The 246,082-nt window shown below is 41.7% G+C and overlaps 4 protein-coding genes across 7 annotated transcripts; 1 reads left to right on the top strand and 3 right to left on the bottom strand.

Annotated features, from left to right (window-relative positions):
- The first annotated feature begins 40,154 nt into the window (after nucleotides 1-40,154).
- BMP6 (bone morphogenetic protein 6) lies at nucleotides 40,155-131,753 on the top strand. Its single transcript, XM_051610578.1, has 7 exons — nucleotides 40,155-41,067; nucleotides 104,106-104,298; nucleotides 118,858-119,006; nucleotides 120,217-120,414; nucleotides 127,596-127,672; nucleotides 130,048-130,158; nucleotides 130,249-131,753. The coding sequence occupies exons 1-7, from the start codon at nucleotides 40,638-40,640 to the stop codon at nucleotides 130,396-130,398; spliced, it is 1,308 nt and encodes a 435-aa protein (XP_051466538.1). The 5' UTR covers nucleotides 40,155-40,637; the 3' UTR covers nucleotides 130,399-131,753.
- Nucleotides 131,754-133,161: 1,408 nt separating this feature from the next.
- TXNDC5 (thioredoxin domain containing 5) lies at nucleotides 133,162-156,077 on the bottom strand. The gene is made up of 10 exons (XM_051610579.1): nucleotides 155,826-156,077; nucleotides 150,368-150,517; nucleotides 147,541-147,646; nucleotides 146,154-146,250; nucleotides 143,759-143,874; nucleotides 141,503-141,589; nucleotides 140,030-140,170; nucleotides 137,099-137,181; nucleotides 133,976-134,105; nucleotides 133,162-133,305 (listed from the first exon to the last, which is right to left on the bottom strand). The coding sequence occupies exons 1-10, from the start codon at nucleotides 156,059-156,061 to the stop codon at nucleotides 133,183-133,185; spliced, it is 1,269 nt and encodes a 422-aa protein (XP_051466539.1). The 5' UTR covers nucleotides 156,062-156,077; the 3' UTR covers nucleotides 133,162-133,182.
- Nucleotides 156,078-186,196: 30,119 nt separating this feature from the next.
- BLOC1S5 (biogenesis of lysosomal organelles complex 1 subunit 5) lies at nucleotides 186,197-203,233 on the bottom strand. Of its 4 annotated transcripts, XR_007888689.1 has the most exons (7): nucleotides 203,097-203,233; nucleotides 202,178-202,260; nucleotides 199,856-199,985; nucleotides 195,791-195,849; nucleotides 190,963-191,100; nucleotides 190,411-190,544; nucleotides 188,453-188,914 (listed from the first exon to the last, which is right to left on the bottom strand). XR_007888689.1 is itself a non-coding variant. In XM_051611502.1 (6 exons), the coding sequence occupies exons 1-5, from the start codon at nucleotides 203,206-203,208 to the stop codon at nucleotides 191,005-191,007; spliced, it is 480 nt and encodes a 159-aa protein (XP_051467462.1). In that variant the 5' UTR covers nucleotides 203,209-203,233; the 3' UTR covers nucleotides 188,222-188,311; nucleotides 190,963-191,004. The 4 variants fall into 4 exon arrangements, 3 of the variants coding, with proteins under 3 accessions (XP_051467461.1, XP_051467462.1, XP_051467463.1); XM_051611502.1 differs by lacking the exons at nucleotides 188,453-188,914; nucleotides 190,411-190,544 and adding an exon at nucleotides 188,222-188,311; XM_051611503.1 differs by having other exon boundaries at nucleotides 188,453-190,544.
- A 7,320-nt stretch (nucleotides 203,234-210,553) lies between these two features.
- On the bottom strand, nucleotides 210,554-228,057 carry EEF1E1 (eukaryotic translation elongation factor 1 epsilon 1). Its single transcript, XM_051611650.1, has 4 exons — nucleotides 227,920-228,057; nucleotides 225,971-226,171; nucleotides 217,968-218,063; nucleotides 210,554-211,218 (listed from the first exon to the last, which is right to left on the bottom strand). Exons 1-4 carry the CDS (start codon nucleotides 228,025-228,027, stop codon nucleotides 211,078-211,080), a joined length of 546 nt encoding a protein of 181 aa, XP_051467610.1. The 5' UTR covers nucleotides 228,028-228,057; the 3' UTR covers nucleotides 210,554-211,077.
- Between the last annotated feature and the right edge of the window lie 18,025 nt (nucleotides 228,058-246,082).

The following is a 246,082-nucleotide window of genomic DNA, read 5'->3' as shown; positions in this document are numbered from 1 at the left end:
TTCTGAATTGGGGTCAAAGTACTGACAATTGTGCTATACATAAAAATGTTCATGTTGTTGCTATATCTGGTTTTAATAATCTAGGAGACACTTGGGCACCATGATGTTGAGGCTCAGACATACTTCTTAACCTTCTAAGACCCAAATAAATGATATAACATATGATAAAAATCCAATAAGAAAGGAAAAGAACCCACAAAGAACCATCAGCACATGAATCTTAGTTGCACGGAAATTATTCTACTAATTTAGTTCAAGATTACCCATTTCTGATCTTTACAGCTGAAATGAGTTACATCTGGACCATTAACAGGGAACACCAATTTTTTTATTTTGATAGATATTTGGTATTAAATCCAATGATGTCCCTTGAAATGAGGAATTTGGGAGTGATATGGCTAGAGAGAGGCTGGTTTTTCCCTATTTCTACTGATGCATAAAATAATGCTAAAAAATTGATGTATTCCTATCTCTCCCACACAAATATTTTGGACATTCATTTGCTAATCAAAAGCATTATAAAACAAAATAAAATCTTTCCAGAAAACATTTTTGAAAAGCAAAGTTTTTTTCCAGAAAGTGTGCAAAAAAAAAGTCTTCACCTCACCACGAAACATTTGCAAAAGCAAACTGCAGATGCTTCCTCAAATTCCAGTCATATGATCCTTAATTTAAAATGTGTTTCTTTTTAAAATGTGGCCTATAAACATGCTTGAGCGGAGCTTAACACAGTAATTTAGGAAACAAACTTGAGACATGTGGTTGAAATATGGCGGGGAGAAGAACAGAACACATCACATTAATGACATTGACAGTAATTTCAAATGCAATTTTCTAATTATTTTCTCTTTCAACTGGATCCTGGAGAGCCAGGGGACAAAGGCAACAAGGTACATGGCCAACAAGCTACTTGGCCTTTAAGGTTTGTCACTTATTGTTTGTACTTAGATTTAATCTTGTAAAACAAACCCTTCTGACATAAAGCACTGAAGTGAACAATTGTCAAACTGTTTTAGTGTTCTGATATTCAGGATGACCAAGGAAATGGGCTCTTCTACTGCCTACAGGAGACAAAACAATGAATTGATAGTTTGTTCTATTAGTTCATGTAATCCACAAAAAGGAAAAAGGAAGTGTAACCATTACAAAATTTTATACTGAGATACTACAGTCTGAGTACCTTTTACTTGTTGCATTAGTTGCCAGCCCCAACAGAGGGAGGACTGAAGGAATGATAAGGCAGGATACCAGATTTGAATCTCCCTTTGCTGAAGAACTGGTGTTTAGGGGTCTGCCAGTCTGAAAAGAAAGCTTTGTTGTCAGGGGCCTATTGTTTACTGCCAGCATAGCCCAGACAGAGAAACAGAGAAGGAAATCAGTATAATATAAAATAACTTCATCTTTAGGTTTTGCACATTTCACATCGGTTAGTCTAGTAGAGGAAAAGTTCCACATCAAGCTGACATTTGAAACTTTCTAGCCAAAATGAGACCCAGGTGTTGCTCCTTTCTTTTCTAGAGCCAAAGTGCATTTGTGTAAGAGGCTGGCCTCTTACACTGATCATGCAGACTTGACAAATGTAACACAGAACCATAGACTCAGAGAATGCATTGCAAGGGACCTTAAATATCACCCAGTTCCAACCCCCCTGAATGGGCAGAGACACCTCACACTAGAACACGTTGCTCAAAGCCCCATTCGGCCTGACCTCGACCACTTCCAGACAGGGGGCATCCACAGCTTCCTTGGGCAACCTGTCCCAACATCTTACCACTCTCACACTAAAGAATTTCTTCCTAATGGCTAGCCTTTATCTACCCTCTTCTAGCTTAAAGCCATTATCCCTTGTCTTGTTGCTAGTTGCTCTTATAAAAAGTACCTTTCCATCATGATGTAACACAAGTCTGGTCATACATGCACACATACACAGCCTTGACTGGTGCTAGCAGGACCTTTTATCACCTAGCCATGATGTGGTGTAACGACATGTTGCTTCAGGAGGGAAAAGACTCTGTCTTTTCTCTGGTGGACAGAGTGATTGGCAGTTCTCACCAGGACATGTAACATACTTTGAGGCACTGCCTGCCTGCTCTGCTTCCACAGGGTGGGAGAGGGACCTCTGGGTGAAAATCTGTGCTCTTTCCCATCTTACTGGTTCACAAAGGGAAGATGTCTGAGGTGCAGACTCCAATTTCCTGCACAATGAGGCTCTTATGCCTTCTAGCCCTAGCAAGAGAAAACAAGGAAAATACTTGCTTCAGGTCCCCTCTCTAGTCATGTGAGCCAGCTACAGCCTTGCCCTGGAGAGTCTTAGCCAAAGGATTTTCCCTCATGATGCCACAGATGCCACAGAATGAGAGGTGACCTAACATCACAAACACTCTGCAGTGCACCATGCATTTGTTTGTCATTTGAAAAATAGCAGCATTGATAATCCTGGACAGAAGTGCAAGCTTCTGTCTCTTATTTTCCTAGGAGGGGAAAGTTTCCAGGTCTTCTATGTAAAAAATTGCTCACAGCCCTTTAACATACCACACTACTATTCACATCCTTTTTAAATCACTTCCCCAAGGTCCAGGTATTAGTCCAAGTTAGGCATGCAGTTGGCTTCTTGCTTTCAGAGCTCTGCTCTGGGTCAGGGCTAAGGTCCTTCCAAATAAATTGTTGGAGGTTTTCTACAGACGGTAAAGAGAGGCTACTGTAACCACCTCTTACTCATCAGGTAATTTGCTGGAAACCTGGAGACATCTGTGACTGGCCAAATATTCCTTTTGGAGAAGCATAACTTTCCCTAAAAATTAACAATAAAAAGGCATTAAAATTTGCCAAATTATGTATCCAAATTGATAGCAGTGTAAAGAATAGTCTTTATCTTTTGTCATTGCAAAAGAGTACAAGTTCTGTCAAAAAGTTATTAAAGGCAGTAGGTGTGTATGGGAATGCCACTAACTGGCCATCTTGAAGATCGGAACAGTGGACAAAATTTTAGCCAGTGAAATGAAGAACATCTTCCCTTCCCTTGTCCTCTTGTTTTGTTTACATTTTCCTATGTGACACAAAGTCTCCCAGGAGAACGCAGAATCAAAAAAAAATCAGTAAGAATTCAGAAGGTGAAGGCAAATTTCATAAATTTTATATGTGTTAGAAGGGATTTGATCTGAAACTTTCCATGTATATTGACAGAAGGGCACAAACTGATTGCAACATGTATTTGGTGCATTAAGGACTAAAAATGTAGTCAGGTTATGAATAAGAAAAGCTCGTGTTTTACAGTAGATATGGGGATGGTACTTGGAAGTGATATTTCAAATCTAGTCCAGACTTGCTGCAGGATGCTTATAGATTGCAGACTTTACAAGGAAGAGGACTCACTGAAAAAGCAAATGGGAAACCACACTTCAAAGTGTGTTACTAACGGGCAGTGCTGTAGCTGATTCTGTATCACAACAGGCTCCAAAGTACTATTCTAGTCTAAACTGTAGTAAAGAGCCTGTATCTCAAGTCAGAGCTGGCTTACAAGAGCTGAGGAACCACTCTTGCCATGATGTACAGATAAGTGTGTTTTAACCTACAATGCTTATTACTTAGATGTGTTTCTTTTATCTTGTAAGAGGCTTAGGAATAAAAAGAGTAGACATATTCACAAATGGCCCAAAGGCCATCTACCAGCAAAAGCTAGAGCTTTTATAAAAGTAAATGCTCCAAATACTTTTGCTCCTTCACTGTTTAACAGAAAGTTGGCTTTGCCCATATGAGCTGAGATTTTCAGAAATAAAGCATCCAAAAGTAAAGTGGGTGTTTTTGGAGTAAAAAGGACTTTCATAGAATCATAGAACCATTCAGACTGGAAAAGGCTCTTGGGATCACCGAGTCCAACCATCATCCTTACTCTTCAATGTTCTCCCCTAAACCCTACACCGCATCCAAACGACCCTTCAACGCATCCAGGGACGGTGACTCCACCACTTCCCTGGGCAGCCTGTTCCAGCGTCTGACCACGCTTGCAGTGAAAAAACAAGAGTCCGTCTTAAGAAGGAAAGGAATTTGGGAAAAAAAAAAAAAAAATCAAGCTGAGGAGTGTACCTGTAGAAGTTTCCCCAGCAGAGATACGCTATTTATTATGTGACGTCTGCAGTTGTGAACACGCTCAGGCTGGGATGTCCGAGCTGTAGGTTATCTGCCAAAGGAGTTATGCAGGGGCAAGGAAAGCGCTAGACCCCAAGCAAGCAGGATCCTGTGCGGATCTCCTGATGACCCACACGGCTCATTCAGTCGGGATGCTGCCGTCCGTGCGCAGGCACCAAGGACACAGCAGCCCCAGCGTAGCACCGGGTGGCCGGGGATGTTTCCGGAGGGCTGAAGCCGGCGTCCTCCACTCGTGGATGTAGCAGCTACAGTTGCCATGGAAGAATGCAAAAGAACGCAAAAGAACCCAAAGCAGCTGCCCTGCCTGCTGTCGGGAATGGTGCCCAGCGCCGTGTGTGCGTGAGTTAGAGCCTCTCTGTGCCGTTCCAGCACGGCCCCAGCCGTGAGCCCGGCCCGGGCGGCCGGCAGAGGGCAGCGCCTGCACACGCCGAGACCTACCGACGTCTGGGGGGGCTGGGTTGTGTTGTTGGGGTTTTTTTTCCCCCCCTCCCTCTTCAGCTCCTGGGTTTGGTTCTGTTTAACGAGATGACCGCGGAGAATCCCACCTCCCTCGCCTAAGGGCTGGCGGGAGGGTGGGGCTGGTGCGGGGCTTCTCCAGCCGACCCCGCAGCAGCAGCAGCGGGAGAGGGAAGGGGCTTGTGGTTTCTCCCACCTGGCAGCTGCCTCCAGAGAAACCAAACGAACAGGTCACTTCTAGTATTGCCTTTGTTTTGTTTCGTTTTGTTCAGGACGGTGGCAAGGCACTTTGCTACCCAATGCCTCATGATTCAGTAATGAACTTCAATTGCTGCCATCCCCTCGGCCCCGTTGTTGGTGCTGACCCCTGTCCTGGGCAGAAGCTTTTGGGGGGACAGGGATGATGAAAAGCTCTTGTGCTGCCCCACATGGCACCCCCTTCTGTACCCTCTCAAGTTTTCCAGATTGCTGCTAATCGTGTGTGTGTGTGTAAGAATAGAAGCTGCCCCTTTGTGCCGTTTGGGGTTTGCTGCGAGCTGTCACAAGAGTGTTTTATAGAGGCTGATTTTAATTTTGCCACCCAGGAGAGTAATAGTCCCAAGGAAATTAAGCGTTTTTCTGCTATTGTTATATATCCGAAAGAAAAATCCTGGCACGTAATTGGCTAAAAAATAGTAGTGTGGTGAGTCAATAAATATCTATTGTGTAGCTTTCTGTGAGTGAACAATACTATGTTCTGGGGTAGTGTTAAACAATTAGTTCGCATATACAAATAAGCGCATCCTAGACAGATACATGTGGGGGTAGTAGAAATTATTCATCTCTGGCCAATCAGACAGCAGTTTTTATTTATTTCAGCGTTTAACAGAATACCTCTCTGGGCTCTGGGAGACCTTGCAAGCAATTGAAAATACAATAACTTGAGGAGGAAAGCCAGCAGTTTTTCCTCACTCTCAGTCCGGAATAATAATATATGACAAAATATCCTGTTCCCACCACTATTAGCCTTTCTATACCCAAGTGTGCAAATAGATAGCTGTGCAGGATCAATGGACCTCTTCACAGATTATGTCCCACCATGGGGCTCCCTGCCTTCTTTCTTTAGTGGAGGAGTTCTCGATGTTAGTGTTTCTGTCAGTACAATGCAGAGAGGTTAGTCTGTCCACGGGTCCATCAGAAATGAGTAATAAGGCCAGAGCCTTAGTTTGTGTAAATGCAACTGGCTGTACTGAGGAAAGTAGGATGAAACAGACTGAAAATCAGCCGTATTATCCGCATTTCAAGTATCACCTCCCTCCATAGTGCTGTTTAAAGGCAAAATACTGTATTTTCAAGTATATGTGGTGAAAAGAATTATCAGGAATGCACCTTCATCTTTGAATGATACTCACCATCTCACTTGACTTGTTTGGAGTACTACTGTGAAAATTCCTGCAGTTATTTTTATTGTTTTGTGTTACAATAGTGCCTAGAAATCCGAGCCATTTTGCTAGATGCTGTTCAAACATGTCCTAAAGGACAGTCCCTTCCCAGAAGGTTTGCAGGCTAGTTTCTTACCCTGAGAATAGAATTTAATTCCTGTTTTTAATTTCTTGGTACATTTGAATTTTTGTATCTCAAGAAAACTTTTTTTCCCCTTGCTTCTCATTTAATCCCAATAACTGCCTAATTAGAAGTTGATGTTTTTTGAAGGAGGACTACCAAGAGAGTTTCAAGCAACTTTTCAAGCATTGAGGATTCTGTGAACTAAGTCTCTACAGATGGTGCATGCCTACAGACCCAACTAGATCTCTCTAAGGCATTTAGAAAAAGTTTAGTATTTTTCATGTTATGCAGAGAGATTAGTGGTCCCCAGCTGTGCCTGAGACCATCTATTCTTCACAGCTGGTCATTCTTATTAATCCCCAGGAAATGGCCTATGTTCTAATTTGTTGATTTTTAAATACAAACTAAGCAAAATCCATTTAAACATGGTTGTGTAAAAACTGAAAAAATACTTTGCGATGGATCACATTTGTGAAGAAGTAACTTCTGTGGGGGTAAAAAAATAATATGCTAGGTTAACCTCTGGTGTTTATTTTGAAGTGTCACAGTAAATGTAGTGGGAGAGCATAAGCATCCCAGACACCCTTTTTAATGAACCCAAAGGCATTTTTAGTCTAACTGTTGTGTTTTCTCTTCACATGGTAAGAGAGATGTCAGCACGCAAAAGCACCAGGCTGTTATGACAATTGGGATTAACAGGCCAGAAGTTAGCAATGCCTTAAACCAGGAAAGCGCTGCTTTGTTTTTACTGATGTTGAAATAATTTTAAGTAGATTGCCTGAGCTGTGTTTCCTGAAAAAGGTGATGTTTCTTAGGACTGTCAACCCTGACAGTGAATGGTCAGCAGATTACTAGTGTGAGAGCTCCTTGTGGGTCTTGTGAGCTTTCTAGCCAGGTAAATCTGGGTAAAAAGAGTTCCAATCCCTCTGTTCCTCATGTGCACTTTCCTCGATTGTAGGGACTGTGCATGGCCATTTTTGTGTTGCAGGTCCTCTTGCTTTGCACGGCCAAGGCCTTAAAGCAGGTACTAAACAGCTCCTAGCTCCCTCCCAGCTAGTGCTTGACTTTTTTCAGACTTCTGATTGCTTGAACACTAATTCATCATCCTGCTGGTCAAGAACAAATTGCAGCTAATGTGGAAGGCATGTGTTTTGGGAAAGAACTTGCTAAAAGCACAAGCTTTTCTCATAAGCCATGTAAGACAGTTACAGACACAGCAGAGTGAGCAGTGGGGGAATATAAACTCGCAGCCTCTGACCTTAATACTTCAGAGGCTTCTGAGGGTTTTGGTCCTTATGCTTGAGAAAAATCCACAGAGCCATTCGTGTTCCTGCTTCTCCAACAGCAGCATTTCTTTCAAGCCCCAGACCAACTCTCTTCCTGAAGTTGCATCTGTGTTTTAAATGTGGTTCATTTGTGTATGCTCTTCTTTTTCTGGCTTTTTGCTGGGGAGCTTTTACTGTACCTGCTCTTTCTTAGGGATAGCTAGGCAGAGCTGGGTTCTAGCTGTGTTTAATCCCTTTCTTCCACCGTGGCAGAGATGTTCTGCTGGCATTTGCCAACAATGGCTAAAATTTTCTTTGTCAGAGGTAATGCACAAGCTCTATGACCGGCGTTAGCTGTCAAGGGGATGCCTTATCACACAGTGATTCCTGTACTTGGAAATGGTATTTCACCAGGAAAGAAGAACAAGATAATTATTCCCTAAACAGTGTGAGATTATTTGCGTCTTTCCCCCCCGCCTTGGCAAAGCAAGATTGAAATTTGGGCTTTTCAGTATAAAAAGACCTCTGTCCTGATCTCTCTGTCACTGAAGATACTAAAATAGTTGAGCGCTAGAAAATAAAAAGGCCCAAATGAGTTTATTTTACATCTCTACTATCTCTTTGCACTTCCTAAAACAGTTACATAAATGAGTAACAAAACGTGATTTGCATCTATTGAAGGCAAAAAAAGTTCTTAATCCTCTCTACATTTTTCAACAACTGGCATGTGAAAAGCTTAGGTTATGAAATAGTCACTACTTTTCCTAGAAGTCCGCTTGTGTATTGAAATTAAAATTGAGGATAGTTGAAACATTTAAAAACACCACACTGATTTTCTTTGCTGTTTGCTGTGAAAGACATATTTTATTTGTTTTGGGCTAGTAAGTTTTATTTTTGTTCCCTTTAAAGATGCAGAGCAGCACTTTAATCAGAAAATTCAGTATCTGAGCCTCATCCGTAGTAAAACAGTGTGGCTTCCTTCTTTCCTCCCACAAGAAATCTAACCTGGTATTTATTTTAATTATAGTGGTTGGGGTACTTTGTGACTTCTGAGAATGTTTATTTTCCTTGCGTGGAGACGTAGCTTATACAAAATGGCAGAAAACTCTAGTGACTTATTTAATTCGATGCCAGCATGTCTGTGAGGATGAAACTGAGGATGCATCCCAACTAGCCAATCAGTTTGGAGCAGAGATGTATTTCTGAAGCCTACCTCCTGGATGTCTTCTCTTACTGTGTTTTCTTTCATGTCTTAAATACAGAAGCTGGGTTGCCTCCTCGTGACAGGGAACTGGAAGATGCACTCCAGTACCTGTCTTCCTACCATTGACTGGTGTTCTGTCCATGGGACCCCAGCAGAATTAAGTGGGAGAAAGAACTTCGTGGAATGTATGTAGTATAGATCCTTAGCACCAACAATTTGGGACTGCTCTGCTTGTTAGTGTAGCTGTAGCCAAATGCATGTAAATTTGAAGCCCAAAATAGAGAGACTGTGCATGTTATTTAATGTATCCATCTTATTCATACTGTGTTCATTTAGCTTGAAAGTTTAGCAGTAGGGTAATGGACCGGTGACATGAAAAATCCAGATCTGGAAGCTGCAACCTTGCACCCCACTTGAAATAATATGTCAAAGAACTTATGTGAAATGTCCAACAAAGATAACAAAACAGGGAGAGATGTTAATAAATGTTCATTAGAAGTGCCCTGCCATTGTCTAGATGGGGAACATTTGTATCTATTATTTATTAAAGTATTAAGAACACTTACAACAGTTCCTGCAGTGTTATTTCTAAGGCAGTTATTTACATTTGCAGGGTAAAATCTTAGCAGTGACACGTTGCTTTTGGTTCAGAAGGACCAGCACTTACAACTAATTGCCCTTATTATTATACTAACTTTTTTTTTTGCACATGTGCTCTTATTCTCTGGTTTACCTTAGAAACTATCCAGCCTCAGACCTGATTTTTATCACTGCTGTAAATGCAGAGAGAGCAAATTGAAGGCATATTCTGCCTCCAAATTAACTAAGTTAGCTTTTGGATCTCTTTTCTGTAGTTTAGACATATGGACATGTGTGTAATGTATATAGGCACATATGCATAAGCTCTACACCCTAGACTATCACAAATTGATTATTAGCCTTTTAAATATCATTAATAAAAAATGAGTAACAAGTTTTCAGAGTGAATTTTCTATACACTTGAAAAATACAGACTGAATGAATGCGACTCACTTGGTGTTTCTGAGCTGGAAAAGTCCAAATCCAGTATTTTTGTGTTTTTTTCAGAGAAAGCAGATATTTCAGGAAAGAAGCAGTTCAAACACTCAACGTAAAATTACAGTTCTAAGTTTGGAGATGTTAAGGCTTTTGCAAGCTAGTCTTCTCCAGTGAAGTTCACTTTGCTAAATTTAGTGAATCAAATTAAGAAAAAAAAAGAAAAAAACCTAAACTTGATCTGTCTTTACTTTGATTTATACTGAAAAAGAACATAGCCAACTGTAAAATAGCTTATTATCCAGTAACTGCAGATACGAGCACCCTGCTGGGTGCAGCCTGCTGGGATCTTAGCTTTTCTGTGATTTTTATTTGAACTGAAGTCAGTTCAAATAAAAAAATATCTATGTGGCCGTACAGTGACTAGCAATGAACACACTTGTGAAAAGTCACCCTACTCTCAAAGACACACAAAAATGATGAGTGTGTCAGCCTCTTGATTTATGGTCCCATGAGCGTCAGAGGAGATGGCCCTCAGCTTCAGGAAGACCAGCTCCCCTCCCAGCCCTGAAACAGTTTTGTTCCTTCACTCCAAGAAAAATACTCTGGGCCAAATTTCAGTAGGCCCTTTTACCTCCATGGAGTTACAGCCTCTATGAATCCAGTTGTCTTTTTCTGCTCTCATGTCTCGTGGTTTCTGTAGTGTGATTTACAATATATATATATATTTTTTTTAATCTTCAGCAAAACTTCTTAACTCCAAAATATTGAAAAACACAAATATGCCTGTTATTTAGAATGAAGTCATATTCTCTAAAAAAGAAATCATCTGTGTTCCTGATGTTTTCAGCTGCTTCTGAAAAGATAAGCCACAAGTTTATGTTTCGTGGGGAACTCTTTCTTAGGTTTTGGTGTGCATAAGCTGATGGCATCCTAATGTGGTCTGACATCAACAAATGCACAATTGCTCTGCTTGTGCTTTAAACTAGCCAGTCAGCATGACCTTTTGGCACAGGCAGAGCTGTTGTCTGTATTCCTCTGGGACAGTTGCTGGCATCCTTGGAGTGAGGTAGGGAAAACCTTTAACTGTTTGCAGTGTCTGAAGGAGCATGGCCTCAAGACGCCTTACAGAGGTGTAACACAAAGGACTACTGACCACCTATTCAGAAAAAAATCAAAACCCTTCTAAAATACTTTAACTTGAGCATTCAGAAACAAAGAGATTGGGATTGATAAGCAGTTTTTGAAAACTTCACCCTGAGCTTAACCATTCACTTTTTTTCCGCAGCTTTCAGAAAGTTGCTTATTCCATTTTATATTACTTACGACATGGTAACAATACTAATAAGTACACAGGCTTTCCAGTACCTGAAGGGGCTACAGGAAAGCTGAGGGGGAAAACTTTTTATAAGTGCATGTTTTGGTAGGATGAGAGGTAATGGTTTTAAACCAGAAGAGGGTAGGTTTAGGTTAGACATTAGGAAGAAATTATTTACTGTGAGGGTGGTGAGACACTGGCACAGGTTGCCCAGGGAGGCTGTGGCTGCCCCATCCCTGGCAGCGTTCAAGGCCAGGTTGGATGGGGCTTGGAGCAACCTCGTCTAGTAGGAGATGTCCCTGCCTATGGCAGCAGGGTCAGAACTACCTGATGTTTAAGGTCCTTTCCAACCCAAACTATTCTATGATTCTGTGATAATTACAAAACCAGACCACTTCTTATCCAAAGGGAAAAGAAGTGAAAGGAAGGAATTTGAAGCAGTGTGGTATTGTAAGTCCATATCTTATCAATTTGGAGACCAGGATGTCACGTGGGACAATGTCAAATGACTTCCACAAATCCAGGTAGATGATGTCAGTTGCTCTGCCATTATCCACCATCTCTGTAGCCTCATCGTAGAAGGCCACCAAATAGGTCAGGCATGATTTGCCCTTAGTGAAGCCACGTTGGCTGTCACCAGTCACCTCTTTATTTTCCATGTGCCTTAGCAGAGTTTCCAGTAGGATCTGTTCCATGATCTTGTTGGGCACAGAGGTGCCTGTAGTTCCCTGGTCTTCCTTTTTCCCCCTTTTTAAGAATAGGGGCTATGTTACTGTCTTGGTTTGGTGATCTCCCCACCCCCACCCAGAAATTACAGGATGAAGCTACCAAGACTGTCTTCTGATTGGGTTAATTAGCTCAGTGAGTAGTTCACGTGGCGATTGCCCCACACAGGGGATTTGCCAACTTCGGGACGGAATTTTACAGAGTGAGAGGCCTCCAGTCAAACCAAGGCACACCCACAATGATTCTATGGACATGTAATGTAATAATAACAGGGACGTTTACTAGCAATTTATAACTACGGCAGGTACAAAGTTCAGGAAAGGTAAGGGGTATTGAGATATAAGGGGTAAGTGTGTTTGCGTGGGTTCTCGTTTGAGCTCCCGAGTTGCCTGAACAGGTAAGTAATGCTTAGGGTGAAAATAAATGTTAAGATAGAGAGAGATGTTAACCAAGCCCAATGCTGTGTCCTCCTCTATGAGGCTGTCGTTGTGCGTGCGTTTGAGTGACTATTACTGTTCACAGGAAAACAAAGGACAAGAAAGTATAGATCACGCAACCTTACATGTCCTAGTTGAGTTGCAGAGGTGGAGGGGAGTCGCAGAGATGGAGAGGAGTGCAGCTTGACTGCAGTGGGGCGGGGCTTTCAGGAGCTCTTCTTTGGTCTCTCTTCAGTGGCCCAATTTGTTATTTGAGTAACTCGCCCGGGAGCCGTGGCTCCTTTGGGTTGAGTAAGTGATTCAGCAAGTGATTCAACAAGTAATTTAGCTCCTTCTTCTTGCCACTCGTGGAGCTTGCTTGTAGGCTTTGCCCACCGCTGCTGGACAGTTGTGCTGCTGCCTGCACTGCTTGCTGCTCCTGCTGCCTCCGCCGCTGCTCTGAGGTCTGCTCCTCACACAGCCCTCTGCAGCTGCTGTAGAGTCTGCAACACCCAGCAGCCCAGCTGCCCAGCAATCCTTCTTTTATCATCCTTCGGGAGGTGAACCTTGGTTCCTGATGGGTACATCTTCAATCCTAGTGCTCTGGCACTTTGCCAGATCCAATCCAGGGCCGTAGACAGTCTTTGAAAGGTCCAGTCAGGAGCTGGAGGATGGGGTCTGCAATGTTGTATTCTTTTTCCCACCTTCAGCCTGTCTATCAAGTTAGCAGCACAGTTCGTGGGTGTGTCCTTGACAGGCTGTGGCAGGTCTCTTGTAAAGTCCTTATTTACTCTATGCCCAAAGGGACATAATTAGGTAAGAGGAGGGGTCATCCCTTACCTTTTTTCCAGTCAGCAGGAACCTCACCAGACTGCCATGACCTCTCAAATATGATGGTCAGAGGCTTAGCAACGGCATCCGTTAGCTCCCTCAGGACCCTTGGATGGACCCCATCAGGTGCCATAGACTTGTGCATCTTCAGGTTCTTTAGATGGTCACAAACCTGTTCATCTCCTCCAGTGGGGGGGAGCTTCATTCTCCCAGTTCCTGCTTTCACCTGCTGTGGCCTTTGTAATGAGGCTGGAGCACTTGCCAGTGAAGACTGATGCAAAGAAGTAACTGAGAATCTCAGTCTTCTCAATAACATGTGTAGCTAGGTCCCCCATTTCCCTCAGGAGAGGGCCTACATTTTCCTTGGTTGTCCTTTTATCCCCAACGTACCTATAGAAGATTTTCTTATTGCTCTTTACCTGATCCTTAGCTGCTTGGACAATCTCTCTCTAATCCTCCCAGGGTAGCTTCTACCCTCTGTATGCGTCCTTCTTGAGTTTTTCTGGAAGTTGATGATACCAAGCTGGGTGGTGCAGTTGATATGCCAGAGGGATGGGATGCCACCCAGAGGGACCTGGACATGCTAGAGAAGTGAGCCCAGGTGAACCTCATGAGGTTCAAGAGGGCCAAGTGCAGGGTCCTGCACCTGGGCTGAGGTAACCCAAGATATGAATACAGGCTGGGCATGAGCCACCAGTGTGCAGTTGCAGCCCAGAAGGCCATCTCCATCCTGGGCTGTATCAAAAGAAGTGTGGCCAGCAGATTGAGAGAGGTGATTCTGCCCCTCTACTCTGCCCTGGTGAGACCTCATCTAGAACTCTGCGTCCAGCTCTGGTGCCCCCAGCACAAGAAAGATGTGGACCTGTTGGAGTGTGTCCAGAGAAGGGCCATGAAAATGACTGGAGGGCTGGAGCACCTCTCTTATAGGACAGGCTGAGGGAGTTGGGGTTGTTCAGTCTGAAAAAGAGAAGGCTCCAGGGGGATCTCATAGTGGCCTTCCAGTACCTGAAGAGGCTACAGGAAAGCTGGGGAGGGTCTTTTTACAGGGGTTTTCAGTGAGAGGACAAGGAGTAATGGTTTTAAGTTGAAAGAAGAGAGATTTAGGTTAGAGATCTGGTGTAAATTCTTCAGTGTAAGGGTGGTGAGACACTGGAACGGACTGCCCAGAGGTGTTGTGGGGACTCCATCCCTGGAGGTGTTCAAGGCCAGGTTGGATGGGGCTCTAAGCAACCTGTTCTAGTGGGAGGTGTCCCTGCCCATGCAGGGGAGTTGGAACTCGGTGATCTTTAAGGTCCCTTCCAACTCTAAAAATTATGTTATTCTGTTGCTTGCTCATCCACACCAGTTTTCAGTTGACTTTCTCTTAGTCGGGATGCATCACTCTCGGGCCTGGAGGGAAGTGATCCTCAAATGTCAGCCAGCTTTCATGAGCCTCTTTATTCTCCAGGATGTTATCCCATGACACTCTCTAGAGTAGATCCCTGAAGAGGCTGAAATCTGCCCTCCTGAAGTCAAGGGTAGTAAGCTTACTGTGAGCCTTCCTTGCTGCCATAAGGATCTTGAACTCCTGAACTCATTTCATGGTTGCTACAACCAAGGCTGCCCTTGAGCTTAGCATCCCTCACCAGCCCTTCCTCAGAGATGAAAGTCCAGCATAGCACCCCTCCTTGTTGGTTGCTTGATTACGTGGAGAAGGAAGTTGTCATCCACACATTCTAGGAACCTCCTGGATAGCCTGTGCTTTGCAGAGTTGTCCCTCCAACAGATATCAGGACGGTTGAAGTCCCCCATGAGTACCCTGGCTTGTGAATGGGAAGCTGCTCCTATCTGTTTGCATAGTGCCTTTTCTATACTGCCCTCCTGGTCAGGCAGTCTGTAGCAGATGCCCACTGTAATGTCACCTGTCCCTGCCTTCCCTTTAATCTGAACCCATAAGCTCTCAGTTGGCTCCTCATCTGTCCCCAGGGAGAGCTCCATGCACTCAACTTGTTTTTGACATAGAGGGCAACACCCCCTCTGAACTAAAGTGAAAGAAATGACACCATTGAATTTTGCAGCCTTTCACTGTGATCCTGTCTGTTAAACTGTACAAGGGAAAGTCCTGCTTTCCTTTTATATTTTGGACATAATTTTTGTGTGTTGTCATACAGTCTGGTAAATGCTGTGCACTGATTTCTGTCAGCGTGGTTTAATCAGCAACTGGGTTTTCTTACAGCACCTAAAATCACCAGTACCTCTGTCACCCTAAAATGATTTTAGTTTTTTCTCTCTGGCCTGGTTGCATGGACAAAGGAGGTGCACCCCCAGTGGTGAGGAAATACGGCTGTGGATTAGGAGGGAATCTATTTCTGGCATACACTGTCAAAAGTCTCTGGAAATATATTAAACCTTTTGTTCTGTGTATCCATCCTTAAAATACAGGGCTGTTACATGCTTGGAGTCTCCCTTTGTATTTTGTGGTGTCCACACAGCCTTGAGAAGCACATGCCATCCTCCCTTGTCCAAAATGCTCAAATTACATCATTTGCCTAACCTCCCTTTGGGTACCCCTTCATCTTGGCACCAGTCATTACAAGGCTTGCTTTGGCTCTGTGCTTGTTCTCTTGTCAATGACACGTCTCTGTGGAATGTAGTATCTCTTCAGGGCATAATCAGTCAGTGTGCAAGAAAAGAACATGGGACGGATTACCAGAAAAATAGCTGCAATGCTGATATCTTGCTGATAGGCAAGAATCTCCACCATCAGCACAGCAATCATCTTATTTTGTTTAATTGTTATATTTGCATTTTGGAAAGCAATGTCCTAATCACTGTGAGGGCTTACTGGACCTCTCTGGTCTTGTCACAGTGCTGATGGTTGCAGCATCAAGACATTTGGCATCTTCTCCACCTTTCAGCAAGCTGTGTTTTTTGCATGGATGCTCCACAGCAACAATTATTTCTTCCCACTGCTTCTTAGGGTGGATGGCAGGAATTTCTGGCAGTGGAGCTGTGTGTTAGACTATAATTCAGGTGCTCCATATGGTAGACACAGAGCCTTTGGTCCTTAGAGAACCTGTCCTCTTGCAAATTTGCTCAGAATGCAGACTGAGAGATAAAAGTTTTGCCAGTAGAACCCTGGCTCCACAGACATCCTGGAGAGGTTGAGTTTCATAGTTCTTCCAACTCTATTATTGCTGTTGGTGTGCAGCTGGAAAAAAATTCCTTCTTTCATGTCTTGAATGGGACTTTGTTCTTTAAAATATCTCTCTGGAGTCCTGCACATACACACAGCCGTGAACTAAGAATCTGGGCCTGCTTCTGTGTCCTCACATATTACCTGCTGGTTTTTATAGGGGTGAGATAAACTGCCCTATGCAGCTGAACAACGAATTCTGCAGTGTTAAATGTAGATCTGAACTCAAGAGCGGAGGTGAGGAGTGCACTTCAGAGAACTGGGAGGCCTCTGCCTCTCATTCACAAAATATGTTGTCTTGGATGACCTCTAAGTTTGCTGGCCAAAACACTTTAGACCTCCTTCGGTACATTACATTGTTCTCCCCAGTTCAGACAACTGGGTTTAATTTTCAACAGATAATTATTCTACACTTCTTTGTGCATTCCCTCTTCATCTTCCCAAAACTAAATGCATTTTGACAGTTACCACCGAGAAATTAAAAATGTTGTATTCCGTGGTTCATTGGATGCAGTACTGGAAAGTCAATCATTCCTTTCCTGCATAAGTGCTACCATATACTGTATTGACTCTTGATTTGGAACACAGAACTTTGTGGTTTGCCTGATCCTGTATGTCCCCAGGAACCTTAAAAGTTCAAAGGCCCTGGCTAGAACATATGTTTGAACATTATTAGATCTGGTCCACAGTGAGTGGCTTAATAGCCCTAGACCCTACTTCAACTACAGTCATTTTTTTCAAACCTGCTTTACTGCAATAGTTGTACCCTATTATGTGGCTTTTACAGACACAGATACTATACTCTTGAACAGTAGTTCTTGGAGAGTCTTTTAGCCAGAATATGCATTATTTCTTTCAGCCATGTCAGAATTCTTTTTTCTATTTTAATTTTTTTTCTATTTCCCCCCCCACTTTTAAATTCTACACCTGGTATTTTCTTCACCTCATTCATACTGTAAGCCTGAATAAAAAGTTAATTTTGTATCAGCATCTCTTCAGCATTTGTGGGTGAAAAAATCTGTTATCTTTTGATCTATTTTCAATTTGAGATGGAGGTAGGCATTTAGGTTTATACAGCTGGTGCTGACTCTCAGTGTTTATTAAGTGCTCTTTTTTAATGTCTTCCCAAAAGTGGTTTAATGAGAGATTTGCATACGCATTTATCAATCTGCCATGGCATGGAGAGTAACTCATGTGCTGAGATATTTTTCTTTTCTTTCAAGGACATTTTTGAACTGTGTTTTGACCACCTCGAGGATGAAGAACCAGCACAGCTTTTTTGTATGTCTTTTTCCACTTTCAATATGAGGGCCTTTTCCTGTGCTCAGGGAAATACATCCTTGTCTTTCACAGCACACCCAAGAAAGGTTCAGAAGACAGTCCAAAGGCATGAATTCATTCTTAACATATTGGCAGGCAAAAAATACTTCACTAGGAGTCTAGATACTGTTTTTCCAGCAGAATCCCTATCTGGAAACAGAACATCTCTTATTGTTCATTATGGGGCAACATAACTTTGCATCACTCCCATTGCAGGAGAACAAAATCTGTTTCATCTTGTCTTCTTGATGTCATACATGCAGTGACAAAGTCCAACCACAATCTAGACTCTTTTTTGTTACTATTAATTTTTATTTTTTTTTTTTGTTTCAATAGTTTGATGCACTTTGCATCAGGCATTCAGTCCTTATAGGCCTCTTTCCTTCAGCTTTCCTTTATGTATTCATGTCTGGAAAAGGTCCTTTCTTCTTTGGGGGAAGATGAAGTACCTCACTCTCTTCTCTCACTGTATTACTTTACCATACATCCAGTAGCTGAGCAATGGGCATCTCACTAAGCAGGAAGAACACAATTTATCTGTGAATGAAGTTCTTTGGATGGGTTTACTGTTCTCTAGAGATATGTGCTTTTTTTCCTCCATCCCAGAGTCCAGAGGAGGGCCACAAAGATGATCACAAGGCTGGAGCACCTCTCCTATGAAGGCTGAGAGGGTTGAGGTTGTTCAGCCTGGAGAAGAGAAGGCTCTGGGAAGACCTTATAGTGTCCTTCCAGTACCTGAAGGGGCTACAGGGAAGCTGGAGAGGGACTTTTTGTAAGGCCATGTAGGGAGAGGACAAGGCATAATGGCTTTAAACTGGAAGAGGGAAGATTTAGGTTAGACATTAGGAGGAAATTCTTTAGTGTGAGGGTGTTGAGACATTGGCACAGGTTGCCCAGGAAAGCTGTGGATGCCCCTTTCCTAGAAGTGTTCAAGGCCAGGCTGGATGGGGCTTTGAGCAACCTGGTCTAGTGGGAGGTGTCCCTTCCCATGGAAAGAGTCAGAACAAGCTGATCTTTAAGGTCCCTTCCAACCTAAACCATTCTCTGATTCTGTGATTCTATGATTTCAAGACAGGTCAAGAAAAATACCCCAATATACTACTAGCCCTATAGCTCTAAATATTACTTATTTATAGAGCCCAAGACCCCACTGAATTTTATAATTCAAATAATTTCTAAATGAAATTAGAACACTTGAACACAGGATACATTTTTAGTTTGACACTTAAGAACGCATTTCTAGCTGCTAGGTTTCTTTGCTATGTTTGAATAGATCTATCAAACGTTATTATAATCCATTATGAAGTGCTGTAATCTGACCTAAAAGCAGGTTCACAAGGAAGCTGCTAATAACCCCTTTTGCAGAGAAAAAAATGAGAGAATTGCTGAACTCAGTTGCAAATGATGCACAGTGACCATGCTGAGGCTTTGACTGCCAGGGATCTGCAAGTATGGAAACAGCAACCTGGTGTCCTCTAGAGTCAAACTTGCTCCCACTGAGGCAGAGTTACAGCTCTGACATGTCCTGGGTAACGTATTTTCAGATATTCAAAACTAGGAGAGTTTGACTTGCTATGAATTAAACTGTATGTTTTATTATGAACAATAGACATCACTGTACTTTTCCTATTAATTCCTTCTGAAAATAGTGCCTTCCTAGCTCTGTGCTGCAGACAGTGAATGGGTTGGAAAAAAAGTGATGATTGCCTAAGATTTATATGTAAAGTTTTCTAATCCAAATCTGTTGCCTCAAATATGCATACTTTTTTTCTCCCCCAAATTCTGAATTAGGCAATCAGGGCAACATAAATTTCCAATTAAAAGCAAACAGTGTCCTTTCAACCTCCCCCAAAACAGCTCTTCGACAGTCTCTGAGAGGAAAAAAAAATAATAAAAAATGGATGCTTAAAGCTGCACTGACTCTAAAATGAAGCTTTCGTGAGTTTGCTGCTACACAGTCCCACTTTTCCACGATCTTTCATAGGAGGTAATTTCTGTGCTGGTTATGATTTGAAAGGGCTGGCCCGCAACCTGACCTCAATCAAATTGGAACAACATGTCACCAAAGGTCCTGGTCCCATGGTATGTGCTTGGAAATACAACTCCCCAGTGTGGAGAGGTTTCAGGCCACGCAGTGAAACTAAACTCAATTTTCATGGTTAGAAATTGCTGCAGGAGCATTTCATTGTATTGTAGTTGTTGTGCTCTGTATGTTTATGTGTGTGTGTTGCTGCTTTACTGCTACCTCTTAGGGCAACTCTGAAAGTTTGATTTGTGGACAGAAATGACAAATTTCTGTTAAATTATTGACACAGAAAGGAAAATACTTTTTTCCTTTGAAGTTAACTAAGACCAAATGGGATTGTATCCCCAAGGGAAAAGTAGGAGTTTAGTTATGATGCATCCCCTCCCAGAAATCTTTCAAATTATACATACTGCACCCTCTGTTTATATAAATATGAATTACATGATTGTGTGTGCAGGGTCATTTGTAGTTCAAATGGAAATGCAATGCTGCTAGGCAGAGGCTATGGAGAGATGGAGGGGATTCTAGGATCTGCCATTTAACCCTTTTCAAGCACAGTACATTGAATATCTTTGAGTAGATCTGCAAGAAAGCTTTGGCTCAGTGTGAAATGGAGACACCCTTGTTTTGCTGGGAAATCTGGATTTCCGTGCAGCTTTAAATGAAGGGAGAGATACTGGTCATTTCTCATTTACATGTTGTGCTCTGATTGTACATTGTTGCTGATGGTGACAACCAACAGTTTATGTTCTGCATTAAATTTGCTTATGTGTTCTCATCCAGCTGTGAAGTTCAAATTTTGCAAGAGATGTTTTCCCACATGCTGGAAAACAAATTTGTCAGATTGACCTAAGGGTTTTTCTTTTCCAATTTGCTAGTGATTTCTTTTTCATTTCAGCTAACTTAATAATAGTTGATTTAAATGTTGTTAAGCCATAAATAAATAGCCTTCTGAAATTTTTTTTTCTCTGTATATCAGTGGAAATACATATTTCTGGCTGGGTGTCTTTCTATCTTCTAAGCTGAGAGTTTATCAAATTTAATTTCACCACCAAACATTCCCTTATGTTTTTGCTCTTATTGTCTACATCCTTGGACTTTGCTTTCTCCAGCCTTATAGCTCCTGCAAATTCTCTGAGGAAACTTAGATGGAATTTATAGAGTTCCCTAATTTAGTAGCTCCAGGCAGCCCAAATATAATGCATATAAAGTAGGAATGTCATGACTATTTCCTTGTAGACAAAAAGTTTTGTTCCTAGTCTGTTCCTCCCCATTTCATCAGAGTTTTACTGAAAGCCTCACAAACTTTGGGTAGTCTGTGGCTTATTTAATCTCTTGGAATGCCTCCTCTCCACAAAAATTCCCACTTAGATGAGCCTTTCTACTGCACGTGGGAATTTTAATATGTCTGGTGTCCTCTAAAGATTGTCAGGATCAGGCTAACATATATTCTGTCTTCCTGGCATCAAGAGTTAGACTGAAGCCCTGGAAAACTGGTTGACATAGATTTGGAGATACTTCTTAGTATGGGCAAAGAAGACATGGCATCCAGCAACAGCTCCAGAGCCAGTTCTTCAGGTGACCTCTTTGTGCAATGTTGGTGGCAAGCAGGGTGCAGGGTTTGTCTGATGTGTTAACAGGTGTGGTTTGCTGCTCTGCTCTTGTGGTTGGAGTTCTTTCCATGGTATCTCCTGCAGAGATGTTAGGAGAGCTTGTGTCTGCCTCACAGGGGGATAAAGGCTGACTGCAGAGCCAAACACTCCTAAAAACAGTGACCTATACTGTCAGAGGTGGTTGTGGGAGCACTTCTGCCCTACCAAACAGGCTTGGGACACGCTAGCCTGTTACTGGCAGCGAGTGTTGGGCAAGTGGTTTTTCCACTGCTTCCAACCTATTTGCTGCCCAATATCTCATGCTTGTTGTCCATTCCTTATAAATCATTTTAGGCAGTATCAAGGGACATGTTTATGTTTCCATTAGCAGTGAATTTGCCAGAGGCACGTTCATAATGGCCTGTTAATAAAAAGCAATGCAGGTGGATACAGTTTCAGAAAGCAAATGCTTGAATTAGATACACAGGTATCAGTATTGGATTCACAGGTATCAGTATCTATTGACCCAACACTATATCTCTTCTGGTCTCACCTCAGGTAACGTTAGAGCCAGCAAGGTCAGTAGGCTTTTCGAGTTGAAATGGAAACAGGGCAGTTGTATCTATCACCTGAAATTTGTAGCAGCTTCTCTCATTTGGAGATCACTCTTGGTTTTTGACAGACGGAGCTATGCAACTAGTACAGATGGTTTGCTACCTGAAAGTTGGTTATCCATATGCTTTATTCGTGTAATCCTAAGAATCTTTGCCTCAACACACTTCCACTGAGGAGAATATCTGGGCTGTTTAAAGCTGAGCATGAATAATTTCAAACTGGTCTTTGTTCTTTTGCTAAAGGGGATAAGAAATCTCCTGCAGGCTTCTAAGCCAGTTTGAGGTAGCCTAAGTCACAGGCTAAGAGCTGTATACTGTTTTTAAAGTACTGGCCAGTTAATAATATGGATTGCATTTTGTGACTCTTCACTCTCCACTTGCAGAATCTGCAGCATCAACTAAGAAGCATGAGTATAAACTGGACATGAATAACTTTAGGCTAGAAATAGGAGGGTTCCCAGTATCAGAGCTCTAGGCTTCTGGAGCAGCTTTCCAATAGGAGTAATGGGGGTGAGAACAAACTGACTAAATACTTGAAAGACAAATCATGAAAAATTAATGAACAGGACAGTATGAAAGGAGTATGCCAGAAGTGTAAAAGTCTGTGGGCTGTTTGTGGGAGACAATCACACGAGTTACTTCTCTACGAAGTAATCAGAGATGCTTGGTGCTTAGCACTGTTCATTTCTGCCTAGTTATCACAGAGACACTGCAATGTGAAATTTGAGCACAATGCAAGAAATCAAGCCAAGCTGTTAAGCAAGATGATATTCTATCAGTTATCACTCTCTATCTTGACAGTAGCGCCAAGGTTATAGGACTGTGATACCTAGCCAAAACTATACTGCAGGAAAGAACCTGACTGTGTGAATTCAGTCAGTGGTCATATTGGCATTATCCAGCATTTCTAGATCACTCTTTACTCAAAAGTTCATATTTTATACAGTAGCATTGAGCTCCTTCTGCAGCCCAATATCCAGCCCCTTCTAACACTCCCAGCTCAAACCCATGTTCTTGCACCCTGAGCTCAGCTACAGTAGCCATGGTGGTGTTCAGCTTCAGTCCTCTGAAATCCTAGTGCTCCTTCTTCCCTTCACCATCTCCTTGCAACCCTTCATAGCCTTGCCTGGTTCCCTTTGGCTGGGCAAAAATGGCAAGATACTCTTTGTCAGTAAAGCAATGTTAGGGGGAATTAAGATAGGAAGTACAGAGACAAAGATCCAGCCTTTTGAAAATGCTATCTGTGCATTTTACAAACATTTTCACACTTGTACAGTAGCACACTGAACCTTAACTCTGTCATCTCCTTCATTATTTAACTCTACAGCTCTAATGGAACACTTTCTTAATGAGCCACAGTAGAAGTAACTACTTTAGCCTGGGTATTTATCAATGGTAATTTATATGTTGTTTTGTCCTTTGTCAGATTTGTGCATTAATTCAAAGCTCAGTTTGGTTCTGAAGAGTTAGAAGCACTTTAAAATAAAGCTTCATGTTCATGGACTTTCTTGCTCAGTTTACAGGTAAAAATGGAGTGTTTTTTCTCAGGTGCTAGCACCTAAAAATCTTAACCTGGGCTGGGAAAGTCAGAGAGGGTTCTTTTACTATCTATGTCACAACCAGTAATGAAGTCCTTATTATTAAATCTGTGGTTTGTGCAGCTGGGTTATTTAAAATAGACATTTTCATCTCAGCTCAGAGTTTAGGGGCTGGACAGATGGCTTCTAAGCCTCTGTGAAAAGTAACTAAGAAACGTGGGTTTGACAGTAGGCTTAAATTTGCTTTCAATTTTTGCTTGCACTCGTCCTACTGGGAAAAATGACAAAAAACAATTTTAGCAATCTGCAAATTAAAACAAAGAATATTTTCAAAAATTAAAATTCTAAGGTTTATCCTAAAGTCAAAAGACTAATAGATGTTACACAGCTGTTTCTGGGGAGAGATGTGGGGTAGAGTAGATGCACCTGAGGATGTGTTTGGGCTTGCAGTGTGGGGAAGCTTCTGTGCTGGAGTTTAGAAAGACACATCTATTAACTCTTGCTTTATATCAGTTAAAACCTTGGCATTGGATGAGTATTTGTTGGATTACCTTTTTCCTCATCCAGGTCTGATTAAATGGGAGTGGCTCCCATTCAATTTTATTACACTGATAGGTGTTTGGGATGTATCACACTAGAGCAGTCTACAAAATGTAAATGAACTGTACAAATAAAAACATAAACTGATCAAAACAAATCCAGGATCAGCATGCACAGCTGATGTGCTATGGCTGCAAACAGAATTACTGCAATGCACATGCTTGCAACTATTCCTGGTTAGGAACAGCTCTGAGGTATTGGATGAAATCTTTGCATCCTCCATCCTATTTATCTGCTGAAGTGTGTTTCTGTGGAATTAGGTTATCTTATAAAACCAGTATATAAATGTACATACATGTCTGTATTTTAAAAAAAATAATTCAATGGCATTCTTCCTCATGAAAGTTTTCCTAAGCAGGGGTTGTTGAAAGAAGCAGGTATGCAGTGCTGGTGGACTTAGAATCATAGAATCATTTTGGTTGGAAAACACCTTTAAGATCATTGAATCCAACCATAACCAAACTCTACCCTGTCTGATGCTAAACCATGTCCCTAAGCACCATACCTACATGTCTTTTAAACACTCCCATGGATGGTAATTCAACCACCTACCTGGGCAGCCTGTTCCAGTGTGTGATAACCCTTTTGGGGAAAAAGTTTCTTCTAATACCCAATCTAAATCTCCCCTGGAACAACTTGATGCCATTTCCTCTTGTCCTGTCACTTGTCACTAGGGAGAAGAGACCAACCCCTGCCTGCTACCACTTTCTTTGAAGTAATTGCAGAGAGTGGCAAGATCCCCCCTCAGCCATACTTGAAGTATCTCTTCTAGCCAACCTGAATACTTTGGAGGAAAAATCTCTGTGGAGTTACCTGCAACTCTCTGGTGTGCTTTTGAGAAAGTGTCTATAAAGAGGCAAATGCTGAATATATAAAAATGCTGTTAGAGTCACAGTCTTTTCTGTGTACATATGCACACACACACACCAATTTTACATAGGCAAAACTTTTATGTTGCTGCAAATTGCTTTCTTAAACCTGCAGGCATCTGGTTTACCCATGCTCTAGGTTTGCAGACTTAAAGCTGCAAACCTATTTGAGAGTAAGACCTAATCCCTCATGATATGCCATCTTTACTTTTTCTTTTGTCAGCTTTTTTAGTTGCCACCTTTTTAAGGCACCCTTGAAAAAGAAGGAACCTTACAACTTCTTTGGTTAATACAGTGACAGTGCAAAGAAGCTGAATTTGAATGGACCTTGAACATATGCCAGCAATGTTAGCAAGGGTGTTTGTTAATATATAGTAATCCAAGATGACTGTAAATTATAAACAGTCAGAGCTATCAACAGGAAAAGAAAGAGATAATTTGCAAATGCTGCTATGCTGGGTTTGGTAAGGGATGTGACAAAAGATCATCATTTGGTCTATTCTGCAGTAGACTGAATGAAACCATGATGCTGCTAAAAAGGCCAGTTGTGCTGCAAGTGAAACAAAGGAAAATAATGTATTAGGTCAGTGAAATAGTCCAAGTAACTAGTTTGAATATTATAGTAAAAGTACATAATCAAGTTTGTATTTTTAACATAGAAATTTGCAGTGGCCATAAATAAAGTACATATTTTTAAAGGATACTAAAGTACTTTGTTATGGGGAGGTATATTCATATACATGGGATTTCTGAAGTTCTTAAATAGTCTGATTCCTGCTTAAATTGATGGGAACTTCTGATGTAATTTTGGAAATTCTTCTGGTGCCTCACAGCATGCTTGGTCCTTCAATATGTTTAAAAATACAGCCTAAATGACTTAAGTAATATTATTTCACTGAGTTATTTACTACCTGAGGCTAATAACTTATAATTTTCCTTTGGATTTTATGTTTATGGCTGATATTCACAAGGGCTATAGTGTCAGAGGCTACCAGGACAGGTATCCTGGAGAACGAGCAGTGTTGTACTTTGGGTGATTTGGCCATGGGGTCAAAGGGAGGAGAGTTAGAAAGTGCTGGCTTCCTACACTTGAAGGATGGAGACTTCTGCATCCACTCCTGAACAAACAGAGGAAAACCACAGGCAGCCCAAAGCAGGACCAGCAAGGCTTTTGCGTAATGGGCAATAGCAGGGGGAAGGGGTGGAAGCAATTTTTCAAGTGAGTTTTGAGGGCAGGCTATGTTTCGGCAGCTGTTTCTGTTGAACCAGTGCTAATAACCCTCAGTGCATCTCTGGTGACATCCCCACTCAATTTTCTTTCCTGCTCCAGTCTCTCCAGCTCTTGCATTAATAGAGTCTTATTATTCTTCTGCAGCCCTTCCCATTCTGTGGTTTATCTCAATTTCAGTAAAGCATTTGACACTGTCTCCCACAGCATCCTTGTAGATAAGCTGATGAAGTATGGGCTTGGTGATCAGGTAGTGAGGTGGATCAAGAACTGGTTGAAAGGAAGAAGTCAGAGAGTTGTAGTCAATGAGACAGAATCCAGTTGGAGGTCTATGACTAGTGGAGTCCCTCAGGGGTCAGTACTGGGGCTGGTGTTGTTCAACATCTTCATCAACGACCTGGATGAGGGAACAGAGTGTGCCCTCAGCAAGTTTGCTGATGACACTAAACTGGGAGGAGTGGCTGACACACCAGAAGGCTGTGCTGCCATTCAATGAGACCTAGACAGGCTGGAGAGTTGGGCAGGGAGAAACTTGATGGAATTCAACAAGGGCAAGTGTAGAGTCTTGCATCTGGGGAAGAACAACCCCATGTATCAGTACAGGTTGGGGGCTGACCTGCTGGAGAGAAGTGTAGGTGAAAGGGACCTGGGGGTCCTGGTGGACAGGAGGATGACCCTGAGCCAGCAATGTGCCCTTGTGGCTAAGAAGGCCAACGGCATCCTGGGGTCCATTAGAAAGGGTGTGGTTAGTAGGTCGAGAGGTTCTCCTCCCCCTCTATTCTGCCTTGGTGAGGCCGCATCTGGAGTATTGTGTCCAGTTCTGGGCCCCTCAGTTCAAGAAGGACAGGGAACTGCTGGAAAGAGTCCAGTGCAGAGCCACAGAGATGCTGAAGGGAGTGGAACATCTCCCTTATGAGGAAAGGCTGAGGGAGCTGGGTCTCTTTAGTTTGGAGAAGAGGAGATTGAGGGGCGACCTCATCAATGTTTACAAATATGTTAAGGGTGTCAGGAAGATGGAGTTAAGCTTTTTTCAGTGATGACCAGTGATAGGACAAGGGGCAATGGATGCAAACTGGAGCATAGGAGGTTCCATGTGAATATCAGGAAGAACTTCTTTACTGTGAGAGTGACAGAGCCCTGGAACAGGCTGCCCAGAGAGGTTATGGAGTCTCCTTCACTGGAGACATTCAAAACCCTCCTGGACATGTTCCTGTGTGATGTGCTCTAGGCGACCCTGCTCTGGCAGGGGTGTTGGACTAGATGATTTTTTGAGGTCCCTTCCAACCCCCAGGATTCTGTGATTCTGTGATTCTCTCTACTCTGGAAAAGGTTCCAAGGCTTTTCTAAAATGAATAGTTCACTTACAGTGCTACCATGATGTAGGATGTTTTATTTATCCAGTTACTGTTAATCTAAATCAATCACCTGTTAGTTTAAATTCCACTAAAAGCATACGTAGCAATTGTAACTACAACTAACAAATATTCTTAAACTTAAATTCTATCACTTTTTCCAGCAAAAATAGTTTGTGCACAGAAAATTAAAATGGAAATTGAAAATGTTTAAATGTGTTTAATTAAAGTTATGGCACAAAGGGCTATGATCGCTTATCCACAACTACAACCAAAGATAACTTCCCATTTTAGTAAACAAACAAAACATCCCTTTTATCCCAGTGTTTTCCATACCACATCCCTTGAAGTCAGAGATATCTGTGAAAGCAGAGTGCATAAAAGTATACTATTGAAGTATTTTCTTTTGTTGTCTTTGTGGGAAGTATGTTTGGAGGGGGCAGGGTTATAAGATTTTTGGAGCCGTAGGTAGGATTTGCAGGAGCAAAGGGAAATTTAAGGAACAGGGTTTTGGGAAGAGGTAGGGTTCAGGGAAGTGGATGGAAAGATTAGTCCTGCAGACTTGTGCAGCTTCCTATACTGGCAGCAATACTCAGTCCTGTTCTTGTTATTTCATAGAATCACCGAATGTGCTGAGTTGGAATGGACCCATCAGGATCATTGAATGCAACTCCTGTCCCTGCGTAGGGCACCCCAAGAATCATACAATTTTCTAGCAATAAAGCCCATGTCATTTTTGGAAGGGGCCTGGGACGAGAGACAAGTAGCTGTATGACAACTACTGGAAATTATCTGGGAGCTGGGAAGTATTGGATCTCTGCCTCTTCATTTCTTGACTCTCTTCTTTGGAGAGTGGCATTTTCATGGCTTATTGTATGTCTTTGACTTTCCCACCAGGCCATGTGTCTAGAGCTCCTATTGTCTCCCATGGAACATGGTCACCAACAAGCGGAGAACACTGCTTAACTGTCAGAGCAGTTAATGGCTTCTTAACCAGGATGTATGTATTTGTGTCTCATTGGTCATTTACCAGGAAACTTTAGAGAGTCTCCACCATTTTGATAAACCTTAAGAAAAAATATTTGTCTAAGAGCAAGAAGGAGAGAACTGCAGGCTCTCTCATATGGAAATCCACCTGATGTCTGGGAAGTCCTTTGGTGGGAGAGAAAGGGAAGTTTTGATTAGTCATTGTTACTACTATTTACTGAGTGAATCTTAGCTGAATTTTCTTTAATTCATGCATGTCTTGAACTAAAACCACCTTTATGAAGAATTATTATGTTGAAATTGTACTTCACAGTGCAGAGAGTTGTGCACTCTGACTTAAGCAGCCAAGGATTCTTTTGATGACACTGTAGTATAGTCAACACACAGGCATTTATGTAGAGGAAGTAGCTGATCAAGGATATCTCTAATTATTCATTTGTTAGCAGCCTGGTTTGTTCTAAAATTTTCTTGGATCTGAGTTAAGGTCAGATATTGAAGATGACGACCATAGGGTGCCTGGGAATACAAAGCACTTTCACCATGCTGGCTTCATTATGCTGTCATGTTATAATTGTTATAATTTATTCATTGTCACTAACCTGTTTAAATATTTGAGAACAAAGCGGTGTGGTTATATAAAACTCAGTGCAAGAAAACACAACTTTTAAGATCTCTCTTAAGAGCTGCTGTTAACATCTGCAGTCCCCTTTGATCCCAACCACATATCCGCATAGTAGCTCTGAGGATCTGTGAACCATCTCTCCCTTTCTCCCTGTTTCAGATTGTGGCTGCTGCTCGTTAGAGCAGTTCAGAATATCTCTTTGAAGAAACATGGTGGTGACAGTGGCTGATCAAAACCCAAATGCTCAAAAACCTTTGGGGGGAGGAAATCCACATGTCATAACCCTGATGCAGCTTGAATCTGTTATTGGAGGCAAAAAAGGTTTAATGTATAGTGCACTAGTTGGGAATTGGAAAAATGTGACTTAGCTCTAAATTTCCCATCTAACCATGGGAGGATTGTTTATTTCTCCCTGTTCCTTAGTTTTCCAGGTGAAAATGGGTCTTTTATTTCTCACAGACTCATCATTAATTGCTGGAACCATTGCTGGCACTCTGATGATGGTAGGAGTTCAGATGCATGAGGCTGGAGACATTAAGTGGGATGTCCTCTGATGGGCAAATGATTCAGCCCCAAATGATACCTCCTGGTAGGACAGGGGATGATTGTGTGCTTGCTGCTTGTAATTCCTGAGAGTTGCTTTGGTGTCAGAGCAAAGAGTGTGGTAACCTACAGAGTCACAGAGCTGCCAAATGAGGACAACACTGACCTTTTGGAGTTATTCCTAGCAACATCAGCTCATCTCAGTGTGTAGTTACAATACAGCCCTAATTTGGAGAATTGATATAGGAAAGCAGCTCTTACTCCATGGATTACAGAGATTCCCAGCAAGTCTCTGGTTTTTGCTTCTGAGAAGATAAAGAATATGTGAGCTGGAAACTCCTACTCCTCCTGCAGCTTTGGCCCAATGATTTACTAATTTACAGGTTCTCTAAAATGCTGTTGATGGCATCAAATACATAAAACTGTGTTTCAGGGCACAACATGAACCAATGTGAATGCATTTTCCATGCTTTACGCCTGTGAAGCAACGAAAACTGTCTTCAGTCTAGAAATCCAGAATGAGTTTGTACTACTGATTAATAAATTGTAAATGAGTGTCAGATGTCACTGGTGGGAAGAAAACACAGAAGTCAACACTGTCATTTTCAGAGTGGTTTCTATAAAATTAACCTGCAGTTGACATTATACATAACTTTTTGCTTCTTCAGATGTGAATCTGAAGGGCAAATACTGAAAAAACTTTCTAATGATAGTGCTCAATTGTGCACAGTATTCCTGGCATTAACCTAATTCAAAGAAAGAATCTATAATATCAATACGCTTTTGTTCTTGGAAAGGGTTCCTTTGGTGGTCTTTAAGATTCCTTCCAACCTTAACCATTCCATGATTCTGTGACTGCCAGTGGCACTGCCTGATTGCTCAAATAAAGTGATTCTCCAGAAGCTTTGAATGTCAGTGCAGGCAGCCAGCCTGGCGTCCTCATCTCACCAAGCAGTGCTCCCCATGGCCAAGGATACTGCTTGAATGATCTGAGAAGGAAAATAAATGGGCTTTCATGTGAACTTTTTAGCAGCGTCAACTTTAGGGCTGCTCTATGAAGACTAGGCTATGCAAAAATATCCATATACATCACAAAAATAACGTCATTTCTATTTCTAGGGAAGGTATTGGATACTTGCTTACAGAGTCCAGCCTCCTAGGGCCTCGAATCCAAAACTGAGGCCCCTTGGCCTTTTTGTGATGCAAACAGTAATTTAAAATATACATCTGGCAGAGTGCAAAGAGAGAACATCCAACATCTGTCACATTCCATTATCTTGCCTTGCTGCTATTGGGCTATTATTAGTATTTAAACTAAATATATCTTCCCACAGGCTGCTAGCCTTAATACCTCATTCAAGTACCCATTCCTTTTATTGCCACAATCTGTTCTGAACATCACATAAACAAAACTGGAGCATCAGTTGATGGACTTATTGTATTTTATGGATTTATTTTATTTTTAATGGGAGGAAACAAAACTTGCCAAAAGCTGTTGTATGGTTTGAATAAAATTAAATGGATTTCCCTATCATTTCGGGTGAGGGAAGTGAACAGAGACTTTTCTAATGGAGATCAGCTGTGGGAGTCTGGTTCCACACTAACAAGGGCCCATATGCTGTCACTGGTGTATAGGTTTTGTGCTGGGGCTTCAAGACTCTAGAATGACCGGTTATTTCTTTTTAAACTGTCTTTTATAATTAATTATCTGCTTCTATCTCTTCAAAGCCGAGTGAAATAAAGACGTCGTAAGAGACTAGAATTACTCTAAGCAAGAAGTTAGCTTAGAAATGTTTCCCACCCAAGTTGAGTGCTGTGTTGCCACTGGGAGCTCTGCCCAGCAGCTAGAAAAAACTGCCCAAAGCCTTGGGTAGCCTTTTGAAATGAGTCATGTTTTTAATTCACATCAGCACAGATCACAGCTGCTTGCCTGGGGCCAAGAGCAGTGCCCTTCCCTAAGCTGCCACAAAGGATGCTCAGAAAGCAGCCAGCCTGCATCACAGCTTGGCAGGTGTTCATGCATCAAGTAGTACCTCCTTACATTCCTAGATCCTAGAACAGGATCATCTGCATGGTTGAACACATCGCTCTCAGGCATTATTTTGGCCTTGGCCAGGTTGCACCATCTCAAATGGTTCCCAAGTTGGGTGGATGCTAGTGCAGACCAGCGGCAGCCCCAGGGAGTAAAGGGGCAGGGGTGTGGACATGAGCCTTCCCTGCCCAGGGGCTCCGTTCCAGAGAGCAGTCTCAACAACATTTAATTTCAAAGCAGGGAAAGTGAGGGTCCTGGAGCCCTAGGGGTGTCTGCAGCGGCTGTCCCACCACTGCAGCTCAGTGAGCTAGAGGGGAGCCACAGTGCTCCAGTGAGAAAGCCTGAGAAGAGGACCATGCTGCTGCAACTATGCACCTTCTGATGTCTGAGCTGTGGTGTTCAGAGTTACACCGAATATCTGAAAAGTGCCTGGAAATGACCTTTTAATCACTTGTTTCTGAGGTTGTTGGATTTTTGCTGGAAGATTCCCCTGACACAGAGCAGAACAAGTTATTTGAAGCTGGCTGTGTGTCTGACAGTGAAGGATCAGTACGAGGCAGAGACCTTGTCCTGAACAAGGCCATCTGCATGGTGCTAAAAAGGCAACGTGGCTCTAAAGGTGCTGTAGCAGATCTCCCCTCTGCCCAAAACTCCTGAGCTGAGCAGCCTTTTCAGCACAGGGCAGGTACTCCTACACTCCAGAGGTACTTGGTTTTAAGCTAATCCTATCTTCTAGTTGACATTATTTATTCATTGGTTTACATTATTCATTATAGTGCTGTACTTGTTAAATATGAAAACAGTAATAATACGTTAGGGGTTACACTTTCCGCCCTGTGCAAGGCACCTTTTGCATATGAGCAAAGACCACCTGGACCCAGAGCAGATCAGCTGCCAGGTCCCTTCTGAAAGGCTTGCAGAGGCCGCAGCTAACAACGGCAGGTCTTACTTGCTCTTCAGTGCCATGATAGCAAGCCTGCACCCACAGTAAGAGAATCAATCATAAAATTGGTTGAAAAAGACCTTTAAGATCATTGAGTCCAACCATTAACCTAACTTCACCATGTCGGTGCTAAACCATGTCCCTAAGCACCACATCTACACTTCTCTTACATACTTCCAGAGATGGTGATTCAAAAGCCTCCCTGGGCAGTGTACTCCAGCGTTTGATAACCCTTTCAGGGAACAAGTTTCTTCTAATATCCAATCTAACTTGTGCTGACCTGCTGGAGGGAACAGTCACACCGTGTTACAGCCCAACAACACAGAGTTGCCAACGCCTTAGCTCAACCATCCGCAGCCACAGCTTCTCTGCCTGTGTCCCCTCTGGGCTCAGCCAGGTCTGGACTGCCAACACCCCACAGGAAAGATGGAGGCTTTGGAGCTTGTGTGTGAGCTGGCTGGGACAGAAAAATTGAGCTCTGCTTTGGGCCAAAAGTGCAACAAAGACAAGCCTTGCATTACAGGCGTGCTGTTGCTCTGGAAACTTGAAGCCTCCCACAAGCAATGCAATTACTGGCTGGTTATCACTTGCTTCACCAGGGAGGAGATTTTGTTAATTTAGAGAAGGCTAAGAACACAGTAATAGATTTTTTTTTTTTTTTACTAAAGTTCCTCCTAATAGTCTTTAAAGAAACTACATTTCTTTCTCTGTGATTGCTCTAGGACCTGCCTCCAGAAGGCAAATGCATAAAATCTTTTATCAGTCTCTAAACATTTCCCATAGAAAGAAAAAAGACGACTCTCTTCTCTGAGGTACCTCATCTTGAGCTGGCATGGAAACCTGTTCAGTGCACAGTAGCAGCTGCATCTCATCAGCTTAAATTGATATAGAAATGATGTTAACCTCATCTCTTCTCCTGACTTGTTAAAAAATAATTAATGCGATGTGCACTTATGACATCTAATGTTAAATGGTGTTTGGGAACAACTTGTGTTCCTTTTCCTCTTGGCCGAGTTTGTTCCCTTAAGGAACTAATCTGTAAGGCTATTTGCTGTCGCAGTAAGGACAGGTGTTGAAAAATATCCTCTGGGAGATGAGGGAATGTTTTGTTCCTGAAGAATGAAAAAAAAGGCTCAGCTATAAGACAACAGGGTTTTAAAAGTTTTTTGAGCTGCTACAGTTCTTGATGTCTAAAAATTCCTCTGTGGACTTGTGTCCTGTGCAGTGTGCCTTCTGAGACTCTGCTTTTTCCTAAAATACCCGTGTTTGGGTTGGCACTGGGTGAGGTGCCTTTTAAAACGAATGTGAATGAAACTGAGCAGTATCCACTCAATGTCTGTGATCAGACAGGCAGCCAAGAATTGCAGGAAAAAGGTTTCATCCCCCAGAGCCTGAGGAGGCCACAAGGCAGAGAACCCCTTGGTGGCAGCTCTGCCACAAGGAGGGGGCACAGCAGCAGTGGGAAAGCTTCAGAGATGGCTGAGGATGGGAGAAGGCAGCCAGCTGCCTGCTGCACTCCCAGCAGCTGCCCTGCACAGGAGGGAGACATCTACCAGGGTCGGGGTGGGATGGTTGCAAGGCCACTTGGTTTTCTGATATGAAATGGTTTCTGAGCCAAATGCAGCAGGGAATGGTCTCCAACATTTCTTTTTGGAGGGTGTGTAGGGACCATTGCCTTTGGAGATTTACCCCTGTGTGCAAACTGGGGAGGGAAAGGCAGCCTGAGCACAGCTGCTTCTATGATGGGATGCTGCTGGGAACAGCATTTGTATTTTCAAACTTAAATAATCTGGCAGTTCCTGCTGTGGCCTCATGCTATGTGGGCCTATCCCAATTTTATTGAAAAGTGTTGTTGAAAAGAGATATTTTGCACTCTAGTCAGAGCAGACCTTGTCAGAGTTACTTTAAATAAGATTTCAGAAGCTTTTTCCCCTAGTATTTTTTTCTCTCCAAAGTAAAAGGTGACAAACAGGCTCTTGTATCTCAAAAATACACTTTTTACTTTGTATAAAAAAATGTGGTATCTGGGAGAAAACATCTGAAATCCCTCCTTATCACATTGAGAGAGAAATTATTCTCTAATTCTAGGGACTAGTAGCTGGCAAATGCAGAGTCCTGCACTATCTTGGGAGTCTTCCCCTTTCAAGAAAACATGAAGAGTTAAAACTGAAACCCAGGTGTATTGGGCCTACAGCTTTATAACGGATAGATTGCTTGGATGAAAATCTTCCTCAACCTGTGAGGTGTAACTCGCCTTTTGATAACGTATCGCACATTCTGAAGTTACAAATAGTATTTTAAACCATTCATGTTTATCCAGCTTTCTAGTTTCTTTACTCAATTGCAATGGCTTTTATGAGTTCACAGAACTCACAGTCTGCGATACTCATGGCACAAGGACAGAAACGGCAGCTCCTACAAGCTTTGGAAGAGCTTGGAAGAGGGGTCTTCTGTTAATTTAGCCCCTTCTGTTAACTTGCCAAGGTTTAAAGCTGAACTGGCCTAACAGAAAAGCTTTCTGCTCCTGTGTGGCTCTATGCAAAAAACTCAAACATAAATTAATTGCTAAATAAAAATGTAAGCCAATGCTAGGGTTACTAACATGTTTGTTAATTTAAAGCATAAATCAAGATCAAATATTTGAAAACTGAGAAATTGGTAAAGATCTACATACAGGCTCCCCTTTACTTCTTCATCCTTTCCCAACCTTAACCTAGCATATAAAGATTTTTTTACATCTATTCATTATACCTCATGTGAGCCTAAAGGTCATGATTTACCTGCTAAAACTTCAGTCTTCCAGTTCATCCTCACATTGTAAGTCACCCCAATCAGTGATTAATTTTGCCTGCTCAGTACAGCAGGCAACATACATGGAGGGACATCATCTGACAGCTCGCTAGCCCACACAGCAGAGGATGGTGTGAGGACCTCTCCTCCTCTTGTCATCTCTTTTTGCAGCATTCTCGTGCTCACAGCCAGGTACCTCTCTAGTTTTCATTGTTCAGAAGAAATTCAGTTCAGCCCTGTGTCTTTTGTACTGGTGTAATCATTACACAGTACATCTGCACAGTGGCAGAAGGTCTTCTGACAGCACGGTACACCTGCAACCCATTTTATATGGATTACAAGACACATCTTTGCTATTGTTGCCTATGGCAGCTGTATGCAGGCTAAAGGTAGAATCTTCCCTCGTGTTGCCTAATATATTTCTACATTTACTCATTTATTTGCCTTTCATTTTTATATGTAGAGTTGAGATGGATGTAGCTGCCTTTCACAGTCTGTACAGAGCAGATTTTGCTGTTTCTCTTGTATAGTCACTGATTTATTTTCCTCAGTTTTAAACAGAAAAAGCATTACTAGCAAAAATAAAAGCAAATGCCATTGAAAGACTCAAAGAAAATATATTCATGATGCAACATGTTAATATTTTTTTTAATTGCTGCCATTTCAGGTCAGTTTCCCTTAATACTTGATACTGTTGACTTCAAATAAACTTTAAGCTATAATTGTTCACACATAAGTATATCCTTGATAGTGTGGAGCTGGTGGCCAAGGCTGGAACAGAGTTGGGATTGTTTGTGAAATACATACTGGGACTTGGTCCACTTTTAACTGTTTGCTTTTGCAAGGAGAGTGGTCCCATCATGTTGTTGAATTAATATTTATAACAATTTTTTTTTAAAAAAAGTGTTCTGATCTGGGAAATCATCATGGCATATTTTTAGATGAGATTTCTGAGTAAAGAAAGTAGTGGTTTGGCATGTGCAAATAAGATGATGTTACTATTTTTCAACTGCCCCTACTTGCAGTGGAGAAAGTTCAGCAAGGGAAAAGAAAAACTTGAGCTTTCATAGCAGATGCTGTTTTTAGCCTACTTTGATCTTTGCACTAAGATTATAGTCAACCACTCTTCCCCATTTCACAAGCAGACCTTGGAAACTAGCACACTAAAATTAGGAGGCATGTTTGCATTTTCAACCTCTCTGAGTGCAGCACTGCAAATAGTCTGTTCCAGCTATGTCATTATTGTACAACATAGGGTTGTTTGTATTTTTTTAGAAAACAAACGTCATTCTTTGTTACTTACAGGTCTTCCACATTGCTTTAAAAAAATACCTGCCTTTGCTTGGCAAAATGAGTGTGAAGACAGAAGCTGCCCTTCCTGCAGTGTCCTTGCTGACCCCTGAAGTGCAGGAGCCTGGGTTTGTCACAGGCAGCTGATGGTCCAGCTGGAGGGAAAGTGGGATGCAAAGTTATAAAAGTCAAATATCTTTTCTGTTTTCAGGAGGTGGAGAAGGGATCCCTACAACAATATGGTCTACACTGTATTTAAAAGTATACTATTAATCCTGAAAAAAACCCATTGAATTTGAGGTATATCATTCTGCTAGAGTTGGGTAATCCTGGTTCCTGGGGAGTTGTACACCTAAGAGCATTAAAAAAGGTTTTGCATATACCTCCTCATGAATACAGATGAGATAAGTGTATTTTAAGTCATAGTAATGGAACCTCTCACTTTTTTTTTTTTCTTCCTTCCCTGAAAGCTTCTAACTAAAGTTAAAGTAACTTTTTACCATTTCAGTGCTTTGTGTGCCTGTATGCTCCTCACAACTTATGCATAAAACAACCAAGAAACCTAATTTTCTTAAGTAAGAGTGAGGGAAAAATTGCTAAATGAGACATTCTCTTTGACTAGAAACAGGTAACTGAGCTTTTAATTGCATGCCACCTAAATACTGACACTGCCAGAAGAAATTAACAGCTGTAGTTAGTTTTGAATAAAAACTGAAGTTTAGCTTATGGGCAGGAAATTAAATGAGGATTTTTCTGGGGGTGGTGGGAGACCTCTTTGAATTATTAGGGTGTTTTTGTTTTTGTTTTTGTTTTAGAGAAAAGGAAAGAAGAGGGTTGTATTGCTAACTTGCTAATGAGGGAAACTCCCAGGAGCAGATCCGAGTTTCTTCGTGTTGCCACCAGATGTCCATCCTGAGCAGGGAAAGGGGGTGACCTGAACGATACTCAGCGGCCTGTATCCACAGCGTTTTTGCAAATATGACAGTGAGAGGAAAGTCTGAGCGAAAGTACATGTTACCGCAGAGTTTTGGATGGTGGATATGCAGCGCAGGCTCCTTGGCAAGCCAAAAATTGCCAGTAGCACTACCATATATGCTTAATTAACCCTTAAAGCATGTGTGTGTTAGCCTGCAGCAACTGCTGACTCCACAGACTTTGGTATTCAGCTCTGCTCCGAAGTCTTAAATTCCTTTGCAGAAATTTGTCCTTTCAAATGGCAGGAATATCTTAAATCTTTCGCTGTAAGTGACCTCTATAAGATGACTGAATTCTTTCACCCCTCGGCGACTTGCTGAGTGACACAATGACTTTCCTACATCTGATAACATTAGCTGAGATCCACAGTAAAATATTCACGTCTGCAGGCGAGAGGCATTTCCACGGATAAGTAGGATACATCACTGGGAAGGATTGCTAAAAAAAAAGGTGAAAGACTTAATTTGAACTTAACAAAAGGTGCAATGACTTCCTAAGGAGGTTGTTAGCTTCCTGGCTACCTATGGCAGCTTACCTTAAGAATAACAGGGAAGTACTGGAAGCTTTGCTGTGTGTCTCTGTTCCCAAATTGCATCAAACTCAGATATCCAAATGCTACCAACTGTTATTACAGCTGCTATTCACTGCAGTAGCCCCTATGCAAATGACAATATTTCAAGTATTTTTCTTTCAGCATAAATACATATAGGTGATACACATTTAAGTATCAGAGAAGCAGAATCGCCCAGCAGCTGCACTGGAGTTTAACACTGTTACTAAATGTGCACCATCTCTGCCAGACTTCAAGAGGAGCTGGGGACACTTTGGATGGAAGGGTTCATTCTTCAGAGATAACCATATAATGGGACACTTCCCTCTTTTGCTGTCAAAACAGGAAGCAGAGGCTACAAAGCTCTGCTGGAGCCAGTGACATGAACTGTATCCAAACAGGCTGAGAGACTGGGAAGTGAATGGCACAGAAGCGGCTGCTCTCTTCACTCACCACCTGCAGGATAAATACCTGCCTGGGAAATCTCCTTCACTGACATAAAGTCTCCTGCACTTACTCCCAGCCTCCAAATATCCCTCCTAAGGTGGCTATAAAATTACTCCTTGGTAGGCTGGGAGCCTGGGTTTTCCCAGGGGGGTCCCATGCTGCCTTGCAGGAGAGGAATATTGTTTGCCTCCTCTCTGGGAGTGAGCTCTCCTCTTGCCCATTTAATCAAACCAGTCCTATTGCTCTAAGCTGAGAAAAGTGGACAAAAGAATAAGGAATACAAAAGTTTCCCTTGACATTGCCTTCCCCACTCCTTAGGGGATGACACAGACCTCTTGCATGAAGATAATGGGGTCCAGTTTAGCAAAAGGAGCATGTTGGGTCCGTGGTGTCACATGTACCCTCACTTCCAAATTCTAAGTATCTTCACAAACTGAAAAAAAAAGGGAGGGGCAGTTGCAAAAGCAACTTCCATACTCTACCCTGTCAACCCTATGATAGCTATGCCCAAATCTCCTTAAAGATGCCTTTTTTTCCCTGCCAAAACAAACTTTTAAATACCTGGTATTACTGTGTTCCTTGACTGGTGCAGTTAAAACACCCATCTGTAACCTTACTTTCACAAAAGTGAACACTCGGTGTAACCTCTACTTCTGAAAATAATGTATTCTGTCTTGAATATTCTCAGCTGTGTCTCTGGGAAACTGAATACGAGCTTATTGCCAGATTCTGATTCTAATAAAGTTAATGGAAATTTTGCCAGTGACTTCAAATGGTCCAGATATTATTCTCAGGGCCAACTCCTATGAAATTATCCTAGTTCAAACCCAGAGCAATTGCACTGATTTCAGCAGGGCTAGCCTGGATTTGCTCATCCAACCCAGGCAAGATCCATGAAGTCAGAGACCAGCATATGGAAGAGCTGCATCTTGCTCAACTTAACAGCTGTTATTAGGGTTGGATAGCGTTTTTGTCCCGTTCCCCCCCCCCCCCCCCCCCCCCCCCCATTTTTGAAAGGGCTGAAATCAGAGCTGCAATTCTAGACCCTTACTGTAAGCACGGGTATGTTCCTTCACAGCAGTTCCAGGGTGCAGATGAGACTTCATTGATTGGGGCTGGCGAGGGCTACCTGTACTTAGTCATCTACCAGTGTGCCTGCTCAGCTGTGCCTTATATTCCAGAAACAGCTGTAGGATCATAGAAAGCTTTGGGTTGGAAGGGACTTTAAAGAATTAGATGTTCCAACCCCCCTGCATGAGCAGGAACACCACCCACTAGACCAAGTTGCTCCCTCCAGCCTGGCCTTGGACACCTCCAGGCAGGGGGCAGCCACAACTCCCCGCGGCAACAACCTGTGCCAGCGGAACCCGTAAAAATTCCCTGTGATGCTTTTACAGATTTAGAACAGGTGGCCCCCCACCTATTTTCAGGACAAACAACCAACGTCCTCGAAGGGCTGGGAGCCGGAGGGGATGGCCGAAACCTTCCTTTTATAGAAGAAACAAGCCAGCAGAGCAGCAAGGCTAAAGCACCGAGCACCGGTACCGCTTTGCGGAGCGCAGCAACGCGCCGACGGGGCCGCAGCTTCTTAACCTGCTGCGCTGCCCCCCGCCCCCCTCGCCCCCCGGCCTGCCCGTCCGCCCGCCCCCGCGGGGCTGCGCTACCTGCGCCCTGGCCCGCACCCCGCCCCGGAGGAGCGGCCGCCCGCCCCGCAGAGAGGCGGGCGCGCTGGTGATTTGCCTTCGCCGCCAGCAGCCCCGCTCCGGCCAGCCCGCGGGGACCGGGGCTGCCGCCGCAGGAGCCCGTCGCTCGGCCGCTTAGCTCCTTCCCTCCCTCCTTCCATCCCTCCCTTCCTCCTTCCCTCCCTTCCTCCCTCCCTCCCAAGCAGGGGGAAAAGTTTGCTGCTCTTCTTCCTCCTCCTTGTTCCCCCACCACGCAGAGCCCGGGCAGGGGGATGGCGAACTGAGCGGCCGGGCCGGGGGCGGCCCCGCCGCACCTGAGCGGCGGCGGGGGCCAGAGGGAGGAGAAGAGGGGAGGCTTGCCCCGCGGGCGGCCATGCGCGGGGGCGAGCGCTGAGCCCCTCTGGGCTGCCTGCCCCCCGCCGGCCCGGCCGGTAGCCGCCGCGGGGGGAAGGGAGGGAGGGAGGAGGGCTGGAGGGCGGCGGGGAGCCCCCGGGGAGAGGGGGAAGCGGGGACCTCGCCTGCCTCCGTCCGGCCCAGCGCCATGCCGCGGCGGCTGGCTTGGCTGTGCTGCTGCTGGGCGCTGCTGAGCGGAGCCTGCCGCCCCGCCGAGCCCGCGCTGCCCGCCCCGGCAGGGGGGGACCCTTCGCCCGCCGCTTCGGGCTTCCTCTACCGGCGGCTGAAGTCGCACGAGAAGCGGGAGATGCAAAGGGAGATCCTCTCGGTGCTGGGGTTGCCCCACCGTCCTCGACCGCTGCCCCGGCAGCCGCCGGCCCCGCCGCCGGGCAGGCTGACGGCGGCTCCGCGCTTCATGCTGGACCTGTACCACGCCCTGGCCGAGGGCGCGGAGGGCAGCGCGGGTGCGGAGCGGAGCGGCCGTCCGCCTCCCCCCGCCCCGCCGCCGCCCCTGCCCAGCTCGCAGGACAGTGCCTTCCTCAACGACGCCGACATGGTCATGAGCTTCGTCAACCTGGGTGAGTGCCGGGGTCCAGCCTTTGGCACCCTTGTCCCGCGGGGAGGGGGTGGGCGAGCGGGCAGCCGGTTGCTGCCCCGCGGTGCGTCGGTCGGGACCCGCCTCGGGCTGCGCGGGTTTCGGCCAAGGGGGGCAGCTCGTGTGCGGCGATGGGAGAAACCTCCCTTCGTCCTCCTAAACGGTTACAAAAATATGCCCCAGGACGCAAAACCCGAGCGCGACAAAAAAGAAAATGGTTGTATTATCATTATTATAATTATTATCATCATTATCATCATTATCATCATTATTATCGCGGTTGTCATAACGGCAGTCGGAGCCCGACGTTCGGGATTACACCCACCCTGCTCTAGTTCCACGCCGGAGCAAAATGTGCGCTCGCTCCGTGCGAGGTCCAGCAAGGCACAGATGCCATTGGGGCTGGAGCAAAGTACATCCCGTGCTACTCGCGTGTGTCCCCATCTCCTCTTGTTTTTTTTCTTTTTTTTCGCAGAAGAGGGGTCTGAGCTAGTGTGATGAGGAATACGTGACTCCATGTAGGATACTCTGGTGATTGAGCCTGGGAACGTGATAAAAATCTGTATCATGTGGAAATGAGTTCTGTTAGACATCAACCTGCTCTTCAAACAAATCATGCTGTCAGCGTGTTACTGATGTGAAGGGCTCTGAGGTGGGAACTTCAGTGGGAAAGCCATTAAGCTTTTTACTTGAAGGAGCCCTGAATACTAGACTGCAATTATGAGGAAACAGTGTAATTAGATTCAGCCTAATGCGGAGAATGAAAATATTTCAGTTGGCAAATTGCAGTTCCTTTTTTTTTTTTTTTTTTTTAAGGGAATTCCTGTGAAGCTCAATGTATTAGTCAGTCAGCTGAAAACTGTATCTTTTCACTAGTGCTTCAGAGCTGTGCCAGAAGGATGACACCTGTGAACAGCTTGTCTTGTTAAAAAAACCCCAACAAACAACAACAAAAAAACCCCCCCAAAAAACCAAAACAAGAACAAAACAAACACCAAGAAAAACCCAAACAAAACACCAAAACCAAGTATTCGTGCATTGCTCATCTAGAGCAGTGATCACATCTCCAAAGCAGGAAATTTCTCTCAGCTCCCAGGACTGGTAGATGTGCTCCACAGCTCTATACCATGGCATATGTGTTTAGAACAAGTTTAGCTTGAATCCCATGGGCTGAGTGGTTTTTTTTGTTTATTTGTTTTTTCACCTGATGGAAGACATACAGCAGGTCAGAAGTGTCCCCCTTGTGCTGTGAATGTTTGTTGAAGCATTTGTCTGTGTTGGAACAGAGGTGACTGCAGCTCCAGCAGGTACAGCTGAGCTACCTGTGGTATGCAGGAAATACAGCAGAACAGAGCTCCATGGGCTCTGTGTACTGCTGGTATAGCTGTCAGGGTATCAGCCTTCTCATTTAAAATTAGCTGGAGGGTGTTTAGGTGGTGCTGCCATCTCAGAGCTCTGGTGGTTTTGATTGAGACATCCTGAAACCACCCGTCAATGAAGCCAGTGTGGCCTGTGTCTAGCTTGGACTCTGAGACATGGGGATACCATGCAAGCTTCAAGTTCAAAGGGCAGCTGCTTCTGTGTTTCTGCCCTTCCAGCCTCCCTAGACCTCTCTGTCTTTTGAATACACAAAGCTGCTGCCGCTGTCACTGTTCTTTGGTGACTTGCAGGACCTATACTTAGAGCTGTGAGTTTAAGAAGCACAGTGTCAGCTCTAGCTCCCCATAGGCAACCCCTGTAGCCTGTTTTATTTAAAGGATGTGGTGCAAGGTGCTTGCAAGTAGCTGGACGGTTCCCAGAGGAGCTGATTTGAGGGAGAAATGTGAGCACATGGTGTTTTGGAAAGTATCTTAAGTGTCTGCTTTATGAAGCACCAGGAGAGCAGTATTAGACAGTAAACCTGAAATTGTTTCTTTTGAAAAAAAAAAAAAAATGAAACCGAAAACCAAACCCAACCCAACCCATTCATATGATTCAAATCAGTTCTGATAATTTGGATCTAGACACTTATGTAACAAAAAGGAAAATTATTCTTGTAATGTAGTAAAATAGCGCGATTGAAACACTAGTTATGAGTCTCAGGAAGTATGAATCAACTGCAGAAATTTCTCATCGACTTCCAAGTTCCGAGTCATAAACCATAATGTTATTTAACGTGATTGTTTGTTACCAGAGAGCTTGCAAATCAATGGGTTGAGCCCAAGCAGCTGTTTGGCTGTTTTCTGTAGCTCTTCTGGCATGTCAGGGATTTTTAGGGGTCTTTCACGTGTGTATTGACATTTACTTTTCCACTAAGCAATAATTAATGTCATGAAACTAAAGGAAGTCTAGGGCTTTGTTGCAATATAGAAAGCAAAGATGTGATGTGAGAAAGCCAGACTGCAATCTGTCAAAGGGGTTTATCAGATATAATCTAGAAAATGCGGCAAAAGATGGTGTGATTGTAGCAGAAAGGGGAGACTTCCTGACCTCAAGGACACTCACTATTCCAAGGAAGCATACTCCAAGCAACCCTGAAAAACCACAGCTGGAGTCTTTCTTGTAAGCAGATGCTGCCAGATTATTTTATTTGGGGTTTTCCTCATGTGATTTGACCTATAAAAACTTCAGTTTGGTTAAAACTGGCTTCTGAAGAGCTTGGTCTGTGTTCAATCTTAAAGACTTGTCTTCCCATTACTAAAGGCACAGCTACCAAAGAGATGCAAGGGGCCCTTGCTGTTCTCTCAGGACCAGGTGTGTGTGATATTACCTAGGTTTTCCTGGTGCAGGTTGCCCTGAAGATGTGTGCATGTGGCTGCATGGGTGTGAGGTAAGTGGGGATGGCCACAGTAACCTGCCTACGGGTGCTAGTATTGCTTCTGCTGCAGCCCAGAACCAGGCAAACATTTGATGATGCATCTTGTTGTGCTGGAAAGCCATCATCTAGGTCAGCTGTGTGGAGAAGTCCTGCTTTGTTGTGAAACCTTGCAGGTGTTGATGTTCTTTTAAAAGTGCACTTAATTTTTCCAGCTCTGTAGCTTGTAGTCACTGCTGATTTTAAATGTGCAGTGCTCCAGCCCTTCCTGATTAACATATTCCTTCAGTCTGGGAATGCAGCAGACTGTCTGGGGAAGGCTGTATTTTCATATGTGCTTAGGTACAAGTAGTCCTCATTGAGGTCTTGCAAAGCTGAGGGACTTTGGTGAAGTCTTGGAGTATTCAAGCTTCTTTCAGACTCAAAGGTGATGTCCTCAGAGACAGGTGTTTTTGTTTGTTTCTTTAAAAAAAAAAGAAAAAAAAAGGGGAAAAAAAAAAAGTGGAAAAAAGAGAAGTCTTGGAGGTTCTCCAGATGCAGGGACTTGCTGTTTTACAGAGATGACAAGAAATATCAGTCTTCAAAGTGTAAAGTCCAGGTTTACCTTGCCTACCTAGTGATGCCTGCACTGTAGCAGGGACTTGAGAGGTGTGGTTCCTGGAGGGGCTGCCTATAGGGGAATTTCAAGTGTCCAGACTTTCTAGGAGATATTTAGTGCTTTCTTTTATAATGTACCTAGAGAGAAGTATCAGGGAGTAGAAATAAGTGGTTGTTACCATTACAAGTAAAAACACATAAGATATAAACCAGTTCAGATAATTTAGATAATAAATTTCATTTATCAGGTTAGATACAAAAAAATAGGTTGACAGAAAGTATCACCTACACTTGGTAAAACTTATGCCTGTTTTGGGAAGATGATCCTAAAATTGTCTATTTCAAATATGTTCTCTCGGATAAGGCAACAAAAATTGTCTATTTCTTTCCATTTCCCAAATAGGCAGTCTGGATATCTAGCTCAAGTGGAAGCACCTGCATTTTAGGTCATTCTATACTAAGTAGAGTACTGAACTTCTGTGCCAGGGGAATGGCTGTACAGCAGGGTTGTGGTGCAGGAGGGGCATTGTGTGCCAACAGGTGACTTTAGGAAACTGTTCACTCCTCTTCAGGAGCATCCTCAATCTAAACATAGCACTGGCATGTCTTGTCACAGTGCTGTTGGGTAAGTAGCATCTAATGACATTTCCTATTTGACTAATGTACCTTCCTCATGGCACCAGATAGGGCTATCTCCACTTTCTCCTTGCAAAGCAACCCATGATTGATATGGAGATCTCTCGTTGAAGCAGTGATGCTGGGTTGACAGCTAGACTCAGGCAGGTATCCCTGTATTTTGCTGCCAAGGCTGTTTTAGCAAGAGACGCATCAAGTTCCTCGCAACAAACCCCTTCTCCATCAGTCCAGTGAGGTGAGGGGAGAGGGGTTGCTGCTCAAGCCAAAATGTAGACTCGTGCCAGGGGCTGTGGTAGGCCTAGTGTCTCCCTGGTCTCCTCTGGCTCATCCTTGCTGATGTGGAGCTGCTCTGCAGCCCCTGTTTCGCTGGCTGATGTCCTTAGAGAGTAGCGCGAGCCACGCGTAGCAGCTGAAACAAGACTCTTGAAGGCTTTGCTACTCTAACTGTGGCCAGTATTATGCCCTGTTTAATGAAAGGTGCTGTGGAGCAATCCTGTGTCCAGCCAGGGAAGAAGCTTATCTGATTGTCACCCATGCATTCCTATCCAAGCATCTGGACTGAGGGGAAAAAACCCACGTTTCCCACAAGGAATCCAATGAAAGTCTTTGCAGGTTTTGTGTATGACCCACATCTGGGGCTGTTGACAGCTGGACAGCTGTGCAAAAAAAGTCTGAGCCCATCAAACCATCCAGGGGCAAGGACCATAAAAAGTGTACTTCTGGGGTGTGGTGCCTGGTTATCCACAGTATGGTGACTTTTTGTAGCAGAGTAAGTGTGGATGCACTGGATCTCTGTATTGGTGCAGAAGGGGTTTTCCCCTTTCAGTCACAAGACCCCACAGCTCCCTTGGGAGGACTTCAGGCAAAACAATGATGGGAAGCCGAGCTGTTTGCCAGGCAGTTCTGCAGGCAGCCCTGATGCTCTGCCACTTGATTTGAGTTGGGACCATGGTGAAAAGTCTCTTTTATCTTTGAATCCCAAAGTCAGTGTCTTCCTTGCAGGACTTTACCTGCTGGGGCAAGAGCTCTGCCTTCCAGCACAAGGGAGCCGCTCAGAGATCAGTGCGGGGCTCGCTGTTCAAATGCTCTCTCTCCACTTGCCTATAAAGCAGCTACTTATGGATATGATGTCTTCCAAACAGGCTTTTCATCTTTTTGGCAGCCATCACCTACCAGATTTCCTTCTAGGAATGATCTTGCACAAATCCATGGCAAGCACTTAGGCTCAGGCAATGTGCCTTTGATCCGCATGGCTTTTCACAGGAAGGAAGCAGTGCTTCAGCATCTTCATGTGCATTTCTAAAGCAGGTGATTTTTTCATCTGAAGGATTTGATCAGCCCACCTGTCTTTTTCCTGGTATCATGCTTGCTGTCAGGGGACACAAAATTAGGCAACCAAGTTGTCTTGGGGATGTTGCGTGATTATATTGACGGAACCGTACCATTCATACTGTCATCCCATCTGTTTATACTCTTGGCCACATGTTGTAAAGGTCAAGACATCTACTCACAGGGAATAACTGGAGTGTGTGATGCTGTGGATCTGGCTGTGCTGCCAGCTGGCTGTGTACAGCCTCATGCTCTCGGCATGCGAGCGGCGTCCTCCACGTGTGTCCAGAGCAGGCCAGTATTAGAAATCATGAAGCTGATGATGGGAATGAGTTTACTGACATCTGCCAAGCCTTCTGTACTGGGCTTTGATGCCAAGACAGATCCCGAGTGTCAGAGAGCAGCCTTACATTTGCTGTTCAACTGATGCAGCTCAAGGTCCTCATTTATGTCATCTCCTCAATGTACATATTGCTTGTGAGCTGCCTGCTAGCATGCAGTTCACTGACAACAAGATTAAAGAAAAGGCAAATGGTCTTTAGGAGTCTTCATCTGCTCCAGACTCTGAATTGGAGTAATCTGCAGTAATCCTTCTGCCTTTGGCTGGGAGCCCTGGAAGATGCGTGGCTCCTGGAGAAGCTGCTGTTCAAAACCTGCACTGTTGAAACAAGTGGAATGTCACGTTTGTGTGAGCAGTTTATCCAGGTCTAAGTGTTATCTGGACTACGCTACTGGAACCAGACCATGTGGCATTAGCAGGACCATTCTCTGTCTTGTGAAGGCTTTTCAGAGCTTGAAAGTTTATACCATCTTAAATTTGGGTGAAATGTTGAAGTCTTACTTACAATAACAGCAACAAACCGTGATTGTAATTGGAAAAAGTTAGTATTTCCAAAGTAGTCTTGATTGATTTGAGTAAAATTTCATATGTGTAAGTCACTAATATGTTACATTTGGGAATACAAACCTGGGTGTGGGGTTGCTTTGTTTTGATTTTTTTTTTTTTTGTAAAAATAAAAGCAGCAGTTCCTAGTTCTTTTCCTCAAACAAGGTTGAAACTAAACCACTTCTTCTAAAAAAGTTTTCTTTTTGCCGTTTTCTTCCAGCTGAACGTTGCTTCATTAGTAAATCACTTGGATAGCTCTGTCCTGGATGTCTTGTGCTGAGCTCCTACAGGGACTTCCTGCCACAGACTTGCTGGAACTAGCCTGCTGCATCGTGGTGCTGACTCTCTCATAGCTTTAAACATACACTTTTAAGTGATGTTTGTCATTTAGGAGGAAGGAAGGTGGTGTTTAGAGGTTGCATGCCAAGGAGACATGATTCTTTCTAAGTCATCTTGCCTCATTGCTGACTTGTGGGGGGTTAGAGGAAGGCATGAGTTGCTTGGCATCTAAACAGTCCCACTGTGTTTCTGCTGTATCCCAGCAGATGCCCAATAATGCTGCTTGGTGCAGGCCACCTACTAATCGTTGAACATTTTCATTTGACCATTTATTTTGTGATGTGAAATAGAGAGCAAGCAATATAATCTGAATGGAAAAAAAGGCTTGTGGTTGAGAGATTTCCATTTGTTTTAGCAGGCATCACACCCCAGAGCCTGGGAGGCTGGGGCTAAGGACTAGAAAGTCGTCTTCTGTGCACCTGATTCTTGGAGGTTTGTGTGGGGTCACACCTAAATTCCCTGTTTGATGGGGCAATGTTTTTAAGCTGAAAGAGGTTAGGTTTGGACTTGGATATAAAGTCAAATTTTTTTACAATGACAGTGGTGAGAAACTGGAAGAGGTTGCCTGGAGGAGCTGTGGTTGCCTTTTTCTTGGAAGTGTTCAAGACGTGGTTGGATGGGGCTTTGGCAACCTGATCCAGTGAACAATGTCCCTGCCCATGGCAGGAGGGTTGAACTGGATGATTTTTAAAGGTCCCTTCCAGCCCGAACCACCTGTGATTCTAAGTGGGGAGAGGGCATTTGGGACTGGGATTCTCCAGCCGTGGGACACTGAGGTGAGGTGTTATTTAGTTACACTTGTTTTTCCATCATGGCAGGCATAGGATAAGGAGTGGTGCCTCCTGCCAGCTCCTGCATGGCTGCAGCCCTTGCAGCAGGAGTGTCTGGCACCAGCACCCTGAAGAGATACCCACTCCCTAAGGAGCCCTGCAGCCCCATGCTCTGCACCCCAAGCAGGTTCCCAAGGAAGTGGCTTTGGGAAGGGCATGGAGCTGCAGCTGCTGCAGGATAAATAAGCTTAATTAAAGAAATTGAGCCCCTGTGGGAGTGCAGGGGTGTTTAATACATCGTACTGGTCTTTTATTCCTAAAACCTGGTATGGATCAGGGCTGATATTTCCAGAACTTTCACTTACTTAGACTCCCATGCTAAGAAACAGCTTTTTAGGGCTGTGGAGAGTTTGGGGGTGTTTGGTTTGTTTGGGTTGTTTGGTTTTGTTGGTTTTTTCTCGTGATGGCATGAGATATTTTTGTTGTTGTTAAGGCCACAAAGATTTTGACAGCATTGCCTGCAGCTCTTTCTATTTTGTGTTGCAGTGTTCATCATAGCACAATGACAGAATTGAATCAGTGGTAGCAACAGTGGGAATTTTTGGCAAAAAAGGATAATGTAGACAGAGCCGAAGTGTTCTGCTAACTAAAACAGTAGCTGTATTTTCAGAGAGCTAGACATGACTGTTTTGATCCAATGTGGTGTTAATCACAAGAATACATAACTGCTTTCCTATGAACTTTCCCCTTAAAAATATCCAATGATATCACCTGATGTTTTGCATGAATGTTCAGTATAACCAGAATTTAGAACAGCTGGCTCCCTATAAACTTGAAATATTCATAGGTCAATTATTAGTGTAAAAAAAATCATTTTGAAAATGAAAACAAGCACAGTATTTGAAATACACTCAAGTGTGCAGATGTACATCATGGCTTGAATAGCTTTACAAATTAATCAAGACAGTGTTAACACTTGTTCTGAAGAAGTCAAATTTCCTGATAATAAACGAGAAAGTGTTTTTCGAACAGTATTCCAAAGATATGTTATTTTGTGCATTTTAATGGTTGTTTGCATTATGAGAGGCATATGAATTGGCCATTTGAAGCCCTGTTTTGAAGACGTATTTGATCAACCCAAAATATTACTGGTGGCAAATGGAGAGCCACAATTTCTTTTATTGAGTGCAGGCTGTAAAATATGCCATGTTTAAAGCATGCTCACAAATGTTCATGGTGTGGTGCAGTTACTGTCTGCAGGCGCAGATGGAGTGTTCTTATCTTGTCGCTCACTGCTTCACGTTCACGTGGTGTATATGGTCAAGGTATTAGACACTCTGTTTGTACAAGGGCTGAGAGATGACATAATGTCTATTGAAGCACAGGCGTTTAGCTCCACAGCAGGCAACATGGAGCACTTAAAAAATGAGAACAGATTAGAGCTTGTGGGCAGGTTGTGATAGTCGTACCCATAGCCAAGAGGTGTTGGAGGGAGGAAAGGGTCTGCAGTTTCAGTGTGGAACAGAGGTGCCTTCCTGCATTCTTGTATGTCCTGGGCTTTCCAGACTATTTGAGAGAGAAATCCAGGAGAGCAAAGCTGTAAGCAGTCATTCCCAGTCCTCTTCCAAGGAATAACATCATCCAAATCACTTGAAAAAAATGTTGAGCTGTAACAAGCACATGCAAGATGCAAAAGACTTGTCTGCCTCTGGCTTTGTAAACTCTACAATGAAAGTTGTTTGGACATGAACACTTACTGCAGCCTCACTTCCGTACTTTTAGAACTGTGTTAACAGTATCTGGATTAATGCTACGTATCTGGGAATCAATAAGTGTTTGGAGCTTTAATTCCTTGTGTCACAGAGGTGCACGCTCCCTCTGGCCGAATCCAGATGAGCAGAGATTGAAGTGACAATCACCAGGTGCTCTGCAGGAGAAAAGGAGGAAGAAATTTCTCTGGCACTTACCATGGACCTCTCTTTCATGTTTCTTCTCCTGCCCACAGCGGTGGTGTGTTCCAGCTCACCTGTGATAAACACACTTGGTGTGGGAAGAGGCCTGATGAGCTTTTAACATCTCTGTCTTCATCATGATGCCAAGCCCAGTTCCTCAACATGTCTGCATGCAAGCAGTAAGAGGCTTCTCCCTGAGCCTTGTTGTGTCTGCATAATTTTGGACCAAAATAGCAGGAGCATAGTTATAAAATTTAAGCCTTGAATGAAATTGATATTTGAGTATTTACACAACAATTTGATCTGCAAATACAGAGTCCAGGTGCTCAACTTAAACGACAAAGATTGGAGAAGTAACCTTCATTTTAGAAAAGCAACAGTCTCTCTTGCCCACAAACCATCACCCTGAGACCACATTTCAAGCATGCAGACCCTTTTGCTTAATTATTGTAACATCAAACGTCTTTGACATGAAAGGGACCAAGTAGTGGCTATGCAAGATAATGACTTGTTTATAAAAATAATTTAAACAGCATATGAGAAGGATAAACATGCATGTCCTGCCAAAATTCACTGTATGTTCTGCAGGCTTTGGTGATTGTGAATCTCTTGGCTTGCCCTTTCAATTTCTTTTTTTCTTTTTAACCCACAAAGGAAAAAAGGCAGTGGGGGAAGGGAGTGAAGAAAAAAGAGAGATGTAAAAAAAGTTCTCATGTTAAAGGAAGTTCCAACTTACTATGCAATGAAATATAGGTGGAGAGAAAATAATTTTTTTTTAACACGCTACAGTAGAGATTTTCACTTTGAGATGTCTGTGTCTCGTCTCTTGTGTGTAGTAGTTTTTACACTTTAATGATTGTAGCAGCTGTCCTATAAAAAAATGGGCCATTCTGCAGGATGTATAATATTTGTTACCTACTACACAATGCAAGGATGCTGCTCTGTGTCTCATTCAGGGCCTCAACTAACTTCATAAATGTTGAAGTCTCCCAGCATGCTCTGACAAATGTAAATCACTACTATACTTGTTTTCCAAGTGGCTAAGGTAAGGTTCAGAGGGCATTGCTGAACCAGGGCTGTGATAGTAGCTTGTGGAAACAGTGGAACCACAGGGTCTTATTTGGTGAAACCTGTCCTTCAGTTGCAGCATCAGTCAGCTGGAGAACACAGGTTCTCACTTGGCTTAGGTTTTAGTTCTTCCTGCTTGCCAGCCTTGCTCATCCATGTTGCACAATCTGTGCCTTTTGCAACCATGCTGCAATAAGGACATGGATCCTCAGATGTGCTTACGAACAGCTCAACATCAGTAAAAACTCTGATCTCCGTGGGTGATACCTGAACACGAATATCCACCAGACATCCATTTGTTTATCATGTCTACTTTTTGCCCTAAGTGATGGCTTTTGCAAGAGGGCAGCTCTTCCTTTTGGGTTTCTGACTGAACAGTGCAGGAGATGCCTGGGTGCAGTGGGTGGTAGCATGAGCATGCAGGCAGGCTCTGGTTTGGTGCATGTGTTGAAGTGCAGCTCTTGTATGTGGGTGTAAACTGGCATCCACAAGGAGCTGAAAAGGAAAAATTAGAGCAGTCACAGACCACCACATTTTTCATTGGGAACTATTGGAGAACCTAGTAAAGGTTTGGTTGACTTCTGGTAACATCAATGGTAATGTCCAGGCTGCAGAGTCATAATATCTTTTGGTAATGTCCATACTGCAGAGGAGCTACTAAAAGGTGTTCTGAGTTAACTGATTGTTTTGTTGAGAAACTGTGAATAAAAATTCAGTGTAATGGCTGAAGTCTGTATAATGACTCCTTTATATTTCAGAGCCATTGGGATCGGGTCCGCCTGATACTTTTGCTATCGCTAGTCTCAGTAAAAACAGTTTTATGGGATCCCAAAACAGTCTGTTGCTTCTGGCAGCCAGAGAGCTGGCAGCTCCGACTCACTGAGGCTTGAAGAGATAGTTCATTAATTCATGGCACTTTCCAGAATAAACATGGCAAACCTCCTCCGAAATAACAGACGGTAAATCCTCCTTGTCACTCAAGACTGCACATTTGTCTTCAGAAAGGGGCCGTGAAAGAAGCTGTCCATCTCCTGATGAATGAGAAAATAAATAGCAGAAGAATTGTTCATTGTGCCACACTTGACATGGCAAAGCTTTGGGGTGGAATAACAGCAGACCTTTACCCCTGTTAAGTGTGGACCTAAACCAAGCAATGCCCACTGGGCAGATTGTCAGATAGTGTAAACTATCATAGCGCTTCCGCAGGGATCCCTGGTGGGAACGATGGCCTTTTCCACTCCTGCTTTGACTCTTTTTGGGAAGGTAGATTTCAGCACCTCTTGGCTTTGGGTCCTCAGGGATGGGACACTCTGGTTTCACAGTTCTGCAGGACTTGCAAAGGTTGCTACAAGCTGGGGTTGCTCGGAGCGCACAGATGTTTTGTGCAGCTTGTTATTTTCTATGTTGGAGGTTATGAGTCAGATTACTGTTACCGAAATGTTTATGTGAAATCATTTCTGAGTCATATATTTGCATCATATACAACCTGTCTGACAATCAAAACATTCAGTGCTCAGCTAATGATTATACTAAGTTTTCCAACACTCTACTCCAACATAACATAATTACACGGCAAAGTGCAATATATTACTTTGACAGGGTTCTTCATGCATCTTGTGATGTCAGAACATCACCATTGCTTTTTGAAATTATCAGAGAAATATGGACTTTGTTGCACGAAACAAAGTTAAAAATAGTGAGAGGCAGTCCCTCAGAAACAAAATGCCCTGCGAATGTTCCTGGAAGTGGGCTTTTTTTGTCTCAGAAAGTGTATTTCAGGAAGTTGTGTGGTGCTTTTAACCTTGTTCTCTCTAGAGAGGTGCCTGATCAGGGCTTATTGGTGAATTGACAGAATAGTTGTGAGTATTTGCATGGATAAATTGTTTGGCTACTGGGATTTGGCAGCTGCCCAGGTGGCTGTTAGGTAGTTTCTGTCTAATACAGTTTATAAGCTAAACCCAAAGTATTTTTAGCAGGGTGGAAGACTATAAACAGTCTGTAAACTACAAATCAATATATGCTGTGTTTATCTCTTGTGTGACTTCTAGCATAAATAGGGGTTGCTTACAAAAGTATTCTGAATAATTAGGGCAAATATTTAAAATTATATTTGCCTTCAGATGTGTGAGAACTAGGGCAGGAGTGTTTGCTGCTATGTCCCAGTGAATTTGGTAACTCCTCTTTAATTGTTTATCCTAAAACAGGATGGGGAAAAACAACGCACTCCCCAACTCTGTGCTAAGGAAACAGTCAAGGAGATGAAAAGTACATAAGGGCAAAGGACTGCTCTTTTATTTGTTATCAAGTAACTGTCTGTGAAAAGGCATATGGATATTGAAATGTAAAACTATTTTAGGGCTGACTTGCCTGAATTTGATTTGTAGTCTTCCGGAATTGGCTTTGGGAGCTTGGTTACAAGTGTGAAGGGCACTGGCAGATCTCTAAGTATAAAATATTGCATTTCTCTCTCACTGAAATGGCAGAGGAAAAAGTGCAGGATGGATTATGGTTACATTCTTTACGTTCGTAGAGAAAAATGTATGGACAATACAGTAGTGGGCTTTTCTGGCTAGAAATGTCTGAAGCATGCTTAGCAATTAGGGAGCCTGTGTTTGGAACAATAAAAAGCATCCCTGTGCAGTAGTAGCAAGCACCATCTTTGCTTGTGGACTCTCCTTGGCCAGCATCACTGGGAAAAACATAATTGCACTGTGAGGACCAATATATTGTGAAGTGTAGTGGAAAATGAAAAAAAAAATAATTAAAAAAAAAAAAAGTTGGATGAAGTCCATTTGTCCTGTGCTAGCTTCTAGCCCTGTAAACAAACACAGCTGCTGAGTGTAGAATCAGTGCTCAGAGTGGTTAAAAACAGTGATGCATTGCCAGTGAGATCACGGCAGAAAAAATATGTAACTTATGAGGCTGCAGTAAGGATCAAGACAATCCTCAGCTATGATTAATTGTTTCTGTTTATATATTTTCATGTATTTATGGTGCCGTATGGTAACTAGAATGTAGAAATGGCTTTTTAATTGCCAGATCATTCAGCTGAGACAGTCAGAGTATTAAGTATTAATGAGCCGGTTGTCACGAACTTTTACAAAAGGGTCTGAATTGGTGACCAAAGACTTAAGGAATGTATATGTGCACATTTGATATTTCTCTTTTTCATACCAGTATGTCAACAGTATGTTCAACTGGGTTGTGCTATTATTTATTTATATAAATGAAGGGATCTGTGCAAGGTAGGCTTGTTGGTAATTTTGACTTCCTTAAAATGTCTCTAGAAGTATTGCAATACTGAGCAAGGGACCTGAGGCTTCAAACATGGGAAACCTCGGGGCCAAGCCTGCTAGATCATTGGCAGAGCAGCAACACTTACACTGTAATTTGTCTTGTGGCCCAGTTGTATGTTTTGACATCCTTGAGCTGACTAATTGCTCTAGGGAAAAAAAGAAGTAAAGAACAGTCTTGGTTACTGTAGTAGAAAAGGTGGCTTCCAACCTCTTACATCCATCACATTAATTATTTAGTGACTGGTGCATGGTCATCCCCAGATCTAGCAGAGAAGGGCTCCTATGGCTTGCCAGAGTGCAATTAAGTAATGCACTTAATACCACATGGCACATCACCTATCCTAACCAAACATTAAAGAGATTTCCTTTTCCACTTTGGCTCTGAGAAAAAAGAAGGCTAAAAGAGCTAGGTAGCTCAGGTGCAAAGCAGTGGAGAGTAGATAAGTCTCTCTCCTTCATTGGAGGAGTTGTTGTTAGCGAATCCTCCAGTGCAACGCACTCATACACATGTTGTGTGTTGAGGGTGGCTGAGATAGCAAGGTCTACATGCTCTGTGTGAGGATTCACTTTTGACAAAGCTGTAGTGGTACCTGTGAAGGGTTTTTGCCAGGTGATTTCCCTAGTCATTGGCCAGCACATGCTGCTGGGAGGTTGTGAATCTGAGATGGAAGACCTGGCGCCTCAATGGTTTGAAAGTTTTGGACATGTCATAGCCATTTGAGGCTTCAAATTGCACTAGGTGCTTCACAGTCTCCTATGGCACATGGTGGTTCCACCCTCTTCAGAAGCCTCTTGGGGTTTGAGAAATAATTGGGAGTTTGTATTGCTGCATGCTGGACTGCACAATCATGTCTGCATATAATGACCAGGGCACATCAGTGACCCAGGTTCTGGAAACTCTCCTTGCTCCTACTGCTACTCAACTATATGCTGGCATAGCGAGTTTAATTCTTGAACTGTCAGTCTGACACTTTCCATAAACACTAAATTGACTCAGAGTGACTAGGTCTAGTGCTATAAAATGTACTGTTCAGGTCGTATTGCCAAGAAAAAAAAATCACCTGTAAATAGTAGAGTTACAGCATAGGGGCTTATTTCTGTGCTTATGCTTTTTACATTTCCATTTTTGCACCAGCTTGGCAAGAAGTTAACTTAAATGTCAAAACTATTTTTATGTAAATATATGCATTATTGAGTCTCTTACTCATAAAGCAAATACTACTTTAAACCCACACAAAACAGCTGAAGCTATATATATTTTCTCACTACTGAATTTGGCTTTTAATAAGTTGGAGTGGACTGTCCAAAATAAAGTTAGGAATCAAGGGCACTTTATTTTCCAGCTAGTAACATATGTATTCTTGGCTTTGGACTGTACTGGTTTGAGATGGAAGAAATCTTGGATTTGTACTACAGGTCTTCTCAGCAATTGAAAAGAGAGAAACTGTGATTAATCAAACACATTACTTTTGCATTAGCAAACTGTTCTAAAATTCTGCAAAGCTGCAGAAAAACATGAAGAGCTATTACGAAAACTTGAAGGCTTTCATATCACACAGTAGCTTCCTAATGTGTTTCTCCAGCTGAAAATACAGCCTACTGCCACTTTCGGAGGCCGCACTTACCTGGAGAAAAAACACTGTAGTCTGCCAAGAGTCCTGTAGGTTTCACTGATGCTATTTGAGGAGTAAGGACAGCAAAACTTGTGCTTAGCAAGTACAAGCAAAGCCAAAGCTGTGGCTAGGGATTGTGTACCAAGCCCAGGTCATAAGGTCCTGGTAGGAGATGCTTGCTGTCCTTCCTGAGATTCATGGCTTGTCTCCACGTCACGTGTTTTCTTGTCCCGCTGCTGCCGTGCCTGTGGGAAGTTGCCTGAGGTCAGTATTGATTCCTAAAGATAAGGAGGGAAGAGTCATTTCAGAAATTCATGCAGACAAGAGCGTGTTCCTTAATCTGAAAAATACCTTGCTGGTGTTCTGCCACAGTCTCTTGGTGGGATTCACCTTATTGCTACCGTATTGCTCCTTGCCTTGTGCTCTGTCTTGGAGTAACTGTAGCAGAGCTGTTAATCGGTTTTGCCTTGTCCTCTGCTGCAGGCAGGGTGGGTGCATTTGGGCTAACTGGGATACAGAGAAGCAAGCTGGATGACGAGGGGAATCCTCAGCAGAATTGCATGTCATCTGCCAATGCAGATTTTGGTTTGAGGTTTTAAGTCCAAGTTTAAGTCCAATTGAAGAAATTCAAACTATCTTTGACTGGTTTGCGGAGTGTTTGCCTGTCGTGCTGTGTGGCACGATGGGCGCATGTCGCTGTTTCTGCTGGTTTTCATTGCATAAACTCAAGCTGCGCTCAAGGAGAAAAAGAAAGATCAGAGTGCCTTTTTGAGGCAGATGGTCTGTGAAGGCTGCCTTGGTTATCTGAGGCTGAAGTTAATGTGAAGCACAACTTGGGAAAAACCCTTAAGAAAACTCTTTAAATTGTCAGATACAATCACAAGCAAAATTTTGAAGACCTCATCAGCATTGGAGCAAATGCTGCAGTTGGTCGTGGGTGGGTCACGTCCAGCTGACCACTTGGGCTGGCTGTGCACACTTGAATTCATGGGTACGGATGAGAGGAGAAACTTTGGGAGCAGGAGGGATGAACTGGACTGGAGAGAGGGTTACATGGACAGGTCCTGGCTCTCACCGTGGAGAACGGCTCTGTATGCTAGCTCTGGGGCAGGAGGAGCGGGCCTGTGAGTTTGAAGGATGGTGCCTAAGAAAGTCTAGTTTTCAAAAAATAGCGTTTTCAGCTAGATGAAACAGCAGTTCTTGCTGATGTAGCTTTTGATTAGGTTACCTCTTATTCCATCTTTCCCAGTTTGCGTGATTCAGACCTGTGTTCCTCTGAAAGCAGAGCTGGGTGAAAGAGATAAAGCTCACAGGGGCAAGCAGCTCACCATCTTTATTAGACCAAGGGGTGGACCTGAGAAAAAAAGCACACTCTTTGTCCTAAAAGCCTGTTTGTCCATGAGATCCCATGAACATCCCTGGGTGGTGTCCTATTGAGCTTTCTGAGCAGCTGCTGGAGCGAGGGGTGAGCTGGCTCTGCCTATCTGTGCTTGGGAGGGAAGTCTGAGGAAATGGTGCTGTTCTGCCTGACTTGAGATGTCCTCTTCTAGGAAACTTGATCATAATGTTCTTTATTCTTTCTCATTAAATGTGGTATGTGTTAAAAGGCTGCTGAGAGTAGGCTGCTCCAGGTTCTCCCTAAGCACAAGTCTTAACGAAAAACTGAAACCACAAATGAGTAAAATGGTTGTGGTTTAGCTTGTGCCATAAACACTGTTCTCCTTTTTAAATACATTTTTGGAAGGTGAGAGGAAACCAATTACAGTCAAGTTTAAAGCAAGGAGACTTTCTTTTATTTGACTGAGATGTGTGATTCATCTTGACCAGCTTTTTCTTCATTTTTAACTCATTCTGCTTGTGCCACATTTTGCTCTGAACTTGTTTTGTTAACCTTCCCACCTGAACAAATTAAATGTTGTCATGTGGTGTTTCCTTAATTATGAACCTGCTGGTCACAGTTGGGACATCTTAATTTTCACCTGCTTCTCTGTGTAGCCTGAGGAGAACTCACCTTGCTGATTTTTTTCTAGCCTCTGAAAACCTTTTTTGGGTATTGTACAGATTATATGAATACTTAAATGTCCTGTTTTTCAGTTGCTTTGGCATTTCTGTATTTTCTTGTAGTGCAGAGGTAGTAAGCTAAGGTATAACAGTTGGTATTTTGATTAGCAATTGTGATGCACACAAAATGCCCAAAGTTGAGCAAGAAAGGTAAATTGACATTGGGACTAGAATGAACACTTAGGGCCATCACAGACAATTAAGTTGTAGGCATTTTATCTAGCAAATGCCACAGAAATCCTGCCCAGTTTTTTCCCCATGTCTCTGAGGTCATGAGACTCCTGCCAGGTGGTCTGGAAAAAAAATCAGAGCAAAGTAAAAAAACAGTGCCTACAGCTGTAAGCTGCTGGGGAAGATGTGTCCGGGAGTATCAGACACCAGCAGTGTTGCCTGGGTCTTGGCCCTCACAGCAGGGCAGCAGCTGCCAGGTGATGTTCCCAGGTGGGACCTGGACTCTCCTCAGTGTTATAGAGGGAAGAGAAAATACTTAACATGCAAACTCTCCCTTTTACTTTGATTTGAGGAAAATTTCTTTGCTGGTCTTAGCCTTTGCAGGTGTTACCTTTGCCTGTGGGAGACTGCCAGTAATTAAGAAACTGCATCCCAGGAGGCTTGTGCCCCATGAGAGGCACTGAGGCTCTTTCTGTAGCTGAAGACTAATCTCTGATGCTGCATAATACGAGAGAAAAAAAAAGGCTTAGGCTGTTGATGTAAGACATGAAACATGTGACTAATACAGTGTAACTATGGGCCAAATGAATGGGGGAAAAGCAATGATCACTTCCCACTTCATCGAACACTGGCAGTACCGACAAATTTGACACCTCTGGCCTCATTTCCCAAGCTTCAGGTTCCCATTTCAGGATCTGTAGGAGCGGTAGTTAAGTAGGACTAAGCACACCTCAACTCTTCTCCCAGTTTTTCATCTGGACGTGTATATCCTGTGTTCATGCTGTCTCTCCTGCTCAACGCTGTAAACTTTCTCTTAGGAAAATACAACATTTTCAATGAGAAGATGATGGTGGTAGCTTGTGAGAGATGTGAAATTCGGGTACTGTGTATCAGCTGTGAGGGAAGGATCTGCTTTTGTTCCAGTTTGGCCTTCTGGTCTGACTCATGACGTCTATACTGGTATAATAGAATGTACATTAATATTTGGAGAAGCAGTGACTGAACATCACTGTTCAGTGAAGGCCTCAGACATGAGCTTCAGTTTAGATAAAGTTTGAAAGTATATTCTCACTAGGTAAATGACAGAGAATGAACTGAAAAGATCTCCAATTCCATGCAAAATGATTTCAAGTAGTATGTGGCCAGTAGGTACCCTGTTTCACTGTAACTGGTTTAATTTGGGTATTTTTCAAGTAAATGAGACCATTTCATGATAATGGAGGAAAAAACCCTAGAATTTAACTGAAACAGCATGAACAGATTGTTTGTCTCTTGGAATGCAATCACCAGGCAGTAAAAGTTGTTAAATAGACACAAAATTTAAGTGACTCTACTGCTAATAAAGAAGCAGCTAAATAAATATTTCAAGAAAATCGTGAAGTCAAATTGCAATAAATTTTATTATTTAGTGCACTTTTACGGCCCCGGGACAGGAATATATCTGCATTCAGGAAAGCACTTAAGCACGTGCTTTCCTGAATGTGGACAGTCTAAGGCTTGTACTTAAGTGCTTTCCTGAACGTGGGCCAAAGCCTTCTCTAAGAGTTTATTTTAAAGACACTCTTCCCTTAATTAAAACCCTTGGTTGAATTTAACAATTAGGTGTCAGCTTGCTTACTGTCACACAGCAACTTTCTGTAACAGCAGGCAGTAGCACTATACAATGACTGAGGTCAGGAAGCGAAGACTACTTCAGCAGTTGACACTGGGAGAGGAAACTTGATTTTTATGGGCCTCCCAATAATTCCCTCCAGTGACTGCTGGCAGTGTAAAATAAATTGAAGAACTCTGCCAAGAAGTGGCCCAAAACTGTTTACAGGGTCTGCACTGGAACCTGCCTGAGCTTGGGGCTTCTCCCTGCTGCCACAGTGTTGAGCAATGCTGGAGCTCTTGCTGATGTCCTTGGTACATGTGGCTGGACCACAGGCCTCCCACCAGATGTTTTGTTCCGTTTATGAAGATGTTAAATTTGTATTCAATCATTCCTTCTGAGCATCCAGTTGCTCTTTTTCTCACTTTGCTGGCTGGGAGCCAGTTGTACTAATGACACTATCAGATGAGCTAGAGAAAGTGGAGACATTGCAATGCTGCTGCTGCCCCCACCAAGGTCCTGGCCAGTCTCTGGGGCTCTGAAACGTAGGATGGAGCACTGCTTGCTTCTCCTGCTCTTCACTGTGTTTGGTGTTTGCTGCTTCCTACCTGGAGGCGAAAGAGTTGCTGAAGCAGTTAGTTGCTTTGATGGGAGGGAGAGGTGGGACCCGGTCACACTGATAATGGTGAAAATGAAGCTCTTCTGGAACACATTGTCAAGTCTCTGTGCTCTGAAGAGATGGCCTTCAAGCATCTCCTGCAATACCAGGAAATGTAGAAATATAAGGGTTTTTTTTTTTCTAGTAGCTTGGAGGGAGACGAGTTATCTTTGATGAGAGGATTTCCATACAGAGCCCAACCGTGATCCTGTACTTTGGGCATCCCTGTCCAGAAGATGTGTTGGTGAAGTGCTGGAAATGGTGTTAGATTCCTGTCTTGTAGCAGCCTCAGCTTAGCCATTGAGGGGGAAGTTCCCTCTGGTTTTCCTGATGAGTTGGACTTTAAACAAGGTATATATGGTCTGAAAGCTTGTTGCATTTTCTTTCTCACCTCTTAGGTTTGGTGTGCCTGATCTTTGCCTCATAAGCAAAGCAGTTCAGTGTCTTCCTCCTGCTGCCCAGATTTGGCTCTGTTGTTACCATGGTTGTCCTCTCTTGCTTATTTTTGTTTTCTTTGCTCCGTAATATGACATCTGTAATTGCAGGATAGCTCACAGCAATCTAAGCCATTGCCTTTGTGTAGGTGTCTTCCTCTGAGTGACACCTGGGAAGGGTTTCCCTGGAGTTGCAGTAACCTTATATTAAAATGACCATTTAATTTCTGAAGTCAATAGGTGTTAGCTGTGGCCAGGCTTTTAAAGGCAAGATGAAAGCAAGTCTGTGCTGCATTGAAAACTGCTCCTGGAAGGTTTTCCCATACAAAGTCTCATGTGCTGTTGTCCCTTCTTTGTCCTTTTGGATGTGGTTTCTTACCTGAGCAAAGAAGGCAAAGAAGGATGTAGGGCTTGGTAAGCAAAGACTGCAAATTAGACCCCTGATAAGTTGAATTTTCCATTTCGTGGAGAATGTGCCAAAATGCTACAATAAAATGCATAATGTCTTTCCTCCGTTTTCCCATTGTAAAACTTGAGAGTTGTGGCATATTAACCAAAACCAGATACATCCATTGAGTTTCCATACTCTGAAGCAGTATAGGGTGGGGTGAAGCTGGTATTAATAGGACTATTCATCACAATAAATTTTCCTGGTAGATGTGGGTGGTTCAGACTCAGTGAAGAAATGGCTCAGAAGTGATCAGCCTCCACCCAGAGAAGCAGGAATTTGTAGCAGGGAGTGTCCCTCATACCGGTAATAAAAAATGATGGCTAACTGAAGGGTCTGTTCTTGAAGGGTTTTAATTTAAATTCAGGTGAGCTGAGGTCCAGTTAGCATCGGGACTCATTTAGGTTCCCCAGCTGTTTTCTGATCTAACTCTCTAATCATTAGCCCATGCTCCATAGGTAAATCTGTATTTGATTAAGAGCTGGCTTTAGGCTGTCATCTCCCACTTCTGTCCCAGTGAAAAAGCCCTATAAAATACGGAGTCCGCAAGGGAGCTGGTGTTTGCAGTGCTGACTGACACAAACCCAGCATTTTTGTGAATTTGTGTCATTATGTAAATTGTGCATTCTCTTCAGAAATGTATCCATTTATTCATGGGTTTAATTGCTCTTTCTTTTATAGCAGGGCTTGGTGTTGGTATTGAGAAGTCTGTGCTGGGTGTCGTACCAGTACATAACAGAGAAGGCAGCTCTGTCCTGCACAGCTAAGAGGATGTGATGGGATGATAGGAGTAACAAAAGGGGTGGAGGACAGAGTAACAAAATGCACAGAGATTAACAGATAAATATGTGGCTACCCACATTAACAGATTATTTGAAATACAGTATTTAATATAATATTTGGACATATACATGTGTTTTTCTCTTTAAGAAAAAGTAAGGATCAGACAAAACTTGAGTATATGCAGAGCAGGCTTTTGTACCTGATCACAATTCTGTGTCCCTGGGAGGCATGTGTACATGGAAATAATTTTTGGGTGGGTGAAACAGAAACAGAAAATGAGGCACTGGTGGTGTCTGCATTTAGAACTTGAATATCTGATCACGAAGGGATGTTTTGAACTCTCTACTTGGTGGAGAGCAGAGGTATAAATTCTATTGTGTTATAAGGGACCTGTATTGATGGTTCATCTCAGCAGAATATGCAGAATGACCCTGTTTTTTTGGAGAGCATAGGCATAAGTTGGTCTACTGAACACGAGGAAAGCGGTCAAATGTCTTTTCCAGTGCAAAACCCAAACACAGATGGAGAGGAACCTTTTCCCTTAAATTTAGTTTTTTGGGAGGATGGCAAGAGTTCAGGTGGGGTTTGTGACACCAAAGAAGTCACTGAGGTAAGAGTAACCTGCCGTTTCCTGCCTGCCCTGTTTGCTGTGGTCATCTTCAAAGGTTGCAGGGATGACTTTACATTTGTTGGTATATTCTGCAGGGGAGTTTATGGGCTCACCTTAGATGAAAAGCACATTCTTCCCTTTTCTGCTAGATGGACTTTCTGCCCTTCCTCCTATGAACAGTCACTTTAATGTCCACACTGAAATCACTGAGACCAGGTGAGGTGAATGATGGACAGAAGTTGCCTGAGATCAGAAATGAAAGTGTCTTCCTATTTCTTACAGTAAAGCTGATGTTTGTCTCAGCTCTGAGTTTCTCTGCTGTGGGCTATCTGCAGCAAGAGATCTGGGCTATCCGAAGACAGGCCATGCCCTGTTGGAGGAACACTGTCTGGTCTGCTGTGCAACAGCTTGTAATTTGATCAAGTAGTTCTAAGATGGTCACATTTTTGTGGAAGAATGTGGGAGGCTGTGTGCCACGTCACACTCCTGCTGTCTCGAGTTTGGCCATTTCAGCCTCCTCTTTGCTGATTTCCTAAATGCTGAGGTTTCATTCTTAGGGCTTCATTTCTGGGTCTTCCTCTTCTTCAATCCAAAGAAAGCAGCCGTCTCCACCGCAGTCCAGCCAGCATTCATGATGTGCCTTCTAGGTTGGCTTTGTACACCCTGTGGTTTGCACTGATGAACTGTTTGCCCTTGTGGGTGAGAGATAGTGGGTGTGAGGGCAAGCGTGGGTGCTTATGGGCTCCTCTGAAATATGTGGCAGTGAAGACTTCAGACAGAAAATCATGGGCCCCGTCAGTGGCAGTGAGAGAGACCAGTGGCAAGCCAGGCTGGGGCAGAAAATGGCTAAAGGCTGGAGACAGATGCCCATGTTGGTCAAGGACAGAGGGGAGAGACCCTGGTAAAATAGGTGAGTTGGTGAGTGGGAGGTGAGAACTTTTCTGTGAGGATCCCTGGGCAGATGAGTAAGTCATGGCAAGAGGGAGCAATTTGGCCTACTGGCTCACTATGCAAGCAGGCTGGGTTTCCAGGCGGCATGCAAGGGTGCTGCTGTGCTTCTGGGACAGCACTGCAGAAATGCAGTGCTTTTTGTGGAAGGGATGGTAAACAATGACGTTAAAGAAATCAAAAGAGCGTTCTTAAGAGTTGAAAGATCCAGAGTTACCCCACAAGCAATGTTTTGTGGGCGCAGACAAGTTAGCAAAGCAAGTAGGTGTACTTTTACTGCCGTTGACTTTCAGTGGTGCTCCAACCTACGTCAGTCACATCTGCAAGAGGGGGGAAAAGGCTCTGGGGTTCCTGCTGCAGGTTGTCTTTCACCCTGTTCTTGACCGGCTTTCCTTAGGGGATGAGCTAGGTGCCAGCCTAGTCTACTCCACTTCCCAGCACAAGCCTGAGCATCCCTGCCACAGGTATAAAATTATTTCAAACCCTTCTGCAGCATACCTGATGGAGGAGAGCTGGTTGTGGTCTTTCCTTGTCCCTTCTTCTGCTGCACGTGCTGGGTGCCACCAGCTTGTAGTGGTTTTGGGATCTGAGTTGGCAGTATCTGGCAGCAGTGAGAAGAGGCAATTTGTCTTCAGAGTAACCCTCCTACTTCTCGCCTTCAGAGGTGAGCAGTGTCCTTCTGACTGGTGCTGGTAAATACTCATTTTGGTATTGCAAAAGTATGACTTGTCATGAGTTGCATAGCAGGATGTCAGGATTATTGTTGGTCAAGCTTTTTAAAAAAATTAACGTTTAAGCTTTTTTGACAAAAGAACTAAAGTGTTATGGTTTGGGCTTTTTAAGGACATTATTAATTTTTCTATTGAAATGGAAATGAAAAAGAGAAGAGGAAGAACATGAAAAAAAATAGCGTGTCTTTTCCATTAAGAAAGATTCTTTTTTCCATCCTTTTACTGGCATATGTGGTAGATATTTATAAAAGTTTCTTTCAATTTTTAAGAGCCCCCAGCCATTTTTTTTTCTTGGAGAAGATCTTTTAAATATGGAAAATCTCATTTTTCATTTATTTCATTTTGGAGGGTTTTTCTTGCTATGAGCTCAGTTTACCAACTGGAGCTACCTAGTTGGTCTCTTTAATCCATTTTTTGTCAGTGGATGTCTGCGTAATGGTCGTCCCCTTCTTTTTTTGCAGGAGTAGGATTATAATGAGAACACCAGCCCAAAGGTACAGAGTGGGCATAGATTAAACTCTTTAGTCCAGACAAATTATGCAGAAAACATGCATCTCATGCACTGTGACAAAAACCAAGGGAAAAAGTACCATCTTTGGAATGTTAGCTTGCAGAGTGTGAAGAAAAATAACCAAGTCGCTATACTTTGGAGCAAATTTTTTACTTCCCATTAAAAAAAATTGTAAAGTCAGTAGTTTTCATACAGTCATGCATAAGTATTTATTTCACAATGTTGATCTTGCCTTTTCATAACCTTTTCTTGCACAGTACTTCAAAAATTCCTTTGCTGTCTTTCTCAGATTTTATCTCAGAACATGTGTTTTTGTCATTAATTTCATTCTTATGCATTCATTGTTTTACCAACTTTTGGTTGGCTTATAGTCTGTCTGCAGGTTGTGTGTATCTTATTATCAGTCCCTTTTCAGTTTGTCATATACATGCAATTTCTTCCCCCACCCCTGAAAAGGCTCCCTTCGTAGGGCATCAGTGTTACATTATGGAAGCCGTTGCCAAAGGATGTTGTGGATGCCAGTGGTATGAATGGTTTGAAAAAGGATGGAGGTAGTAACGTCTGTTGCTAACTGATAAATGTGATGATCTTCTTTCCCCAGGAAGCTGCTAAACTTTGGGTGGCTGGAAGACTGTGTGCCAGGGTACATCCAGATCCGTCTGTGTCATCTCTCATCTTGTGTTCATCCCTGAGGATTTCTTATTGGCCGCCTTTGGAGGCAAGATGCTAGGCTGCCTGAGTGGCATGTTAAGGCTTTTTCTGTCATCCTGTGAATCTGGTTAGGGCTCTCTAGTTTGTGGTGCAAACAGCAGGTAGCTCATCAGCAATAAGATGGTAGAAGTTCATGGGGAAATGATCCCTATCCCTTGGCTTTGTGACTGCAAAGTTCACTCTTTTAAAAGCCAAATAGCAGAGGTAACCACCAGGTGAAAAGAATGGTTGTTTTCAACCTAGCATAGGCTTTGAGATTATACCTAAGAGGACTTTTACTTGTGTCCTGGATGAGCTTCTGAGTGAATCATCGTGTACATGAGGGAAGGATTTAGCTCTTGTGTCTTCACTCTTTGTATGATGAACCATTTCAGTGCTTGGCAGAGGTGATTAATCATTTATGGCTGTACCTTCTCTTCAAAGCACTTTATAGATCACTGGAGACCAAGAGGGCCCAAGAGGTGGTAGTTTGCTCTGCACAGGGCTAAGCTGAGGCATGTGAGTGGAGAAGCGTGACTTGCTCAGAGTCACACCACGGATGAAAGATCAGCCTCAGCCCTGTGGCAGCTGTTGGTGAATGTGTGTTTTGAGTAAGTGATCAAAATGCAGGCAGATCCTTCATCTATTGAGCTTGTCATAGAGCAGTGCCAGGAGACTTTAGTGGAAATTGTCCTTTTGTTTGCTTGTTGCTGGTCTTCTTTCCTGGGAGGCTTTGCTCGGGCAGTGCCTTAGAGCAGCCTGCCGTCAGGACAGGAGCCTGTGAGCAGATGGCCGTGGGCACACAAACACAGCTTTTTGTGATTTTCCCTGTCAGCCTTTTCCCACGTGAAATCTAATAAGAGCGGGATTGCCAGCCTTTCTTCTGTGTGTCTTTCTAGAGCAGAAGTGAGCAACAAAGAGCAAACTCTTATGGTTGTTGTCTTGGCTGAAAAGAACAAGATGTTTAATATATTCATTCTTTGGTTTTGGGTTTTGTTTTTAGTTCTGACTTTTCCTGTAGAAGCCTAGAAAGATACCATTATATACATAACTTAATACTGAAAGGAGTCACCTTTAGTTTAGAGGTTGACTCAAGAACTTTGAATATGTGATAAATACAAGAGTATTTTAAGTCTCATGATAAAACTCCTTGATTTAGGAATGAGATGAAGGGCAATATTGATGGTACAAGGTATCAGCTGCACTGTGGCCACAGGAAATCCCTTCCTGTTGGTTCAGTGGACAGAATTTTGCACCAGGTGACGTGTTATGCTGATGAGAAATCGGTAGTTACCAGTAACCACTATTTCAGTTTTAGATCTGTTCATTAAAGGTCCTTAAGCATTTACCCAAGTGGTAAACTGTAGACCTTGAAAAAACTTAAACCCACTATTAATATGGGCTTTAAGTTATGAGAACACACATAAGTGGTGACCTTTTAAGGAAAGATTGTTTGGTTTGGACATACCTACAATTAGAAAAAAAAAAAGGTGCAAACAGCTGTTTCAAGGTTTTGTTTTGTTTTAAATAAAAGTATCCAGTCCTAGGTCAGGATTTTTTTATGCCAAGTTCTGGTTCAAGGCTGGAGGGAGATCTTAAAACTGACTTAGAAAGTCCTGAAATAACTCAGACAGCAAATGCCAGGACAAACTGTAATGGTACCCATGGATGTCACTGACCCGTGGGCATGAAGCGGATGGGAGAGCTGAGCCCTGGGATGTGGTTTCATGGTCCTGCCACCTTTGTCAAGTGGTGATTCTGCACCGGGGCTGTTTTCACTGGCCCCCGTCCACACGCTGTGCGTTGTGTTTTGGGGGCAATACTGTGGGTGGTTCTGTGTGTTTTTTGGATCCCGTAAGAATTTGCTTGTTTTGTGGGTTGTTTTTTTTTGTGTGAAGTGAGTGGACAACTGGGAGTCTGCCTACGTGAGAGACTGATACTTGCGTTGCTGGGACCTGGATTCTAAAAATTTATCTTGGAAAATGTAAATCATGTTGATGCTAGCTATTACTAATAGGAGTGCCTTGCAATTATGTTGACAACAATTAAATAGAAAGACATGGAGCTGGCTAAAAGAAAAAAGTTTCACAGATACTTTTTCTTGCAAAAAATTTAATAGGTTTAACTGTATCTGTGCCTCTTTCTATGTTGATGTCTGCAAACAAGTAGATACATTGGCAAGGTTGTTGGTGAAGGGGTTAAAACTTGGCTGAGTATGGGATAATAAAAGGGGAACCTTGAAACAGAAAGTGTTTGGATTGGAAAACTGTTGCATCAAAACAGGAGAAAGAAACATCCCTATCCAGAAGCCTGAGAAAATGTCTATGTTGCTGCTGCTAAGCATAAGAGCAGAAGATTTTAATAGGGTTGTGTATGTAAATGAGATGAGTCTTCAGATTTAGTGTCCCCTGAAAAAGCCAGCTGATTGGACAGTGAGCTGCTGGTGTGAACTGCCCCTGGAAATTAATTGGAGAAAACAATAGATTGTTCCAGCTAGCAAATATGGGATATTCACAAAGTGCTAACTGGCAACTGGAGACTGGCAAAAGGAGCAACATCTTTGGCTGGTTGACTCCTGGTAGAATTAAAGAGCTTTAGTTCAAGAGATTTAAATTTTTTTTTTTCCCCTTAAGTTAGAATTTGGAAAGACATATTTCTTAGCAATTTTCAGGAAAAATAAGTGCCATATGAATCACCCTCCCCCTCCCTGGATCACCTGTGAAGTATCTGCAACCAAGCACGTATCATCCCTCTGTACTCTCTGGGCCAGTGGGTTTCTAAGTGGCAGGGTTTGCTTCTTCCATATGCTTCTCCTAGGAGCTTCTGCCAGTTTGTCTCAGACCTTGAATTTTATTGAGACCGTCTGCATATTCAGAAAATAGACAATAGAAGTTTGATTTGCAGTTTGGGGGATGCAAAAGTCACTATGTGCACAACTCAGCAAAGCTCTCTGCTGTATTCAGAGTAGTAGGGCTTTGCATATGGATAAATCCTCTGCAAGTCAGGAGCATTTGCTCGAGGAAGTACTTGTCAAGAGCAAGGAGAAAAGGCCAATAGCTGAGCCTAGATTGTTTAATTTGAAATACCTTGGGCTTCTGAGCTGGTGCTGAATCCAGAGTCCAGGAGAAACATGTTGAATGCAGCAGCCCTCCCCTGTGGCAGGAGGTGCTAGGAGTTTTGGAGTCCCCAGTCCCCCAGGTTGGGGAGATATAACCTGCCCAGGTATAACTGCGGGATCTTAACCATGGTCCCCCAGCTGCAGAAAAAGTACATCCAATTTAGTCCAAAACCATACTCAAAAGAAATTAAAATTTCCTGACAACTGGAAATCTTGTTTTTCCACCAGCTCTATACCTGGCTCTGATTTCATCTCCTAATGGAAACAACCTGCAAGATCCTAATTACTGGCTGACAGGTCAGGACAGAAGAGGTAATGGCACTGTTAAATGCAGGAAGCAGATTTCATCAGTGCTTTGTCAACTGTCCTGCCTGCCCAATTTGTGTGAGGCAATGACTCAGCTGTGGATCCGTGGTCTTGCCCCAGGTCCCTGACTTGGACCAGATCACTCTGCAGTATGGATGTGATCTGGATCAGCTGTGAACAGAAGACATGGGATTTAATGCTACCTTGGTGCTTTTATGTTGGCTTTATGTTGCCTGTGGGAGGCACAGGCTGACAGATGACTTGGCCAGATGCCTGCCAATACAAAGATGAATAGGTAGCAAGTTTAAACCACCAGGGGAAATTTTTACTGTATCTTGGTCCTTTATCACATTTTTTTTCATTTAGTAGTAAGAGTTTAAAATCTGGATTCCCTGTACCAGCAAATAACAGCATCAGCATTAATACTGAGTTCAGCTCCTTTCCCTCTGTTTTATTAGCTAGATCATTTTGCAGATCTGACCTGGAGCTTGGCTCCACAGACAATTCACTCAGCTCAGTGAGGGGCCAACAGCAGCCATTGGGGGTGAGGAGATGTCTAGAATGGCATCCTGGAAGGAGAAAAGGCAGACAGCAACCTCTACACTGTCTCTGCCACTAAAGAAGGCAGGACATGGGACTCCCCTCTCAGATCTCAGATCTGCTGTCCTGGCTCTCCAGGGGGCCTCAGAGTTGCTTCTTCTGGTGCTGGCTGCTATTGTCTCTGAAGTATGGCTTGTCTTTCCTTCTATTTTGTTTTGGGGTGGGTTTTTTTGTTGTTTTGTTTTTCTGTTTGGCTTTTTGTTTGGTTTTTTTTGTGAGGGTTTGTTGTTTTTTTTCCTTTTGGTGCTTAAAAAAATTTTGCATGTTTTATTTCTTGCTGGAATCCTTGACAGTTTATCATTAGAGGCACGATCTACAGATTTGTTTTGAAGCCCAGCCTGTGGGTCCTCTCTTGGTCTAATGAACCTGAAGAAGTTAACATAAAGGGTTTAGTTGTATGATGTAGAACCTTCGTGTTTTTTGCAGGACCTTCTGAGGTGGGTTCATAAACACCCCAAGTGTTGTCTATTAAGTCTGTCCCCCAGCAAATGGTAGGAACTGATGGCCTCTCCCCTCTCCAGGAATCCCCATCCCTGCCTGTATGCATGCAGATATACCTGTATGTATAGGTATACGTATACCTATGGATATGCCTAATTTGTGTGATAGCCAGATGGTTATATGATTTCATTGCAGCTCTTGTAAGATGACTGTCTTTCCTGCTTTCTGCATTGCCAAATAAACCTCAGGGTTTTTGTCACTTTAAGACTAAATGTAGGTGGAGCTAATATAGATATCGCACATATGAATGCATGTATATGTAAAAAAAAGAATGAAGTACAGCTGTGCAGAGGGCAGAGCATTGTTTTTTGTTTGTTTGTTTTTTTCTGTTCGAAGGGCTGCTACGGTATTGATATGTTAAGAAAAAAGAAAAGAAACCCCAGAGAACAAACCCTCTAACTTCCTGTGGTGTGAAGACCCCCGGGCTTTGCTCACATCTCATCTCCAGGTCTGGGTGAGAAGAGGCTCAGAGATGTGTTGTCTCTTAACTTCTTTTAAGAGGGTTTCCTTTAAAAGTCTGTTTATGGTTGGGGAGGACATGCCTGAAAAAACATTTGCACATAAAACAGCTGTTAAGTGAATCTCCACACACTGAGATCAAGAGAACGTGAAGAAATATGTACTTCCAAGGACCTCTCTGCCAACTTGGAGCCTCCTTCAGAAAATAAATACAATCTCCCTACAAGTCTCTGGTAACTTAGTTACTGAAAAATAAATTAAGCTACTTAGACCCTTGAACCTTCTTCCCTCCCCTCACCCCCCCTGCTAATTCTGAAGCAAATGCATTAAATTGTGTTGGAATGATACGCACCAAAGCCAAATAGATTGGTTTTAATGTTTCTTTGGTATGTTGTCAGCTAGTCAAGTGCAGGCAGTGATGGAGTTCATCTGTGTGTGAACTAACCACTTCCAGTAGTGCAGCCGCCGGCCTTCCAGCAGTAAATTAAAACATTGCGAAGCCCTCTTTGAACCTCTCCTTGTGCCACTCGCCAAGAAGAGCATCACCTGTGAGAGGCTGTCAGAGGTGTAGTACAGTGTTAGCAGGGACTTTTCCTTATTTATGGTTTAATTCCTCTTCCCTTCTTTTGCATGGCCCCAAAAGCAGAGGGCTTGCTGTGCCAGCACGACTCGGTTTTCCTCTATTTTTGTTGATTTGTTTTGGCTGGGGCTGCTGTTCAGTGCTAGTGTGCACCTCGTCGTGGTGGCTGCAAAGCCCTAGTCCTCCACGGCAACATCATGGCCCTTTAAAACCCTCCATGGCTGCAGTCAGAGGCGGTTGGTGGTGTGCTACAGATGTTTTTACAGTTCATTTCCAAACAGCTGCTTTTCCCTTCTTTCGTCTGTTTTTCCTTTATTTATCAAGTCCCCGAGGAAGGCTGACGGCTCGCAACCCTGGCGGGGGCTCCCTCAGCAAAAGCCTTTGCATGGAGCCTTGGGGCAGACCCCTGGGTGGCACCTGCTACTGCAGAGGGGGGATGGCTTCTGCAGGTTGCAGTGAGCCCAGGCACAGGGGCACACAGGTTCGGTCCCAGGCGGACAAGCCAACATACCTACAGCTTTTCCTAAAATGACCCAAGGAAAAAGATGGAAGAGCGCTTGAGACACGGGTTGGTCGTGCCGGAGCCCCTCTGTGGTGGCTGGAGCCATGCTCTGCCTCAAGGGCACACTGTTGGAGTAGCTTTTGCCCTACTTCTGGTGCTTAAACGAGCTCCATGGATTAAAGTATCCCAGCACATCCCCATTCTGTCATCCTGGAGGAGTCAGCACACTCGCTCGCCTGCTGCTGCCACCGTCAGCCTCCGGTGTTCCCTGCTGTGCTGAGGTTTGTCCCATACTGATATTCGATGTTTTGATCACAGGTAATGGGAAGCAGGAAGAATGCAAACAAGCCAGAGTGCCCTATTTGGCCAGCTGCCAAAAATCCCCAGGCATCTGAGACTCAATCCTTGGCTCATGAGCCAGATTTTTTCCCATTCATATTCCCTTTCAGCAGAGAGATTTCTGTGAATTGTTTAAAGGGGGAAAAGTCCAAAGATTAAGCCTTTCTCAACTTGCTCTCTAACAAAGCTGTTTGCTGTTTGTTTCTTAACTTCTTCACAAAATCATAAATATGCTCCATGTGCTGCTTTTCCTTTTAAATTTTCTTCATGGCAGTTTCTTGCTTTGAGGGAGTGCAGGGCAAACGAATGCTGCTGGAGGGCATTTGGGGCTTGTTGCAGCCCTGTTTGCTTCTGTTGTGCCAGGCCAATAAACCCAGAGCTGCCTTTTTTTTTCTAGATGAGGTTTCAAGTTTTGTAACAGCAGGTTTCAAATGCTGCCTGGACCGGAGAATGCTTGGGGAGTCACTTGGTTGAGGGTCAGGTCCGGCTTTGTTAACTTGGAGGGCCTGTCAGCTCTTTTGTCATCACGTTGTCAGGTCTGGGCAGATAATTATTTGTGACACTTTGCAACTCTGAGAAATAAGGTTAAATTTTTTTTCAGAGCAGCAGCTGGAAAGTTGGATGCCAAACCAAAGGGATTGCTGGATAAAGAAATGAGTGATAAAATGTTTTTTTATTTTCTGTGATACTTTTGTAGAAGGGCTCAACTGGTCTCCCCTCACACTGTGTTAAGTTAACCATGTGGTCTTGCAAAACTGAGTAAGAGACGTTGCAATTCTCTTTTAATAAATGCCCCCCGCACTCTGGCTTCTTGCAGAGTGTGTGTAGTTGGGGCAGCACTGACATGGGAGGAAAAAGGCACTGAGAAATCGAATTTGAATAGAATGAATGTTATGCAAGCTGGCAGGGAGGTCCACGACCTAGAGAGGAGGGACAGGGAGCCTAAAGGCTAGTCTTCATTTGTAACTTCTTCCTGGAGATCCTCGGCAGAAGCTGTGGTGGAGCTTGTCATGCAGCAGAGAGGCTGTTGCTGGCAGTCCTGCCTGTCCAGGGGCAGGGGGAAATGCGTGGAGTGGGGTGGGTTGCTATCAAATGTGTGTGTGTGCTTGTGTAGCAGGCAAGCCAGGGGGTTGCAGGAATACCTGCTAGGAGGGTCAAGGCAGGGACATGGTGGCACCCACCCTCTGGTCTGGGATCAGAGTGCCCATGAGAGAGAAGGATGTGTAGGTAATCACTGCAGAGACATCCCCACACCTTTTCTCCACAGGGGAACACCTGTTGCCCAGTTTCCTCACATGACTGGATCACAGATGGACCATTCCCTCTCCCACTTACTCTTTGCAAGTGGTTGGGGGTTCCCAAGTTTTACAATAGATGGAGGTGAATTCCTATTTGAAACATCTTTCAGCTCAGCCCTTGAAAGTGAAGAGTAATAGCTATAGAGGGGTCTAGTTGGAGCTCAGAGGGTCAAAACATCAGCTTCTTTAACTTTCCAGGTAAAGAAATAAAATCAATGCTGGCCCTTATGATGTCCTAAAGATGGAGGATGGTGGGTAATGCCTGCTTTCTCTGACCACAGGCATTGGTTTTGTGTGTTTGCAGTGGGCCACATAGTTGAGATGTTTACTAAATGTTTAGGGGACATAGTGTTCAAGGGCAAAATGCTCTGAAAGGGTGATGATTATAGGTTTTTCTCTATGGTGGCAAGATCTGAGCAGTTTCCAAAGCCTTGTGCAAAGTACATTGTAGAGCTGAGCAATATATTTAGAAATCATTAGCTTGCTTTGATATGATAAATATATTACAGAAAATGCATGTAGTCTTGACCAGCTCTTGGGTTTAATTTTATTTTGCCTCTGCATCTTGCCTTTTGTTGGCATTTGAGACGCATCACTTCTCTTAGGACTCCCCTTTCTGCATCACTGTCAGAGAGATCCACATTTTTCACCACTATGACAGTCAAACATTGGAATAGTCTCCCCCACATTGAACCCCACAAGTGGTAGGTTCCCCACATTGGACAGTTTTAAGTCTCAGCTTGACAGGATGCTGAGCCATCTCATATAAACTATAGTAGTACCTAGAAAGGTTGGACCAGATGATCCTCGAGGTCCCTTCCAGCCTGGTATTCTATGATTCTATCTCCTATGCCATATTAAGTAGGTAAATACCCACACTTTGGGTATTTGGCAGAGGCTTTGAACTCTTTTTGTTTCTCTTCTATTGTCAGGCAAAAGCTACAGCAGTTGCTTTGTTTCAGAGTTTATCTGCTGTTGAAGTAAACTCTTCAGAGTTAGTGTGGTGAGAGACAGTTTGGCAATCACAATGAAATTATGCAGCAATCACTTGTGAAGGTTCATTAAGCATTAAGACTCAGCATTTTTGATGACCTAAAGTGACGCACCTTTTTTGTAACAAATAAGAGGTCTGTTTCTTTCTTTTTTTTTTTTTTTTTCCAATTAATACAGATTTACCAGTCCTGCCCATATTCCAGCTTAGATAGGGAGCTCTTTCTCTTTAAAACATACTTGCTTCTGATTTGGGTTTGATTTCCACAAAAATTGCAGCTGATGCTTAAACCTATGCACTTGGATGAAACTCCTCAAAGTTCAGGTAGAATTTATAGAACTTGAAAATCATGTATATGATACCATTTTGGATGACTGAAGCATTCTTGGATTGACAGAGCAAAAACTTGCTTTTAGGTTCCTCTGAATGAGAAGACTGTTTTGTTCTGTTTAGCTTGAGAAGAATAGCCATGCATCTTCCTGAGCCCCTCTTTCTGCAATCCCTCCTCTTACAGTGTTGTTACTCACTGACTTCAGTGGAAGATCTGCACTAAGAAAGTTTGTTGCCTATGATTGTTGCATTTCAGTGACTATTAAAAAAATACTGTGTGTAAATTCACACTTAGAGAAGATGATGGGAAAGCAATTAATTTCACTTCTGTTTAAGATTATTTGTTGCCAAGTTTTTTTACCAAAAAGGGCTTAGTTTCAGAATACTAAATGTGAAAATCTGTACTGTATGACTTCAGTTATTAACAACAGAAAAACTGTCCCATATGTTTTACTGGCAGAGAAAACATATTTTACATAATAGAATTAGAGCAGAAAATATTATTCCCTCTTGGAAACCTTATAGTATATTAAATATGAACTTGGAAGCTACATTTCCAAACAGTTTGATTCCAAAAGCTTATTAAAAATTTATGTATGCTTTAGTATCTTTGATTGACATTGATTGTATTTGTCCTTATTAGCTAGAAAGACGTCAGTTGATGGCTGTAAAATTATGAATGGGCGTCCAGCCACTCCTGAGTCTTCAAGCAATGCTTAGGGAATACCTTTGCTTTTGTGGGGCTTACAACTGTAACTGCAGTTTTCCTGGCTAAATATGTGAAGAAAATGCATACACAAATGACCTTTTATCCCTTAAGAGTTACTCCATACCAGGGCAAGCATTGACATTTATGAACATACAGTTTTGTTTGTGTTATGGTGACATCTAGAAGCCTTGATCTGAATTGGTCCTCTCCTATTGTTCAAGGCACTCCACAAAAGGATCAGTCCTTGTCCGGGAGAGGTTACATGATAATTAAAACTGGATGCAATAAGTAGCTTTACCTAAAAGCCAAAAAGGGAATGGAAAGAAGGAAGTGGTGAGGCACGGTGCTTTTTGTTGCCTCCTGATTCACATTTAAAAAACCCAAATTATGAGACTCATTGTTTTGCTGGTACACTTTGTATTCTTTCGCAGTTGGATTTATACAGCTATGTTCAGTTGAAGGTTACAATGGTAGACAGATGTCCTGGTGAGAGCCTAGACAAGTGCAAAGCTAATGGAGACACCTCTGCTGGAGTCTTGGACCTAAATACTGCCGCTTCAACTGTCATTAGCTCAGTCTGCAAAGAAACACAGACCACTAATAAAAGTCTCTGCATTAATAACACTCCCACTGGGCATCCTTGACTAGACATTTAATATATGCCTTGACCTGTTGATGATTCCAGGTTGCTACTGGCCTCCCTCTGCCTTTGATTAAAAGCAAGTTGCAACTCACGGCACTGGCAGGAGTGATTCCTGAGGAAAAAAATGAACATAATGCCTTGTAAAACAGGAGGGTTAAACCACTGCCTGGTCCTCCTTAGCAGTCCTGCAAAGCACATTTGTGACGGGCAGCAGCAATACATGCTTCACTGTGCTGTTCCACTGGTGTCCTCTGTCCTACACCTAGAGAGATGGTGGCTGTATTCCTCTGCCTATTCAGGAGCCTTTCTGCAGGAGCTGGCAGGAAGGACTCCATCTGAGATGGCTTCCAGATGTTGACATTTCTTCTAGAACCTGGCCTGGGAGCAAAAACTTCCCATCATTTTCTTCCTTGTGAATTGTTACAAACCTTTCAAGAGGAGTTTATTTGTTCAGGACAGTCAACAGTGCTAGTAAAGAGAAATCGTTGTGGAAACAGTGGGAAATGTCACCATTTCAGCAGCACACCTGTGTCATAATGAACTTGCTGTCATTAAGAAAAGCAAGAAATTTCTTGTGGCTCCAGACATATGAACTAAATCTTCAGTCTTGGCTTCTTAGAAAACCCCACACTTTAATATAGGTTATTCTGAAGACAGGGAGGAAAGGACACTCTTCTTCAGAGGGATGCCTCCAGGCAGTAATTGGAGATCAGAAAAATATTTAAAAACTGGCATTAGCACATTTTAACAATACTAAAAGAAGCCAAAGGCAAAAATCATGGAGTTTCTTTTGTGACTGCTATTTTTTTTTTGTTGGCATGGTAAGTGTTTTTGTTTCTTTTATCCTCATGACTGTCTAGTCAGAGAGCTTTTTATATGCACATTCGTTAGGCAGAGCAAGTTGGGTATGATTATTTTTTTTTTGGCCTTTGTGTTGCATATTGTGTGACATGTTCACATGTGCTTTTGTGAACACTGAAGTCAGTATCTTGTCTTGGACCATGAGTAAGTTAGGATTTGATTTAAGATATTTGACATGGAACATGAGCTGGGATCGCAGGGACCTACTTGAAAAGGCTTCAGGCACTCTTAAAAATCCCACCCATAAATAACCCTGCAAAATGCCTCTTCCCTCTGTGCGTAACAGAAATCTAGAAGGCAGTATAACTTGTCACAAAGCTGTTTCAGTCCCAGGCCCTCTGTGACTGAGGCAAGCTTGCAGGCAGATGGGTGCTCCTTTGCTTTGCTGCAGTTACCCTAACTCCAGATGAGTCTGCATCTAGAGTGAGATTTAAGAGATTTAGAAACTGAGCCTGCAAGGTGTGGCTTGAGGTGGTGCTGGGCTCCTGTGGCCATCCTTGGTGGTGGTGGGGCTTCCAAGTGGCACTGCTGGGGAGGGCGTGGCCCTAGTGTTTGTAATGAAGCCCTTGCTGAGGCTGTCGTTGGCATCTTTGGCCACCAATGGAAAAGCTTCCATTCGTTTTGTTGGTCCTTGGGCTGGGTCCTGTGTTTTGTAGCTGTTAGTTAATCATGCTGGCACTGAAGGTCAGTCTATTTGTTCTTACTGGTCTTCCCATTACTACCCATATTTATGGACGGGTAGCAAGTGCCATAGTCTGTAGCCACCTCTCTGTGTCCACCTTACCTTCATAACCAGATATTTCCGCAACAGAAAAGGGGATTAGTCACAGGAGGAAGCAGGTGTGCCAGATATACTGGAAAGAGCGTGATTAAACAGGTATTTTCTGCTTCTCTGGTGAACTGAAGGAGTCATCCTTGGCTCAGCATCCCCTGTGGTTCAGCTGCAAGGCTCAGGGAAAGGAATACTACCAGGCTAACACCTGGTGGGCTGCCAGCTGCATTTTGTACAGAAGCATAGTGCCTTTATCTAACCCACGGGAGGTTTTCTCCTTTCTACTCATGAGCCTTCAGAGGAGGAAAAAAAATGACTTATTCAATTCACAGCAAATAGAAGTAAGCGGTAATTTTTCTGTCACCCTTCAGCTGAAGATTCTTTCTCCTTTAAACTGCTGGCTTTGCTTTTTTTGCTGAGTTTTGCCACCCCCATGATGGGTGGGGATCTGGCTGCCCCTGACCAAGGAAGATGGTGTGAGGGGAAGAGGTTCTGTTGTGGGTACTGCCCAGAGCAAGTGGGAAGGTCTGCTCCTCCAGCTGCTCTCCCATACCCTGCCTGCCATGCCATGTTTGTTCTCAGCTGTCTTGGTGGGACAGCAGCCTAACCTGGGTTTCCAGAGTGTTGGTGTAGGTACTGGGGTGATTTTTCTTTTGCTTTGATGACAGCAGGCTCTTGTTTTACTAGCAGTTTTTCTCATAGGTCAGACTGCCACCACTTGCAGAGGAAAGGTGAGTTCCTTGGCTAAGACTCAGGCTGCACCTTGGCATCCTTCCTGGTTTTCCCCATACCAAAATAGCCAGGCAGCTGTGCTTTTCATGCCTAAGTTGCAACTGCTGGGAAACACTTTGTTTTTATTCTCTTAAGTCCTGAAATGTTGTTTTGGGTTTTTTTTGTCTTTATGTCGCTTAGACCTAAGTTGAGCTCTTTGTCATTGTTTTTTGATATTTTGAAACCTGATAGAGAGATACCTGTGAGAATTCACACTGTAGACATTGCTTTTTCCCTGGTTGGGTCTGAGTGCTTCTTAAGGGGAAGTGAATTGAGGCAAAGGGAAAATTCTTTCCCCTTCATCAACATTTTAGGAGTAAATTTAACCTTCAGGTGCACCCGTACAAGTACCCTTGTGGCAAAAGGGGTCAGAATTTGGATTTTGATGCCGTGATCTACAATGATTAAATACCAAGACAGGATACAAATAGATTTTTGCCAAGTCACATGTTGTCTACATATTTATTTTTCTAACATATTCTCCAGTAGTTTTAAGAGATTGATGAAAAGGTCTAGCACAAAGCCAGAATGTGTTAAGTTTGTTATTATGCTACTGTTGTTCAGGAAATTTAGAGTAAAACACCACATGTATTTTAGAAGAGCCAAAATAAACATTAGGACTTCCTGCCTTGCTTCGCTTCCAAAGTTGCTCTTCATGTCACCAGCAGTAATGAAGGAATAAAGTTTTCAGATAGTCACCTCCTTGGAGTGGATTCCAACATCCAACTAGAATTTATGGAGATGGCTTGTTCAGGAAACTTTTTTTCTCTTTGGCAGACACCAAATTCCAGAATGGTAAAGTGTCGCTGAAAATAATCCCTATGTATTTTGACAGAAGCTTCAGAAAACCTCTATCTGGTCAGGGGATTATCTTAATCTGAGTCAAGAGATACTGCTGAGACTTCACAGGAAGCAAAAACATTTGGAGTGGCTTTGTTTACCTCAGGCAGCTAAAGAAAGGTCACAGACAAATTCTGCTGATAGTCTAATTACTAAGAGTATCCAAAACGAGTAAGTGCAGATGCTGTGTTTAGACTGTGCACTGAGTCCTCTGATATAGAGACCTTGCTCACAGGGTTTGGTGGCCATCCTGGGAGCACCAGAAGTGTGACTGCACTTCTGTCACTCACCTGGGAAAAGAAAATGGCAATAAAAACAGCAGGGATGGTGTTTTTATTGCACCTGGGGATGGAGTTACGTTAGGAGGTGCTGGTCTTGCTCAGGTGAGGCATGGGAGGGTGGTAGGCACAGTGATCTGCATATTGCTGCTGTCTCTAACTCCCATGGTTCAGAGATTGTATCATGAGGATGTGGCTGAAATACTAGGCCATTGGCAAATGAAAGGTGATTATGAGGAGCATGACAAGACACAAATCATGTGAAGAAGTTTGAATGCGAGTAGCCTTTCAAATGCTAGTGCAAACTAAAGGATTTTGTTCATAAGCAGAAGGGGAAGGCATAGCCAGTCAGCAAGTGGGGTGAATGGCATTTGAAGATGGTCCCGAAGTAATATTATATTCTTTCTGTCAGGGGGAGAATTACTTCAGTCCTCTGTCAGTAAACTTTTATTCGAGAGCCTTCATCCAACTGGTGAAAGGACCAGTGTCGTCCTTCAAGTAATTGTACCCACCACAAAAGGTTTTTGTGTGTGAAAGGAGCTCGACCTGATTCTTCAGGTGGGTAAGGGCTTCTTTAATTGGTCTGAAATGATTATTTTGGTGATAGACATGGAGGGCAGTATGTTAGGCTTGGCTAATTGAGGGCTTTCTGAGTAGCAATTAACATGTCAGAAACCTAGTTATGCTTGAGGAAAATGCTGAAACTTCCCTGGCCTTCTATTAAAAAAAAAAAAAAAAAGGCCACAAATGGAAGTCTGTAGAATAATGCAAACAATCTGGTAATGCTTCAGGAAGCATTTTGAGAGAACCTGTTTGTCAGTGGTGTGACCTGATCGTTGCTTGTCAGGAGAGGGCTGTAAAGAAGGCTGCCAGCAGCTCTAGGTTCACTCTTGCTGAAAGGGGGGGAGATCATGCTGTGTGTATGAGGCTTGTTAATACCCCTGGCAGCTGTAAGAATTTCCAAGACTATGAAAGCAGCTTATCTCCTGAGGAGGAGAGCCCCCTCACCACCCCCATTCCAAAATTAGACAGATTAATTTCCTTAGAAATTGAGAGTTATTCCACCCCAAACCTACACTGCTCATTCAAGCTAATCTCTGGAGGGCTGAAAGGCCTCTTGTCTGTGATTGGAATCATATGATAAAGCCTTGCTTGCTTTCTCTTTTATTGTGCCAAAAAAATTGTCTTGCCTTTGATCTAGCTAAGAGCTGAAGTGGCTTTTAGTGTGTTTGTGTGTTGCATGGAGCATTTTGAGACAGAATAGTGGGTCTTGTCTCTGGGCTTCTGGCATGGTACCTCCTCATAACCCTGCATGATGCTCTCCTCAGGTATCTGTTGTGCCTTCCTAGTGGTGGTTAGTAGCACCTCCAAGGGGACTTCTTCCCTGATGCAGTGGGGTTTTTCAGACCTGGAGCAGCATGCAGATTAAAAAGGGGGATAAAATTCTTATCTTAATTTGCAGATTATACTCTGCAGGCTGAGGAGAAGAGAATGCTGCAAGCCAGCATGGTGATCCCTGCTCTCCTGCATCCTGCACTGGGGATGGCACTTGTGTCTAATGCTGTACTAATGTGCAACCTTTGGAAAATGCTAGTAGCAAACACAAAATTGTACTAGTTGTACAGTAATCAATAGATGTGATGGATAATCTCTGCCCTGCTCATCCCTGTAATCTGCTAATCCTTGCCTGATGGATGCCAAGTTTACTTCTGGAGAGGTCTAGCTTTGGCATAGACACTGGAAAGGCTATAAAAGCAGCTTTTTTTTTTTCTCCCAAAAAGACTAATTTTCCACTATATTAAATGCTCAAGAGCCTTTTACATAAAAAATGCTTTGCAGTTTTTTTTTTTTTTTTCCTAAGAACAAGCAGTCTTTCCTTCTCCCACCCAAAAAAGCCCCAAGGAAAAAAAAAAGTATTTCCAGTGTTCAATACATCAAAGTTGTAAAAATACAACTAGCACTCAGCACATGGGTAAAGTTTATGCCCCCCAGGACTGAATCCTCATTGCTCTGCAGAGCTGTAGCAAATAGGCTTTGCTTGGGCAGGCGAAGAGACAGCATTTCAAAACAAGGAGAACTTCTACCACACTGCATTTTCAGTGCTGATGCCAGATGCTGATGTTGAGGTGTCCCCTGTGGGTGGCTGTTGTGGGATCCTGTCTTCTCATTTTGGCATGAAGCGCCAAGGTTTAATGCAGATCCTGGCCGTGCTGATACAGGGGGAAGCTTAGGGACATGGGGTGGGCTACAGACTCCCTCCACAGCTGGTTACTCTGTGCTTTCCCAGGGTGCAGTAGATTGATACCACTCCTGCTATGTTTATTGCTGGCTGGGATTGAGGGTCCTGGGAAAAACTTGTCCCTGGAAGCCCTGAAGGAAGTAGGAGAAGAGGAATCGCAGGGCATATGGATAGTTGAGCGCTCTTTAATTTCAGAATGTCAAGGCAGACTCCCAGGCTCTCTTCTGATAAGATGAAACACTCTAAACTGTGTCAAAAAATGAGGCTTCCAAAAACACCCAAATTTGGATCATAGCTCAAACTTTGGCTCCCTTTTGGCTTTATGTAAATCATGCAATCTCCCCTAAGAAACTTACAGGGCCTTGCCCTTCGAACCTGTGGTTCTTGGCTCGTCCCTCTTCTGGCTTTTCTGTTCAACTCCTGGAAGCCATTCTTGTTTGCCTTTGGGACGGGAAACTGGCTGCTCTGTCTTTGGAGCATTTCTCTGAACAGGGAAAAACCTTTCATTCATTCCTTCATTCATCCATCCAAAAGACTTTTCTTGTTTCTGTCACAACAAAGTTTTTGCCTTCCTCATTTTTTTTGTGTCCGTCTTGCTGACCTGAAGTCTGAGTGAGTGACACTGCTCAGCTAACGTCACATGTGGAATGAAATATCTTGGAGAAACGTAGGGAGGATTTGTCTTGTGTCCCTACATCCTGAGAAAATGTGATGTTCAGTGCAGGGCAGCCTGTCTCACCTACTGAGCATCCTGAAACTCCATTCTGTACCAGGGGGACAGCAGAGTGTCTGTCTCCCTTGCTTCATTTGAAAGAAACAAAAATACAATGAAAGGCTTTTCACTTGTAGCCTGTACTATGCCACGTGGACCTATTTGTATCATTCAAAACATTTGTTTTTAAAAAAATCCTCACAGTTTTCCATTAATTGATCAGAAATATGGTGACAGGCTTTGTTTGCACTGGGTTTTGCTGCTTCTATCACCTCTGGAAGGTCAACGTGAATGTTAGGGGTGGTTGATGTAGTGGAAGCTGTCACTGAGGGCTTCTCCTTACTTTTTACTTTCTGTGATGATAGTAAAAACTTCACTTGTGTTAAAACATCTGTGGCATTTAATGCCCTATTTTTTCCTTACTTTGCAAGCAGGAATGGAGAAATGTATATTTTCCTTTACAACAAATCAGCCTTTGTCAGATGCTGATTCACTTGGTCTTGGTGTGCTGAATGGCTGCAAGTGTGTTCATTATAAATGTTTCTAACAATGCGTAGTTCATGCTTTGTGGTTTTTGAATTAAGAAATAATATACTGATGTACAAGTATGAGAAGGGCTCTACATCCATTCAGCACAGGTGAGATTGTTATTTGGGCAGTTACCTTAGCCTGTGTAGGAGACTGGATTTAACTGTTTCCCTGTGATAACTTTGCAGTTTAGACACTGAGATAATATTTTTTGCGTTCCACAGGTTCCTTTTCTTCTCGCAGCTCATCTCTGTTTTGAATGGTTCAAAAAAGATGTTGCTTTAACTGTGCAGACGCATCAGATAGTCTGGAATGAAACCAGATCTTTCACAGTAAGGATCATGCTGAAATTTTCATGTAACAAAACTTACTATGAATCAATTACTTGATACTTCTTTATGACGAAAAAAAACAAACATGGCATCAACAGTGAGTTCAGCAGTCTTTGTTTCAAAAAGGAACTTGCAGGACCATTTAAGGCCAAATAAAATCCCAGAGAGGATAATAAAAGGGCTCAAAAGAGAGCATAAAATACTGTACAATGAAAAATGTCAAAAAAGCTTCAATGCCTTAGATATGTATGTGAAAAACTTCAGGCTGAGCCTTCCCACACTATGGGAGGTCATCAAGAAAAGCAGAGTTAGCTCTGTTTATCTCCAGTCAAAGCGACACATGACTTCATTTGGGTTTTAGTCTCATTACTGCTGAAGTGTGAAGTGTCAGGTTAAAAAGACTACAGACTTTTCACCCATAGGAATTGCTCTGTTTTAATGGGTCAGGTCAGCATTATGGCGCAAAGCACTTCAAGCGATTAATGTTTAATATATTTTAAACTTGAGTCATTGAGAATAAAAAATTAACCCTGTGGGCTTCTATGATTTAGACTTTTTGATGTTCACCCATTTCAAGGAATGCAGTGTGCCATTACTGCTGGCAATGGAGAGCTGAAACAAAACCAGAAGAACGTATTTTTCTCAAATCCTATTGTTCTTCATAGAGTGGTCCTGGCAATCTGTGCTCTTGCATCCTCCAAGATTGCCAGGATGAATGATGTTACACAAACATGTGAGACTTGGACTGTGAGAGGAGAGTGTCTAATCTAGGTCAAGCAAAAAAGTGCTGCCTTTTTTTCCCCAAGAGTTTCCCATTTCTGACTTTACCTTCCCCATGCCTTGTAGTGTATACCAGAATTTTACCAAAAAACCCCACCAAATAAAAACAAACAAACAAAACACTTATCCATAATTCAGGAGATTTCTACCCTATATTCTTGGGATTTTCATGGCAAAAGTTAGCAGACAGAATGACCTCCTAATGTCCAGAGGTTAAAACCATTTTGAGACGAGATTTTCTGACATATCATACAAGATCTCTGGTGACTTTCAACGTTTTAATTGTAGTGATGGATGTCTAAAATGAGTTACTAAGAAGAAATGGATGTGTTCTTGGATCTTGTCATCAGTGTTACTTTCATGGTGGTTTATCATGCCTTGTTGAGTATTAATAATTCAGAAATTACTCGCTAAGAAACTGCTTTAATATACTGCCTTTTTTGGAGTGGCATGAGGACAGTTTGGCTTGGTCATAATTTTAAAGGAATATAATAGTGCCTATAGTATAAAATCTAAGACGAGCAAATTTTTACAGTGGTAATATTGTTCATTCAGACTTTTTTGTTTGTTTTAAACCTAGAGTATTGGCACATTTATTTCAGAAAGGCATAGATAATGTCAGTGTTGAGTTCTGTGGCTGTATAAAACAGTGGGATGATGAGTTAAATTAGTGTATATCGATTTGTGGCTTACTTTTATACGATTTAGTAAAAGGAAGCATGATTAATTAAATGTCTTACATTTTAATGTTAACATTCTTCTAGATGTATCATCTGTTGAGATCCTCTCATGTCTCTGGTTGTTCCTATGTTGTGTGTCAGAGGAAGTATTCTGATCAGCAAAGCCTAAGAGTGATGTTTCTAAAATGGGATTATGAATCTCGTAAATCTTTATTTCGCAGACCTTTTCAGTGTCTTGAAGCCGAAGGCAAAGTGTCAAAATCTGTTACTGTGAACTAAAAGCAACAAATAGCTCAGCTGAGATTATGTTTTTGAATTTTTTTAAAATTTTTATTCAATTGGACTTTTGTTCTTAGGAAACAGGCTAAGAAAGATGTTGATAATTCCTCCTCCCCGCCGGCACTGGAGTTGTCTATTTTTATTTACTTTGAAAGACAGGGAGTATTGGACAATTGGCTGAACCACAGTAACCAGCATCATCCGCTTCTCATTATTTCTGGTGCTTCCTTGAACTTCTGAAATCTTGAGGTTGTGAAGAAAGTGTACGGTCGTTTCTTTTGAAAACCACACAGATTCTGGCAAAAATTCCAGTGATTTCAGTCACAGGAGATACAATGTTGTCTTTGATCCGTACATTGGGAAGGACTTTGCCCCTATCCATCCCCACCCTCCTCCTCTTTGCAGTTTAATTTGGGCTGCCAGAAGTGGTTTCAGTGTATAACCCTTTGCAGACAGCAGTAGATCAGCATCCCCACAAGCACTAATTTGGCTGGCAGTACCCCCAGAAAGGCTGGCACTCCTGACATTTGCATCCCAGCTTATCTTGCTAGACTGTGAGATGAAGTGCTGTGTAGCAGATGAGCTGTCCTGAGAAGTGGAAGAGCAACTCTCGAATTGGTAAAGGAATGCACAGCATGGATGTTGTTTTTCTTTGTGGTCGGGTGCAGGCAGAAAAGGATGAAAATGTGGTTCAGAAATCAAATGCAGACAACCACTCGGAGGACTGCACAGAAAGCATGTGTGTGCAGGAGACACTGCTGACCACTGACCACATCCCACTCACCACCCATTAGGGATTTTCAGAATCCATAAGAAAGCCGATGGAGAGATATTTATTATTACTTTTTTTTTTTTTCCCCTTTTCTTTTCCTGGGGGGTGATTTATTGTGAATATCTCTTTTAAGCATTTGCAGCTGGTGAATTGGTTTTGTATTTGAACTTGAGGCTTCATCTGGGCTGGGAGGGGGTGGGAATAGTAGCAAAAGGTTCATTATGCAAAGAATGGGGAATTTATGCTGGGCATTTCCAGGCTCTTCCTGGGGATTTAAACTATTTGTAGACCTAAGCCTCAGATTCAGCTGCTCTTTTGGAAAGGGCTTTTTCTGCTCTGTTTTCACTCCACCCCCAGCTCTTTGAGTACAGTAGCATAAAGCTTTGAAAATACTCTACTGAATAGTCTTAGTCTTAACAGGCTTTGTTTCAACGCCGCTGAAACCCTGTTCAACTCCAGTAAGTCATATGTAGAAGTGTGTGTGTAACTCACTTAAAACTTGCATTCAGAGGTTGAGCTCTGCCCCCAGGAATGGGGTCAGTGCTCCCAGCCTGCATCCCAGCACTCACAGCCTGCTGCCAGGTTGCACAAAGCTGGCAGAGCACCAGCACCTACCAGTCACCAGCTTCTGGAAACAGACTCTTCCAACAGTCCTCTCATTATGCCCATTTGTAAAAGAGGCCAAAACTCCCATTTTCACTCCCAGAAGCTTGTCACAGCTCCACTGATTCTGCTCGGAGTGCTTTACAACTGGATTTATAGATAACGTAAAAAACCCTTTCTTCTTGTGAAACTGTTCAAAGATAAATCTGACATGCAAAGGAATTTTATGCTTCCAAAACTCTCATTCCCTTGATGAACCCCTGTGCTAGGTAAGAAAAGTCAGGACTTTTGCCACCACTCTGCAGGTGAATGTGCTGGGAGCGACTAGTGTTTCCCTTGCTGACATTTCAATGTGATAGAGAGAGGCATGTCAGCCTCTGCTCCCAGTATCTCACCAGGGGTCTGCCACAATGCAGTGTACAAATTACCTGATGCATGTAACAAGAAGGAAGAGAAGATTTAACTTCATGTACATTTAATTTTTAAACATTTGTCAGAATCTTTTATTGAAAGAGGTAAGAGAAGTGGATGGAGTGTATCTGCTATGCGGATGCTTCTTGCTCCTTGATGGAGGCAAGTATCTAGTCATAGAATCATTTTGGTTGGAAAAGACCTTTAAGATCATCAAGTCCAACTGTTAACCACTGCGAAGTCCACCACTAAACCATGTTTCTAAGGGCCACTTTACACTTCTTTTAATAACTCCAGGGGTGGTGACTTCACTGCTGCCCTGGGCAGCCTGCTCCAGTGGCCAACAAACCTTACAGTGAAGAAGTTTTTCCTAATATTCAATGAGGCCGTTTCCTTTTGTCTGAACATTATTCGCTTGAGAGAAGAGGCCACCCCTCACCTTGCTACAACTTCCTTTTAGGTAGTTGTAGAGAGCAAGGAGGTCTCCCCCCAGCAACCTTTTCTTCAGGGTAAGCAACCCCAGTTCCCTTAGCTGCTGGTCATAAGACTTGTGCTCCAGACCCTTCACCAGCTTCATTGCCCTTCTCTGGATTCACTCAGGCACCTCACTTGGCAGTGTGGAGAACCTAAGGGCTTTAGGATGTGGATGCAAACTAGACATGCAAGAAAACAGTGAATATGAATGTGTGTGTAGACATACCTTTTACCAGTCTTTCTTCACCAATATGAGCATAAGCATTGAGACCCCATCCCACTACTGTTGGTTTAGTGCCTGCATGCATGAAGGTCCACTGAGGGAAAGGTTTGTGAGCAGGAGTATGAACATCTGCTTATGCAGGCAAACGTGATTATGAATCCTGTCCCAGAAGAAGGCATGGTAAGGATTTTCTGTGAAGCATTGAAGACTCCATAGTTGTGCTTCAGCAGTTCATCTTGGTGGGGATGGTACTGGTGGTGCTTGCAAGGGAGATACAATTACTAATGGCATTTCCTGCAAATGGGATTAAACCCATTGAACCTGAAGTGCTAGTACATCTGTGCCTGGTGGCAGTGAGGAGAGCTCTAACTCCAAGTAGTTTTGGGGGGAGGCAGGTACTTGTGCACACAGCATTTGCCATTTTGAAATGTGGCAAAGGTGCAGCCAGGTGGGCAGGAGAAAGAAACGTAAGAGCACAATTCATCGGTGATTAGACTACTTGTGTGTGGTGATTGAACCAGAGGGAGGATTTCATCCCTTTATTAATGCCCCTACACTGATATTTGATCATACCAGCTGCTTCTGAGATCTTTCCTGGTTTAAAATCGCAGTTACCTCTACAGTAAAAATTGTGACATGGTCTGCAACCACATTTTTTACACTTTTACATTTGTAATACAGTTAAAAGTACAGCAAATACATGCCACATTGAGCAGCGTGGAGAGTAGATTTTGTAAGAGGTTAAATAGATTTGTAGCTAAACAGATGATTCAGTATTCCATCATGAGACATGATTTTTATTTTCTAGTCTTTCTGAATGTCTACTCCTATACCTTGGGATGTGAATGCTATGTCCTGTAAATGCAGAATTTTGTTAGTTTTCTGCTATCTATAGGAATGCAAAATGAACTCTAAATAAATGGAAACTTTCTATTACCTACACAGACCAAAAAGCAGATGTCAGTCTTTAGCTGGTGAAGGTGAACAGCCAAATAAAGTTCAGCCAATTTTTACTGGGAAATGAGGAAAATATAGTATTTTCCAGCATGCAATCACCTTGCTTGTCCAGCATGCTACTGGTATTAAAAGTATAGATCTGTTACAGATGCCAGCAAATATTTCATCTTATAGAGAGAAAAGTGTGGGGGAAGCTGAAAAATAATTTAAGTTCTAGTTTCCCAAGGTCTTTCCAAGGTATTTTTTTAAAAACCAAAAGCAAATAGACTTGTTTTTCTTCTTATGTCGGAAGCAAATACCTGCAATTGGTCAAATAACTTGGAGAGAGGTTGCTTTGTGGAAAGGGGTTTTCATGAGACTCTCAACAATGAGTAAAGAGACTCTTCCTTCACTGTGTTCCTTTTCATCTTATCCAGAAAAGTGTCGGAGTGGACTTTCCGAGGTGCTCTGAGACCAGAGACCATGGGCTTTGGCAGACACTGAGACTAGAGCAGCGTGTGCCTGGTCTGGCCCTGTGACAGTGTGAAAGTGGTGGTGACAGCCTGAAGGCCAGTGCTGGGAGCAGGGACTTTCTGTGGGAGCTCAGCAGCTTTGTATTGAACAAGGGAAACAAAAAGACAGTTGTTTAATATGCAGAGCATTCAGGTAATCCAGTTGCCCATGGGAAGATTGTTTTCTTGCAAGGCGCTGAGCAGCGGCAGCCTGTATGCTGAGAGGGTTCCCCTCTTGCAGGCAGAGACAGGGGAGGCTGTGGGAGAAGGGAGCTCCCATGTCACAGTTAGATTTGTGCACCTCTTTAAAGGTTTTTCATCGTACTTTCTTCTGTGTGCAGAGGACAGCAAGATTTTTTTGTTTGTTTGTTTTCTTTGTTTGGTTTGGGTTTTCTGTTTTGTATTTGTTTGTTTGCTTTTATAAATTAAGGAGTCATACTGTTTCAGATACCTGTCTAAAGACCTTGATGTTTTTGCACTTGGTAATTCCACACTACCCAGAGAGAATTCATTTGTGACACACTGAGCCAAATCAGATATATGACTGTGGTAAATTACAGGTGGTAATAACCTTCTCCTGGGTCAGTCAGGCTGTCGAGTTATCATACCACTGCCCAGGCATGCCCAGTGCCTTTTTGGGTGAGATGCAACTCAGGTAGGTCCTGTGGCATATGATGCACTCAATGCAGGATAACTATCCCAGCTACTGCCACTGCATCAGTGCTGCTCTTGGCACCATGAACAGCTATCAAGAAACAGCAGAAAGGTGATGGCAGAGCAAAAAAACTTTGTAAAACTGAGCTGCAAATATGAGGTTAAAATACGTACAGGTATCTTGTATCGGGGTTTGTATCAATTTTGCTGTTGTTGAGCATTAGGCTTTTTGTATTTAAAATAAAAGGTAGTCTTTGAACAGAAGTATGTCTTTCCACTAAAAATATCTAATTGTGGACATTTTGTTTTCCCTAATTGAATATACATAAATCCAAAATATTAAGAGCATAATTACAAGAAAAGCATTTTTAACGGAAATACTTACTAGAAAATATATTGTATTTACCAGTAATTTTTTTATGTCCCTGGCCTACTCAGTGCCTGCAGTAGGAGCTGAGAGTTCTGTTTCACCCAGACTCTTTCTGGCCCAGCCTAAAGCTGAGTTGCTCAAGCTTTTGATTTTTTCCACATGTAAAGGCAGAAACTTTGTCCCATAGAAATGGTTTTCTAACACTGGATGGAAAGATCTCCTAACACTTTGTATGGATGCTATCCCCAGTAAGATAAACCTTCTATCTAAAATATTTTCCAGCTCAGATTTTCCTCTGATGGAAAGATATCAAGTGATTATTTCCATGCGTTTGGGTAACAGGGTGAGAAATAACGTTGTTAGAAACTCTTCAGGATCTTGACATACAAAGACATTATTATTTGGGTTGGGAATTTTTTTTAATGTCTGCAGATGAAAAGCATTGGTCAGAAAGAGTCTGTGAGGTTATATACATCAACACCTCACCGAGACATCAAGCATGTGGAATTCTATATTGCAGTGATTATGCTCTAAAGAATGCCTGAAAGAATTCTTCTCAGCTACCCACACAACTGTGCGTACATCAGGTAGTCACAGGTCTTCAGAAAACAAACAAAACAGTCTACTAAAAAACCCCTCCTTGGAGTTGGCTTATTTCCTGTAATTTTCTAACTTGTGTAAAGTAGCCAAAATCTGTGGTCTAGACTGGTTTGTTCTGCAGATTTGATTTTTTTTTTTTCTTGGGGGCTTACAAACCACAGGGATTTGGAAAGGATCAGAATAAATATTTGCTCATTCACCTACTGATTAGAGCTTTCAAAGTCCCCAATCTTGTTACAACACACATGAGAGCATTAGCATTCACGTAGGTTAGGTAAATACAAGGGGTTTCCTCTCTAACCACCTCCCCCCCTCCTCAATTTCAGTTTAATGGAGACAACACTTCATATGTGGTGTGTTTTTCTTTTGGTGTCCTGCAGTGTTTTCTGCCTGGCAATTCTCTGAGAGACTGTTATTGTACCAGAGAGCACATTTTTTAGAATCCTTTTTATCCCCCTCCCTTAATATCAAGCATATTATTACTCATCTTGGAGCGCTTCATCACTGCTGTGTCTGAGTTGGAGATTTCTCCAAGTAGGATAGCAGCTGCAGCTAATAACATTGGTTATACAACATTTAGGTTCCTGTTCTCTTATTTAGACTGGAGGAAGTTCTTTACTAGGAGGTGCCATATGATTAATTGCCTTTTCTCTGTGTGCAAACATTCTATAAAGCTTTAGCCTTGCTTGTCTCTATGCGAGAACGACAGTAAAAACATTCCTTGACGTGAGCCACAACCCTACTTGTTAGGGTGGTTTCGTATGCAGGGGTAAAAATGATTTAGTAAATGTGCATTTAAGAGAATTTTGCTTGTCAGATGGCCCTGCTGTCTATTTGTTTGTAAAGAAAGTGGGTTGAGGTGCTAGCCTGATCCAAACTCTCTCATAGTTGATGGTTTTCTTAGTAAAACACAAACGAAAAACGACTCGGCATGGCAGCTATCTCCCTGGAGTCTTGCTAACACTGTCAGATCCGTAGCATTACCATGCTTCAGTGACTTTAAAAGAGAAGAAAGAAATATTTAAAAAGACTTTTTAACAAAACAAACAAACAAAACATAAAAAAAAAAGCTAATTTTTTTGTAACCAGTTTGCTCGCCACTGAGTCATAAACTAAAATCTGTGTCTGGGCAATTCAGCTGTTGACAACATTAAGAACACTTCAGGCACAACAAAAGTTAAAAGATGTATTTTATGACCAAAATTTGAAATTGGTCATGGGTATTTATGTAAATCAATCTCTCTATATTTATCATTCCTAAGATTTCAAGAGTCTTGATGTTTTTCTCCAAAAAGATGGTATGTGACCAGTCAAGGCAAGAGAAGAGGGCATTACTAAGAGAGAAGGAGCGGAAAAATAAAATCAGTGATGACAAGGCTGGGTTGGGTGGGGCAGAGAAATGCTGGGATAGCCAAACAGCCAGGACATGAATCGCATAGAGGGAAGATATAGAAGCCAAATGTCTAAAAATTAATTTATGGGCAAGCAGTTCTGCTGAGAATTTTAACACCTTCTCTGTAGTTAATTTTCAATTCTGTCTTCTGGAACCTGGTAGTTTAAGGAAGAGTCAAGATAAACTGAAAGCCAGAAATGCCTACATATTGGGTAGGTTTTTAAACCAGCGAGGTTTATTAATTTCCTATTTGTTAACCTGATGACTTTAGGAGTCAGTTTATATGGTATTTCTTTAAGACCATTAGATGTAACTTTGATTTTTAAATGCCTGGAGACCCAGGATCGTTTTGTGTATTTGGTGAAAGTGAGAGGGGGAGGGGAAAGAAGGAAAAAAAAGGCAAATATTAAAAAAAAAAAAGAAAAAGTAGAACTTGGCAGAGGCTGTCCCTTTTCTTGTTGGATGTTTTTCAGGTGAACTGCCCAGCTATGCTACTGTATTAAAGTCAGGCCAACAATGTGGAGCTAAGGATTATTCCACAAATCCTGTTTCAATAGTTCTTTTCATGGTGTTTTTCCTCAAGTCTTACTTCTTCCCTAGGATTTCCCAACCTGATCAGGACTCTGCCATCTTTCCCAATGCGTTGCATCTCCATGGCTTTTGACAAGGCCGGGCACAGTGCTCTGTGGCTGGAAAGACGAGCCGTGTCCCCCATGGGCCCTGCGCAAGGCTGCAGCCACCGATGGCTTTATCAGATGTACAGAGACATTCCAAGTATGTTTCTGGTCTCTGGGGGATATGGGAATATAAAAAAAAAAAAATCATGCAAAAGAAAGGCTTAGAGAAAAGCTGTTAGGCAAACTGGGGTTTTTTTTGGTCAAGTTTTTTTTTTCTTATTTTATTTCTTTTGAAAGGGTGACATTCTTTACCCCTGCGCAGATCGTTAAAGCTGTGTGATGTCATTTTCTTTTATTTTTAAACCATGGTTTGACAAGCTGAAAGGCTGCAGGTTAGGTAAAACTATTAATGACCATTTAGTGACCTCTGCTCCAACCGCCCACAGAGGCTGCAAATTTTTAAATGTCTGACGGCTGCTTGGCTCTCCTCAGCATTGTTACAGCGGTTGACCGCAGATGAGGTTTCAGAGGTAAAGAAGTCACCTCCCAGATTGCACCCTGCTGGCACCACCACTGGGCAGATAAAAACATTGGATTTTGGTGGTTTCATTTGGCAGGACACCTCCATTTTTATGGCTGAGAGACATGCCAGGAGCTCTCTCTGGTTGGCCCCAGCCACATCATTCCTGCAGGTGGCATGGAAGGTGACTGTGCTCAGAGCTAGTCTTGCCTAAGCCAGGGGCCGGGTGCTGCCAGGCACAGGTCCACCCCACAGGGCTTAGCACCTCTTGCTAAGAGAGGACTCTGTGAGTATACCAGGTAGGCTTGTCCTGTTCTTCTGCTTTTCCACAGGCATCTGCTCTTGGCAGGAGTGGGGCAAGCATCAGGAAGCTTTGGTTGGGGCTGGCATGGCTGGACCCATGTAAATGCAGCTCTTGTGGAGGAGTGTGAACTTGGGGAATTGTGCATGGTGGACATGAAATGTGACACGGGGCAAGTGTGGGTACAGCTTTGCAAGATATTGCTGCTTTGTGGAGGGAAGGACAGTAACCTCATGTTGCTGTAAGATATTCTGGGATTTCTGTCGCTTGTTAAATTTTGTACAGTTTTCACGGTTGCAGCTCCTATGTGCTTTCCAGACATGTTAGGCTTGCACCATGAGATTCCTAAGGGGCTTCATGGAAGCAATGGCAGGAGCTGGAACTGAAAACAAGTTGTGACTGCTACGCAAGCCCTCGGTGCACTCCCCCTGACCCCAGGCTTGAGGGATCCTCTCCTGAGACTTCATGGATCCCAGCAGGATGGCCATGGCAGAAACCTAGGAAAAAAGGAATGATAAATAAAAAAGACAAGCTGTTGCTTAGGCAAGTACGAATGACAAGGAATAGTAATATTCAAAATACTTAGTGTTTCCTCAAACACTTCATGTATTTGCTCTCCTCAGTCTTCAGAGCTGTGGTGTCTTCTCGCCATGACTCTCCCAGAGAGCATTTACTCTGTAGTCACATTGAACTTTGGGAACTTGTGGCATCTCCAGACCACGTTTTTACTCTTCTATCCCTTCTGTCACTTTCTGCCCACCTTAGGTGCAAGCTTCCTCCTTTCTTGTGCCTTCTCTTTTCTCTGGCCAATACCAACTCTGGTGTCCTTTATGTTATCTCACAGAGTGCCTGCCAGTTCCCCAAAGCTCCATGATCCTTTGGCTGGATGCTATTTAATGCAGTCATTTGAAATTGAAGCCCTGTGTAAAACACTAGACACTAAATGAGAAGTGACACAACAACCCTTGTCTGCTGGAGTCACAAGTCATGTCAGCAATGGTGCCATCACAGTGTGCTGGTGTAGGATTCGGGGACAGTATGACATGCTCTGAAACACAGCTGATTTTCTTTCTGCGTGTCAGTGTCTTGGGTGCTGGATTAAATCTTTTCAATAATGTATAAAAACTTAAGCGCTCTGGGCAGTATTTTTACAGGGAGTGATTGCTCTGTGTTCAGTTCCTCAACTGGGCTATTAAATGAAAGGCTGAAACCTGCCTGGGGTGCTAAGAGATGAGTGCTCAACAGAATGAAAACATACAACTTAACTTGCAAATGTTTTTATGTTGCCCGTTTTCCTACTTGCAGCTGGTTGATTAACAGTCTCAAGGATAAACAGAAATCCTCCCCTCTGAAAAAAATGGGAGAAATGCCCATAAATTAAAAACAAACAAACAAACACAACTTTCCCACTTTGCACAACCTTGATTTTGAAATTTAGCTCAAACATGCAAGTGAATTGCTTTGTGCTGCCTTAAATTCCTGCGGAAGGGCGGATAATTTTGAGAGACGATGCAAGATAAGCCAGGCAACTGCTACACCATTTAAAAAATCCTGAAAACGGTTCCAGACCCCGTCAGTGCACCTGGGGCAGCTGTGTGCTTCCAGGGAGCTGCATGCCAGTGGCCATGCCAGCAGGAAATGCGGCGTGACCCGTGGCGAGCCCAGAGGCTGGGAAATGCAGCGAGCTGAAGATTTTTCCATGGGTGTCTCTACATGTCCCGGGCAGTTTCTGTGTGGGCATGGACACAGGAGCAAACATAAAGCTAAGGGAACAAACAGGAGTGGTGGGAGCATCCTCCTCCCTCCACGTGGGTAGCTGCAGAGTGCTTCCCATCGTGTGTGCCTGCTGCCAGCCTGATGGCATTGCCGCCTTCCCTGGACACTGCGGCTGCGTGCGTGAGACCTGGCTGTGAAGCTGAAACAGTTTCTGGAAAGCATAATATTATTTTAATCATAAATTATTTGGAAACTCAATACAGAAATAGCTTTGGATCACTTCTTCCAGAGGGGTGTTTATGCAGTCAGGGTCTTTATCAGCTTCTCAGTGGGAACTGCATTAATACTGCCACAAAAATGCAAACAGTAGTGCCTTTGATAAAGCAATTTGGCATGTCTTAAGCAGAAAGATGTTTTGTTTTCCTAAGATACAGCACTGTTTTCAGTGTGGGGACCTGCCGTATGTGCCAGCATATGGAAAGAAAATACCAGTTTTGTTTAAGTTTGTGTTCAGAACCTGTGGGGAGGGGACAAAGTGATCTCTCTTATTGCAAAGGGGACAGTACAGAAAGCCCAGAAGGGAGTGGTGGTGGTGGAGATGCCAGTGGTCTGCAGTCAGCCTCTTGGGCTCGGATCCCCCCCAGAGCACTCTGTGCAGGGTTCTCCTCCTCACCTTCAGTTTAGCCCTTCCCTCTCACGTGCTGGAGCAAAGCTGGTCTCCACTGCCGCCTGCCTCCCAGCACAGAGTGGAAAAGATTTACTGGTCATACAGTAGGCATCTTTGTGGATCCTGTGAGAATGCCTTTTAGTGCTTGCTGGTGTCCCATGGGTATTATATATTTGGTTAATGCATTATTTTGATTTTTAGACTGCTTTTGGTTCAAGAATCCTGAAAGAAAGCTGCATACAACTGTTTTAATCCGATTTTAGAAGCCAATTCCAGTTTGATTCCCAGCACAAAGAAACAAGATCTCAGTTGTGTTTTTGATCCAAAAGTAAAAGACGCTCCTCCTTTGAAGATCTTCTGTAGAGTGTCATGTTTAGAGGCTGATTTGCTATTGTTTAAATTTAATCTCCATAATTACATTGGGATTGGATTAATGCTGGGTTATTTTTCTGAGTCATTCTTTTCTGGCACTCAGAGCTACTGAGCATAAAGCCAGGTCTTCATTGGATGTAAGCTGGCATCACTCCACTGAAGTTAGTGGAATCATTCCACTTCATATTGTGGCAGCCCAGATGTGACATTTTACCTGTTTCAAAGAAAGCACCCTTTTGGAGTTTGCTGACTTTGAATATTATTGTTGTTGTTGTTGTTATTGTTATTATTAAGCTGTCTAGGCATTACTTCCAGTTGCTTTATATTTACGGTAGCACAGCTGGCTGTTGCCTCTAGATCACTTCAGCTGGATGCAGAAGGATCAATAAAAGGTGCAATGCCAGAGTCAGTCTTAAGTATCTTGACTTCTTTCCAGTTGAAAAACTGCTTTTATAACCATGTGAGCAGTTGCAAGCTGGAAAAGTTCGTTACTTATGTCCAGTGAGCTTTTACATGCTCTTGTCGCTCAGAACGAACCTTGGTCTGCTTATTGGGGATGCTGTATGCCAAGTCTGGATAAAATGTCTAGGAGGCAGAGGGACTGCTCCTTTTTTGAAAGTAGTTTATTTTTTTGCTCATTTTGCTTTTCAGAAGGGGGCGAGGAGAGAGGGAGGGACTTATGGAGGGAAGGCCAAGCATGTCGGAGAGCAGCAGCAGGGGCAGGAGGGAATGCACTCAATGTAGGGATGAATCTGTCACCATGATTGAGGTGACAAAAACAGAGAACCTGAGGGGCTGTGTAGAGTTGCTGTGACCGTGGAGGGTATTTGAAATTACTGGGCTGAGAGCAAGGCATCACCAAATATTTCTCCCACCCTTGCACATGCTGGGCAAAGCAGGATTTGCTTTCGGACCTTTTATTTTAATATCTCACCTGAGTTTTTCGGTTTTGAAGACTTTTCTTGTTCACCGTTTGTGAAATGGGGTGCTAACAAATCTTAGTTTGGAGAATGAGAAGGCTTTGCTTTCTTTGGGCTCCTTACTGAAAAGAGAAAGTGGTCAGTCCCATCTCTAGGCAATAGTGAATTTAAGATGTCACTGCAGCGGGTTAGACCATACACCATTTTAGCCTGACATCCAGCAGACAGTGGTACATACTACATGCAAGTGTGAAAACCAGGCAGCAGTGATTCTTTCTCTCCCTGATGCATCCTCACTATTTCCAGGAGCCATCTGTTTTTGCTGCTGTTGCACCTGCAGGTCTACTCAGTACAGTTCAACTTGTTAAACTTGTTTCCTTGTTAACTAGCATGTGTGAAGCCTTTTAGTCTCCTGGTCTTCCCATTTTAGGATGTTAAACTGGAACTCTGTACTCTTTGGATTATACTCTTTGCTCTTTTTTTCACAGTATTTAGGAAATACTGCTTATTTTAGTAAAAAAAGGCCATCTTTAGTAGTAACGGTGCTTCTACGGTTGTGATTGTCTGCTGGTGAGGTGTGACTGTTTGGGAGGCTTGGTGTCTTATTTTAGTTTGACCTGATACATGTGGAAAAAACCATGAGGCATACCATAGGCATCTCTTCAGAATAAACAGATCTGCTACAGGTCTCATACATGTAGATCCCTATGTCTGATTATCTAGATCAGCACTTTTTTTTAAAATAGGAGGCAAACTCTTAAGTGCAAATGAAGACTGAGTCTTTGCAGTTGGACATCCCTCGGCTGGGATGCACTGAAGGCTTGCATGCCTGAAAGCTTGTCTTATGTCCTTCCTCACCTTGTGTCAGTCTTATAAAAGTGCTACCAACTTCTATAATAATCCTGGCCTACGTTTTGATTCTTACTGCCTTTTGTTTCTTTCTACAACTGTGAGCAAGATTGAGAGGTTTTTTTTAAGCTTACATAATTTTTGCCCCTTGTAATCGACAGCTATTCTTGAAGAAAATTCTGATGATCCAGCTGTACAGTTGCAGCAGTAGATCTGTCGTATATGTTGTACATGGCCCCTTTATTAGAGGGGACTGTTGAAGCTGTGGTAATGCTTAAAGTATTTGGGGCCTATTCCACTGCTTCATTGCTCCAGATGTGATAAATGCTGTTGACTCAATGAAGAAATTGGTGATGTAAAATGGAGAAATTGCCTCTGTGCTGCTTTTGCATGGCTTCTTATGCAGCTAAGGTGGAGAATATCCTTCTAGCAACTCCAGTTTTCAGGGGCTTTCTCATTTTATTACAGAGGGGATCATACATGAAGGCTGAGAAGAAATTATTAGGAATGGCTTATACTTGTACTCAAACTGAATTCCAGAACATGTGTAAAACTCAGTCTGCACAAGCAGGCTGTGAATGCTGGTTGCTTTTGCTGGAGCGTGGTTGCAGTGGTCCCATGAAACCAAGTTCTCCAAGTCATCACTGATGATCTTGGGGTGCAAACAATTCTTCAGAAGCTTCAGGCTTGCTGGAGACAGGAGGATTGCTGAATGTCCCATCCCAAGTAGTGGTATGTTATTAATTTTTTACCCCTCTCATTATCTGCCCCCTTCAAGGAGCCAGGTTGATGTAGAAGTTGTAAATATTTGTATAGACAATACATTTTAGAAGTTTGCTTTTGGAGTTCTACATTTTGAGTATACATGTTAGTATTTTTTGCTTTAGCTCCCAGAAGATCAGCTAAAGACTTTTTTGAACTACTATTGAGATTCTCGCCTGAGCACGCGACCTAGTAGTTTTCTCAACAGCTGAGAACTGGAGAAAACCACTGAATATTGTGACACTTGCTGTTGTTCTGAGTGAAAATTGTGTTTCCCTGGGCAAGACTGTTGTCCTGTTATTTCTGTGTACCAAGTACTTTAGATCCAAAAAGAAATGCTGAAAAATCCTGCACGCAAGAAGAATTTATTTCCATGACAGTCATTAGGGTTACATTTCCCTTGGTTCAAGGTGTATGTGACACAGTCAAATAGGATTAGAATAGCATAGTTACCAAAATAGATGCATTGTGTTAATTTCTTAATTGATTTTTAAAAAAATGTGTGTAGTGTTTTTAAAGTAACAAGTATTGTAAGCAGTATGTTATTTTTAAACCAAGCACATTTTGTTCTGAAATTGGCTATTGCAACACTGTGTTAGAATTAGAATACACAAAATGCAAAACCACAGTAACCCAAATTTTGCCATTCTTGCCTTTTTAACTGCTCAACAATAGTGTTGTGTTTGTATAGTATTTAAAAATATTTGTTAAGGGGAACATAAAGAGCTACTGGCAGGCTTCTCTTTTAACTGTTTGTGGCACACTCAGCCGCTCTGCTCAGAAATGGGCTGTAATGAAAGCTCAAGGGTGAGTACTCCTAGTGTTCACAGCTTGGATCCTCCTTCACGTCTCAAGTGAAGGAGCAGCAAAAGCCCCAGCTGGGATGAGGGCTGAGAGCTGCATGGTGGAGTGGACATCCCTTTGGCCCAGAGGATATGCACCAATGATGGGCTAAAACCTCTGTTTGCCATCTCCTTTCCCATCTTGCTTAACTGGACCTGTAGTCTCCAAGGAGCTACTTCAGCAAATGAGTAACAATGTTCAGCATCATATAGGCTGACCATGAGGATGAATTTTATACAGCTATAGATTTTGTCATGACTCTACAATCCCTGGTTTTGCCTAGCTTGGTCCTGATGTTCCAGCCAGCACTGGGAAAGGGCTATGGGAGGGCAGCACCATGCAGGGCTGTTCACTTTCAACCTGCCTTGGTTGTGAGTAGCCTGATTTTCCCTGCAAGGGCTTTGAGCGATTGAGACATGGATGTGTCCTTCTTCAGATGGAAATTAGCTTTGGATTTCACATGTCACCAATCAGACCAACCTAAATGAATTCACAAGGAAAAAAATAATACTTGGAAAAGAGCTTGAGAAATTATTTCTCCTTTTTGCTAGTGCCTTGCATTTTGGTGTGCACTGTCTACATTTTTAATTCAGAGTCATCTTATGCATAGTAACATGATAGCAATACAGACTGGGTAATCCTGGGAACCAGCAGCTCGGATCCTGCCTTTCCAAATTTTACTGTTCTAAAACTTGACTTCTTTGTTAAAAATGAACAGTTTCCAGGGGTAAAAAAAGCCCCCAGAGAAGAATTGTTGGCATTTTATATTTTTAAGCTGTCTTGCTGAATGAAAACAGTTGATTATTAACTTGATGGGGTGACAATGAGTATATAGAACTTAAATATCTCACCACTCCCACAATGCAAAAAAAAAACCCACCCTCCATTGTATCATAGGAAGATACATAGCCAGAAAAAACTTTCCAACTCGTTAAACTTTTATACTTGCTTCATACAAGCTTAATGTAGGCTTTTTTCCATCCTGTGATGTTGTAGGGACGCTTCTGAACACAGCTGAGGAGGACACCATCAACTTAACAGCATTTCTTTTTGACTGTGCATTTTTTATAACAGAAAAGTCTGTATTACTTAATCTGAAGGATTAAAAAAAAGTTTCTATGTTTGTGTGTTTCAACTTGTTTATTCTGCCAAGCCTGATAACAAAATCAGTCAGAATGTTTCCCCTATAATCAGTTTAGTCAGCTTCTGTGTTTGTGTGGGGTATTCAGACAAGGACAGGGATAAAGGAAGAGAGTTTTAAAAAACAGGAAAATACTATTGTAAATATATTGGGCAAGTAATAAACTAGGAAAGGGCACTAAGAGTCAAGTGTCATACCTGCTGCTACTTTTGATGCTCTGTGATAGATGTTTTGGTGAGTTTTTCTTCCTCCTGTGGCTTGTATTTGACATTTTAGAAGAAGGGTAGGGGAAAATACTGATTTAAAGGACTAGAGTCTGGCTATATAGCTTTTAAACTGTGCATTTTGTGGTGGAGGCAAGTTGCTGTAGCTGACTTAAGGTCTGAAAGGAACAAAAAGTGACATTTTGGCTCATTTTAAGCCCCATGCCATTCTTGCCCTGTACTGGGTAAGATGGCTCTGCTCCCCTCCTCCAGTGCTTGGCGAGGCCATGTTGTGTCTTGACGTGGGGCTGTAGCTGGCAGGAAGCATCAAATATTCCCTTTTGCTGTTTCTCTCTGGTGTAATTTTAGTTTTCTGGCACCCTGACAGTGTTTTGCTGCTCCCCCTGGTTGTGTCCTTCCCTTTGCTCTTCCTGATCCTCCTTTATCATCCTCAGCATGAACTCAGCAGAAAACAGCCTCGCTGCATCTCATCCGCAGGTCAGCTCGTCCTCGCGCTGGTGTGGGAGGGGACATGGGTGTCAGCTGGTCGTTGCACCCCTGAGCAAGGACTTTGCAAGTTCTAAATTGAGAATCATTGCTTCATTGCGTGTCTCTCCAAACCTGTGGATTTAGACATTCCCTCACCATTAATTACATCCTCTTGTCTCGTAGCAGCAAGTAAAATGGCCAAGTTGGGCGCGTCATTCTGCTGCAAGCAAACATGGTTTCTTGTTGGTTGGATGCTTGCAATTTTCTGAAAGTATGTGGCCACTCTGCTTTGGGAAGTACATCCCATGGTACTCACCTTGGGGTGGGGAGTAACCAGGCAGCTCAGGCCCTGTCTTGGAGGGTGTACATGCGAGTCAATGCCAACTAGCCCAGCATTGCCAGAGTCGTTCCCAGTTAAGAGCAGGCCTACATGCTTCAAAGGGAAGCCCAGCTTGCTGGTAACTGATGGCCAGCAAGGTAGTTCCTGGGTGGCACTAGAAGTGAGCAACATCACTGTTTGCTTTGGTGCAACCTCTGGTGGAGATGCTGGCTGTTACCACCTCCTTTCTGGAAGCCATAGGATCCGGTCACACACATTTGTCAGTCTTTTGACATCTCAACTGCTCAGACAGATGCAATGTGAGACTGCAGCAGTGTTTAAGCCTGCCAGTGGTTTGTGAGTTTGCCTTGTCGCCCTGTGGCAGCTCTTAGTGCAGCATCTCTGAGTGCGGTGTCCCACAAAATGCTCGGCAGCAATCATGAGGAGGTGAAGAGATTTCCAGGCGAGCTTCAAAGAGAAGGATGTGACTAACTGTCTCACAGGGAGCCAGGACCTGGACCCAGCCAGATGAGGCAGCTCCCATGAAAGGGCTGCCAAAGGAAAGGGAGAGGACGCAAATGAAACTGGGACCTGGGGGGATGAGGAGGAGCAGATGGTTGGGAAAGGTAGAGTGGAAAATCTCCGTGGGCTGTTTCCAGTGGCCAGGAGAGGTATATGCTCCTGATGGACAGGGAGGTAACCTGTGGGTAAAGCAACAAACCTCAAGCACATTGGCTGTCATTCCTGGCTCCACTGCAAGCCTCCACTGCCTGTCCTTGGACAAGTCACTCCCCTGGTGACTCAGTATCCCAGCTGTAAAACAGGGACTGCTGCTTACCTCATATAGGATGTTGTGAGGGTAGTCTCATGGACGTCTTTTCAGTTTGATGTATTAAGGGGGAGGGGGAAGCAACAGAAAGTGAGCACAAAGACAAACATGAAAAAGAATTTTTACTACCCTTGCCACATTCTCCAATTGTAATGGAGTCCCTAATGATGACTTATTCATCATTGACATCTACTCCTTCAGTTGCACTGGTGGGAACAGTTTTTTTGGTTTTATTTTCTTTCCCTCAAGGCTTTAAAGATACAGTTCTGTATGTTTGTATAATATGTTAATGTTTTAAGCAATTTCTACCAGAAAATTAGAAGAAGTAATGAACAATAAATCCAAGTCAGACTAAACCAGGATGTAACCAAGTGATATAAGAGTGAGACTAGAAGTAGTTTGCAAAGGGGGCCTCAAAGAGAGAAAATGAAAATCCTGAGGCCTGAAGATGAAGGAGTTCTGGTTTGCATCTGTCTTAAACTCTATACCCAACAGGGCACCTGGGGAGGGCTAAGGCCAGAAACCAAAATGGGTCACTCCTCAGCTCTCTCCTTCTAAGATAGGTTTCTGCAAAATGAAGGGGAGCTCTGGTTAACTTTAACCCTTCAAATAAATGCCATCTTAATTCTGCTCACAAGGCAGTCTGATGGCTAACATACAAACCCTGAAGCCAGAAACTGGCAGATTTTAGGACAATTAGGGAATTGGTTTGCCTGCTGCTAACTTCTGTCTGTGCTTTCTGTCTGTGCTAAAGCAAAATGGAGCTCGTTGTCTCCTCTGTCGGAAGAGGGATGTGAGGCTTAAGGAAATGCTGTGAAGAACATGGAGATCCACAAGTGGAAAATGCTGGCTGCCATCATAGCTTCAGTTTCACAAAGGAGCAAAATGCATAGTTGTATTTCACCTGCCAAAGCTGGCTTTAAAAAAAAAAAAAAATAGAAAATGTCAAAGGCATTGGCTAGAGAAGCTGAACATTCATCTTTTCCAAGTACTGTATTTGAAGGCTTTAGCTGCACAGGCTTTCCTGGCACTTGCCAAGGCTATCTTTGGGGAAAAACAGGATTCTTGTTTTTTTGAATAAACAGGTGGCAGCATGTGGAAACCTTTTGTTGTTAAATTTTAGTCACGGTTCATCTTTTTTTCTCCCTTTCCCATCTGCAGTTGAGTATGACAAGGAGTTCACGCCTCACCAGCAGCACCACAAGGAGTTCAAGTTTAATTTGTCTCAGATTCCTGAGGGCGAGGCCGTCACAGCCGCTGAGTTTCGGATCTACAAGGACTGCGTTGTGGGGAGCTTTAAAAACCAAACTTTCCTTATCAGCATCTACCAAGTACTGCAGGAACATCAAGACAGGTATGCAAGAGTGGGCTTGCTCTGTGCCACCAGCAGCTGTCTTAGGGAAGGCTAAACTTGTACATTCATGTTGAGAGGGCTGCTAAATAAATACTGGTCCTTTCCTTGTGGGAAATGGGCATGGTAGAGTATAACATGGATCTCAGCTAGAGCAAGTCCATGGTATTGTAGGCTAAGGTGTCACTTAGCTGAAAACAATGCTGTCTAAACAGAGCAAGAATCTGATGTGAAGTGTTAGTTTTTTAAACAAAAGTGATTAGGCTGGTATTGAACTCATACAGAAATACACATCTTCCCTTTCAACTTAATACTACCAGCACAAAAAGCACGGCCTGTTTGAAAAATACTGATAAGTAGTGGAGACTTGACCTGCTTGCAGGTGTGGTAAGGTGGACTTACATTAAAGTAAACAAAGCAGAAGAAAATTCAGCTTGCTGATCACAGGTACAAAATCATTCCTGGGATTTCAGTGGCAATGAGAGAGGCCAAAGGGAAGGAGGCCAAATAGAAACTGTGACACATATATCCAAACAAGTGTAAATGGTGTGATTAATTTTAAAAGGGCAATGTTTCTGATGAGGGAATTGTGCATGGCAAAAAGATGGAAATTCATGGTCAATTACATGTCAGAGTAATGCTGTGGTATGAAAGTGTTTCATTACTGCTGCTGAAATGTATCACGACTGCAACTGTTCCTCCCCTGCAGACAGAAAAAAAGAAACGGGAACAGCAGCATTTAAAAAAAATCTCCCATTTCTTTCCTCTATGAGGGTTTCCTGGGTGTTTTCTGGTCCCTCCTTCTCCAGCCTTTCAATTAATAACCATTTAGGGTGATCCACCTTTGATGATCTGCTGTTCCGAGGGCAGCATCAAATAGTTAATGGTTGTTTGGTGGGGGAGTGTGGCCTCTGGAAAAATACTTGAATATATAAGTGATGAGGAAGTTTTAAAAGGTCAGTGTTCCCTTTGCACTTCAAGTTGTAGGTTGCTGGAGTGCCTCCTGGCATAACATGCTTACTGGTTAGGATGTTACGTCAGTAGCCACTTGAAGAGCTGATGGAAGTCCAAATGGTCATGCAGACTTCATAGGTATTATCTGTATTGTTCATTCGTAGCCACTTTGAATAAAAAAGAGCAAATGTTGGGTCTGTTTTAGATTTCACAAGTTGAGATCCCACCTCTGGAGCTGGAGGAAACTCTCTGTCAAGCATCCATGGAAGTGATCAATCTGGATTGGTCTAAAGTTACCTCTTTGAAGGGAGAACTGTTAGTTTGCAAATGTATATAACAGTATTTCAGGGTAAAGTGAGTGTATAAGTAATACATTGTGGAAAAAAGAATAAAAGTTCAGGGTATGACCCTTAAAGTACTCTGTTCTTAACAAATTTGCAAACTCTTTGTTCCAAAAGTGACTGTTAGTTCTGTGTACAGCAATGATGCTGGCACCTGGCATCTATGTTCAAATATCATGCCAGAATCTGATTGCACTGTGAGGCTGTGACGTGTGTCCTTTTGCACTGAGCACTTGGGCATCTGCATGTGCTGGGCATCTCTGGGTGCTAGAGACCTCCTTATGGATGGAGCAGAGGCAGCAGCTCAGATGGGGGTCATTAGAGTGGTCTCACTCCAGAGCTGGTGAGAATTTCAGGTCTTTCAGTTCCCTTCTGTCATGTTCCTCCTGCTACTGTGGGCAGCCATGAAGAGGGGATCCCAGCGTTGGGATTGAGAATTGTAAAGCAACATCCTCTAGGTCCAGGCTGCCAGCAATTTGCTGTCCCTCCTGACATGGGCTAGGCTTGAACCACTGACCCAGGGATGTGTAGTTCATTACTAACCTCTGACTCATCCAGTCCCTTAAGGCTCCCTTTTTGTTTCTTTTTCTTCTTTCTTTATTTATTTTAACTGGTGGGAAGGAGGGAGACGTTTGGCTAAACAAACTTGTGGATGAGTCTGTGGAACTTGTCACACCATCTGGGCAGAGATGGCCAAGACGTGGTTCACAAATTCCTGCAGTTGCAAAAAAATGACATGCTCTTTTCCACCTCTTTTCCTTTCAGTTTAGAGGACTCTTTCATGTACATGTAAAATATAAGAGCACATACGAAAACATCTGCTTGTGTACATAGGTACGTTATGTGTCTGTATATAAAAGTGTATGTCATCTATATTAATTCTCCCTTAGATAGTAAAATATGCAAATGTTGAAAGACAGTTAAAATAAGATATTAGAAGCTGCTTGCCTCTCTTCGGTGTTACCTTCAGCTGAGGTTCTGACTCCTTAGGCTGCTGCTGCTACATATTCAAACGTGCAGCTGTGTTGGTGACCTGAGTGGATTTTGGCCTGTAAACACTTTTGAAAACAAATACTAAAAGGATGTATTTAGCTGTTTACTAGTATTTCTGCTTGGAGGGGAAAATGCCTCAGATTCTTCTGATATGCCTTAAGGAGGTGTATTCTATGAGTGGTTTTGGTTTTCAATGATCAGTTCCATTACTCGCTTTTATGGGGCGGGGGAGTCCCAAGTCCTTTTTTTCTCCTCCTTTTGTCTCCATGGATTAATTTGGAAGATATTGTTTTCTTTTCCTGTTGAAAAGACTAGAAGGTTAAATTAAAAAAAGAAAAGAAAAGAAAAATCACCACTATTTTTTGAAGGAACTTGCAAAATATTTTTAAGGCTTCTGTTGCATTTTAGCAGACATCTTACGAGCCAGAAAATAACAGCTGCCTTTGACTTAAAAAAAACAACAAACAAACTAAAAGAAGTTGTGTCACACTTCCTTTGGACTAATGGTTTGAATAACAGCCTGATATTTCCTGACATTTGATGAAATTTTATTGCATAAGGAAACAACAGTACAGTTCCTGAAGTCTAGCTGATGAACTAGCAGGTGAAACAGAAGGAGATGAAGTCCTGTCTTTTTTCATCTTGTTCTGCTGACAAATATTCTGGTCAGGAAAATTTGTCTCTGAAAGCCACAGAAAATGCCTGTTCAGTCAACATTGGCAGTCTTGAGAGAAAGTTCAAAGTCTCCATGTTAAGCTTGGCTTTTATGAGGTTAACAGCTGTCTGAGGCGATTATTGGTAGCTAATAAAATACTTTTGGGCACCAATAATCCTTAACAGGGCAGCTGGCATGTGTGGATTTAAGCCAGCAGACTGCAAGAGAAAGGCAGCATGCACCTTTGAAGGAAAAAATATCAAGAACAAGAAACCTGCCTGCTCCTCTCAAATATATGACCTTGGGAGGGCAGAAGACAAGAGAAAGATTCAGTAAATCAAAGCTCTCAGCCTGGAAGTATCCCTTGGCTCCAATTAAGTGTAACAAAGTGGCTTAATTTAGTATTACTTGAGCAAAGGAAAAAAAAAGCTCATCTGGACAATAAGAGCATAAGCGTGTGACTTCAGCCCAGATGTGTGTGCTGCTGCCTGGAATCACAAGGCATTGCTGGCTGTTCCCTCATGGCTGAAAACAAAACCCAGCCTGAGGCTAAAATTTCTACCAGTTACTGAATTATCAAACTGATTTTTGCCACTGTAGCCAAGGCTAAAAGCAAAGATTATATGGACCCATTCCAGACTGTCCCCTAGGTAGGGGTGCATGTGGAGAGCATGTGAACAATCAGAGATCAATGCTGACTGAAAAAGCATAACTTTCGGGGAGAAATTTGACTCTCTCCTCATTCCAGGCCATCAGAAATATGAAAATGATACATGTGAAGGCTCCGGGCAGTGAAACACACATTGAGGATAGTGTGGTCTAAGTACATTCTCTCTCAAAAAAGAAAACATTTTAATACTGACTCACTTGTGTCAGTAATATTTTCATCTCCCCATTCCTTCCACCCTTTTGTAAGGTAAAAAAAATAGTGTCTAGAAACTAGGCTTTTGTTTTTAGAACTAAATCACTGTTAATGGCCATGTTTTGTCATAACACAAACTGCTGGAGTTGTCAGTGGGATGCTGCAAAGAGATTGATGAAATCCTCAGCGTAGGTCAAGCTTGTGGCCAGCCATCAGCAGTATGCATTTTGGATTGTGTGGAGAAGAGGCTTCACCCCACAAGGCTGGAGTGACGTCTGGTTTGCTCTGAGGGGGATGACTAGTTTTTGAAATGGGCTGTGGGCTGTAGGAGCTGATGTAGGGAGGGGGAATGGGTGATACATCTGCCAGGTGCCCTTTAGCTTCTGACCCCCAAGAGTTTGAGAGACTCTGCTCTTTAAAGGTTGGGGGGGCTTTGCTTTGTTGCATTTTGTTTGTTTTTCCTTTGGGATGTGCTGAAAGCAGGGAGGTTTGCCAAAGCACCAGTTTGGGAAGACAAGTGGCATCAGTTTCCAGGTGCTTCTCCCATCTTGGCCATATCTGAGGGGGGCACTTACTTTGAGCAGGCAGGAGCTGCACCCCCTAAACTCTCCTCCCTGTGTTGGTACCAAGGCACAGCCAAGCCCTGCACATGGGCTGGTTTCTAAGGTGTAGTGCTGATTTTGTGGAAGGATGAGCAAAGCCCTCTGTGACTTCTCATACCTCTTGGGAGTGGATTGCCATGTAAGTGACACCTTCGGAAGGGAAGAAATGAGTCTGTCCCTGGAAACAGCTCATTAATTTCTTTTTCTTTCTCGAAACTTCCTTGCTCTCACCCAGAGAGGTGTCAGGTCAGGACTAGGGAAGGCAGTTTATGGTTGATCAAAGATGTTAGTCCTCGTTTTGGATCATCAGTATGTTTTCAAGTGTAAATATCCTGCTAGTGCAGACCTCAAAACACTCCCACACTGTCCAAACAACTGATCTATGAAAAACACAGTGGCCTGTGTTAGTGATCAAAGGAAGATATGGTACCTTAATGGTCAAAGCTTATTAAACATTTTTGTTTTCACCCAGAATGAAATACGAGCACTTGATGTGCAGAAAGATTCCTCCTGTATGATAAGACAAGTGTGGACATAGGTGTGCCCTGCAGAGCGACTGTCCGGGGAGTATGTTCCTCTTCTACTGAACACAATTCCTAAAGGGTTAAGGCACTAGTTGTTTCTTAGCTGCCAGTTAACAGTGGTAATAAAGTCTTCCTCTTTGCAACAGGATATTTATACAAATGCGATCTGAGCTTCTAATCTAAAGGGCAAATTGATTTGCCGGCAGTGTTTATAGCTTAGAAAATAAATAACTGTCCTCAACTGGGTTTTGGAATGGGTTGTGTAATACAAATGACAAAGCTAGCATCAATCTTTTTCAACTTGGGGTCAGATTTGTATACAGTGTGCATATATTTGTATATGATGGAGCCATTTCCATGATGCTATGGAGAAGTGTCTGTCCATGTTTCAGTTCAGTTCCCACTGTGGGTGTGCAATTTGTTGGTTTTTAGGGTGGTTGGTTTTTAGTAGTTTAAAAGTCAAAGTTATTCCGGATGAAACTTACTTGTTCAGTTACCAGATGGCTTTTACTACCTGAAGTAAAGAATACTGTATCAGCGCCTTATTTATTTTCTTAAAGGACAAAGATAATTACTACCCCTTTGCCCTCTCTCCCATCTTTATGCCTCAAACTGCATTTAAAATCTGAGGTGTAGTATTGAAGCCATTACTATGACTACAATACCTTGTAGTCTTATAAAGTCATAGTCAAGGAAATGAGAAATACATTTCCTATCCCTGTGGCTTGGGATGATTTTTTTTCTTTTTTCACTGTTCTTGGTGAAATGTTCATTCCTCAGAGCTGTGAAGCTCAAGGCCTTGAGCTGGATATGGAGGGACACCTTTGTGCTCCAACATCAATGTTGGCTTTGCTGGGGATTCCCATGGACTGCTGCAGTCTTAGCATGGGAAGACCACATACTCTGGCTCTAGGCTTTGATCTTCCACTCTTTACCAAATGCAGCCTTGAAACAGATGTTACTTCATGCAATGCTACAGGCTTGAGGAAGAGTGGCTGGAAAGCTGCCCAGCTGAGAAAGTCTGGGGGTGTTGATTGACAGCTGGCTGAGTATGAGCCAGCAGTGTGCCCAAGTGGGCAAGAAGGCCAATGGCATCCTGGCTTGTATCAGAAATAGTGTGGCCAGCAGAATTAGGGAAGTGATTATCCCCCTGCACTTGGCACTGTTGAGGCCACATCCCTAGTACTGTGTTCAGTTCTGGGCCACTTGCTACAAGAAGGACACAGAGGTGCTGGAGCCTGTAGAGAGAAAGGCAACAAAGCTGGTGAAGGGTCTAGAGCACAAGTCTTATGAGGAGCATCTGAGAGAACTACGGCTATTTAGTCTGGAGAAAAGGAGGCTGAGGGAAGACCTTATTGCTCTCTACATCTACCTGAAAGGAGGTTGTTGCGAGGTTGTGGTCTTTTCTTCTCTGTAACAACTGATAGGACAAGAGGAAATGGCTTGAAGTTCTGTGCCAGGAGAGGTTTAGATTAGATATTAGAAGAAACTTCTTCACTGAAAGGGTTGTCAAACACTGGAGCACACTGCCCAGGGAGGTGGTTTGAATCACTATCCCTGTAGGTGTTTAAAAGACATGTAAATGTGGTGCTTATAGACACAGTTTAGCACTGGACTTAGTGGAGTTAGGTTAATGTTTGGACTGAAAGATATTAGAGGTCTTTTCAAACCAGAATGATTCTGTGATTCTCTTTCATCTTGCTGCTCTTCCAGCAAGTCTAGGACACTTAACCCCTTCACTCCTGAAGACTTTACCTCCGGGGCAATGCCTGCAGTGATCTAGGAAAACTTTTTTAGCACAGGGGAGCTTTCATCACATAGAGCAGTGGTGGAGTAGGGCTGGTAAATGAGCAGTGAGAAGCTGAGCTTACCTGTCTATCCCTTCTGGTGTGTTCCCACACCTGGATCACAGAATTGTCAGAGTTGGAAGGGACCTCTAGAGATCATCTAATCCAACTCCCCCACTAAAGCAGAATCCCCTAGAGCATGTTACTCAGGACTTGATCCAGACAGGTTTTTAATATCTCCAGAGAAGGGGACTCCACAACCTCCCTGGGGAGCCTGTCTCAGTGCTTTGTCACCCTCACTACAAAGAAGTTTTTTCTCATATTTAAGTGGAACTTCCTATGTTCCAGCTTGTGCCTGTTGCCCCTGGTCCTGTCACTGGGAACTATTGTAAAGAGTCTGGCTCCATCCTCCCTGCACCCTCCCTTCACATACTTGTAGGCATTAATAAGGTCTCCCCTCAGCCTTCTCCAGACTAAAACATCCCAGATCCCTCAGCCTTTCATCACAAGAAAGATGCTCCAGTTCTCCAGTCATCTTTGGACTCTCTCTAGTAGTTCTCTGATTCTCTTGAACTGGAGAGCTCAGAACTGGAGGCAGTATTCCAGATGTGGCCTCACCAGGGCAGAGTAGAGGGAGAGGATGTCCTCCCTTGACCTACTGGCCAATTCTCCTAATGCACCCCAGGATTCCATTTGCCTTCTTGGTGACAAGGGCACATTGCTGACTCATGGATAATTTACTATCTACCAGGACTCCCAGGTCCTTCTAGGAACTGCTTTCCAGGAGGTATAACCCTCGCCTGTTTTGGTATATGGAGTTCTTCCTCTTCAGGTGCAGGACCCTACACTTGCCCTTGTTGAACCTCATTAGGTTCCTCTTTTCCCAGCTCTCCAACCTGTTCAAATCTTGCTGAATGGCCACATAGCCTTCTGGTAAATCAGCCACCCCTCCCAGTTTGTTATCATCAGTGAACTTGGTGAGGATGCACTCTGTCCCCTCATCCAGGTCATTGATGAATGTGTTGAACAAGACTGGACCGAGTATTGACCCCTTGGGAACACCACTGATTCCAGGCCTTCAACTTGACCCTGCTCCATTGATGACAGCCCTCTGAGTTCTGTCACACAGCCAGCTCTCAATCCACCTCACTGTCCACTCATCTAACCCACACTTCCTGAGTATTATTCTTTTCTGCCTGTGCCAAGTTGCAGACCCCCTCTGTGGTGTTCTTGCATCTCCGTTTAGTGCTTTATCCTCCCTGGCTGTCAGTCCCTACAAATTAGTGTTGCTGTTTTCGTATTTCACCTTGGAAGTAAGTTCATTTGCAGGCTGACAGCTCTTAATATTTCCTTCCTCGTTTCTAAGGAGCTCTTATAGACCTTGCAGGTTTCTGCTTGTTCCCTGGCCCTCAGATGGTATAGCTTCTTCAGAACAGTTAAATTGAGCTTTACTGCTTCTCATAAAATGATAGAGACTGCCTTTACCTTCTGTGGCAGCTCATTCCAGGTGCTGGCATTCCCTTGCCTGAGGCTCTGTGCAGGCAAGTGCTGATTGATTACATTTTTTACGGTGCTTTTAAATCTTCAGAGTAATGGTCATTTAGACTTACTAAGTTGTTAAGGTTTTGTATTGCATCTGTTGGCAGTAACTCATGCTGTGCAAGCTCCACATACAGTTTGTTCTATAAGTACTTAAGGGTTTTCAATTCAAAGTAGTGCTTACATCTATTCAAGGTGGTGGATCTACGGACGGGTTTGAAAAGGCTGTGATTTCAAAGTTTTATCTATGTGGAGCTTGGTTCAACTCTGTAGGCCTTAGTTGTGGATGCAGTTATTAATCTGACATTAGTGGGCAAGAGTAGATAATCTTGCTAGTTTGCTATATGCAGGGTAATTTTTACAGAAGGTTGATGTCAGTGCAAACTGGAAACTCAGATCCTGAGGTACGCAGAAGAGTATCTAGAAACTGCGTTAATTAAAATGTAAATCCCACACACTTGTGTGCAAAATTCTCTTTTGAGAAACTGCTGCTAGGCAGTCTAGACTATTATGTCAACGTGTCTTTGAAGAAAAGTAAACAAAAAGGTTCAGCTGAGGAAAGTTTTAGAGACTTATAGTAATTAATGCTTTGATAAATGGCTGTTGATGCGTAACAATCCTTTAAACACCTGGGTAATCACAAGCTTTGAAGTTGGGCCAAAAATGTTGTTCCGAGATCTGTAATTAAAATAAGAGACCTTTAACTTGGTCATTTTGAAGGTGAGATTTCTGTTTGTTCTCACTGACTCCCTGGTCAAACCTCTGCCTGGTTGGGGAAAGAAGGCCAGGGAGGGTGGGAAAGTTAAAAAAAAAAATCAACTAGTTCAACAGATGCTTCTTTAAATTGAGCTTTTTATAGCTCGGGTGTTTGTCCTGTAGCAAAGTTCCATGCCGTAATGTGTACCCAGAAGAGAAAAAATTATTTTAATGTGAACATTTCACTAAGTAGTAACTGAGATTAACCACTTGACATGGTTACTAATTTGACTAAATTCTAATCTAATTAGTGTTCAATTAAAGAGTATTAACACCCAGAGACATTTCGTTGAAAGGTTTACACTGAGGTTTCAGTTAACAAAATATTTACCTTACGGGGGAAAAGCACTGACATTAAATGCAAGCTGTTTCTCCTATAAATGCCCTGAGTACATGGTTGGGATGCCAGTGTTAAGAATAGCAGCTATATTTGGTATTTATATCTGACAAATCAGCTCGCTCTCTGAGGACACTGGAGTTAAATCCTGCTTTCTGAATTACACAGGCCATATTTCTCTGGTAAACTGTGTACTTCTTTCTGTTTATTGAAGCCATTTGTGATGGCTCTGTTGACCTTTGCTTCTCCTCTAGAGTCTTCTGAAGGCCATGGAAACACTCCCATTTATTTATTGGGACCTGAGACTGTACTTAAGGGCCCTGATCCAGAATGAAGAGCTCCTGTTTCGAGTTTGGGATCTCTAACTTGCACCTTCCCATTTAATGTTGTCTCTTGTGTCAGGAAGGTTGTTTCAGACCGCTGCCTCGGTTTTTCCCATTCACTTGCTTCCCTGTAATAATCTAGAGGTTAATACATATTGTGCAAGCAGCAGCCTTATTGTGGAAATCATTAACTGAACTCATCTAGATGAGGAAATAATGATGAGACTGTCAGGCATCATAGTGACAATGAGGGTGACAGTAGCTGTATGCAAACCCAGAGGCAGATGTAGATGGAGAGGATATTAAAAAATTGTGTTTTCATGATGAAATTTCTCTTCTGTATGCTGAATTTGAAAGTCCTGCTGTGCAGATATCAGAGGTCCCATGATATCCTTGAGATGCAGGGTGGTTTGGGCCTGAAACCTCTGGACTGACTCTACTTTCTTTGGCCTGTGCTGAGAGCAAATCCTCCCTCTCTGCTCAGTGATGCTGGCTCATGCATTTCTTCCCACCTTTCTTTTTCTAGATGTTACCATTCTTCATGCCCTCTCTCTCTTTCCCTCAGGTCCCTTCTTGCTTCTGTTATTCTTCACTGCTGAAGTTTTCAGGTATCCTTCCATTAACGTGACCATGGACACAGTTGCATGGTTTCTTTTGGAAGGCCACTGCCCACCTCACCACACAGGATCAATGTCATCACTTAATGACTAGAAACTCAATGCTTTGTTTCATGTTACTTCCCTGGTGTATGGTCTGTTTCTCACCTTCTTGTCCACTCTAGATTTTGCTCTGACTATGGGCTTGCATCTACTTGTGTGTGGCACTCTTCGGCATGGCCTCTCACTGCTTCCTAAGCTGTTTCTTTTTTGTTGCATGGATATAAGGTGAAGCTAGTGATGTTGTTCTCATCATGCAGATGAGAAGAGGATGCGTATACCAGTGAGGGTCAAGTGTCTCCACTAAGTTTAGTTGCTACTTTCAGATGTTATTTTTCCTTTCTCCAGCACTGCCCTTTGGCTTGCAGGAATCCCCAGCCCATCTGCTGAGTGCTCTCCAACTCTTGCAGCAGTTAGGACCATAGGGTGTGGACCTGCTAAGCAAACATTGATGGCAAAAATGGTCTCTGCCAAAATTAGCCAACAGTCCAGCATCAGGAAGGGTAATAGGGCTGTGCAGTAGCCTTAGCTCTCCCACCTTTCTTTTTTAGGCCTGGTGGGAGAGGAATGGAATAAATGTGTATTCCATGGTCTTCAGAAAGCAGAACTGGGGGGAAGTAAAATTCCAGTTGTGTGGCTGCATTTCCCTGTGGACACTGGGGCAAGACTGGAAGTGTGATATTCACATCACTGACATCTGTCACCGTGTTTGTTGGCAGCTGTGTTGCCACTAATGACAGCAGTAGCAGGTTGGAGCCCTCTGTGAGCCATCAGTGCAGGAACATGCCATCAGTTTCCCAACTGCTTCTAGAAGCAGAGGCATGCTGAGTGGGAAATAATGGGCATGATTCACAGAGGTGTGGTGGCCGTGGCTACTTTCTGCTCCCTTTTCTCTGCATACTTTTTTCCTTTTACCCAGTCTCTCTCCTAGTCCTTGGATGTCCACGTGATCCCCTCACAACTGCAGCAAATCCTTCACCCTTCCCCATCTAATTATAATTTCTTTCCCTTCCACCTGGGGCCAGCCTGGGAGATCTCGCAACCTCTGTTCCAAGATCAGACATCATACAGCTTTTTTACAGGAGCAGCAAGGACATTTCTTCTTGGCCATATAATTGTATGGAAGAGCAGAGTGCTCTCAGGTGATGCATGGTATTTGGTTTACCAAGGGGGAAAGGAGGGGAAAGTTTGTACCCTGCATGCAAAAAGTCCAGATGACTTTGTTGCTAAGCTCTGAATCACTGTTGAGCCTGTGTGGGCAGGAAATTTCGAGTACTTACTATTTGGCCAAATTTGAGATTATTTTCTCAAAAGAGGAAGGACGTATAATATTTCTATTCTGAATAATAATAGTAATAATAATAATAAAGGAGTGGTTAAAGACTCTCAGATAATTTTGATTCTTTTTTATTTCAGTAATTTTTTTTTTTCTTCCCCTCCCATTTTGTCTTTTGAAGTAGGTGACTGGATATTTTCAAAAAACCTTCATGCCAAAACAACAATGAAATTGTATGCATTTTTGTGCAGCCTGGTGAGGTTTGGGTGACAAACATTAATTGAAAACAGGCTTAAACTGAAAGTATTAGGATGTGTTACCTGCTAGCATTACTACTGTGACCTGCAACACCTGTGGGGTGAACCTCCAGGGTTAGCTTTATCTGGGTGAACAATGCAGAAGTCAGTTGAATAGCAGAGCTGATGGAAACTCAGTCCTTATTGCAAAGAGTTGTCCATTTTTCTGCATTTTACAAAACAATGGAAGCCTTTTCAAAGTGAGCGGGACATACTGAGATAAAGTGGAGTGTTGTCATTTGGTAGAATTATACCTTGGTCAGGCAGTTTGTTTGTCACATCTGTGGAGGACACTAAGATGGGGGAGACCCACTGGAAGGCAAGTCTGTATTTTAAATAATGTAACAATGATGGAGATTCAGTCTGGGGGGAAAAAATGTGATTTGTTAGAACGAAGAATTGCATTTGGACATGAAAAATCAGTGATATAAATACAGCCTAGGAAGTGACTGTGTCCTTTGCAGTTCAGCAGCATGAATCTAAGGATTATAGTGGATCAGAAGCTGAACATGAGTTAACAGCTTGATTTTCATGAAGAAGCCAAAATTACATTCTGAGGTGTATGAGTAGAGGCATAGTCTGTGAAACGCATCAAGGTTACCCTTCCCCTGTAGTCAGGATCAGTGAGATCTTGATCTAAGCTGGATCTATGAAGAGCAAAGAGAACAGACAAAGTCTATAAAGTGTGGCTTGCAAGGAAAGACTGAAGAGGTTGTTTTAGTAAGAAGGAGATTGTTTTGGCATTCGAGTTGGATGTTATGAGGGGAAAAAAATATGCTTGAAGTTAAACCTATTCAATATTCTGGAAATATGGTAGAGTTCCTGACACTGGAAATCTATAAGATCCCATCTGGCAAACATATCTCAGGAGTAATATGGATGTGCTTGATCTTGTCCAGAGTTCAAGGGAAAGGACCAGATGATGCCATGTGGTTCTTTGAGGCTTTACACCTCTCTGATGTCCAACAGTCTTCCCAAAGTGCAAGACAATGGAAAGATAAGCTCTGAGGCTCCTCTTTGTGTTTTTTGTAGACCTGAGTGATCCCATGTGGTTAAGTGTTCATGAGTGTTTGCTCTTACGAAGTTCCCAGTGGCACTGCAGCCAGACGTGTGGTTTGTGGGCACATAATGCTGAAGTTACTCTGGTCTGGAGGCTCCAGTGGGACATTGAAACAAGCGAGTGCTGCAGAGAGTATGAGAGTTAGAAGAGGGCAGGTGGGACAGGAGATCAAAAAGCAATTGGATTGAGGAGGAAGGTCAGAACAGGTGCTGGGAAAACCCCTTTTCAGATATAGATAGCATTGGAGAGGACCAATGTGTAAGTCATATTCAGGGGTGGGAATCATCTAGCAGTTCATTCCTCTCTTAAATGTGGAGAGGGGAAGAGTGGTCTCAGGAGCAGCTGCTGTTTGTGATCTCCTTGAAGCAGCACTTCAGTTTACATACCCTGCCTGGAAAAGCCCACATCTTTCAAGCTTAAGGTTTCCAAAACATGGAGCAGCTGGCCAGCCCCAGCCACTCGCTGCTGTTTGAGGTGAAGGTCAGAGTTGTTCCTGAACCCTCTTCTAGTTGGAGAAGGAGTGGCAAAGACATCTGTGGGAAAGGCTGCTGAGTCAACCACAGAGTGTGTGGCTACCAGCAAGGCAGAGGAAAGCCTCCACACTGTAAAAATAGCCACACTAGGAGCCCTAATATACTTAAGTGCTTATTTTTCCATGTGTGATCTCATGTTAACCAAGCTGTTGGGCAGTATGACGTAGCAGTTGGCCAAAAATAAAATGTAACTCAATCTTTTGATGGGTGGAAGGGACTGTTTTCTCATTTCCATGAAGTTCTTGTTAAAAAAAGAAATCTGGGGGGAAAAGACAGGTGAGGATGGGATTGACCCCTGGTATCCATTGTGTGGTGTTGGCCACAGGAACTGTACCTCTCTTGCACAGGAAAATTATGTGTATAATAAAATGAGAAGGTGAACATGGGATTTCTCTGTGCTTCTCCAGCTGATTTCACTGAACTGAGTTTTGGGGGGCATTTGATGCTGCAAAAAAAGTATGAGCTTGATAGCATTTGAAGCTGAAGCCTATGAAAGAGACTGTGTATCAACAGCCCTGGAGCAAGGCACTCTAGTCCATGTTGATAAACCTCAGAAAAATGTCTTTAGAGGCTTTTAGAGGTTCATTTTCCTTCACTGTTTGATGCTTGGCCTGTCAGGTCATTTCTTTTTTGTGGTCAGTTGTGGTAGATCGGTGTTGCAGAAGGTGGGGTGAAACCATGAAGCCCTTTTGACAAAGGCCACTGAATGCCTGGAAATGCTGGTAGTTTGACTGCTGTCCTGCCAGAGTTAGCTAGCTTCTTCGGAAAGAGAATGGCTTACAAATCCCTGGCTGGTGAAAAAACACCCAGACCTAAGGACTAGGATTGCTTCCCTCCAGCCTTGGAAACTGAAAAATCTTAGTAATCCTGAATTTCACATGTAGAAGTATGTGCATCTCATGGCAAAACTCTGGATTAAAAACAGGCAGATTTTGTGGATTGTTTGTTTTTTTCCTAGTGATTAACATCACTTTTACTTATTTCAGGTTTTCTTGTTTCTGTAACAGTGAAAGCAAAGAGAGAAAATCTTAGACATCACAATCTTGTCATTATGCTTCTCCCCCGCAGGGCCTCTGACCTGTTCCTGCTGGACACGCGGGCGGTGTGGGCCTCGGAGGAGGGCTGGCTGGAGTTTGATGTCACTGCCACCAGTAACATGTGGGTGATGAACCCTCAGCACAACATGGGACTGCAGCTGAGCGTGGTGACCCGGGATGGTAGGTTATGGGTCAGTTAATGCTGGTAATCTCGCAAGCCTCTTGGATGCTGTCTAGAAGTGTTGCTAACGCGGTCCAGTTGTGATGTGAGGAGCGAGCACCCTGCCTTCATAGGCAGCTGTAGTAAGCTTCTTGAACAAGGCATCTGAGGGTGGAGATTGAGGGCTGTCAGCTTCTTGGCTGTTCCATGACAGATGTGTCTTTCCCCATAAATGAGGCTAGGCATCTCTGAACAGTACCAGGATGAAGTGGTAGAGGTGAGCTGGGGTAGGGTCCTGGTTCCTGAGTTCGAGGTGGAAAGGGGCACGGAGCTGGGATGCCAGGCACCATGGGAAGAAGAAAAGAGGGCAGATATATGGGTATGCACCTTCCCATGTGGGTTTATGACAGGCCTACTGGCTGCTGCAGCTGCCATCACCACTTGGATCTCATAAAACCCGAGGCTGGAGTCCTGGGCTGGAGAAGCGATGGGGTTGCTGTGTGAGGCTAGGCCCTCCAGGGGCAGCTGCAATGATAGCATTTCACAGTCCACAGAAACTTCAGAAGTGGCAAAGGAGAGAGGAGACTGTAAAAGAGCATGAAATTGAGTATTGGCAGATAAGTGGTAGGGAAGAAGAGGATCTAGAAGGTGACCAAAATTATGACAGTGACATTTTTCCTCTGTAGGAACCCATCAAACCTGTTGTTTTCTTCCTGTCGCTTCATGCTGGGGTTTGGTACACCGGTGGGGTCACGTGAGACCAGATGGGCTGTCCACTGTTCTCCCTGGGGAAATGGTGGTGCAAGCCTCCCCTTCCCCAAATGATTTGAGAGCCCATCTCTCACAGAGAGATCTCTTTGCCTGCTGCTTTCCCTAGAGGTCTTCTAATGCCATCTCTGCTTCTTGTGTTTCATAGGCAGCAAAACTAATTTCATGACACATCTGAGCTTTGTGTTTTACATATCTATTTGTGTAGTTCTTCAATGCCTGAGCCAGAGTAGAGATGCATAGTGGTACCAAAGAGCCCGGTGCTACAGTGAAGCCTCCATCCAGGAGGATGGAATGCTGTTGTAGAAAAATCCATAGGCCACAGTGGCAGGAGGGAAGCATTTAGTGAAAAAAGGAGTGTGGGCAAGAAGAATGGAAACACTGCTCATCGGGATGCTGTGATTCTGCAAGCAATCCAGCAGTACCGTTTCTTTAACATTCATTTTTACGTTTGTTTTCAAGGGTTCAGTGTAAATCCTAGAGAAGCAGGCTTGATAGGCCGAGATGGCCCTTATGACAAGCAGCCTTTCATGGTGGCCTTCTTCAAAGTGAGTGAAGTTCACGTTCGGACCACGAGGTCAGCGACGAGCAGGCGCAGGCAACAGAATCGGAACCGCTCCACTCAGGCTCAGGATGTTTCCAGGGTGTCTAGTGTCACAGGTAATCATGCAACACCTACTTTGTCTGAAAGCTGGAGTGAGTTCTTGGAATGTTTCTTTTTGCTCTCTTTGGGGTGCAAGGACAAGAAGGGGGATGTAAAGTGTGATGGTCTTCTTTGGGGAACATGTTACACCTGCAAGGGGATGAGAGAGGCAGTCTCACATAATGAGATTTTACAGGATTCCTCTTGAATCCAGCCTGGGGTGGACTTCCCACCCCTGTGGAAAGTCACAGCCATTGAATTCAGGGGGGGTGAGGTGTTTTAATTCTAAATTTTGTGCTTGCTACACAGTATTTCCCTAGAACCGTGCCACTTGAAATGCAGTGTTTAAAAGATTCCATCTCTGAATACATTGAGATTTATGGTATTGCACATACTCATTTCCAGCAGAGTCCTCTTTCAGTTTTCTTTGGAAAAACCGTGGTAGAACAGCACGAGAGCCTTTTTTGTTTGGTTGGTTTTTTGTGGTTTGTTTTTCTTTTTTTGAGAACAACTGTGTATATATGGTGAAGTGCATTTCCAGGCAGGCAAAGAAGCTTGCCTGTTTACTGTGAGAAGGTTGCGTGTTGCAAGCGTTGTGCAGCAGCCTTTTGAGTGCTGTTGTGGGCTGGTGGGACCATAGGATAACTGAAGTTTTGACAAAATAATTGACAATATCCTGTCTTCTAAGTCCTTTTTTGTTTTCCAGCCACTCTGCCCTGCATCACAGTGCCACACATCCTTTGTTCATTGTGTACCTTCTTGCCTCTCAAACATTTCAGCCCATTCAAAGTTACTTGATTAATTTGCTTATGCTGCCCCCTTCATTTCCAATAGGATCCCTGCTTTTCCCATGTCTAGAAATGACTATACCCCAAGGAAGAGACACAGCTGTAATTTTCAGTCTATGTCCAAACACAGCATGAGGAGATGTGCCAGCATTGCCTGAAGTCAGCCAGCGTGAATCTGTAGCCTGTCCCTTGCTCTTGCATACTTGGGTTGTGGGTGAGCCATGCTGCACCCGAGGTGGCCCAGTGCTGGCCATAAAGCTGGAAGCCTGTAGGAAGCCAGAACCAGGTTGGGAACCCCTCTAGGGCTGGTGGCCATGTATTGATGCAGCCCTATTGTTCCAGCCCTCCATGGGGATGGACTTACCCTTTGGGCTAGTGCATGCCAGCAGCAGTTGGCCACTAGCAGCTGTTTCATGTCCTTATGGTGCATGCCACAGCATGGCTGTGGGTGCCTGTGTCATGCTGTGCAAGTGTCGGACTCACTTGGGTGTGAAGCGTCACTTCCTCGGTTTTAAGGGTAAGTAGGAGTTACTCAGTCCTGCAACCTGGTCTCCCCCAGGGAGGCTGGCCAGTAGCGGTGTGGCGTTGCTGGAGGAGTTATTGTTTCATCTGGTGCAAGAGCCCTCTGTCAGCTCCGTGGGTGGAGCCGTCTGTTGGTCCCAATTGCTGAGACCTCCTTTGATCTTGGTTTTCCTTGGGGTCTCCAAGCTGCAATTTTAAAGGTGGGCATCACAGCAGCTTGCTGGGTTACTTTCACATGTAATGGGCTTGCCAATAGATAGTTTATTCCTCTGGGTGTTATAAGCAATAAGCCCAGCTCTTATCCAGGCAACATGCAGTTCTCCCGCTCAGGTGGGCTTGGATGCTGTGCTCACTTTGTCACCACAGCCAAGTTTTGGGTGCATTTACAGGGAATGCTGGAAAGTTACTTGCTGCGTTGCTGTTTTGTGGCTCTGGTAGCAGAGTCAGGATAGGCTCCAACTTTCTCTCCTTAGCTCTGCAAGATCCACAGTGCTAAAAGAAAAAAAAAAAAATCACTACTATTAAATCAGGCAATGTGACTCAAAGCTCCAGAGGGAGCAGATATATTGGGCAAAAAGGGCCATTTTTACATTGCTGCTTTCTTGACTACACCACACATCAGGTCGTAAAATTATAAAATGACAAAAAGGGAAAAAATAGCTGGTCATTCTGTGGTCTCAAGGGCTTTTTTGAGCTCTTCTAGCTCTGAGCCAGCTTTAATTTAAAACCTGGAATTTGGCAGTTCAGTAGTCAACAAGGTATAGTTGAGCCTCTGTGGATTTAAGGCAGAGGAAAGGAGAGGATTTTAAAGTTAAGATATATGTTTGGTTGGTTTCTGTGTTTAGAAAAGAGAGACAGCATCAGCTTATTTTCCTGTCTAAGCGTGACACTCTTAGACTCTGTTTTCCTTAAGAAGTGGTAGATTTAATAGCCTTGGAGGCACTGATGATCAATATGGATTTTTAGCATTAAAGGGATCATGGGGATTTATTTATTTATTTTTTTCAGTTGTGTGGGTTCCTACATCTGTGCCCTGATGATGATGCATGACAGGTCTGGGGAAGTCTTCATCCCAGGATGTGAGCCTAGGAGTTGGGTTGGGGCATTACATTTTTTAAAAAAACACCCTTTACTATCTAAATATGGAAAGCATTTCAAGTCCTGCTGTTCGGAGTGCATGAAGTGTGGTGCTGGGCTGGTACTGGATCTGGTGAGACTCAGGGTTATATGAAGACATGCTGCTGCATGCAGGATTGGGACCCTGCTGTGCTCCCTTTGATGTGCAGTTGTTGTCCTGCAGTCAGTACCAAGGGCTCAGATGCTAAGGTTATGGCTGTGGCATAAGAATCGCAATGGTCTGTATTTTTTTGCCAAGAATGCTCATTTCCCTGAATTAATTATAAACACATAATTATGACTGGCTTATATAAAGCAGGACTGGGTAACCCCCATGGTCATAAACTGCTTTGACATAGAGTCCTGCGTCAATGCATTCCTGGAACCAAGTTCTGTTCTTCAGCAGGAGGAGGAGGATGAGCAGGAAGAAAAGGAAGTATTTTAATCTGTTCAGACAGAGAATTGTACTCCTGCTCTGACCCAAAACAGAGAGGAATGAGGTGGGTGGGAGGAGCATGCAGGTGTGTCTCTGGTATTGTCTGCAAGGTCTGGAGGCCCTCGCTCAGCCGTGTCTCCTTGTGGGTTTAGCTCGTGCTCTCAGACTCCAGGCTGGCCCTCTAGTTAACCTGAAGAGATGGGGACTTTCATCAATGTAACAGATGGTGATCCTCCAGCATAAGAGCTTTGCTGCCTTATGATCTGAATGCTGGTTGTCATTTGGGCTGTCTCCTTGCCCAGAGGTGATAACCTTTCTCTCTTGCAAGTCAGCCTTCAGGCACGCCCCTTCCCATCAGCTCCTCCTTACAGAGGCAGTCGCATGTAAATGTCTGACTTCAGGCTGCACTTGCTGTTCTGAGTGAAACTCATGCAAACACCCCTTTTTGGGTCCTTCTCTTCAGCCACCTGGGATCTCTGGGACTGGTTTGGGGTGCTCCATGAGAAATGGAGGAGCCCTCCAAGCAGCCTTTCCTTCCAGCAGACATGCGTGGCGCCAGGCAGATTTCCCCACACGTACAGGAGCTAAATACCGCAAAGGGCAGGGTGCACAAACACTGGAGGCAAATAAGGCCAGATGCTTTCATGGTGGCAAGGGACTTGTTAATAAAGACCCTTATCTCACAGCCAATCTTCCCTTTGGTAGAGAGCACTTGGATGCAGACTGGAGTAGTGTGGCCAGCATTTCTGTATGTGCCTTCACATGTGGGTCCACGTCAGCCCGACATCTCCCCTTCTTCCCACCCAAGCAGATCACTTTCATGTGAAGTGAGCTGTTATTAACTGCGTGATCAGTTTACACCAGCTTTATCCAGACAAATCACCAAAGTCAAACACCGAGAAGAAGGGAGAAGGGGCTGGCCTTGGAGACCTCTGTCAAAGCTATTTCGGACCACAGAAGCAATTAATTACTGTGTGGAATTTGGTAAACTGGCACCCTGGGAGCAGCAAGGGTGTTCTCAGATGGATCAACCTCAGTAAATATTTATATATTCTTTGCCAACACTTAACGTGGGAGAGGTTATAGGAAATCTAAGGTGGATGTGTAAGTATCTGTAGGAGGAAGACCATTAGGGTCAGGCTATTCTCTCTCCCCTTTCAGCAACACAAATGCCAGTGTCCAGCCTTAAGAGAAACATCTGTGCTCACAGAAAGTCAGGCTTAGGTTCTGATGAAGGCAGACAACATTCAGTGCAGACAAACCACGAAAACAAGCTGTCTTAACTATGCTGTTTTAACTGCACTGCCCTGGAAGTTATTTTTAAGTGCAGAACTAGGGGTTTGGGTTTTTTTTTAAATCTCTGTTTTAAAATAGTTTGCAGTGTGATTAGATACAGTGCCTTGTAAATGCCAAGCTTGTGTTTCTGAATTGGTACCTTCAGAGGGAAAAAAGGGCAATTTTGGGCTAAAACAGTTAAGCATGCTTGACTGGGGTAGCTGATACTGCTTTCCAGGCTTTGGAGAAAATGTGTTGTGGAAGACAACTTGAGTAGCTCAAGAAGCTTTAGTTCCCCACTAAAAACCCTTTACTGCCCATGATTGGATGCATGTGGCTCCAGGGCATACTCCAAGCCCCAGACCCTAGGTTGTTATTATGGGCATCCCTATTGCTGTATTTTTTTCCCCATTCAGAAAGCCACTGCTAAGGGTTTGTTGCATCCCTAAGGTTGGTCTACAGTAGATTCCGTAAAGTAGACAAGTTAAGCAAACATGTAAGAAGAGAGAGTGAGGGAGCTTGGTGTGAGAGTTAAACAGGGAAGCGTGCAAATCCTGGGAGAGGGGTTGTTTAGTAAGTTGGCATTTAAGAAAGCAAAGGCTGAGTTTGAGCAAGTGAGGAGGCAGAGCTGCCTGCGTCTGCATTGGACGGAGAGTAGCTGGTGCTTGATGCAGGGTGTGAATGGGGTGATTCAATTGCCAACCAGTGAACTGGGGCACATTTTGGGGGGCCAATTTGAAGCAGTGTGAGAGGGGACACGTTTGTAACATGTTCTGCTTCATGTAGCTTGTTAAGCAGCTCTTTTTTCCCTTTGTTTTCTTAAACTTGTGATTGCTCGCAACCTTTCTTCCCACTACTGTTTTCGCTGCCTCCCTTGCCTTCTCCCCTTTCCCATAGCTGATTTGGGTAAGTTTTAACTGGATTTGGAATGTAGCATACTTCTACCCACTCGGTTGTGAATAGATGAACTCCAGTGTAACTCCCTGTCAGATACAGATGGTTTTCCCCTAAGCAAACAAGGTATTTCCCATTGAAGAACAATGAAGTGGTGTTTTCAGGTACTTAAAACCTTTAACTACTGAAAGGATCTTCTGCTCATTTTTTTCCCCTTGTTATGACCAGGTAATTTAGAAACATTGTGTGCTAGAAATTTGCTCCCTGGCTGAGCCAGGGACTGAAAAGCTTCATCTGGAAAAAACACTACACCCTGGTTTCTATAGGCTATGTCTAGTATGAAACTGAAGAGGTTGAGTAGAGAAACTTGCCTCCGTCCTTGCTACCACATGCTCCTGAAAGAGGGAATGTTTATGCTGCAGCAGGCTGTTAACCAGCTCTGCTCACCTGATTAAATCTGTGATTGAAGTGAAGCTATTGAAAGTCTGAAATGCAATCCTTAAAGTTTAAAACCCAAGCTGCTTCTAAAAACAACTCTAATCTTTGGTGGTTTGGAGGCTAGGCTTGAGGTGTAGGGTTTTTTCAGACCTCAGTGTTAACTGTACCCAGCTGTAATGCTGTGCTGCCCTTAATGTCAGTTGGATGTGCTTTTAGTATTATAGTTTTTATTTTGAATAAATATTTGCGTTTGTAGCTCCCAAACTTTAGGGAGGGTGGTAGAGGGAAGAAAAAGAAAGGCTTATTCAGAGCCAAGGGATAAGTCACTAAAAATATTTTTCTATCCCAGCTGCCACATTTGGGGAAAACATGCTGGGAGGGTGCCCTTTCAAGCTTCCTTAAGGGTGCCAGGGGGGGTGGGTAGCTGAAAGGCCCAGGGCAGCGGGAGGCAGCACACAGCAGCGTGTGGCATCCGCCTGCTGAAGGAAGCGCCTTTACTTGCAAATGAGGTGCGCAAGGGGAGAAGGGAGAGGTGGCCCCTTTCAGTAAGGAGCAGGAGGAAACATCGCCAGTCCGGGTCCAGCTCTGGGGTGAGCAAACACGTGTCACTGCACAGGAACCTGGGCTTCCATGCTGCTTGGCCGATTATGCCACCATTTCTTCCTCTTGTGCTTCCCATCGGGCGCAAAGAAAGGGTTCGGCAGCCATAGCCAGTGGCCAGGCCACCCCACTGTGAAGGTGGCTTTTGTGGTTTCTGTGCACTGAGGTCGGGCAGCCACCCGAGGCCTGACGAGACCAGGCACCGCCCGTCAGGGCTGGATTTGTGCAGCCACCCCAGGGTGAAAGGCCCCTCTGTCACGGCTCCGCTCTTCCCCTCGTTGCGGTTCCAGGTGTTCACGTGCGGTGCCGCCTCTCTTTCCAAACATAAATGGGAAATTCCACCCGCTGTCAAAAGCTGCATTTTATAGGGCCATCAGGAGCAGCTCCTGCACGGTTCCAACATCCTCATACATTGCACCACGGCCAGGGGGAAGATCTCTGGTCAGGACTTTGCAACCTGTGCCCCTGCTTTTCTGTGAAGCATTGGCACGAAGGAGCAAGTTAACATTGACAGCGTGTCAAGTCCTGTGTCATCTGCAGATAAGCAGATTATGAGAAGGAGAAACTTGTTTTCTACAGCATGGCTTATAAAGGTCCAGGAGCTGAGGTGATGCATGGAGCCATGTGTGATTTCCAGGATAGGCTGGGGGTAAGGCACAGAGAGGGACGAAGACATGACTTCACTGACTATGGGTCATCTTAGCTGTTTAAGGACTTCTGCTAACTGGTGGAGGGGCATAAGATGATGATGAACCTTCCTGGAGTTGCAATTCTCTTGGTAACTGTGTGTGTTTTGAGCTTAGCACCTAGGGCAGCACGTGTCGGAAACCGCAGCTGAGGAAAAAGTAATTTTACTGGAGGTGTTTTACAAGCACTGCTTGTCAAGTTATTAAAGGCAGCTGAAGGAATTATAACCAAGTCACTGTTACTTGGGTGCCTTCATTTCCATAGGTGTCTTAAAAGCTTCAGCTTTGCTTTGGATGTCCCTCAACACTCTTATCCTTCTCGCTGCTGAGGGAGCTCATCATTTCTTACTGCTGAGCCCGCATTGTGCACACATCTGGCCCGTTGTGCCCTCCAGTCTGTTTTACTTTCTAAATTCCTGTTTTTTTTCTTTTTCTTTTAACAGATTACAACAGCAGTGACTTAAAAACAGCGTGCAGAAAGCATGAGCTTTACGTTAGCTTCCAAGACTTGGGATGGCAGGTGTGTGATGTTTCTTTCTGGGTAAACTAGACATTTTGTTATGAAATGTTGTCTAAACAGTGTCATGGTAATTCCACTCAAGGCTGCCATTATGCTTTAAAATGTCCCTTGTGCCTCCCCACTAAAACCAGTCACAGGGAAGGGCAAATAAATATTGATAGTTGTGACATTTGATAAGTTCCAGAGGAAGCTTGATTCTTTATGAGATGTAAGTATACAGTCATTCTCTGTCACTCATGGGAGTCACAGTACGGGCAAGGGCTCATATCTGTGTAGTTCTACTGAAAAAAAAAAAAATAATCTGATGCTAAGCACTGGTTTTAACCAAATCAAGTTTATTCTAGTAATCAGCCTAATTTTAACCTTGGCCACTGTGTTGAAATCCTCTGCCCCTGGGCCACAATTAGCACTGGCTGCAGTAGGTGGAATAAAGACCGGGTTTAGTTGCAACACTGTGAGGTAAGGCACTTGTTTAGAGTACGTTATTTAGGGCCAGGCCACAGTGTCATCAAACATCACATTTCAAAGAATGCACTCATCTGCTTTGTGGGGTTTTTTTGGTTGTTTTTATTTGTTTGGGGTTTTTTGTTGTTTGTTTGTGAGTTGTTCCTTTTTCCTTTTCTTTTTCCTTTTTCTTTTTTTTTCTTTCTCTTTTTTTTTTTTCTGTTTTATTCTTTCATTCAGCACTTATGTGAGGAAGATCCCGTTTCTGTCAGCTAGTGTTTTTACCAGATTATAATTCAGGATGCCAGGGCTGCCCCCGCTGCTTCTGTAATACCCTACATGTGAAAGTCCCTTCCCAGCTAATCAAACAGCGACATTTTTTGTTGCTTATGTCAGCTCCATCCCATTAGCTACAAATGTGGCTGCATACTTAGTTGTTAGTGGCTTTTCTTTTTATTTGTGCAAGAGCCTTTCCACCTCTTCCTTAGATTGCTTGCCCTGACTCCAGGCAGGAAGCGTATTCCAGTTGTGAAGTTCACAGCCTTGGAGGCACTGCCTTCATCTTTTTAGTTGAAGGTAAGATGGTGCCAAAGGAAGGCCACAGAACTCATTGCAAGAGTTGGAATCCAGATGCTGCTTGTTGAAGGGAGATGATGGAGGCAGGTGTTGGGCACCGCTGTTTCCTGAAGAACACCCATCCATTTTTGTTAGTAGAGCACTTTCCTCCTTCTTATGCTGCACATAAATTTAATGACGTGGTCTGTACTGATTTCTGTAGCAGGAAAGTGATTGTCTTATAAAAGCAGCTTGGTTTACCAGGAAAACAATATGGGTGAGCTAGTACAGTAGAATGAAGGGGTGGTTTTGCTAAGTCCAGGTATCCTCATGTTGGCAATCATGCCACTTGGTTAGCAGAGCTGCAGTAACAGTCTGTGGCTGCTCAGGCCTGCAATAGCAAAATTTAGGTTATCCCAGGTAATTGTGGTCAGCTGAAGCGGAAATCACCTAAAAATTACGTGCATGAGAAACATACGAGTGCGTCCTCCTGCTGGGTGACCTGCATAGCCTGACACTGAGAAAGGAGAAATGTCTCCTGATAATCAGTGATGCTTTTAGTCTACCTTTGGCTCTTTTGTGTCAGCAGCAGAGAAGCTGTACATTTTTTATTAGCCCTTGGGTGTGGAGTCACCTTCTTCCACAGCATGGCACATAGCTTGCCACCAGGGCCACCTGCTTTCACATGCAGCTCAGGCTGGCTGTCCTGTTCCCCTGTTAGGAGTCAGGCAGAGGTGGAAAAGCTGTTACACAGCTAAAACTTCCATAGTGGCCTTAGCAGATTTGTGTCCCTCTATGAGAGTGTAGAAGGTAAGAGTGTCCGAGGAACCACATGAGTGTTTCATCAACCCATCCTGGAGCTGCCTGGCTGAGTTGTGCATGTGTGCACACATACACGCATGTACATGATTTTCTCTGGGAGAGGACACCAGCTGAGGCTGCGATTCATCCTAGCAAAGGTATTTCAGCCAGAGGGCCTAACCTGCAGGAAACAGGCATCCAAACCACAATCCCCACAGGGCAATCCAGCAATGGTTTTAAGAATAAAACTTTCTGCGTTTGTGGCAGTTAAGCTGTGCATGGAGTGCACTGTTCTTTGGACATTAAAATCAGTGTGTCTACAGAAAAGACATGGCTCAGAAAAAAACACACACACACAAAAAAATCAAACCAAAACAAAAAAAAAAAAATCAACAAAACAAAACCAACAAAAAAAGCCCCACAAAACAACCTCTTAACAGTTTCAGTGAACAGACATTTTTCACCCTCAAGAAAAAGTTAGTGGAAAATGTTCAGCTGCTCTTAATTGCATGCAGTTGTCTGTACAAGCTGGCAACTTTTTAATTTGAATCACGTTCTGTTTGTTTCCTAAAAAGGACTGGATAATCGCTCCAAAGGGCTATGCAGCCAACTACTGTGACGGGGAGTGCTCATTCCCACTCAATGCCCATATGAATGCAACCAATCATGCCATTGTACAGACTCTGGTAAGTCTCCAGAAAGCTTGATGCCAAAGTAATAGGTGAATTTGTAAACAAGTTACCATTGTCTCTGTTGTATTTTCTTTTTGGCAACAGGTTCATCTTATGAATCCTGATTACGTTCCTAAACCATGCTGTGCACCTACCAAACTAAATGCCATATCTGTTCTTTATTTTGATGATAATTCTAATGTAATATTGAAGAAATACAGGAATATGGTAGTAAGAGCTTGTGGATGTCACTGACAAGCAGTCTTCATGTGGACTCTGTGATTCTACCATGAACTTCCATACTACCTTCCCTGCTTCCATGAACTTCCTGGCCTTGGAGAAAAGAATAATTGATGAACCACCTTTCAGAACACCATGTATGTGCCTTGTGTGAGAAAGGGGTGTGGGGAATGCACAGAGGGGGATGTGCAAACTGCTGGACTTCTTATAGACTGACCCTGTGCACAGTGGCAGTCAGCTCTGCAGAGCTGGGCTGCACAAAGCAGCAAAATGTCCACACACGCTTTAGCTGGATGGGACTGTCAATCTCACAAGCAGCTTGGCCTTGGCAGTTTCTTGGATGGGTGCTGCAGTTTTACCAGATAGGCACTAAACATCCAAAATGAGAGAGGTTTGTTTTTTCTTTCTGGGGAGAGAAAAAAGACAAGGGGAGAGACAGGGAAGCTGTGAAGAAAGGAGTGTTAGCACTTTGGACTTAGAGCATACAAGACAATATAAAATTCCTAAGGTTAGGAATTGCCTTCTGCCTAGAAGGACCAGTTACTATACCTAGACTGTTAGTCTCCTCCTGAAATCTGTCACGACAATAAGCATCTTAAATTGTGCCAAAGCAAATGTTTCAGTTCTTATTCTCCAAGCACAGTCTAATAAGTCTGATGCTGCAAGAGTTAAGATTGCTTGGCTGCATCCTGTGTTAGAAACACTAGTGTGAACTCAGACCCCAGCTGGTCTTTCCAGTTCAGTATCTGACAAAGCAATATAGCTTAACACACTTGGTCTCGTGGAACTTCCTTCCACTCCCCACTCGGAGCTCATATACTAGCACTTGCCCAGGAAGGAAGTTGAGACACTTCTACAGCTGAACTTCAGAAGTAAAAGTTTAGGGGCCATTCATTCTCTAGTTGGACAATTTATTTACAGGAAGACAAAATGTCAACATATGCAAGTATCTGGCCAACCCTTCCCCTTCAACTCATGCAACTAACCAGCTGGTATAAAGGATACGTTCACAGTGTAGCCATGGTTTGACTAGCAGAAGCTAATAGCAAATTGTTTTGATCAATATTAAACTTGTATTAAATGCACTTACCTCTAATTCTTGCATTTAAAAGGCTTCTTGTAAATACAAGCTATAATTTATTGCACTTGTCACTGTATATTCATTGTGCTGTATCATTTATAGAAAGACTGCTTTTTTTAAAAAAGTTTTTATTTAGAAAAATCTCAGTGTAAACAATTGTACCACTTTGATTTTATACAAGAAACTCATGAGATTGTGCTTCACTAGAAAGTTGTTAAAAACATGATAATAAAGGCTTCCTTTAAGGCAGAAGTACATACATTGATCTAATACATCTGCCAGTACAACACTTGGCTTTCACTGTGGCTTTTTCACCCTTACACATTTTTACATTGAACAGAATCCAAAGTTCTGGACAGACAGTGAAGTACCAGGAGAAATTTGATGATTTAAAAGTTCCTTTGTGTTTTGCCTTTTTTAAAAAAAACCCAATCTGCTCCATATGATGGACAAAAAAATATCAGTATCTTGACAGATTAGTCAAATTAGCCTGTAGCCATCTTCATTCCATGAGTTTCTGTGCACACAAGACAGCAAAATTCAGTTCTTGGTTTGCTCTTTTCATTGTATTGTGACAGTTTCTGCTGTATAAATTCTTTGGCTTTCACTTATGTCTAACATGGAACATCTTATGCACCAAAGAACAGATCCATATTATAATCCAAGGCACCACCGACTAGCATTCCTAGCATTCAAACTTATCAACGCTTATAGCTTGGAAAAAGGTTAAGGCTCAAGAAGAAATGGGAACTAATTTATACTACTGTAGAACAACTGAAAGGGAAAAAAAATAAACATTGTACTAGCTGTTGTTCTCCAAGTATTCTGAATAAGGAGCAGGTCAGCACAAAGTCTGGATTCAGGTGAGGGTAGGAAACACATCATCAGCTCTGGAGGCTGATTGTTTAATATTAACAGAGCAGTTATAAAAGTGCCTATTCACTTTGGCTCTGTAGAAGTAGAGCAGTTACTCCTCAGGAGCTGGACAGAAGCAGCCTACAAAAAAGAAAGATCCACCTGACACAAGTACACTATGGCATCAGTAATGTTCAGGCACATATTACAGTACCATCACTTTCATTATGGCTAGACCTCCCACGCTGAGAGGGTTAACAAGAAACAACCAGCTCATGTTGGCCTGGTATCTTCCAACGGTGTGTGTGGTGTTTTTCTCAACCTCCTGTGACTTTCCATCTCTTAACCAGCAGCTATATTAGGACAAATAGGGTTTAAGTAACATTTGAAGAGGCAAAAGTGACTCAACACAGCTATAGCTTTTACCTTTCTAGTAATGGTGGGCAGGCTGTAAGGATTACTTTTTAACCAAATCTAACCTGAAGACAAAAATATTCTAGGGGTGTCCTTAAGCTGGTTTTCTTCATGTATTTTAGTCTCAAAGGAAACCACTTACACTTCATTGCAGGTATGCAGAAATGCAGCAATACAACCAATGCTGAAAATACTCTCAATTTGCACAGTAACTACTTGTTAGTTTTCCTTCACACACACAGGGTAGCGTGTCTTTAACACACACACACACACAGAGGGAAGATACCAATGTTTAGTACATTCAGTTTTCCTAGAAACAAACAACAACAAAAAAACACCCCAACGTCCCCTTCCCCCCCCTCCCCAATACACTATTTGAAAATTAGCAATGATTGCAATCCCTCAGCTACTGTACAAAGACAGCCAGGGACAGAGCATCCAGACTTTTATTACAATTCATCCCTTGCTTGACGCAAGACAAAGCTATGCAGGGATTCAAGGTCTCTCGTTCCATTGTGTTCACTGACTTTCTTTCCACCTCGGAAAAGCAGAAGTGTAGGGTAACCACGTACCTTCAAAAGACACACACACATAAAAAAAAAAAAAAAAGAATAAGAAACTAAAGTCCAAACTCACTGGTACCCTTCATTTGTATTCACCTGACTCAGAAAAGCCATCAAACCCTTCTAAAACAGTAAATCATTTTAATTAAAAAAAAAACAAACCAACCAACAAACCAAAAAAACCAACCAAAAATATAACAAACACCACACCAGAACTCCCATTGCCAACCTGCAATTTCTGAACAGATGTAAGTGAATGGAGTAACACACGATCTTTCAGGCTCTTCCATCAGCACTTGGGAATGGCAGCTCCAGTTCTGTTTTTGGTTTTCTGCCTACCAGCACCATAGGACTTCTTTTTTGTGCTTTTCCTAGGAACAGAACTTTGCATCGGCTACCCCAAGACTGATTTGGTGCTTTCACAGGGGGAGGCTTCTTAAATTAGGGACTTCTGCAGCTTTATCCAATAATAAATATGACCAAGTCTGAACAAACAGTCCGGGAAGGACTCGGTGTCACCAGGTGCTGTTCTGAACTACCTCTTTTTTCTGGCTAATGGAGAACACAGCTGCAGTGTCACCAGGAAGCCACAATGCAGCAGCTGGCTCAGCTGCAGGCTGGAGCCTTTAACATTTGGTACACAATCCTATCCTGTTCACTTCAGATCTTTCACACTTACAGAAAATCTGTTGCAGACGTTACGTTCCACAGTGCAGTCTACTTCTGCTATTTTGACATCAGTCAAACCTGGAAATTGCTCTTTGGCAAGGTTCTCCCAAGTTGGAGCCAAGTTCTTACAGTGACCACACCTAGAAACAAAAGAGAGATTTGTTTAGCAGATATACCCTCCAGTTTATCTGTACTGTCTTGCTGCAATAGCTGTAAGTTTAACTAGCTGCCTTTCCTATCCCCTCATGATTTAGCCCTCCAACTCCCTTGTACTATTATGTCAGTAAATGAGCTAAGAAAATGAGTGATTTTATGTAAGTTATGCACTGAAGGAGTTTCTGGCCTTTGTTAGTCTCATCTGGAATAGTATTCTGGATGTCAGTGCATTAATATTTTCCCCTATAGAGAAATACAAACCCAAAAAAAGATGAGTAAAGAGAACATTTTAATTAAAAAAATTTTGCTTAGGAACAAACATTTTAAGAAATGCATAGAATGTCTGCAGTACAAATTATGTCTTCAGGTAGCATATGACAATTATGTGTAGCTAAAGCTACACAACCTGAGTTTAATTATTTAAATGAGATTTTAATTTCTCCACTAAACTTCTTCCAGTGCCTAATGGCCTCCTTGACTGTAATGCACTTTCTCACTGAAGGTACTTTGAATTTTAACCACTACTACTGTACCTTCAGACAGATCTGCAATGGAATTGTTTGATGGTCAAAAAGCTTTATGTAGCAAATAAAATAAATAACTAAATAAATCAGGCCCTATTTTGATTTGCATCAAACAGAGAATCATTCCATCAATAACACCAAAAGGCCTATTTCTGCTTTACTCCCTTACATCTCTACAGTAAGATGAGAATGCAGAGCACAGAGCACACACACACTGAAGCACTAGGGTCAAGACAGAAAATTATACTGTAAAATGGCAGGAACTATAGTCAGGTATTAGTTTGTTTATATTTTGAACTTGGCTTAGCCAAGTTCATAACTTGAACTTCTTACTGCCTTCAAGAAGAATTCCCAAAGCACTTTAGACTTTAAAGCTGCATTGTTCATTCGATTCTAACTCAGCTGCACCTTAATTGGGTTATTAAAACAGCCCCATAATTGCCTTGAGGCTAGATCAGGGCAGTCACAAAAAAAAAGAAAGATGCCTCTGCAGAAGTTTTCTTAATACAAGCCAGTGTATATTTAAACCACCTTGTTAATACACAGTGATAATATAACAGCATTTCTGACCATGCAACAAAACTACTAGAACAGGATGATTTTATGCTCACTATGCAAGTTAACATTAATATTTATCCAAAACTAACTGAAAGACACAACAACAAGCAACAACATAATAGTGTTTGCTGAGCCCTACATAAGTTAATCCACTTGGAGGAGAAAAAGGTCATTTATATGCAGAGTGCTAGAACTTCTACATAAGCCCAACTTCCAGAGCTAAAACTAGGATACCAGCTACATAAATATAGGAAGTATTTACCTAAATGGTGGCTTTCTGAACAGTGCAGCCAGGGAGTACACAGTAGTTTAAGACATTGACTCTCTGCATCCTGGACCACTATTTCTCAGCCTGCCATCCAACACTGATGGTATCTGTGAGATGCAGCAGCATCCCATTAGAATCTCAGGAGATAAGGGGATAGTTAAGGTGCAGCACCACTAAGGGAGCATTTATTTATCTCAAACTTTTCCAGGAAAAGCTTCGCAGATAATGAATGCCCACATATGCCTACAAGCCCTGCATTCAGACATCAGAGTAGATGCTCCTTTGAGCACAAGTGCAATCTGAATTTACCAGCCAGGTCTGCTGGTGCTGTAGTAGCAGCACAGTCACAGACTGAATTTCAGTTGCTCCCAGTGTACAGAAAGGATAAAGGAAGTGAAGGGCTGGAAACATGAAAGGTATTGTGTGTCTATGGGCCCGGTATTTCTTAACATGACAGATGTTTGCTCACATCCAAAAGCAGACCTTTCAGACCTAAGAAAGTATCCAAGTGGCTCTCACACACCAAACCACACTGCAGTAAAAAGGGTGACAACACTGGAAAAGACTGCATCATTGAGATTTACATAACATGAAGCTTTCCCTGGTACTTCTTGCCTAAAATAAGAAACACACTCAAACCTACTGTCAAAGTTAAGCTGCAATATTTTGATGCTCCTGAGCACATTTAAATAGGGGTTGTGTTTGCTTGTGTTGCTTTGCAAGGGTGACCTTTTACCACCACAAACAAAATTTATTTCTATATTTTATATACTGCACTGATAGGATGCCAAGCGATGAAATCAGAGATGTGTTATCTTTAACATGGTAAAATATACCTTAATTTTAATCTTTCACCCCCTACACTAATCTTCATTCTATTGGCAAAAATGCTGGGCAATGGAAGAGAAAGATGGTGTGCAAGTTTCCTGAGAAAACTGCAGAGAGCCAAGTCTCTTTTTTTTACTCAGAAAGTAAACAGAAAGAAAGGGGTGGAAGTATTTGTTCTGTGATCTTGTAAGACTGAAGTCTTCCCCAGAGCTTGGGTCCCAGGCTGCGCTGGATGTGCCAGTAACAGCAGATGCCAGGTAGGTTTTTCCCCCAACACCATCTGCATTGGATATTTCTACCTTGAGTCACTATAAGAACATATTACATGGGATATAGTCTTAAGGACATCTCAAAATTGTCACTTGTGCAAAATAGTTTTTTGTCTGTTTGAAGAGTAACAGCTGATTATCCATAGCATTTCCAAGTGCACAAATGAGGCTTCCAGGAGAGATTGCTTGTGGCAAGACAGGGCCTTTCTCAACACAGGTGAGACACTCCCCTCACTTTACTAGGAGCACACTAAGCCTGCAAAGCTTCACTCTCCTTGCTCCCCAGCATTACCTGGAGGCTGACACAGTAAAGCTTCTCTGTCAACCTTTCCACAGAGCAGGATCCCAAGAAAGCTAAACCAGATTGAGTTTTCTTGCTGTTAACTCTTGCCAACACACACATTCTTCAGTTAATTCATTTTAGATCCAGACAACAAATACAGTACTGCACAACTCCAAGACTCACAGCAATTAATGCACTGACAGCTCAGACCAGCAATAATCCTAAACAACAGGTGCCAGCTTCTTACCATGGAGCATAGAATTTAATAAAGGTGATCCCCCTAGCAATGGTTGCATCAAAGTCTTTTTCAGAGAGGGAGAGCACTGCAGCCTGTTAAAAAAACAAGTAGTCAAAACTTTTTGAATGAATATAAAAGCCAAACTTTTTGTATATAAAAGCCAAACAAGTTTTTAGCTACCTGAATGGGAAACTCATATTGTAAAAGACATTATTATTAATACATTTAAAATGTAAAATACATTATTTTTGATATATAAACAAGAGTAGGAGCAGCACACCTCACTTTAAGCCCTTGGCTGCTTTCCTCCCCTAGAGACATGCAGAGAAATGCGTATTTCACACTGAAATTCATCCATAATTGAAAAATCAAAACATCATGATTTTCAGGGGATTTGCCTGTATCCAACTTTTCAGTTGTTGGAAAAAAATCACCTTTACTTTAATACAGAGTCATGCAAAGGAACAACTCTGAGAGGAGTTGGCTTAAAGCACATAATGGCCATCTGTGAGTTTAACGATGCACTTAAGGCATTCTAGTGATGTTCCTCTGCTACATCACAGTGCTGCATACATAGAAAGTGATGTTACCAGAAACACATATCTGTGTCTCAAGAGGACATCACCACACCATATTTGCATGGACACCAGAAGAATTTTTATGCCTGACATCAGAAGCAATGACATGGGAATGATAGGAGGATAGTACGTTGCTTGCAGAGCATCTCAAATGAGAGCACAAACCTCATTTTTTGCATGAGACCCTTAAGGGTGGGAGGGATTAAAAATAAATCAATCTCATGCCTATAAAAGTTTCAAATTCAAATGAAAACAGTAGAAAATAGTGTAACTGACAGTATTACCAATTCTACTTTAAACCCAGTAAGATTTTTATGAAGAAAAGCCAAAAAGAAACTTGACATTGCAAATTAAAGGTACTGGATAAACATTTCTGTAAGTAACTGTTAGTTGATGAAATCAAGTTATTTCATTAGGTTGAAGTGTTACTGCCTACACAGAATTATTTAGAAATTATACTAGTTATTAAATAATTACAAATAATTAAATGAAGAAAAATTAATGGTAAAGACATATTCTTCTATTCTGAATTTCCTAAATGGATATCTAGAACAGATGTTCCAAACATAATTTGCAGTCTAAGATACCAAATTTGAATAACCCTTAAACAACATCCTCCCCCTGATCTACATTTTAAAGATCTGCAGATTACTATCAGAATAGCAACATAAACCATATAACCACAAAAATAAGATGAGTATCAGATAGTTCATTTAACTTGATTTCTTCAGAAAATACAGCTTATGCAATCACAAATCTGAGCATCTCCTGGTCCCTCTAACTTAACCCATATGGATAATTTTTGAGTAGTATTAGTGATGTTTGGCAGGGGAGAAGTCTCACGGACACAGAAGTTCAGCTTCCGTGAAAGGACTGGCAAATACTTGGCCCACTTAAGACATGGGGCAATCCATGTAGGAGTTCAAGTCTGGGACATAAATTTGGAGTTTGAACTCACTGCTTCTGCTGCCTGGGGTACCAGCTGTGGGCTGCTGATAGTAAATGCAGTGTTTGCTGTCTTTTGTTTCAAAAGTCATGGGAAAAAAAAACAGAACTAAGGTGTCTGAAGTTGAGTGACCAAGAAACGGTGGCATCTAAAGCTGTGATGTAAAGTTACAAAGTTGAGCCCTGTGCTCTGTCTACTGTTATTTGGCAAAACAATCCCCCCCCACCATATTTTCCTGTTTGTATATGTTCTGGTGCATGCAAGACATAAGTGGGAATTTGCATCACATTTGGTTTGTGTTATTTTTATAAAAATAGGAAGACAACTAATTAATTTATGCATTGTACCAATACCAGTTTGTTCAGATCTCCCCTTAAAAAAAAAAAAAAACACACCCTAAAACTGAGGGGCATGAAAATTACAAATCTATGTTGTCTATAATGTCTGCTAAGTCACTTTATATAAGATGAATAATACTGCTGGGAAAGTCAACTGGGAAAGGTAATATTCTCCTGCAAGTAGCTGCATATAAGCTGTATTTATGTTAGTGATTTTAAGGCTTTTTAATTACATAAGTTCATTCTATGTCACAAAGGAGTGTAAACCACCATCACTTATTTTCTAGGCAGAAGTATGTTTTCCACATCTGATGAAAATGTATGCTTGAAAACCATCCTTAAATTCTCAACCTCACCAACTTTAAATTCAGCTACAAGAAAAATGGCAGAAGAAATGCCAAAGTGACTAAAAGAGACAGAAAACTAAATTACAATGAAGCACAACCATGCAAAAGTGATAAAGTTGTTCCTGCCAATTCCTTGGCAACATTCATAACCCCTGTAGCTCCTACAACCAGGATTAGAAGAACGAGCCTCCAAACTTGAGGAGTTTTCTTGTCACAGGACATACTTAGCCACATTCAGATCAGTCTTCATAATCTTTGCTTGTTTGTTGTTTCTGCAGGTAGTCTGTAAGTATAGGGTTATAGGACCCTGGCTTTTTTTTATTATTATTAGGGGCTTAGCAGAGTGCACCAGCCTCCTGGGTCCAGATGAGATTCTAGCAAGAGATGTACATCTCCACAGTGCAGAAATACGCTGTCATACAGACAAAGGTGCCAGCAGTTCCACAGACCCAAAAAGACCACATTGCATCTAAACAGCTTATTGCAACCATAAATAAAAAGCTAATTTTTTTTCTTCTTTTCCAATTAATTAGGTTAGTAAAAGCATCACTAGGATTTATGGTCTGATTCCACTCATTCATTACTAAAAAAAGTAACAAGGAAAGTATTTGGTACAGTTTACACCTAGAAACTGTCAACCTATCAGAGACAGAAACACATGGAAGACTCAGATAGGCTGCTGAAACAGTTTGAACACTCCTAACATTGCTGCAGAGAGCAGAAGCACTTACCTCAACATGGGTGGGTTCCTCAGGTGGCTGTGGGGCTTCAGTGGGTTTATCTGCTGGTGGCTCTTTCTCAGAGCTCTGTAGTTGGGAATCCACATACTCCTTTAAGGAATCGAAGTCCCTCTTCCCTTTATACTGGTCACCCTACAATTATCAAATAGTTTGTGGAAATGTGTAATGCAGTTAATCTAGCAAATAAATAATTATCAGCAAATCATAAGATTGCAAAGTGTAAGCATATTCATAATAAATACAACCTATAAATCTAGTTATTAAACCTCTCCATGGCAGTGCATTCACTCCACATCTTCAGTATTTGCCATAGATTCTTCTGAACCCAAAATGAACAAAGCAAAATTTTGTGGAAATGAAAGGCATTTTAGAAATGGAGAAGCAAATTTTAGAAACTTTTCCACTTTGACTTTCATTTCTCACTCCAGTCAGCTTATTTTCAAGACTTTATTTTTCTGAATCTAAAACTACAACAAATACCCCTTGCTGTGTGGTGATGGTCTCTGTTACCATGAAAGCTCTGCCCAGTGTTTTGACAGGGCTGAAGGACTGACTTGCATGTCACCTGAACTATCCAGTTCTCTCCTCTGGCCCACACCCTTGTCACACATCCTCAGAAAACCCAGTGAGACAATGCTCTCTAGAAATACTCTCAGGCAACAGCACCTAAACTGGACTGGGTAGCAAAACTTACATATCTGATACTCTAGATGTTCAAAAAGGAATGCAAGATGAATGGGGCAAAAACCTCAACCCCCCTAAAACATAGTGGGTAAGAGCTCAAAGGGTAGTCCTAGATTCTCTGCTTGCAGACCTATTTTTAATACCAATTAACATATTTATCTTGAAAGTGTGAAACATATGATAAGTAACACTATTCTTTAGATTATATTTATTTGCTGCTGTTCATGTTTTTATAAATATTTTACTTCCCCATAACTTCAGAATATTTTAATTCTTTGAACAGCTACAGAGAAAAATGTCAACAGGGCCACAGGACTCTCATGCAGCACCGTATGAAGTGTTCAGATTTATAAGAAGGTAAATGTGCATCACTCAGACATCACAGATAGGCACCACTTACAGATGAGAACCTTTTCGCACACTTTGTGAAAATTAAGTATTTTTAATTATTTCTATTTCATCTTTTTTCCTGCTCCGTAGGAGGTAAGATATTAAGATAAAGTACACTCAGAGTTCTCTTACACAGTAGCATAATTCGAGATAATACTTACGGATTTGTGAACATGACAGTGGTTATTTACAGAGCACAAAGAGCAAAAGCTCTAATTCTATCTGTGGATGAAGGATACCTCTTCCAGTACCAGACTGAACTTCCAACATCCTTCTGTCTCAGACATTCCTATATGACCACTTGATCTTTTTTTTTCACAGAATGCAAACATCATCTGAGTAGTATTCAGAAAAAAATGGTCTGATCTTTTGCTGAGCTTGCAGACTCACCTTCTCACCATTCCTAAACCAGAGGAGTGTGGGATAGCCACGAACTTGAGTCTCAGAGCAGACTTCAGAATGCTGGGTACAGTCAACCTACATTTTGGAAAAAAATTTAAACCACTCAGTGTATAAAGTAAACATACCAGCATCACAGCCTCTCATGTTTAAAATCTGAAAGAATAAAATCCAAGAACAAGTAATACATGACTTAGCAAAACTCAGTACCAGGTACTGTCTTGAGAAGGATTATGTCTGTCTTCCACACAGTGGTTTGGTTGTACAATTGGGAGGCTGTGTGCATGATTATTTTGTTTTAGGAGGTATCAGGGAGGAGGGTACAGATAGAAGTAAGTAGTAACAGTTACAAAGAACAATGTAAGAAGTACTTGGTATTCTCAATTAATAAAATCACTGCAAGGACAATTAAGAAACAAAATTACAATGTGTGAGAGATTTAAAGTTAAGATATATTGGCTCATCCATTTTTTAGAAAGACTACTCTTTAAAGACTTCAGAAGACATGTCAGCAGCTAGCAAATTAACTTTACTCCAAGGAAGTTACAAGAGCAGAGCGACGTTCAATATATCATAAACCAATTTGTGAAGTTCTGAAGTTTATAATCTTTTTTGAAGCAGAACAAATAAATACAACAAGCACTGGAGGCTTTGTTCGATACAGCACTTGGATTTTGAATTTTACATTAGAAACACATTGCTCCAGATCACTGAAGATCAGTTCTAAAGATTAAACAGCATCCTGCCAATAGGCACCATTGCTGTTAAGACCCTACTCCCCCAGATTACATTAAAGTCATGGTTCATCCTCCGTAGAAACAGTCGTGTTTCCTGTTTACTTCCAGACTTGCAATCTTAGCCCAGACTTGTTTCAAACAGTTTCACTAGATACACAGTTACACAAAATCGACTAGGCATCCAGACAAATTTTAGTGGCTTTATTAAGTTGCAATTATCAGTAACAGTAGCTGCAAGCACAACAGATTTCGGAATAAAACGAATTTGGAATTTTTTTTCATGAACTTACTTAAACTCAGCAAGGATTTTATCAGGCAGAAAGCAAGGTTCTCAAAAAGTACATCAGCAGATGTAAGATTTGCTACAGACAGCATCAAAGGAGCAATAGCCTCTGATATCTTCTTCTCAGAAGGAATTTTAATTTTATATCCACCAGGTCTCAAAATTGTATATATAGCTATATGTGTATATATATATGTGTGTGTCTTCTCTAAAGTTCAACTATGGTGACCTGCTCTGTACATCTACAGCATACCTGAATTAGCAGATTTTCAAAAGCATTACAGATAAAAATAATTAAAAACAAAAATAAATCAAGCTCATCACCCCTAGTAACAGCTGAAAGCACTATGAGGGCAGAGACAGAGGAGATAAGGGGGTTTTTGTCTCTCTGCAGGTCTGACAACACTGCTAACTGTTATGCAGTATTTCAGATAAGTGGAATCCCTCTGGAAGCTTAAGAACATGAAGTTGAGCCTAGTCAGTTTTCCACCATTGTCAAAAACAGAGGGATTCACATCATGAGCCACCTTGACTTAGGTATGGGTCAGCAAATAAAGCCAGTAACTGCAATTGCCAGACCACCTCCATACCTCCACATGGAAGTCACTCCACGTACAAGTAATAAGCTCTCATGGTAAATACACCACAGAACCTGGTTATCAACCCTAAGGGAAATAGTAAAGCAGGACAAGATATCAGTTTTTATGGTGGGAGACCCCCTGAAACCTTTAGAAATTTCTGTGGGGGTAAAGAGGAAAAAAAAAAAAAGGAACCAAGAAATATTTCATCATAAGGAGCCCTGTCAGTCTAAAGCTTGCTAAGGAATCCAATGCTGTAAAGAGCAAATTAGAAGTCATCTTCTCACTCAAAATAAATACTGGAGTCTATCAAGTTCTACAAATAGCAAACATAATTTTAAAAAAATCTCAACATACTATTTCCTGCATAAGCATTAGACTTATTCCAGCTCTCTCTGAAACACAGTGCGCTAGCTGTGTTTCTAATAAGCCCTTGCTTAAAATGAGGGAGAATCCTGTCAACTGTGGATGTGTGAGAAAAAAACCCAAACACAAACCATCCCGAAATTAAAATAGAAATTATGACAATAACAAGATTTAAGAGGTGACAAACTAAACAATTGTTATTTGCAAATCACAGCCAGAAAAGCATGACCCTTGGCTGAAACATTTACACAAAACACACTTTCAGGCTAAGCACTTCACCTACCTTGCCAATCTTGACAGTTTCTGAATGTTCAAAGGCTTGAGCCAGCTGTTCCCAGGTTGGGGCCAAAGCCTTGCAATGACCACACCAAGGGGCAAAGAATTTGATAAAGTGATTACCTTTTAAGTCAAAGGAAAAAAAAATAATTAAAAAAAATTAACTAATTTGGAATGAATTTGGCTGCAATTTAAGACTAGGTACTAATCTCAGACTGCAAATTTATCCTGGTATTTCCTGAGTTAAAGATAGGAAATACTGTGAATTGAAGGCCAGGACAGAATACTTCAGCAATTAGGTTTGCAGTTCCACATTGTTGCCAGTTTCCCTGAAAATCCCAGCAGCTTCACAACCACAAGCCAACAAATGAGATACCAAAACTAATACTATTAACCTAACCATTGCTACAGTGTCTAATTCTACCAGGTCAATCACTTGCCCTATTATAGAGTAGAAAGAACCACCAAGGAGCATGTATTTATAACAACATAAAAAGTAAGCATTAGATTTAAACATTTATTTGGAAACACAACTACATGAAGTCCATGAACCACCTAGACAATTCTGTTCAGCTTTCCGTTCTTCTGCCCTGCACTTTTTACTTTAGTGTCAACTATTCAGAAATCCCTGCATACAGTTGATTTTTGCAGTGTTTTATAGAGAGGAGAGTGTCTGTACTATCTCCTACTAATGTTTAGTTTAAAAGTATCATCTTAACTGCAATGTACTAGAATATGTAATTTCCTTCATTTAAGATTACTCTTAACTCAAGATGCTGCACACTTTTGCATACATCAAGGCAAGGCTCTGTAATATGAAATAAAAATGAACTTAATTAAAACAGGGGAAAGAAATCAAATTAATTTGATGGAAATGCCACTGACTGGAGAAAAGCTCTTTTTACCAGTCTACTTTGATGACTGCCTTGGGGTTGATATTACTAGAATTCATTTGTTGCTTGAGGGCTTGTTCACAAAAGGAGGTCAAAGGAAAGGCATCATAAAATAACTAGGAAATGCAGTCACAGTGTACTCCAAGTTGCCTGGTCTGCACATGGAAGACTTTCCAACTGATTTATGTGCTTTGCTTTGGTGAGCTGCAAGCTGAAATATCTCATTAATAAGAACATCTAGTAAAAATCAGCCATTCTATACCACTTATTCTGGTATATTCTCTTCCCAAATGAAAAAATAAAATTATTTTGCCCTAGACCAACAAAAGGGGAACTTTTTAAGAACAAAAGTCAATCTTCCAGCTGGAACTGCTAAGCCTCCCACTAAATTTAAGCCCTGAACTTCTTGTAATTGAAGTCAAGAGAGGATAACAGCTTTGTAGATTACGATAAACCTGCTCAACCATTGGATTTGACCATGAGAATGTCTTCTATGAATGCCAATGTATCCATTGCAATAAAAATATTTAAACATTTACATATACACTAAATGTAAATGTCTTCTCAGACTGTAAAGCTGTTAAATACTTAGCATCTCCCTGATGGCTTAAGAGAAAAATGTATGAAGAATTTTGATGGAATTCTGTGTTAAGCCACACAGGCTGGGAAATTTTAAGTTAGCTGCAAAAAAAAAAATGCTCTTCCACACTTGAAAACGTTTATCAGTTATTAAGAAGCTCTAGCAGCTACCTCACTGTTGGTAACACATGGGCACAGATAGTTAATTTAAGCCAGCCTTTGTTCTTAAGAAAACTGATAGAAATGGTAGGATCATCTTTTGCTATTGCAGCCCAAAGTTAGTATTTTAAGATTTTTGCTCATTCTCTAAAAGCCCACTGTGGGGAAGATGAAACTTCATGTTAGGTATCACTCCTGGCATTACTTCTAAAGCTTTCAGACAATACTGGGTTTTTTTTAAAATAGCCAAACACGTGAAGTGCTTTGCCCACATTAATTCTGGAGGAAGAAGGCAAAACAATGTCAAGTAAGGGGCTAGATTGGAGTGGGATGGAGGCAGCAAGGAGCAAGCAGATGGATTTTATTTATCCAGAACAGCAGTCTGGGATTAAGAACAAGACATCACCCAGGGAAAGAGGAAATGGGACTTGCAAAACACAAGGTGAGTGGCAAAGCTGTGATTGAGCAAGGAATTTGGGGAAAGGGGCAATTTAGTCAAGCAAACCCCACTGGCGTCTTCCATATGAGTAGGGGCCTTAATTTTACTGCCTTCTCCATGGAGTGCCATTCTTAATCTTTCTTATGGTGTGCAATATATAATTAAACTACTGCAATTTTTATACAGTCTGTAGTTTCATCCTCTTTTGCTAGGTATTACTGGAAAATAAAAGTGGGAAGGAGGTACATTGAAAACTAACATTTCTGTTGCAGACTTCCCACTACCGATGTTTCCATAAGTGAGTAAATCTTGCCTACAAAAGAAACAGTTACCTTCTGCTATGTGCATCTTGAAATTATCTGCTGAAAGTTCATACATTCCCTGCTTAGGTTCAGGGGCTTTTGGTGGTTCCACATCAGATTCTGGATCCTATTCATGAGAAAAAATAACTTTTGTCTCCTACAGTAAACAGACAATATTTTATTCCTGCATCACACCATTCTGTCGTAGTGCTGTACACCCTCTACTCTGAAATTTTAAAATCCTACAGCAATGCCTTTATTTAGCTCAATTTAGGTACCTAATGTTTCTAACAAACAACTACTTGAAAGCAAAATGTGAAAGACTATCAGACAGAAAAGAGCTATCACAGTCACTGGAATAACAGTGTCTTTCATTGTGCTGTAGTATAGTCACAGAACACAGGAATTGCTGTGGCATCATCACGTCACTACATATTCATACTCTTAGATTGCATAACTGTTTCTCCATAGCATCAGGCATCAGACACATCTGCCACCTCACCAGTGTTTCAGTGGTCTTTGGGCCATTTAAAAACAGTGAGTGAAAAAGCTATTTTCTGTTCCCTTCATGCCATAAAGAGAGGCATAATGGCTCCATGAAGGCAGCAACAATGGAAAAAGAGTAAACATTTTGCAGGTATAATTTGCAGCAAACCCATTGCCACTTCAGAAAATCAAGTGAATACTTTCCAGGTACTAGAGTCAGAGCTGGAAAGAATTTTTTTTAGGAACCTCAAAGTATACTTCATAGCATAGTTTGGCATTTAATTATTAAAAACACCTTGCTTGTTTACAAATAATCACATTCTAACTGTGGTTCAACAATCACCAGAGCTTTATCTTCATTAGCAACAGCAATCATATTGAATTTAGGCAAGGCTTGGATGCTATATCTAAGTGCTGCCCTTTGACTCAAAGGTCTTCCTAGTGATGGAGTTACCTTACCCTACATAACTGATTATTTTAAACCCTTTCTTCAAGCTACAACATTATAATAAAATAACTGAGCTAAAGATGCCCTCCATGTTTTAAGAGGTAATTAAGCCCAACACAAGCACAATTTATAACTTATAACATATTAGAGCTAAATTGCTTTTCTTAGTCTAGAAACATTATCGCCCACAGGTGACAACTGAATGGACAGTAAGAATTGTATCATAAAATGGCAAAATACTAAACATTAAAAACTGCATTATGTACTGTACTTTTACATACAGGAAACAAAGGGCAGGTCACAGGATGATAGTTTAATTACTATTCTGACTTATGTAGAAGCTGTTCCATATTGTTATTGCCACCTGACTTTTATTTTCAGGAGCAGAATACCTACTGGAAAATTAAACCTAACCTATAGAAGTTATAGATGAGCAAGCCTGCAGAACACAGTATTTCCTTTTCTTATTTCCTTTCCACTTACAGATGGTTCCTCATTTAGTTTCTCCAACATCCAGTTTTCCAGTGCCTGGAAGTCCCTAGGGCCTTGGTATTTCAGAGGTTCTTGTCCTGGTTTAAGCAGCTTTAGGCTAAAGGACCAAAACAGAGAAAAGAATGATGCAAAGATTTTCACACAGGAAACATTCTCAGAAAGCTAACAAGCTTTCCTAATCCACAGCAATGCAACTCAGGCTGCAGTAACAGGTCTTTTGACTATTAACATTAGCATCAGGTGTCTCCCTCAACTTAGTGGGTCATGGCTAGAACTTAGGACACTTTTTCATTCACATGTAGGCTTTTAGTCAAAATTTTTAAAACAGCAAAAATAAATACCATGTTAAAAGTCAACATAGGCTAATATTACTTTGATTAATAAGCAAGAGCAAACTGCAGCCTTAGTCATAAGCTTAATCATTCATTATGTCTATGAATCCTATTTTAATTTCTAAAAGAGCATCAATTTTGTTTTGTTCACCCCTCTCTATTACCAAAGGAAAAAATATCCAATGCTTATTTTCCCAGGAATTTCTTTCTCAGGTGTCATTCCCCAACTGCTCTTAGAATGTAGGACTTTTCATGTGGTATTAAACTGATTAAAAACACACTGAAACAAGGCAGTAGGACATGGAGGCAAGTGACTGATTGTAAGGATTCAAGACTTCGTAACATTTAACAATTGTTATCAAAACTTTTCAATAAACTACCTAAAGCTTTACTATTAAATATTTAAATTAAAATCAGAATATATTTGGTAAAGGGGCAATACTGACTTCTGACTTCATCTTATTTTTTAAAGAAAATCATAGTTTCAGTTACTCCTGTCACCTAGCCCTCAGTTCCCTTTGCCAAGCTGTCATTCTGTACTGCTTTTTCTTGAAATGTTTCTCTCTTCTTGTTCCAACAGTTGGAAAAAATGAACATATTCAAATGTTGAAAAAATACATAATGCAAATACATTCCAAAGAGATAGGAGCTCCTGATGTCTCCTCTGTTTAAGGAATTCTTGGATATTCCTTGTGATAATAGAAGGTCCAAATTTTGGGCCAAATTAGTAACAAGAAGGAAACACAAAAATGAAACAGAGGAACGTCTAAAATACACCTCACAGCAATACTTTTGAAGAGTAACAAGGGGAAAAAAAAAAAAAAAGCAGCTTAAAGAGCCAGCTGCACCTATATTTTCTTCAAATGAGTAGAAGTTTTGTCTAGTTCAGTTGAGAGAGTATTTTGCAGCACCAAATAATCAATCCTAGGGCAACTGTACTAATGAGTGTGAGGACGTGCTCAGCCAGTTTTACTCTCAGGAGAATGGAAGGGGAATGCAGCCTTTCCTCAGATGGGTGTTTGGAAAAGCAGTATAGGAACCAGCACATCCTGGACTTGTGACAATCCCTCTGTGCCTGAGGAAGCTGTGAAATTTCCCTTGCTGGAGGTTTTTAAAAACAAGCTAGTTGAAAACTGACTCAGACAGGAAGAGAATTGATCTCATCAATTCCCCTTCATCTCTGTATTTTCATTACTAGCAGATGACTGCTAGTTGTACTTTTTGAGTAGATGAAAGCAAGCACTAACTAATCCTAGATATGCAGTGACCTTAAGGATGGGGGGAGGAGGGGAAACAATTACACATCCATTCATTTTTTTTTCTTATTCAAAATCTCTGTCACTCCTTCTGTTTTACAAGGAACAGCACCACAATATAGTCTATTCAAATATGAAAAAATGCTCACTTTTGGGAATATTAAAATAGAGTAGCAGTATTCATTGTTTCTTGGTATTTCTAGTGGAACTAAGCCACAAACTGCCCTTAAGGACCATTCCTATTTCAGCAAGGACTTTGCTATTTATAACTCTTGACTTCTGTCTACTCAGTTGCACTCATCTGCGCCAAAGTGTGTGCAGCCAGTGGCATGTGTCAAGTTCAGGCTGTTGCTGGGGTCAGCAGTAATAGTGGACAAAACAAGCAAAGGGAAAGAAACTGAAAAACACAGGCTGTGGAAGGGCTACAGATATTACATTCTCCACTTATCCCCAACTAAGATGAGTAATTAGTAAAGCAACTGAAATTATCCCATCCATTTTTTCAAGAAGCTTTGAAGAACACACAAGTGAAAAAAAATCCCTTTGCTCCTTTTTGGCAGCTAAAAAGGGAGTGCAGGTATCTAACTCCAAAGCACTATGCAGGCTGACCTCTTACAGATACTCTAGATCATGTCCTCTGTACCAAAGGTGAGGTAGTAGGGCATATTTCTTTTATTACAGATTAAGTTTAACAACCTAGGTGATCTCCTAGATCAACATCAGCAAAATTACCTAGAACAAGTCTGTACATCATCCCCACTGCTATGCTAAGTGATATTATTAATTTATGAGCACCAAGTTCTCTCAAAAATGTAAGAGATCACCTACACATTGATTTTAAGAGTGCAGTGTACTGACAACCTGTGACAAGTTATTTTTAAAAGTACTGTTACCAGAGACCAGCTCTATCATGCATATCACAGCTCTATAATGTACTGTGGCTTGAGAAAGAGGTACTCGAAAAGGACAATTCTGGACTTCATTTAAACACAGCTATCTTCCAAGACAAAAAACAGTTTCTTTTTTTTAAAAAATAAAAATAGTAGTATGTATCTCATGATATTTGGCATCATGGTAAAAAGTCTTAAAACGCACATATGGGGTCCAAAGGGCTACAAAGAAACCCACTGAAAAAAAAAATAGCTCAGAAGTTAGCTTCAACAAATTGGCAGAGGATAATGGAAAACTGAAAAAGAAAGAACTAGGAGCCAGGCATCCTATGATACTTACGTAGGGTACCCTCGGATGCCAAATTCAGAGCAGAGTGGAGCATCTGTAGTACAATCCACTTTAGCAACATAGACCTGTGGGTTATCCATATTGTTGTATTTATCTCCCAAATCATTCCAAGTTGGCTGGAGACGCTGACAATGTCCACACCTGCAACAGAAGGAATGAGACATTTGTTTAATAGTTGCTGACATTTAGAAGGGGATGAATCTATGGAAAAGTCATATGCAGAATGGTCAGAGACTTTTATAAATTTAAAAACAGTGAAGTCAGAAATCTTCCATACTCGAGCACTGTTACACTATGCAATACTATTAAGAGTCGTAGGACACTGCAAACACATTTCATGAAAAAATTGTCCAGAGATGAGAACTTCTCAATACTACCCTTTAACACTCAAAGCCTGCTGAACTTAGTGAGGCTATTAAGAAAAGCAGTCTCAGTCTTCCAGTTTCCTAGAAAAATTCTGCAAGGCTATCTAGCTTTTTTTCTGCTCTCACATTTCAAAATACTATATATTTTAGCAGCAGGTGAGAAGATAAGAGTTTCTAGCCTCTTTGTAAGGCCACTTGTGCTTGTATGTGTCACAGGAATTGTATGTAACTCGCCAGTCACAAAACACAGTCAGGACTGATTTCTGAACAGGGTTTCACAATATCCTCCCAGACCATGCTTTGTCCCAGCAGCACACCATTAACTAATTGTATCTGCATATAGCATATACACAGCCATTATTCTTCTGATTGCTTTTCTAGTCATTCCAGTCATTATGGAAATAACTTATTCATGTAACTACAATGAAAAAATTTAAGGAATGTTTTTTTGCTTCTCTTTAATGGCTGCTTTTGACAACCCTCCAAGACATCTGAAAATACATAATTGGATTAACAGAAAACATTCTCAGCCTGACAGTATGAAAGCTGTTATTGCCCTTGGCATGACCTAGACAGGTCTACTTTGTTAAGTAACAAAGAAAACATCATTAGGACTTGAAGAAAGTTGCTCCCATTTAAAGCAGTTTCATTTATACAACTGGTTTTGAGTCCAATTGTAGAAAAGCTGCACGGATTCACACCCTTCCAGGTATCCTGGTATCATTGAGGCAAAAAATAACCTTGAGATTTACTTTAACATAAAGAAGGTATTCTGACCTTAGTAAGGGCCTGTCACAGTCAGTCACAGAATTATTGAGGCTGGAAAAGACCTCTGAGATCATCAAGTCCAGCCTATGACCTAACACCACCACATCAGCTAGACCACGGCACTAAGTGCCACATCCAGTCTTTCCTTAAACACCTCCAAGGATGGTGACTCCACCACTTCCCTAGGCAGTCCATTCCAATATCTGATCACTCTTTCCATGAGGAAGTGCTTCCTAATATCCAACCTAAACCTGCCCTGATGCAACTTCAGGCCATGCCCTCTTGTCCCGTCACTAGTTACCTGGGAGAAGAGCCTGACCCACATATAACTACAAACTCCTTTCAGGTAATTGTAAAGAATTATAAGGTCCCTCCTGAGTCTCCTCTTCTCTAGGCTAGACCACCCCAGCTTCCTCAGCCTCTCCTCGTAAGACTTTCCCTCTAGTCCCTTCTCCAGCCTCGTTGTTTTAACAGTGACATTGGGTCATCCCACGATGTGCATGAATGCAACCTCCCATATGATGGAAGGCAGTAAGATACAATCTGTTCTTACTAAAATTAAATATTCCTGAAGTATTTAACTTCAGAGTAAAGTACCTCCATAGTGAACTCTGTCATGGAGCTTGAATTAAGGGGAGGGTTTTGGATTTCCTGGTGTCTTACCCTCACGGCTGTGAAGATTTAAAACAGTAAATGAACAATGGCTAGTGTTAGAGAGCACGGAAAACTAGGTAAGGCGAAGTAATTAATTTTTTTCAAGTGCAAAACAGAGCACCTGTTCTGTTTGTTCAGATTGTTTGCATTGTACACTGTGATCTCTACTGTACACAAAGTTCCCCTTTCCCTTCCCTCTTCAGATTATATGAGCTACTATTGAAAGCAAAGCAGGAAAATCACTTGTATGTGAATCAGTAATCAACTAGTTAGTCCTGGTTTTCAAAACCATTCAGCATGGCATAGAAGGAAATGGAAGACAAGAAAGTCTCCCAAATACTTTTCCTGAAATTCCTAAGGTCTAGCTGCAGAATATATAAAACCAGAGAAGTCAAAGCCATGCAACATCACACGCCTTCCTTAGTTCCACATGCCTACAGAGTCTTTTGCATCTACCACTCTACATTACATCTGGAGGAGGCTCTGGAGGAGCAGCCAGTTCTGCCACTGGGGATGAGGGAGACCTGGGTGTCAATGATGAGTCCTGCCCTTCCTTCCCTGCATGGGCTGGGAAGATGCGAGCATTCATAATCTCTGTTTACAAATATAAATGAAGATCCAAAAACTACTAACAAGATCCACTTTTCTGAAAAAAACCCCAAGCCCCTGCTTCTTGTACGCCACCACCATCAGGAGGTATGGGTGAAAGGATGCTTGCTGCCTGTAAGAGTTTGCAGATGGGTTGCACATTTTAACTCTGAGCAACCATGTGCCACAAGCACTCGTGCCTAGAGATTATTTTGCTGTGGCAGTATCTTCAGAGTACCACGCTTCTCTACCTCACACTGACAGGCCATGGCTCCTCCCTCAGGATCAGTGCTTTTCATGTGCAAAACCGGATGGCAGTCTTCCTGGGCCATGACCAGAAGGGATGTAAAGGTACATAAGGACCATGTATGTCAAAGCTGCAGTTACCGATAAACCTCTGCAGTCAGTGAGGCACAGAGATATTTTTGGAGGCCACCAGTAGAGCTTAACCACTGCAACTAACAAGGGCAGCTCCACAGCAAGATGCAGCAGACATCAGTACCCAACTAAAAACGTTGGCAGAGCCTGGGATAGACAGGTGTAACAGTACAAGCAGCATGGGACCAGTCTTGCTCTGGAAAAAATAAACCAGCTAAAGTAAAATCCTGTCAACAGAGTTCAATTAAACAGCAAAAAAAAAAAACGCTGGTAATCAAGTCTGCTTCAACCCAGTGGACTTCCAGAGGTCTACAAAGAGACAACGTATGTTGAAAAGATCTGTAAAGGTCAGAATAACACAATGAAACTACTCATTTGAGATTCCTTCCAGGTAGAGGAACCAGGGGAACCTCATTCTGCTGTAGACAGGCAGCTGGCATGGCCAGCACCTTAAGAACATCTAGTGCCATGAAGAGTAACCTGCTCATGGTTCTGTGCCTTGTCAAGTGTAGCTACCAAGAGGGACAGGTTGATGATTGAAAACCGTAGACATCTGATGGCAAATTACTTGCCATCTTTCTAGAGCAGCTGGCAACATTTGCAACAAATGTAAGATCACACCTGTACCACTGCTGTCTGGTAGCAAGACCCTCAGCAACATTTGTTTCAAGAATCGAGAAGAGTTACATGGGTTCTGTCTGACCGCACTTCCTGGTAGCACTGATGATGATGCAACATTAGCAGCATCCATAGCAATTTGAAAAACAACCCTGGCTGATCACTGGGTTGTTTGCTAGGCTTCTCCCTTGCAACTGCAGGGAACACTGCCAAAATGTATGCCTCTGTGAGCAGCATCAGATCAGCACATTAACATCACCTAGGAATAGGGCAAGATGCTCTAATGTAGACCCCAGGGCTGTCAGTTTGCCACCTGATCCCACTGAAGATAAAACCACTGGTATGTCTAGGCACCTCTCTCAAGCACCTGGACATTCTCCTTGGACCCAACACCTGGCCCTGTTGCAGCCTATTAGGAGCCAGAAGTCCGGGCCAAGGGCCCTGAAGCCAAGACCCAGCTATCTGAAGGCTTGCTGAGGGTGAGAACATCACCCAGAGAAGCCACAAGAACTCTGGGAAAAGAAGCAGCTCCCTCGTGCTTGGGCTGGGCAGAGATCCTCAGCCCTCCCGAGGGCACATCACGGCCCAAGTCTGCAAGGCCAATGCTCTCTTTCACGTACACATACACTGGACTCTGCAGCAGCCCACTTTGCACAGGGTCTCCCGTGAAGACTGTGCCAAGGGAAAAGCCCAGCTGGTTTTAAGGATGCCTGTGAAACAGTCAAAGCTGGGACAGGCTCAGATATTATCACCTGAAAACAGGACAGAGCAGAAGCATTCCTGCTCTGCACAGGCTTTGCATAGGCCCTACAGCACCCTCGGGCAAAGGTCCCTCACCAGCAAAGTCAGGTGTCCTCCACTTCTGTGATCTTCAGAGAACAGAGGCAGGCTTCTACTTTTTGAAGCTTTTGCTTAGCATTTTTGTTTGGCATAAACAAGCTGATGTTAATAACAACAACTACAAAAAAAGGAGCAGTTCCTCAGTTTTGAAAGGAAATCCTTTACTGCTGTTGATTTCAAAGAGCATCATGACTCACACATGCTTAAATGGCACCATGTACCAACAATACCTTAGGATCAAAAGATAACTTCTATAAATTGCTCCCTTGACTTTTTTTTTTCTTTTACTTAAATTTAGGAAAACTTGGAGAGAAAAAAACCTCAAACAAGCAAAAACTAACCAACCAACCCTAACAACAAAACTCCAAATAACCCCTACTGGGTGTCAGTAAGGGCAGGGGAATAGAGGAAGAACAAAAAAAGAGTATGAACAATCCCTACAAAGGCCCGGAGATGAGAGTCCTCTTGACAGCTGTAACATCCAGCAAAGCCCTGTTCTCCCCCTCTTCTCAATCTTTCTTGTGTCGAACATACCAATCCTGGACAAAAGCCCAGTAGGTCCCGTGCGAGTCCAAGAACTCTCCAGCTACCCACGGTCCTTGGGGACACCGCACTATCACCACACTGCTTTTGCTGCAAACGTATCCTTAGACTTCATGACTGCAGAGAAAGCGCAACTTCTGCAAAGTACTGGCGAGGCTGAGGAGCACAGGGTTAAGTGACGGTCACCAAATTTCCAACTACAGCCAGACAACGCGGGCACACCCGCTCTTGGTCCCTCGGAGGAGCCAGGTGAGGCAGAGCCAGGGGAGGGTGCGGAGGAGCCGCCGGGGAGCGGGGCAGGCTCCAGCCGCTCCCCTCGCCGCCCGGGCCATCCCGGCCGGCACCGCCGGGCCCTGCTGCCCCGGGCCCCCCGGCGGGGCTGCGGCCAGCGCGGCCCGGCTGAACCCCCGGGGGCAGGGCCAGCGCGGCGGCGGCGGAGGCCCAGGCCAGGCACCCAGGAGGCCTCGGCTCCAGCTCCCGCTCGCCGGGCCGGCGCTCCTCAGCCCCGGCTGCCACGCAGCGCCTGCTCCTCCCCACCACCGGCCCTGCCCGCCCGCCCGGGGCTGAGGGCGGCGCGACCCCGAGGCCTCCCCCCCCGCGCCTGCCGGCCGGCCGGGCCCGGCCGCCTCCCGCCGCCACGTCAACGAGGGGAAGAGGCGGGCGCCGGGCCGCGCCCCGCCGCTCGGGATACCCACCACGGGGCGAAGAACATGACGAAGTGCGGGGCGGCCGCGGCGCCGTGCCGCAGCATCTCCGCGCTGTAGAGGTGCCGCCCGTGCGGGTCCGCGCCCGCCGCCTCCGCCGCCGCCGCCGCGCCTTGGCCCGGCTCCGGCTCCGGCTCCGCTCGCCCCGGCCGGCCGCACAGCACCGGGCCGAGCACGGTCAGGGAGAGGAGACGCCACCAGGCCGGGCGGCAGCGGATGGCAACCATGGCAGCGCCGAGCGAGCGAGCGAGCGAGCGGCCAAAGCCCCGGCCGGCTCCGGCTCCCGCTGCTGCCGCCGCCTCCCGCCCCGCCCCGCCCCGCCCGCCCCCGCGCACGCCGGCCCCGGCCCCCGCCTCCCCCGGGCCCCGCACCCCCTGCGGGCGGGCGGGCAGGGCCAAGGAGCGGGCTGTGCCCCCGGCAGGGCCGGCAGCGCCCGGGGGTGCTGGGGGAGCAGCAGCACCGCAGCCGCGGGCAGACGGGCGTCCTAACAGCGGCGGCAAGGGACAGTGGTGCTAGAACACCATCAGGATGGGGTAACCGAGAGCTGACGCAGCACCAGCAAGAAGTGTCTGCATTTCTGTAATTGCTCTCGGTTTTAATTATTTTCCCACTAGGTTTTGTTGTGGTTTTTTTTTTTTTTTTTTATCTTAGCTCGCGGGTCTTCGAGTTTGGGGTAGCCGAGTGGGTAGAAGTCAGCGGCTCAGCCTAGTTTAACAAGAAGGTGCAGGCAGATGAGCAACGTCAGGCGAGTGTGTGCCGGCCCGCAGAGGCGGGCACAGCGGGCTGCCCGTCGCACCTGGCGCCTCCGCCGGGACCCGCACCACAGGCTCAGCCCGCACCACAGGCTCAGCCCGCACCACAGGCTCAGCCCGGCGCGCTCGCTCCTCCCTCTGACAAGCTGCTGCCTGCAGCTGAGCGCACTGGTGTGTCCAGGCAGGCAAGGCTTCGCTTGGCACTGTGTCTTCCAGGTCCTCCTTCCCCTCGTGATCCCTTCTCTGAAGGCTTCCTTCGAACATCGCGCCTCTCCTGCAGGACCTGTGCCGGCAAGGAGCTCACTGCGTGGCTCATGTGCATACCTGGCTGCCTGGGCTGGGTTCCACTTACAGCCAGTGCTGGTTCTAGGCGCTCAGCTCACATTTATGCTGCCACATCTTTGCAAGGGCCGTCATTAAAGCCAACAGAAATAACTGAAATAAATAAATTTAAAAGGCAAACATTAGAATTAGAGATACATTTTCTTGAAAAAATCACTTTTGAAAGCTACTGTCTGCCTCAAGACTCAGCTTCCAAAAATACCCTTACTATGTATATCTGAAGCAATTACAACGGACTCAAACTGCATTTATGGAATCATGGAATCATAGAATAATTTTGGTTGGGAAAGACCTTTAGATCGTTAAGTCCAACTATTAAACTAGTACACATCCAAGTCCACCACTAAACCATGTCTCTTAAGCACCACATCTACACGTCTTTTAAATACCTTCAAGGATGGTGACTCCACCACTTCCCTGGCAGCCTGTTCTAGTGCCTGACAACCCTTTCAGTAAGGAATTTTTTCCTAATATCCAATCCAAACCTCCCCTGACACAACTTAAAAGCCAAGCTAGAAAGGCAAGCACGGTCCAAAACAATAGCTAATCACCAGAATCAGAATTTAGGTACAAATCAATCCTTTGACAGCAGTAAACTTTTCTTTGAATAAGGGTTTATTTCTTTGCTCCTCAAATTAAGTGACTAACTATGAATTCAAAAAGAAAAGCAAACAAACAAAAACAAACAAACAGTGAACACAAGTGCACATTATTTCCCTCCTTCAGCATGTGGAAAAATACCAACAGATCCCCTAAAACAAGAAGGCAGTTGTGGAAAGGGTGAGAACGATCAATCCTCAGACCTTGAAGTACAGTGTCCCAAAACAACCAAGTGAATTGGGTAACCACTGGAAGTACCTCCTCTGGTTAAACAAGCTGGTTTCTTTTCCAGACAAGTGTATATTTGGTCTGTTTTTTTTCTCTGTATACGTAGCATATTGAAAAATAGACTTTTAAATTAAATTAATGATCCTCTGACCTTAATTAAAAAATAGATCATTAAAAGCTATTTTGAAACACTTTTAAAAATATATATAAATTTAGGGTTTCCTTATAAGAGAGAGACCACACAAAAATGACAGAAGTATGGCATCACTTTCAGTAGAAACAAGAGAATATTGGTTCAACACTCCCAGGATGAACAGGTACAGATTACAGTTAAACTCTTGTCAATTGGCAAGAAGTACTGCTTGGTCAGAACTGCTGCTAAGAATAAATGTTTATCTTAGGTTATCTCTTTCTTCTCCATAAAATGCTAATAAGATCAATGTTGCTTATATAAATTAGCATTTGCAGCTTGCTGATTGGGATCTTGATTAAAACTCAATTACTCTGTCCACACCTCACTCCAGCTCCCTGCTCCTTTTGCCTTTGGAGCTGATTGACTTCCTTTTTAGCTCTCACCCTTCTGTTGCTATTAACTGCATTGGAAGTACAGGAAAAAATATGGAGAACAGTGAAAGTATCTTTGCAGGTAGCTTGGTAGCAACTGTGATCTCTAAATTTACTTGGAAGAACACCCACGAGGGTGGGTGTTCTTCCCATATTCCCTATTCCCTTGCTATAATTTTCCACCCTGTAATCCTCTTACCCTTCTTCTGCACCCATATGATCCCCCAGTGCAGCTCAGCAACACCACCTGGCCTGCTCCTCCAGCCACACAGTCTCTGCTTTCCATGCCCCAGACGTTTTCCCAAGGATAATCTGTCCCTGCTCATTAGCAGGGGTTTCCTCCCAGCTGGAAGCAACTGACACCCAGGAGCCGAACTTCCCAGATGCCTGTCCCAGTGTAAGCGCCTGGGCACCACCATGGAGCAGGTGAGCTGGCAGGAATTGGGGCAAACTGTCCCAAGGACAAAAAGGTCACGGACAGCAACTGCTTATACTTTCTGCCATTGTTCCTCACCCATCAGCACTTCACAGCAGCTCATTCTGGATGACAACCTGCATCTGGGGGAAAAAGGATCAAAGTCCATCAAGCTATAGGTAGTAGATTATGTTTGCAACAATGGATCTAAACTAACCACCCAAACAAGAGAAAATTGCCAATACACAGCAATCAGCCTGCAATATTTATCAACAAGAGGGTGTCAAGTATATGTACACCATCTCTTCTCCATGAGCTTGACCTCAGTTCTGGAGGCACAATTAATCTCAAAATATTTGCAGAGGCATAATTCTGATACCCTAAACCCAGCCTCTGGTTTCTGCAGGCAATCGGCTCCCGCTAGCTAAGAGCTTGTTCCTGGCAGGTGCTTTGGGCTGCAAGGAGTGGAACAGTGCAAACGAGGTATTTATCCACAAGTTGTGCTTGGCCAAAGAAAATCCTTGGTGGGCAGTGTGTGGTCAGGGAGGCTGTGTATTGCATAGGCCTGTTGTAAACATTTTGTAGGACCAAGGGAGCCTAGGACTGGAAAGAACCTCAGAGGTCACTGAGTTTAGCCCTTGTTCTACCAGATAATAACATGATACAATCCTGTTTGTAAACTGCTATTGCTCTGTTTTAAAACAAGTGACAGAATTTATTTATTTTTCTTTTTGCCTAGACCACTCAATGTTAGTCCCTTGCCTAACATTATGAACGTTTTTCATTGTCAGCCTCTATTTAGTTACAACTCATTCATACCAGGGCATTCCTGTGCCAGCATTGTCCTTGAGATGAACTATTCCTTTCCTCTCACCGACATTTTCAGAGGTAGCAGTGGCATCCTTTCTCAGCTTTCATTCTGCTAGACTAAACAAGCCAACAGCTCCCATTCATTCAGGAGTACCATCCCACAAATCTTCTGCACAAACCAGACTGACAAACAAAACAAAACAAAATAAAACAAATAATCCTCTCACACATTCACACACAGATGAGAAGCAAACACATTTTAACACCTGTACATCTTAGTCACCTTATCCCTGATGTTAAATACAACCCTACAAAGGGACTAACTTCCTATCTGGGAGTCTGAAAACTTTGCAGATGTTTCCCTTTCCATGAATGTCACAGAGAACTACTTCCCTTCTGTTGTCCTGATGTGAAAACATGGTATTATATATGCATTTGTTTTGTTTGGGGTTTTTAAAATGTGATTTGCTTGCTGGCAACCAGAGCAATCTACAGCAACTGACTATCCTATTTGACAGAGTCTAGAAATAGATGCTCTGCAAACAAAAGCCTCATCCACACGCTCATCCGTGCCACACTTTTTTCTCTTCTTTGCTGTTCAAGAAATACAGGACTGTTTGCATGCCCTATATTACACAGAAGCAGCTGTTGCTCAGATGCCCATTCCTCGCTTATATTTTCCCCTATTTCAAGAACTTTGCTAGAACCAAGCTTGTTTTCTTAGGAGCTTCCTGTTTCTGACACATATTTTGCAACAGCAGCTGAAGCTGTGGCATAGGAAGATGCTAATATCTGGAAGCAGGGAAGGAAACCAAGAAGCTGCCTGAGATTCTTAGGGAAGAAACATCAGGCACATTATCCAGCTCAGGTAACACAGTAGTTTGAGCAGGAAAAGCTGAGCCTCCAGCTTTACTGGTTTAAGCTTTGTATTGGCCTTGCTGAGACTGATGGCCTTCTGTTATTTAGAAATGTTTTAAGAAATCTTTTTCATTTTGTGAAAACAGCATGTACACACTTCTCTGCAATGCTCAGTTCTAGACTCAATAAAAGCAACATTTCAGGAGTTGCTATGGCCCTCATAAAAGTTGCTCTATTCTGTTCCATTCCTTCAGACAGAAAGAAACATGGTTACATAGTTGACTTATTGTACTGATTTTGGCTGAAATTGAGTTAATTTTCTTCATAGTAGCTCCTACCCTGTTGTGTCTTGAATTTGTGACCTGAACAGTGTTGATAACACAGGAGGGTTTTAGCTGTTGCTGAGCTGTGCTTACACAGCATCAGGGCCTTTTCTGCTTCTCACCCTGTCCTGCTAACAAGTAGATGCAGGGTGCACCAGAGGTCGGGAGGGGACACAGTTGGGACGGCTGACCCCAACTGACCAGAGAGATATGACACACCCTACGATGTCACACTTATCAATAAAAGCTTGGGGAAAGGAGAAGAATGGATGTTCACAGATAGGGCATTTGTCTTCCCAAGCCAGCGTTACACATGATGGAGCCCAGTTTTCCTGGAGATGGCTGGACATCTGCCTGCCGATGGTAAGTAGTGAATGAATTCCTTGTTGTGCTTTGCTTGTGCACACAACTTTTGCTTTACCTATTCAACTATTTTCCTCTCAGCCTGTGAGTTTTTACCCCCATCCCACTGGGAGTGTGAGCAAGATGTGTGGGGCACAGCTGCCCACTGGGGTTAAGCCACAACATTTATGCAAACCCAAGATACTTTTTCCAACCTTTTTCCTCTTTTCTGAGTTTTCCCCTTCCTATCACATTCAAAGACTGAAGTGGGACTCTTCGATTTAACTGTTGTTCGTAGTAAATGGCAGACACTCAGAGCCAGCATACAGCAGTGGATGCTGCTTGAGCACAGCTGACTTGGGGACATCAGACAAACCCTGGAAAACCAGAGCAGCTTTTATTACACATTTTATGGTGTGATGATATACAAATTAAAGGGAAAAGCCAGTGTTACCACAGGCTACCAAATCCCACCAAGTCAGTATCGCACTGCCATTTATGTTAGTCCTGGTTTTGGTCTCCATGATTTACAACAAACATTAGTTATTTTAGTGTGTCATTTCTATCTCAGGTGTATCACTTCACTTGCCATGTAAATGTAGTTTTCTCACTTACATTCCGCTGTTAACTCCACCAAAAAAAAGAAAGAGACAAACTCATATGTGTGATCCCCTAAGAGACTTTTAAAGCTCAGAATAGAGCATGTTGTATTTTGACAGCTGTCCTTTGAATCCCAAACTACAGCCCCTCAGGGACCATGGCATTATGTAATTTTAGTGACAGCACAATTGTCATTCAGCTAGAAAGAAGGATATTTTGATCTCAATGGAAAAGAAAAGCGATACTGCCATCTGTAAGCTTATAGCCCTTTTTCTTTGGTAATTTGTATCTCTCATGAAGGGTTAGGAGTGGAAATTACTACAAGCTGTTGAATAAAATGACATCATTTTGCCACCCACAAAATGCTGTGAGCTTGACAGCCTAGAAAATGGCAAAGCAGTAAGGAAGGAGCCATCTCATGGCAAGCGAATGCTCTTGGTTCTGGAGGAAACCTAAGCTCATTGTGTCAGCCGACCACTGTCTCTGTGGGACTCTGACCACTGTGGCCACAAACCCCAGTTTCAATCGTTGCTCTCTCCACTGGCTGCAGGAAGAGAATACATAATTGCTGGAAATGCTGCTCACTCTGTGGTCCTCCAATTCTTACGGTTCAGTCAAATGAACCAGAATTTTGCTTTCAGGCAATTTACTCTCAATTGTAAGTCACAATGCAGCAAAATTAATAAACAGGGAAAATCAGTTATGCAATTAGAAGTTGTTAGGAAGAATAGGATAATATAGATTGAAGATTTCATGGATCATAAATAAGGAATTTCCTGTCTATTAATTCTGCAGCTGCTTTAATGTGTTCCTCTTAATGATGGAATACTGGAGGCTATTTTTTTCCGTGGTTGAATTCTCTTCCATTACACTGCACACACCCTCTTAAGTAACCTGCAGCTGCTTTTATCTGCCAGTATGAATGCTGGTCCATTGTGATATTTCACACATTACAGAGCCCCTGTGATTTCTCCACATATCCTAAAAAATCCCAACCTGAAGCTCAAGAAGGAGGGGCTGAAGGCATGAGCAGAATTTTAAAAGTTTCTGAAATATCCAGAAGGTGAATGAAGGTTAGGAAAGAAGAAACCAAAAAATGCTTGTGTAGACAGTTACTCACTCATGGTTTCTGGCCAACTCCACATGCTGTATAGCAAGAAAACTGGTTTTAATTATTTTTTAATCAGCAGTTTCTCCCTGATCTGTCCTGTACCCTTCTGGTGGCTCATAACCAGCACACTCCAATATCCACCCAATGAAAAGTTGGACTCTGATGTTGCTTTTCCAAAGCCAGCTGCAATTTAGGGGACCAATAAGAAAACTTTTTTGCCTTCATTTTTATTTTCTGATCTGTGGCAACACCTCTCTTTAGAAAAGAAGATTCAGAACTATGGAGAACTGTAATTCTAACTGACATTACTCAATGTTTGTTTTATCCTTTCAGTATGTCACATAGATTAATTTGGATGTTTAGGAGCACTAATGAACTTTTCCCTGTAACAGCTGTTGTCAGATGCAGTATTTACTTTTTCACAGAAGTGAAGAGGAATGTACAGAAATTAATGAGTCAAGCAAATAGCCAGCCTTTCAAATGGGAGCTAGCTGATTAGGATTTAAACACAAATGCCTTCCTTATGTGCACTTCACTTCCTTCAAACTCGGCTTTTATGTCCCTACAATCTACAATTTTTAACTTCTTGTACAAGGACTTTTTCTTTCCAGCTCTCACCAAACCAACAGCTTCTTTTATTATTTTTAGCTCCTCAACTTACTACTTTGTCTTACACCTTTATGGACATATCTCTCAGTATTTCCTTTCTTTTGCTATGGAATTCTATGGATTCTAAAATTAATTATCTAGACATTATGCAATAAAGAAATAATTAAAAAACCCCATACCTAATGGTGTTTCTTTCAAAATCAGGCTAATATTCAAGCTCCTTTCTGTTTCATGTACATGAAACCCATCCAAAACACACAGAAATATAACCTACTGGTGGTGGTTCCCTTACATTCACAAAAGGAATGGGTCTACAGACAGGACTTCACTGCACACCACCAGAGGAACAGCACAGCACTGTCGGGAAGAAAGTTTGGAGACATTTAAGGAAAATAATTTGTAAAAGTGAAGAGGTGGGAGAAGCAAGGTAAGACAAGAAGAAAGGTAACCAGGCATGGTCTGCAGTAGAGCACAAGAATTTGTGACAGGAAGAAACATCCAAGGTAGAAAGGCATGAGGACACGAGCATGGTTTGGGGGAGCCAGGGTGTCTATCCATATAGACAAAGGGAGAAGCAGTCTTAAAAGAGGCACCTGTGCCTGCTGCAGGACCTAGGCTATACTGCAGGACAGATGGTGTCTGGCCAGGTCTCTTGTTCTTAATCTGTCAACTAACTAGATGCCAATTTAAGAGCATGAGAGTGGCTGTGAACTACCCTGGCTGGGAGAACCCACCCAGGGCTGCTGTGTGGAGCGGGGCTGTCGCAGGACACACCACACTCTGCACTGCAAAATGTTACTTGGTGGGGGGCAACTGGGCTGTTGTGAGAGGAGCTCTCAGAAGGGGTTGATAGTTATAATCATGAATGAGGCAAAGGTTGTCAGAGTGGCAACTATTTTAGAGGTTGCTAATTCCTTGGTAAACTGGACATTTTCTCAAAGTCAAGTATAACGTCAAGGACTTTAAAACAAGGAAGCATGTCATAACCTAAGGAGTAAATAATAGTATTCAGAGGGCAAGAGCTTCACAAAGTGCTCAGGAAGCATTTGGCTATATGGTGAGAAGGCCAAAGACAGAACATGGTGGGACAATTCCCTAGAAGCAATGGAGTGGGAAAGATGAGCGCTGTGGCCAAAGAAGAAAGGAAAAGAGAGAGGAAAAGGGAAATTAAAATGTCACAAACCCCAAGAAAAGCCAAATATTCAAGCAAGATGGAGTCATCAAGGAGGCTATAGCTAGCAGAGAACCATGGAATCATTCTCCTGAACACACATAGCAGTCTAGGAACTCTTTAGAAATGGGTGTAACTTTATTTCTTAAGTGAGACAAAAAATGAGAGAACTGCAGATAACAATTATTAAATATAACTCATCTGTCTATATAATGATTTAGCCAAATCAGCTTTTTCTAGCTCAACCTGAGTGATCTGTTTAACTCCTGCTTGGTGAAGAAAGACATCGAAACATCATGCACATTATGCAATGTGTTCAATAAATTTATTACCACTACCCCTTCATGAGATAGGGAGAGGAGCTGTGGTAGGACCTTTGCAATTTATTTTGGACATGTGTAGCCTGCACAGTTTCATCAGCTTTTCTGTTTTTCTCCTGATGTGTCCAAATGGTTGCCACGCAGACACTTCTGTTTTAGGATTTCTTACCATTTCAGTTTACTCTGAACTGCTTTAGCTATCAGAGATTTTGGAATAATCATTCTCAATGAGAAAAGTTTGTAGACAGAGTTTAATCTTATCTCATGAAACAGGAGTGTGTTTCTAATGCATTTAGTGTGCTAGGAAAGTATTAGGTACCTATATTTCTGATCTAATCCTTGTGTAAATATGACCAAAACAGTCACTGTAGCTTTAGGCATTCAGCCAGGGTGAAATTAATTTTCTGTGCTTACACTCTCAATGAAAAGTTCAGGTACCTCAGACAGTTTAATGAAACTAACATGCTAGTTTTTCTGTGGAGGTTCAGTGTATGTGATAAAAACCAAACCCTTCCTTGATTGCCATCTTGCTAAGATTCATAGACCATATGTGTTCTTACTACTAGAAAGCATTAAATATTTTTTTTTTGCATGAGGTCAAACACAAATTGTTAAAGCTCTGCATATAGAAATTAAAAATCTTATAATTAGGCATTTACAGTTCAATACATTTTGAACAACTTGCATTTCATAGAAACTCTTAGGCAGCCGACCACACAAGGGTGGGGTGGCTGCTCTAGAATTGCAAAGTTATCTTTCTTTTCCTCTTCCCAGATTAACCTATGGCAGTGGATTCTTCCTCTAGAGAGAAAAGAATTATTCTGAAAATGAAGGAAAGACCATCAGTTAACTGCGCATGACACTGGAGTTGTCATTGAGGCATATAGGCTCCAGCGAGGCATCCTTCAGGAAAACAGCAGTACGTTGCAAAGAGGCTGGAGCAGCAGCAGTCGCTGATGGCTCAGAACATTGGACCACCATCCTGTGAACTGTTTAACCTGTTTTCTTTCTCCCTCTCTTTTCATTTGATCATGAAACAGGGAGATATCAGAGGTAGCCTGGGAACATTCAGCCAGTGGCATAACGCACCTAATTTCCTGTTTCTGTCAAGACCAGTCATAATTTAAAACCCTTAACCAGGGACTAGTGTCAGTTCCTCATGTTCTGTTGTGGGTCATAAGATTCCTCTTAAAGACAGTCAGTCACCAACAAACACCTCTCTACAAAACTTGCAGGTAGATAAACTGCCCTTTTATTCCATAAGTTCTGCAACTCATCTTCCTGCTTGAGAAGGGGAAGGGGGAGCATATTACTCTAGTTTTATTATATTAAAAATATATTTAGTCTCACATGTTGCTTACCGAACTTGTATTGATCGATTTCATCTACTTAAAACTAGGAATTGGCTCAGGGTCTGAAGAACTCAGCAGCTGCAAACAACAGAAGCTGAGCCATAACTACTTGCTTTACTACATGTGGACAAAACACTGCACAGCACTTCTTCACTCAACTTTAGCCAGTGTGACAGTTTGGATCTAATGAATCCATTCTGCATATATTTTATTCCAATTTTAGTGTAAATTTGAAATAATTCAAGCAAAGAACTGAACTGGGTCTTCTGCCTACAACATACCCATGCTTTAGTGTATTGTGGGAAAAACAACCAGGAGGAAGTGATAAATATTTGCCATTCAGGCTTATGTGTCAAGGAATATTTCTACTTAAAGACTTGTGTGACAGCCTTACTTTGCTTGGAAATATATACCTGGCTCTAGGACCTGCAGAAGCTTTCAGCAATCAAGGAATCCCAGACTTTGAATTAACCACATTAAAATGAAAGGGCAAAAAACAATCAAGGAAACCACCTTTTTCCTCCTTGTGTACATGAGATGGATCATAATGGAGGCTCATAATATCAGCCTGTTGGTGTAAGTACCAGAAGAACTGAAGGCATTTTGGCTGTACCTCAGGGAATGCAGAAGCCACCCATCCCCCATGTGGACAGGCTCTGGATCCTGTTTGATGTGTGGCAGATCCTCCTTGAGCAGACAGCACCTGTGACGAGGGTGCTTGTTTCATCCTGAGATGTGCTCATGACTGCAATTTCTTTCTCTGTTATCTCCAAGTGGAGGCAATATAAGGTTCTCTACATAAGGCCATGTACACAGAGTTTGTTTAGAAATGGAAGTTATTTTTTTAATGGAAGATCTTGCTTTTGAAGTGGCTCTTTTATTGTCAGGGTATGACTGCCAGGAAGCTGACTTGGGCCTCCAACACTCTGGGTGGACAGGTGCTGCCCGCACCAGCCTCACCCAGTCACCATCTGCCAGAGTACATGAACTAAAGCCTCCAGTGCTACCAGGTTGGAGAGACACAGTCAACTCAAAACCTTTCTGATGAGTCACTGTGCAGAGCCAAATCTGAACTGTTTCTTCACTGGGAAAAAATTTATACTCAATCCATAGGAGTGATTTGAGGATTTATTTTAGAATATTTGCAAATAACTTTGGAAAAAATATAACATAAATAGTAAATAAGTTCTACAGGGCACTCCAGCTCTGTGCAGATATATATATACACACAAATACATACAAATGTAGGAGAAACTTCTAACATACGACTGACTTCTGCTTTGTTCTTCATTTAAATTTGTTGTTTCCTGTTCCTTCTAACACCTTGACTGAAAGCACAGTGAGGTTACACCTGTCCCACAACTCTGCTTGAACATGCTTACTGTGCAGGGAAGGATTAAAACATGGATTTAAAAAAAAATATTTCAAGAGATCAAGCTGAAAAATAAGCTTTGTAATATCTGCTAGTACTATTAATGTCTCTCGTCACAATGACATCTGGCTTGGGGCCTCTGTTTGCTGATAAAGCTCAGATACCAGAAGAAGGAAGTGTAGTTCCATGCTAGAGCTCCATAAGTCAATAAATGTCACTGGCTCTATAACAGTGAGTCACTCCTTCCAGCCTTTGTGTGCTCAACATATGATGGTGAAAGGAGACTTGCCATTTCGGGTACTCTAACATAGCAATTACTACTCTTAGACTGCAATTACTACTGATTTGAACCTGAGTCATAAATTCAAGACCATATTCAAACTTTTACAGAACAGGAGAGCACACAGAAACCAGGGGTTTGTGTCACTCCCATCTGTAGAGGTACCACACTGCCTCTAGCTGCTTACATCTTCAGCAGTTGCTCAAAATGAGACTCTACAAAGAAGGAGGTGGGGATTTACAGGCCACTTTTCTCATACTGTCTGGCCTGGAGTCCCACTGAAGCAAACGAACCTGGTCTTAGTGTGCAAAGTATTAATTTTTACGTGGTAATACTGTGTAATATTGCATATTTATAGCCATTTTTTACAAGACACCAATCTGATCCACCAGATACTTGAAGACATTGCTTTTCCAGCAACTGACCATCACTAGAATAGTACATAGAAAGGTCAAATGGAGGAAAAAAAAATCCAACTTAGTCAAAGAAACAGGGATGAAAAGAAGAAATTAATTAGACCTATGTGGCCAGCAGATTAAGGGAAGTGATTCTTCCCCTCTACTCTGCACTTGTGAGACCCTGCCTGAAATACGGTGTCCAGTTCTGGAGCCCTCAACACAGGAAGGACACAGAGCTCTTGGAGCAAGTCCAGAGGAGGGCCACGAAGATGATCAGAGGGCTGGAGCCCCTCTCCTGTGAAGACAGGCTGAGAAAGTCGGGGCTGTTCAGCCTGGAGAAGAGAAGGCTCCAGGGAGACCTCATAGCAGCCTTTGAGTACCTGAAGGGGCCCTACAGAAAAGCTGGGAAAGAACTTTTTTCAAGGGTATGTGTTGATAGACAAGGGGTAATGGTTTTAAGCTGAAAGAGGGTAGATTTAGGTTAGACGTTAGGAAGAAATTCTTCAGTGTGAGGATGATGAGACACTGGCACATGTTGCCCAGGGAAGCTGTGGATGCCTCATTCCTGGAAGTGTTCAAGGCCAGGTTGGATGGGGCTTTGAGCAACCTGGTCTAGTGGGAGGTGTCCCTGCCCATCCAGGGAGGCTGGATCTAGATGATCTTTAAGGTCCCTTCCCACCCAAACCGTTCTACCATTCTATGATTCTATGAAAATATACTTGGATTTTGAAAAAAACTTTGACAGAGAGCACTGTCAATGGACTATGGAGGACACTAGCTATTGAGAGAGGAAGAAAAATATTGTTGTTTTGAATCAGAACCAACAGAGAGGTGGGAAAAACACCCTCAAAGCCACAACAGTCTGCAGAGAGGAGTGGTCGGTGGATGGAATTGTCATGTGGCACAGATGTGACAGGCTCCGTGGCCTTGCATACTGTTACAAACTGTAGCACAAAGCAAAAAACAACACAAGCTATGGATGAAACATGGATAGCTGGGACGAGTTAAGCTTGCAAAGCCTCCAGATGGGACTTTTAAATGAATAGCCTAGAAAAAAGAATTCTACGGTGGCAAAATTTGCAAATGACACAAAAATCCTTAAAAAAGTGAAGGGCAGAGACTGCCACATGGAACTTCAATCAGATGGTTCTACATTAATTAAGATTTTTCAGACAAGTGCATGTTTTTCAATTAATGCTACATTTGTATTTTTAGGCACCTGGAGTATCTAATTTAATGGACTTCAGCAGAATATTTCTTCAGTTATATTGCTATATGTATCTTAGTATTTATCTGTCTGTATAGAGATTCACTACAATAATGTTAATCTTCAAGAAAGCAAACACTGGACACAAAAGTTTATTTTCATAAAGGATGAAGCTCAATATTAACTAAAAATCTTCCCAGGAATTATTTTTAATCTTTAATACATTTTCCAATGTTAATTAATGAAAGCCACTTCAAGAGGTAGAAAAGTAATTTTCTCCTTTTATGCCATGGGAAAGCAAGGTGAAGGATAAGGCCGGTGTGTTGGGTCCCAAACTGATCTAGTAAAAGCTCTAGACACTGAACTCTGCAGGAGTGTCCTACAGGAATACCTGCAGAAAAATCTAAGTATCATCTCCCTGGCTCTTCACAGTCTTATTCTCTTTCAACCCACCAGGCAGCCTGGGAGGAGTGCAGCCCTGACCTACCCACAAGGATATTTTCAAGAGTACTCCGTAAATACAGTCCTGACGTTGAGGATCTCATCTCTTCAGAGGTGAGGTAAACATTTGAGGTTTGCATTTCTCCTCCTTGTGTGCTTACACAATAGAGCAGCCCAGAAAGCCAACTGTGTCCTGGGCTGCATCAAAGGAAACGTGGCCAGCAGGTCAAGGGAGGTGATTCTGCCACTTTACTCTGCTCTTTTGAGGCCCCACCTGGCATTCTGTGTCCAGTTCTGGAGCCCCCAACATAAGAAGGACATGAAGCTCATGGAGAAAGTCCAGGGAAGGGCCACGAAGATGATCAGAGGGCTGGAGCACCTCTCCTGTGAATACAGGCTTGAGGGAGTTGGGCTGTTCAGCCTGGAGAAGAGAAGGCTACAGGGAGAATTTATAGTGGCTTTCCAGTACCTGAAGGGGCTACAGGGAAGCTGGAGAGGGACTTTTTACAAAGTCTTGCAGTGAGAGGACAAGAAGTAATGGATCAAATCTGGAAGAGGAGAGATTTAGGTTAGACATTAGGAGTAAATTCTGTAGTGTGAGGGTGGGGAGACAGTGGCACAAATTGCCCAGGGAAATTGTGGCTACCCCATCCTTGGAAGCGTTCAAGGCCAGGTTGGATGGGGCTTTGAGCAACCTCATCTAGTCATAGGTGTCCCTGTCCATGCAGGGAATTTGGAACTAGATGATCTTAAAAGTCCCTTCCAACTCAAACCACTCTACAGTTCTATGATTCTATGAATTGCTTGAGGCCAGTATTAGAAATACAACCATGACACTGGCCTCCCCTTACCTCCTCTTATCAGGGCACTAGATTTCACGTTTCTTGGAACATTACTACTAAGTAGACAGGTTATTCTTGTGCTGAGCTCTGCACAGCCAATGAAAATAACTAAAAACATTTTAATGCTCTAAAACCAGTATTTTTCCAGTGCTGGACCACTCAGTTTATCAATAGGAGTTCTCCCCAAACTTAAGACAAAGCTCTGTGAGATGGAGCCAAATTCAAACTGATGTTTCAGTAGCTTCCAGACTCCACCTTCTGAACCGTCCCTCCAATTCAAGCTGCCAACTCACACAGGGCTTTCTTTTGCTGGGGGCTGTCCTGGTGCTGTGTATGCACCATGTCTGAGACTCTGGGAAATCCTCAATGTCTTCTGCATCAAGAAAGAAAATTGCTTTTTCACAAGGGTATTTAATTATTAATAAGAAGGCATTGTCCACAGGCAGCTCAGAATAGCAGTATTTTTTTTTTAAGAGACCTCATAGATCTCTAGGTCTCTGATCTGTTTGGATCTGTTAGGGGACAGATTGCACTAGAACCTGTGAAGCTGGATTGAATTAGAGCAGGTCTCATCTTGCAGCTGGAGAAAGGGTTATTTGCCCTTGTCACTTTCAAACGTGATTTTGAAATAACATCAGGTGCTCTTCTTCAAGCGGTGCAGTGAGCATGTTTGGTGCTATTTGCTCCTCAGTCTCAAAAACACCTGCAAGGTGCATTTGCCAAGTGATAGCAGATTAACACACTGGGGAGGGGAGAAAAACCACAAACAGCTGCTTCTGCCTGTGTAGTAAGGAAGTGAGAAGGCAGCTGTAAGTGTTACCCAACTTCTAGAGTCCCTTACTCTGTAAGAAAAGAAGGCTACTGTCTGGCATAGCTACCAGATTCACACTTGGGGTGTGGGGTTAACTAGTTTGTGGTGACAAATGACTTGGAGGAAGATATACTGGCTGCTTAGAGTCCTCTTTGAGCCTGTGTTACTGCCATACGGGAAGAAGCAACTCTAAAAGAAGCAGCTGAGGGTCCAAGCGGAAGATTGACTGATGGTATGCACCCTAAAGTGAAATATCAGGGTGCTGCCAATGCCACTAGTGGTAGGAATAGTCCCACAAGCTCTTTGAGAAAACTCTGTCTTGTGGGGTGTGTGAATATAGCACAGTAATCTGTGAGAGGGTGAAAAGGGCTACCAGTTGCCATGTGTATCCTGACAGGATACATGGAGAAGTGGCAAATTATAGTGCAATATATCTGATGATCATGACAGACAGCCTTGGCACCACACTACCAAACCTCCTTCATCCTGAAACATAACTTCTCTTGTGAGTTCCTTCTACCATTACTCAGAACTGACCAGTGTTTCTTGGCCTTTCCAGGTCAGAAAGCTAGAAGAAGCATTTTGGAGCGCCAAGCACACTCCTACACAGAGTCCTGCTGCACCTCAGGGGGCTGTACGTTTTGATCCCTTTTTAGGAAGACATTTACGACAACACTGCCTTCTGATCTTGTGAGAAGGTGTTTAACTTCCTCAGTCCCTACATTTCTCTTGGAAACCCAATGTAGCTCATGCTCCTTATCTCTATTTTGTTACTGATAAGATATCTACAGCGCTTTAAAGAATTAGATAACATTCACCAAGGCTGGAGAACCATGATCCAGCTTCCTCAGATCCTTGTAAAAAAAGCGGAATCTGAATCATTAAAAGGAAAGTAGTTGATTTATGTAAGATGCCAAACAAATTGTAGCTCTGTTAATGCTTAGGATTGCATGAGGTGAGATTATAGACTGAAAACCCCAATACCTTAAAGGATATGAACACAAATGGCTTTTTAAAGTCACATTTATGTTGACTCATTGCTAACACTGAGGACAAAGAGACACTAAAACACCACTTAGAAGCTGATGTGAGCAGCTCATGGCCCCACAGCTCATTCTCTTCTCTGCTTCTCCCTTTTCTCTTGTGCCCACACAGATGCATGTGCTCTGACCTGGCAGAGCCCCTCAGGGCACAGATCCTGCTGGCAAACACCCAGCGCAAAGGAAGGGCACCACAGCAGCAAGCAGCTGAAGGTGAGGGTCACTGCTGGTCACCCCCTGGAGTTTTGGCAGCCCATGGAGCATCTCTAGCCTTGGCCCTGCAGCCACTGCCTGCCAGTGGCTTGCAAAGTGGTGCTCAGCAAACAGCCCAAAGCATTGGTCAGCATCGTCATTTGGGTGCCTCAAATGTCCTTGCACGTCTTGGCAGTCTCTTCAGTCAGGAAGAGGAGTGCTACAGAAAAGAGGTAAATTTCACTCACAGAACACTGAATGTGCTGTTTTCTCACAAGAGTGGTTGCATTTTGTAAGAAAAATATTTAATGTTAACTTTGTCAATTTTTTATTTTGCCTTGTGATCTAATGTAGCTTTTCCCTTTCCTTCCCTAGCACCACACTGGCTATTATTTATTTATAGACCAAGAAAACTGGGCTAAGCTCTTAAATAAATAAATAAATAAAATGGGAGAAGTGTGGCCTCTTCCTCCAGTGCTGTCTAACTTTAGATGTGATGGGATAAAGTGGGAGTGAGAAGACAGGAGGTTGAAATGGGCTCACAGACAAAGATAATAACATAAGTACATTTTGAATGTTCACAGTTTATAATAATATCATTGATTTACAGGAAAGCATTACCTTGCTACCCTGAACTCACATATACCTCAGAAATCAATAGCTTTCTCAACTCATCATCTAGTAGTCCTGAAGAATTTTATTGCAAGCCACCTCCGTCTTGTTTTTTACCCCTCTCCCTTCTGTTGCAAAACAAAAATAATGTTAATGGCTCAGTAAAGCCTAACTTTAGAATTCAAACTACCAGGAAATCTAAAATTTAAAAAGCAACAGTAATTTTGTGTCCTCATGTTGAGGGAACTAGAGTCTTAAATTGGATATAAAGCTACACAGAAGCTAGCTCTGAGCTCTGAAGTGAGAAGTAGCATGATCAAACAAATATAAACAGAGTTTGAATATAACACCTGTTTTGGGAGGAAAGCACCTGTCTCTCTGACACTTGGAAAGAGTATTTGCAAGAACTGAAGAGGAACACATGGTACAATAAAAGCTCAAATGAGAAATTTTGCTGAAGTTACGGAAAAGATAGATCTACAGACTAAGAAGTGGAAGGATTTCAGTATGATCTAGCTCTATAGAGGGGGTAGATGAAAGAACAAAAATTGTCCCTACCAAGACAGATGGAAATATGGTTTCTGACATTTGGTCAGATCATGAAGAAAAATTGGGTAAAGCATATAGAGAAATGCAGAGCAGATTAACAGGCTCCAATTTTGCCTCCATGTGAAGGGATTTTAGCAGCATGAAGGCTAGCTGTAGCAGACAATCCACAAAATATCATTTCATGATGCGTCCTACTCTAAAAGCCTGAATTTGCTGTAGTCTTTTGTTAAATTAAACATATTGAGTCCTGTTTCATTAAGCATAATGAGTTTTGCGTCACATAGTATTGTATCTTCATTACTGTTTTAATTAGATTCAAAATGCCATTTAATAAGATGTCTGCTTTGTCCAAAAAGCCACACAAATAACAGCTGTATAGCTGTAACTGTTGGAGAGTTATCACATTTGTGAAGTCTGAATTTATTTGACTAGCTAGCAGGGGGATCTTCTCTCTGAGAGAACCATGGTGCAGTCCAAAGGTCAAACTCTGATATTGTTTTTGTGAGAGAATTTGCCTCAGGTGTTGTTATTTTTTCCTCTCAAGCAAGAGAGCCATCAGGATCAAACGCAGATGAGCCAATATGAACAGGTGCTCATCCTTTTTCCAGAGCAAGACTCAAGAGAAGCAGGTTGAAATAGCAAGTAGCAAACACAAATTGTTGTGAGCACATTTCACATCACCCATAATGCAGGATCTGATGACTCCCTTTTAAAAACACAGCACTTCACCTAAAAAGAGCAGCTTAACCAAGTCAAGGATTGGTTAAGGAATATTTGCATTCCCAAACAATACTTACCTTGGGACCAAACTATCTTCAGGGTTTTGTCAGAGTAGATTTGGCACTTGAAAAAAAAGCCTCCTGCGCTAGTCTGCTGTGTCAGAGTTTACTTAAAATAGCTGGCTGGCTATCACAGAGCATTCTGTTCACTGATGGGTGCCTGCCACCTCCTCAGCCAGGTAAAGCCTGCAATGCCAGCTTGGCTCTTGGTTGCATCCTGCTGTTTATCTGAGGCAGGCAAGCAGCAACCCCGGAGCTTCCAGAGCTGCAGCCTCTCCCTGTGCTGGTGATAAGTTACTCCCCGAGTCCTTTCTGCCAATTGTTCTTGGCAAGCGGACCGGGGAAGACTATTGTTGTTGCTGGCTGTTATCTCTGCCTCTGACTCCACTTGGCAGGGGTGCAAATACATCTCTCTGGTGTGGAAACAAGCTGCTGGACTCTAGATGAGTCAACTCATTAATAAACAAAGAATTACAAAGGAAATGGGAATCAGTCTTAACAAATTAAATGCATAAAATGTGTATTGGATGCTAGGGGTGTGTGTCCTCCCTAGCATGACACTGCTTTATCTCAGGCCCCAGCCTTCCTATCAGAAAATGGGGAAGTTAGTAGTTTATCAAATTTTAATCAACTTAAATGTTGATGTATTACTTACATAGCATGGAAAGTATTTTCTCTGTTGTTACTGGTGATGGTGGGTTATTTTTAATTACTCATTTATATCTGTTTCTCCATTTCTATACCTTCCCGGCTTTGTGGAGTGTGCCAATGCTAACTGGAAAACCTTCCGTTACCTCCTGCTTACCCTGTCTCTGTGCAGTAGACCAAGCCAGATGCCCTGCAGGAACCTCAAGACTGAAGTATTAAATTCTCATGAAATTTTATTCTGTGTTGAAGTGGAAGTATGTGATCAAGATTCAGGAACACTACTTGGGACTTGGAGGGGCTGGGTTTGGAGCTTTTTTTTTTTTTTTTTTTTTTTGGGGGGGGGTGGTGAAGGTTGGTAAGGTTTGGATTTTTTATTTATATTTTTTAAAGGATAAGGGTTTTTGTATTTTCTCCTTAAAACAGCAGCCTTCTGTATCGCTCACTGCAGGCCAGGGAAGATTTTATTTGGGTTGGGTCTTAGTGTTTGACCAGCAACACCATTGCAGTGGTAGAAAAGAAAGCCTGGCTTTTCTCAGGTCACTTGATTCTCCTTATACCCCTAGGGACAGTTCAACAACTTTTCTTGCAGCAGCACTGTGAAAACCTCACAGTTTCCTTGTCTCTGAGATGTCCAGAGACATGTGCCTTTCTCTCATTATCAGAAGCCAATCTTGCTCTCCAAGAGACACTTGGTTGGCCCCCACACAAGAGCACAATTCTTCCAGTGATGTTAAAAATAAAGCAAGGTAGTTACATTTCACCTTAGAACAGCTGTAGGCAACCATACACTGCTGGACTATTAAGTTCCACATAAAGCAAAGTTAGCTAGATAGAAAGCTTATTTACCATTAGCTCTAATTAAGAAGAGCAACAAAGCACTACAAGTTTGGCATGAACAGTAGCCACCTTGTCTTTCACTACCTTTGCAAGTAAGTTTATTTCAAGGCCTCAGAAAGTCTGTCAGATGGCATGGATCTATTTACTTTACAGGAAAAATAAATGGGATTTCTTGTATTTTCCTAATAGAATTGTGCTCTTTCCCTCTCCACCAAGTCACCATACCATGTGTTTACTCCATACCATCTTTCTAAGCTGTGCAGGATCCAAAGCCACCTCAGCTCCCACAATGTATTTCTAAGAAACAACACTGCCTTACTTCTTTCTTCCTGCCCAATACTCAATGACAAGTTTACCTCTGGAAATAAATCAAAGATGACCAGCCTTATGCATTCTCCCTATTAAGCATTTTGTGAAATACACATCAATCTCCATCTACCAAGAAAAACATCAAGCTGGAATAGGATGGGGGATTCTTAAAGTAAAAATAATACAACAGCATACTTCTGATAACATGTTGTGTTTTGTTTGTTAATGCATTCCCAGAGTTCTCTCAATAATTAGTAATTAGATAGTAATTGTTACACATAGTGTGAAATACATAGATTGAAAAAGTAAAATCCATGGAAAAGACATACCTAAAACCAAGCGTCTGATGAGATGCCCTCATGTGTGTTAGAAAGTGTTGTGCAAAGGATAGTACTGAAGTATTAGGAAAGCTCATGATGAAATTTGCCTAAAAAAGCTGATGGGAAGTTTCCCAAGTGGAGTTCTTGAATGAAGTGTAGGCAATTTTCCCAGAGAGCTCACCTAAAAAGCAGTTTGTCAGTGGCAACCTGTAGTGTAAACTACAAATCAGTTTTGTTAAGTAAAAAACCCAATTTCTTTAACCAATTGTAAAAGCCAAACAATTTAAATCCATTTTTCTCCCTACTCTTGAATAATGGAGAAATGTGAATAGACATGACTTACTTTCTCTGGGCTGTTTACTGTATGAAAGACTTTTTCTTTGCTCTCCAAGTTAGATATCTAAAGGTTTTTGCCTACATCCACAAATTCTCCAAATGTCATTTTGTTTTCACTGTCTTCTTCTATTCCCATTTCAGTCATATCCCTTCTAAGATGAAGCAGACTGCAGTAGTCTATGTGAGTACATACTATACAACATGGTATTACATTACTTTCTTTTTGGTATTGTTCTTGACTCTCCTCTTAGTACTACCTAATTTCCTATATATCTTTTTGCTTTTCAGCCAGCACTGCACAACGAAGAGATGTCTTCACAGGAGTGTCTTTCCCAGCTAGTTTCAGTAAATTAAGAATCTAGTATGTACAGTCAACATAGTTCTCTAAATCATGTTATGCTGCAACTGCAGCTCCATCATCACATCAGATTGTCTCTTCTTTGTTAGGTCCTTCTACATTTCCTTTTCTTACCTTCTAAATGTGACCAGGTAATTTTTCTGGGACATGTGTGTGTTGATTTTACCATCCCGCTGCTTGTGTCTTCCTCCAAGTCAAACAGACAGTGACAGCACCAGTACAAACCTTGGGGGGAACTTAACCTTCCTTAATCTCTATGAAAACAACTTGCATCCACATTTTCCGTTATAAAGTCTTAGACTTCCTACCATAAAGTAAACCCAACTGACCTTTTCATGGAAAAGAAAGAAAAAAAAGAAGGGAAAAAAAAATGGTAACTGTGGATCCCCTGAGTGATGCTTGTTGAGGAAAGGCATGGTCAGGGACGAAGTGGGTAAGAGAGGAATGTTAGAGCTCAGAGAGCATCATTGTTCTCTAGGAAGCCGCGCACGGAGCAGAAATGAGAGGAGGGAAATCACAGAAGTGAATGTGCCCCTCGGGAAACAAGTCTTGAGGGCAAGCCCCACATCAGGCAAGGAGGCCATACACATGATGTCCCACTTTCTCTGGCATACCTCTGACAATCTTCATGGCGAAAGAGGGGACTAATCATTGCTGGAAGAGCACATGTCCTAGAGGATCTCATCTCTTGCGAGTACCAAGGCAGTCGTACCCATTGCCAAGGGTTTACGGAACACAAAAAACAAGTCATAAAAAAAGAAAAAAAAAAAAAGTGAGGGGAAAAAAAAAAAAAGCAGCACTAGAACTCTCCAACCCTCCCAGGTATAATTACAGAAAATAACAACAAATATAAGGTGGCTTCTGGCATTTTTGGTGTTCCGAGGTGTTTACTGTTTTGAGTCTCGACTGCGGTAACGTGTAGGACGCATAAACAGTGAAGCTGACCAACCAGATGGGGCAGACAACCTGCTAATTGGTGAAAGTCTGCCCTAACATCCGGCCACCAGTTGCCAACACAACAGCCCCCAGAAAGTCAAGTTTTATTTCAATTTTTTAATTATTAGTTTGAACGCTGGCTCAACCACCAATCTAAAAATTCAATGAATTTGCATTCGGTAGGCAAAAGAATTTTTTTTTCTCAATATGGATTGGCCTTCGTCACTTCTCTGATTATAGCATTTAATAGCAAGAAGTACAGGAAGACAATCCAACTGCAAATGTCTTACCTACCTATGTAGCACCACTACGCCTACAGCTTTAGCCTTTTCCTTACTTACACCAAAGTTATACCGATCCCAGGAGCAAGTCATTACACATCACAAAACACAGCTACTCCAGTAAGATATTCAGGAAAATAAACAACCAAAAAACCCCACTGCCCTTGGATGTACAGTACAAGTACCTGTTGGAAAGAAGCACAATTTGAGACATTTTCTTTCCTTTTAAATTTTATAGAAAATTAATTCTGAGCCTTCATGACTCAGTTATTTGCACTGTAAGATAAGGTGACAATCCAGTTTTCTCTAGATATTAAAATAACAGATAAATTATTCCACCCTTATCTAATGAAGTGCAAATTTTAATTTATTTATTTTTTAACAATACATTGCCCTAAGGTTTTCACACCATATATCCTACAATGTAGTTTGTTTTCAAGCAGACTGACAGTTGAGCCTTCTAATCTAACTCTTAGCTGTTTACCACTCAGGTCAATTTCTTCTGATCAAAGGACTTAGCAAAATATCAATGTAGAGACTATAGAATACCAAAACATAGTAATGACTCTTAGTTTGCTTTACTCAACTTTCTGGGTCTGTTTTATTTTCTTCTTTCTTCGTTATGGTTCTATAATGAAGTGAGGACCTGATTCTCAGCCAAGGTTTTAGCTAATAACCATAACCCTTTGTGCACGCCTGATTTCATGGGGCTACAAACACTTGGGAGTGTTATGAAATTATGTTCCACATTGTAAATTATCTGGCCTTTTTGTTTCACATCTGTTACCAGCTTAATGGCCACTGAAGATGTTTTAGTAATAGCTTACTACCTCTTACTTCTTTCAGAGTATTGCCAACCCTGCAATGAGCCAAAAAAGAAGCTGAAGGGACAGTACTGGTGGAAAGCAGAGCATTATCAGCAGGCTTGAATCCTGTCATCAGTCACAACTATGAGGCTGTTTGAAAAGGATGGTGTGTGAAACCTGTTGGGCTCCACCAAGACAACTGTGGAAACTATTAGCATATCAGTTCTTTAGTGTGAGCAAGAGTACAGAAAGCAAAATGAAAGCAAGAAATTCACTTTCATATATTCCTGTTTGTGTATCCAGGGCTGGCTGGTAGGAAAAGATCTATTTAATGATAAAATTGAAACATCATTATTTTTTGGTTTGTATAAAAGTCACTGACCTACCTCCTGTGGCATTTTGGTAGTTTTCCTATCCACAGCTTACTAGGAGTGACAATATAGTTTGATGCTCACAAGGCAGTTATGAGACATGAAATATGGTGAAAGCACTTGACTTCATTGTTGATTAGGTGCCCAGCAATTTTAAATGTTTAAAAAAAGCTAGTGTTGAGTTGCGAGGAACTAATTAATGCTTGATACAGCAAAAAGCATCACGGGTTTCATTATTTCATAAAGGAGAAAGAAGTAGATAAATGACAAACTTGAAGCAATAGATTCAATATGAAAAAAAGATCAAGAGCCTCAACTCTTTTTCCAGGGGCAGTATTTCATGCTCTATATGCCTATATAATGTCTATCACACAATACAAATTTAAAATCCCAGCTAAGACTAGTCAAACACGAGTTAATGAGTAAGCTGAAAACTACATTTGACAGAGGACCTGCAAAAGGACTCTGAATCGTCTTCAGTATATTTACTCTTCTTTCCTTTGCACTAACCAGAAAAATGCATAAAATTGATACAGGCAGGAGATGCAGCTAGTCATTCCAGAGTGACAGGGGCGGGACCATCTCAATGCTGATAAAAACAGCTTTCCATGAGATGCAAGAGAAAGAGGTAAAGGTGCTTTTAGACGACTTATTTTTTAATTATTTTTTCCCCATTCATATACCTGTTACAGTGCAGCTCTCAGACCATGTTACTAGCCTTACTTCCCAGAGGTTAAAAGAAAAAAAATAAATTCTATATTATACTTTCCTATCCCTAAGCAAATTTGGCTCAAGGTGCTTTGCTGTCAGGTTCATGTTGTTTCTATGGTAATTCATGCAATTGCTCCTGAAAGCCAATTAAGAAAAAGCCATGCCTGTCACTGGACAAAGGAGGATGTAAAAGCACTTCATTGTTCCTGCTCTGAATAAAAAAAACAATTTGCCACAGCCAGACCCCTCTCCCAGCAGTGCCAAGTGCGCCATAATTTATTACCTCTGGATGTCTGATTCCAAGTGAAGGAAACTGAAATGTCATACCTTCATTCATAACACCATCTCATGGAATTATTTTTTCCGGATTCCTGGGAAGTTGAAATGTTTGAGAAGAATATCAGGAACTGTTGTTTTAGCCTGTTTGGTGAGTAGATAATTGCCTTCCAACTCGGTTCTTTCAGGAAATGATGTGTTTCATTGTTCCTAGACGGGGCAGCGATGTTTTTTAACAAGACACATACATACATATTTTTAAAAGAAACAAAACACAACAAAAACATGTAGTCTAAGCCACTGTACTGAACCAGACTTTTTGAATCTGATGTAGATAAGAGGTTGTCCCAGACAACATGTCCACAATTCACATAACTAAGAGCATTCTTTAGAAGGGATGTAAGCAACACTTTTTGTTGAAGAAGGAAGAAAAAAAAAAAGAAATAAATCTAAAACAAAACCCTTTATGATGTGGGAGTAAAAAGCTCATTATGTTAAGTGGTATCAAACATGACCACAAAAGACCCTGGGGAGAAATTACACTTTTTTTATTGGATTCTGTGGGACAAAGTAGCCTGGGAACTTGAAAGCACAGGGAAGCTGCACGTGGAAATCACATCATATATGAAGAATAATTTCTTACCGTGTGAAAATTATTTGGAAATAGTTTTCAGCTAAACTGCTCTTGTATGGCAACCATTTCAAAGTGAGCACTCTGAGGCAATGACCTACAGTAGCATGAGTACAATAGTTGTTGGATAACCTCCTTGCAGAGGTATGTGGTCTTAGTCCAGTTCCATGTCGACAGGCAAAACATAATCAGCACTGAAACTCATAAACATAGAGGCTCAGTTTGAGCCTCTTATTTTATCCTGACTGAACTTTTCAAGTAAGTTTTTCAATTTCAATTGAATTTTTGATAGAAGCAAAATTGGGCCTTGAAAGAGCGTAAAGAGTGAACTCTTATTTCTTCTTCAGGAGAGGCTGCAAAGGAGAAAGGGGCAGCATACAGAAACTCAGCTGTGACTTTGCATGCTCCAGTTTGACCACCACACACTTCTCTAGGACTTGCACGCTCTAAAACCAAACAAAGAAAGATTTTGCATTTTGTCATCCCATGGTGATGGTGACTGCCACCTCAGTGACAAAGACCAACCACCATGCTACAGCCACCCCATGAAGTGAAATGCACCATGGTTTTCCTCCTCCCTACTTCAACATCTGCCCAGAGAAACAAAAAAAATCAATAATTAAACAGCTTTATTACCTAAAACTCTATCTGTTCATGGATGTTTTAAAAGAAATTGCATTTGCTGTACCCCCTGCAAGTCACAGCTGCATGAAAATTTCAAAACAGAATACATCCTTGGCACCCCACATTTTTATACGTACATACATATATACATACATGTTTTTTTACTACCAGAAATGGTAGTCTCTGGACGTACTCTTCTTGCATACATGGATATGCAAAAAAGCCTTAAAGAAAACAAGAGAAGATGTATTGTCTTACACTGGGGATCTGTGCAGCATTTGTATTCTGCACTCAAGGCATCCCAGACAAAAAATTCAACACATTTGCCTGATACAATGGAATGACATCTAACCTTGCCCAGGACACAAATATCGAAGCCTTTCTACCTCTGAGTGCTTCTTGATTCCAGAAAAGTTTTCCACTGTTTTGATGTATTGAGGGCTGCTTATTCTGAATTTAAAAAAAAAAAAAAAAAAAAAAAAAAAAAAATTTGAACCAGTTAGACTTTAATAGTTTAAAGGATAATTCCTCCTTAGGATTCCAAATGCTAATTCAGTATTTGAAACCAACTAGGTATACTACTGCAATTCTACTTTACAATTTTTAACCTTGCTTAGTAATTATTTTTTAAATCATGCTCAATTTTCTTCCAAATGAGTACATTGGAGGGATGCACAGTTATTTCCTATTTATGTAATTCAACTTAGAAGCTTTCTAGGTGACATAGTAAACATTGGAACAGATTTAGACCCATCTGGAGAGGGGATTTTCAGGAACTGGAATTAATTTAATAAGGGCTAAAAACATCTGGAAAGGACAAGCTGGGGTCTACTCATAAAGGACTTCCTATGACTTCAAGCAATACGGAACTGACTTTCCCAAAGCTAAAGTTACTGAAAAGTGCTGTGCATGTTCTAGAACATGTTACACCAAGAGGCATTTTTTGCATATCCTAGTCTGGGAGAGCACTGGTGAGGTACCACCCCACAAGCTTTTCAAAGCAAGCTTGCAAACTGATTTTATGATTAACTCAAAGACAACTAGAAATGCTTATCCAGGTCCTGTAGCATTTGCTGCAGCAGGAACAAAGGTTATTCTTCTTTCCAGATTACAGAGTATAGGGACCATATGTCATGAAGTACCAGCTAAATGTATAGATTATATCTATCTCAAAACATTAGAAACGAGTAACAAGCAAAAGCCATAAACCATGCTTTGGTTCTCACTAATCTCTACTACATCAAGTTAAATGCAGTGTCTGATAAAAAACGAGTGATACCAAGTTGCAGGTCTCTGTGTATCCACCCAGTGAGTCATCAGTGGAGAAGACTGAGGGAATGTAAGGTTTTATTTTAAATTACTTTAAAAATACATTATTATCCATCCTACAATGTAATTGCATCTAAAGTTCATATTGAAAGGATCAGCTTTTTCTTCATTGTCTGTAAAATGAATTAAATAAATAAACAGATATCTGAGCCACCCAGGTTATGATTTGGCCCACATAAAGCACTTGAGGCAGCAATCTGAAACCTCAGGGGCTAGGTCTATGAGATTCCTAGTCAGGAAGCACCAAGCTCAGCCCCAGATTTTCACATTTACAGCTTTTAAGCTCTAGCAGGACTTGTGCAACCCTTTCTTCTTTCTAATGCTCACCATTGTCCTAAACAAATTTGTTCCTACTTTGCCCATTAATTTATCTAGAACTGCAAAGGTATTGCAGGCAATACTATAGACTCTTCGCAACTGAAGCTACACCCATGTGGAGTAATGCATTTCTAAGGGATTTCATTCCAGCCTTCGAAAACTCCGTTTGTTAATTGCCCCAAAACAGATTTAAGCATTTTTTTTAGTTCTCTCTTCTCTTTCAAATGTCTATGTCATTTGGAATTTCTGAATAATCTTACGACTGAAGTATTTAAGAAAGTTGTTTTATTCATTAAAATCCCACTACAGCAGCTGCACTCCCTGCAGATTCTGCTGCAGCTTAACACACAAACCATAAGCTGGACCAACAGCACTGAGTGTACTGCATCTTTACTACTCTGAGAAGTTTATTTAACTATAAACAATTAAAATAATTTGCCTGGGTGAAAGTGTGTGGTATGATAATTTTGTTCACAATTCTTTTCACAGAGGTCCCTATTTCTTTATTATGGCACAATCTATCAGTAAGAGTGAACTTTTATCTCAAACCTTCAGAAAACCTGCTCCACTAAACTGAACAGCAGGGTAAGAATGCAGCTCTTGAAGGTTTTAATCTCACATTGAGTCTAACTTCAGATTATAATTCTTAATTAGAACACATAGTATTGCGGTAGACATTCTTCATATCAGCACACCTTAAATAATTTTAAGTGACCTTTTGTAAGCATTTTTGAGGACAAACGGGGCAAAATGCTGCTGCTAAGTAGTGCCATTTTTTTATTTAAAAGCACGAGGATTAATCCACAAAATGTTGTGTACTTATACAAAATACTGTATTATAAATGAACATAAACATTTACATTCTGTACCTCATACAAAACCAGACTTTCTAACTTTCCTTCTCAGGCTTGCACTGACGCCTACTGGGGAATATCTGTAAATGTCAAAATCCATTGCCTTGAGAAAGCTTTTCAACTCAGGAGTGAATTCTATGTGATTCAATTCATTGACTGATTATGCTATGTATATCTTCTATTTAATTTCACTACTGAAAAAACCTCCAGTTTCTGAGGAAAGATTTAACAAGCCATAAATTAAAATACCAGAGAAGATGCAATGTCCCAGCTGTAATTATGGAATCCTTCTAAAAAGTATTACCTTGTGTTAGTGTAGAAAGAAACAGTCTAAGAGCAGATAAAGCATATTTCTCCCTCCTTCACAAGCAGGAAGATGTGATAAGAAAATGTGAAAGGCCTTACATATAAAGCATTCCAAGGAGAACAACACATCAGCTCATCGTTAAAACAAAGCAGTTAAAAACAAAGCAAACCCTTAAGTATTTCTTCAGTTCCTTAGTTTGTTATTACTCCTAAATACAGCAGCAGCAGATTTCACATGGCAGTTCCAAGGAACATACCAGCTTCTTGCTGTGTGTTCATTAGAACAGAAAGACCGAGAAAATATTCCAGTGATTACATGACATCAAAACCCTCTTTCAGTTAAATAGAACAGTTAAATATATATAATATATACAAAAACCATAAGAAACAGTACTAACAGCTTAGGAAAAAGTTACATGCATAGTTTGGTATTAAGATGGATTTCAAAACTCACCTGACGTTCTAGTTACCTTGAGTGTTGAGGACCCTTTTCTCCTCCTATGGAATCCAAAATTCTATCGAGTTTAACAGAGACTAAATGAACAATCAAGATTTTTTAAACTATGACATTCAGCCCTGTAAGTATTGCACATATATAAGGCAAAACACTTTCTTCATACATCAATGATATAAGAACAACTTTTAAACTCTTTGTTTTAGTATTTCTCCCAAACAGTAGAGTAACAAGAATTTGTATCTTACAAAGGAAGTCCCACTGTGGAGCACTATTGTGTCCAGACAGACCACAGTTCTGCCTTGCTAAAAAAACTGCTGAAAAGAGGAATATTTTTTGTCTGTCAGATCTGTTCTGAGGTAGTATTAGACACATCAGGTTTGTTTGGGTTTTTGTAAGCATTTGGACAGAAAAAAATAGGTTTTCCTGTAAACGTGGACAAGTTGCTTCAAAGACAATTAAGCCTTGCCTAGTAACTCACAAGCTACAGCAAATCATACAAAAAAAAAAAAAAAAGAAGAAAGTTAATGAATAAAATAATTCAGCAAAAAATAGTTTTCAGGTAATTTGCACAACAATAACTGGGCCAACAGACAGATATAGACTATGAAGTGTTTTCAAATGATCTTCAGCATAAAAATACCTGTACCATTCCCTGTATCATTCTAAAAGAGGAATAAATACATGTCAGTGTTAGTATTTAGAAGCTTCCCAAAGAATCAGGAGCACACATCCCAGAAGATCTTGGAAATACCACTTTATTTTTCCAGTGAATATCCAACCTGCAACACTTTTATCATTGCTTAAGAGCCCTCAAATTGACAAAATACTAAAATCTACAGCTCCAGTGCACAGTTAGTTAGATATCTAAACCTTAACAAAAATTATCAGTGCAAAAATAAGAACGAATTCCATATGCAGTTGAATGCATCTTTTTATAAAGATATTTAGGCTTTGAGTACCTATACATCAAATAACCTGGGTAAGAGAGAAGCCATTTTCAGTCTGTACTCAAAACAATCAAAAGTATTCCACACCCAATTCTGAACAGAGGCAAGAACTTTTTAAATCAAAGTCCGAGCTTAGCTACAACATCCATCAAGGGTACATAAGTGGAAAAATACTACAGAGGTCACCTTCTATTCAAATAGGGGTTGTTCTAAAAGAAGCTTTCCTCTTTTTCATGCGTGGGATACTTTTGAGACATCTACGTTTTTTCCATCCACAACAGAGAATTAACAGCATTCCAGTGTGCCCCAGTGTCGGCAAATCCTCTTTTCAGTCCAGATACATGATGATGATTGATGAAGCTGTTGAGCCTACGGTAGCAGGCAGAGCAGCTTGCCAGGAATTCAGTGTTATTGAAAGAAATCTCAAATACTTATTCCATCTCCTCTACTAACTTTAATCACACTATCAACATGCTGCCAGGAATGGAGCTTTGACACCAAGCCATAAACTTACACAAGCAGCCATTGTTGGCATATTACTGTTGCAATACAGGTAAAAGGTAAATTCTGCTTATTTTTATCTGGTTCCATTCTACATTGGACACCGACTAAATGATGGAAAGATATTTCCTGTACTAACGGTTAGCTAGCAGAAAATTTCATTAGGGTACTCTGTGTCTCATTTTGCTTGGTTAATGAGCTGATTAAGCTAACTTAACTTCTTGAGTTACACTGCTGTTAACTGTAAGTTTTAAATAAAAGCAAGCAACACGGGTGCTTTACATACCCTGCAAGAGTAACAGTAAGAAAGCAGATCACTACCTACAGGCATTTTACCACTAATCTGCTCATTTGTTACGCTGATAAAGAAACAAAACAATCTTTTCTCGATTGCTTCATAAAATTCTGACAAGCTTACCCTAAGTAAACCAACAACATGTAAAATACTTAAGGTAAATACTGTACTAGCTACAAAGCTAATACGAAGACCGATACGCTTCTCGTGATTAGTTTTGAGCATGTTTTGGCTTGGCTTATAACAGTAAAGCTTCAAAAGAGAAGCCTGAGACATTTAAAAGGAGAGAAACTAAATTGTTGTCTGATCTCACTTAGTCATTTTTATGTTAGCAAAAAACATGTTTGTGTCAGGTCTCCTTCATAATACTGAACATACACTCCAAAAGCTGGAATTACAACTGGTTTTAAAACTCTGTTGAGATCTTTCATTGCTAAAGCTTCAAAGTATTCTGTACAACAAGTAAATTTTCCTGAAATCCATGAATGGGTTTTACAGTCTTCCCAGTGAGTTCTCAGCTCACTATGGTTGGAACCTATTCCACCTACTTTTTGGGAAAGGGCTGTGGGTGCACACTGGGATAGTCAGCATTACACCAGTCTCTTTTCCCAAATGATATGATACTCTCTGCAGATGGGAGAGAATTCCAATTTGCAACTCCCTGAGCTGATGTAGTCACACAATGTAATTTCCAGTTCCACCTTCCAACAAAAGAAGAAATACTGGCATTGTACCTGCACTGGACAAAACAAGCAGAGATAGGCACTTGAGTAGAAAGCATGCAAACCTTTCTTCCCATATGAAATCGGTAGAGGAAATTTTCCTTTTTCCTTGTGTGTTTCAGCTTTCCAAAAGAATCTCAATTTAAGTGAGAATCAACTGAGAAATGGCACAAACCCAGCATTATTTAAAAAAAAAAAAGAGTACTAAAAAGAAGCATATTTGGCTAGTTCCTTCTCCATCTCAGAATACTGCTCTTTGAGGCGCTCCATAGCTTTTCTGTGCTCTTCATCCACCTCTGCTTGTTTCTTTTGTTGTTCTTTCATGAATTCCTCACAGTGGGTGACATGCTTCTCTTCACGAGCCATCAGCTTGTCTGCCTGAAACTGAGGAGGAAAATGAGAAGTTTTAACAATCATTTCCAGATTAACACAGAGGGTTTAATGAGATACACATAATGCTAGAGTACCAGAGAAACCGGGCTTTTACTTCAGTAGAAGAAAGAAAAATGAGCAAGAAAACATATGAAAAGTTGAAACCAAAAAGAAAATGTTTATTTTTATAAAGTATAGTCAATCCAAAACAAATGGTAAAATGTATACAATTCTATTAACATGACAGCATGAGCAACAATAGCTTTTCTATGCTACAGCCTGGTGAAAATTAATTAATTAAATGATTGGAAAGACACTTTAAAGTTACTAGTTCACCTAGTTCACTTCTGTTAGTTTCTAAAGATCGTACTTGTGGCATTACTTGCTCCTCTGACTACTGACAGTGTTAGAAGTACTCTAAGCAGCTGATAAAAATCTGTATTATCTCATAAAGACTTTCTTTTAAAATGAACTTCTGATTTTGGGAACATGGTATGCAGCACTTTTTTAGCCCCTTTGTTATAAAAAAAATAATCAGGATATGGACACTACTTCACTGCTATTTTTTTTTTCTTTTAGTTTTTCTTCTGACACAGACTCAGGGAGTTCACTGTTCTGAAAGTAACCAAAAGAGAAAGAATTTAAATAAAATATATCTAATTTTCAATTAAGTGGTCTTAAAGAAACGCAAAACTACATCTAGTACAGAAGCAGGTCTGTGCTACATATGATACAGACGAAAAAAGCACTGGAGCATGACCATGAAGAAAATGCTAGGCTTATTATATAGTTGTGAATGTTGGACAAAATAAAACTTTAAGAGAGTTACATAAGTCCATTATTTAGGTATATATGCATTACTGGAGCGTTAAGGATCCACTTGAACAGTCCAGACAACATTTGAGGTTTTATGTCAAATATACGTAAATAGAATGCTTCTACATTTCACAGCAAATTATCATTGTTAATAACACATGTATAAATTACACGTCAGCCAACCCTCAACTTATTGCTTCTCTTTTCTTGTTATTTGCTATTTTCCTCTTGAATGTGTCATTTAAAAAAATAATTTTTTACATTCTTGAATACATTTTTGAAACTAGAAATATTTTACCACAATGCTTACATATACTAGTCTCGATGAAAACCTCTAACACAAAAAGGAAAGAGGGAAATAGAATATAACAACATGGATATTTGATGTTTTTAAACTGGCAGTTTGTGTTTCTGCTTTGGCTTGCTAGCACTCACTGTGACTAATGTCCTCCTTTACAAATAAGTTATTTTTCCCCTTATGCTTTCATACTGCTTGGCTTTTGGTAAGCCTGATTCTTTTCACACTTGTCTTGAAAAAACAAAACAAAACAACTCCCCCACCCCCCATAAATCTAGCTATCTAGAAAGGGAGTCTATACACAGATCCAATACACAAGTCAAAAGGAGACACGCTTCTGTGGATTGCTTGAATGCATATTAAGTCTGGCCTCCTTATATTATAAATGCTGAAGTCACAATAAAAGGTAGTTCTTATATTAGCTCCATTTCTCAGCAAAAGAGAGGATTCATCTGTTTTGTATATATATATTTTTTTTTTTTTCATTTATAATACATTAGCAATTATTATTTTTCATGTATAGTGCTTCTGTGGAGGAATAAATACTACCATACATATTCAATAGACACCTGGCATTTTTGTCAACTAAAGGTAATGACAACCCATTTAGGTATTCAACACACACACTGTGCTGCTCTTTAAAATAACACATTGTGGGTTAATTATACCATTTTTGCCATGCAGCATTTTATACACATTGTAACAACATCATGCCAAGATCCATTTTGTTTGCAACAGATGGTAGTATCAGCAAATAACTAGTGGGTACTACTAGTTCAAGGGGTATCCTACTTCATATTCAAGAGGTTTTGAAACTGTCAGCACATCAGAGGCTTACTCACAGGATTACACAGCACCTTCCCAAAACACACTTCAGCCAGACTAACCCACGCTTCTCACAACAGGAATAGTCTGCAAGGAACATGAAACTCATGCTGCTACATGCTACTTTGATTGTCGTTGCACCATTTCTACCCAAGAATATAAAATTATTTACCTGGTAAAACAACTGAAGATGTTTATAGAACATGAGCTAGCTAAGTTTAGTTTATAAAAATGTCAGTGGTCTAATTCCTTTCTTCTTCTTGAAAACCTTGTGCCTTTCTCTGCACAATCAGTCTTTAGCTTGTTCTGGCACAACAGAAATGACATTAGGAAATAAAGGGATAATAGCAGCCAGGCTGTGTACATTGCCTAAACTGTGCCTAACTAAAAATTTAACAACTGAGCACTGATGCAAATGCTTAGTTTTTACATACATAAAGGCAAGCAGTATTCTACCAAAATATTAACTAATTTTTAGAGTAATATTTATGTTGGAAATTAAGTAACTCTATATAATTGCAAGTTACACCTTTAACAAAGTAGAAAGTTGCAGATAGGAATACACACTTTAGAAAACAGAAACATAAAATTAAGACATGCTAGAGCAAGCAAGTAAGAGTAACAAGAAATACCAATTTAAAGACACCAAGGACTTGAATACTGTTTACACTCTCCCACTCTCGTAACGATTTGGAACACCCCACTGCAGAAGCTCAGTACACACCTCAGGCACTGCAGCTCTCCTTCCTGGGAAACCCAACTGTTCTCAGCAGCACTTCCAGATCATGAACACTGATGGCTGCCGAGTGGCTATGTTTGTGTGTGCAACACAGTCAAAATCTTGAAACCAATATTCCAATTCCTGCAGAACAGGTGTGTGAACAGCAAAAATAAAAGTGTGACTCTTAATGGATGCGGACCTTACAGTGCAGATGTTTCAACCAAAGCAGATGAACTTGAAGTGCTAACTTGCTTCTTACTAGAAGTTAAAGAATCCATGCAGGAGAGACCTATGAGTGCTACAGCTGTGGGATAAGCTTCACTGAGCACTTAAATCTTGTTAGGCATCACAGAACAACAGTATGAGAGAGAAATCCTGACCAAAGACAGATTCCTCCTACACCCACAAGACCAACCTGCAACAGATACCAGCCCTGGAGCTAAGGTACTATAAAGGCTGCCCTTCCCCAAGCCTGTCTCCTAACAGCTGCTACCGTGGTGCAGAGCCCTTCACTTAGCAGAACATCACCAAGAGTCTCTTGAGGATGCAGACTTCTGTGTAAGGACATCGACACCTAGTGGCAACAGCCACCAAAAGACAGTTTCTCGCACAGAAAATGACTTACACTGCAGCTCTGCAAGTCCCCTTTCAGGTATGCCCCATACTGAGCCTTCTCACCACAGTGCTCTCCACTCCTACCACAACTTCTTTATATCCAGTGCTATTAACTTCACTGCTTTATTCCACTGACCACAACACACACATCTGAATTCATCAAGTCAGTGACTCATGTCAAATATCTTAACTTCCAAGTCAAACAGTAATCTGAAGACCTTCAGTAGCTGGGCCTCTGTAGGTGACATATGACACACAAAGAGACTAAGAAATTGAAATTGCCTTCGTGTACTGAAGCTCAGTTAGGGAGAATGTCTGTCTTATCACAGAACACAAAAATACAATACGCTTTCTGAAAAAATACATGTTTGTATTTCAGGAAAGTAGAAGACTGGATTTTTCTGAAGTCCAGAAAGCACTTGCAGTAGTAATAAATAACTTCTGATGTATTAAAACTTGTAGTTTTTACTGGTATAAAGAAGGAAATAATGCCTGCATGTTTGAAAATGCAGGTACAGTTGCATGAGAAAGTAATCCCTTTTTCCACAATATAAAATATAAATATATATTTGGAAGAACAGTAATTCAGCGTTAATTTTTGTTACTTTTAAACCTGTAATTTTGAAAGACCAACCCAACTAAGTAAAAAATAAATGGAAATAAATTCTGGCCCATGCACAGTCAGGAAAACATTTAAAATGAAATAAAGAATTACAGAATTGCCAGACCGTTGAAAACTTCTAATTACAAATTTTGTCTTCCTGGTAGTGATTCAAAACCCAGGAACAGACATCTTGATTTTTAGTTTTCATTATTTCTGTTTTCAGGGCTGCCAACTGGAGAAACCCTAACTTGTAAGCTAACAAAATATCATGAAGTAGAGTACATACAAACATGAAAAACAGTATACTTTCATAGAACAGTACAGAGTATAGCTTAATTTAAGTTCCTCCCCTTTTGTCATTTAAAATGACTATTAAAACAAACAAAAACCTGTAAAATAACTATAGTCTAAACTTACAAGTAAAAAACCCAACCAATCAAACAGAATGAACACAAGTTCTTTCTGTCAGATTTCATCAAGTCTACCCTTTAAGTCAGACTTAATTATAAACTAGAAAACAGCACCTAATAAGCCCAGCATAGTCATCTCAGAAGACAAGTAAAGTTCCACTGTTCTCTTCCAGTTGAGAAGTGTCAATGAAATTGTAATTGTATGACTATATCAGCAGATGGTAAGAAGACAGAAGCCAGTATTATGATACCATGTTCAGGTTTCAAAACAAAGTGTGTCGTTCTTAGGTAAAACTTCCTAAGCTTTGTAACATGGGAAGTTTGCTGTGTGAACTAAAGCATGCAGACAGATGTACCTGAGCCAAGAGGAAGGCTTAGGCAATTCATGATGCTGTATGGCATTGGTACAATATTTAGCCAGGATCCAAAAAAAGTCTCAATAGTCAGCTCCAAATTATCATGTTTTAAGCATTAGACAATGCAACATTTCCCACCTTGCTGCAGATTTCTATTTGAACCAAAAGATCATTTAATTGTCAGCAACAGTACATTATGCTTTAGGCTTTTACCATCTGCATTACTGACTGGCACTTACCGTCACCCACTGCACAGGAAAAAAACCCCTTTTTCTCCACCTGAAAAGACCTAAAAGATAGTAAAAATAGTATTTCTCCATGGCTGTTAACTTGGCAAGATTTGGGTAGATTTTTGTTTGTTAGTCAGAGAATCATCTCCTCGCCCCCAAAGATGCTCAGTACTCCAGCTCTACCCTCCTCTGTTGTTTCCAACTCCAGACCACACTGATACAGCTTTGTCCTGGTTTTGAGTCCTTTTTTTGTAAGATACTGAGACATCAGTAAATTTGGAAGATTTTCAGCCTTCATGTTAATATAAAAAGTTTTGAGTTAAAACTAGTTTTCATGAAGTTTGATTTAAAGTTTCATAATCTGGTTTAGATACAAACCAAAGCCTGTCTAAATTACAAACATAGCTGCTGCCTTATTAATTCCTGTTCTGGGAATTCCCTTTGGTGTGCTAGAAAGTTTAGATATTTAGGCAGTGACATCTTTCATAATTTTTTTATATCAACACCTAAGTTCAGACATTAGTTACTTGGAAAAAATCTAATCTGATTATGAAACCACTTTTTTCACTCAATAGTGCATACTGCTTGAACTTGAAAAGCCTTCTCATGTATAGCACTGACTCACATCAGTTGGCTGTATTTATTTCTGATGTTATTCTACTGTCATTTGCTATACAAAAAGCTAACATTTGTAAAAACATCAATTTTTTCAGTAAACTTTCTTTTTAGCATTGCTTGGAATATTTTCGCTGAAATTAAAAACCACAAACAAAATCAAAAAACACATTAAAAAAAAAACCAAACAAAAAATCTCACAATTTGAGGGAGGTACAGGCTTTGAGAAATGTTACCATGCTAGTAAGACTGTAATAGGAAGCATTAGGTAGCTTCCAGTATAAGCCTGTAACCTTCTACATACAAATACCTAAAACAAACAAATAAATAAATAAAAGAATGTAGTACACACAAGTTTACAAAATTTTTTGAAGTTTTCTCTAGTTTCTCCCACAAGCTTGAAGTAAACCACACCTTGAACTATGAAGGACATACTACTGATCTGGATAGGAAGACTACTCAACAAGACAGCAGATTCCATGAATTCTTCTTTCAATAACACTCCCGTAATCGCAAATAACTTTACACTCTAAGCAAGAACGTGGTAGGGACATAATTTCCCATTTGTTACCTGGCTGATAACACCAGAACTGTTAAGAAAAGACAATGAGTAAAGCAAATAATCTTAAAATTTATTCTGTTCAGCAGAAACTGAATTAACTTCACCAAAGGGATGCTAACGCTCATAAGTTGACACTAGACCTTACCAAAATGCCTTTTTTTTTTTTTTTTTCTCAGAACATGTGATTTCAGAAAGAAAAGTAAGGAAAAAGAATTTCTCTTCAAGTAGCTGAACTACAGTGACACCTTTTATCTATAATTTTAAAAGTTGCCTACCTGTTACTACTCACATCTGGAAAGTTTCAAGGCAAAAGTCTTACTACAGAAGCTGAAAGAAACACTACAAATCCTGAATAGCTATTAGCAATGCTCCACTGCAGATTAAAAAAAATAAAATTGACTGGAAATACACAACTAATACTTTAAACAAAACAGTTACCATACTTATTAAGCAGCTGTTCATTTTATAAGTAATATTTTTTTAATTAAAGTTTTACTTCAAACAAACAGTAGCAGAACTGTAAGAATTTCCTACTTAACTTCCCTACCAATTCCTACACTAGTGTCAGGCACAAGCAGACTTTGTTAGGGTCCAGCAGTGTGCTGCTCACACAGTACCAGTATTCAGCTGCAACTGGACTGCCCATCTTCATGAAATACAAAAAGGAAAGAAAAACACAACTATCAGCTTACACAAATCAAGGTGCAGCCTGTTTTGAGTGACGGCCACAGAAACGTCTTCAGTTTTTCTGAACTGAATTATTACAAATAACATTTTGCAAGTAAAAAGATAACACGGGAACAGAATCATGAAGGAGCAACAGGAAAACATGAAACCAATTTCTTGTGTAATTTTCCAAATTTTAGATTCAGAGCATATGTATTTCAGATGAGCAAAGTATAGCCAACTGAAAAGATTCCAATGATTCGCATGTTCCTATAATATGGCCCTTCATTAAATAACCCATCCACAAGTGAAAAACACACTTCCTTTTCAGCAAGCAATATATATAAATATGGTCAATGTTCTCAGCTAACTAGGAAAGATTTACATTTCCATTCTGGTAGGTTAATAGCTGTTTTTTGTTCCACAGAAAATAAGTTTTTTTATATTTAAGCTTTCCCTGTATGTGACAAATACTATAGTCTGAGCTAGGAGGGAAAATAGAGCAAAGGAAATGTAAAAAAAGTTTCCATACATCAGGAGATTACAGGAAGAGCTAGTGATCCATTAACTTTGCAGTCCAAGAACATATATGCCTCTGCAGTTTGCATTTTATAAGTGCAGAAATCACCCCAAAATAAGTTTTACTGCAAGTATATATAGTATTGAAAAATATGTGCTATACAGAAGGCATGTAGACTTGCTGTAGAAGCACAAGACTCTTAGAAGACGATTACTTCGGACATACTATAAAAATCTACCCATCCATCCTTTACCTTTCTCACTTCATGCTCCCTCTCTTGGAGTCTATGGATCATATCGTTGGCATCTTGCACTGAAATAACAAATGGAGTAGATCAGTCCGCTGTTCTAAATCAAACAGAAACTCACTTGAAAGGGATTTAAAAGACATGAGCCTATTGCAAGTCAAAGATTATATTTCACTGCATCACTTAACAGTGCAAAATAGATTTGTCGGTACTTGCAGAACATGCTTTACATTGATAACTGTACTTAGGCATCTCACTGAGTTCAACCCTTGTGCCGTCTAGAAGCCAAAAAGAGAAAGGCAGCCAGGTCCTCCTGTGCCAATATTCCTTAGTGTTGCTGACAAGCTAGAGTGCACTACTCAGCACCTCAGAAGACATAAAAAACCCTCTCAAGTCAGTAAGTAGGAACAGGTGACCAAGTTCTATGTTCTAATTGGTTGGGTTTTTTCCTTATTTTTTCCCCATCAAATGTAAAAAGTGATTTAATATAAACAATCTGCATGCAGAACATCTTTATGCTGAAGCCAGCCTCTTCTCTCACGAGACTAAGCCTAGAATAACTTGTCAATGGAAACAGGAACTGTATTCCTATGCAGGTTTTTTTTTTTTCCTAACTTACTTAACACATAATTAATGCAGAATTAAATAAACTAATTTTCCTAAAGCAGTCATTTCTCCCACTAAAACGTCCTAGCATTGAGAAATATTTACTATCATCTTAAAGCTGGTGACTTCTCACACCAGGAGAAAGGCTTCTGCCCCCCTGAGGATTTCCAATTGAAGAGCAGCTTCACTGCTCTCATTGCTGTTGAGGAGCTGAGAGCACCAAAAACCAGAACATCTGGTGGTTGAGCCTAAGCCAATCGAGACCATTAGAAGACAGAGGCAAGTCATAGTTGTAGCAGTGGGAGATGGAGGCTCACCATCTGTGGATTTGTTTTGTCATCTAGGGAGGTTTACTGCTTGCCAGGAGCTCACATTTGAGATGCCATAGAGGCTACCAAGGCTTGGACTATTACCCCTGGTGCTTTTCCATGTAAACCGGTGGTACTGCAGAGGTGACCTGAGAAATATCAGGAAAGACTACAGGGATTTGGGGACAGTGGCAAAAGGCATAGTGGTCCAGGTAACGTTCTCCTCAACCATCCTGGTGAGAGAGAATGACGGATTTTTTGGCACCAATGGCTGGCTGCACAGTTAGTGTTGGCAACAGGGTTTCAGTTTCTACAAACATGAGACCCATTCCGAGCATCATCAGCTGCTTTCAAGAGATGGGATCCACCTGAATAAACAGGGCAAAAGTACCTTTGCCAGCAGGCTGGCCAATCTTGTAGAACAGCTTTAAACTAGAAATGACAGGTGATGCAGTCATTCCTCAAAGAAAGAAAGTAAGCTGGGGATAGGGTAGGCAACGCAAGGGTCTGGGATGATGGTAGCAGAAGGCACATAGCACCGTTTTCAAGGATCACTTCCTCCAAGCTCAAAAAAGGTCCCCCCCAACAAGTAGAAAATCAAGCAACGGAGGCAGGAGACCTGCATGGATGAGCAAGGAGCTTCTAACTGAATTCAGACTTAAAAAGGAAGCATCTAGGAGGTGTAATCAGGGGTTGGTGACCCAGGAGTAATATAGAGTTGCTGTCTGATAGAGCAGAGTCAGAGTTAGAAACGTTAAGGTTGATCTGGAGTTGAATTTGGGAAGGGATGCAAAGGGCAACAAGAAAGGATTCTACCAAGTATGCAAAAAAACAAAAGGAAAAACAGGGAAAATGCAGGACCTCTGCTGAATGGGGCAGGGAGCTGGTGACAAAGAGCATGGAAAAGGCCAAAGTATTCAATGCTGTCTTTGCCTTAGTCTTTACCAGCCTTCAGGAATCCCAGGCCCCCACAGCTGGAAGGAAAGTCTTGAGCATAGGCAACTTACCCTTAGTGGAGGAGAACCAGGTTATGGAGTATTTAAACAAACTGGGAATACTTAAGTCCATGGGCCCTGACAGGTTGTGCCCACAAATGCAGAGGCAGCTGGCTGATGTCACTGCAAGGCCACTCACTCTCTATGAAAGGTCAACATGACTGGGAAAGGTTTCCGGACAGCTGTCTTCAAGAAGGGCAGGAAGGAAGATGTGGTGAACTACTGGCCACTCAGCCCACCTTAATCTTGGGAAAGGTGATGGAAAAAATCCTCCCAAAAAATTTCCAAACACATGAAGTAGAAGAAGGTGCTTGGCGGTAGTCAGCATAAATTTACAAACAGGAAAGCATCCTAACTGACCCAATGGTATTCCACAATGCTGGGCAGATGAGGAGAAAGTGAGCAGTGTTGTTTACCTTGGCTTCAGGAAGGCTTTTGACACTGCCTCCCATAACACCCTCACAGACAAGCTAACAAAGTATTGGTTAGGTAAGGGGACAGTGAAGTGGCTTAAAATGTGGCTGAACAGCCAAGTCTAGAGTCTGATCAGCAGTACCAAGTCAAGTTGGAGGCAAGTCACCCGAGCTGTGGGGTAACACAGCTCAGCACTGCAGCCAGTACTGTTTAAGATCTTCATCAGTGACCCAGATGCTGTGGAAGAATACACCCTCAGCTAGTTTGCAGATAATAAGAAAACAGGAGTGGCTGACAGGCTATATGTATTTGTGCTGCCATTCAGGGAGACCTTAAGCAACTGGAGAATTGGGCTGAGAGTAATCTTATGAAGTTCAACATGGGGAAACAAGTCCTGCATCTGGGAAGGAATAATCCCAGGCAGCAATATACACTGAAGACCAACAACACAGCATTGCAGCAAAAAAAGAGGTCAAGAGCACCCTGGGCTGCATTAGCAAAAGCTTTGCCAAAGGTCAAGGGAGGTGATCCCTTGTCTCTGCTCAGCACTGGAAATACCTGTGGTGGTGTGTCCACTTCTGGGCTTTCCAGTAGATGAAAGAAATGGACTTATTGGAGCCAGTCCAGCACGTGGCCACAAAGATGACTGAGTCTGGAGCACCTTTCATATAAGGGGAGGCTGAGAGAGCTCAGACTGTTCAGCCGAGAGAAAACAATGCCCAGGGGGGATCTCATTACTGTGAATAAATATTTGATTGAAAGGAATGAAGATGACAGAGTCAGATTCTGCTCTGTAGCTCTCCCTGACAGGACAAGAAGCTGTGGACCCACATCAAACCACATGAGATTCCATCTGAACATAAGAAAACACTTCTTTTCCAGTGAGAAGGGTCAAACACTGCCATAGGTTGCCCAGAGAAGTTGTGGACTCTCCATCCTTAGGTATACTCAAAACACAACTGGACAAAACCCTGGGCAACTGGCTCTAACTGCCCTTGTTTGCATAGTGAGTTTGGATAAAATGACCTCCAGAGCTCTCTTCCCACCTTGGCCATTCTGTGATTCCACTACTAATGATGTACTGCACAGCTGACCATTAGTAAGTCAGGGAGAAATATCCTCCACTCCATTTAGAAGGTATTAGAACATTTGTCTGATTTGCATGAGTGAATTTTAAGTTTAAAATATCTTCCTGCTATCGTTTTTTGTGTACAGCATCATCTACCATTTGTTACTCTGTCAGACGCCATATAAATAACTTGTACAAAATGAAATGCTTATACAACATGCTACATAACATATTACATATATCAAAAATATAACAAAACTGACACTGGCATGTTTCAACTGAATAAATTTGGAAACTAAAGCTATATATAGCCACACTCTTTTGAAATATCTCTTTGAGAAGCTATCCTGCTGAATGAGTAAGAAAAAAACCAAGATACTGAAAAATTAATGCAACAGATCTTAAACTCTTCAAATCCCAGCCATAAAAAAAAAAATCACATTAGGTGGTTATAATGATGAAACTAGGATCAGCATACAGCAATTATTACTACTACCCTATTTGTGACTAAAGATACTAATAATGGTACATTTCATAGCTATACACCAGCAAGTTTTGTTTTAAAAATTAAACTTTATCCAAGGATGATAATTTTTCAACAAATCACATTTTGAACCCAAGCTATTTAAATTGTTCCTCAAAATGATGCAATATGGGAAATAAGAAGCAACATGCTTACATCTCCTGAGCGTTTCATTCAAATTGTCATGCATTGCCTGCTCACAATTAGGAAGAACATGTTCATTTGTTTCAAAGGTTGTGTTCTTTAGGTTTTCAAGTACTCGTAGTTCTCGGAGGCCACGTTTTTCCTGTCAGAAGAAGTGAAAGACAATGAATGGCTAACAAGAAATTCTACTTCCCAAAATAAGATGGTTTCCCAGTCGAAAACCAATAGCTGTATCTGACAGATCACACTGTTGTCAGGCAGTCTTACTCTGCCTATTTTGCACAACTGAGAAAATTAATTTTGTGAAAACCGAGAGAAATGCTTCATTCTTCACACTAGAATACCAGAATATTTTGAATTATGGTTTTGGCCCACATGAGGAAAATTTGTATTTACTAATGAAAACATTGTGTGGAAAAATGTGTTGTTTTGTATAGATTATTTACAGCATATCAAAAACAACAGAAAGAAACAGAGCTTGAAAGCATTGCATTTTTAAAACTCAATAAAACAACACAGCAGTGACTTTGCTTGCTTGATGTTTGACCTTCCAGATTCAGCATGGTATGAGGTTAAAACAATGCAAGAAAAATCATTTTACCAAAGTAAAATGATGAAGTCAACACTAAAAAATAACATGATACATCTAACTAAAGAGGTAGGCCTTCTTGTGGCTCACTGCTGAAGACGATTAATTACAAGAACCACAAATTATTGCTTTATTGTTTGCATTAAAAAAAAAATATATATATTAAAAAAATACTCTGTTTTTCTGAAGCCACAGCACTACTCCAACTCCAAATTTCACCTGCATTTCCCTTTAGGCAACAAAAAAGATTCTGAAACCTGCTTTGGGCTGCCACTTGCCCCATTCCCCCTTTTTACCCTCTTCACAGTTGTAAGTAGAGTTGCACACAAGCATTCCTGCACTGAAAGCTGACAATCATAAAACAATTCTAGATAATAAAAAAATACCGCATCACATGAAGTGGGCAACTGGAGCACCAGACCTATTTTAAAACTTCAGAAAGAGAAGCATAAGGGAAGTCAAGTCACAAATCTACATTCTAAATGTATTAGCATTTAAATGCTAATACATGAAAGAAACAGCTTATATCCTACTACAACCAAAAAGTATTTGATATTTCAAAGTTAGCAATTGTATATTTCAAAGTTAGTAAGTGTAATTTCGGGAAGAAACTCTTAAGTTGCAAAACTCTAAATAATCCTCAGCTTTGCAATTTTCCCCCTAAAGTATAAATCAGAAGTTACATTTCAAGAATAGATCTAAGAGTATAAAAAATTTATCTGGCGCAATGAGAAAAATATATTAATTCCAAATATATCAATTATCATTTTGTAATTGAGTTTAAAATTTCCCTTTCTGTGAAAAGCCACACAGAACTATTTACTGCATCCTATACCTTATTTAGGAATGGTGAAGAAATAATTGCTTATGACTCTCAAGCCCATACAACAGACATCTCATGAGAGTTCAGTTCACATATTTTGCAAACCAATATAGAGACAAATTAGACCCGGTTGAAATATTAGCTACAATAGGGAACAGGGAGGAAATTTTTATCTCATTTGAAAAAAATCAGCTGCACACACTAAAAATGTGAGGTATAACTATACTTCAGGACTAATTTTAAGAGCTTTTAATCCCACACTCTTTAAGAATGAAAGTCTACTCACAAGTAGCCTCTTGTTGTGACTAGATTCTACTTTTCTAAACTTCTGCTGCCATCTTGTGGAAACTGTTACACTTTCCAAGCGAAGTTGTGTATCGGTACTCCTACACCTTCAATACTTTAGCCTGATTTGCAGCCAATCAGAAAACATCCAATTTTTAATTATTTTCTTTCTTTGCACGAAGTGTTGCTCATCTCTTCCAGAAATATAACTTTCTTTCATGGAACAAAAAGTAGCTACAAATTAATTTACAACTGTGCTAGCTGAATCCAGCAGAGGCACAAAGCAGCTCCTTAATCAGATTCAAACCTATACTGGCCAACAATATTTTCCTTGAACCAACAAGACTCTTCTAGGCTGTTAGGAATACATCATTCTCCTACATCAACACTCCTGCCAGTCTTTTGCAGGAAAACCCCACTATGTTCTGTTCAAAACGTTTTAAATGCAAAGACCTAAATTACTGCCTTGTGTACTAAAGATGCAGACATGTACTATAGGTCTTTTGGTTATTTTGGACAAGAAATACAAGTGAAGCCCTTCTGAAGAAAATCACACACGGTCTCTAAAAAGGTGTTACAACTGTTCTAAGTCTCAGACTCTGGAGGTTACAGCACCCAATAATACACAAATACTTACTTCAAATTCTTTAACAAAGTAACGTATTTCTCCCTGAATTACCGGTCTGTGATCCAGCAGTCTTGAATAGATTTCCCCAACATCTAGAAGATGAAGGGAAGTCAGACTTTTAGTTTCCCCCTCACACTCCACGCTGGGCGACACAATACAAGGCAGCACTTCACTACAACGACTCACCAAATGCATACAACAATCACGAGACGACCACAATAACATTGGCAGGCTACCCCATCTCCTCAGCACACCACGAACTTGGATGAAATGCAACGCATCCGCATTCCAGGGGCCACGGACAGGTGAACGTGAAGCTGAACGTTCTCCTGTCTCTCTCAGCACCCTCTGCTTCAACCCTCCTCCGTGCAGCCTCTGCACCCGTTACCTGCGGTCAAAAAATTGGGTGCAGCGCAGAACTAAAGGCTGCAGCACAACCGAGGCTCACAGCTGAGGGTGCATGAGTTTCCTGCAGCGAGTCACAAGGGGAAAGCTCACTACAAAGGAAAAGTGTTGGCGTTCTCTTGTGTGCCAATCGCCCAAGGCTTGAAAGTCGCTCTTGAAGAGTAAAGTCTTGTGACAAAGTCCATTAAATGTAAACGCACTCTGAGAGCACAGAAAATAAAAGGCTACTTCAAGAAACACGGCGTCGTTCCAACAAGCACTTTCAACGGGTACGGACACGGCGCTGCCACCGAAAGGGAGAGCCCGACTTCTCCTCCCGGCCTCGGCATTTTACGCTACCGTGTGGCCCTCCCTCTGCATCTCCCCGCCGTGTTCCCCCGGCACCCCGCACCCCAGCCCATTCCCCTCGGAACAGCCCGCGGAACCGCAGCGGGCCGAGGAGATCGATCCTTCATGCCCGTCTCCGCAGAGAGACACCCCGGTTCCGAGGCCCAGGTCTCGGTCACCACCAGGGGCCGCTTACCCTTTATGATGGGCTGAAGAGGGGACCCGGCCGCCAGCGCCTCCCGCCTCCTGGGGCTGGGCAGCGGGGCCGCCCCGCTCCGCCCGGGGCCCGCCGGGCCGCCCCCGCTCATGGCCCCGCTGCGGCCGCGGGGTCAGCCCGGCCCTTCCCTCCGCGCCGCGGAACTTCCGCCTCGCCCCGCGGCTCGGCGTGAGCTCATCGCCGTGCGCCGGCCTCCCCTCCCGCCTCCCCTCCCGCCTCCCCGAGGAGGGCGGCGGTGGCTGCCCCACACCGCCCCAGAAACCCAGGGCGTGTTGGTTTAGCCGGCTCTTTGTTTTAGGAGAAGAGGCAGGCACTCAGATAAATCGGTTTGCTGCTGGGTGTAGCCAACAGTTGGGCCTGTGGTCTACCCAAAAAGAAGAGCAGTCGTCTATTTCCTAATTAAAAAAAAAAAAAAAAAAAAAAAAAAAGGCAAAAAAAGACTTAAAATTCCTATACGTTTCTTTTAAAACCATTTGAGATATTTTCAACATACCTCCCTCCTTTAAATTACAGTATATTAACTTCTGGGAATTTTTTTTTTTTTCCATGCTACATATACTCAGTAATTTTTATAACAAACAGCTTGATCCTTGTCTATGTTGTTATATATATCGCTTGTTCCCCCCTTGCCCGGTCCCACTCTTCTTCCTTCCAATACATACCACACTGCTCCCTGTCTTTGTACAGTCCATGAAGCAAGAACGGGACCATATTTTTGGGACCGTGTACTCAGCTGCTGTAACCTACAGCATCCTTATCTGGAATAGCTGAAAGGAGCCAGTTTAGCTGGAATAATTACTATTTTATTAGTAGAAAACAGGACTAGTATAAACTTCTTTGCTGTACATCAGTTCTGCATGTGTTCTACCCTGCATACCTTCTACAAAATTGCTTGGCTGAGAAGAAAAAAAAAAAAAAAAACTTTTTTCTTTATATACTCTGTGAAGCTATTATAACAGACACCAAAAATGATCCTGTTATTAGAGCCCGTGTCTCATCATCAAAGCTCAGAAACTGCTCACCGAAATCACTGTAATATTTGCTTTGACAATACATATAATCTTCTAAACACAGCCTTGAAAATTAGTGATTTGGTTTTGTTGAAAAAAATGTCTCCCCAAATCAGCCAGAACGTGGTTAAAATCTGTTTAAATAATAAAGTTAATCTTACATGGGGAAGTGTTCAATCGTTCAACTGAAGTTACTATTAAATTCCGCATAAATATATAATCTAAACCAGTTTCTCACTCCTTTGCCATTACATAAACAGGCAATAATTAGCAGAGATAAGAATAATTATTAAAAAGTATCGTTCCCTTTCATGTATTTCCCCCCCCAAAAAAAAACCAACAACCAAACAACACCATCTCTGTCAACCTATAGATAAGTATCCATATTTTTCCACTTGGATCCAAAGCATGTAAGCACTTGACAGTCACCAGCAAATTACATTAGTGCTCAAATATTACTAATACCTGGAGGATATTCCAGCTGGCTTGACTGTCACTTAATAATTAGGGGTAGAATTGCTCAAATGTTAATTTTATCCCCTTTCAGTCTAGCTGCAATCCTTTCCTTGTCTATTATCAGACAAGATATCTCACCCGTAAGCCCTATGTTCCAGCAATCTTTTCCTTTGCTAAGGAGGAAATCCTGTAGTGAAGGGGGTTTATGACTACTGCATTTCTAGGAAAGAAGGGTTTTTTACATTATGAATAATGTCAGGTTTGGAATTACAGGACTGCAGTGAGGGCAAATCCTGTGACAGTTAAGTGCATTGGTTTCTAGGACTACTATCCTGAAACCATGTCTCCTCTTTGTTTGAATAATTGTTTTTGTTTGTTTTGTTGAGTTTTTTTTTTAAAGGATATGGTTTATTTGCTGCATTTATGCCTGGATTGTTTTTCCCCCCCTGCTTACTCTCTCCCTAACCCATCAGGCTTATTCTCAAAACATATTTAAAAAAATTAAGGAGGACTTAAAGAGGTGATGGCTATAAAAAGACAATACTTGTGGAGCTCCTAACCTGTCAGTTCGTAGGAAGCAGCCATCAAGTCACAAAAAAATGGAAATAGCTATGGCTTGGAGCATGAAAATCAACATATGTAGTCATCACGTACTTTTTCGGAAGACAGGCTAAATAACCTCTGTCACTTTTGCCGTGCAACGGAACCCGCTTTCTCTTTTAGGGATCACCCTGCCGCTTCCCATCAGCGTTAGCAGCGCCGCGAACCGCAGCATCTTCAGAGGAACGTGCCGAGTCCTGTCATTTCCCCCACGGGCCGTCTGGCGAGGATAATCCACGAGAGGATTGTTCCACCCAAGCGGCCGTGCCCGAGTCAAACGTCGGCAACAGGCAGGGAAGCCCAAACCTGTTGAGGCAGACATCTGCCAAGACGGGAGGCATCGGGGCGACGGCCCTGAAGGGGGCGAGGCGGGGGGACGTCCTTCGCGCCAGCAGAAGAAGTCCATGGGCTGTGCAGCCGTGATGGGAGGCCCAGACCGCCATGGTGATGGCTGGAAGTTTGCAGGCCGCCATGGCCACGCTGGCCACGGCAGGCCTGGGGCTGCGCTGTTTGGAGGAGTGCCTGGTCAGATTAGCCGGGCGGCTACTGTAGTTGATGCTCAAGCTGGACGGACAGGCCTGCCAGGCAGAAACTGCTCAGGCAGATGATGCTTGGGAGGACAAAAATTACCCACCGCAAGACTTAAGAAGACAGATGACACCCAGCAGGAACAGCAAGCCAAATCTGCAGAATCCACAATGCAGCTGGCTAGCCCGAGGCTACCTGCCTCTTTGAAGTGGAAGAGACATCACCGACGAGCTGTCAAATTAGATCACCAGCCTGGAAACACTGAAAGAGATTTAGTTCTTCCAACAGAGAAGGGAAAGTTTAATAGATGAGAATCTTCCTGAAGGGGCCAAGGTAGTGTCGAGGGGGGGAATGGGAATCCTTCAGATGCAGCAACAATGAAAAATTACTCACCTCCCGCCTGCCTGCAGAGTGAGAGATGGGACACGTGGCATTCTGCTGCAGCGAAGGTGGCTGCAAGTCACTACCAGCATGGAAAATAAAGGCCACGCCTGCAGGAATGTGCAAAGAGCAGCAACAAGTAACCCTTGCTACAAAAATCATCACCCCAAATCTGTGATACCTTTCTCTGTCGCCCTGGAGCTGGGCTCTGAAGTACTTTGTGACACTCAGTGGTGGGACACAAAGGCCCAGCCTGAACCCAAAAGCTCAGCGCAGCAGAGGCACATGGTAGCATCTCCGCTCACGCATCTTTTGCAATAAAATTCAAGCACGAAAAATGTGCAGAACACAACTCAGTTTCAATAAATCTGAAAAAAAAAAAAAAAGATTACCAAGTGAGTAAGCATGTGCTCAGGTGTACAATGAATATGGAACCTGGTGTTTCCGTTAGGGACAACAGCAGCACGATCCAATTATAGATGCAAAGTAGAAATACCGCTCTTAGGGGGAAAGTATTAAATGCGTTAATCCATTAAGCAGCTGCATCACTGCAATTACACTTTGAAGTTACAAGACCGTGAAAAACATCAAAAAATTAAAAGAAGTGATAAGATTGAAAACCAAAAGAAAAATCAAATAGGCCTGCAGATCCCTCTTCCTCACAAAAAAAAAAAATGAGGTGAAAAAATTACATACAAGGCTCTGTATACACATACAATTATAAAATAAATTCACTTTCATAAAGTAAAAACACTTCTAAGTCACATTTTAATATAGATACTACACAGTGTCTTACTTTAACTGCAAAGTACTCATGTCCATCTTAAATATCAGTCTCGACTCCCTGCTAATAACCCAGGATCCACAGGCAAACTGAAGAGTTCAGATTACTCTTTCATCAGCTAAAATTATAATGGAAATAAATAAGTGTGTGTATGAGAAAGAAACTGAAGAAGTATTTTATCAAGATACTTCAAAGACCTGTAACACCTACTGGGAAGTTTAAGATGTGCCTTACAAAAAGATAAACTCCCTATTTCTAGGCCTATGTTCTTCCAATGATTTGGACAGTAGTAAGAAATTCCTGGGAGAAGGGTTACTTTCATTTTAAAATATTTTGAAGAGGCTGGGGTAGGTTATAGAGAAGGAATGTACGAAAAAAAAGGATCAAAAATATGTGAAAATGCCACCTCTTATAGGCAAGCAGCTAAGATGCTAGCTAGGAGACTTCACTGTCCAAATGTTATCCACTCTACCCAAAGAACCTCTGACAATACATGAGGGGCAAACCTCTTGAGAACAAGTGCTTACTGTGGGTGGGCAGTGAAGAAAGGTAACAGAACTTGCTTGATTGGAGTTTCAACTGCTAACTGGAAGTGGTATCACCTAACTTCTGCAAAACTGGGATGCCAACCTGGTAGGTAAATCACTGGTAACACAAAAAGAACTTGATGAAAAGCATGTTTTATCATACAAAATCCTTTACAGTTTTTCTGCTGAAAAGCCTATACTTCAGTTCCACCTGAAACATCAGGTTTTCGTAGTATCCAGCTGTAAAGTGGAACTAGATTTTTTTTTTCCTGTGTAACACCTACTCTCTCTTCTCTAATCTCATATAAAATATGGAGTTTTCTATAAATCATTGTTGCTCTGTTGTAAGCCTCAGTGCAAGAACTGCCCCTAGAGACAACTGAAGTCAAACTGAACTCTCACTTGAAAACGAAGTTACACATACAAAGACAAGTACAAAGTACACCACATAATACTTGAACACCTGTTTCAATCTGGCTTGTCTGCGAGCTTTGGTCATCTTGGCATCAAGGGAAAAAAGACAAGTCAAAGTGAAAAGTGTAAGATTTCACGGAACACTTACAATAATCATATTTATTTCACTGTTGAATTCTTCAGTTGCTGAAAGGTTGTCATGCAGCACTATCACCATATGGCAACAACCTCAAGTCCTAGAGGCACATACTTAAAAGACCATAACATGTCAGGCCCCTTGAATAAATTAGATAGAACAATTATGCAAAATAATAATAATGCAATGATGAGATACACTAACAAATGAGAGTGTCAATGTTCATGAAATGCCATGAAAATAAATTCCACACATCACTGTGGTCATCATCATCATCAAACTGCGAAGCAGGGGAAGTAAAACATCACAGTATTTACTGTGCCCTTCAGCAACAGAAATTTTAAGAAGGGGGATACAAGGGAGGAAAGTCACTTTACTAGTGTTCACTGAAAGTATCATAAAATATCACAAACAGAAAGACAAACGGTAGTAGCTTTAAAAGCAGAACATTTACACACACACACTCCTTATACAGACCATAAATGTTAATTTGAGAGTCTCACCTGTAAATAATATGAAGCATCATCTTTTAAAAAAGTAGCTGAGGCAATCTCTGATAGACCAAGCTAATTTTTTTTTTTTTTGATTTTTCAGAAGTTTTTTACATATTTAGTTGTCCTTGATGATCAAAAGGCATTAGACAGAAAGGGAGTGAGGGGAGGGAATCAATACCATCTGGTTTCCCCAGTCATCTCTCTAAAGGCAAAGTCTCAATTCATCCTTCTTTGCTTTTAACCCTCTACCCCCTTAAGTTTCTCCATGCAGGGGAGAGAAAATTTGAAATGCTCAAATTAGCAAATGATAATGACCAAATGCCTTGTAGACAGCATAGAGTTAAATTTTACTAATCGACTTCTAAACATTTTATCTTTCCTTTAGCTGTTTTTTTTTTTGTTTTGTTTTGTTTTAAGCATTTCAGCAGCAAGTAACACTTCTGTTCCACACTAGAGAAAATAAAACTGGCACAAGAGGCTAGGGGATACTGCTGTGGTAGCATGCAGCCACCTTGAGAAATCCCAACACTTGGAAACAGCTGCTGTTTGGGATTTAAAAGAAAAAAAAAAACCACTTTGTAGCATTATCCCTACAAAACCTGTCTGAAAAGATGACAATATTGTTTTCAGCAATAGTTTTAGCTCTGGTTCCACTTCAGTGTTCTTAGCTGTAACATAAACTGCTGTTTCTATAGGTGAAGAGTTTCATGTACACTTTATGAAACTTAAATCATTCTCATTTGCAATAGCATATATAAAAACAAAGAAATTGTTAGATGAATATGAAAAGTCCTGACCAAATGAACTGACGATTCCTACTCACACTCCCCTTCAGGAACAGAAAATGATTAATTGGAGCAGAATTTAGAAGAAGCATAGGTATTTTTTCTAAGTCTCATAATCCCTTGCTCTCAGCCACAGTAGCAAATGTTTGAATAAACTGGGAACTAAGAGTGCAAGTACTGAGAGTAAAAACCTGAAGCCTTGCAGTAGTCAAACATGAGAAGACTGAATTATGTAGTTTCTCATGTATGTTTGCACTAAAACCCACTCCACAATTCTTGAACAGTTCTCAATATTCCAGTGAAATCTTCATAACTAAGTACACAAGACGTGCTTCTAAATAACAAGGAACCAGAATAACTAAACAGAAGAAATGGTAGGAGCTTAGAATTAAGCTCCCTGAGAAATACTGAAAACTTCTTCAAAGCAAGAATTTTAACAAGATCAGACATTCCTAGAAGTAACACTGTGCGCCTGTAAATCCTCTAAAGAAATTATGTATATAGAGAAAACACCTATTAGAGAGCCTGGAATTGTCCAAGTGAAGCTTAGTCATGCAATTAGCTTCTGTGCTAGGATATATTTTAATCACCTCAACACATTATCTGCCTGATTTTTTCTTAAGGCCTTCTAACATTGAAAATACTCAGCTACCCAAGGTATCTTTATATCTACCTTAGTGGGCAAGAGGCTTCTAAAGTAGAACACAAGCCAAATTAATATACAACTCAGAAATTGCTTGCTAAGCATGGTTGTAGAAACCATCATAGACCTTTATAAATTGAAATATCAAAATATTTTTGTATTTCTTTCAGTGTTTTTAAAGAAACGCTACCTGACTTGTGCAGAAAGTAATTAGCTCATCCAGATGTGTCCTCAGGTCACTATGCTAGCACTTTTAAATTTATTCAGAAATAATGGAGGGATCATGTGCTAGAGTGAAAAGACCTGAACAAATGTCCAATTCAACAAGATTGTCCTTGGTTTTCAAACAAACATTAAACCACAGAGAACCTGACAGACTAGTACATCATTATATTAAGCTGAGGGGGGAAGGTTTGGGTTGGTTTTGATTTTTGCTTGTTTGGGGTTTGTTTGTTAGGATTTTGAAACTTGCATTTGTACTTGTGTGGAAATACCATGTGAAGTGAGACGCATGCAAAATCTTGAAAAACAATGGCTTTGTTACCCAGCTTGAAAGGAAATTATTCTGGAATCTACATAGAAGTTCATATACCACAAAATGAAGTAGGAGGTGAACAAACCTTTTACATTTTTCCTTTGCTGAAGAAAAACTAAGAAGTTCCACAGCCAAATGAAGACTACAGTTTTAAAATAATTTATTCAGTCACATAAATACTTTGTAACATTTGTATGTTCCCTTTTTCACATCCTTGGCACACAATATAGCTCTTAACTTTTACAAAACTAGTGTAAACATCCATGGAAAAGAAAATGAAAAGAAAGCAGGACATACGTACAAATTCAATAAATAGCAAAAGGAGTGAATAATTGAAGGAAAGTTAAGTAATTCTTTCCTACAAAACCTATGTAAATACAGTCGAATGTTTAATTGAAAGAACTTTCTATTTTTAAAAAATAGTGAATTAAAACTCAATTTCTATCTTTCTGCCATCTTTCATTTAATCAGATACATGATACAATTCTTTAACTAGTTAAAATTCTTGACTGGACAACAGTAATTCAATGCAATTGGATTATTTGAGGCATCAACAGTTTTGGTTCACATACAGAAGGTTACAAACCAGTATTTTCAAGTTAGTGATTTTGGACAGAATAACTTCTAAACTCCCAAACAGCCTTCCAAAAGGATACTAAGATTTTCCTTAATGAGCATTAGTGTATAATCTGTTCTTGATAAAGACGACATTAGACAGATGTTGTCTGACACCTGGGTAATGTTGAATGTGGTTGAACCAACGTGACACATTAAGGTATTTCTCCTTGTCTTGCACTGTGAGGTCCACCTGCATGGGAAGAAATACAAGGCACCAGTGATATAAGGCACTGTATCATTAGTGTCAGAACATTTGGTAAGGTACAATAAAATTGAATAGTTTTACAGCTGACTTCAAATGACATCAAAAGTTGTTACAGTCCAGCAGTATTTTATCTTAATTTCACATATTAAAATTAACAGCCCAAATTATGTATTTACTTATAATTGACTCAAATGAACAAACCTGGTGGGTGGAATATACATCTGTATGATTCAGATGAAGGGAAAAGGGCATTAGGTCACTTTAATTTAATGCATCTATTTATAGGGTCAGGGTACAACAGTGTGGGGGGGAAGCATTTCACAATATGCACAAGTTTTTCACATTAATCCAGCAGGAGGTCATGCCTCACAGGCAAAGTGATTACTTTGTATTTCAAGGTGTACTTTAAGTACAGCAATAAGGTTTTTTCCAAGCAATTTCAGCACGGACAGAAAAACTGAAAGTTGTTTTCCATTTTGAGCAATACTTATACAATAGTTACTAAGAAACAGCACAGCTTAAAATTTAACTGTTCAGATGTGCTAGTTCACATTATTTAAGATAGCAATGGCATTATTCAAATTGCTACAGTACAACAAAAAACAGAAGCCTGCCCATACTACAGAAACATAGTCAAAGTACTATCCTTACTCTTAGAGTTTGAGGTCCTGTTGTTCACCAGTTCTCAAGTCAACAGCACAGCCACATGTTTATTTTAACCCAGATCTAAACAGCTATAAGATCAGAAAGAAGCTTCCAACTATTGCACAGCTATTGCAACAGGTCCTTGCCACAGAGATTGTGACTGAAGATTAATTAAGAGCTTCAAGCCTACCTTTACATTTATCAGAAGGCTGGCTCAGATAGAGTAATCTACAATTATAGACCTTTACACCTTTGAAATTCTTCTAAGTTCAAGTCAGAAACATCCTCAAAACTTCTCTACAAAGTCTTTGTTACTTGAGTCTCTCAAGCCAGCTGTAGAATTATTCTCAGCCTGTATCACCTGCATTACTATTCCTTGATTAGCAATTTTAGGTTCCTCTGTGACTAGGTTAGCTTATCAGTTTAGACAACAATCCGCTTCCTCCCTTTAACCTACTACAACTGAATTACAAAAGCACTAGTCCTCGAAACAGACTTCAGAAATGGTATCAGGTACAAAATGTGACCTTCATTTCCACTACCCTATCTTATCTCATCAATACCTGAACCAATCAGTGCGGGATTCATCTCACATAATTTTCAGTGAGCTAAGTTAGCCATCATGCTTATCTCACTCATCTTGACAACACCTGCAGTCAGTGAAGGGCACACCTGTAGAGGACAGTTTTAACAAACAAAATCACCAGCTAGACATGCCTAATACTTCTCATGTTTGAATTGGAAAGGTAATCAGGTTAATCATCCCCTCTTCAAAAGCTATAGAGATGGCATATTCCTTTTGCCTTGTTCTACAAACACGCAATTTCACAGATAGTGCAGGTTCATTGAGAATTTGAAGAGCTACACATACTAATTTACTCAGCCATATCAGTGAAAAGCTGGTGTTCAAACCTACGTCTCACATTAAATTTCAGCTTGTGACACACCACCCCTTTCAATTTCAAGAGCTGCCTGTAACATTTGTTGCTTCTCCTTATTGGTCTCTCACACAGCCCAAACGTCGACTTAGAATTGGAAAGCTTTAAAAATGTCAAGTAAAAAGAAAATAAAGCTACATATTGGAAGATGAACCACTGGAAAACACTGAGGAAGAAGAATTTCAAGGAGCTGTGGGAAGGATTTCTAAACCAATGCCACACAGCATTAAAGCTATATTAACAGTAAGTGAAGAGTACAGTAACTGTAGCAATAATTGAAAAGCAGAGATTTGGAAGCTGCTCCTAAACCCAAGTAGCTCTTCTTCCTATGGAACTCACCTGTCAGAACACAAGCATAGTACTGTGCACTTATGTTCCCAACAAATTCTGCAAGTTTGAACTGTTAAGTACAGCAGTTCAGACAGTATGAGAAAACACACCTTTCTTGCTGCTGGCATGGAAATGTAAACATTATTCTGACAGCTGTACAGTCTGATGTAAATGCACAGAAAAATGAATTGAAACACAACCACATATTTTTGCCTGAGCTTCTTCAAGTACAGTACCTTCGAGACAAAAAAACCTTATGCAGTATCATTTAGGAGAAGGTTTTGATCACCTGCAGTTTATTATAATTAACAGTAGTTGGAAGCTGATGGTTGGTATGAAGCTGTATAACGATTCACAAAGCAACACAGATCATGAAAAGAGCCACTTGTGTAATCTAAGGTCATCTAAAATTAAGTATGAGCAGATACTAAAAAGGCTGTTACTTGAAGTTCTGTGTTACACACTTAAAGTTATAATTACAATTTCCTTTTTCACAGGCTTTAGTAGGCAAGCACTTGCTTATGAAAATGCTGATCTTCAGATTTTGCAGCAGATTCATTATTTCTTCCCCATAATTTTATATTGATAATTCTCCATCTTCACACTTCTCTGACGTAAATCAAAAGCACAGTGTGGAAAAGTAGTCCTTCTCCATTCTGTCAGCACAGCGAAAAAACATCCAAAGGGCAAAACAGACAGCTACTCTAATAACAAAACCCCTTTTTGTACTCTAGGCACAACAAGTAAGACTTTTTTACTTATTTACATAATGTACTCTATCAGTGAAATATATTAAAAAGCACTTTGTGGCATGCTCTACTTTTTACTCAGAACATAACTCTTAGGTTAATTGTTTAGAGATCACTTCCAAGGCATTTTTTACAACATTTTGTTAGATGGGTATTTTCTGTTCTTCCTCATTAAATTAGATAATTCCCCTAAGTTAAGAAAGGCTGCTGTTCTGCTGTTAAAATAATTATTTGCTATTAAAGCAATTATTTTAATAGCAAAGAAGCAGACACTCAATATGACAGGCTTTTTATGTCACAAAATAAAAAAAAAATTTAAAAAAGAAGCCTTGCCTTATTCTTCCATCACAAAGCTCACAAAGAGTAACTAAGGTGGTCATCATACAATGCAACTAGAAGAGTTTCTAGAAGGGCTATAAATACACAAGCTTTAATTATATTTGCTTTCAGTAGCACTGGGGATGCAGGCATAAATTCCTATTCCCACACCCTGCATGTGCATGGGAAGTCTGAAAATACCTGCCTACATCTGAAATTCTTCAACATCAAGAAGAAGCTAAGATACTGTCTCATTTCTAAAATTCAGCTTTTAGATATGAGGGAAAGAAAAAACAAAAACAGTTGAATAGTGTATTTAGTGAAATAGATGTACTTTCATTTAGCTTTGACTAATTTTCTGCTGTTCAAAGAATATGCTAAAATGTTTTCTTTAAAGTAAAAATGTTTTCCGTAATTCAGTTTAAATCCCATTTCTTGCATCATTCTGTAGAAGGAAAGCCTGTTACCCCAGTACTAAGATAAGCAGTCTATCAGTGAATATTCAACAAAAATTAATGCAGTCTCATTACAGTTCAGTATTAGTAGTTCTGACCCAAGGAGAACAACTTCATATGTTTTGTACTTGATCTGACCTCCAGATTTGTCTAAGGCTTCTTCCATTTGCAGATACAAATTTCACCTCTTCCAGGCCTTATGAAAAAAATTTTCAAGTCAGATGTATAGATCTGAGATTACTTCTTTGGTTCTGACAAAGTTTTTGAAGTATAAATACAGCTCAACTTTTGTATTGATTATTTATCTTAGAACTGGAGTTGTGCTGTTTGAAAATACTTAAGAACAAAACCATAGGGAAACTTTTTTATTTTAAATTAAAAAAAAAAAAAAGGATATGAAAACAAATTCATCACCACAGGGGGAATTTAATGCTTATTGATTGCCTGTGCTGTCCTCAAGGAATGCTTCCAAATTCACATTTTCTCTGCAATCTATGCTATAATCTAGCAGAACGTAATTCTTCATCATATCTATCCACATATGTATTAAAGTAATCCAAGTGTTTAAAGACAACAATATAAATACTAGATACATGGAGATACGGAATTACAAGTGACAATGTAAATTACATTGACTGAAAAATCTCATTTAGGCAGTGACTATCAGGCATTACACTTTTAGGGTATGTGTGACCTATATCATGATGCAGGTCAACTATGTATACAATTTAATTCCCACCTTAATATTACCAGTGTATCTTTCTAATAATCTCAAAATAGCCTCAGTTTGCAAGAAGCCTGAAGCATCACCTGTGAATCTGACTCTCATTCATTAAAAAACTAACTCCTCTCCCACAACATGGATTTTTAAACACTTAATGCTACTGTGCTTATTAAAAAGGGAGAGGAAGAATGAAAGGCAGGCACACAACTGGAAAATTAAGAGTTTCTGCTGTTCAGTAGACAAACTGATGAGTAAGTTCAAATAGATGAGCCTGAACACTGAAGAATCAGGTTCCAGAACTCCCTCATCTGGATAATGGAAAGGGCAAAATGAAGGTGGGAGGAGGGCAAGAATATGAAGAGGTACAATTTACTTCAGAAACAATGAGAAAGGGAGATGAAACCACAAGTGAAGTGAACAGTAGGACTGGGTGGTCTTAAAAACCTTTCTACTGAAATGGTTACCAGAATTTTATTCACATTTGGCTCATTCAGGACAATCATGGTATGTCACTAATATTTACAGTATTCTATTACTAATGTCTAGGTTAATGTGGTTGTTAGTCTAGAGGTAATTTACCTAAAGTTAATTTTTAGTTACATTTTCAGATCAATTTTCTAGACAGCTTGATGAACAAAAAGAACTGTTGGTCTCCCCTGCCCCTGTGCCTCCCATTCCTACCTCCTCTCTTGGAGGATCATAAGAAACATTTCAATACTTTGCACAACACTTAGCTGAAACAGGGGTGGATACGACAAACTGCTTCCCCAGACTACATCATATTAAGTGACACAGCAGCTTTCTCCACCCTCCCTGTCACAGCTAAAATTAAAGAAAAAAAAAATATTGGAGGTTCTACAGTTCAAGATCTTATCTTTATAGGTAAGTACTAATACTAACCAATTCTGAAACCTTCAAAATACATGTAATTTCTAGCTAGCAGCTTCTAGACTTTCCTCTATTTATCTAGGATAGTCACCCCATTATTTGCCCTTTAAACTTTTCTGATTCAGAAAATTATCTTCCATGAAATCAAACATCTCAGAAACAGATGCTGTACTACAAACTTGTCCCAAGTAGTGTCTGGATGGTTGCAGGCACCCAGGAGCACCAAGTCATTTGTTTTTACCATCTGTTCTATTTCCCAAAGCAATAACTGGTATCTTTTCTTCTTGATTAGGTAGTCTACTCTAGAGCAAACTCTAAATTTAAAATATGCTTGATTTTCCCCTGCCTAAGTTTTTTTTAAAAAATGTCACATTTGAACTCATACTTTCTTACAGCATTTAGTCATATTTTTAGAAAGTACTTACTCATTTTTTTATGTCTACACATTATCTGTGAAAGGTAATGTATTCTGACAGTCTAGTCAGCACATCTATCCTACTACTTAAGCAGTAGTACTTTACAAGGCAAATATGATTTAAGATAATTAATTCTAGGTGACTTACGCTAACATGTTTTCAAATATCTTCTGAAATGAAGCTTCCCTTCCCTCTCCTCTGCTTGGCACTGTCTCATCTGAACTTTTACTCCTGGACAGTCAAGATACATATACATCTATTCTTACTCATTTTTTGTGGTATTTCATTACCTGATCTTCCTCCCCCACACACCCACTTCAGCCTCCCTTTTGAGGTGCAGTATTCTTGCACTCTTCTCCCAAAGCACTGCTTTTAATTGTGTAAAGTAACCACTCACGCAGTGGATTGAATTCACCAATTCTCAGACAAATGTGCATTTGTCAGAGACATCTTTTCCTGATTATCCCACCCTCCCATTTTCTAATGTAAAACTGACAAAGTTTATCTTCTATCAAGAATTTAGCAGACCTTTTTGTACAAGTCCCTTGGTTTGTTTAGTGGTACCCACCCCAGAGAAGGATGGCTCATTTACAATCACATTCCACCCATCAAAATACAAGTAACTTCTACTGCTTCATCATTAAATTACCACCTGTTTTTGAAGCTTTTTTGTTTTCTTTATTTCGGGAGGATTATTTACTTCTTTTTTCTCTGCTATTTTCATACTGTGTATGTTATCAAGTCCTATCATTAAAATAATCTTCAAACAAGAATGACACTTTGTTAGAGCTGACACTTCTATATTCATTAATCCTTCATTAACTTAATTTGTGTTTCATAGCAACAGCAGCATCTCTCCAATGCTAGCAACCTTAGTACTTTCAGTTCTGCCACATCCTTTCAGTTTAATTTATCTATTTCCCCATGTTGTTGTGTTACCATTCATGTTTTAGCCTTGAACAGATAAGAGTCATTATACCCCAAAACACAGGCATCATCATTGTTACATTACACAGATGAAACTAAAGCATTCTGGACAGTACAGCTAATACACTTCTTTCAACACATCCATAGCTAATTATATTAAAAAATAACAGTAAAAAACCCCTTATTTTTTAAGTTTTTAAAGCTCTTCTAAGAAATATCTCAATTTTTGTTCTGCTGGAATTGTCATTGATCAATTCAGTAGGTCAACTTTTATTACAGTAAACTGCCTTTTAAATAACAATGATAATAATTGTACATATAGAAATAATGCAAGTAACACTTACCATGACATGATGCAATCCGTAGTACATCAAAATATCTGCTAAGGTAAAAATGTTTCCTGCAAGGTAAACTTTATCTTCCAGGTGTACATTAAGATCCTGAAACAGAAAAAGTAATTATACTGCTGTAGTATTGACACTGTAGGCAATTGTTAAAAACAATAGAAAACTTCCTCATGAGACTATGCATATAAAATAAACACCAGCTTTAATTTGTCCCAACTCAGCAAAAGAGAGAAACATTAAAAGATGGAAAACATTCTAAAAAATTACAATATAATAAACTGAAATATAATCATTTTTCTGACAGCAATAATTAAAAAAAATTTAAACGTTGGTCTCTAAAAAAAGTGCTAGCCAGCTTCCTGCTGGCACACAGTTTTTCATGATTCCCCCACTTACATTCACTCAGATTTTTGTAAATACAAGTGTGATTTATTTTACAAATTAGTTTACAAATTTACAAATTTAATTTACAAATTCAGTGACTTCACTGAAAAACTTTCAAATCCATACTTTCTTGGCTTTAAATTACCAGAATTAATAAATACGAGTTGTGTATTATATATTTTTTTTTTAACCACGTATGACTCACAAGAACCCCTATTACACATTTAACATTTGGTAAGTGGAAAATGGTCAAAGGAGAGCACATTGCTCATCCAGCAGCACCTTCTCCTGCCCTCCAGGTCTCCCTCAAGGCAGCTAGTCAGTAAAGTTATGGAACTGCAAATGTGCAAGGACAAAACCAAAAAGGGATACTGGGGAGGAAGACAAGGTGTTTCAAGCTCAATGCTGGAAAATCCATACCCATCAGCTGCTATCATTTGACACTTGCTCTTATTAATGTTGAAATCACCGCTGGCAATTCCTAATGACTGCTACTGTCAATTCAGTTGCTAAGTCCATGTGAAGAGTGCACAGCTTCAGCATTTTAAGATCATCTCTTTCCACAATTCCGTATCAGAAGCTATAAGCGTGGGTAGTAGAAGGCTTCCATTTAGGTTTCGTGAATAAATATTTCAAATCTGTACTACCAAAAAACCCTTTTTCATGGCTTTTTTACGAAGTAACTATCCGCTTGAAAACGAGGCCAACAAACTTTGCTCAAGTGTATCACTTCTGAGAACACTGGCATCACACATCAGCTCTACCTCTTTACTTGTCCTTCCTTTTTTTCACATTTTACCTACTTATCTCATTTATGCACCTTTCTGCCCCCTGAAGAAAGAAATGTAACAGCAAACAAAATTATCCACTTAAACCCTGATCCCAGCATAAATAAGCTTTAGTTTTATAGTGTTCTTTTCAGAAACGTAGGAAAACATTTCCAGCTTTGCCTTGGATTTAGAAACTCCCTGTTATTATTTCTCTGCTGGTTGAAAAAAACTTGTAGTAAGTGTACTCCTTTTTCCTCAGAGATCTCTGTAAGTCACCACCTTCCCCCACCCCAGAAACAGAGGTAAGCAGCTTAAACATAACTAATGTGTTGAAAAATGCCCCTAAAATAATTTTTCAGTCTGAGTGACAGCTTGTACAATTTTAAGACAATCTTTTACTTTAGGGGGCAAGGAGAAGGAGCTAGTAATTACTGAACAATTTAAAAATTACATTTATACTTAAGCATACTGAAGTTTTTGTGGTTCCACAGTTTTACTGATACAGACTAATCCTACAGTGCATACATAAAAAAGAAAAAAAAAAAGCCAAAACACAAAACTGAAATGTTGAGGCTTCAGGACATCAGACTATGCATTTGAATTCTACACCATTATGCCACCTTACTATTTCTTTGATAACCACTTCATGACAGGAATCCTGAACTTCTATATATCCCTATATCTGCTTTGACTTCTGAGTACAAATCAGGGAAATATATTAACCTCTGCATAGTTAAAATTCTGTAAGGTCATCTGCCCCTAGCTATGAAACTTCTCTTCTTTAGACGGGTTTACTGCTTGTCAGTTAGCTCTCGAATTACTTTAAACATTTCTGTGAAATTCTATACACACCACATGCAATTCAAGGAAGAAAAAGCTTTCAGGAAGAAAAAAATATCTATAGATGTGTTGTAATTAACTCTGATCAGTGTTTTTCATTTTGATTACCCAGAAATGCAACTTGCATTATAGTGAGAAGTAACATCACTGAAATTATATCCCTCTGTCTCTCACCCCATTCTTTGCCTAGGCTGTGGAATCAGGATTTTGTAATATAAACAAAAAGTTAATTACCTCTGAAGGTACAATCAACACAGTTGTTTCCCTGCTCAAAATGTCGGATTTCTGCATCAAAGCAATTATGGAATGCTAATTCTTAGTTTTATATATCTTGAAGAGGTAGGCTAGTTTCTATGCAGAAATATTAATTTGCCCAGTTGTTCAGGACAGATTAATACAAAGACAGGTTAATAACATACAAAGAATAAAATTATTCTTATAATTTAGTGCACATGTATACTCAACAAACTAATAAATAAATTAAAAAAATCCTAAAACTTAAAGGCAAGATAAGCCATTACAGCATGAATAGTTAGTTATTCTGGTTCATCAAATTTTAGAAGTCAGTTCACTGAGGAAACAGAATATGCAAAAAATTGTTTAGTCTTGGATACATTAGCATGAGTTTACAATTCCATTTTTTAATAAGTATTTTCTTACATCAAACATAAGACCAATACTCTGATTTCATTCTGTAAAGTCCAGCTAATTCAGAAACACACAGTACAATTTTTTTTCATGTGCACTAGGTACATTTAATTAACTTTGCCTCATGGATTATGCTTCCCATAGATGCTGATAGCCACCTGTTTTAAAATCCCTGAGTCAAGCTCTCTTAAGTGACCATGGTATTAAACTGTTCCTGTCCTGGAGGGACTAATAAAGATACGAATACAAAACTGTATTTCAATTTTTATTACATCCAGGAAATTCAGGTCTGTTAGCTGTCATTTGTGTCAGTGTCCTTCACATCCCGAACGTCACTACCTAAACTGATTGCATGTAAACAAACCCAGTAGTAAATGACTGAAATGGTCTTGGAAGTTGCTTTTAACTGTATGAACTTATTGTTGCAATTCCTCAGGAAATCCATTCTTAATTTTCAGACAGGTATTTAAGGCATAACTGAAGGTTGATGCACAAATATGCATGGAACAATTGTAGCAATTCAAACTCCGTTTTTGGGTATATGGGGAAAGAAGCAATGGAAAGAAGAGATGCTGCTTTATTTATGAACAAATGGATTATTTCCTTTTGCTTGTTCTGTGGAAAAAAAAATCCAATTTATTGCCCACATCTAGAGTAACAGCTCAACACATCCCATCCACAGCACACTTTTGACTACCCCACAGTACTGCTCACTATCTCTTAAGTAAGCAATCTAGTTTTTTGCAATGTAGTTCATCCATTAAGGCAACTGAATCCCTCCTAGCAAGTTGAAACAGCAGCTCAGATAAGTAACAGTTGCCTCTAACAACAACTCAATAACTAACAACACATCTGACAGTACTCTGATTGCCTTGTATATTTTGTCCACAACAGCCCACTGCTGGTGTATGTAGCAGAGAACAAGCACATCCTTTCAGTCAGCAATATTCTTAAGGTCATTTATGCCCTAAATGCCTTTATATCACCACACTATGCAAAGACAAAGAACTGAGCACTCTCAAATGCCTCAGGGAAGCCTCTGAAAATGCAGAACCCAAGAAAGGCAGAACTGTGCTGTTGGGACATAGCTGTATTTTTAATTCTAATACAAGACTTTTCAGTCTAACTGGCAAACTACGAGCTAAACTTGGTCTGGAAGGATATTATATTCAGCATACTATATTTCTTGTAAAAGACAGAAGAAAAATAATAAAAAATGTTTCACAAAAAATCAAAATTCAATCTTTTACACACACAAATACACTAGTGCTAATAGAACAGGGAGAGAAGTGAAAACAGAAAGTTGAAGTTTAAAAAAAGCTTGTTGGACAAGTCTGCCAAAGTGGGTAAGCATCCCATTTAGAAGTCTGTCAGAAAACAGTATACAAGAACTGTGGATTAACAGCATGGACATATTTGTGGAACTATTAAGTTTTCAGATAGGCATGTTAAATAAGAATCGATGCTCACTTATTCAGATTTCTAATTGGATTGAATTATTACAGCCAGACAGCACAGGAAATTGGGCCAAAACTAGTTGAAATCATGCAACATTTTTTGTATCAGACACTGAAAGTAGTACACAAAAAATCTTGGTTACACTTAGCCTTCAGAGACTACATTTTTGTGGAAGCTTTTCTGCAAATTCAAGCACAAGCTCTCAGCTATTTAGAATATGGCTCTGAAGATGGGGTGAGGGGAAAGAACCCTAAAATTTTTAATATCTAAAATTGACAAAGCAGAGACATTAAAATCTCCTGAATGGAATTAATTAACATCTAAGTAGATGTTTTATGGCACAAGTGTTTCAAAAACGTTCTCATTCCCTCCCCAGAAAGGTAGAAAGCCTACTTAGTTATCAAGCACAACTCCTCAGTAATTTTCAGATTTTTTTTTCCTATGCAGCCTCATTTACTACTAACTAAACATCAAAGAAGTAAAGGAAAATGTTATCACTCTGTAGATAAGAAAGGTAACATAATGCATTGGATATTACGTTATCACTGATACTGACAATCATAAATTCTACATATCTGCTGAATAACAGTCCAGAGGCATTGCTTCCGTTTATTTTGTCCAATGCAGGAACATGAATCAAAATCAGACAAAACTCAAAGAGCATTTTCATTGGCCAATTCTGAACAGTGTGGCAGTTGCTCTGAATAAATATAAAAAACCTGGTTGAGATGGTCCAACCACTTAATGTGGTTACTTTAGTCAATACATCAGTCAGAACAATTTAAGAACCTATTTTCCTAAGGCCAACGGAAAAACCTTACTGTTCAAATTAACAAATATTAAACTAGTTATTTACTGGCATTTTACAGAACCACATCACCTCAGTTAATGGTTAAACAGAGGCAGCCTAAAATTTATAGAAGTGACTGAACTGTTTTTGGCACAGCTTATTATAAATTGTGGCTCTAGGCTGCAACTGTCCCAAGACTGCCATTGTGTATTCCAGATAAGTTGTAAAACTACAACCTCAGACTTGCGTCCGTATTTTAGTTTCTTTTTTTCACCCATACTCCCTTTTGGCACAATATACTTTAATGGTAGGCTGCTTTTTTTTTTCTGATTAATTATAGTGGCAAGAGAACCAATTAAAAAAACCCCAAAAACTTAATTGCTATGCTATGTAATTATTAGTGCTGGAACAATTCCACAGCAGCCCTGTGTCAAAACAAATTTTGGCTATTCAACACCTGCTAAGGAAAAAATATAATCTAGAGGAGTATTTTAAAGTGGTAATACCCATTAGAGTACACTTAAAGGCAGAAATTCTCCCTCAATGACACTGTTTCTCAATAAGGAAATTTTGCTTTGTTTAAAAACACTTGGTTTATCTACATACTCGTATTTCAGTACATTGTCTTTTCTAAACTGCCAATGTTGCTAAGACTAAAATTAAAAGACACACCAGCTTCAGCATAAAACCATCATATCTCTGCTTCTGGTTTTAATACTCAAATGCAGTTCTGCAAATACTCACTTAAGCCACCCACAGCAGATGTATTTGTTGTAACAATAAAGAAAACCTGCTTTTGGCTTTTACATAATAGAAGTACAAGAAACTTAGTTACTTAATCTCATATGGTTTTCTCACAGTTTGGGAGAGAACTGAAGGCCAACTAGCTTGTTTGAAAAATGACTGAAACTATAAAGGTTTTTAAAAAAATCAGACAACATGAACCACTGAGGGTGAGTTAGTCATACTACCTGTTCAAAGTACAGTTAAACTTGAAGTTAAACAATCATTAGTCAATGCCTCCTTCAATCAAGTTCTGAAAATCCCAAAGAATTTTTGCATGGTACCCGCAGGTGACCCTGACAACTGCAAAGGTTCTGATAGCATTTGCATGTAGAAAGTAAGACCAGAGATGTTACAAAAAAATAAAAAAAGCAATGTAAACAAACTCTTGCTTAACCAATGCAAGGTATTCTAAATATACAATAGGATCAAGATAATTTGGATTACCTGGAGCGTAAGTGAGAGAACTACATACTCCATGCCAATAGTATCCCAGAGTGCATTAAGAACAGTGTGGCCAGCAGATCAAGGGAGGTTTTCCTCCCCCTCTACTCTGCTTTAGTAAGACCCCACCTGGAGTACTGTGTCCAGTTCTGGGCTCCCCAGTTCAAGAGGGACAGGGATATGCTGGGAAGAGTCCAACAGAGGGCTACAAGGATGATTTAAGGGTCTGGAACATTTGTCATATGAGAAAAGGCTGAGATCTGGGGCTGTTTAGTCTTGAGGAAAGAAGACTGAGACAGGACCTTATTAATGTATATAAAAATCTGAAGGGTGAATGTCAAGAATGGGCCAATCTCTTTTCAGCGGTGTCCTCTGATAAGATGAGAGGAAATAGCACCAAACTACAACACAGGAAGTTCCACCTCAACATGAGGAAAAACTTCTTTACTATGAGGGTGACTGAGCACTGCAACAGGTTGCCCACAGAGGTTGTGGAGTCTCTTTCTCTGGAGACTTTCAAGACTCATATGGATGCCTTCCTGTGTGATCTGCCCTAGGTGTTCCTGCTGCAGCAGGAGGATTCAGTGATCTTCAGAGGTCCCTTCCTACCCCTATGATTCTATGATTCTGGGCTTTCACCAAGTTGATCCTTGTAAAGCAGGGATGATATTCCAAGTCCTCAAGATCAAGAAGGCTGTCAGTTTGTAAAGGACAACAGATTACCTACAAGATTTTCTTCACACCATTTTAAGATGCAAGATTTTCCTTGATTTTAAGTAACACAATGTGTTAACCCCTGAATGCTGCTTCAGTTTATCTTTGGTTTCTGCAATAGTTCTAGTTGACTCAGGCTTGCTACACCTAACTAAAGTCAAAAGTATTATTTAAGACTTTGCCAGCCTCAAGTAAAGTCAACCTACCTAGTACCCTGCAGCTCACAAAGCTTTTTCTAAACCCAGACTCTCCAGTCGCAGTGCACGTTGCATCATTTCCATCTAAAATATACTTTAAAAATTAGAAAAAAAATAGGCATCTTAAAAATTGATTGAATTTCACTGCTGTTTCATGCACACTTACTAAACAGAGCACTTAGTATTTAAGTGTAAAGCAAATCTCTTCCAGCTCTGTTTCCACAAGACTGCAGAAGTACTAATTACCAGTCACAAGGAGTAAGAAGGAAAACAGAGTTAGTTTTCCTATCTACTCCCTGCCATCTGATGGCTTAAATACCAGGGTGACCTTTGAGATTCTCTTTTTTGCTTCCACCTGTTTAAGAGGAAGCAAGCTTCAGACTACAAGAATAGTTTAATACAGTACACCAAAGCCTCCATACAAAGTAGCCTGATGTGAAGGGCAGTTTTGCAGAAGTTCCTTCACGATTTCACTTTACACACCCAATTCTGTTCAGTAATTCCTTCTGGTATCAACACGAATTACCAAAGTATCAGGTATGGTCTGTATTCCATAATTACCAAATAATTAAGAATAGCTCTTAAAACAATCAGAGCAGCGTTATCTTGAAATATAACACCAGCTTGTTTATAACTGAGGCATTATCAAGACAGCAAGATACATGGCTAATAAGAGACCAGGCAGAACAAAAGATAAACCACCTGGAACACTCTAGGCAGTTAACAGCATTACAGCCATAAAAACACCGTAAGATCTCTGCTTCACCTGTTTTACAGTTTAAGCTCTTCCTCCTCCTCTTTCAGGTTCTTGGGGTATGTTTGTCAACAAAAATGAATGAAAGCACAATAAAAGCTAGTGCTTAAGGATATTGAAAAGTCTTTAGTGTTTGCTCAGTTTCATTAAGTGGTTGTTCATACATACATGAGCACTGTAATCTTCTAGTCAGCCCAAAACTGAGTGGTACTTCTTACCTTCAGAATTATTCTGGTATCTTCTTTACTAGAGCCTCCACCTACACGAGTCACTCTGTATTCCAACCACTGCTGAACAACAGCTTTCTCTTCTGCGGTACTTCCAAGCAGTTGGTCTTTCTTAGCCTGTTTGACTAGGTGGGCAGCTATGGTTGTTAATCCTGTCAGACCAGGACCATTGTTTGTTTGGAGAACTGGTACCTGGAAGGGGAAACAAAAGTGTAATGTTAAACAATTTATTCAAAAAGTAGTCTCTGTAAGAACAGCTATTGTTTTTTTTTTATAGCTCCTCAAAAGTATCTTTAAAGCAATATGCCACAATTTGGAACTACTCATAGTAAAGGTAGTAATATTAAGTGTATGCACTGTCCTTTCTCTTTGAGGTGGTTTATATTCAGTTTTTACAGAAGTAGTGTATTTAACACATGCATGTGGAAACCAAGACACTTTTAGCTTGAATTCTGCCAATACTAGTATTAGTCTTATATTATAGCCAATTATAGTCTTAGTATTATATCCAACAGTATTGCTCATTCTAACACTGCCTGAAATCTCACTAACCCTTAGCTCATTTTCACACTCAGGACTCTGACTCTAAAGTTAGTAGCATCCCACTTCTCTCTGAGCAGACCACAGTAGCCAGACTTACTGAAATGCTTTCTCATGCTTACTGTTCTATTCCCAAATGTTCTGACAGAAATCAGTAGTTCACTGGTATCAATACACCTCGAATTTCAACCATGACATTGGTAGTGACACTGACACTTGCTAAACAGAGCATAAGGACACTGCACCACGAGTCAGAAATGAACTGAAGCTCATCACAACAGACTACAACCCATTCTGTCATCTATTACTTCAAATGATAGAAGAGAAAGTGATTAAAATGCAATACTTGTTGTTTTGGTTTTTTTTTAAATATATGACCACACAGAGGAACCGACCTGTGTTCAGATTTAATTAACACAAGGTGCAAGGCAAATGCCTAATATTCCTTATATCAAGAGTCTTTGACTGCTGTTTAAATTATCCACAGAACAGGCAGTCAGAAAATATAGGGACAGATCGAGTTTCTTGATTTTTCAGACTTATGCATTACAGTAATAGCACTGAAATAGCAGCTGGAATGTTAAATAACAGAGGAAGCTTTTGCAACCAAAGAATGCATCTATTGATATTCAGCAGTCTAATCATAAACAGTACATAAAGCCAAGTAAGTAAAAGAACATACAAAACCACAAGGCAACCCAACAGCTTCTTTTCTCTGTTGTCCTTCTCTGAGAGAGTCACATAAAGGCCCTCACACATTTGTGACATCCTCAGTGCCACATCACATTTCTCATGCCCCAGGTGCCTCTTAAACCATGGAACTTAATGTTTCCTTATGAACTTCAAAATGTCAAGACATCTACTTTAAATGAGTAAAATATTGAGGAGCAAAATTTCTTCACTACAGATATATTTCTGATATTAAAACCAGGTCTTTTTTTTTGTTTTTAATTACGTCATTTAACCGCACTAGCACAGATGTAACTGCACCGGCACCAGGAAACCCCAAGAAACAGAGCAGCGCGAGAACAAGTCCCTTTTAAGACGACATCTCTCCAATGACACACGACAACCCTTCCACAGGCAGAGGCTTCCAGAAGGTGCGAGCTGGCAGCGAGACCCTACGGCCGCAACTTCAGGCGGCTGGTGAAGGGATGACTGAGGGGGAAAACGTGACGCCCCCTTGCTCGGGACGAGAGGGCCGCTCAGGGCCGCGCAGCTGAGGGGAGAGGAACCGGGGGGGACCCCAGCCACACCGCACCGGTGCTGGAGCGACCGTCACACGCGAGGAGGGCGCAGGCCCGGGCGAGGGCCGAGGCCGCTGGGGAAGGGGAGAGTCAGGAGGCCCGCCCGCCCGCCCTCGCCGCTGCCCGCCCCCGGCCCCTCCTCGCTCCCTTCACCTGCCGCTCCCCCTGGACGCCGTACTTGTTCCCTCCCGGCAGGCCCAGCAGCTTCTCCAGCAGCGCCAGCTCCTCCGCGCCCGGCCCCGGCCGCGCCGCGCCCTCCATCTTGGGCGAGGGACCAGCTGGGAAAGGAAGGGCAGCCCCCGCCAGCACCTCGCACCAACCGCCCACCCCATTGGAAGGCAGCGCCGCACAGCGCCAAAGGAACCGCCGCTGCTATTGGCCGGAGCGGAGGGCCGGCCAGCCAATCAGACGCCCTTTGCGCGGCCGACGCGTGCGCTCTGCCTGGCAACCCCGCGGGGGCGGTGGGAGGAGCCGCGCGTGGCGGAGGGCGCGTGCGCGGGGCGGGGCCGGTCCCGGGGCGGCGGGCGCGGCCGCCATTGCCGGGGGGGGGTCCCGGGTGTCAGGGGAGCGGGGTCCGGCGGCGCGGGGGCCTTGCGGGCAGGGAGCTGGGTGGGCAGGGCCGGCCCCCGCAGCCCCGCCGCCTCCCCGGCAGCCCTGTCAGCGCCGCTTCCTGAGCGGCCTGGGCGGACAGGCAGACCCTCCCCCCCCCGTGCCTGTTGGGAAGCCAGCCCGAGGAGGCGACGGGCCTCCCTCCGCCTGGGGAGTGCTGAGCTCCTTGACAGAAGTACAGGCGGATTGAGCGAAGAAGCTGAAGTTTCGGCGAGCTAGCAGCGCTGGGGGGGTTTGTGACGCGGAGGAGGAGGAGCAGGCAGAGCTGAGCCGGCAGCAGAGGGAGGAGAGGCGCGGCAGCGGGGTTAAGAACGGCGCGCTGAAGTTAGCAGGGAAGTTAAGAGGCAGAAAAACCCCACAAAATCTGAGCTGGCCGTGCAGTAAGTCTGGTTGAACTGCAAGCCGGCGTGCTTGGGGTTTGTTACAGACGCTCTTCAGCCGCCTTCCTCATGGCAGGTGCTCTGCTGTGGGTGTCACAGCTGTGCTTCTCTGATCGTGTGTGATAGAGATGAAAACAACTTGAGCTTGGCAGGTCTGTGCAGGATATCCAAGTGCTAATTCTTGATAAAAGACTTACGTACCGAGCATTTTAACTAATAACGGCAAGCTGATCTTGTCTGGCTACTCGCCATTTCAAAAATACAGACTCGGGGCTATCACTGCGTTAGTAATTTTAAACAAGCTGATCCTGACAAATGTTCTGGGTTTTTTTTAATGAAACATGTTGCCTTGATACAAGGTGACATTTAGATATGTAGCTTCTGTTGCAGAAAAAGTCTGAAAGTGGAGTGGCCACAGAACCTTCTTCTGAGTGGGGAGCAATTCTGAAATAATGAGTGGATTTTTGAGCTTTTGCAGGAATTTGTCTGATCTTTAACATCTGCAAAGCACTTCATTAAAAATAATAATAATAAAAAAAGTGCTCTGCTTTGAAAATGGCATTGCTCTTTGCAGAATTGTTTTGATTTTTCAGCTCCCTTCCTGCAGTAATATTTTTAAATGGTGATGTTCCAGCGGTGTTCCAGGATGACATCAAGGAACAATCTAAAATTGTACAGAAAGCCTTCATTTTCAGGGAGGGAACCAAGAGAAATATTTTGTTGTTTCTTAAAAGAGCTAGTCGATGGTTTCACTGTTGAAAGATTTCATTTTCAGTAATGAGCCATCTATCAGTAAATATATACTCACATTTATGAGTTTTTAATATATTTATATTTTTTTTAAGGGCTTGGAACCTAGAAGGTGAGAGACGTATCAGTATGAAGTATTTACCATCTATGGATTGAAGTATCTACCAGTAACAATAAAAGGAGGGTTACCGTTTCAGTCAGGTGAAAAGCTTGCTTCCCCCCTCAAAATTTTAGAGACCTTGGGAGAAGAAACTTTATAAATTAGGTGGAGGAAACTAGTTGTCCGCCGTGGTGTAGCCGTTTTCCCTTGATAACCGTGCTTAGCAGTTTCCCTCCCACTCTTGCTGTGCACAGTTCTTCCCACATTCCATTAGGTGGAGCTTTGTGACTAAGACTGCAGAAGAAAGTTACTTCAAAGCGCAAAATAATTAACCACGGAATGGCTGGGGGAGGAGGCGAACGAAGCCTACTTTGCTTAGAGGTATCAGTGTCCTGTACGCGAGCTCGACAAGCAAAAATCTGAATCGAGACCCCCACGCGCAAGGAAAATAACTTGAAAAATCGATTGTGTCAAACAGAGGGCTGCTCTGATCTGCTGTTACCATAGTCAAGTTCCAAATCTGAAATACCTGAGGTTATGAATTAAATGTCAAATATAATTAATTGGGCACTTGAAACATGAAGTGGATGACTGTCCTTTAGAGAAAGCCTGACAGCTTTATGTATGTCACGTTGGTATCTGTTAAAACGAGCTTTACATGCCAGACAATCCTTGTGTGAATCATATTGCTGTTAGCTGTACCAGAATTTTGTCAATGTAATAAGTCTCAGAACAGTTTTCCCCTTAATTGTCTGACACTTTGGCAAGACAATATAAATCAAGTGTCATCTGCCTCGTCTGTGCAAAATAATGGTTTTATCATACATCAAACAGGCAATTTATTTCTTATTCATTACTGGTGAAGTTATTGTTGAATATTTACATACAAATCTAAATTTTATACAAATTGAAACAGTTTTCTGCCCTGTGCCTTGGACCCGGAACAGCTACAATTGGAATACACTTTTCGTTCTACCTTCTTCAATGCAGCAGCAGTGGCTGTAGTCCTGCAGTACCCTTCCACAGGGAGGCCCAGGTTATAGCTGGGGGTGCTGCTCCTTCCCCAGCCCACTGCCCCGATGCATGGAGACCCCCTCTTCCACACCCTGCCCGTCCTGCCCTAAGCCAGAAGCAAAGAGGTCTCTCTTCATTTTTTGCATGTTGTGTCCCTGCTTTGCACAATGAGCTACGCTAGCCTTAATGCTTATTTATTCACAGGTACCCCTGGGAAAGAAGAGAAGGCAGGTTTGCCCAGTGGACACTTTTCCACACTTGTTGAACTAAAATATCAATAAACTAGATTATTTCCCTCTAATAGGACCTTCCTAATCCAAACCTAGTAAAGTAAAGATTTAATGGCAGAGTGCTGTAGGAAGGTTTTGTTGCTGTAGTTCCACAAGTAGTTTTTAAATGCATGTAATGAGCTGGCAAAATGTTTGTGACTGATCCACTTTATCCTGCCTGATCTACAGCCCGTGTGAACAGAGCTATTCCTTTAGCTTAAAAGGAAGACAAAGAAGCTGAGATCTTGGCTGCTGTTACCCTGCTCATTGAAATGAGGGGAACGTGTGCAGCCAGACTAAAAGATCCAGACCAGTTCCTGGTCCCTGTGGTAGCTGAATGAAGCAAAGATGAAATTGGATCTTTTTTTTTTTTTCTTCGAGTTTTCAAGTTCTCTTGCAAAATCAAAACACAAAAAGAATGATTCTTGTAACAGCCATTTTCCTCTGCTTCAGCTTTTCTTCTGCTCAATTCCATGCTGTACAATAACATGAACCCCAGGTCCGTGTGAAAATTTAGCCATTCTTGTACGTGTCAGGCAGAAAACAACTTAATTCAAAAGCAGTATTTTAAACCTAAGGAGCACGATAATTTTATCTGTTTGTCTCATTTCCACTAGGTTACACTAACAAAAGGACTTCTAGTTAGAAGCCTTTCTGCAGGCTCATCTCAGAGATGTTACTGTCCTAGCAGCCAGCTGATGATTTTAGCCTAAGTGCATATGGAAGGAAACAGGGAAGGGAAAGTTGCCATGGCATTACTGCTGTGATTGTGCTGACACCAAAAGTAGGGCAAGGGAGGCTTGTCATACTCCTGAGAACACTGATCTCATCAACATGTATGTCTTAATTTGGCAAAATATGCTTATGTATATATTTACTGAATTTGGAATGACAACAGGATTCATCACTGGCCATTACAAAATGGAATTAATTCTTTTTCTTTTCTGTTTCATGGAAGATGACTGCAAGTCACAGCACTGCCCAGGCACTATAGTGATTTAAGGATTCATCTGAGTGCAAGGCAGTGCTAGATGCACAGGCAGGGCAGCTGCATTACTGCATTGCTGCATAAAGGTAATAACCCAAGTAAGAGGCAATTAGCTCTGCACTGCTGTGCTTGTGTTTAATGTGTTCCCAGAGCTGACACAGTTGTTCATAGCTCAGAGTTCCCTGAGCTTTGTCTGTTATAGGTGTGTCTCTGTTTGGATCTCAAAAGCATCATAGCTCGGTTTTGAAATTAAACAACTGTTGAACATGGGTGTGAGTTTGGTTTTGATAAATTCAAAATAATTTTTACTGTTTTCCATGGATTTGGAAACCAATCAACAAAGGGTATGTATGTGTTCATATAAGTATGTATCTATTAAAAAAAAAAGTCTCATTGTTCCTTTGAAGAGTTTTTTGTCAGAAAGTCCAGGTGACTTTATTGTTCAATAAGAAAAGAGTCACCTCCTAGGAAATGGTTCTTGCAAATTCAATTTCCCTGAGATAAGAAAATGTGGATCTGCATGGAAAATTTACGGAGAGGTTTGTTTCAGCATATGCTGTCAGTAACCTGCCGTGTTAGTCCAGACGAATTCTGCTCTTTGTTCTCCAGCTATCACTGTGCTGAGCTGGAAATATGTCCTGAGCATACACTAGATGGCAGGCGGGTCAGGTGGCTGGAAATGAGCCTTGTCCATTCATCACACAGCCTCCTCTCCAGCCTCCAAAAGATCAATTGGTCTTCCTCGGGCCTACACAAAAGCATCTTTGGCTCCAGGTACTGGACATGAGTATGCAGCCAGTGGACTGGAAGCTGATCTAGCCCTCTGCCCAGATGCTAGGCCATGTTGTCTCCAACGGATTTGCTTTTGCCTTTTAGCCAACAAGGAGAAGATGCCTGATCGGTAACAGCTCGATCAGTAGCAGCTGTTGCTGAGAATAAGGCTTGGTTAGAGAAGTGGATGTGTTAAAGAAGCGATGTCAGCACCTGAGGCAGGCTCTGATGGCTTGTCTTCAACAGTAGGCTCTTGTATTTGCCCTGCAGGAGATGATGGCAGCTTGTCGCAAAATTTTTGTAGCAGAACATCTTTCCAATGCTCTGTGTTTGCCCCAGGATGAAAGATGCCCTCAACGTTGCCCTTAAAGTGGAGATCTTGTTGCAATGCCAGCATGCACAGCCTTGAACACATCAGTGCGTACTGCAGGATCCTTTGGGAGCTGTTGTGACACAAGGTCAAATTCAGCCCTCATGTAAACTGCTGTGGTGCCCGCTTGACCCACAGCTCTGTCAGTGTCACAGAAATGCTGTCAGCTTTCACCTCTCCTGAGGTCCTTGAGGAATGGGTGGATCTGAAAGGAGATGTCACATCACTAACAGATTATGCTAATGTCATAGGTGAGTCTCACTGGGCTCCAAGAGTAAAAAACACATTTTAAAAATAATCTTTCCAGTAGTTATTTTTTTTCCACTGGTGATAGTCATAAGAATGCCATGAGTGGTCATCACTGGTTTTTCTTTTTCTCAAACAAAAAGGTTCCTTGGTGTTGAGTTGCAATCAGATGCATTTACGTTTCCTATTATGGTATGCGAGTTCCTGAACTGGTTCACCTACTCTGATTTTAATTGTCAATTAATTTCCAAATTTTAAGGGCACAACTACTTTACAGTCACACTCATGAGAATGTAGCACAAATCAGCATCAATCAGCACAAATAAAACAAGCCTATACTGAGGATTGTAGGGAGTTGGCTTTATCTGCTGCAGGGCTAGAGCACTTCCATTGTAGCAAGAGTTTTCATTGCCAGTTCATCTAAACCTACTCAGCATGTCATGAACAGCAAATAATGGAAAACCTGCTTTTTTTTCTAGACTTTTCTCTAAACTACTGCTTGTGGCTCTGTATCAGTTGAGAATTATGGAGAAGTAGATGCTCATGAAGCTTCAATTGCCTTATTCACCCTGTCAGCTAGTAAAATAGTTTGGACTCTCAAGAATACCAATGGGAAAATCTCAGTTTGAATAAACAGACATAAACTAGGAAGTTTAAATTTCTGTTTATAAGTGGCTCTAAATATGAGTTTCAGACAGATTCATATTGTGGTGGGTTAAAGACACACTTGGATGCTGTACTATTGCACTGTGTGCAGTTTTGCAGAACGAATTGCCAATCTTCTGCTCTCCCTTTTATTCCATCTATCTGCACAGACTACAGAGTTATGCAAACCTGTTCAAGGAAACACCTTCTCTTGTAGACATGAAATACCATTCCTGACAGTGCTCCAGGGTGGGTAGTGCCTGGATGGCTGTGCATTGGGTGCATCGCAGTTATTAATTGTTGTGAGAGGATTCTACCTCTACCTTTATGCTTCTCTCCCAGATGAAAAAGCTTTTATGGCCTTCAGTATTGCAACTTGTAGCATTTAGAGAATGCAGTAGTTAAATCAGTAACAAAGAGGAGTCAGTCTTCAGTTGTTGCTAATGGAACTGTCGGACGCTTCCTAGAGTATCCGTGCATTTTCTCTAATAGGAGAGGAATGATCAAATACTACACACAAGCACATTTCTATTTTGATCTTTTTGAGTCAATGAGGAACTACTCAATAAAATTAGGAAATGTTGCAGAAAATAAAATTGAGAAAAAAGTAATACAGACTTGATGCAGCAAATAGGCAGGTGTATCTATCCAGACATGAACACTAGAAGTGTCCTTCACTGAGTGACAGGCAGCCTCAAAGGGAAGCTTAGAAACCCTTTCTCCTGCCAACGTGGTTTGAGACAAGTTGGACAAAGACAACAGGAGCAAACAACAGAACACAACCAGACAAATGGAAACATGGAGCAGATGACTCACTACAGTTTGAGTTGTCTTTCACATACATGCAATCATAAGGTTAATCTGCTGCAAAGCCCCTTGAAGGTAGTACTGCTAGTGCAAATAAATGTTACATTCCTTCATTTATTCTTTACTTCTCTATACTCAGTCTCTCAATTTCTAATTGCTGAAGACATGAATCTACAAAGTAAGCAAACATTCAAAATACAAAATTGGAATTAAAGCAGTATTGTATAAAACTTTTTAAATGCATTTTTTTCCATTAAAGCAACTATCTTACAAATAAAATATGTTTGGAATATGTTATAGACCCAGACTAACATAAACTCTGCCTTTGTGAGAAGAAATTTACCTTTAGCTTTTGGCAAGTGTGTTTGTTTGACATCATCAGCACATACATCACCCAAAGAAAATCTATATCAGTGTAGAGATGTCGCATGATGCTCTGCTACTAAGACAAGTGCTGCTTGACCCAGAAATGCAGAAAGACTTGCACACCAAGTGAATGAGTTTAAGAACTTCAGGTTAGGTTGCACCATAACCCAGGAATTTGGTAATGGATATAGAATCATAGAAAATTAGGGGTTGGAAGGGAACTCTAGAGATCATCTAGTCCAACCCTCCTGCCGAGGCAGGACCACTTAGGGCAGGCCACACGGGAGTGCATCCAGGTGGGTCTTGAAAGTCTCCAGAGAAGTAGACTCCACAACCTCTCTGGGCAGCCTGTTCCAGTGCTCTGTCACCCCCTGCAAATAGAAGGTTATCCTCTCCTCCAACACCTCTGCAAAATCACACAATTCCTCCTTTTTCTAATATTTAAAAAAATATTTATGTTTTTGTAATGAACTTTCCTCTTTCCCCCTCTTGCTTCCTGCTGTGATCTTCAGCCTTGCTTCATATCTCTACTCAAAACTTCTCAAATCTGTACCTGACAATGTGGCTTTTTTTTCTCCTTTCTTTCTTTTTTTTTTTTTTTTTCAATCAGCTGTTTATTTGCTGCTGTGTTTTGGAAAGCATTTTGTGGAAGTGAGAGGCTCATGTGGTGAATATTTCAACTGATTATAGCAAGGAATGCAAAAGAAGAAGGTTATGATTATAAGCTGATGGGTGTTGTTCAACAAACCAGTGACATTGTGAAAAATCTGGTTTAGAATTATTTGAGCCCACAATCTGGGGGACTGTAATTGGGTTTTACTTCACAGAAGCTCACAGAGGTTCAGGCAATAGTTTATAAAATATACACAGTGATCAAAGTGGTTTGAGATTCAGAGTAATTTTCTACCTTTTTTTTTTTTTTTTTTTTTTTGGTGGGAAAAATTAATAAACCTCAAAACACTTTCATTTAAGGCCAGTTCCTGCCAGCAAGGGAAATTTAATCCACTCAAGCCACCAAATCATTGAGTACATTTATTCATTAAAGTAATCAATCAGTGGAAATAGGTTTTTCTTTTTATATATTAAATGGCAAAAATGATGAGTTCATAAAAATGTCAAGAAATTTTCCTCTCTGCTATCTCTTTTCTTAGGTCAGCTGTCTTCAAATGTATTATCCCATTTGTGGGAATCTTACTTATTCTGTCTTTCTTGTAGAAAGCTGAGTATTGAGTATTACACAGAGATTAAAATTGAGTAGAAACTATAGAAAATGTCAAACATAGCAGAAATCATGACACTTGCTCTTTTGACTAGTCACAAAAGCATCAACAGTTGTTAATTTTTGAAGCTAGTACTCTGGCAGTGTTACATTAATACATCAGTCACAGCAACTTTTTGTTTACATTTTTGCTAGCATCTACAAATTTGTCAAGATCTATTGTCTCTTTCCCTTATGTGTTGTTTTCTTTTATTTTGACAAGTGGATCTGTGCCAAGAAGTTACACATATCCCTTGCATATCATCATTTGGAAGCAGGAGACAACATTGCAATTATAATCTTTCTTTACTATTTATAACACAGGCTGTTTCTCTGAGATGTTTTACTGGAAAAGACCTGGTGAAGAAAAACATCAACTGTCCATTTGCCTCAGTAAATAAAATTTCATGCATTGTTGGTCTGACATACTCTAAACCTAGAACTTCGGCTCCTTTTAGTTTGGGAAGGATGAAGGACCTCCCAGGTTATTCTTTGAGCTCATGTTCATTTAGGAAAGTAGAAATGTAAAGGGACCAACAAGTGAAGCAGAAATGTCTTAGGTGGTTTCCAGATCTTCCCAGGAAGCCACAGGACCATGGGTCATGCTCCAGAGGATGAAGAATATTCCCAGCTAATTTCCTGAAGTAAAATGCTGTCCTGAAATGTGTCATTATCAAACCAACAGTTTGTTACTATTGAGTCTGGTGACAGTTTAACCCCTAGAGTGTGAAAGAGACCTGCTAAAGAAATATTTGATCTTCCTCACTAGTGCCAGGCACATCCACCACCTCCCACAGCACCGCAGCTCCATCTGTGGCCGATCTTCAGAGGAAATTGATTGACAGCAGCCCTGAAGTATGGACTAATTAAATATATCTTAAGTAGGTTGCAGTGAACACAAATCAGCTTGACCCAAAAAATTTTGGTTCCCAGATGTCAGCAAGATTTTCTGTTTAGATTTTTAATATGGACAGGGTCCAGGAGCAGTCTCTGTAAATAACAGGGGTATCTTTGATGCAAATTCTTACTCCTCACAGTTTTAAAGTTGACTAACAATTGTCTTTGGATCAAGCAGGCTCTAAAGGGCAGCCAAAGGCCTATTTATGTGGGGAAATCAGCATGTGGTAAGGTAAGATGAAAACTGATGGTACAGTAGCTGTCTGCACTCATTCTTCATAGGGACAGTGGTGAGCCCTCAGGGCATGCACAGATGGCCTCTGCCAGAGCTCACCGAGGTAGTTTAAGGGGTCACTGTCCCTGGATGTCTGACTTGTCCTTTTGCTGGGGATTATGGCCCCTATTCCAGTGGTTACAGAAAGCAGCACACAGCCACACTTCCACCATCCTCCTTCATAGCCTGCTGTGTTCATTGAAACTAGCAGCTAAGGCTGATTTGTGTTTATGAGCTGAGCTGCTGTTGATGGAGACTGAAGAACTGCACCACATTCAGGTTTGCTGCCTTAGCTAAGGGAAGAAAACTGCCATCAGAAGAGCAGGACAGGTGCCATAATGACATAAAAATCTGAAGAATGTCGCTGAAGTGAATGGAATAAGATATATTTTTAATGATTTAAAGCATCTACTGGGCAATTAGGTAGCTAGAGGCTTGCACACTTGCAGTTTACATAGCTGAGTGTGTACGACCTTGCACTAACTTCTTGGGCACGTCAGCAGAATAAATTCAGCAAGTTTCAGTTATTCAAAAAGCATAGTAAAAGGACAGAGCAACACCATATTTTTTAATTGTTTCATTAGAATGCAGCAGTCCTCATGTTCTTGGTTACATTAAACAGAGCGGAACTTTGCTTGAATAAGGGTGCACTGCTACAATGTTGTTATCACTGATTTATCTCCCTAAGTGGGATAACAAAACCCTCTCATTCCTGCTGAGCATTGCCTTTCATGTCTACTGCATGCAATGCAAAACCCTTTTTTTTTTTTTTTTTTTTGTGAGATTTCCTGGATCTGTGAGTTTCAATGCATGTCCTTTTGAGGCCTTAGGATTGTGCTGCATCATCTTTCCACAGAGATGCAGTGTTTAAGTAGAGAGAGCAAAGAGGCTGAGACACAATCTCAGAGACTATCGTGTTGTCAGTAGTAATTTTCTGAACACTCAACAGAGAGGTAACAGGATCTGTTTAATTGCTTTGCATTTCTGAAGGAATTCAGTATCTTAAAAGCATCCAGAAAACACAGTTAAGTTTCAGGCTACTGTATGTTGGGCTCACAGCCTGAGCATCATAGCTTACAGGCTTAAAATTACTAGTCTTTACTATTCAGGAATCTCTACAGATCAATGATAATTAACAATACTGTGAATACCACTTCATACTTCCAAGTTAAGCTTATCTTCTGGTCACTGGCAAATCTAATTTTGGAATAAATGGAGTACACACGAATAAGACTGCTACATATATGGCTGTCATAAGTTCATCTCTCTCCTTTGTATCCTTATCTTCTTCTATGTGTAAATGAATATACCCACCAGCAGGAACAATTCAGGAGGCTGAATCCAATAACATACCATACAACACATACTAAGGTTGTCTGTTGTAGCAACCTCAACAGCATTGAAACTTTCCTGACAACACTTCATCTGCACTTGGCTAGGTCTAGTCAAGTGGAGTTTCAGGAACTCTAGGCAGATCTTTTGCAACTAGTTACCTTATGTAAAAAAAAATACCTTGCCCTAATACATATTGTTTTATGGACACCATGAATTCCTACCTTGTAGGGCAGATAGGTCAGTATTAACAAAACTGAGGAGAAACGTAAAGACCTGCAGCTTCCCTCACGTTCTTTTATGCACTATTGTTGATACTGAAGAGCAGCTGTTTGCCGTTTAGCATGCACAAGGACTTTGCTGTAATGGAGCTCTGCTGGCCTTGGCAGAGTTGTTTTACATCCTCCACTGATATTGATGCCAAAAGCTCAGTTCCAACACACCAGGCTGATGTTTGTTTGATGTGCAAATACATGAAAATGTACTTGGGGAAGAAAGTAACTCTGGATATTCAGAATTTGTCTATTTCTATTCCACAGCTTGTCTTGCTTCTGCTGCATTTTATAACATCTGGATTCTGTATGGGCAATGGAGTGTGTTTTGGTTCTGTCTTATGCTCTTTGCCCTGGAGCAACAAGTGCTGCTGGTCAAAAGACTCCTATTTTGTAGGTCTACCAAAGAGAGAATGTAAGTGGAAAATAGGTCAAAAAGAAATAACAGAATCATACACAAGCACAGAATGTCAGGGGTTGGAGGGGACCTCCGGAGATCATCTAGTCTAACCCCCCTGCCAGAGCAGGATCCACTAGAGCAGATTGCACAGGAACAAGTCCAGGCGGGTTTTTAATGTCTCCAGAGATAGACACTTCACAATGTCCCTGGGCAGCTTGTTCTAGTACTCTGTTACCCTCAGAGAAAAAAAGTGTTTGCTTATATTTAGGTTAGACTTCCTGTGTATCAGTTTGTGACCATTGCCCCTTGTTCTGTCACTGGACACTGCTGAGCAGAGTCTGGCCTCATCCTCCTGACACCTGCCCATCACTACTGCTTGGAAACCTCAATTTCCTATTCCAACACTTGGACTCAAGTTTTCTTCTTAAAATTGCCTTATCAAATGGAAATGCTTAGTGATTCACACAGAATCCCATAGAACAGGAAATCTTGTTAAAATGCACCATTCTAGACCCAGAACAACTTCCACACTTAACAGGGAGAGTTTTGCTACCAGTTCAAATGAGAGCTCTTGGAGTGTGATCCAAAGCCTTCTGCAGTCACCGATTCTTCTTTTCTTCTAGTGTTCATTCATATGATAACAGAACTACACCAAAACAGCAGAGAGGAAGTACTTAGAACTGTTTGAGGAAACACAGGGCAGGTCCTCAGGTAATTAAATTAGCACAGTTCTACTGTATTCACTAAAGTTATGCTAATTTTTCCTAGCCAAGGCTCAGGCTGACAGTGTGTGAACACATCACTGTTCCATAGGTTGCTGCTCTAGCTGTACATCTGGGTGGGACAGAAATCAGAGGCCAGATGAAGTCCTCAGCTAAGACTTCAAAAGTGCTACAAAAGAGTGCATCATGTTTTGTATGAGAAAAATGTAAATTATTTTCTGAGTGAATTTAGTTCATTTGTCATCACTTAGTCTTACAGAGATGTGTAACTCCAGCTGGGGACTGCTTGTACTACCTGAACTATACAGCCATGGTGAACGTCCAGTCACTTGGAAGGCTTGCAAGTTCAGCTGATAGGTCCTTGCAACCAGACCTAAGACATATAGGCTTTCATCCACCTACTTAACCTCACAGATGAAAACTTTTCACCTGGTCTGATATCTCACATATGCACTCATATGCACATGCATGGGCTGCAAATCATTCACATATTTAAAAGCAAACAAAAGGAAAGCAAACACAAAGTTGGGACATACTATGTGAGGTATGCTGGAGGTACAGCCTGCTTTTCAGAGGCTACTGACAATTGCCACAGGGAGAGGTGCTACTTTCCATAACGGACTGAGCCAATTATACCAGTGCCTTTGCAGAGGGGAGGGGGAAAAAGCTTTTTTCTGACCCTAACAGGCAACAAATTTTTACCTGAAGCCTGATGTTGGATTAGTTATTCAGGTTTTTCTACACTGCATGGCAGTTAAATAATAAAATAGCTTATCCCTAAGACCAATAGCACTTCATTTACCAATATACTATTTAGTGAATGTGTCTTAGTCTGTTTCCAACATCTTTCCAACATCCAACATGTTTTGCATTCCAACATTAAAGATCTGTACTTCCCCTTCTGAAGATATGGAATTGCAAACTGACAAGAAGCCTAGATAGTGGGAGCTGAGTCAGAAATACCTTCAGGGATAAAGGGGACAGAATATTTATAGGCAAGCTACTGTTCTAGAGTACTTTTCATTAAAAAAAAAATCTAGCAATTAGGTACTAGTATAAAAAAAACTAAATACTAAATTGCTAAAAGGTCATGTTTACATATATGTTTTGCCCAGTAGCCACACAGAGAAAGAAGTTAAGCACTTAATTTCACTCTGAACTTTATGCCTTTTAATAAACTTAAGATTATTGTTGTATTAAAGTCATTTTATGTCCTCAGTGGGAATTAAGGCACTCGGCACTTGCAGGATTGAGCGTGAAGTAAGGATGATAGCAGTAACATGACCACTCTTGAGTCGTACTGCCTAACATCTGAGAAGGATCAGGAAGACAATCTTTAGCCCTGAGCGTTATATACAAATGAAATAGGGGTTATCTGGGGGCAGAATAATTCATTAAATGTTCCTTCTAAATGTAAAACACCAAATTCCCTTGACACAGTCAGCCTTTCGATCTGCAGTCTAGTTGTGACATAAAAAATTATATTAGAGTAAGAGTAAACTTAAATTTAGAAAAGCTCACAAGTTTGCTATTCAATTCTATTTTCTCATTACATCTCACAACAAGCAGCCAGAAAAAACATTATAGATATCATAGTCCTTTGAAAAAGTGTCTGATTTTAGAAGATGGGACTAGATTCTCAGCTGGTGTCAATCAGGAGATTTACATTAACTGTAATCCAATTACCCCGAAGCTCTGTCAGCTGAGAATCTGATCCAGGAGCTGTAACAGTCAGTTAGAAATGCATCTGTGTATAGCTTCTTCTTTCCCTTGTACATCTTTCTCTTTTACTTCGGACCAGTGCTGGGAAAAAAGTAAAAAAAATATATTGTGATCAGATTTTTATGAAGGCTGGATAAAACTACATTGTGACTGGAAAACAGTTTAGTTCCAGGGAGGGTTTAAGGTGATCAGACCATGCAAAGTTCAAAAAACCTTCACAAGTGCAATTGTACTGTAAGACATGTACATCACCCCTTTTACAAAGACTCTATGTTCTTCTCATCTTTCATGTATTTATTGTTACATCAAACCCTTTCATGAAACAAGGAAGGATTATTTGTCCAGTTTGGCCAAACAGGACACAACAGGGTTAGTGGTTGGCAAAAGGCTATGCAGAAAACATGTATCAGGAGAGTGTGGGTCATTCTCACTGGGCTAATGCCCCAGTACCTGGACCACTTCTGGCTGCCTAGTTCACCATCTGTTATTTAATTAATACAGGCTCTACTCGTAATCTTTGGAGAGTCGGTTATTTATACTCCAGATTAACCAACACAAAAAAGTAGAAATGCCTGCCTCGTGAGCTGGCAAATGGAGGGTGCTAAATAAAAGCAATGGTTACTGATTTTAAATATTCTATCTGTTACTGTGCCATTAACAGGAAACCAGTCCAATTACTAGGATGGTTCAAAGATCTTTCTCTTGGCTCCACCAGGACTGCTCAATGCCCTGCTCATATTTTGTGTCATGTAAGATAGAGGCAGTCAAGTAAGCAATGCTGCTCCTCCTCCATCTGTCCTCATAAAGCTGGGACTAAGTCTCAGGGTCTGAATGAGGGCTACTGCTGACCTCGGTAGGTGTTCTGTTATGCCAAGAGACACTGACTTTCATTATAAATTGCTAACAAAATGTTAAGGAAAATTAAAGAAGTTAATGCTAAGGTCTTGGATAAAAGCTTTGTAGGAATCACCCCAAATGACAATATAAAAATACTTGTGGAGAAAAGCAAAAGGTAAAATCGTAGGTAAAGAGACGCATTATGTGTGTCGTGTCCCCCCCCCTCCTTTTTTTTTTTTTTTTTTCATAATTTTGTTTTAAAATTTCCTCATGGGAATGCTTCTGATTCATGTATTTAAAAAATACACTCTGCCTGTTCAGTATCTTCCAGAGAAGGTCAGTCCTGATTCAAAGTCCACAGAAGCAGACAGTTGTACTTCCTTGTGTTTGTGTTAAACTTAACCTTGAGAGATTTTTGACACTATAATGGAAATACACATCTAGGGTCCCTCCAAAACTGAAGGCTACATTTTAACTACAGATATTAAGTCCTTTAAGATGTAGTATATACTAACAATGATATTACAAGCGGTTACTAGAAATATTTGGTTCTTTTTCAGTGTCTGTGACCATGCAGCTTGTAAAGAGGCCAGTGGAAGAAATGGGAGAATCTGACCACTTCCTGTAGTTTTATTACCTTAATATAGTGAGATAAGGGAAAGAAAAAGTCTGTCTTTTTCTGAGTGATTCTTCTTTTATTCAAAATCCATGAGGGCTTGCCTTAAAAATACATGATGCTATCAAGTTCAGCAAGCTGCATGATTTATTAAACCAGGGTCACCACTTCTTCCTGTCAGTTATACATGATCAGTTATTGTAAGTACCTGTCACTCGTTATGTATTTATTTCTTGGAGGTTAGAGGTGGTCTTTTAGAAGACTTTCACACATCCGTCTTGGGATGTAGCACCCCAAAATTGACTTTCAGCTAGCCAGTGAAATAAATGTTTTGGGCCACATTATCAGTTGATAGAAATACTCGTAGCCTCGTGTTTCTGATTTACCTCAGCCCCGAAAATCTGGCCTATTATCAGTGACCTTGTACCTGACCATTTTTTGTCCAGTTTTGCTCTGGCATGGTGTGGTGATGCTGAGACACTTTCCCAGAAAAATACAAAATGTTATACACCATCTCATGTCAGGTATTCTGTACCTCAAATTGGTGGAACAATGCATGTTATTTCCACTTAGTGGGAAGAAACCAACATTGTTATTTTTACTGCTCTAGTGTCAGGGCTTTTTATTTCCACTGCAATGATTGTACAGGCTCTCACAACCAATAAGCCAGCATCCACCCTGCCGAAAAAAAACAACAAAAAGCCCCAACTTGGCTGGTCTGAAAAGTGCATCAGAGCACACAAAAGAAAACTCACTCCAGGCTGCAGCTTGCATGGAAATGTCTATTCTCCCAACAGCAGAGGGGGAATTTGACTAAAAAATTACATTTTTCGGACACATCAGCAACCTCTGGATTGTTTCCGATTCTCCAGATGATGCAAGCAGAAAAAAACAAAACAACAAACCAAGGGTGTGTACAGATTCCATGCTAACTTCAAAGGGGGAAAAGGAATCATACTACTTGCTTATGGCTGGATAAAATGCATGCAGTTCAGGTTGAAAGCTTAGGGATACCTGTGGTCAGATACAAAGGACCCAGACACACCATATCAGAACAACAACAACAACAAGTCTTATCTTTCTGCAGCAGTGTAAGTTTTAAGATAATTTCCTCTAAATGAAGGACAAAGGATCGCTTCCTCTGAAAGTTACCTGCAAAGAAAAGCAGCTATAGGCTGAAGTTGGGGCTCCCTGGAAAATTCTCTGTCATGGAGCTGACATGAACCAGTGCACTGTGAACACTGGCTGTGCCCCATTCCCAGCCTGCTCTTCCCACTTGTTAACCCAAAGTGTCCTCTGTTCCCAGCCCTCCAAGCAGACTCCTCTTACAGTACAGCTTGGTGCTGTGACTGCCTCCAGCTTCCAACAACAGGCTTTCTGTTTCAGGGCATGTGAACCTGGGCCAGGAAAAGATGGGTCAGGTTTTATGAGGACTGTGGGCTATGGAGTCATTGCCCCTGAACATACAGAAAGTTGGACTCTCAGTTCTGTGCAAATCTATATAAATTCATGGAAGCAAATGGAAAAAAAATGAGTTTGTTTTAGCTGAGTGTACAATCTGCAGATGCGGGGGTTACACAGGATTTATTTGCTGTGGTGAGAAAGAAAAGTTCTAGGGCTTATTGCTTTTTAGTGGAAAAAATAAGTCTCTATTATTGATTAAACTAAGCCTCACGTTTATACGGCTTTATTAACACCTGATGTACTTTAAAATGAGGGAAACTTCAAGTGGGAAACTAAAAGATAGATGCTGTTTTCTGTTAAAAATAACAATTCTGTTATTTGTAAATGTAGTGATCTTCTCAGCTTGATAAACTAGGACAAAATGTGGGCAGTAATATGAAAATAAGCTATTTGACAGAGAGTATCACCTTTCACTTTGGAATATGTATGCAAATGCTCTTTACAGCACTGTCTTTTCATGGTGCTGTACTTACTCTGCACTGTGACTTGAGAGATCACAATATAAGAATATGATACAGAAAATGTTGTACAGCATAGCAATTTTTAGAAAATAAATTTGCTTCAGAGAGGATTTCACCGAGAATTATTTATTTCAAGTCACCGCAGCCCTGTGGCGGAGAAGATCTCAGGCCAGGATGGACTACCACATCTGGATTTGTAGCAGCGAGCAGAAGCAGTACCACAGGGCAGGAAAACACTCAGCACCCTCAAGCTGGAAGCACAGCAAGTCAGAGCTGTGGGTGCAGTGCCTGCCTGGGCACCGGCTCCGCAGAGTCTCTCTGGCACCGGCTGAGGTCACTGTGGCTCTGTGCCTCCCGCTGTTTTCAGAGCAGCTTTTTGCTACTGCAAGAAAGGAATCAGCAACTGATTTTTTATTTTAATTTTTTTTTTTTTTTTCCCCAGCACATATAGTTTATAAAAATGGGGACTAACTGATGGCTGTAATTTTGATGGAGATTTACCTGTAGGCATAGACGGCAATCAAACCCACACTATTAACGGAAGGCTGATTGAGTTAATGAATATCATTGTCAACTATACAAACTGATTCAGTCTGTCTAACAATCTATCAGTTCATCTTTCCTCTTGCAGTTTGTCCCCATTTATATCTTGTTGTATGGTGAATACCTGAAATCCCCATCAATATAAAATTGTTTGAGGGAGGACTGATGGATATCTGGGAAAGAAGAAGGGATCTGATTTTATC

Source organism: Apus apus, chromosome 2, assembly GCF_020740795.1.
Source record: "Apus apus isolate bApuApu2 chromosome 2, bApuApu2.pri.cur, whole genome shotgun sequence".
Taxonomy (NCBI): domain Eukaryota; kingdom Metazoa; phylum Chordata; class Aves; order Apodiformes; family Apodidae; genus Apus; species Apus apus.
This window is presented reverse-complemented; position numbering and strand designations above follow the sequence as displayed.

Coding starts and splice junctions, on each gene's coding strand:
- BMP6 (XM_051610578.1), top strand. CDS start 40,638: ATGCCGCGGCGGCTGGCTTGGCTGTGCTGCTGCTGGGCGCTGCTGAGC. Junction 41,068..104,105: donor CATGAGCTTCGTCAACCTGG/GTGAGTGCCGGG, acceptor TCCCATCTGCAG/TTGAGTATGACAAGGAGTTC. Junction 130,159..130,248: donor ATGCCATTGTACAGACTCTG/GTAAGTCTCCAG, acceptor TTTTGGCAACAG/GTTCATCTTATGAATCCTGA.
- TXNDC5 (XM_051610579.1), bottom strand. CDS start 156,061: ATGGTTGCCATCCGCTGCCGCCCGGCCTGGTGGCGTCTCCTCTCCCTG. Junction 141,590..143,758: donor AAACTGTCAAGATTGGCAAG/GTAGGTGAAGTG, acceptor TCCAAAATGTAG/GTTGACTGTACCCAGCATTC. Junction 140,171..141,502: donor GGTTTAGGAATGGTGAGAAG/GTGAGTCTGCAA, acceptor TGATAATTGTAG/GGTGACCAGTATAAAGGGAA.
- BLOC1S5 (XM_051611501.1), bottom strand. CDS start 203,208: ATGAGCGGGGGCGGCCCGGCGGGCCCCGGGCGGAGCGGGGCGGCCCCG. Junction 195,850..199,855: donor GAATGAAACGCTCAGGAGAT/GTAAGCATGTTG, acceptor TTGTTATTTCAG/TGCAAGATGCCAACGATATG. Junction 188,312..195,790: donor GGGAGCATGAAGTGAGAAAG/GTAAAGGATGGA, acceptor TTTCCTCCTCAG/TTTCAGGCAGACAAGCTGAT.
- EEF1E1 (XM_051611650.1), bottom strand. CDS start 228,027: ATGGAGGGCGCGGCGCGGCCGGGGCCGGGCGCGGAGGAGCTGGCGCTG. Junction 218,064..225,970: donor ATACCAGAATAATTCTGAAG/GTAAGAAGTACC, acceptor TTTCTGTTTCAG/GATCTTAATGTACACCTGGA. Junction 211,219..217,967: donor ACGGATTGCATCATGTCATG/GTAAGTGTTACT, acceptor CTTCCCATGCAG/GTGGACCTCACAGTGCAAGA.